General features: G+C 37.1%; 1 protein-coding gene across 6 annotated transcripts; it reads right to left on the reverse strand.

Annotated features, from left to right (window-relative positions):
• Window positions 1-10,189: 10,189 nt before the first annotated feature.
• On the reverse strand, window positions 10,190-220,253 carry Marf1 (meiosis regulator and mRNA stability factor 1-like protein). 6 transcript variants are annotated; one of them, XM_081732005.1, is made up of 28 exons: window positions 220,019-220,250; window positions 205,423-205,582; window positions 195,598-195,681; window positions 184,844-185,154; window positions 183,630-183,773; window positions 180,694-180,854; window positions 174,111-174,234; window positions 170,828-170,994; window positions 103,548-103,628; window positions 101,774-101,889; window positions 94,726-95,172; window positions 90,310-90,644; window positions 84,154-84,333; window positions 82,049-82,224; window positions 75,950-76,172; window positions 70,695-70,873; window positions 66,470-66,642; window positions 57,831-58,045; window positions 54,820-55,143; window positions 47,473-47,628; window positions 41,793-42,023; window positions 38,570-38,773; window positions 36,546-36,813; window positions 33,053-33,199; window positions 26,367-26,503; window positions 22,878-23,048; window positions 16,872-17,283; window positions 10,190-11,552 (listed from the first exon to the last, which is right to left on the reverse strand). In XM_081732005.1, the coding sequence occupies exons 2-28, from the start codon at window positions 205,457-205,459 to the stop codon at window positions 11,503-11,505; spliced, it is 5,253 nt and encodes a 1,750-aa protein (XP_081588131.1). In that variant the 5' UTR covers window positions 205,460-205,582; window positions 220,019-220,250; the 3' UTR covers window positions 10,190-11,502. The 6 variants fall into 6 exon arrangements, with proteins under 6 accessions (XP_081588131.1, XP_081588132.1, XP_081588136.1 ...); XM_081732006.1 differs by lacking the exon at window positions 220,019-220,250 and adding an exon at window positions 213,286-213,433; XM_081732010.1 differs by lacking the exon at window positions 47,473-47,628 and having other exon boundaries at window positions 220,019-220,253.
• Between the last annotated feature and the right edge of the window lie 18,048 nt (window positions 220,254-238,301).

Genomic DNA, 238,301 nt, shown 5'->3' on the forward strand with positions numbered 1-238,301 from the left:
ACAGGTTCCAACTCAAAATTTTTAAATGGGATTAAGTAACACATCGTTTGAAAGCTGTTGTAAAATGAAAGAAAATGGACCGTCTTGATTCTCTACGACAACCCTGTGCAAAATAGCGGTGGGTCAAAATGTAAATAAAAAGTTAATTGAAAAATCCATGGTCACCCGTATAAATAGGAAACAGTGAGACAAATGTGATGTGCTACTTAATCCCTCTTGCCATTTGAAAATTTTGAGTTGGACCCCGTCTGGGACCCTGGGGCAAAGTTTCTTACTCCAAAAAGTGTCCTTGAAAATGATGGAATATGTGTTTGCCGAGTTTTCCATTTACCCAACTGTTTCCGAACAAATGATTCGATTCAAACTATTCTACCTGGTAATTTTTTGTAGCTTTTACATTACAAGGTATGTTGTAACTCACGATATCCCGCCCGGTGGGACGTATAACTTTGGGATTCTTCTAGCATAACATATCAAATGCAATAGTAAGACTATCCATGGCTTTGGATTATTTTAACAGAACAATGACTTAAATAAATAATTTAAAATAAAGTGTGTTTTAAGCTTTGGTCAGTGTTTCTTTTGTTTAAAAAAAAAAATCAAATGCAAACACAATGTCTCGTTCGGATCTCAGCGGAGCAATTTCGTGACCCTCCCTTATGAGCAGATACTAGCAGTTCCCAATGCACGATGCCGCGAGCAGTCCACCAAACACACAGGAAGACTTCTGGTGCAGTGATGGTTTCGGCTGTTTTGGAATCGGTTCATGGGATGCTAACCAATAACTGTGCCGTGGATATTCGTACAGGACCCACTTCTCATCACATGTCAACACCCTTCTGGCTCCTTCCTCAGACGAGACGGCAAAGAAACACAGGTGTTTGCTCGCGTTGCCTTCTGGCCCGGAGTGAAATTATGTGAGATCCATCGACCCAACTTCTAGTGCTTCCCAAATTGATGGAGGTGCTACCGAATGGTTTCTCAACTTATGCTGAATTGTAGTCCCAGTTCCTCATATGTCTGGCTACTGTTCGCCTCAATTGCTACCTGAAGATCTTCATTTTGTACATGTGTTGGTCTTCCGGCACGTGGTGCGTCTTCGAGTGTTTCGTCACCGTCCTTAAACTTGTTAAACCACCGCTGCATTGTCCCCGTAGTCACGACACCCTCACCAAAGACCTGGCATATCTTCCGACCCGCTGCAGCTGCGTTTGACCCTTTGACGTAGTCTCTAACGAGGAAGGTCCATAAACCGTGAGAGTTGAATTTTGATGAAAATTAGTGACAAGACTCAGTTCGAGATGATAAGTAACGTAGTAATAGTCACTCGATGCGCAAATGCTTCGTTGAGCTGCTACACCGACGCCATCTTGAATTCCAATAGGCAATGTCCAAGAATACCCTTTTGGCATAAAAATGAAAAAGTTTTTGGTAAATCTGACTTCAACATTGTAAACGGGATAGGGCATCTATATGTGGGATTACTTCCAGTGCATGATCGCCATCTTGAAAGGCGCCACATTGAATCCCGGTCAAATATGATAAATGGCAAGGGGGTCATGTGGGGTATCAAATAGCACTGGAATTTACTGAATTCATTTCCGTAACCAATGTTTACATATCTGTTTTCAGTTCAGAGTTACGAGCTCTCTTACCCACATGAACATATAAACACTGTGCAAGTTAAATTTGTGTTATGGAACACGGTCATGCGAGCAGTTGCAGGGTTTTAACTAATGCCTGCAGGGTAGTAGTCACTTGATCTACAATAGCCACTATATCAATAAGATCTTGAGCCTAGTGAGAGAAATCATTAATTAAATTGAAATGCCTCTAGTGAAAAATGGAATAGCAGCACTGTAACAAATTATAAGCACTTATATGTTGTAATATAAGTTAGGTGCAACGGCACATGTGATTTTACAAGGATATGTGTTGAAGTTATTAGAAATTAATATATAAATTATCAGAAAAATAATATAAACTGGTGCACATAAGCAGATATTAACCTACTGACCTTTTGCTCTTCAGTTGTGATGATGGAGATCCATAACGAAGTGATTAGCACACAGCATCATGGAGCAGTACAAACACTTAACAAATGCACTTTCGTCACAATCTTCATAACCACAGACCCTATTTTCTACTTGCAACATAGTCTCCAGAGCATTTGTAAATGAACCAACTATTGCTCTGGTGACGTACCCACATTTTTGCCATGCATATGCAAGCATGTCCTTTAGGACTGGCGCACAAAATTGATGATACACAACAGAATGCATTTTCATTATGAAAATTCTGTCATATAACTTGTTCGGTGTACCAGAAACAATGAATTTATGTCGAAAATAATCCTCAAGTCTCCGAATTACCAGTTTATATTGCCGAAAAAAGTATACATCAAGACGCTGAATAAATTTGGTGGTCTTTTGGGTATAACTTCAGCACGAATGTTTTTCTCATGTAACAATTCTCGCACGTCTTCACTCGTCTGTCCACTCCGCGAGTCAAGCAACAGCAGGGAATCCTCTTTCACATCAGGAATAAACACGTCTTTTAGCCACCGTTTGACGTGTTCGCGAGTGAGTTTGCCTGATTTGCTCGCATCAATAACAATGTTGAAAGGTGTCTGTCTATCTAATTGTTGTTTCACTTTGGGTCCGAACACGCCTTTAGGCTCCTGGAAACATATATATATATATATATATATATATATATATATATATATATATATATATATATATATGTGTGTGTGTGTGTGTGTGTGTGTGTGTGTGTGCCTAGCCGTACTGGGGAAATGTGAATTTGGATGGTATATGCGTGGGACACTGAGGCCAAAGACTGAACGACTGCTGTGGTATGTTTCTCACCTATTTCTGACAGAGTTCTACCAGAGGTCATTTCGTACTCGAACCTAGACTGATCAGTATTAAAGATGCATTCACTGTTGTACGGTTTCTCATGTATTATTTTATTAATTTTAATCACAAAAGTTTGGGCATTATCAAGTAATTCACCTTCGTTTTCAACATCTTTCTTCGTTACAAATTGAGTGATCCTTCGTGAGCGAATCCTGTGCTCTTTTTTTAAATTTGTTAACGAAACCACGAGAAGCACGGAATGGATAGTTCAATTTCCTCGCTGTCAGCAACATCCACGCTTTTAAATGATAATCATGTACCGTAAGTCCTTTAGTGCGATAAATGTTGAATGTTTTTAGTACTTCGTATTTTAGTAGTGACACGACATGAGAGCGAGGAGGTTTGTTACGGAATTTCAAAGCCTTATACACAAACGCCGTATTGCATTTGAATTTCTTCGCTGCAGCTGCAACTGTGTTACGCTTCCCATTCTTTTTTAACAATGCAACATGCTCCTGAATTTGTTCGTATTTTTTAACGATAGCTTCGTTTACACGTACAGATTTTGTCCGGCTTGGAGATGACATCTCATACTCGCTCGTAGAAGGCTCACTTTCACTAATTGATGGACTAGTTATCTGTTCCAAATCCATTTCGTTTGTCGAATCTTCACGCTCACTCTCTGTGTCAGTGTCTACATCTAATGCGTCACTCACTGTTAGAGAAATGTTACCATCATATTTGCTTGTTATCATTGCAAGCAATGTACCTGCAAATGTCTTTATCTTCTACCCCATTCTCACTCACGACACTATACTTTTCCACCACTGCTTGATTTAAAATGTTGACTACGTTTATTGGATTAATTGTTCGCATTTTATGCACGGAACGAATGTTTCACTGGTCCAACAAATACGTTCGTACCGGACGTCACACGCCTGCCCGCACCAAAATTGCTGCACTACTACCGTTTGTTATTCGGAGACAGACACCATACACCGCACTGCACACCCATGTTGCAATTATTGCCTGTAGGAAAACTCTCTAAATTCTGCGTGCTATGTCTTAATACCCTAAACAATAGTCTAAAGTCAAGAGAACTAATAAGTCCACTTTATTCGTTTTTAATAGTACGGAGTACAATATTGGGGAAATTCAGCACATTCCCATAGAGTATTTCAAACACAAAAAAGAGCCATATATATCACTGTGAGTGTTAAAGCACATGAATAAACAAATCCCAAAATGAATTTCTTGAGTTGTCAAGTACGTGATTTAAATAATAAATAAATTCTCGAAACACCTGCTACAATTAGTTATTTATCACAGTTTTGATATGAAAACTAGTCTTGCCCTTATTATAAGCTAGTGTTTTATCGTTAAAGGTGGAAAGATGCATGTATTTAATTATTTAATATTGAAGGAAAAAGCAAGAAGAGGATCTTTTTATGGGTTGCAACTTGATATTGAATCTTGTAATAATCTTTATAGCCACTCTTCTTAGCAGGTGTGTATGCATTATCTTATCACTAATAGCAGAACAGCCAACAGACACAAGAAAAAGTGAATTCTAAGTTTTCAGGTGTATATTCTAAGAATACTGTGAACTGAATTTAAAACCCCTTCATTGTTCAATGCGTCAGCGATAAATCGATTTTATTTAGACAAACTGACAATAAATTCATTAAAGAATTTTAACTTCGTAATATGCACGGTAAATTATAGGTTGTCAAATATGAGTATTGGAAAGGAACGCAATATTCTGCAACAATGAGGGAATTTGCGTAAGGTTTCAAAATTGGAGAAGGAAACACAATATAATGGACCATGTAAAAAAGCCTAAAATAGAATTTTGGTTTGATTCAGTTTAACGTCCCACACTTATGCCCGCGACGCTAAGGGAGACCTGGACCTACTGATTATAGTGGATTTTCTAATATATATATATATATATATATATATATATATATATATATATATATATATATATATATATATATATATATATATATATATCTGAACAATCCCTTTGGTATTCTCTGCTCTTCAGCACTATTAAACAAGTGTTTCATCGACCACCAGTCTATTCCATCACACTTTGAAATAGGTATAATTTATTACAGTGCTGCTATTCCATTTTTCACTACAGGCATTTCAATTTAATTAATGATTTCTCTCACTAGGCTCAAGATCTTATTGGTATAGTGGCCCTTGTGGATCAAATGACTACTACTGCATTAGTTAAAATCCTGCATTTACTCGCACGACCATGTTTCATAACACAAATCTAACTCGAGCAGTTTTTATATGTTCCTGTAGGTGAGAGAGCTCCTAACTCTGAACTGAAAACAGATATGTAAACATTGGTTACGGAAATGGATTCAGGAGTAAATTCCAGTGCTATTTGATACCCCACATGACCCCCTTGCCATTTATCATATTTGACCGGGATTCAATATGGCGCCTTTCAAGATGGCGATCATGCACTGGAAGTAATCCCACATATAGATGCCCTATCCCGGTTTACAATGTTGAAGTCAGATCTACCTAAAACGTTTTCATGCCAAAAGGGTATTCTTGAACATTGCCTATTGGAATTCAAGATGGCGTCGGTGTAGCAGCTCAACGAAGCATTTGCGCATCGAGTGACTATTACTACGTTACTTATCATCTCGAACTGAGTCTTGTCACTAATTTTCATCAAAATTCAACTCTCACGGTTTATGGACCTTCCTCGTAAGTTCATCGATGATTCATTGTTAGCGACGGGGAAGGCGCTGAACACCATTTGCTGCGTGTGATTCGCTAACATGAGCCACCTCGTGCCACAATACTGTCAAAATGTTTGTTTTGTTAGTAAAACGTTTCCCACATAACGGCTGTTTCACTTTGGGGATATGAGAATAATCACAAGGACTGAAATCGGACGAATATGGCGGGTGTGGAAGCACTTTCCATCACCACTCTGTAAAAGACATCTAACACTATTGTGGGAGCTGTCGCGTTATCCTGTAAGATATTCTTGTTCAAAAGTTCTGTCCGTTTAGTGCGTACTCCACGGCTCAACTGTGATAGAAAAACTATATGTAATACTGGATTTTCAGTGTTCCTCTCACACATTGGATGGCACATGAACACCGACAGTCATATGTCAGAATGACTGGGCCTTTGTTGGTGGAGGATTTTGACGAATCTTGGATTTTCGTATTGATCGACATGAAACCATTCACTGAACTGTGGCTTTAGTTCTGTTCATATGCAAGGCATGTTCTATTCACGCCAATGATGCGATTCAACATGGTATTCCCTTCTTCCTGCAATCTCTCCAGACTGATGTGACATGTTTAATAGCAAGTCCATTTCTGTACTTCACTTGATGTGGCATCCACTTTGCACAAACTTTCCGCATGTTCAGGTCCTTTCGTAGAATATGGTGTACTGTCTTTTCCGGAATTCCTGTTTGCTCTTGTAACTTCGCAAGCGTCCAATGCCTATCATTGCATAAGCACTGTTCCACCACCATTACACGCACGTCCCTGTCCGGAGACATGACATCCATTACGTAGCAGATCGGAAGTCGACAATGGCCCGTTTGAAGGCTTCTTTCCACTTTCCCACTGTTCGTTGTAGGACATGGATCTAACATCTAGTGCTTTCCGTAGCACTGTTTAGCATTCCTCCCATCAGACACGTAGCCAGGATTTTGTGATGGGGGGGGGGGGTCCGTGAAAAAAATACTGTAGTTATCACACCAGGGGTTTGATCATTCTAAACTATTTTGCTGGCAACATACATGCGCTCGTTTAGCCAGGATTTCGTAATGGGGGGGGGGGGGGCGTGACATGAAATACTGTGGTTACACACCAGGGGATCGATCAATCTAAACTATTTTACTGGTAACATACCCATATTGGTTTGATAGGACAATAAAGTGAAGATATGTTAGTAAATATTTTAATATAAAAAACTGTGAAAAAAGTATTGAGTAAAAGAATATATATAAAAAAAAAACTATTGAAAAAGATGTAATCTTCCGAAGTCATTCGAACTCGGTTCTTCTTGTCTTCTTTTCCTTATCTTCGTTTAATACCGTAAAGGATAGCAATGAGATTCTTTTCGGCAGTAAGGACATCCTATAAAATTGATTAGTGTTGCCGTGAAATTCAAAATGGCTCATATTATTGGTGATATTGGGCATATCTTAAGTTCTGTCTGAGAGTCTATCTGATCGTCATTTGTAGTCCATAGCATTAGCATGGAGAAAGATGGAATTCGGAATGCTTCGTTAATAATATCCATTTTCAACTTGACTTCGCTCCCTGCACACGAAACTTCTCACAAGAAAGAGTAGGGTTAACCAAACGCTTGCTGTAGCTTTATAGTTTTGACGCTGATTCATCTTTTTCTCGCTTCTTTTTGTTTCATCCTTCCTTAATATTTTTTTTGATTTCTTGACTCGAGAGGGGGGGGGGGGTGTTCCGGACCCACCCCTTGGCTACGTGCCTGCTCCCATGCATTTTCACATACGAACGTTCTTCACCTTTTCGTGACGTACATTCTTAACCATTGTTGCTCACTAATTGGACTTCGGAGCGTACTCAGATCCGCATCTCTGCTCACATATATATCCATCATCTGGAGGTACCATTCGGTAATGCATGCCATATACTTTCTCAAGTCTATCGTTGATTTTTTGTATCCCCCCCCCCCTCCCTTTACTCACGAGCAGAAAAATGTTATTATTTACTCCTCATACATCGGGTTGCCCAATAAGTAGTGTCGTAGTTTTGCACCGTGAGGAAAAGAATAATAACTTACCTGGAATATTAATATTAGTCAGGGAAATAGTTTCTATTGGACTCCTCAACACACTGCCACCGCTCTACATCTTTAGTTATCAGTTGTTCCCCCACTGAAAGAAGTCGCCCGTTTTGGAGGCAAAGAACTTATAGTTGCAAACTAAGGACGCTACAATATCATAAACATTGAAAAAAAGCACCAAATTTTGAAGGTTTGTACAACAGTAATTATGCAAGTCACACGAACAAGCTAACGTACATCCAAAGTGGACTTACTGTCGAACATTACGGTCATTATATGACGTATTTCGAACACGTAGAAACTAAGTCACAAGGAATTGAATATTTGACTTTTTTTCAAAGGGCTTTATTTCGAAAAAAAAAAAAGTTTCGATATCCAATTACGTACATGGTTTTCAATAGACAAAGACCATAGTGTCGTTTACAGCAATTTGATCTCAAATCATTCTTCAGATATGAAAAAAAGGGTTAAATTTGGTATTTTGCTGAAAATGGCGTCACTGGAAACTTCTTAAAACACTTTTTGATTTACTTTGCTACTACAACATTTCAATACTGTTTGGTGGGTGTAATTACAACAAGTTCTCGGAATTACGTACTTTTATGCAGTGTTGCAATGCTGTTCAATGGAAGTGAATAACCGGCTAAGTTGACTTTTTCTGGAAATTGAGATTTTACAGATATAAGCTTCTTTTGGCGAGTTCTACATTGTGTAGAAGCAGCTAAGGAGAATTCATAAAATTGAGAAAGTTACAGCATTTTTGCATAACCAGTTATGTCAAAATTAACCAGATAACTGCTGTAAAATTTACCTTTAAACTGCTCTCCTGTAAAATTTATTATTTCCGACTTAGCCGGTTATTCACTGGAACCAACCAATTGCGAAATTAACTTTTTTTGAGCTCTCCCACCAGAATCATGTGCTGCAAAGGCACGCGCGCTAGTAAATAAGTTAATGCTTCATTTTGAGGAACGTAAGAATATTTAGAATATGGCGGTATTTGTTTCAAGTGTATTTTTTTTTTTTTTTGTATATATATTATCAAAGTAAGTAGATTCCTTAACAGTCTTCACCTCATCCCCTGAAGAAGATTAAAGAATATGAAATTGGGATTATTTCGAAGAATTCAAAGATTAGAATACAACAGGTAAGTAAAAAGCTTTATTTATTTATTTTACTTAATGCCTACTCTTCGCATGAGATTTCAAAACACATTTATGTTTCATGAAATTCGATGAAAGCGTAAATTCACCAAATATTCTTAGATCAATTTGAATCCAAAGTCATTGATTCGACAGCCTCAAAGAAAATTTATGTCATATTTAATTGTATTTTTTTTTTAATTTTTATGAAATTTATAGTGGAGAATTATATATATATATATATATATATATATATATATATATATATATATATATATATATATATAACGAAAGTTTCAATTTAGGGTGAATTATCTCCTTATTTCGGACAAATTTGGACATCCAGCAATGAGAATGATTAGGAAATCTCAAAGTAAGTTTATGTCAAGTTTCATTAATTTTAAGTGACATTTGTATTTATATTTCATGTACACGTGGCCTACAGGGTGTTTCAAAATGAATATCGGGTTTTAAGGGCTTTGTAATATTTATTACATTTAATGTACAATTATAATAATACATAAAATGAAAGAGCAACTTACACAGTTTTTGCTACAAGTGTTCAATGTGAGCACCTTCGTCACACGGCACACATCTAATCGATAGGCGAGAAAAGCCCATAAACTTTCTGCCGGAATATAGCACAACACACATTCAATTTAGAGGTGTCTCGTTGCAACTGTAGCATCTCTCGTGGGGATTTGCTGACCCCGAGATGCGAACATTGTAAGTAAGTGTTTACATCTTCACTTGGATGAAATGTCGATTCATCATTGAAGACGACACTATCCAGAAAAATCGTCATACAGCATTTCATTTACAAAGTAGGCACGTAAACCATAATCTGTAGGCTTTAGAGCTTGTAGCAACCGCAAATAATACGGACGTAGTTGTAAGCGACTCCTCAAATTTCTCCACACTAACGTTTGTACTGTAACTACAGATTCAGTCTTTGCAAAATATAAAACAAGATGCTCACCACTCACCATCTTTGGTACTAGATCTTTCCAATGGCAGACAGAGGAAACAATACATGCGCATAAGTGCGTACAGAACTGTTTGGGTTGCTCTTTAATTTGATGTATTATTTATAATTGTACGTTCATTGTAATATATACTACAAAGCTTTAAAACTCCTATATTTATTTTGAAACACCCTGTATTACTGCAGACTGTGTGCAGACTTCATGTATTATTCAATGGTCCCAGAATAGAAAATCAGATTATGTGGCTTAGCGCTTAAAGTGTTAAAAATCGCACACATTTTATGAAGACTAGCGCGGGACAAATAGATGTATTTTCAAATAGTGGGAAACTCTTATATACTAAAAAAGTTAAAAAGTATTAAAAATAAAACACACACAATGCATGCATGACATTTATTGTTCCAAAATAAGATTTGTTTTTTCTCTTAAATAATTATGTTAAGAAACAACGTGGACATTTGTATTTCTTGATTATTTTTTTCTCTTTCTTTCTCATTTAAATTATAAGTGTGTGAAGCACTCACAGCTCTGCCATAAATCATTAGACAAAAATGTTCCTTACAGGAATGAAAATGCATCACAAATATTATTTCTATTTACATTTCCAATAAATTAAGCGAGGCGGTAATCTTTTTTGAAATCTTGGGCCAATGATTTTTTCTCTTTATCAAAAAAAGAACAAAAATCTGTCTTAACAGGAACAGTACTTAAAGAGGATAGCAATAATAATAGTAGTAAATTCTAATGTAAAAAAAAAAAAAAATCATTCGAAAAAATTGTCTCATCACAAGGGAGCGTCTGATACACCTCCGTATGTACCAGAAGCCGTAGACGACTATCGCTCTATAGCCGCTAATAAGAACCCCGGGCTCCTTTCACACGCGCACTCAAAAACGGAAGTACTATTGCAGGCACACAACATCCTTTCACTCTCCACAAACAAATGCTCACCAGCAAAAAAATATTACTCTTAATACAAGTTATATCACATGTCATTATCAATTCCTCTCCTTCAAGTTTTATATTAAATATAATATTATTATCACATATTCCATCTGCTTTCCAGTACCCCAGTAAACATGTGGCAGCCAAAATAAATCAATCATTCTTAAATATATATATGAATATATTTGCTTACTAAAGACAGATTCTTCTAAATATTTAAAATAACAGGCATCCACACGAAAGAATTACACAAGCGCGCACACAATCATTCTACAAACACACACACACATACTAGCACTCAGACAAGCTCTATCTTAATGACAGGGCGAAAAAAAATATATATAATAATACTGGTTACACCAAAAAACACATAACAGACTAAAAAATATTTTCTTTGTGTGTGGCCAGAGAAACAGTTCAGTCTATTTTCCTTACTTGGGTCTCTGACCAAGTACCTAGAATATTTGCCCAAGATAATCATAATAATACTAATTATAATAATAAAAACATTTGTTTGCTTTTTTTTGTGACGCATTTGGACAAAATTAATCTTTTTTTAAACAAGATGCTACCAGAGAGAACATAAAGATACACATTTTTGTTTGCTTAATACAATATACAGTTCATACCCAAAACAATGTGTTTACCATAACCATAAATAATCAAAATTCCAAAATTTCATTTGTCTAAACATGCAATTCAATATTCGACTCTAAAAATGTTTTCCAACACTGGATTCTTCTGTCTTTATGGCAGCTGTATTGGGTTATTGAACTGCGCAGCAAGTCGTCTCTTTCCTAAAGAAAAGATATAAACATATTCAGTCTACCTTCAATGAAACGCTTAACATAAGTTCCGCTAAATTTACATAATGGAATATGTACCAGGTTATCACAAAAATAAGTATCGCTGTTCAAAGAACTCTGGAGACGTAATAGTAGGAGTATATTTGGAAACATGCAGAAGCGATTGGCGTAGAAAATAAAATTAGTTCCAATTTTTGCCACCAGAGGTAATTGTGGCGCTGTACAATAAGTAAGTGCAGCGTGGGAGAAAAACGACACTAGTGATGCTACATGATAAGAAAGGCTGCAATTGTCTCTCCTGTAGGTCTCGTAGCATTGATTACCAATGCTTTTAATAGTCCCTGCTCAGTGGCGGATTTACGTGGGGGGAAGGGTAGGTTGAGCTGAAGCATCCCTTTAAAATTTTTGGATATCTTACGAAAACAAAGTTAAATTTTAGTCTTTCCTGTCTCTTAAACTGCAAGCTTTCTCCAAAATTTCAGGAAAAGATTAGTATCAAATCTCGTCACCAGAAGCTGTTGTTTCTCTGTTCAGTGTTAAGTACGGTAAGTGTGTTATGGACGATAAATGATATTGATATTCAGTGAAATAAAGACATAATTATGCCCGGTGTGAAGCGTGGCATTGATTTGTACTCCTATTTAGGATGGCTAACAAGACAGTGCAAGGGAAAATAATTCAATGTGGCAACGCCTCCGCATTCAACGATTGAAAAAAATTCGGCCGCAGCAACTTGCCTCTCCTCTTTCGAGGGAGGTAAGGGAAAACACACATCGACAGAAGCGCCATCTTCTTCTTCTACTACTACTACTACTAATAATAATAATGACAGACTCACCTATTTTACTCTCATTGAATAGTGGAAGAGATGCTGCATCCGATATGCAACAAATCCACTTATTTTAATCGTATTAAAAACACAACCAAATATTATATCTTTAACTGGTTCATATTAGCTTTGCTATCTTAAATAACTTGAAATATAATTCACTGAACAAAGCAAAGTTTGCTTTAAAAAAAAATATATATATAAGGAATGTTTCGACAACTAATTAAACATACTGGCTTCATCAGACATTGTAACGAACAAAGAGGGAGTTGCGTATAAATATAAAAGGATCCTAGAAACTAGTTTTGAACGCTGATTAGCTGGTCAGAACCGACTCAGCCACTCATAATAGAAATTGACAAATGTGAAACTAAACACCATAAATCCCTTTTCCCTCCCTGGTCCGCAGGGTTGGCAAAAACCATGGTTTTTATTGAAAAAACCAAAAAACCCGTTTTTTTTTTGTTTAAACCAGGTTTTTTGGTTTATATAATTTGCTCTATGCATTTCTATCACATATGGGCAGAAATAAGTTTGTTTTGCCTTGGCGTTATTATGTAAAAACCGAGTTATGTTGGAAGGGGCCATATAACCTTAAAGCGGAATCCAAACCGCTTCTCGCCTTACATCCGAGATAAATTGTCGTCTATTTGAACTCGAAACCGGGACTAATTGGCCACAAATGCGATACGTCTGCCTACTCACGAAGGACTGATGATAAAAATACGTTGTACTGATCTTTACATACTTGTTAATATAAATGTCAAAAGTCATTTCAGAAGGACACGAAGATAAACAGTTGCACAATTGTAACCATTATAAAGAATTACATATGGACAATTTCAAAATACTGTAATAGTCAAATTGAAGCCATTATAAAGAATTATATATGGACAATTTCAAAATACTGTAATAGTCCAAGTTCGTTCACAACGATCTTTATTAGTATAAGATAAAGAACTACAACGACGTAATTTGCATGTCAGTAAGAAAAGTGAATAATGATACGAATTATTTGAGTCCACTTTGGCTCTGACCCATTTATACATAAATACTACCAAAGATACTTCTGATTTCAATAAATGCCTCTCGTGGGGTTTGTATGACTCCCCCTCCCCCCACCAAAAAAGTACAGTATTTCGATGTATTTTATGAATAGTCAACATTATTAAAACTAAACAATATTTAGAATTTTTCTTTGATTGCAATTGCATAACAATAAGAACTATAAAAAAATCACAGAAGAAACATTCATAAATTTATATTTTAAAAAACAGAAACTGCTATAATAGTATAATCTCTTTGAGTAATAAATGAGGAATTAGGTCTGAATATAATACGAATACTATGCGGGAGTGAAATGTGATTTTTTTTTAACAGCTGGTTTAAAACATGGTCCGGCAGAAATTAATTAAGGACTAATTTCTAGGATCCTTTAAGCCAATATGTTCAGTGTCTGATGAAGCCAATATGTTCAGTGTCTGATGAAGCCAATATGTTCAGTGTCCGATGAAGCCAATATGTTCAGTGTCCGATGAAGCCAATATGTTCAGTGTCTGATGAAGTAAATATGTCCAGTTGACGAAACTGTTACACATTTCTTATTTTTTAAATAAACGTTTTGTTCAGTGATTTATATTTCTAGTTTAAGTTATTAAATCTTGTTAATGTAACAAATAAGAAAGGCAAGCGGCAGATTAATGGATTTTAGTTACTTGATATAAAATGAGAAAGTGAAAAAAAAGTATTGAACACTAATGGAATTAATAGTAAGAGAAATGAGACACTCTAAATAGTAAAGGCAAACTCAACAAAATATTTCTTTACCAATTGGTTATTACTGTTGCTGCAACTTCTATTATTAAAATTAATATTATTATACTTTGGATAAACAATAATAAAATATGAATCCGGAACGCTTCATATAAGAATATGCTACGTCTTTGTTATATTTTGCTCCAATATGGTTTTGTAACCGGACTACTCATATCAAAACGTACATATTCATGAGTTGAATACTTTTCAGTAATTTGCTTGGAACCTGATTTCATGGAGCTCTTAATTGGTTCCAAAATGTGATTATTTTCTTTAATTTTAACACAAAGTTCTAAAATCTAAGCTGGAAGACATCAAACAAAACATGAAATGAGAGAAAAAGTTCTTTTTTTTTTTCTAAAAATTCCTTTGATGTAAGTTGTCCTCCTATTATCTCCCCAATCTTCCCTCTCCTTCGCTCATACAATCAGAGATTGAGAGTACTGACAGAATACGGTGTTAGCATTAATATTGTCATTAAGTTCACAAAAAGTCAGACTGGTACAACCAAGTTCAATTCGAGTCCTTCATGCTGGGAGTTTACTCGTAAAACAAAAGTATACTCTCAGTTTTGCATAGTCAAAAGCAGAAATGTAAAAATAAAATGTATTTTTTTGTACCATTAACACCTAAATTTCCTAACTTTTCCAGGTACCTGATAACGCTTTTTTCTTTATATATATATATATATATATATATATAAAAATTGAAGGCTAAGGCTACCATATGTTCATATTAAAGTGTTCTGTGTATACCTTAGCAATTTTCAGAAGCAGATAGGACTGCTGATTTGACTAAGTGCTGAAGCTAGCCGTTACAAGAAAAACAAAAATGAAAAACAGCAACTTAAAAAATCTAGAGAAGAGGCCTGCTAGAAAATGCAAGCAGTGAGGCTTATAAAGCGTCATAGCAAAATGTAACTACACAATGCATCACAAGTAACAATATTTAGACTTCTATATAAATTATTTTACATAAATTAGCGACATTAGTTAGTTCGGAAATGACATTTGAGGTGTTCAAATAGTAATAGCAAACTACTCTGGCAGCCAGTTCTGGTGTCTACATATATATATATATATATATATATATACACCTTATGGAAGCGGTTCCTCTTTCCCTTAAAAAAAAAATAGTTTCAGAATAAATGCAGGATTGTTTAGACCATTCAGAATGCATTTTCAAAGAACAATTCCTTGTTGAATTCGCGCTTATTTCCCAGAACGCTTTATATAAACTCCCTCCTTCGTTAGTGGCGTTTTCGTAACAATCAGTATTACTACTCCACAATAGAATTACGCTTTTCAACATTCAAAATTGTAAACTTCTATTTAGTATACATAATATATACATGAAGAGCAAATTAAATAAAAAAGACGAATAATTGTGTGACTCGGTAGTGATACAATTGAATATACATGTATTACATGGCTCTTTGATTCAAAGACATAGTGTTAGATTCTAACTCTTACCGATATATATGAGGTGTATTTAGGTTATAGTACCTCCATTCCCCCCCACCCCTCAGGACTGGAAACAGATGGAAACACGCTGTTTTAAAATACACGAGCACTCGTGAATGCATGACAGAGAATGGCAACACCGTACGGCACACACAACTCTAGCGGCAGCGGTGAAAGTTATGACTGGTTTTGACTCTTACGATACTCGTAAAATCGAGACGTTTTCATTACAAGAACAGCATGTAATCATTCGTTTTCTCCATTTGCGTGGTATAACACCGTCTGAAATTCATCGCCAGTTGAGTGACACATGTGATCATGGTGTCATGGATGCGTCGAATGTGCGTTCGTGGGTGTGACAGTTCAAAGAAAGCAGAGCGTAATGCGACAACAAACCAAAACAATCTCGGCCTCGCACAAACCAGTCTGACGACATGATCGAATGAGTGGTGAAAGTTGTTTGTGAGAATCGCCGAATAAGTGTGGAACATATCGCCTCCAAAATTGGCATTTCCGTGGGATCTGTGCACACAATCCTGCACAAAGACCTGAAAATGCGGAAAGTGTCCTTCAAGGGGGGTGCCAGGAATGCTGACGGACGACCACAAGACTGCACGCGTGGAATGTTGTCGCATGATGATGGCATGAATGGAGACTTTCTTTTCATCGATTATGACACTGGATGAGACATGGTTTTCAATCCAGAAACGAACATTCCCTGGCCATGCTGCTATTGCTTTAGCGATTTTCCAGTGGTCAAAACAGATTCCTAAAGAAGCGTTTGCTGCCGCCATGAAATCATGGCTCGACGTTGTGAAAAATATGTACGGCAGCAGGAAAATTAAGTCGAGAAGTGACAAGTTTAATAGTTTTCGTGTGATTAGTCAGTGAGAAAAATTAGGATATGATATACCTTGAATGCACCTCGTAGTATTCATTTCCTACCTAAAAATTGATAATGGACACTGTTCATTTTATCTTTGGAGTTCGTATAATTTAAATACAAATAAAATCTGACACAAGGGAACATATACTTCTGCTGCTTTTATTCCCGGCGGCGAAAGTAAAATAATAATAATCAAACAGATCAAATTATATATACAAATTTAAGTTTCATGCATTTCATTACAAACTTCGTAATACTGCTAATAATATAAAATGTTATCAATAAGGAATGTGTACGAGTGAACCTGCAACACTTACGTTTGTTTCTACTGGGAGTACTATGGCAGCTTCCAAATTCTTGACTGGTACTGGAGTCCAAACTTCCCGCTGTCGATCCACTATCCTCACCCGCAACGTTGGCCGAGTCTGTTCTTGGCTTCGAGATGGGCGTTCCTAGCACAAGTTGTGGTAACGGCAGTTCGCTAGGATCCGGTGGAACTACTAACGGTACAGGTCCTGCTCCGCAGGGATCAGTGAACGCCCTGGAGTCGCTGGGCTGTAAGCGATCGTAGCTTGTACTCTGCTGTTGAGAATCACTGAAGCTGGAAGAGAAGAGGCCAGCGGAAGAATCCACGACGCTCGATGAAGTGGAAGGGACAGATATTACATGTGGCGGAGATATTAAACCAGGTTGCGATGACAATTGTGGCCACACACCAATAGGTGGAACCTATTCAACATAAGAAAAAATATTCACATTAATTCAGTGGACCATGAAATCTTCACTATACATATACATAGGGTGGCCCAAAAGTAGGTATACAGTCATAGAACTGTCACAACTTGTTTGTATTTTTTATCTTTTTTTCTTTTTAGATATCGTGATTCTTTGAATGATAACTGGTAACTTCAATGAAGAGCAAAGAAAGTGAATTATTAAAACCTACTGGAAAAGTGAAATGTTGAGCATGTTCGTACATTATGGGAAAACGAATTTAACACTCCTGCACCAACACGTTTAGTGGTTAATGCACCAAAATTTGGACGTCCTAAGACTGCAATGACAGAGGATAATGAAATGAGAGTTGCACTGACATTTGTCAACAGCAAAAAAACAGCAGCGAGTGTCCCTGGAGCTTTTCATATCACGAACGTCGTTAGAAGTTTGTATTGTAACTTGTAACATGTGTGGTGCAGCCTTCTAGGTAGGTTTAAAGAATGTTGCAATGTTGGAGAACATTTCAAATACTTGCGCGACTGAAAACTGATTAAAATTAAGAACACTGTATACCTACTTTTAAACCACCTTTTATAAAAGTGAAAAGATGTGAGTTGCCACATGCTTATATATAAGTAAATATGAAATCAAACTATCCAAGTTAGCAAATGTCTAATATACACACAAAAAACATAACATGCACAACACTACGCGTATACAATCAACTGTGACATGAGGCTGACATGGCCAGAAGAAACAAACAGTTGTTGTCGTCAGCGCCCTCCGTCGTTAGCATCAGCGTAGTGGACGAAACAAGGCTACCAACCGAAGCGCCGCGAGCTACTAGCGACGGTTTGGCGATCACTGTTATAGCCTAAAGCGCCCGAACTCCCACTTTGGCGCCTTACTACTCGGGCTCTGCCCTCCTTGATATGAACATTTCTATATCGTTGATCTTCTGAAGGAAAATAATAAAATTTGATGTTGAACGTTCTTCAGCTCTGCAATTCAATACTAAAACAGCGCATTAAAGCACTAAAATAACATGTTTATCAATGTGAATGTATTTGATTCATCCTCATACAAATACAGGGTATTCATAAAGGAATGATGGTGCATTGTAAGGGAATAAAAATGTCTCATTACTACTTTACATGTGGGCAACTAATCTGTACTGTTAGGAAAAGCAGCTATCCCAAATCGACAGACGTTATTTCATTCCCTACATGCTCATGATTCCCAGTAGGGGTACTTCCTTCAGATATACACACAAATGGTCGTTCGCACCTACTGAACAGCATGTTCCGCCTCAAATAGCCTCAGTGCTGAAAAGACCCATCAATCAACCAACATTGAGTTCATCAAAGGTGGACTGCATACATTCAGAGAGTAATCGAATTCCTGTACGACTTAACAAAACAAATTTGGCGTTATGTTCTGCAAGTCTACGTGCTGAGAGGTTGGTTGGTAACAGTGGAAGTAAAACAATCTTGTAACTTACAAGTAGAGTGTTACGTGTATACCACGTAAAGTAGTTTGGTTTGTATGAAGTGATTTTTCTCAATATTCAAATCGGAAGTGGTAGTAGATTAGCTCCATTTTCCAGGCATTTTTCATAGCGTGGTGTAAGTTTATGTATTTCTGCATCATAGAATGTTGCCGCCTGTGTTGTTAACCATGTAGTAACATGTTCTTTTAACTCTTCACCGTTGTTGAAGCGCTTACCACCACGAAAAGGCTTCAGATGCAGAAAGAGATCAAGTCTCTTAGAGCGAGGTTGGGACTGAACGGAGGATGAAAAAAAAAACGACCCCAGCCAAAGCTTTCAAGGTGTTGTTAGGTCACATTCGCAGTGTGTGATTAGGCGTTGTCGTGAATGAAACCACACCTTTTGAGAGTACTCCTCTGTGCTTGTTCTATATTGTACGGTGCAGTTTCTTAAGGGTCTCGCAATAAACATCTTTATTGATTATTGCACCTTGTGGTAAAAATTCAATTAGTAAAATGCCTTGTCTGTCCTAAAAGACTGTGCACATGACTTTTCGGAGTATCAAGAATTACTTTGGTTTAACCTTTGTTGGGGACGAAATGTGATTGCAGATTCGTTTCAGGGGTGTCATAAGCAACCCAAGTTTCATCCCGCGTGACTATCTGAGATAAAAAGTTCTCGCCATTATCATGATAACGTGTCAGGAAATCAAATGCGCTGCCCATCCGTTGTTTTTTGTGCTCTTCAGTAAGAAGTTTAGGCACTCAACGTGCGCAAAGTTTACAAAAACCCAGTTTTTCAGTAATAATCTCGTAAAGTACTCTTCGTGAAATTTGTGGACATTCAAGACTAAGGGTATTAATCGTAAACCTACGGTCGTTCTTAATCCTGTCTTCGACTGCACTCACTAGTTCATTATAAACCACAGATGGACATCCACATCGTTCTTTGTCATGCACTTGTTCACGGCTTTCCTTAAATTGTTGGACCTATCTTCTCACCATTGAATCACTCATTGCATTTTCTCTGTAAACTTCGCTGATTTGTCGATGAATGTTACTTGGTTTAACGTTATTCGCATTCAAAAAACGAATCACAGATCTAATTTCACAAGCGGCGGAATTTTTATCAACGCTGCCATTATAAACAATCACTACGAACGACACACAAAATAGAGCGATCTCAAAATGACGTCATTTCGTTCTGTTTGGATCAAAGTAACTCGCGCGCATCAGAGGAACTGCGATCGTAGCGCTGTCGCGAAGGAAAATCGAAACGGAACTTATTTTACGAACTTCCTATCGCGTGTATATTAGGGTGGGACGAATTTCAACTTTTCTCGGAAATCGGTTCGGCGAAGCGGTTCAAGGATGTCTTTTAGTGGGCAAAGTGTGCCAGATTTTTTTTTTTTTCAGAATTTTTAGTCAACGCCTTCATGTGCCGCTTCGAGGTTTTATGGAAAAGGTATGTAACCCGCAGTACACGCATGTTTCACGTTTTTGGCTGTGTAAAACGCATATATTCTCGTTTTTTAGATTCAGCCTTAGGGGCAGCTTAAACTATACCTAATTCACCTTCCCAAAGCTCACTTAGTTTTTCGCAGTGCAGTTCTTCGCTTAAATTGGTCAAATTTCAACGCTTAAGGCAAGAAGGTTGCGTATTTTTTATTTCTATGTACAAAAAAATGATTTATTTATTTTTGTTTAGGCTAAGAGTAGAGTACATTTACTCATTTATTTATCTTTTCCTCTAATGCAATTCATTATCAACATTCTCGATCATTTATTCTTTGTCCAAAATACCCAGAACTCACCACGAGGAGGTGACTGCACTTCGAGTTTCACCCACTTTTAGTTCCGCCCTCCCGCCTTGTCTAATTTTTTGCCATGGCCTTACTTGTTTGCGTCCTCACTTATTTGCTTTAATTTTCTAGATGGCATAGTATTATTTCCATCCGAATGTTGACATCCCCTTGCTAGAAATCAAAGGATTAGCGTATGAATATGTTGCGACTTGCCGGCCCACACACGGATTGAGAAGATTATGTCACCAAACGCACCATTCGCTCTACTGCTTGGGTATGGCACGGTAACTAGTTATTTCTTCTCCGAGCATTGCAGCTGACTAAATATTTTCTTCAATCTCGTCGTCGGAGAGCATCTCGGTGAGCGGAGGTTCTGCTGGGACAACGTCATCCACTCCACCATATCGTAGTAACCGTCCGCATCAAACTTTATTTTTAAGAACTGCGAATTATTGGGAAATACAGAGAATACTATCTATTTAGGTTCCGTGGGTAGAAATTGGGCTAGCTGTCCCAAATTCCATAAATGCCGCGGTCCTTCACAGCATGGTATTTTACCAAGGGCGCTTCCTCGCACTTGTCGAGCTTTCTTTGGATGGATCCCGAAAGTGTTTTAGGACCTGATGCTTCCCCGTCGAGATGTCTTATGAAGTAACGAAGCGGTAGTTCATTTCCGTGAAGAAGGCAAACGGTAAATTGAAGTTCTCGATTTAGTTTTTTTTTTCAAACAATGTAGAGCCCCTTTAAATCTTCCCGTGTTGATTGGTGTACCGTCATAGCCAGCTACCACCACCGTTGACAGGTCAGTTCCGTTTTCATCCAGAAATTGATACACAGACGCGGCGATGTCCTTTCCACTAACAGATTTCAGCATGACGTTGCCCAAACATATTGAACCTGGTTCTTCCATTATTGTTAACTTTTCTTTATCGATCTGCTGTCGATACCAATGTTTTCGTTTTCTCGCTTGCGTTAGGTCTGGTCTTTTCTTCCATCGAAGAAGACTCTTCTAACAGATTTTCCGGCTATGTCGTTACTTTCTTGAACAACTGCGCTGAATTTACTCTTTTCCCTCTCAATCTTATTTTTATCAATAACAAGGTTTGTGCGCTCCGTTTAAATGTCTCCTGCATCATGAATTACTGCATTAGCGATTAGTAAAACTGCCCGGAGATGAAATAACTGCGTTTCCATGCCATACCCAAGCAGTAGAGCGAATGGTGCGTTTGGTGACGCAAGCTTCTCAATCCATGTGCGGGCCGCCAAGTCCCAACGGATTCATACGCTGTGCCTTGATTTCTAGCAAGGAAATGCCAACACTCGGATTAAGAAAAAGACAATGCCATCTAGAAAAGTAAAGCAAGTAAGTGAGGAAGCAAACAAATAAGGCCATGGCAGAAAATTAGACAAGGCGGGAGGGCGGAACTAAAAGTGGGTAGAACTCGAAGTGCAGTCACCTCATTGTGATGAGTTCTGGGTTATTTTGGACAAAGAATAAATGATCGAGAATGTTGATAATGAATTGCATTACAGCAAAAGATAAATAAATAAGTAAATAGATAAATACATAAGTAAATAAACTCTACTCTTAGCCTAAACAAAAAATAAATAAATCTTTTGTACATAGAAATAAAAAAACGCAACCTTCTTGCCTTAAGCGTTGAAATTTGACCAATTTAAGCGAAGAACTGCACTGCGAAAAACTATGAGCTTTGGGAAGGTGAATTAGGTATAGTTTAAGCTGCCCCTAAGGCTGAATCTTTTTTTTTTTTTTTTTTTAAGCATTTTATACAGCCAAAAACGTGAAACATTGTACAGTGTACTGCGGGTTACATAACCTTTCCATAAAACCTCGACGCGGCACATGAAGGCGTTGACTAAAAATTCTAAAAAAAAATCTGGCACACTTTGTCCACTAAAAGACACCCTTTAACCGCTTCGCCGAACCGATTTTCGAAAAACGCTGAAATTCGTCCCACCCTAGTATATTATATATATATATATATATATATATATATATATATATATATATATATATCCTACATATTTTATATTTTTTAAGAATCTCGTACTTGATTATTTGTTGAAAAAAAAATAAAAAGTATATTTGATATACCTGTGTAATCAAGTACTAAAGCTAGTTATCATTATGGAATTAAATAGACCATTTTTAAGTTGATTGTAATTAAGCGTGCGAATTAATTCAAAGTTTAATACAAACCAAAAACTTTTCCCAATTAAAAATAAAATAAGCATTAAATAAATATTTCAGCAAATAAGCTTATTTCAACAAGAAAGAAAGAAAGTACCTACCATAAAGCCAGCTAACGAGGGCGCTTGGTAAAACGATGGATAAACCATAGAGGATGGTGCCTGAGGAATATTACTATCCCACATCTTCCCCCAGATTAATGGATGGTTTGAAAAAGGCGGCATTCCTCCAGAAGGAAATGAATGTGACGGAACACTATTATTTGAGCATACCTGAGGGAAGCAAACATAATGCTGGGTGACAGCTCATGTACATTTCATAACTACAGAAAAGCAGCACAAAAATAAAATATCATGGCGCAGGGCAAAATATAATAAAGGATCGAAAGCAAGGAATTAATAAAGCAACATGCTAACAACTTTTATTTAATTGTTTGTATTGTCTTTTCGAAGGAAAACTATTTGGTAGTCCGTAATTTAATAAGCATTTTAAATTGGATTAAGAACAACAGACTTACAAAAAAACTCGTGCTTTATTACACCCCACACCGTTTCAATGAATACTTTATTTTTCCTTAATTGCTAAAAATTGGTTACTAAACACTTCTCACATTTTATATTTTTATCTTAGTCATGATTTCAGTTGTAGATTAAGGATAATCTCTAAACATATGGATACTCTCGATAAGTTTTTATTTTTTTTTTCTTTCTTTTTAAATAAATTCTTCAGCCTGCGGCAAACACGTACTTATTACTGTAATACAGTAACCACATCATCCCCACTCCATACCGACCCACACATACATGATTGAACTTTTCAAATTCCCCAAACATCATTGAATGAAATTAAATTGCAACTTGTCTATGGTATCACATTCAACCATGTCTATCCTAATACATTGAGAATGCAACATAAAATATAAATTCTCGTACTATTAGTATTATTTTCTTTGAAATTCCGCTTGGTTGAGAAAGGCCATAGGAAGGAGGAGGAAGAATGATATGTGTAATACTTTGGGAAAAATTAACATTATGGGCAATAGTGATAGCATTGCATTTCACCAATTATTTCGCGAGGTGCATACAAAAGCTAATTTCTAATAAAATTGAGAGCTTAAAGTACTAGCGAAAACAAAGTACTACTATTTCAGTTTGAAATATTTAAAGAAGCGCTACTCCTTTTCTGTCTATTTCAATTCGATTCAAATTTTTAAGAAAGAAAAAAATGCTTTGACCACTCGAATTTGCATTTTGTGTAAGCACCAATGTCCTTTTTCTAATGCCTCTTGTTTGTCTAACTGAAAAAACAGCACACAAAATATTACAATTTTTAGCTCTAACTTATGAGACATTGTCTGTAGCTTGAACCAACCAATATGGCGGGAGTGGGCGTGGCAAAGCTATGACGTATGTCCATGATTTTCCTGTATGCGCATATATTTTATATTATACCACCCTTGTTGCATTGTAATTAACAAAATCAAGTAATCCAAAACTAAACAGAGAACTGAAAATCGAGGTAAAATATGACTTATTATTATTAGATAATTGCAATGCAATAGAAGCCAAGTAGAGCTGGAATTCCTAAGTGGCATTAGGTTGAAATATTTTTTAAAAAAAAGTCTTGGAAAACTAATCATTAATAGCAGGTTAATAGGTCAGCTATGCTTCTCACAGTTTCTGATCAAAGTACCACCTCAACAGAGGAACTCGGCTGAGCTCAACCCTGGGAAGACAGCACCTCAGACTCGGCCTTTTATGGTCATCACGCCTTTCAACCTGATGCTACCACGCAAAAAATTGAAACTGCTACGCAATGACAATAAATAGGGAAAGTATACTGCAATGAGAACAGTATACATGGTGAGGCAAAAGTCTGGATACACCCCTATAAAAGTCGAAGGTGTGAGGAATCATAATGTCGTTTGGTATGGGGTGTCTATAGGTGGGGCCGCAACTTATAGGAGCTATGGCGACAGCGGCGAGTATATTGAAATCCGCCATCTTGGATTTGGGTTACGTTTTTTTAAACGGGAAGGGGATCATGTCGCATATCATTTTACACTGCCTTTTTCTGAGGAATACACCTGTGCAATCCGTTTTGCGATATTTTTATGTGCAGGAGTTATGACCTGTTAAAGTTTAAAATTGCAAGGAAGTGATTAATTTTCTTTATCGTTGCAGGTGATACACAACGGCACTTATACAGGAGAAACGCATTGAAATTGTGGTTATGAGTGGTGGACAAAGTACCAGAGTGATTGCTACCGACTTCAATGCCGGCATCCTGAGAGAAATGACATTTCACATATGACAGTTTCCAAGTTATTGGACAAATTTAATGATGGTTTGCTGTGGGATTTGGGACACAAGAATCGTGGGTCTGGTGTTTAATGATGGAATCTTGAATGGGGAGGAGTATCTTAACATGCTCCGTGATTATGTGTTTCCAACGTTATTTAATCCACAGGGTGATTTCCCAACTTTCTTACAACAGGACGGTGCATCTCCCCACTTATGCTACTGAGGTCAGACAGTTTCTGGATGAATAGTTTCCAGGTTACTGGATAGGTAGAAGGGGTCCTATGGGATGGCTACCACAGTCCCCTGATCTCACACCTCTTGACTTTTATCTGTGAGATCATTTGAAATCAATTTTGTATGAGGTAAAAATCAACAATGTAGCCCATCTCTGCAGGCGTATTGAGGTGTGTGCCTATGCTGACGCACAGACCCTGCGACGTGTGCAGCAGGACTGGCAAAAGACTCCAATTGTGTATCCACCGCAACGGAGGTCATATCGAGTAGATGCTGTAATGCCGACTCTAACAAGTGTCCCAAACTTTAACAGGTCATAACTCCTACACAAATAAAGATATCGCAAAACGAACTGCACAGGTGTATTCCTCAGAAAAACGCAGTGTAAAATGATATAAGACACTTACCATTTGAAAAATGTAACCCAAATCCAAGATTGTGGATTTCAAGATACTCGCCGCTGTTGCTACAGCTCCTATAAATTGCGGCCCTACCTATGACACCCGATACCAAACGACATTATGATTCCTCTCGCCGTTCAACTTTTATAGGGGTGTATCCCGACTTTTGTCTCAACCCTGTACTTCGGCATCGATATACATAATAATCTATATCTAAATAGGCTAGATTTAGTTATTCTTTCTTTCTCCACAGATTCGTCCGTAAAAAGTCTATCTACAAATCCATTACTGAAACGGAAACAGTTTTATGAGGTTCTCACGTTGATTTCCGCTGAAAATTCAAGTATTATTCGTTTTTGGTAGTCAAAGTAAATAAATGTCGTGTAGGTCTTTAATCACGGCAAGATTACTCTTATCGCATTCTTAGACAGTCGGAAACTTCATGCAATGAGCAATACTAAGTATATAAAAACTACAGAGGTTAGATATTAAACCGTATAATTATACTGGCAGGGATTCGAACCACAAATCTCGTATTGTACTATAAGGTACTAGAAATTTAAAGATACTTTTAAAAAATGATTTTACATTACAAAACCTCTTTAAAAAATAAAAACAAAAATTAAAGCCACAACGAACGAGAATGACTTACCAACGGCGGTGAATCTGCATGAGGAGGTCCAAGAGTTCCATTGGAACAAGATTTAGGAGATCCCATTATTAAGGTTTTAAGGAATGCTTCGGCCGAATTTGTAATATGATCCCATTGCTGGTCCTGATCACTTTCCACTGAAGTAAACAAATGAATACATAAATAAAAATAATTCGAATTTTAAAAGTTCACATACAAATTTTATAAAGTCTAACTTTTTTCTCACAATAGTAATATTGTTGATATCTTAATTCCCTCTGGCGGATGTTTCTATTTTGACAAACCCTGGATAGTAAGCATTGACGATGAGTATTTATTCTTTTCTAATACAGTGATGACTGAAAATCTATACAAAAAAATGAAACGAAATGAAGTCTTTCAGTTTTACATCCCACGGTTGTGCCGTGTAGGTTAAAGGAGACTGTAATGATGAGAAATAAATGAAATGGGGGATGAAGAAAGTGGGAGAAAACGGGAGAACCCCGAGAAAACCCACGAACTTGGATCGAACCGGGTACCCCATGCACCAGAGGTGAACGCTCTACCACTGAAAATCCATTCAAGTTGTTTCCTAAATAAACGTTAAATTTCAGAAAAATAACTCGTGATAGAGTGAAACAACGAAAGTTTTAGCAATGATGTTCCAGAAAATTCTTCGTATACTGCACTGCAATCGAATGGTCTCTAAATAAAGTGACGTTTTTGCCTGCAATTCTGCGTATTGCGCAGCCTCCTCACAAGTTACAGTGTCATATACTTTATTATTACTTATTTAAACCTACAATAAGAACAAAAGTATGTACTTAATAAATGTACTTGCACTCAGAAACGTAACTACAAACTTTTCTTGTTAAGGTAAAATCATATTAATGTAACGTAACCACCTCTGCCCTTTCGAATTCCAATGTCGTACTATTGTATATTTAAATTTATGAATATACATTACTTTTTTTTTTTTTTTTTTTTTTTTAATCTGCACGCGCCATGTCATAATGGCCCCATAAAATAAATTCAGAAAATTTCTCCAATGGATCCTGATCTACTACCAAGACAATTCAACGAAAATTGATATTACCAGCATTTCTCAGTTGAATATAATATCCTCTCATTTTGGCCTACACAAAGTGACCACACGTTTCAAACTTCAATTTTACACACCGTGTACTCTCGATCTGAGCGAACGTGTCTCGTCCATCTTAAGCCTCTTGATATTATGAATATGATACAGTGTCGGTATGATGACACTTACTGCCAAGTTTCGCATTCTAATTATTTTAATTTACCAGTTTGTGTATATCTCTGTATACCAGAGATTCCTTAAAATTATATTTCCAAGAACTGTATATTTTCTAAGAACTGTAACCACCGTTTACACTCATATGTACACCAGGCAAAATTTCGCTTATATAGGTTCTTATAAAAAAATCTCGTTCAGAACATTTTTAATTCACGCTTCATAATACTCAAATACATAAAAAAGATTTGTATCAATGGTGAAGTGAAACCAAACAGTTCTTTTTCGTAACATCAAAATAGTTAAGTAGTTCTCCACATCAGAGAGAGGTTCAAATGTAAATTCTTTCGGTCAATCGACACACTGAGGCTGTGGTCGAAGTTTCTGCCTTATACGTTGTAGAACATCGTGATTGACTGATGCAACGGCTTCTGTGGTTAGTATTCCTAGATCATACATGACAGGTGGTATGGGTGACAGACTGTATTTAACACGCCCACAGAGAGGGAGAGATAGATGGATGGAGATAAAGAAAGCGAGAGCGAGAGAGAGAGAGAAAGAGAGAGAGAGAGACAGACTCTGGGGTGTAGAACCCACTTGAGCTTGTTTCTGAATTCTTTGTAAAAATGGAGTTTCATCTGTTAGAAGAAACCTGGGATGTTCTATTCCACCTGCGGAAAAAGATAGTCTATAACATATCCAGGTACGAAATCTCTATTACTATTTTCTTATGAAAAAGGGCCCATCATTTTCTCATGGGCCATAGGATAGAGTAGAACAGGTTCAGCTTCAAAGAGCCACACATATACTACTCGCAAACATGTGAACCTTCCGTCCCCCTACAGATGACATACGCTGAAGCTGAGCTCTGACCTTTAATGTGTCAAGAGGAAGTGGGAAGTTCTTCCTAACGCAAAAGCCTATTGACATTTTCATTTCGTTCTAAAATTAGCTCCATCAGAGTTCTGTCACCAGAAGTGGTGTTTCTGACCTGCCCTTAGGAAAGGGGAATGGAAATATTTTAACTAGAGTTTAAAGAAAACATACGTTGCCTGTTCCAACATTATGTTTGTTCACTCTATCGAAAGACAGAAGGTAGTTTAATCAGAAAACATTAGTGAGTCCATAAAACCACCAATTTTCATTAGGACTTGCATACTCGCGCAGAAAGGAAGTAGTTTATTTTGTGAATCAGTTTCAGGACCCCGCAATTGCAATGTTAAAAATACACTCGTACATCTGTTTTGTACAGAATGTCCCACAAAATCGACGTAACATGTCCAATTCTTCGGTGGTTCCGATAATGGATTTTTGTGAGTTTCGTGTGAAAGATGTGCGGACACGCTCCACCATTTCAACGCTTAAGGGTGGACGATCGGGTGATTTTTAGATGCAATTTTATTTTATTTTATTTTTTAAATTGGTCTACTACTACTACTAACAAAATGTGTGTCCGCTAGATCTTCAAACTTTCTTCCGAAAGTGCGTTGCATACAAGTGTAGACCAGTTGCCGTGAAAATCAAGGACATAAAAGTATCTATTCTATCAGGCTTTGTTTCATATTGTTAAATTAAATACAACACCACCCTGAGCAAGGTTATATGATAGAAATATATAAACACACAAACACATAACAGTTTCAACACACTAGCCGTGTCTTCATCAGACATCCATAACTAACTAACTAACTCTATGGCCTATGGAACCCGGAGGTTCAGTGCCGCGTTCACAAAAGCTCTCCACTGACTTCTATCCTTAGCTAATTGCATCCAGTTTCTACTTTGTATTCCTATCTCTGCGAGATCCATCTTAATATTATCCTCCCATCTGCGCCTAGGTCTTCCTAATGGTCGTTTTCCTATGGGTCTACCAGTCAAGACTTTGAAAGCGTTTCTACTTTCTTCCATTCTAGCTACATGACCTGCCCACCTAAGCCTCCTAGACTTGACGACCCTAACAATGTTGGGTAAACCGTATAAACTATGTAGTTCCTCGTTATGAAGCTTCCGCCATTCCCCATTCTCGTTCCTCTTGGATCCGAATATTCTTCTCAGGATCCTGTTCTCAAATACTTTCAGTCTATGTTCTTCCCTCAGAGTAAGCGACCATGTTTCGCAACCATACAGAACAACAGGCATGATTATCGTTTTATATATTTTAAGCTTCAAATTCCTCGACAGAATTCGCGACGACAAGAGATTTTGAACCGAGTAGTAACACGAATTCCCTGCTTTTAGTCGACATTTAATTTCTTCGTGAATATGATTTTCGTCTGTTAATATTGATCCTAAATATTTGAAAGTATCCACTTTATCAAAAGCATTATTTAATATTTTAACGCCTCCACAATTTGCCGTATTACGGTCCCGACGAAGTTCCATGTATTTAGTTTTCTCTGCATTTACTTCTAAACCCATGTTCCTGCAAGCGTTTAATAAGATCTCAGCATTTATTTCTACTGTTCTCCTATCCTCCCCTATTAAATTTACGTCATCAGCATATGCCATAACCTGGTGAATGCCGTTCAACTCTAGGCCCTGGTTGCTATCTTTGATTTTCCTTATGGCGTATTCCAGCACAAAGTTAAATAATAATGGCGACAACGCATCTCCTTGTTTCAGGCCATTTTCGACGTGGAAGCTCGTGGACAAAAATTTTCCTACCCGGACTTTACTTTGGGATTCACTTAAACATATCTTAATTAATCTAATTAGCTTTCTCGGTATTCCAAGTTCTGTAAGAACGTTGTATAATGTTTCTCTCCTAACCGAGTCGTAAGCCTTTCTAAAATCAATAAATAGTTGATGTACCGGGGTATTGTATTCCCACTTCTTTTCGAGTATTTGGCGAATGGTAAATATTTGGTCGATAGTTGATCGATTTCGTCTAAATCCGCACTGATAATCTCCAATAATTTCATCTGCGTATAGGGTCAATCTTGCTAACAGAATATTTGAAAGGATTTTATAGGATGTTGACAGAAGAGAAATGCCTCGATAATTATTACAGTCAGTTTTGTCGCCTTTCTTGTGAATTGGAACAATGATTGACTCTTTCCACTCTTGTGGCAATTCTTCCTTGTTCCAGATAAGGAGAATGAGTTTGTGTATCTTGTTCCACAATTTTTCGCCTCCAGCTAAAATTAACTCAGCCGGAATTTCATCTACACCCGGAGATTTGTGTTTCTTTAATTTCTTTATAGCGGCTTCCACTTCTATTCGATTGGGTTCTGGAATATACGGTTCTGCGGTGTGTATCTCCTTTTCTCCACGCACATTAGTTTTTGGCTGCGTGTTCAGCAAATCGTCAAAGAAATCTTTCCATCTATTTAAGATGCTATCCGTATCAGTGAGAACTGTTCCGTCAGATTTCTTTAATATATAAGCACGAGGTTGATAGCCTTTCTTAAATTCGCTGATCCCCTTATACATGTCCCGAATATTTTTATTTTTACTATTATCTTCAAGTTCCTTAATTTTAGCTTTCAAAAAATCCCGTTTCTTTGTTCTAAAAGTTTTGGAAGTTTCCCGCCTGATATCTGCGAAATTTTGTGTAGTTATTTCATTCGGATTTTGTAGCCACCGTAATTTTGCCTGTTTTCTCTTCTCTGCTAGTTTAATGCATTCTTGGTCGAACCATGGTTTGTTCCTACGTATTTCCGCGTGTCCCAATTTTTCTATTGCTGAACTTTTAATGCTATCTCTAATTTCAATCCAAGTATCCTCAACACTAGTGCACTCCGAGTCTTCTAAGACCGAGAATCTATTCGAAACTTCAATCTGGTATTCCTCTCTTACCTGGCTCTCTTCTAATTTCTTTAAATTAAATCTCTCCGTTTTCGGACATTGAATATTACCTTTATTCAACGATAATCTCTCCCGTATTATCGCTACTACCAGGTAGTGATCAGTGTCACAATCAGCCCCTCTAAACGACCGGATGTCAATTATGCTAGATTGTCTTCTTCTATCTACTAAAACGTGATCAATTTGATTATGTGTTTTTCCGTCTGGTGATGTCCAAGTGTATTTATGAACGTCGCGATGTGGGAATTTTGTACTCTTCACGATTAGGTTTTTGGATGTTGCAAAGTTCACGAGTCTAACACCGTTGTCATTACTTTCCTTATGCAAACTTTCGTTCCCTATAAAATATCCTCTCGTCCTACCTTCGCGTTGAAATCCCCTAATAGAATCTTCATATGGTATTGCGGGAGTTGGTCAAATATCCGTTCCACTTCTTCGTAAAAACTATCTTTTATATCGTCACCCTTATCTTCAGTTGGAGCATGTACATTTAAAACAATAATATCACACCACCGTCCCTTAAGAGTAATAAAAGAAAGTCTGTCAGTAACAAATTCAACCCGTTTAATTGCTGGTAATATTCGTTTGTGAACGAAAAACCCTGTTCCTAACTGGTGATTTTTATTTCCTTCCCCGTAAAAGAACGTAAAATTTCCGGAATTTGCAGATCCATTTCCATCCCACCTAACTTCCTGAACTCCTACTACGTCCATCCTGTATTTCTCTAACTCACTCGTTACGGATTTTAACGCGCCTGCCCTATAAAGACTCCTAATATTCCATGTTCCAAATCTCATGTCCATTTTCTTTTGCTGATGTCGTGCCAAGTTATCAGTCCTTGTCCGAGGCTTTTGTGAATGTTTCTGAACAAGTACCTTTTTTTACAGGATGAGGGTATTAGCCTTACCCAAACCCCCAAGCTGGAGGACCACTCCTAGTCGTCTGTCCGCGACTGCTTATTCAGTATATTCGCAGCTAACCTCTATATCTAGAGGCCTTCTCCTCGATCCGCAACCTGAGGACGCGCCATGCCGTGGTGACAGGAACCCACGTTATCATCAGACATCCATTCCTTCTGGAAGTGGAGAGGAGTAGTGGAAGTCTGATGAAGACACATCTAGTGTGTTGAAACTGTTACATGATTGTGTTTTTTGTATATTTTTTATCACATAGACTTGCTTAGTGTATGTTGTGTTTAGTTTGACAAAAAAATCTCCTATCATCATTAGTAGACATTTTCTCCCATATTGCCCCCAACAACGAAGGATATGTACGTGGCAGTTCTACTAGCCACTGAAAACATTTTGAGTTTCTCTTTCACTAATATCACTTTTGAGTTGAGCTGATTTTGAATTTAACGCCCCTTTCTGCAGAGAGGCTACACGAGACGGGACTTACTGATTAACGTGCAATCCGAACCACATGAGCTCCCACCGGGAATCGAACACAGATCTCCCACGCTAAAGGCGCGTACGCTAAAAGTTTGCCACGAAGGAGCTCAATATCACTTTCGTGTGCGAGTGTCATTAAATGTGAGTTTTGATAGTTTCTGATCGGGAGGTTCAGCTGAAACATCCTCGTATCTATCCCACCTAAATTAATAGAACTAGAATACGCATGTGATACTGACTATTGCTTTAGTTACCTGTTCTATTTCTTATGTCGTTTTCCATACTTTCTGAATGCCTTGATATATCTCCATTAGAATCATGCTCCCGTTGCTCATGTACAGTATTGTCTTTCTTCATTCGAAGTCCCGTGTTCGCTGGCCTCACAGACGATGGAATATACGCTAGAACAAAGAAATGAACATGAAGGCAAATGTTTCAAACATGTGAGACTATCAATGCAGCAAAGTAAATAATCACTAGGAAGCGCTTAGGACACGGAGGAAAGAAAGAAATGAAGTTATTAAGAAATAAAGAAGAAAGAAAACTTTTCTATTAACCTAAGACTAATCACTACTTTTTCCAGACAGTTCTTAATGCGAGGAGTGATCAGAAAATAAGGTTACAAAGCCTGCAATGAAACGTGTATATACGTATTATTTCATACAACAATACAGCCAACAGATAGTACATACATTAGGTTATTTTTCGACATAGTGTCCATATCTGTTAAGGCACTAGTTGCATCGTGGGATGAGTTTCCTTCCGGAAAAATTGTGCCCTTGCGTGTTCAGCCACGTTGTCACGAAGTGTTTCACCTCCACATCTGAAGCGAAGCGACGTCCTCCTAGGTTCTCCTTCAACTACGGGAACAGGTGCAAGTCACTTGGAGCGAGGTCCGGGCTGTAGGGAGGGTGGTCGATGACGTCCTAGCGTAATTGTTTCAACAGCGTGGTGACATTTTCTCTATTAGCCATCAACTTTCGACACCATTCTGCGACATGCTGACGAGACATTCAGCCGCGGTTACATGTTTCGCCTACAGAAATCGAATAACTGAAAGACTTCTTTGAGAGACCAGGTTTCCAAACGAATCGCCATTAGTGTTTACCTACAACTAGCGCCATAGGTGGCGAGTGGCTGAAACTGCACAGTTGCCAACTCCATGTATTAAAATTACCGCACACTCCTTATTCCCCTATAACAGACGAAACTATAGAAATATCGACCTTGTAACCTTACTTTCTGATATTCCCTCGTAAGAACAATATTAGCATACTTAAAATAAAATAATATATACACGAAAGATACCTAACATCTGGAACTTCCAAGTGACTGATTGTAAATTATCAGAGTGTGATTTCTCTGCTAGTGGTTTTAATCTTCACAATCATACATTATGAAGTAATACAATTATGCACAACTTCTCCAAAATAAAAATATGGTTATTATCTTAATGCACCTGTAATTTATTTTACGCACTTAATTTTTAATACCCAAAATTTTACACAAGCATAATATATATATATATATATATATATATATATATATATATATATATATATATATATATATATATATATATATACACCCTCCATTCCAAAAGAAACCGAACTTTTGAAAACAAATAGTACCACTAGTGCCATCTGTTGTAATATTTTACCGGTAGATGGCGTAGTCCCTCATTGACAACTGGTATAAATGTCATGACATTTGGATGCACGGCAACAAAGTTATTGCGTTTCAACTGTCAGTGTGTTGTGTACATCGGTCGGAAAATGAGTTTCAAACAACGAGCTGCAATTGAGTTTTGTGTTAAACTGGGTAAAACTTTTAGTGAAACGCACCAAATGCTACAAAATGCATATGGTGATGAGTGTCTATCCCGTACGCAAGTTTACGAGTGGTTCAGGCGATTCAAATCGGGTAGAGAGACGCTGGATGATGACGAAAGATCAGGCCGTCCCAGAACCGGATTATCGGAAGGAAACATCGAAAAAGTGCGTGAATTCATCAAACATAACAAAAAATCGTCGGTGAAAGTTATTGAAATGGAATTAGGCATTCCTCAAACAACCGCATACCGCATTTTGACCGAAGTTTTGGGCCTTAAGAAGGTTAATTCGCGGTTTGTACCACACAAACTCACCGAAGACCAAAAAGTTGATCGAATTGCGCATTGCAAAGACATCGTTAAAAGTGCTCGGCAGGATCGAAACTTCTTGAAATCGATTGTAACTGGTGACGAGACGTGGTGTTTTGAATATGAGCCCGAAACAAAGCGGCAAAGTGCTGAATGGAGAGTGCCGGATGAAGGAACACCCCAAAAAAAGTCGCTTGGTGAAGTCAAAAGTTAAGGTGATGCTGATTTGTTTTTACGATTCAAAAGGAATTATCCACAAAGAATTTGTTCAGCCCGGCCAGACAGTCACTGGAGAGTTTTACTTGGGCGTCATGAAGCGTTTGCTGGCAAGAATTCGTCGTATTCGGCCCGAATATCGCGAAATCGGCAGTTGGACTCTTTTGGACGATAATGCACCATCACATCGTTCGCGACCTGTAACTGAATTTTTGGTCAAAAATCACATTATTCGGTTGCATCATCCGCCCTATTCACCAGATCTCGCTCCGTGCGATTTCTATCTGTTCCCGAAACTGCATTTGGCGATGAAAGGAAAGTGGCACGCATCGATTGATGCCATTGAGAAGGCGACGACCGCCGTCCTAAAGACCATTCCAATAAAGGACATGGAGAAGTCGTTTGACAACTTGTTGTAGCGTGCAAATATGTGTATCGATGCAGAAGGGGAATACGTTGATTAATAAAAATGATTTGTTCCAAAATGTACATTGCTTTTTTGTTTTTTTTAAACGTTCGGTTTCTTTTGGAATGGAGGGTGTATATATCTTGTTGTTGGTGTATATGGGTTAAGAAACGCTAGTTCAACACCACAGAAACAAAAATCCAGCAATTGCTATGTTGTGCTTAAAAAACCTTTTCGTCAAGTGATTTGCTTCGTAATCAATATATTTCGAGTTTGAATCCGATGGTCATCTTAACATTTTTCCAAGTATTTTCCCAGTTCAAGCACAAAATGAATGAAATGTGCTTTTGAACTTTTGAGTACAAGCCTATTCGACTTCATTTCTCCACTATTGTTTATTGTTAATAGTTACAAATCTGCAAAGTAAATTTACATTGTAGTCAGCAGGACAACTACTCCAATCACACATCCCGGTTGCCTACCACTTGGTTCAAGGAGCATTCCACTGACTTTTTCCTGCTGAAATGATCACGAAGATGTCCAAACAAATCCCATTGAAGACCACTGGGAGTCTGGAAAAGGGTGTATAAGTACATAATTCCCAATCGGCGTCCTTACCTAATTTATGGGAAATTCTAGCAGGCCATATTTCCAGACTACTTCCGCTGACATGTTAAATCCATGCTTCGTCGTGGGCCAGTCGTTATGAGGCTCAAAGGAGTAGCAACTCGTTACTACTAGTGTTTCCTTAATTCAGTAACACTTCAGTGCATGATTTGAAATAATAATGTACATTATATTGACGTACATATTGAAGTGTTGCTTGACTTATTATATATATTCAATTTATTTGGCTGTTGTTTGTAATATTTTCGATAAACCCTCAGCCTGTGCTCACCAATGTGAATTACCGCTTAGCTTTTGCATCCACACTCTACAATATGTGAAACTCAATATATTTCCACCAATCAAAAAAACACCTTACCTTTCGCTTCTTGGTTTAGAAGCACCACTTTCTTTTGGGTTCTACCGCGTACAAGAGCTACTTCTGGAATGGCTTGAAGAAGTGCTCCTAAAGTTGGGAATCCACACTGCGCTGGTCGGCATGGCATTCCATATTTTGAAAAGTAGGCAGAATCAAAAGAAGTCAAAGGGATCCTACCATTGTACTCCAGAAGAAGGTGAAATGCATTTCTAGCGAACAGCTGGAGTGGAGTTAGATGTAATACTGACTCTCCTTGCTCTTCTGATATCTGAAAGTAGCAAATATAGCTTTAGATATGAGTGTTTGAGATTTTTCTTTGTAAGGAAGCAAAAACTGTGGAATGAGAATATGGGAGTATTCCGAGAAAACCCTCGGACACGATGTTGTCTACCACAAATTTACGTGGCCGCGGACGAACCAAGGACCCCATACACCAGAGATAAGCGCTCTATCACGGAACCGTCGTGTCCCCTCCAAAATAAAGTTATACATAAGGACAAAGTAATAAGATTTTTACAAACTAAAGGGATTTTAAATTGTTTCTGAAAGTATTTGACATGTAAATGTAAATGAATATTAATTAATATACAGTATTTACATTGTAATATTGTTATCAAATACTATCTTCAACAGAGTGGATTTTCAATATCTATGATCAACATTAACAGACGAAATAATGTCCATGAAGAAATTAAAGGTCGATTGAAAGCAGGGAATTAGTGTCATTATTCAATTCAAACTCTTTTGTCTTCGCGAATTCTCTCAGAGAATTTGAAGTTTAAAATGTATGAAACAATGATTATGCCTGTTGTGCTGTATGGTTGCAAAACATGCTCACTTGTTTTGTGGGAAAAACGCAGACTAAAAGTAAATTCCCGAGGCGAATATTCGGACCAAAGAGGGACAGGAATGCAGAACGGTAGAATCACCATAACGAGTAACTGCATAATTTACACCGTTTACCTAACATTATTAGGGTTATTAAGTTCAGGTGCAAAGTCATGTAGCAGAAGAGACGAAAGTAGAAAGTGTCTATTTTTTTTTAAATGGTGTAATTCTCTTGATGACTAATTGATTTGTCTGCCTTTGGAAGAAATTACGGATTTAAACTCGTAACTTAAAAAAAAAACATAAATATTACTACTACTGCTAATAATAATTAAAGTACATTTATCAACCTTAAAACAGTAGAAAAGTCTATCAATTTTGTAACGTATTTTAGGAAACCAAATTCATCACCGTTGGAGAAGTGGGAATTTCATTTAATTTTCCTCTCAGAAGAATTTCGCACGAAGGCAGGAATCTCCTACCTTTATGCCTTCAGTTCAGTAGCGAACAGAAGTCATTGATCAAGATGTCAGCGTACATCGAAACAGTTTGACAGAACTTTTTAATTCTTAGGGTACAGGATAAAAATTTTTCGTTCATTGTGTATTATGTATTCTATAGCAACTGTCAGAAATTATTGGTGATATCAAGTTTACGTTTCCACGAAGAATTTTCGATTCAACTCTAAAAGCATTAATCAAGACAATGGAAAAGTGATAGATTTTCCTCACCGTAAATGTTTCTACATATTTTCTTCCACTGTTAGTATTTTTTTTTTCTTTTCTCCAAAAGAAACAGCAATAAACTTGAAAACATCTATTTACTGACTGAACTTACTAACAGGGAATATTGGGGAACATTTACACTACCTTCATTTCTATTTATCTAACACCCTTATCTCCTTTTAATTAAATACTTTTTTCTGTCTTTTATTGGTTTTACAACTAAAACGAAAAGTTGGAAGTATGAATGTATACATTTACGTCTAAGGGGAACTAACAAATTTTGAAAGCTAGTATTGATTTATTTGCTTAACGTTCAATCATTGGGATGGATTTATTCGCTTAGTGTGCGGGATTTCAGACTTTAAACTCTGAAAATGATTATCTAATTATCGGAAACATTCTGGGTTTTCAAAATTTGCGTCAGCCTATCAAATTGCAGCGACACAAATTATCGTAGGATAATGTTCTTACCTGTACGATATCTGCGAGATCTTTACGGATGATATCCATATTGCACTGGCAGTTATATCGTTGCTCAAATAACTGAAGGAATTCCTCGACCGCCATTTTCCCATCAGGTTCCTCCATCAATAAACTACGAACTTTAAGACTTAATTCACGAACAAATCCTCTATCAACTATTGAAACTATTGGTCCACTTGGTGTTGGAGTTAGCTGCAAGTAACACATTTCATTAAATAAGACAAAATGAATTGATTGGAGTTATTAATCTATCACTAACATGTTCAAACACCAAAAACACATGAGCTTTTCGCATCATCGTTTGGGTCTTAGTAGGTTAGTGATTCTATTCAATTTGTAAATATATACCCTTTGAGTTTCATTTCTAATGAGCTTATGTTCTAAAGTAATGCATTAATGGAAAATGGGGCAAGCCCTGAACATACCTACAATATAGTTTGAAAGATATTCAGTGTCGGTGTATTAACAAAATGAATGTTTACTATCAATAATGTCTACTTCTAATATCTATTGAGGTTTGGGCAAATGTGTGTGGTGGATATAGGGTTTGTTATTGAAGAAGTCGACTCTGCAAGCTTTATCTGTAAGAAGTGATAAACACAATCACTTGTATTTTTGTATTTCAAAATCAAAATCTTTACTCTTCAGCAGTGGCGTATATTGGTTTGATTGCTTGGGTACCTTTATAATCCTGTACATTATTATTATTATTATTATTATTATTATTATTATTATTATTATTATTATTATTATCTTTTTTTGCAAGTTTTAATTACACTGTTTCGATTTATCTCATTGGTGTTCTATAATTTTGGTTATGTTTTACTTAATATGTAATATTATTCTACTTTTGTATGTTTTTTTCTTTCTTTAATACTATTGTATGAATGATTGTTTTATTATTTATGTACTATTCTTGATAATTGTAAATGGATTATTAGTCTGTAAATTCCTGATACTAATATTATATATATATATATAAAATTATTCGACTTTAGTTTCCACGTTATTATACAGTCTTCCAAATTAACAGAAAACCTTGCAGCATCCTTTCCTTTTATCAAGTAGATAAACATGATTTGCTCATTTGAAATACTTATTTTATCTTATAAGTTATTATGGTAAAAGAATCTTGCATTTCTACCTTCATGTGGTGCGTGAAGTGTCCCTACATTTTGCTTTGGATAGCTGGTAGCTACTTATCAGAGTAAATGGAAGATGTGCAAGTAATAAAGAACGCTGAAATAGGTGATTAACCAATGAAGGACCCTCAGTTTGTAAGAGCCTTCGCAACCTAACGCAAATAAGCAACAGGTAATTATAACAGCTATGTCCACTATCGCCAAACTCTGTAAAACAAAATCTGATTTGCGTCGACGCAAACCGCTACGGAAAAGGCTCACGACGGCCGAGACACTTCCCAGCAGCACCCAAAATGCACTGTCATTGCTCTATAAATTTCCTTTACCCTTCGCACACGCCAAAGAAACCGATTACTCTATAGGCAACTGGTGCTACCTGGCAGCCCGTTCATAAGTTGCGGCTGGAGGTGGAGCGAAGGAGAATGCGCTGATAACTACACGATTCTTGCTAAAGTACGTAACTAGAGAAGGTAGGTGTCTGCTGCGTTGCCAAATCGAAAATCTCTTAAGAAGCGAGACAGACTGCGAGCAAAGAAACTAGTGTGGATGTTTCTAAATACATAAAGTTCTCAGAAACTTTATCATTGAAAAAAGAAACTAAAATTATCAATACAAATTAATTTTATTATTTTGTAATATTCTAGGGCTTCCGCCGATAGGCCCGGTAGCCCACAAAATAAGCTATTGCTCTTCAGTACCTTTAACTAAAATGATGAATATGTATAAACTGTCTTGAACTGGAAGCTTTTACTGCCTGCAATGCTATTTCTGACGCGCATCTGAATGAACGACTATGCACTGCGAACACACACACATATATATATTGAACATTACCAACACATGTTATTTTCCAAGCAGGTTGGGTATTTATGTTTTCATCAGTATATAGCGTTTCTTGACTACGCCATGTATAGTGTCCAGATTCTCCTGTGTTTTTTTTTTTACTTTTTTTTTTTTTTTTTTTTTAATACGGATGCACGTGGTAGGCATTTTAAAACTAGAACAAATAATAATAATAATATATTTCACGTGGTTGTTATGTCCAAACTAGTATTTAACGTTCTACTTTGTGCTTAGCTGTTGAAACATTTCGCACGATAAACTTGCTGACAGCGTATCACGCATCTGGCGTCAGCCAGCTCACATTTTCTCTAAGTTGATTATTATTATTATTATTATTATTATTATTATTATTATTATTATTATTATTATTAAACTCGTTCGTCGTGTCTTTCACCTTCGTGACTTTTAAGCTATAATTCACTGCACATAAATAAGACAATACAATCAGTTGCATATTGTGTGTAACGAAGTGAAGAAGTACACAACGATTATAGTGCAGTTTCGAAGCTGAAAGTCGTGGAATGAGAGGAACACAATGGCAATGAGAGAATATGGTAAAAGCTTCCAACTTAGAGAACTGTATAACTTATGTTATCTTCACACGTGCAAAACTTTTATTACGAATTTGGAATGAACGATGCGAACGTCACAGAAACGACATTATTACAATAGGAAAACTAATGAGTTTGTTCGTCTTTCTAATATGCAAACCTCAAAACATTTAAGTTATGAATTGCATAATCATCTAGGCGCAAATATTTAGATATTCTTATTACATGATAAAAAAAAATAAATAAATAAAATAAATAAATAAAATAAAATCCGTAGCCTGTTAGTCACGTTAATTTCAAATAGTATACAGTCAGGCTAATAGCTGTCGTTGGTTGCGTTGCTTCCTACCTGAAGCCAAGAGATGTCGCTAGCGTGCGGATACTTCGCAGAACCGAAGGCTTCGGGGCACCTGGTTATTACAATTTCGTGACTATTCCTTAGTTGTGTTCTTCGTTTGTACTAGCTACAAACTAATAATTTTAAAATACAAGCTGAATTATTACAGTATTTTTGAGTTTCCGAAAACTACTTTTCGGAGAAAATTTGATGCACAAAATCGTAATGGATGAAAGTTGCTATATTTTTTTTGAATTCGAAAATTTAATAATATTAAATTAGATAATGTCTAATCCAAGAAATAATTAAGTACTAAGAATTAAACAAAAATTAGTTACCCTGACTGCATGTGGAATCTTGGACAGCAGTTCTTCCAACGTATCACATTCATAAGCATCTGGTTTGAGAGCATAGCCATGTTGATGAAGGAAGGCATTGGCCAGTGCTCCCACAGAAAGCGAATGCCGTCGAGAGGACTGGATCAAATACACCACTTGATCGGCTAACACACGCAGTCTCTCCTTTAGAGTTAACGTTACTTTCCTCTCGCCTTCCCCATCATCTTCCACCTAAGGAAACAAAATACAAACACATGTTACACCCCTGAACAAAGTTACTTATCAACAGAATTTCAATATTTTAACAACTTTGATTTGGAGAGGGATGAAATCTTCAGTTTAGAGTGCAGCAAGTCGCAAACTACAAAGACTAAGAAATCATTGATCGAATGATTACATGAAAGAAAATTGGAATATTCCGAGAAACTCTCATACTGTGTTTACTTTTTACATCTAACTTGTGTTGAATTTATGCGGAACTTTCCGGCGTTACTGCAAGGGGTCATTGGCCAGTCAGATTGCTTTTTAGTTGGGCGATATGTTGTCGGCAATTTAGCTTCCATCACCATTTCTCTTTCTTTCAAGATCAGAATTTCCTCTTCATTTAACTAGCATTTCAATGGTCTCACAATACCAACTAACACAAAATTCTGTATCTTTACTGGAATCGGGATCAGGAACCCGAGTGCTATTTGCTACAGTAATACGAAAGAGCAGACCAATGCACAGACCTGTTGAAAGTGAACAGACACACCTCTCTTCCAACTTCTTCATGTATCTGTTTGTAGAATGTACTTCTGAGTCCTCAAAGGAATGAATCTATGCATTTTGTTTGATACAATCCTACCTAGGAATACATTATTATACGCTTTCGAAAGAAAAGTGGACATCTATTCCTAGCATGATTGCGTGTGTAAACTTATACTCTTGTTTTCCAACATGCAATCATAAAAGTGTCACTCAACTCTTTTTCTAGGCCCTAGGTATGATCTCAGGGTGTTGGATGGTATGGTGCCCGTGGCTTTTCTCGGAGTTCTCCCATTTTCTCTCATAACGTTCTCCAATTCTTTCAATCATTCACTGTCATTACTCATCTGTTTCCTTCAGTCTAAAAGGCATACTGTGGACCATGTTAAATTAAATGCAGAATTTCACATACGATATTTTAATGTTTTGGCTTGAAACACAAATTTTAGATTCACATTTATTTAGTATAATTCCTCTTATGGTGTTAGCATGGCCAAGTTTTCTGAATATTATTATGCCTTTGATAACCTTCAAGAATAACTTAATTGAATTCCACTACAGAACACTGAATTGACTTTACAAAGAAAAGTAAGAAGCAAAGCCACTAGAAATTCGGTTAATATAACCATGATTTTATTCATTCTTTTGAAGTCACCCACTTCCAGAAGGCTATATTCACGCAACCGTGCGTAATGAACTTGAATACTTTACCTTGTTTTAAAAAATGTGTCTTTTTATTTTTTTTAACAGCAGCAATGTATTCATATACAGAAGTTAATGCGTAATTACACTCTGATTATTCTGTACAATGATTAAGTGTAATTTCATACTTTATACAGACACAAAATACAGTAAAACATAAGAACATGAAAAAGTGCATGAGTTAGTCCTAACAAAGAATCTACTGGATAGTTATGAATTCTCGCCCAATGACTCTACAACTTTAAACCTAACTAGTCTTCTGAAATCAACGAGCACTTAAAGAATAAATATATGTTACAGGACAGTGAATCTACATGATTCGACCATTCTACAGGGTGTGCGTAAAATCTCCATTCAAATTCAAAATTATTGTAATTTACAAAACTACTCATATTTAAATGAAACGCCTACAGATCGAAAGAGTGAGCAAGTATCAGCTGCTTGGTGGGAAATGTCACTAATGTGCAAAAGCGACGCACAATAACATTTCTCGCAAACCATCAGTTAACTAAACCGACTCCAGTCAGTAGTTATTTCTATGACGGTAGACATCCTAGGTAACGTATGGGAGAGGTTCGACTACTAACTTGAAGTGTGATGTGCCAGGACACATTGAATATTTCACTGAAAAGTTCTCACCTCACCAAGATTTCTGTTCAAACCAAAAACTACACAGACACTACTTACATTCAACAACTCACTCATCGTCTTTTTTCTTTCAAAGTGTACTTACTGATTATGTACTCTACAGCTTCGGTCAGTAAATTTGATTGAAAACGATGTAGCTTCAATTATTAATTGATAGAGCGCCCACTTCTGACGCGTGGGATCCCTCGTCTGATCCCAGCTTCCGCTAAATTGGCTTTGTGATGGAAAAACATAGTATGTGTGGATTTTTCGGGGTTCTTCCATTTTCTCCCACCATTATCATTCATTTCATCATCACAAGCTCCTTTAGCCTCTATGCTTAATTATGAGACGTTAAACTCAATATTTTGTATTATACAAGGTGTTAATGAACTATACTGACAAACAAAGAAGTGATTCCTCACATTACAACAAGAGAAAAACTTCATATAGACCTGTGGGGAAAAATGCATAGTTTCAGAGTTAGACCTGTCCAAAATCGCCGCAAAGCCAAATTTCAACACACGCTATTTACAATTCAAAACCCAGTGGACCGGCGGTTCATATCAGCGTAAAGGAAGTCATGCATACGCAATCCAAAAATGCATGCGCAACCAAAAAAAAGGTAAGCTTTGACAACAATGGGTACGGAATGCTTCAGCGGGACGTCGGAAGTATTAGTGACTGCCATCTCACGGTTACTTGTATTCGGAATAACACGTGCTGAGAGTATTTCGTCACGGTATGTGTCACGTATAAGCGTGAAACAAAATATCACAGCACTCATTATTCTGAACACGAGAAACCGTGCAGCTGGTAGTTCCTTACAATTCCGACTTCCCGCCGAAATATTGTGTATCTCTTGTTGTCAATGCTTGGCTTTTGCGTACTTTGGATCCACTTTGAAATTAAGAGCATGGCTGGGGATTATACCCTGTAGAGGATCCCTTACATATCCAATGATGCATATTGATGAAATATGCATTATGACTTAATTTATGCTGATATGAATCACCAGTCGAATCGAAATAGTGCGTGTTGAAATTTAGCTTCTCGACGATTTTGGACAGTCCTAGCTCTGAAACTCAAGGGCGCTGATTTGTCTGTAAATTTGGGGGAACCCATTCAGATGCAGAAGGTATATATATATATATATATATATATATATATATATATGAGGATTTTAAGACAAATTGCATTTAAATTATGCCAAATATTGTATATTCATAAATACAATAGGGGAGCCCACATGAACTTTGGGGGGACCCGGGCCCCCCAGGATCGGCGCCCTTGCTGAAACTATGCACTTTTCCCCACAGGTCCATACGAGCTTTTATTTTGATGATGTACGGAGTCACCTCTTCCGGCTTGTCGGCATAGTTCATTAACACCCTATTTTATATTATATATATATATATATATCGGGTGTTCTAAAAATGTCGCCCACGGACCACAGAGCACTATTCTACAGGCCAAAATAAAGCGAAATTATTATATGATCGTATGACCTCCGGAACCCCCTCCAGTCGTTATGGGGGAACCAAATTTCACAATATGGCATGTCGCAGATTAACTTGGAACTATAAGCATTACTCTAGGAATACATCAGTTAAATCGATTTCTACACTAATAAGTGATGCTAGTATCAATCTATATTGACTTTAGCTGGCATCTGGAAAGAATCGATGCAACTATTTGATAGATTGGTAGATCTACTCTATATTTTATCTGCGACGCTGCCACATAGTGCAATTGTTATCTCGAGGCGAGAACCCGAAAGATGTACAAATATTATATATATATATATATATATATATATATATATATATATATATATATATATATAGCTTTATTACGACTTGCAGAATAGTGGTCTATGGTCCGTGTGAGCCATTTTTAGGATATCCGATATAATAATCATGGATGGTGCATGAACTTAAAAATCCTTTCGAACTGCAGTCGTTTCATTCAGCTACGAACTTCGAAAGGGATGAAAACTTTCGACACACCCTGTATAGCAGGGATGCAAATAAGCAAGAAAATTTTACTAGCCCAAGAAAAATGCTACTAGCCGACATCCCACAATAGAAATCATTTACTTACCACAATAGTGATATTAAATACTCGCCCACGCCGGTGAATCACTCGCCCGCCTGAGTGGGCGGGTGATTATTTGCATCCCTGTTGTATAGTAATATACGTACAATGAAGCTATAACAGTTAATAGGATTAAAAGCTACGATCTACATAATTACATAATCCAAACGGCATACGAAGATATACTAGTTTAAAAAAAAAAAAAAAAATCTAAAATTTATAAAATGTGGTTAACACAAACATAGTTTAGTATACTGAACAAGAAATCAATCAATTCAATTATATTTTATACAAAATACTTACACTAAAGCAATATATACAGGAATACTGATTTGCATGCATTTCTACACTGCCTTATCATTCAATGTTCAACTCAAGATTAACAGCAAATAAAAAGTACGAGCAAGTTGTTTCCTTGAGGCGTAAAACAGAGGATTTTAGCACCGAGGTTATGCAAAGCGTCAATCTGCAGTTTAATATGGTATCTAAACTGTATAAGGCTCCCATCAAGAACCTAACCCAGGTCTCTTACATCAAATGAAATATTCTCTAACTATTTTTTGATTTCCATTTTCCGCTTCTAATAAGATATTTGTTTACTAGATTATGTGTTTTGTAACCATTACCTAGATGATACGGTAGAGTGCAATCGAGAAGTCTTTGTTTCCTTACGCTCAGTCCGCAAATAGCTTCCCCAATTACCTTACGATGGTGGTCAATATCAAAATTCAGTATCCGCTTTGAGAACGAACCCGGCACCACACATACTGGCCGTCATTAAAAAGGATCTTAAATACGTGGTACAATCATGTTAAAATAATACGAACCTCTACCCGAAATGTGTAGTATGCCTTAATTTTGCTCAGCAATTTCCAGTTACTGGCACAGATATTTTAACTTACAAAACTAAATCGAAATGCTAACACGCTCAGAAGTTTTAACAACCATTTTACTTACCCGAAATGCTGAGATTTAAAAATATCTTCTCGTTTCTAGTTTTCGGTTCTTACCTGGAGCCTTGTTTACAGAGAATAAAAATAAGAAATAAAGTAATAAAAACAACAAAGTAATAAAACGGACGGCGTCTTTAGGATAAAGCAGTGTGAAAAACCAGTCGATATCTACCGGTCACACGATGTCTCTATCCTCACGAACAAGGCCCCAGGAGAAAGCTGAAAACTAGGAGGTGTAAAATGCTTTCAGGTACCTGAATTTCAAGTAAGTAAAATAAACCGATATGCCATTCATATGGAAAGTTTTAATACTAACCGAAAACCAATAAACAAACAAGTAAAGACAGATTTCTAAGTGACTAAAATCGGCGCGACCTACACCAAGAATAATTTCTTCACAACGATGCATGCAAAATTATAAGTCAGTTACAAAATTCTACTGCTAAAATAAAAATAAATAAACCAAAATTACTACTGGCAAAATAAAAATAAATAAATAAATAAACAAAACTGAGGTCGTTACTACACAGTAGCTACTTTGTCCTACCATGTACCTTTGCAATGTCAGGAATTGCTTCGAATAATTCAATAAGCTTGGTAAAACCATAGTCTGCAACTCGGCACTGATGCCCGAAATGATGATGGTACGCTGGGATGAATTTGTTAAACAACATACTGCATTGGGGAGCATGGCGCAATAATTCAATTACCTGAAAAAATGGGCCATTCTAAAATAATTCAATTCTATTTTGATCCCAATTGTAATTCCTTATAGCAGTTACTACATTTACAATATGTTAGATATTTTCCTATTAACCTCTAAACAATAAATACCAAGTATCGGATAGTGACTGGACACATTTTATTTTATTTATAAGAACGTGGGATCTCGCCCATCTATAAATATATTTAAAATGTAGAACTTCCTTGGGAGTCAATTTTAGAATTCTTTCCTACGTCTTGATTTTTAAATATCGCAATCAATGCAAATATAAACATTATTAAAAAATAAATAAATAAATAAATAAATCAGTGGAAGCCAAATCTTCATAGCAGAAGAGTGAATCCAAGTAGTTATTTAGATTCCATATTACCGATATTCATTTTGCGCAATCTTTTATTTTTTAGTTCACTGATTTATAGTGTTCTTAATTTTCTGTTTTCTTTGAAATGAATTGGAATGTTAATAGCCTGATTTTTCTAATTTTCGTTTCAAATCTATTTAAATGTCCCTTACTTGCTGAAAATTAAAATTTATTACATAATTTCAATCTATTCTAATACGCAAAAGAACGTCTGAGTAACAGGGAAAGAAAGTGAGTGAGTGAATATGTGTGTGTGTGTGTGTGAGAGAGAGAGAGAGTGAGTGAGAGAGAGAGTGTGAGAAAGTGAGTGAAAGAAAGACAAAGAATGCAAGTGTGTGAGAGACTGCATGAATGAGAGATAGAGTGAGTGAGAGGGAAAAAGTGAGAGAGAGAGAGAGAGAGAGAGAGAGAGAGAGAGAGAGAGAGTGTGAGTGAGTGAGTGAGTGAGTGAGTGAGTGAGTGAGTGAGTGAGTGAGTGAGTGAGTGAGTGAGTGAGTGAGTGAGTGAGTGAGTGAGTGAGTGAGTGAGTGAGTGAGTGAGTGAGTGAGTGAGTGAGTGAGTGAGTGAGTGAGTGAGTGAGTGAGTGAGTGAGTGAGTGAGTGAGTGAGTGAGTGAGTGAGTGAGTGAGTGAGTGAGTGAGTGAGTGAGTGAGTGAGTGAGTGAGTGAGTGAGTGAGTGAGTGAGTGAGTGAGTGAGTGAGTGAGTGAGTGAGTGAGTGAGTGAGTGAGTGAGTGAGTGAGTGAGTGAGTGAGTGAGTGAGTGAGTGAGTGAGTGAGTGAGTGAGTGAGTGAGTGAGTGAGTGAGTGAGTGAGTGAGTGAGTGAGTGAGTGAGTGAGTGAGTGAGTGAGTGAGTGAGTGAGTGAGTGAGTGAGTGAGTGAGTGAGTGAGTGAGTGAGTGAGTGAGTGAGTGAGTGAGTGAGTGAGTGAGTGAGTGAGTGAGTGAGTGAGTGAGTGAGTGAGTGAGTGAGTGAGTGAGTGAGTGAGTGAGTGAGTGAGTGAGTGAGTGAGTGAGTGAGTGAGTGAGTGAGTGAGTGAGTGAGTGAGTGAGTGAGTGAGTGAGTGAGTGAGTGAGTGAGTGAGTGAGTGAGTGAGTGAGTGAGTGAGTGAGTGAGTGAGTGAGTGTGTGTGTGTGTGTGTGTGTGTGTGTGTGTGTGTGTGTGTGTGTGTGTGTGTGTGTGTGTGTGAGAGAGAGAGAGAGAGAGAGAGGAGAGAGAGAGAGAGGAGAGAGAGAGAAAAAAAATGAGTGTAAGAAAGTGAGTTAGTGAGAGTGAGTGTAAGAAAGTGAGTTAGAGAGAGTGAAAAAGTGAGTGAAAGAAAGTGACACACACACCAAATTTTTAACAGACATTTCTTTACTAAATCTAATCGCGTACGAAGCAATTTTCTCGATTTTTGACTCAAGAGAAAGTGGTGGGGGAGATGTCACACGTTTTGAAGGTTCAAAATAAAGTATTGAGTATCTTGGAAGACCCTGAAGTTAAACAACCGAAACTACTGTACTGTTTTATAGGAAGCATACTTTTTAGTTCGTGTGAAGAACTAGCACTTCTGCTAATACTGAATAATTAAATTGAAGCAATATTAAATTTTATGCAATGAAAATTAATTTTGAGAAAGCAAAGGGCATTTAACTAACTAAAAAATCAGTGAAATCAAAACATTAAAATTCATTTCAAAGGAAACAGAAAACTAACCTCTATAAATCAAAGAAACTAAAAAAATAAAGATTGGTGTAGGTACTCGACACCGTTAAGCAGCAGGTTCCATCTCATATAGCCTCGACACTAAAGCGACGTTAACTCAAATTAATTAATTAAATCAATTTAAAATGCAGACATTTCAGCAAGGTTTTATTTGTATGAAGTTTAACATCCAAACTCCGAGGCTATACGAGACATGTGATCTACAGTTTAACATGGAATGTGGTATCTGAACTTCATGAGCTACAACGAGAATCTAATATTAGTTTCCCCAACACCATTTTAAGTGTTAGGGACTGAAAGAAGCTCGTGTTTTCCACGAGAGAGGAAACTCCGAAACGCTATCCAACGGACGACCTCTAACATCTCGAAGTGTGAAAAGAGTGCCACTGAAAGAAATTCCCAAATCTTAACGTGATCCAACACGTCCAAATTACCTGTATTATTCTTTGTAGGATTTTGGAACATTACTGTTGCAGCAATTGCTTCTAGCAGATAGGATTTACTGAGTGTCATTAAGTGAACAGTATGTCAAGAAGTGAAAGGGAAAAAAAGGATACTGTGCAGCACCTGATTACATTAAGGTTAGTTTAAAGGGACAAGTTTCACCGCTAGATGTCACTACAGTCTTCATATCTCTCTCGTGTATTTTTTTACCTTTCACGAAAATTCACGATTTCACTTAAATTTCAACCTAGAGACTTCACATTTTTTAGAGAAGGAACTTCATAATCTATCCAAGAGAACAATCCGTGCCGATTTTTTATTTAGCATTTTCTTTATTGTTGAAATGGCTTGAATGTTGAAATGGATATCCAAACCTTTAACAATGTAACCGTTTCAACAATGAAGAAAATTCTAAATAAAAAATCGGCACGGATTGTTCCCTTGCATAGATTATGAAGTTCCTTCTCTGAAATTTTGAAGTCTCTAGGTTGAAATTTGTAAGAGAAATTGTAAATTTTCGTGAAAGGTAAAAAATACATGTAAGAGATACGATGACTGTAGTGACATCTAGCGGCAATACTTGTCCCTTTACACCAACCTTAAAGGAATCCCACTTTAACCTATATAATATCATCAATAAATAAAACTTTAGTTATACCAATAAATAAAACAATATTTTAAGGCAAAGAATACTAATAACCTTTACATGATAATAGCTTTCATAGTATTGAGGTTACCCTGGGGGGTTCCCAGTACTTTTTTTTCTTTTGTTTGTTTTAAAACGTGAACATGATGCAGTCGTTACACTGCTGAGCACTACAACGGTATGCTATTCACCTTCACTCTTGAGCTACGATGGCTTGGTCTTGCACAACTGTCAATACAAACACTTTTTACAACAATTTCCTGGGCGCTTCACTTCCAGATTTTACATCACTGGACCTAATTTCCACGTGATTACTTCTTATAAGGATTAAATAAAGATAACTATGTAACCTTTTGAAAAATGCTGCAAAACTCGACAAGTCAAAGCGTTCATAGCGAGATAATGGGAACCTCAGCTGTACTGCATGCGTTATGTAGGAATGACAAATCAAGCATGTTTACTTTGAGTCGGGGGCTCTGTTATTCAAACCTAGAGCACTGAATTGGTCGGATGGATTAGAGTTTCTCTGAGACGTGTAGTTACAGTTTAAAATGAAATTCGAACTGATATAATGTGTTCACATTTTCCAAGGCTTTCCCCACTGGCAATCTAATCTAGCACGCCGTCCACTGCTGCGATTTCTAGTACCTTAAATATGTATTTCACTAATTTCCAATAAATGTGTTTGTTCTTGATATTTGAGTTTAAAACGTTAGGATTAGGAATTAGATTTCTTAGCTTTCGGCGTCTATGGCCATGTTAGCCCATCACGTATGAGGGATGATGTCCGTCGGCGATCACACTGTCCGGGGAATTAGGGAGGAAGAAGCGCCCTGGAACCACTGTGTTAGTCTATGGTCACCAATTTTTTAGCCTGACATACTCTGACGACATCGGTGAAATAAACAAATGCATTGAGAGAACTGTACGTGGTCAGATTGGCGCCGACATGGTCTGGCGACTACGGCCGACTTCTACCGACCACCGATAGGAAACAAATTATTTTGTTTTTGTAGTCAGACTATGCCAGACTAGCGGGTGCGGATGGTTTACAACTCACCGCAAGTAAAGAGACTCCCATTTACATGTTACAGCAAGCCGTTCTTCTGCTGATATACATTTTCGAAAATTACTTTGCTTCTCTATGCGTCCTCGGATCTTATGTAAGATGTGCTAAAAATGTATCCTGTTCCATTCTGAAGTGCTGAAAAAACTTCTGTGGCTGCTCCACCAACTTTGGAAATAGCGTGTGAAACTCGCCACATTTCTCTCTTTCTTGAAAAATAGTATTTGAATATTCGTTCCTATCTTCCTCTAAAAGTAATATTTTTAACACAGGATTTTCTAATAGCCGCAATTCCTCGTCCATACTGTATCCCACAAGACAGACTGACGACGAATCGGTTGCAGTGACCAAGCAGTCGGCAGACGCGGTCGGCTGTAATCGCCAGAATGAAAAATCGAATGCACTGTGACCGTAGGCTTAGGTATCATTCCGGCACTTGCCTGATATGAATGAGGGAAAACTTTATTCAGGATGATTGACCTGAAAAGGCATTTGCATTTTTCGACGGAATGTCAATGGGAATAGAACCCGGGACTGCTTGCACCAAAGACTAGAGCGTTAGTGACTGCGCTATGCGAGGCCACTTGAGTTTAAAATTTATCATTATCACAAAACATTCTACATGTTGTTGCAATTTTCACTATATTATAGGAAATAACTTCAAAACTACTCTTACCGATTTTTTTCCAACCAAAGATATATAAACAAAATAATGTTACATAATGAAAATTTGAATATTACAACGATGAGTTCTTTTAACATTCAAAATTTGACCCATCCTAACTATGACAATTTTTCTTATTTATTGAATAACTTCCTCAGACATTACGGAACTCGTTCTGTGAAGTTTGTGTCAACAGGTTCCACTACGTCGTCTTTATGTTTACCACTCTAAGAAAATTTACTTTCTGGGTGCTCCTCGTATGTGAATATTAGAGAACAAGCATACTACATCAATACTGATTACAAAACTTCTCCAATGCAAGCTACAAGGTTGCTTAGTAGTTAAAATTATAAGCCTCTAGGATAATTCGAAAAACGAATACCCAGTAAACACGATATTTTTGTACACTATAAAATTTCGTAAACACGTTATTTTTGTACATTATAAAATTTTAAGTCCCTATGATTAACTGTTTAAGAAAAAAATACGTCACAGCTTGCCAACATGCACTTTTACCTGGGGCAATCGTAGCTCTTTTGGTATCATTCGAACATTTTTACTGAATAGTTGCTACACAGCATATTCAAAATTGTAACTACAGAGCATATTCAAAATTGTAACTGGTAACTTAAACTGGATTTCTTATTGTCATTTGGCCAAATTTACCGTATTTGCATCTATAAGAAACTCACCCCCATTGTGGAAAGAATGTTTTCACTGCATATTGAAGAATTTTTTGCAAAATTATCACTATTTTTTAAATACAGTCAGCGACAAAAGTTATTTCTGTTCGGTAGAATTTATTTTGGGAATAACGGTGGTATGGCTGGTATTTTGCAATTAACGATGCTGATAACGTACCGTCATTACATTTCTTTTTAATTAACTGAAACTTTTACTCAAATTGTCCTTCCATTCTGAAGTTTTTACGAAACTGATTTCATCAAACGAAAAGAACTTTTGCCGCTGACTGTACAAAGTGATATTTTAGCAAGAAACATATGTAGAATTGCACACGCATCTGGGAATATCTATACTGCATGTGCGTCGAGAGAAAAGAATACATACTATGAGACGGTAAATGAAGCGATTGTATTCCAGCCGCGTACATAAAATGAGTCTCTTAAAATGTACGCAATTGGAATACATACACTTGTTGCACACCATAAGGAAACAAAGAAGACATCGAGCAACAAAGAGTCGGGAAAATAATATCTTAAAATTGAAATAACCAAAATCTCTGTATCGGCGTATCAGACGCATTCCATTCTTGGATTACCCCCCCCCCCCAAAAAAAAAAAAGCATCTTATATCCCAGCAAATATAGTGCTTACTCTCTTATTTACATATTGCACCTCCACAATAAGACTGTCGTAACTCAATAGGTTTTAAACTGTTACCAATTTTTAATGTGTAATAATTGCAATTTGTATTAAAAAAAAAAAAAATCCTTCACAATAATTAAGGGTCTTCACTACAGCGAAATTAAACTTCCGCTAATTTTAGAGTTTTCCTGTAATATCTTCAAAACAAATAAAAATATTCGAAAAGCAGAAACGTAGTGAACTAGACAATACGATTTTGCACGTGATACCGTTATCACAACTCATCTATCTGCTTTCGATTTGGAACTGAAGATAGATTTAGCATTTTTTGCGGGTTCTATAAATAGCGGCATGCCAAAAGCAGATAGGTGAATTGTATCACATGCAAAATCATATTGTCTACTTCACTACGTTTCTGCTTTTCGAATATTTTTATTTGTTTTGAAGATATTACAGAAAAAGTCTAAAATTAGCGGTAGTTTAATTTCGCTGTAGTGAAGACCCTTAATACTATACATATTGAAATAACGTAACAATTCCCAAAAACAGGAAAATTAATAAAGTTTCTTAGATACAACGATTTTTTAGAGGGAGAGGGGGGATTACATATAAAATTGACAGTTTAGTGAGTACGGCAGTCTAATTCCGGGGGAGCGAAAATATAAATTTGAGAGAGTAACAGAAGAGTAAATGCTATGATTATCGCTTATGCTTCCACGACAATTACGTAAAGAGATTTCGCGATCAAAGGGGCAAGGATATGGAAAAAACAACGGAATCTGTGTAAAGTGAACACTTGCTCAAAGTCGAATGTTATCCAATTCAGAGTATACTTTGGTTCCATTATCTTCAGCTTTTAGCAAATTTTGGTGTACTTAAATTTTACAGGAAAAACTGTGTTACCTTAAATGTCATAGCAGAATATCAATCCATTTAATACAGCTTATAAAAACTAGATATCAACTTACTTCAATCGAAAACTGTCTAGTCTTCTCGATTTCTTCGGAAGTTTGCTCTCTCTTGGGAATGGAAATGATTGTATCTTCACCAACCTGTGACACAACCACTGTGTTCTCGGACACTTCACTTAAGATGTCATTAAACTCACACACACCGTAGTCTGTAATTTTGAACGGCCGATTCATCACTTTCTGATAGACTGATGAGAACTCCGACAGAGACACTTGTTTGCTGGCCTGCGATTTCAACACTCGGAGAAGATCGGATGTGAAACGTCTTACTTGGGCTTTGTGGGACAAAGTAACTGTTCGTTTGTTACCTTCACCCATAACCTGAAAACGAAGAAACAACACAATAGGAAGTACGACATGAGAAGAACTTACTAGTTTCCAAGTCTTCTACATATACACATTTTAAAATTGTATTTTAACGTCATCGGCGCTAACCGATCTATTAATTATACCTTTTTATATAGGTATATACGGTAATGGACACTGAAACTGAAACACGTGCGGACATAGCATAGGATGTTCGCGGGGTGCACCAGAGCCATCTGGTAGTTTATATCGTACTGTTGGGCAATAAGTCATATGTGCGGGTCCTTGGTAGTCACTCCAGTAGACGAGGTTCGTCATTAAATGACAAATCATGTGTAAAGCGGTATAGTGAGGAAGATGTTTGACTTCAAAAGAGGGCAGATCGTATGAGTGTGTCTAGCAGGTGCATCTGTCTCCAAAACTGCAATACGAATTACAGTATCCAGAGTGATGTGTGCATAAGGACACGAAGGGCAAACAACATCCGCAAGGAGCAACTGCAGTAGAAAACGGAAAACCGGTGTATCGGCAATCACCGCAGAAGTGAATACACACCTCACTGAACCTGTCTGCACGAAAATAGTCCATTGATATCTCCATATAGCCAACATTCATGGCAAAGTTGCGATACCGAAGCCTTTCATCAGTAGCACAAACGCCCAAAATGGGTACAGTGGTACCAGAAACATAAAATCTGGACGTTGGATGACCTAAAAGTGTCATATTCTCGGATGAGTCCAGCTACACTGTTTTCCAAACGGAGTATTCGTCTAAAGAAACCCCTCTGCTGCACCCAACCTAGACTGTTTGGTGCCCACAGTCAAACATGAATGCGGATCCGTCATGGTTTGGGGTGGAATATCGTGTTAAAATTTGCTCTCCTTACTGTTCTAGAAGGTCGTGTCACTGCTAAGGTCTACCTAGGTATAAGATCATTCTGGAGGTCCATTTACACCTATGGTTCGAACAGTCTTCCCGGACGGTGGTCAAGTGCTCCAGCATGATAACTGCCCCATTCACATGCTAAACTTGTCACAGAGTGGTTCGATGATCATGACAGTGAGGCTGAATATCTGCCATGGTCCGCTCAATAACCGGATGTCAACATTATTGACCCTAGAAGAGGTGGACTGAGGAAACGTTTCCCTCCAGCACGTACATGTGCTGACTGTCACTGCGCTTCAAGAGGAATGGTTGACAATCCCTCTGCAAACGGTGCAGGATCTTTAGCAATCCTTCCGTAGTAGTGTTGCTGCTGTACTGGACTAAAAAGGTGCTCCAACACTTTATTAAATACAAATTATGGCTTTCTACTAGAAGTTTCAGTTTCAATGTCCACTACTTATATACAGGGTTTTCATAAAGTCTGGACGGATTTAATTTGCTTATAATTTTCTTTAAAATGCTCATAATGAAATCAAATAAAGTGCAAACGATAGCGGAAGGATTAAATTTTTAGTTGGCAACACTGTTAAATAAGCGGCAATTCTGAACACGTTGAGAGAGGGAGAGGGAGGGCAAGGGTCAGTTTCTTACCAAATTCCATCCATTGTTGTTTCAATGTTGACTGTTAAAAGTAAGTTGTAAGCTGTATTAGTGTGTGTGTCTTTTAAAGAAATAAATGAAAAACTCCTCTGAGAAGACTATTTCTGAGAAGGCTGGCATTTCGGATCAAACATGGCGGAACGCTGTGAGTGGATTCCAGCGCCGCCTACGCGAATATGTGGACGTAAATGGCGCCCAGTTGGAGGTGTGGCGGTGAATGAACTGAGCTGATGCAGATTACAGGTAAAAATTTAATCCTTCCGCTACCGTTTGCACTTTATTTGATTTCAATATGAGCATTTTTATGTAAATTATAAGCGAATTAAATCCGTCCATACTTTATGAAAACCCTGTATATCGAGAGAGAGAGAGAGAGAGAGATTACCAAAATAGTGAAAATCTCAGACTACAATAATACACTAAGTACTACCGCTATAACGTTTCATCAAATAGAGAGAGGATGAAGTAGGGAGAAAGAATATATAAAAGTGTGAAACATGTACAGATAGGATTCATCCTAGAATACAAGATCACGTGATATGGTTACCAGTTTGAAATTAGATTGAGGTTAGGGGAGAAAAACGAAACTAATGGGACAGATGAGGTCGATAAGAGTGCAGGACAGTTGTGGAATAAGAAATTAATTCTCCCTCCTATTGATTTCTGCTATTGTATTTGGACAACCCTGCGAACAAATCGAGGTTGGCCTTTTTTGATATAAATATTTGTTAACTCCACTTACATGTTAATAAATACGGAAATTAGAATCATGCGTTAGTCAAGCCCTTTTTAATAGAACGCTAAAAACGACCCTGCATAAGGCCCTAAGCCTTTAAAAGATAAAGCGAGTGAATTACAGCTCAATTGTGTCGCGAAACTGAAAATTACCATACTAATCGCACCCGGCTAATAGGTTTATTTTTTTCCTTCTTCACAAAAGCACTTTCACTCGACGTTGTTCTATGTTCAATATAACAACAGATTTGTATGCTGTGCAGATCTTTAACTGTATAACTTGTATATGTAAACAATTAATGTTTGATAGTCCTACTGTTAGTTCTAGCTATTGCTTTTTTATATTTTTTTCTGCCTCTCATTTGAAATTAAAAGAATACTAAAAATAATATAGTCTTAAAAAAAAAAAAAAAAAGACTTACCTGTACAACATGCGACAAAGCTTCAAACAGTTCGATGAGTTTCGTAAAACCATAATCGGCTACGCGACACTGTCTCCCGAAATGGTGGTGATATGCAGGAATAAAACGATTAAAAAGTATTTGGCAGTGTGGTGCAGTCTTTAATAAATCCACCAATTCTCTGCTGAAAAGGGTTAACTGGCCAGCTAGAGGTGGACTTACGCACTTTATCTGATCTGAAAATAAAACAAATATATGTAAGTTTTTTTCTAATTAATTTCAGAAAACTATTGGATATTGTATCAAGTGTTTATGTAGAGAATCTATTCCTACATCTCAACAAGAGCTACCCCAAAATTAAAATGCATGGTATTGTACAGTTGGCTTCAAGAAATGAAATGAAATCTTTGATTTTTACGTCCCACGAGTGTGCCGGTTAGGCTAAAGGAGATTGTGAGTATGAGAAGTGAATGAAATTGTGGAATTAAGAAAGTGGGAGGAAACAGGAGAACTCCGAGAAAACCGACACACACGGCGTTTGTCCACTACAAAGTCCACTTGGCACGAGCTAGGATCGAACCCATGACCCCATGCACCAGAGGTGAACGCTCTACCACTGAGCCCCCGCGGCCCAATTGGCTTCAAGAGTTGAGGACACATTCACTTGATATGTTTGCGCGGACAATGAGAATATAGAATATGACGGAATTGCCTAATAATCCTCAAATGACGAAAAGTTCATTACCACAAATCACCAGCATATTTTCAGCTTTTAAGCTACGGACATTGTGGGACATTACTTAAGAAGCCTCATTGGAGAAAATAATTAATACTTTAACCAATTAAGTAAACAAGCAAAATATTTGTATGTAAAAGAAATGTACTAGCAAATTTTCATATAGCGGGAAAAAATTGTCCTCCATTCATTATAAATACAATCTTGATCATAAAAACACATTGTAATTACTCCTCGTAACAGGTTTGTAAGTTCAAGCCCGAAATTTGGATACCAATAACTCGGGAACTAAAGGTCTCTACTTTGACCAAATTTGTAAGTTAGTAAGACCTTAACAAGCTTAATACTGCTGAAATATGAGATTAATTCTTGTTCTAGGTTCTAATTTAGAGGTGTATTCTGAGGGGTACAATAATAAAATCTCATAAATCAATCTTAAGAGTTTTAAATAGAGCTGAATTTTGAATGTGAATTGAAGTGTCTGTTAATGAATTGTCTTTCTGCACTGGAAAAAGTCTACCACAAACAGATTTCTCTGACATACCTGGTAGATCCTGATGATGATTAATATTCCAATTAAGTGCTTTTGATTATTGTTCAGCTCTAACCCTGATATAGTCTTGATGGTGGTGAATTATTGCCTCGGAAACGAAGTACTGATGACTAGTAGTCCTTTACTAATCATAAAAGCGATTATGCCGAACACCTTCTGTTTCGGCGGTGTTAAACTCGAAACGAATACTGTTAAATCGAAGGCAGATAAATGAAGACTATTATGAAAATTTTTAGGGAAAATGCAATGTTTTGTACATGGAACTGCCTGTAAAAGCCTGTCAGGTTTTGACAGGTATACAGGCGCCTGTTTCGGCGAAAATACATGTAAAGAAAATATTACAGACACACTGTCTTCAGATGATATGCATGTGGAAAAAGTATTAAACTTCTGTTGGAAATTTTGCATGGAAACGCGTTTTGGACGCGTTGTACAGAGCCTGTACATTAAAATGAGAACATGCAATGTACACGTAGTCACTAACATGCAAGTAAATGGAAGGAATATATGCATGTAAAGTACATTGAATAGATTGTTGATATTAATTCGCAATACAGTAAGAATGAAAAGTACAAGGAAGGTGCATGTTTATCAACGTGTAATATACATGTGACATTCGCATTACATGTAAATATCATGTATTAGCGTATAGCATGGAAAACGCATGATGTAGAGTATGTTATTTTACATTTATCATTTTTGTGTACATGCGAAGTGTGTAACTCCCCTACGTGCAGTGTACAGGCAATGTACAGGTGAACGGGAACATGCAGTGATCATGATTGCCAATGAATGAATTAAACAGATACGTGTGGTCAACAAGGTGGATTGGAGCTAAACATTCACGTTATAAGCATAGGAAACATGCAATAGTCAGGCACAAGTCTCCAATTCGACATTCACTATGCAAGGTCCTGACACCTGTATAATACATGGGATTACAACTGAATACATTGCCTGTATTATCTTCGAGTACATGCGAAGTGTGAACCCACCTATATGCAATGCACAGGCAATATGCAGGTAAACGGAAATTGCAATGATCATTATTGCCAATAAATGGATTAAACAGATACGTGTAGTGAGTAAATAGCTTAAACAGATAAATGCGATGGACAAGGTTGATCAGAGTAAAACATTCACGTTACAGGGGTAGGGAACATGCAATATCCAAACATCAAGTCTCCACTTTGACATGCATATATGCAAGGTGCTGACATATATACAGAGGCGTGCGCAGACTCTTGGATTAGATGGATCAAATAGTAGTATTATTCCTTAAAGTATCCAGCCTACATTCTAGCAATCCACCTGTAACATACATTTCCCACATATGTCACAGGTGGAAGTAATTCACCTGTAACACGCAGGTCTCATGTATATTACATGTACATGTGATCAACGTTTAACATGCATGTGATCTACACAATACATACAAAATTCATGAACAGGCAAACTGCATGTTACATGTGGCTTCCATGTACATGTTACCTACATGTCTCTTCTGCCGTATACATACATGGAACGTACATGTCTTATGCGTATCCAACATCTGTGACATGCAAATTTTATGTACACTTAATACGATGTACTTTACTGTATATTTCGCTCGCACGCCCACTAATTCGCTAACACCTGTATTTGACATGTATTTAAAATGTCAATTACATTTTTATCATATGAAAAGCAGCTGTCATCAGATCCTCATGAGGTAACGTATATGTCAACTACATGGAATATGCCGGTTACGTACATGTCTTTCCACTCTCTACATGTTGTTTACACGCATTTTTCATGTTGCAAGATTGCAACTCTATCAACATGAAAACTACCTGTTTCCGTGAACATGCAATGATCTTGAAACAAATCGATACCTGTCTCATGCGTTTAAAAGTATTCCATTTTCAGGCGCATGTACAGGTGCCTGTAAACCACCTGCATTTTCTGTCTGGGAAACTAAAAAGAGAATTAGATTTGATTCGAAATAAAATCTAAGGTTGGTACTACCACAATATGCGTGTGAAATACTGTGGAGTGTAGGTATATGGTTCTTGAGTTACTGGCTACCAAACAAAGTTTGACCAATTCTAAAACCTAACGGCATATAAATCGAGCATCAAAGATCTGCACTACATCATAATATTTCGTGTGTAGTAAGCTCGAAGTTCTACCACCACGCCAAATTTGTCAAAACCAAATGAGTTCCATCAATCGCTTTTAGCAAAATTTGTTATTTCACTGAGTTTAAACAAACTTCAATAGCAAATAACTCAGAAACTTAACATCTGTAAGCCACAATATTTCATACTACGATCAAATGTGTACAAAGCTCGTCAAACTTTTACAACAATACAAAATTTGGTCGAGATCGGATGGATTTAATCGATCGTGATTTATTGAAATTTCATCATTTCACTAATTCGAAACCCAAATTTGCTGGTCAATAACTTGAGAACGAACGGTCTGTATACCATAATGTCATGAACGTACTACGCTACACGAGTTGTTCTACCATACCAAAATTCGTCAAGACCGGATTAGCATCGTCGATAGCATACCACATATAATGACGTTTCAATAAGTCGAACTTCAAATTTGATGGTTAATGAATTCTGCAACCAAAGGCCTGCATTTCAAAATACTTCATGTGTACTAAGTTCATGAAATTCTATCATCATTCCAATTTCGATCACAATCGGATGAGTTCCATCGATGGTGAGTTCTACTTATGCAGGTATGGGTAGAGCTAAATTATACACGGGAACGTTTATAAAGATCTTATTATAAATGGTGTAATACAACATCACTCTACTATCGATAGTTTACTAATAATGGGTAAAGAGATCCAAAGGCCCAAGTAGTCTAGAAAAGGTTTTCCACAAAGCTCAGAGCAAGCTAGGTGGAGTAGATTTGAGATCCCCAATGCTCATCGCAATCAGAGGGGGGTTTGAAAGTCACAACGCTCCACGCAAGCTGGGTGGCTGAGATTAGGAGTCTCACAGAGTTCCGAGCAAACTAAGTGGAAGGAAAGGAAGTCTAGAGCTCCGAGCAAGCTAAAGGCTTTGGGTTAGGTAGCTCCTAAAGCTCCAATCAAGATAAAAGAGTGAAGGAGGCTTGCCAAAAACTGACAGCTGTTGCTTTCGATTTCCTGGTTTTACAGCTGGTCTAGTGTGGCGGTGGTCTTCCTTAGGTGTCGCTGGTGTCCGTCATCTACTACTGTAGTAATTCTTAGTAGGACGCACATGATTAATGTTTATAAATATCAGCACGTGTTGGTTTTAGTAAACAGAGCCATGTGCGGGACATTACTATATATATTGTCCTTCTGATACTAATTTACTTTAGAAAAATTCAAATGAAGGACGAAAAGAGAGAACACTGTCTCTTGCATGGTGGTCAAGATTTACTATTTTCCTACTGCATATTTCTCAAACTACCACTGCTTACTTCTTCATGTACACCCCCAATTACTACTTTCTGAACTGGATTTTTTCTTCTTATGTTCGGTAAAAAGAAGTAACATTTAAGGTCAGAAGTTGTTCACTAGATAGTATGAAAAAGAAATGAAGTCTCTCAGCTTACCGTCACACGATTATGCCTTTAAGGCTAAGGGAAACGGATGATTAAGGGAAGTGAATGATGTAAGAATTAGTGGAATGAAATGTGGGAGGAAACGGGAGTATCTCGAGAAAATCCACGGACACGATGTTATTCACCACAAATTTACTTGGCCGGGAGTAAACCAGGGACCTACGCACCAGATATAAGCGCTCTACCACTGAGCCACTGTACCCCCCCCCCCCTTCTAGACAGTATGACTTTCTTACTTTTATAAGGAATTGGAAAACTGAACTTCTATCATTCTTCTTAAAGTTTTACTTAAATAATGAAGATTGAAGTTCTGTGTACAGTTTCCCCAATTCCTCAGAAAAGTAAAAGAAGTCATTATCTACTAACTTTCGACCTTAAGTGTTAAAGTTATTCTTTTTACCGAACGCATGAAGAAAGAAATTACGGAGTAATTCGGAGAACTGTATGAATAAGCAAACGGTAGGATTTGCAAAATGTATACAGTGAAACCTTCCTTAACGGTCACCTCTATAATACGGACAGATTCTTTTGTCTCGGCAAAAATATATGTTCTCTTACGGAACAAAACCCTCCCTTTTACGGACACTCTCAGATACGGATGCAACCTCTTCATAACGGACAGGAATTATTCTCGGTTCTGCGATATATGACAGCAGACAGGAAAGTCTTTTCCCCACAAGTGTATCTATCATCAAACAGAACAACTTCAAGCTGAACTTGAAATGCTTCTTTTTTCTGCCCGCAATAAACTGCTTTCTGGTGGAAATCCTAGAAAATCTTCAATACGCACTAACACTCATGCAGGGTTAGGCGTATGATCAAGAATTCTATGCGGATCTTCCCTTCCCTAACAAATTTAGTGCTTTTTCCTCTGGGCCTTGCATCTTTCCCGACAATTTCAAAGATAACAAAAGAAACATTGTTTATTTTGCAATTACATTTTTCAACGAGCAGTTTTCTCTCTTACTTTTTTGGAAAAGCAAAATTTTTCTTTTGTACAAATTGGTGTGTTAAACAATTGAACAATTAAAAAAAATTGCCATTAATCGCGGTGAAACAGAAGTTCCCCAATTGATCCAACAGTTGCAAGCAAATTTCGAACAGAAACTAGTGTCCGTAGGATGTACACGGCAGACAACTACTGCAGACTTTTTCCCAAGAAATTTGGTGAGTTTCTTCTCCACATTTTCAGTAATTAATAATAATATTGCATACTTTTTAAAGTTATTTTTTACTTTTAGTATAGGCGGTATGTGAATTAATGGATTTTTTTACAAGGTGATGACATGTCTTTAAGAAAATTACCATACACGCATTATCATTTGCAGTATACGAACATATTAACACATTCCCCAACAATAATATTATATAGCAGAAATGAATTTCTCCTTCATCCGTCCCAGTAATTCAAATACGTACTAAATAGAGTATTTTCATATTGAATTTTACATATTTACGCTCATACATAATGTATTTACTGTATGTTACTGCATAAATTACCGTTGAGAAAAATTACATTTTTGTAACCTCTCTGTAACGGACAAAAATTCCCGTCCCATTGGTGTCCGTTATTCAGAGGTTTCACTGTAGTACAAAAGTATCAACTCCTTGGCGTACCTCACATATAACAATACTCGCTCTTTTATCTAAATTAGTGGCGTCAACATACAGACATTTGCTATTTATGGAAGTTTATGTATACAGATCAAACAAATATAAAAAAAATAATGGTTTATTCAAAATGGGAACACAGGTAAAAACGTTATTAATTAAGCTGACCTTGATACGAATAAGACTAAGTAGAACTGCCTTTGCGCCCAAGAATTACTAATGGCCTACATGAAATACAAAAGAAACATGGCATCAAGAACTTTAACCCTCCCCTCTTTTAAAAAAGCATCAACAACTTTAACCCTACCCTCCCTAAAAAACACTGATGTAGCAGGAGTTTTAGTGTCCCTTGCATTTATCTTGACTTATATTGGCACTGGCATTTAAGTAAATAAATAAATAAACGACATCTCTTATTTCTGTGAAGATATCACCTTATTATTCGCCTGTAAATCCTTCTCAGTCACTAGACACTTAGTTTTATATCATGAATTCTAAACCACGAGCTCAAAGACATACGCACTAATTAATTACTCAGTTTGTTTGAAGTCCTAGAACTTCAACTCAGACCGATCTAATTACTTGAACCCTTTGTACACATATAACTGAATAACAACTGAGTTTCGCTCATTCAGATACTACACAATACACTGTGTTTTGTTCGGAGTTTGTAACAAGAATCAGAAAATTCGTAACGTACAAAACAGTGACAGTGGGTATTAATAACTTCATGAATAAAGATATTTGATTGTATCCGTGGAGAATAGTTACTCTAGAACTTCACTTACTAACACTGAAATTTGCATTAAAACACACCGAAGTTCACCACTGAGCAATTAGTCATTAGTGGTAGCTGAGTACTAACACCTAGAAAAGATTTATCAAATGGCAGGGATCCATCACGTCCGAGCTTGAAAAACCATCTTAATTCACATCCCAAATAACACATTACTTACGGAACTGATTTCAAACTCGCTCGGGACAATTTTGCAGATTTTTAATGGAAACCTACACTACATAGGCCATTAACCAACTTACATATTATATATATATATATATATATATATATATATATATATATATATATATATATATATATATATATATATATATATATAAACACTTCATCAGGGTCGAAACGAATTGGAATCAAGATTAGATAATATCGGAAAATTTACCATACTTCCGCTAACAATAAATAAAAAAAAATAAAAATAAAAAAAAATTCCAACTAAGTATTAATGATGATACTTAAACGTTTAATTATTATACGTATTCTTATTAATTAAAGATTATCACATAATAAATGTAGTTACTTTATTAAGAAAATGGTAGTCAGTGGTAAATTTCTCAGCTTTAGTGCGAGAAGCTCCCGGTTCGATCTCAGGGCGAGTGAGCTCGTGGTAAGCACGGGATCAATCATTTCTAAACGGCCGTATGACTTCGCGGTATACACTTCTGCTCAGAATAGGCACCTAAAGAATAAATAAGAGTGAAGGAAGAGGGTGAAGGCGTTGTTAGACTTGAGAATTTAGTGTTCGAATAGTTAACGATCCCACACAGGCGTGCACCCAGAAATTTTGCTGGGGGTCCAAGCTTTCAGGGGGGGGGGGAAGAAGATCCAATACTATAAGCCACTACGTCTATGTAGTATTGAACAGGTATTATTCTGCACCTGTAAAAGCAGTAAGTAATTGTAAAATACTTCCACCTATGTATTCAGATTAAAAAAAAAATGATAGAAATATATTGTTTTTATGACAGAAAGAGTACAGATGAAGTACAAAATGAAATTCTCATGCTACATCAATCATTTCCCTCTTAAACAAGTATAGTTTTATTGAGAAGTGTACAAATGTATGCTGAGTTAGGAAATTTTATTGGAGGGGTGGACTCTGTGGACCCCCGTGGGTATGCCTCTGATCTCATGGGTCATCTACTTGCAAAACCATCGATTCTGTCGTTGAATCTCTTCTGCATCCACAACGACTGCTCCGTTTACTATTTGATTTACTAAGAATGGGAACAACAGATAATAATATAGAGCATCGATTTCGAAATAACTGCACAAGATCACGAATTATTCTATTATTTCGCAATAGATTTAGAGGGGAAAACTAGTAAATAGCAACCCTGATAAGATAAAGTTGTAATTGTTAGGTAACTAACCTTCACTTTGTGCATCCTCGTTTTCTTTTTTGAGATGCCACCGTAGATGTTTCACACCACTATTTCCCTGAGTTATCTCAACCCCAGGAACACAAGTCAGCAAGTGCTCAAGAGGTACACCTTCGTCGTCCACTTCTAAGTTTTGGAACTCCGCTTTGTAACATTCAGGTAAACTAAAAATATAGAATGAACGAAAGATAAATTACAAATAGCGATCAATGAAAAAATCAAATATATATTTATTAAAAGAAAGTATATCTAACAACTATTTAGGACAATTTTAGTCATGACTTCAAAATTTTTTTTGAATCCACGACAATTTCTGGTTTTAGAATTAGTTTCGATAAGTCCTATACTCTATTAATAGTAAACGTTGGCACGGAATTATTATATAACACCCACTTGCCAATTCCATGTAAGTTATCTTCTTGCAACCGGACAAACACCAGTTCCGTATTTGGTACGTATTGCGTATACATAAAATATATAATGAAACCATAATTAAATACTGAAAAAGACAAATTATAAAATGTTTCATCAGATAGGGAAAAGAACACGTAGGAAGTAAAAAAAGGTAGTAGTTATGAAGTGTGCGCATGCTTATAGTCTATTTCTTTAGTATTGCGTGATAATGTTCTATTTTTTAGGTACGTAATTTCTGCATCCTACCTTTGGGATTCTGTTCTAATTAGCAAATGCAAAGTACACAAATAGCCCAATGGTCTCCCACTATTATCTCACAATCTCAACTACCTTGTCTTACCGTAAATACTGTCCCAACTTTTGAGGGTGGCTGCATTTCACCCATACAAGCAAATGACGTCCAGAGCGGTATCGCGAAGCGTGAATTATTGGATGAGCTGAAATGTAAAGGTGTCAGTTGTAAATGTTCAAGACGGAATAGGGCGAGTATGAAAATCGTGTAGCCGTAACAGCGTTGTACAAGGTAGGTAGTAAATCACCAGAGGAGATTTTCAAAACCCTCCAGAAGCTGCAAATTAGTAAAAAATCAGTTTACCGCACTATCCTGCGTTTTGCTGAGACCGGAACCGTGAAGGACCACACATGCCAAGGAAGCCCATGCATAATACGAACATCGGAATTTATAAAAGCAGTGGTGGTGCGTGTCTGGCGAAATTCTGTTAGGAAACAGTCAGTTATGGCGCGTGAGACAAAGTAAATGTGTAAATGTCTCGCACGTTAAGCAATGATCTGAGACTCCACGTTTACAAATAACGCAAAGGACATCTGACAAATGAGCTGAAGCGCCAGAGGCTTCTAAAAGCAAAGCGCTTACTTAAGCGTTACGCAGCAAATGGGTACCGTCGAATTCTTTTCACTGATGGGAAGATTTTCAGTGTTCAGAAAATTTTCAATGCCCAAAATGACGGGATATATGCCACATCCTCTAGAGAAGCTGGTGAAAAGGGTCCAAAAAATCCAGAGGGGTCAGTACCGTTTCAGCCATGGTGTGAGTTGTGAGGGCACAATTGAGCTCCATTTCTGTGAAAAGGGGGAGGGGGGGGGGTCACAAAACGTCAGTCAAAGTGTACTAGGAGACAGTGCTTGAGAGATTTGTCAAGAATATCACCAACACCTGCTTCCATAGACAGAATTGGAGCTTTCAACAACACTCAGCCCCAGCACACAAGGCACGGACAAACCAGCAGTGGCTGGAGGTAAATGTTCCGGACTTCATTTCCACTTCAGATTGGCCTTCTGCAAATCCGGACTTAAACTCTTTGAACAACAAATTGTGGTCTAAGCTTCAGGAGATGGCTTGCAAGATTACACATCCCAATATTATAAGTTTAAAGCTGTCTCTTCGGAAGGATTTTCCAGTTGATGTAATGCAATTGATGAGTGGCCACATAGACTTAAGGGCTGTGTGCATGCTAAGAGTGTCCCCCCCCCCTGTGTTTTTAGTTCATAATACATCCATGTAACTCATGTTATTAGAATATTAAAACATCTCTAACAATCTTGTGTCAATGTGCTTAAAACTCTGGGACAGTATTTACGGTAAGATTAGGTAGTTTCTCCATATTTTTTTCCCTTCTTTAGAACTGCGTTCAGTAATCAAACAGAACTATAATCCGGATATTTCTGTGTCAACAATTACTTCAGATCTCGTGTAGTTGTGAACCGAAAGAAGGTGACTAAAGCATTGATCAATGAAGAAAAGAATGAGCAAATTAACTCCAGCATATCGCAAACCTCGTCTCCATCATGTGACATGTCATTTCGCGTTTTGACGAAGAGTTTCCAGCACTGCTCTACACAGGTAAGTTCGTTGCTTTAATTTTTTCCTAATGTTCATATTCTTCTTTCTCCTGTCCTCGGTAACTCAGATTCCAGGGGGAAATCGAAAGCTTGGAAGTTCAAATAGTATTCTGACATTGTACAAACATGTAAGTAGGATTATAAATAGAATTCCTGAGCGCGTCATCAGAATGCCTTAACCATTTTACTTAATATTTCGTTATATATATATATATATATATATATATATATATATATATATATAAATTATGCATTTAAAAAACTGCCTCAAGGAACACACTTCCAGGATATTATACACGAAGACTAATAACACGAAAACACAATATATATTTTTCCACTCATCACACGCTAAAAATATTAATAAATCCTCAATAAATCTAAAAGACCCATCCATACAGCTAGAGTTTATCTATCTCATCTATGCCCTCGGAAAGTATGCGAACTATACTTCGGCCCCACCCCGCCCCACCCTCAGACGGAGGAAATTCTCCCTTTGCTTAGGGAAAAGAAGTGAATGACTTCTGCTGTGTTGCCAATTTGCAATTCAATCGTTTGGTCTTGACGAGTGAAGTTCGTAGGCTACTTAGAATGGCTAACAAGATAGAGGACAGCGAAGTCCGTGAAATAATTCATTTTGGCAACGCTTCCGCATCTAACAATTGAAAGATCTCGGCCGCAACAACTTCTCCCTCCTCTTTTGAGGGAGGCACGGGAAAGCACACATCGACTACAGCGCCAGAAGGGGCACAGATCAAATAGAAAGGCTCTACTCTAGTTCACGAAACAAAGTTTTTAGGCACTATAATAGATGAGCACTTCAGATGAAACAGTTATATTGAAGCAACTATACATAAACTGAACTCGAGGCTATATGCTCTAGGAATGCTAAAAGACACTAACTTTAAAAGGCTGCATACAAATCTACTTTGGGTTCATACATTTTGTCATAAAATATGGCATTTTATTTTGCGGAACGCAGCTGAAAGTAAATCCATATTAATTAATCGAAAACAGGTCACCCGTACCATTGCAAACTTACATTACACAACAAGCTGCAAATCGTACTTTAAAAAGTTAATGATATTAACAGTGCCATCTATTTACATACATGAAGCATCAGTTTTCAGTCTAACGCAAAATGAAGATGAGGAAAAATCGTCATTGTAAAACTAGAGATCGGGAAGTCTTACTTTATTAGATTATCACTAGTGTAACAGGACCCCAGACACATGGCAAATAAAATATTCAATTTTTTGTCCAATTATATAAAAAAAAATCAAATAAATTTAAACAAAATTTAAAAATAATTTAATTGAGAAAGAATTTTAAATAATTGAGAAAGAATTTTATAGTGCACGGCTCCTACTCACCTGGGGAAATCTTTTTCCCCTAGCTTCTTCCTGACCTTTGACAGGGAATTCCCTGACTTTCATGACAGGTGTCAGACGACGTTGACATATAAATAATGGTGAATATTTATAAATGAGAACATTTGTTCAATCGAGACAAATAGTAATCAATTGCTCATACGTACATCTACTTACCTTGCATACAAATCTGAGCGTCCCATACTGTAATCAATAATATCTATTCAAAGGAGAGAACAGTATTTCTTTGCATTCTTTGCAAGTGTCATTAATCTGATTTAATGTGTGCAAGATCTGAAGTAAGTCAGAAAATATATTTTATAAAATTTCCCTGTCTTGCACTATTTTCCCCGAGTTTTCCCTGACCAGTAGGAACCCTGTAGTGTAAAAGAATACCTAGAGATATCTATGTAACAATGTAAAGTATTTTGTCTATATCTGCAATCACTTCTGTAAAAATCATGTGAACTAAACTTACCAATGGTCAGATGGAGTAAATAATGAAATGAAATTAGGTTAGTAACAATACATTCATTAATTTCAAATAATCTTTAATAATATTTACAATTCCTTACCTTGGTAAAGGTACATTTCCATGATGGGTATGTAATAAAGTATGAATGCGTAAGGAGAAAAGTTTTAAGCCAATATTAACATTTGGAAGTGCTGCTACTTCTTGTTCGGCCCAGCCTTTCTCTGGTTGCTGAATCTTCGAATGCATTGTGCAGTACGGAAACTCAACTGAATCTTCATCCTAGATGCAGAATGAAACAACACCATGAAACAGAATACATGCCAACAAACAGAAAGATTGCTCAAATTACCATCAATCAACCGCATTAAGGGAATATAATTTGCACCTCTATGCTAAAAACAAACAAACAAACAAAAATTACAGTTGGTGTAGTCTTCCATCTTCCTCTATTGGTAATTTAGAACGACTTGTCACCTTTTAAAGTTCTAATTAACTATAGTTTGCGTTTTACTAAACGTGTTTACATCACTATGTTTTGACTAATTGGAGATCGAACAAGAGACTTCGGTTTGCTGTGTTAACCGCTACGCTATGTTGTCCAATTTCATATACAATCGTCACTAAAGTATGTACAGGGTGTGATAAAAAAAATACGGCGAATGTAGTTGCACAGTGCCATCTACCGATGTTGTATCCATTTCAACTAGTAAGCCCAGTAGCCTAAACCTTTGTAACAGTCAGTGCTGAGTTTGAACAAGTTGTGACATGTTAGTTGGCTTCCAGAGGCAGAAGAGTGAGGACATGTCAAGAGTGTCTGTCATGCGGCGCCAACATTTAAGTGTTGTTCTAAGCTGGAAAAAAAAAAGTGCCAAAGAAGCTCAACAAACTGTCAAAAATCAGTGTATAGTGATGAAACAGTGGCACTGAAGACTGTTTATAAGTGATATATGCAATTCAAAAGCCGCAAGGAGTCAGTTGAAAACGAGTATAAAGATCGAGACGTTCTTCGACGTCAAAAACAGATTAAAATATGCAAAAAGTGGCACAAATGATTTGTTCAAACAAGCGAATGACTATAGAATCCGTTTTCATCCCCGAGTTTTTTGGCCGAAAAAATATTCCTGTCTGTCCACATTCGCTGTACTCTCCAGATATAGCACCATGCAACTTCTGGCTCTTCCCAAAAATTAAAACCGTGCTTAAAGGAAAACAAGCTGACACCATTCCTGACATTGAGTGTCACGACAGAGCAGCTGAACGCCCTTCCAAAGGAAGGCTTCCAGAAATGCTTCCAGTCATGGATCCAACGTTGGGATAAGTGCATTGCTAGCCAAGGACAGTATTTTGAAGGAGATTAAATCAAAATTCCATGTAAAACTTATTATTTTGTTTCTAATAAAAGTATTCATCATATTTTTTGATCACCCCTCGTAAATGTGAAGCGGCAAAAAGACACTTTGATCGGGTGAAAATTTTGCTCATGAATTAGACATCTCTGATCTGACAAAAGAATTTGCAAAGCAAAAAAGGGAAAGAAACACTTTTGATTTTGTATATAATTTGTCGATTAAAAAAATAAAAGGAAAAATAAAAACCTGAAAATAAAGGGCTTATAAGCGGTTTCACAAAATTTTATAATTATGTAAAATTTTAACATACTATATAGATATATTTATTTAAAATCCTTCTGGTAATAGTGGTTGATACATTACTGTTTATTTACACTAACACATACCACTGGAAAAAAGTCCGAATTTTACATGAGTATATTTTTAATGAACAAGACACTGTCCAGTTTACTTTTAAAAGACATACCACAGCGATATAAAAAGAAAAACTGTCAATACCGTCTCAATGATAATTCTCGGTTTATGGCCGTTTCTGCGCGTACGCATAAGTTATAGATGTTCATGCATGGGGAATATTCGATGGGTGAGGGGGCGCCGCTAGGGATTTTGCCTACGGGCGCCAAAGACTATTGTTACGCCAATGGTTCCACGGTTATGCTGGTTAGGTTAAAGGAGATGAGAAATGAATGAAAGGGAATGAAGAGTGGGAGGAAACGCGAGAACCCGAGAAAACTCATGTGTATGGTGATTGTCCACCACAAAGCTCAATTCGCGCAACCTGGGCTCGAACCGAGATCCCCATTCACCAGAGGTGAACGCTCTACCACTGAGCCACCGAGGCCCATATTCGAATAATAGAAGAAATGTTATTCGAACAACGAACAGAAGAAAAAAATGTTCCGATAATCTTAACACCCTAGTTTGTATACCAGAGTGTCTACTAAAATTCCAAATTGAAATTTCGTGACTTTTTGTGACCTTTTCTTTACCAAAACATAACATTTCGTAACATTCTTCAGAGCGAATTTGGGTGTGAATTAGGCCAAATTTTCATGCATGCGTTAGAAGCGTGCTTTGCTTGCGATTTGGTAGCGCAGGGCTCATAGTGGTCTGGTCTCTTGTAAACAGTTGAAAAGTGACCAAAAGCATATGAAAAAGTGACCAAAAGCACACAAAAAAGTGACCAAAATCTCATCATATCCCTTTTTTCCTTTGTCAATTTCTCCATCACCTCTCTCTTTGTTGTTTTGTTTCATCTTTTCTTAGGTTTTCTAAATATGCTTTGTAGTTATGGTGAGCAGACTTAGCAGATGTAAGAAGCTTCTGAGTAAGTGGAAATAGTTCTGGACTATTACCGAATTTCTTCATCCCAGACATTATACGTATTTAACTTAGCATTGAGATTTCTCAAAGCCATGAAATACTCAAATTCTTCATCTACTCTTAAGAAGAACATACAAGAAGCATAGCACAAGACGAACATGATGAATTACACAAACAGAAACACACACACACAACGTTGAGCGGAGCGTTAACTATTACGAGAAAACTAAAAGACTATTATGATAGAAGAAAGAATAGACACAGAAGGGTTTTCAACCCCACCTTGAGAGCTTAAGCATCCACCAACCATCCACTATGCTTTAGAAAGAATAAAAACTGAAGTGAGAATAAAGCTGACTGTTTCACATGTAGCAGCGCTTCAGAAGAGTAACGAGTAACAAGATTCTGCCTTTTTCCATTTATTTTTGTAGTATTTTTCTTAGAAAACTGCCAATGCAAAACATAAATCGCACGAAAGAGTCACTTTACCTCCCAAAAAAGTAACTTTTAGTGACCAACTTGAAAAAAAGTAACTTTTAGTTAAAAAAAAAAAAAAGTAACTTGCTATGAGCCCTGGTAGCGTCTAAAGCCGACCACAGACATTTTTCGTAGTGTATTTTGACATTTTATAGGACTTTTTTTTTTCTTTCAGTTTGCACTTATGTTTGTAGATAAGAAAAAATCGTGACCCAAAAGCTAAATTTCTTGACTTTCATGACCGTTTTCTGATTTCGTGACTCTTTCATGACTTTCGTGACCGATAGACACCCTGTATAAGTTTGTGAAAGAAAGATTAATAAAATACAGAAAACCGATTAAAAAGAATTAGAGGATGTAAAATTAAATATTCAAACTCTTCATTATCAATCGGAAACTCCAGCCACAATATGTGATGAAAACCGCGGAACGATTTAGCCGTTACATACTATGTCACCCTTTTCCTCGTTACACGGCACCCAAAAATACACAGCAGCAAAACTGATACACTACCCTGCCTAAGTACCCAAGAACTGTCTTCACAAATTAGGTAAGATATCAGGAAATCATCTTAGCAATGAATTAATGGCATTACCACTCACAATGGCAGCAAGGAGTTGGACATGGGCATGAAACTAACAATCTGCATTCACTATCTCGTGAGACACCCCTTCTCAATTAATAAACACAAAAGACCAAAACGTAACGTAACATACACTTCCAATTATAATTATACATGAACTTTTTATTTTAATTATCAAAGAATCCTATTTTTATATACCAATAAATTGCAAATAAAAGAGTAATACCATGCTTTCCCATCCAAAATCTAGTGCATTTTCATAATCCAAGGAAAGAGTATGATTTGAAATATTGTAACAACAGTTTTTTAATATGTTTTTCGATTTCAAAGTTCGTGTCATTTTGTCATTTTTAGAATTTGATAGCTCTCTGCATTATAATGCAAACCACGCTAAGGTCAACCTTATCAATGAACTCAGAAGATAACTCATTTTTGATCTTTTGTATTTTCTGAAGTTTATGCTAAATATGCTAAAAAGTCAAATTTTCGGTAACATCATCAGCATTGTCATGATACTATGTTTTTGAGGGCAGACAATGCATGGAAATATTTACAAATGAAATACATTGGAGAACTGTTTAGCAAAACGTGTTTACTCACTAGTATAAACAATTTTAGTTTTTCTAGTTGATGGATCATCATAATCAATTTTGGCCAGAATGTAGCGGGCCAGAAATTAGATTCGATTTCGTTCATGCAGGTGATCCATTTACTGGAAGTTGTAGAAATCAACCATTTCCAATTTTAATTGTAAACACTATAGAACAAAAAGGTACTAGATAGCGAAAAGCTGTTTCCTCCTATCGATTAAGCGTCTCAAGAATATACCTAATCCTTAACCCTTTACTAAAACCGGAAGTGATAAAAAATTCACTGCAACTTCCGGTTTCAAACTATAAGAGATAGTGAAAAATGGTTTTTAGGAATCGATTTAACGCTCTACGAATATCTTCTCTCAACCATCTACACCAGAAGTGGCAAAATCAAGCATTTGCGATTTTAACATTGATCGGTATCGTGTAAAAATGGTAACAGATAGTGTGAAGCAGTTTTGTACAATCCCAAGGATATATTCTATCTCAAATCTAATCTATCTACTGAAACCGGAAGTGGTAGAAATCTACTACCTCTTCTGGTTTCAATGTTAATTGAGAAACTATCATGTCTCACAAACCAAATTCCTCCACGTGGTGTACACGTGACACTGCTACTTCTTTGTTTTGTATTTAAATATTCCCATACATCCTACGTGTCCTTCGAAACTTTTTCTTATCTATCTTGACAATGCTAACGCTGACAGCTACCAGAAATTCGACGTTTTAACATTTTTGCTTAATTACAGAAAGTACAGAACAATAAGGGAACACTTTCTGAGTTTATTAACTTCATTGCAGTTTAATTTTTACATTCTGCTGAAGTTTGTCAACTTTGCCTGGACGCGGAAACAATACTGAATCCAAGAGCATACCACTGGGAATAAGGAGAGGAATGTGTGTGTTTGGCTTCCATTTCTACATGTTATTTGCCATGTATTTGTTCGTACAGCTAATACCTAACAACAAATACTACAGAGTTCAACACGCAAAACTTAATAAGAAGCGTATACCTTTTGAATATACTTACTTCAATGGTGGTTGTACTTGCTGGCGATGGCGTTCCTCTGTAATCCGGGTTTAATCGTACCATTCTCCCTGTTGCCTCATCTCCAATTAGAATAACATCACGCATTTTGTACAACTCAGACACACTCACTGAGATCAGGTACCGACTTTCAAACAGCTCACGAAATTTGAACAATGGCAACTGGCGGCCCGGTACTTCGGATAACAACGCTACGATTTGAGACCTAGAGTAAGACAAAATTTTTAGTTTTAACAGTTTTACTTGCTTATAAAAGTTTCGAATTAAAAAAAAAAAAAAAAAAAAAAAAAAAAAAAAATAAAATAAAATAAAATAAAATAAAAATAAATGAACTCCACATTCAATTAGTCAAAATTCGTTGAATTTATGTTAAATATGAGAAAATGTTTTATAGTGTTTTGTGTAAAGAAGAAATTAAAGAAACGTGCTCACATGTCTATTTATAAAAGTTCTTGCCCATAGATTAAATTAAACAAAGATGAATCTTCTTGGGTCAACTGGCATTTTTTTCAAGCCTGTATTAAAGGTTTGTCACTATATCTGATGTTCAAGAGAGCGGAGTAGCCATCTTTCTAACTCGACTGTAGAATACGGTGCATCGAATTTCCACTTTTTTTTGAAATCAGCTTACCCTTAGTGATATTTTTTTGCAAAATCGCCTCCATATAACGTGTAAAAAATTGCAAGTCGATTGGTCAATATCTTTAGGTGCCACCAACGGCCAAAAGTTTTGAAATTTTGTTAAAAAATAAATGTTATTTTAAAAAATGTAAAATATCTAGTTTTATGAAATATGGTTATCCTATGTGGTTTTGTTTCTGTAAAAGGTCAATATTTTACGTGAAAAAAATTTCAGCTTGGTGAGTCAAGTCATTCAGGTGCCAACTGTGGCTTAAAATATGGACAAATGTGTCCCTACTTTTTCATTTTTGTAAAATTAAGTAGCATTGTTTGTGATTCATCCGGATCGTTAATTAGATAAGAAAGATTTTGTTTTACATCTGCAGCTATTTGCTTATTTCCAAACGTTAATGATGGAAATGACCCAGAACTCACCATGAGGAGGTGGCTGTAGTTCGAGTTCCGCCCACCCGTATATACTAATGTTGCATATGGTAGTGCAAGTCATATTGTTACTCTTTTACCTCAAACTGTTTCTCTTCTCTTTTTTGTATTACATTCTGGTATGTTTTTTCTTGATTGTAGTGTTGATAGGACAAATCTATGTCGTGCTTCTTGCCCACATACCGTTGATGCCGCTTCTGTCCCCAACTTCACCATTCTTTCTACCGCGCGAGTGTGACAGGGTAAGGATGTAATATATTCATTAGTCATTGGAGCCGTCTTTACATTTTCTCTTAGCTTCTGCAGGCTCAAGTGTTTTGTCAGTGGTGGCTCTGTCAGCGTCATGTTGACCAATTAATCATATCAACATAGTTTGTCGCTTCTAAGTTGATTTCAGGGATGACGAATTCTCGTACCGGTACGCGACCACCAGATTGGGTCGTTTGTCTTGCTTTTAGGACTCGCCTCCAGCCGAGCTCTCGTACGTTAGCATCTTGGTCAGTCAACATTGATAGAAGTAGGTTTTCAGGATGACCGTACCACGCATTTCTACGGACACTGGATCAATTATTTTCCTGTATTTCGCTTCCATGTGGCGAGAAGTCGTGATGAGTTGCCACAAATGACGAGCTTCTTCTGCACATGATGTATTACGGATCACAGCACACCAGAGTGGCGCGTAGACCATCATGATGTACTGGACGATGGTTTTAAGTTCATTCGTGGGTTCTTTTGTTCCTACGCACAAACGTAAGACTCTATTTGCTGTAATTACCCATCTGGCTTGATGGATTTTACCAGGCTTCATGTGAGCTAACTCAATGGGCCATTCTCCTGAAGAAACCGCTTGGCAGATATTCAGCACATATTTTTGATCCGTGTTTAATGAATCCTCAGTGAAGTTGAGATCCCAGTCTACTGGAACGGGCTGAAAAATCTGGAGTGACAACTCTTCGCAGATTGGAAGTGCTGATCCTATTGGTCCTTTAAATGTATTTGGTAAAGTAGACTTGCCGTCTATAAATTCAATCAAATGTCGAAATGGGAGCTCATTCGTGTGTATGATGATTAATTGGTGATATGATTAATTGGTCAACATAACGCTGACAGAGCCACCACTGACAAAACACTTGAGCCTGCAGAAGCTAAGAGAAAATGTAAAGACGGCTCCAATGGCTAATGAATATATTACATCCTTACCCTGTCACACTCGCGCGGTAGAAAGAATGGTGAAGTTGGGGACAAGCGGCATCAACGGTATGTGGGCAAGAAGCACGACATAGATTTGTCCTATCAACATTACAATCAAGAAAAAACATACCAGAATGTAATACAAAAAAGAAAAGAAAAACAGTTTGAGGTAAAAGAGTAACAATATGACTTGCACTACCATATGCAACATTAGTATATACGGGTGGGCGGAACTCGAACTACAGCCACCTCCTCATGGTGAGTTCTGGGTCATTTCCATCATTAACGTTTGGAAATAAGCAAATAGCTGCAGATGTAAAACAAAATCTTTCTTATCTAATTAACGATCCGGATGAATCACAAACAACGCTACTTAATTTTACAAAAATGAAAAAGTAGGGACACATTTGTCCATATTTTAAGCCACAGTTGGCACCTGAATGACTTGACCCATCAAACTGAAATTTTTTTTTTCACGTAAAATATTGACCTTTTACAGAAACAAAACCACATAGGATAACCATATTTCATAAAACTAGATATTTTACATTTTTTAAAATAACATTTATTTTTTAACAAAATTTCAAAACTTTTGGCCGTTGGTGGCACCTAAAGATATTGACCAATCGACTTGCAATTTTTTACACGTTATATGGAGGCCATTTCGCAAAAAAATATCACTAAGGGTAAGCTGATTTCAAAAAAAGTGGAAATTCGATGCACCCTACTGTACAATCATATAAAAATACTACTTACCAATAAATTTTAAAAATATATTTCTTAAAGGTGTATCTTATTTTTACTTCTAGATTTTTTGTACAAGCCTACTTTTCAATTTCTGAATTATTTTTCAAATAGAAAATACTCAATCCACTACTATCTACGCTCAAATCTGAGATCCTAATAATAGTTGTTTCAATGTATGGTTAGACAAAATGTCAATCTACAGAAATTTCTCCAAATGGATAATTTCACACTTATATTTTGTTCGTATATTTTCTTCTGCGATATTTCAAGGCCGACTCCATAATAAAGCGATACTGGTTCCTTTATTTATATACTCCTCTCTTCTTACAGCATCATGATCATACGTATTGTGCCAATATTGGCAAGTCACTTGCCGCAACTGAGAAGCTTCCATTCTCCACGGTCTTCCCCTAACCTCTTCACCTTCACCTACGATTTTACTGCTTTTATACCGGCCATCAATTGTAGCTTCCCGTCTCCACCTTCTCTTTTTGCTGTCACTATATCCTTTAGAACGTCCCTCATGATACAGTTCCTTTTTGGCCAATGTCCCACCCAGTTTCTCCTCCTCTTCCCAATATCATCTAAAACTGTTTTTTTTTTTCTACCCATCATTTCTAACATCCTCATTCGTTTTTCGCTCGACCTAACTAATTCTCTCCATTCTTCTCCACACCCACATTTCAACAGCTTCCAGTCGTTTTTCATCATTTTTGCGTAATGTCCATGTTACATGTAATGTTCTTCTTACAATATTAATCCTTAGAATTGCCATACCCTTGTAAATTTTAAAATAGGTAGAATTGAGAGTATGATTCGAATATACAACAGACTGTAAAATGTTATCTCGGTCTATAGGTTATTCGCAATTCTACCTCCAAGGAAACAGATTCAAATGTGACACGAAATTGTGGACGAGTTTATGCGCAATCGAAGTGTTTTTGTGAACAATGAATTCAGTTAGAGAGAAAAACCCTCAATCTGAATCGTTCGGGAGATATAGAGGGGCAAGGGGAAAGCTGGTGATCTGATATTTTGTGGATTTTCGGCTATGTTGCGAGTGAATATATTTGGAAATTGCATTTAAATGTTAAGAAAGATGCACCACAGCGAAAAAAAAAAAAAAAAAGTGGTATTGAATGTTCAGAGGTGATGCAGCTTTTGAGAGGGGCCGTAAAAAGAAGGGACTATGAGAAACAACAAACGCCATTGACACGAAGAACAAAATTGTATGGCATTACTTGCTAATATACGATGCCTTTTTGTTTCGTTTGTAGTTTGTAGAAAATAAGAAAAGCCACGAACAGAGGAACAGAGACGTTATTATGAACGAAAATACAAGGTGCAAAAGCGCTATAGAAAAACAAATCAAATAATATGAAACAAACACACACTGTTACAAACGTAAGTACGACAGTGTGTACTTGTATGACATATATTACGCAAAGAATCAATAAATAAAAACAGTATCTTCCACCTAAAAAACTACAACCTGTACGCCTGATACTCTGTATACCACAAAGTTGTTGCATGTAAACAACAAGGAGGTCACAAGTAAAGTAGTTCCTCATACTGTTATAAATATTTGAAGAGTTTGGACAGCAACCATTTTTTACATTTTTCATCCTATTTGACCTGATGATGCTTTAATTCGATTCAACGTACCAAGAAACTTGAACATAGACACCTTACACGCCTATTTCAGGCAACAATGGAACTCCGTTATTTTCGCCTTCCCCCTCCAAAACATTCTTCCCCTAGAATTTTTATGGACTTCCCCTAGAGTTTTGTAACCCTCATATCTAAGGTGACGTATTTCTCAAGTTTCCTAGGTGAAGTAATTCTTCATTTTTAAATGTGTCTTTTAGTTGTATTATCGCTACATATTGAAAAATTCGCAAAGTATCGGAGCACCAGCCTTCCCCTTATTTCTCTATATCTCCGGAACAGTTAAGATCGAGGGTTTTTGTCTAATAGGTTTAATTGAATACAAAAACACTTTGTTTGCGCATAAACTCGTCCACAATTTCGTGTCACACTTGAATCGGTTTCCTCGTTAGTTTCATTTCAAATCCACAAAAGGACAGCCATTTTAGAAATGAAATGAAATCTTTAAGTTTTACGTCCCACGGTTATGCCGGTTAGGCTAAAGGAGACGGTGATGATGAGTAATGAATGAAATGGTGGAATGAAGAAAGTGGGAGGAAACGGGAGAACCCCGAGAAAACCCACGCACACGGTGTTTGTCCACCACAAAGTTCACTTGGCGGGGGCTGGGATCGAACCCGGGACCCCAAGCACCAGAGGTGAACGCTCTACCACTGAGCCACCGCGGCCCCAGCCATTTTAGAGATTAACGGTGTGCAAAAGAAGACAAGACAGCAATTTTAGGGATTAACGGTGTGTAAAAGGAGACAGGATAGCAATTTTATAGATTAACGGTGTGTAAAAGGAGACAGAACAGCAATTTTAGGAATTAACGGTGTGTAAAAAAAGAGACAGGATAGGAATTTTAGGAATTACCGGTGTGTAAAAGAGAAAAATATATAAATAAAAAAAACAATTTTAACTGAGGATGGAAATGCAAGTCGACCTTAATACATCGCACAGAAAAATATAAATTTCTGGAAATTTAAGAACAAAAGAAGCTTCAAATTATTTATTACGTATTCTTTATGGTCATTATTGAACTATCGAAATGTACTTTAGAGAAAGCAAAAACACTGTCACTACGCCCTACACACACTATACCACCACCACTTAATTTTTCATGTATGCTCCTGATAAGCTGGAACATTAGTAAGTTTTCTTTCTTAACCCGTTAACGCCCAATGTCATCTGCAGGTGACACTACTTTAAAGGCATCTTCTTCCTTGTACTATACGTCGACTTCGAAACTATTTTGTGTGGTGATGCAACATACATAGGTATGTAGCTGGTGCTACTGTGGTTCACTAGAACCCTCTGATGGACAATTAGTGAACAAGAAGGCGCCTTTAAAGTAGTGTCCCCTGTGGGGACGCTGGGCGTTGACGGGTTAAGTAGAAGACAGTAAATAACTACATAATTTATATTTACCTGAGAAGAGCTGGATTCGGTCCAGGAGTATGTGAATACGAAATTAAAATCCTTTTAAAGCCTATCTTCTTCCTATGAAGCTGTGAAACGGCGTATTGAGCATCTTGAAGCGACGGAACTTTCACTGAAGCTGCAAGATTTCCATCCGCTTGAATAAAAACCGATACATGCAAAACCTATTGGGAAAAAAGTTATTAAAAAAAAACTGTTATTACCCTAGCTTCTTTATTTCAATATTACTTCTAATCTAATCTTTATATAAAAATAAACTTTATAGAAAACATATAATTTTCCTATTTTATCGTATATTCAACACTACTCTTATTTTGGTGAAACTGCCTTATTAGGACAATTTTCTGGGCACTGAAATAATTTTTACTCAACGAAGTGCTTTTCTCAATTTTCTTTAATAGACAATAGTGCATTGTGCTCACTTTATCTCTAAGACCGTGAGAATGTGCGATTTCAGTTGATCTCATGTCTTTTCTGTTGCGGCCAGGTGCTTGAACAGTATTAACCAATAGCAACGGGCTTGCAGATAATGCGTAAGTAAAAAAATGTTGCAAGTGAGGCTTTAGAGAGTAAGCTTTTTAAAGAAAAGTGCTGGGTTCGAGACTGAATGCAACGTCATGGGAGGTGCTAACCAACCTCTAAAGTAATTATGCAGTTCCTCGACGAAGAACAACATGCTTCAGCCTAGCTAGTAATTATGTTTGAATAGTGTCGTAAAGTACATTTCATATAAGCGACACTATTTTCAATGTTCAATCATGTATGTATGTGTAGTCAATAATACAGTTTTATATTAAATAATTTATGTTAGTTGATTTTTGATTTGAGGTAATTTAGCCTGAGTTGATTTTTGTGCACAATCTTCCCATGTAACTACGCATGTATGCGAAATTCCAAACACGCCTTAAGGGGTATGTTTAACATTGAATATCTCTAGAATGCATTCTTATAAGCATAATAAGTGCCTTACGTCGAAAATTTCACTTTATTCTTCATATCCACATTTTTCGACAGCGTCCAAACACGGAAGAAACTCTGTCAATTGTTCAACTACTATAAATAAAGCTTAAATTTATCTGCTACAACTATATATATATATATATATATATATATATATATAGATAGATAGATATAGATATATAATAAAAATATATAAAAAACTAATTAACTCTATGGCCTATGGAACCCGGAGGTTCAATGCCGCGTTCACAAAAGCTCTCCACTGACTTCTATCCTTAGATAACTGCATCCAGTTTCTACTTTGTATTCCAATCTCTGCGAGATCCATCTTAATATTGTCCTCCCATCTGCGCCTAGGTCTTCCTAATGGTCGTTTTTTGATGGGTCTTCCAGTCAGTACTTTGAAAGCGTTTCTACTTTCTTCCATTCTAGCTACATGACCTGCCCACCTAGAAGATTCTAACAATGTTGGGTAAACCGTCTAAATTATGTAGTTCCTCGTTATGAAGTTTCCGCCATTCCCCATTCCCGTTCCTCTTGGGTCCGCTTCTCAGGATCTTGTTCTCAAATACTTTCAGTCTATGTTCTTCCCTCAGAGTAAGCAACCATGTTTCGCAACCATACAGAACAACAGGCATGATTATACTACAACTACTATAAACAAAGCTTAAATTTATCTGCTATCAATAGAATTTATATTTTCTATCCGTTTGCTCAACACACTAAATTCTTTTTATTTCCAAATAACATCTATGTAAACATACAAAATTTTAGATTAATTACAATTATTTATTATCTTTTGCATATTCTTGTAGAAAAACATTACTATTTGTTTAATAGATATGTCGAAAAGTTCTAAATTATACAGTAACAGCCGCTACTGAATAATGTGAAACTACCTCACGGATGTTTTGTGTATTTAAATATATCTTATCTCTTCTTTGTAACTGGGAATAAGTAATACGTTAAAAGAATAAAAAATCAAGGCGTAAAAGTACCATTCATCAGAATTTACAGTGTTAAAATGCATTCTTGTCTATGTTTATATATTATCTGTATTTAAAATCTTTCTTGTGTAGAGTATCTTATACGAAAGTAACAACAAAGAGAAAATAAATATTCACTGCACTTACCATAACATGTTCGCTGAACACTGAAAGGAGAATTCTTTTGATGTCTTTAACATCAATATTTTGATCGAGGTTTGTGACCTGAAGCTCCACTGGGTTAGGCGGTGCAGTGGGATATGGAAACTGACACAATCCCGATTTCCCATGCATTGGCTGAGAACTTGGAATGACACGGAAGTGACTCTGCAAATAAACGATTTTCACATATTTATTTTTTAATAAACTAAAACAGAAAGGGCAATTAAATATTCATGTACCTTCTACTTACTAATGTAACGGTAACCAAGAAAGTTCTGTCGCTTTTGTGGAGGTCTATTTTTAATTGGCCCTCACACCGTGAGTTGAATGCGAATGCAGATACGGCGAAGGTTAGTTGTTGGTGTGTGTGTGTATATATACAACATAATACCTGGTTGTGGCAGTTCAGTTACACCATGAACTTGCGTAAGGACAGAGTGAACACGGGACCTCCACAGAACGTCATAAGGGCGTGTATGCTGTACGAGTTCAAATAGGGGTCAAACGCCGCTGCAGAGGGGCGGAAGATATGCCAAGTTTTTAAAGGGGGTCGTGACTACGCGGACAGTGCAGCGGTGGTTTAACAAGTTTAAACACGGTGACGAAACTCGAAGATGCAACACGTGCCAAAAGATCAACACATGTACAAAATAAACATCTTCAGGCAGCAATTGAGGCGAACATGGCCAGGCATATAAGGAACTTCGACTACAATTGAGTGTGAGTGGAGAAACCATTCGGCAGCACCTCCATCATCTTGGGAAACACTGAAAGTTGGGTCGATGGGTCCCACATGATTTGACTCCGGGCCAGAAGGCAACGCGAGCAAACACCTGTGTTTCTTTGCTGTCTCATCTGAGGAAGGACCCATTTCTGGACGGGATGTTGAAATGTGATGAGAAGTGGGTTTTGTACGAAGCTCCACGGCGCCATCATTATTGATTAGCATCAATGAACCGGTTCCAAAACAGCCTAAACCAGCATTGCACCAGAAGCAGGCCCTCCTGTATGTTTCGTGGACTGCTCGCGGCATCGTGCATCCGGAACTGTTACCAGCTGGTCAGAGCATCAATGCAACTGTATACTGTCAGCAATTAAGTCGTGTTCAAGAACTCAAAACTCTGGAGCCAGCACTTTTAAATCGCAATTACAGGACAACGCCACGTGGCTAGGATGACTCGGGACACCATTCTACGCCTTGGATGGGAAATACTATTGCATGCGCCATACTCCCCGGTCATTGCACCGTCCGATTATCACCTGTTGCATTCCTTTGAAAATCACCTTACAGGACGCCAGTTCAAATCCCTAGTAGAGGTACAAAATGCACTTGATAAAATTTTCGCTTCACGGTCCACCAAATTCTACCGCGATGGAATCCATGGCCTTCCAGAACGTTGGCAGAAGGTCGTCAATGCTCATGGGGACTATTTTTGAAGTGACATATCGATGTTAGAAGGTGGTGGGTGAAAAAGCGACAGAACTTTCTTGGTTACCTTTATATTATAGGTTTTCCTTATATCTTAAAAATTTTGGCTGTCAAAATAACATTTCTATTGAAAGATGTGTTATTAAACTTAAGTCTTTTCTTTCCATTTATTGTATGCTTTCGCTCGTAGAGGTAAGTATACGAACATGACTTTCACAAAAGGATAAATGAATCGGAATCAAGACTTTCTGGTTAATAGTAACAGTAAGAAATGAACTTTTTACCTTGATTACTATTATTATTATTATTATTATTATTATTATTATTGTGTGCGTGTGTCCTCTACTTCCCTCAGACTAAAATGTCTTGTGATGATCCCGATTACGAGACTATAACGCATCAGAAATGGGAAATTTGATGAAGGTCATTTTGAAAGTAAAGGTAAGAAAAGTGAAAATAAAAGTGGTTTAGTCTTTAATACATATCTCAAAATAGATGTACATCTGTTGAAGCACAATTACAGGAAAGGAGGAACATATTTAAAACACAAGATTAACCATCTCGAGCTCTCGTACGTCCATGCAAGGAATAACTCAAGGAACCAATACAATTATACAAGTTACAGGAACAATCTGTGATTGCACTTACGTGTACTTGTAAGCGATATGGTGACTACACTGAAAATCTACAATGAACACATTTATATCAAAATTTATTTCCTTAATTTAAGATTGTGCAACAATGTTTCCCCTCCAAGCTTCACATAGGATTCACTACCTGTAAAATTATATCTTGAACTGTACAAAATTCTATGTCGGTTCTTCTACTTCTTCATTATGTTCTAATTATACACACTGAAATCTGAACTCCCTGGTGATACTAGCCATGGAGAACTATCGTCGGCCAGATTATGAATGTTCAGTTGAGTGATCCCGTGGCTAGCGCATCAGCGTTTAACTTCATTATTTTTAGATTTCCACTAGACCGGAGTTCGTCACTTCTTAATTTAAGTAGCTCTTCTGTTACTTTCTCTGATTATTTACGATTACTGCCCCTTGCTACCAAAATTATAAGAATATATAACACTGAAATTATAGTAGAATGAAGGGCCACGATGGCTCAGTGGTAGAGCGTTCACCTCTGGTGCATTGGGTCCCTGGTTTGACCTCAGCTCGCGCCAAATCAACTTTGTGGTGGACAAACACCGTGTAGGTAGGTTTTCTCGGGGTTCTCCCGTTTCCCCCGCACTTTTTTCATTCCACTATTTAATTCATTTTTCATCTTCACCGTCTCCTTTAGCCTAGCCGGTATAACCGTGGGACGAAAGATTTCATTTCATTTCATTTTTATAGGAGAATGAAGGTCAGAAATAAATAAGCAGTCATCAATGTGTTCAGTCACACATTACCCAACTGAATGCCCACCATTTCACTGCCAACAACACCACAGTTGCTGTTAAAATCATCATTTGCATCACAATATATCTTCTCTGTCTCTCTCTCTCTTTACCGCAAGCTTATCAAGTATGTTTAATAAGATTCTTATTCAAACTGATCTACAATAACTTGGAGGAGAACTGACCCATATGGGATTAGCGTTTACCAACCTGAGAGTCATAGTAGGCGCTAAAGGAGACAATCAAGTTTAGTTCAGTCGTATTCTAACATACATATGATCAAAATAAAGATATATAATAAAAATAGTTGTGAGCAAGACTATACCGGAAATATAACGGACTCTAATGCATTTACGTACTTATTTTGAATCAGAATTGTCTTCTAAATTTCGATAATATTTAGTTTCGAAAGCTAAGAGTCTTTCTTTAATATTTTCAGTCTACTTTTCTTCACAACTATCACGTGTGCACCTTTATTTTGATTTTCTCACACTCATACTGGGATTTCTTTGTTTCCGACGTACATATTATATACACACACTGGGGTTTAACATATATTCATAGCAATTTTTACGTTAAAAGAAATCATATCTAAGGACAATGTGCATAATTTCTTTCAGGCCTCTTGGATAGAGGTTATGTAGAATCAGGTGATATAAGTTTTGTAATACTGATCTTACTTTCTCTTCTCTCTACAGCGCCAACATGGAAGGTGAAGTTGATAAAAACCGAGCATTTTAACACGTGTCGTTGATGCTTGCTTTCTTCAAAAGAAAATGAATGAAATGAAATCTAAGTCCTACGTCCCACGGTTATGCAGGCTAGGCTAAAGGAGACAGTCATGATGAGCAATTAAGGAAATGGTGGAATGAAGAAAGCGGCAGGAAATGGGAGAACCTTAGAAAACCCACGCAACACGATGTCTGTCCATCACAAAGTTCATTTGGCGCGGGCTGGGATTGAACCAGGAAACTCGCGCACCAGAGGAGAACGCTCTGCCACCGTGGCCCCTGCTTTCTTCAAAAGACCAGTGATTATGTGTCGGAAAAATAGTCTATCTTATTGTTGAATACGATTATGTATGGTAAGCAGATATGCATAAACAATAACAAGTTGCAGAACTTCCTTGTGGCTACTGTATATGGTTAGCGTATGTGCTTTTGGTGTGGTAGACCCGGATTCGATTTGCGGTGGAAGCTAATGTGGTTCGGATCCCACGTTAAGCTCCACGATTCCGTCTCATACAACCTCGGTGCTGAAGGGACGCTAAACTCCAAATTAACCAACCAATATTATGTTGCATCGTTTTCTGTACACTAAGTATGTAGCATTCAGTTTTTACAATTTCCACATTGTACGCAAATATCAAACCTCACACGTCCACTTTCTAAGTTTTCACATTACTTTAGAGAATTCCCGTTTAAACTCTCCTCATCGAAGCCCGGTTTGGGTACAAAATCTCGGGGGACGAAACTGGCCTAGGACAAAACCTTGAGAAACGCAACCTTGCTATACCGATCACTTCAGTATAGAAGGTTCAAAAGATCACTTTACATACATATACATGAAAAACAGCATACACATTTAAATTTCCATTGAGGCAGATTTTTTGTCTCAGCAAAAAATATACGTATTATTACGGGACAAATCCCTTTATTTCACAGACACACTTAGATATTGACATAGACAGTCTCCTTTTCTTCTCAACATTTTAGAAACATCTTCATGAGACAGGAACTATTCTCAATTTAAACATATGTAGCACAGAAACACCTTCTGCAATTTGAAAATATTTGAACACAGTTCAGGACACAAATTCATTTCAAACGGTTCAGTTATTTTCCCGTGGCAGAGAGCGAGAGAGACTTTCTTTTCCCCTTAAAAGCAAAATTTTCGAAAACGCTGGGCTACGTGTTCGCATATGAATTTACATTCAGTTTTATCTTCCTACTCTAAAAGGCTCGGATACTAGAATTTCTTTTTTTTTTCTTTTTTCTTTTTCTTTCTTTTCTTTTTCTTTTTGCATAATTTTGAACCTCTGCTAGAATACGCAGTTTTAGCCCACTGAAGACACTATTGTCTCTCTGTAAGAAGAGAAAACGAAGAAAACATAAAAATAGGCGGTTCCGAAATTACCCCTTAGTTACTCTGTATGTAAGTTTGCAAGAAGATGAGAAAAAGTTCTTCGATTATTTTCGCATGTCAGTCCGGTCGTTTGATGAATTAATTGGAAAAATTGCGAATCTCACGATTTTTGTACTCTACGCAAGCGGGATCCCATAAACATTGTCTTAATTCAACTTCTGTATTAAGTCTTTCTGGATCAATCTCCATTTTGGTTTTGCTACTATGCACCTTGCTCTTTACATTTGAAAGGGAAGTGGCTGCTCCGCGCGCGGAGTTCCGCTTGACTATGTAAGCACCCATTTGCTCAATGGCCCTATCTGCCTCGCGGAGGATGGAGCGCGGATAGGGCCACGCGGAGGCCTCCGCGTGACTATGTATGCACCCATAAGAAACAATAGAACAATCTTGCCACGCGGGACTTCGCGTGACTGTGTAACGGACCTTAAAGCATGCAAATAATTTTCGAGCCGGTTGCAAAGCTACTGCTCGCGTAAAATGTTATGAAGGGGTAAATCCCAGATTTTACTTAGTTATCGGGTAACTACAACTAGAGCACAATTCGTATCAAATTTCGGAAATGACAATACACAATCACATGACACCACACTTGATTAATCTCTGTGGTTTACTCGCAACCTCTCCGGAAAGAGTATATCTTATCTATCCACTATTCGGGGTTTATTCGCAAGCTTACCATAATTATTCCAAATACTCAATCATAAATCCAACTAATTTTTAAGGTACAACTCGAACCTCAAAATTGACATCCTTGATTGTCTTCCACAAAATATGCATCAACTTCTGACTACAGAGTTGTGCCTAATTCCCTAACTATTTCTATAGAACTGCTACATTAATTCTTATTCCAGCATCTCTTGAGATTTTTCTATTGACATTCTGGAAGTTTGTGGCTTTCGCATCATTCACACTTACCCTGAAGGCACGAAGAAAATATTATTGTGTATATGCTTTTAATTACAAAAATTTACGGAAAAATCGCTATGAATTTTCGTTACCATCCAATACACTAACATATGAATATACACAAAATACCAGCACCTTAGATGAAAGACCAATGTGGAACACTTCTGCAAAATTAATGTATTACAGCAACAAAGAGTTTTCAACTTATACTGCCCGTACGAAACTATGGAAAATACAATACAATGATGGAGCTTCGTTGGCCTACCTCATCCTCTGAAATTTGCGTTGAGGTATGTGGGTGCCTTTGCTCTTGATGCGGATACCTATTCCAGCCGTACTTCCCTTGACCTCCTCTCCCTCTGTTGACAGGAGGAGATGGCGTTCGGCACCTTCTCACTGATGCTCCTTTATTCCATTGCATTGGTTCCCTCGGCATGTCTTTAGTGGGTGTGGCTCCCGCTAATGGAGAAGGGGTTCTGTGCCGTTTCAACATGGATTCTGAGTAAGGAGCTAAACAATTTGTGCTGCCTTTTGTACTATCTGTATACGTTGAAAATAAAGAATTGAACTCACAATGCAACCCTTCTTCCGTCCGGGAACCTACAAAAAGATAATACATTCCAGTTAAAGACTTGTTTTGTAACTTTTCCTTTCATATTATACTTCTAAAGTACTTATTATGAAAAATACTACTAATGCACTCTATATCTTATAACTACAGACCCAACTAAACGGAACGGTAATTCAATTGTTAGATCTTAACACGTAATACGGAAAATGAAGTATTATTTGTTATTAGTTACGTCAGGAATAATATAAAAATAATTATCTTCTTAAATAAGGAAAATAAACAGTCGTAGCAAAGCAATATATTCAACTCAGTATTCACAGCATATTTTCACGCTTTTCAATTGAAAATAAACTTTTTTAAGTACTTAGAAAATTCAATAATCTACACAACTCAGTATTTTTAAGAGATTCTATTTTGATTGGTTGACTGGAGTTAAAGTCCCTCTTTAACATCACGGGTATAGGAGACAAGATCTTATGTTTATAAAGTAGAATCCGAACCATTACTTAACTTCGCATCCGAGGGAAGTACTCCCTACCGGGAATAGAATCCAGGACTACAAAATGGTCAATTGGCTAAGAACAAGCTAGAAATTAGTTATTGTACGTTACCAAGATATGGCATCACAATTAACTTACATAGAATACTAATTAATAACTAAGAGACTCTTGAAAACACTGATAATTTTAAATGCAGCATTTTGCAGGCATTACATAGTTATAAAACTTTTATTTTTTACCTTCTTTTTAAAATTTCAATGCCATCTGTTGGCGAACGGTGGAACTAAGTTTAATCAAGTTATGAACGCGTGTGGTCATTGCGTTGTGCCACTCTGCTTCTAATATATCGGGAGGTTTCTGCACCGAGTGTCTGTCACATCTTTGTATCTCATTGACTCCGTAGTTGGTCTCACAAGGCTTGGTGGACGCCGAAGATTGAAATGCTCCGGTAAGGAATCGAACACGGGACCATTTGGACACGAGTCCAATGCTCTAATCTACGGAAATCTCTTTTTTAATATTTCTTCTTAAAATATGTGTAAACTGTGAAATTCAGCGACGAGTTTTAATTACTATGGAGAGTAATCTGAGGGCACTAAGGAGAGAACTAAAGTGGTATTACTAAGTTCCCTGACACTTTCCTTGTCCAAATTATGGTTCTTTCGGCATTGTTAGAAATTAGTACCTAGAAATCTTACATTTTTACTACTAAACTGTGTTATACGTTTTGACCATTCTTTCCACTCCAAATAACACAAAGTTGAACTTTCCCATGGTTACTTCAAGAACTATGCATAACACAATGCTTTCTGCATGGAAAGCTGTTATATCTTTACGTACACCTACAAAGAATTGTGTGTGTTTATAAGCTGGCTAGCGCCAACAAAGTTCATTCTCTAAACTTGTTTACGTTAATTCTCTTTCAAGTTTAGAAGTTTTTACTAAGTCTGATAGAAGATCTAAATTCTGAGGATGCTCAATGAATAAAATACGTAAGAATAAATTCAAACATGTAAAAACCGCAAGTTGTTCCTTCCAGAAGACTAATTAGACTTTGAAATACTGCAGACTCTTCTCACAGAATATAGAAGTAAACATTAAAAATATATTTAAAAGCTTTTTACTAATTGCACTCATTAACTTCTTATTCTTTCAGTACCTCCATATATCACTCTCACCCACTTTTGCATACTATTATTATTTCTATTTTTATAATAATAATAATAATAATAGTAATATGCAACACACCCCTTACTATGGGCACTACACTATTTATTATTTATAAGCAGGCCTTGGATTTGTATAACCTAAAAATTTTGAAAATATGCATGCATTTACGACCTTAAAAAAAATGGCACAGTACGACCTAAAATATAACATACGAAACAAAGGCTTCTTTGTGGTTGCAGGAGTGGGGGATATACCCCCTCGAATTTATATAAATCAATAGTAAAATAGTAATGAACAACTTAAAACTCTTATATTGGAGAGTCATCTTCTCCCCTTCCTCTTCCAAGGAAATGTTGAAAAGACGCTAGCGGTAAAAGGCACGTAATTTCACACTACCAGACCACTTGACTTTGAGCAGTGATGCCAGGTCTGTAATAAAAATCCCTTCACGCTAACCAAATATTCTCATGCTCGAAAAATATCCGTACACTTAGTGTAAAAGAAAAAAAAATCTTTCGCTGAACATTGCATGTACAAAGAGGAAGAATATCAAGGTCTCACGGACTTTCTATTCATACTGACGCTGCAGATAATAATAATGAGGGTGCTCTGCACCTAAGATTTTACTTGAACAGTTGAAACAAACTAGTATTCAATTATGGACAATAGTCTAATCTTGCATCACGAATGTTTGCACCTCATTCAAGACAGTTTCAACGCACTTTGACACTTCTCTTAATTACACTGAAACGTTGCTGAAATGAAGTTACATATTGATTTCTTTTCTCCCTGTGGAACTCTTCTGACAGAAAAATGGATTATCTTACTTCCTGAAACTTAACAAAATTTAATTTTTGGAACACGTGTGTAGCACAGCTTATAAGAATTATTACCAACTTTTAAATCTTTAGTCTGGCTTACTAAAAATAATACAAAATTTACCATTTTTCTTTAGCTTGTTTATTCATAAATGAAGGGAGATTTAATGAAATGCAACTTACCACAATTATAGATAATGTTATTCTACAACAGCAAATATAAACCTGTATAAATGTTGCCAGAATAAAATTTCCCCCAAAATCTAAGTTAAAGCAGCGGCTAGAGGAACGAACTCAACTGTATTTGATTACATATCATGTTGCCTTGGTATCCTGTGAACTACTTTTTAAATACCTTTATTATTTAATTTTAATAACTGTATAAAACTATTTTGTTTATTACAAACTAAATACAATTATTATTTAAAAAGTAGTTAACAGGATTCCAAGACATGATATGTAATCAAATGCAGTTGAGTCCGTTCCTCTAGTTGCTGTCTGAACTTAGATTTTTTGGGAAATGTTATTGTAGCAACACTGTAATTTCTATGGATAGTAATACCGAAAATTCTTCATGTTCATATTTTCTGTTGTAGAATAACATTATCTATGATTGTGGTAAGTTGCATTTCATTATCTCCTTTCATTTATGAATAAACAAGCAAAAGAAAAATGGCAAATTTTGTATTATTTTTAGTACCGCAGGCTCTTAATTCTTTCCATGAGTAAAAACGGAATCACAGGAGGGGGGGAAAAAACTGAACATACTGTATGTGTCCAGCTTAGTAACTTTTAAAAGTTATCGATGAAAGTGTCAGAGAATTGAAACAGTTTGAGTAAAACATAAAATATTACTGACACAAGAACAAACTATTCATAAGCTTGAACTTGGTTAAAGCAACTAATTCCTCACGTAAGAGAATTGATTTTGTATCATGCTTCGTATGACATTTACAAATAATTCAAATTCATACATAGTAAAGAAAAAAAGAGTAATAAAGGCTTGGTCAAGTGGTTAAATATTTGATCATCCCCAATCTTTAGGACCTGATACTGATATTGCACATCTCAATTAAAACAAACTATTCTTTTAGGTGTACTTATAGCCAAGTTCAACTGTATTTATGTATTCTGTAGCATCTATCAGCAATTATTATATTCAATTACTCGATTTTACATTTAAGACTAAACACATTAAACTAATACATATTACACTCTCTGAAAGAAGGGGAAAAAATAATAATTTCCTTAGATAAAATGCAGTACTTGCAGTTACGTTGAAAGAACGAAGAAGTTTTTTTCTCCCAATAATTTCAACGACATTACACGAACATTAAATTCAAGACTCAGACAAAAGAGGGAATGCGTAGTGCCATTGGCATTATTGGAGTTTCTACTTTTTCTTGCACGGAATAAATACTTTACTTCCGGCTGCATATTCTTACTAAGTCACTGTCCCGTTAAACAAAAACTCATTTCATGAACTATTTTCTCCAAGCTTCTAAGAATGAAGTTTTAGGACTTTCCAGAGCCTTGAAAACTGAAATATTTTCGTAGCTTTCCAGGATTCTATGAACCTTGTATATTTTTAACTGAAAATTACAGAGAAAATATGGACTTACCCCTGTGAGATCCACGTATCCTACGATGACCTTCAGGAGTTTTCTCGTGACAATAAGCGCTTCCATTTCTTTCGTATCTCCCAAAGTCACTTTCTGAATTCCCTCTATAACCCGATATCACTTTCGCATTCTCACTACCCCAATGCCAGCTGGGGCGCCACAAATACTGACCCGCACTTTGTTTATCCCCAGTTCCGTTCCTCTGTCCAGCAGAAGGCACATTTTCCTTGCCCGATGCATAATCTTTTATCGATCTATGTTGAGCACTTTGTCCTACGAAAGGAGGGTTAGGGAATTCCACTTCGGATTTTTCATGCATTTTCCAGCCGTTTTGCATGTTTCCTCTTATTGTGCTAAAGGACTGGCTCTCAGATACACTTTGGTGAGGAGCTCCTTGTTTACTACTAGAACTTTCAGAATCTTTTCTAAAGTTTAGTACTCGCTTCGCTGTAAAAGAAAAAATGCATTTAGCTACACATACAACAGAAAATAAACATACAAATGCATATGGTTATAGAGTTCTAAACTGATTCAAGCAAAGAAGTTTAGGGGATAGTTATGGAACGAAATACCTTATGTAGACCACGAAGCTTAGATATCTTATACTGCTCATCAAGCTGTCCCAATGAACCTAATGTTCAAACTCTTTCCTTCTGTTTTCTAGGTCTATTGTGGGTTAACGAAAGCCGGTGCCTGAATGATAGGATATCATATATATTATATATTACATATATATTTATTGCAAAATCGTAATAAAACATTATATATATATATATATATATATATATATATATATATATATATATATATATATATAAAATGTTTTATTACGATTTTGACTCTACACACTGGCTATCTAAATGTTGAAATATAGTGAGGGTATGTTACCTAAAAGATTGCATTTCTATTTACATAATGACTGAAAACCATTAGAGAGCTCTCTGTAGTTACGGGGAAGGGACATGGAAAAACTATCCCCTTGTGTTGTATTATAGAGAATTATACACCAAAATCCTCAGAAATCGAATTTTTATAACTCCCGGACTCCCCCCCCCCCACTCGACTCAGGAATATTCCAAACCCCCGGTAGATCCGTCACCACAGCAGACAACCCCTAAGTCCGCCAATGCTCAAAACACGGCATTTATATGCACTAAGGGCAAGAAGACATACACATACCTAAAAAAGAAACAATTCAAAATGGCACATCAAAATATAAATAGATGAACTTCTTTGAAGACACCTCATCTCGAAAAATAAAAGTTAGGAAAAGGATACTATTATGAAATTTTTTATGGAAACATGCAATGTTCTGTACATGAAAATGCCTGTAAAAGCCTGTCAGATTTTGATAGGCATTATACCGGCGCCTTTTTCGACGAAAACACATGTAAAGAAAATATTACAGGCACATTGTCTTCAGATGATATACATGTCGAAAAGGTATTAAACTTCTGTTGGAAATTTTGCATGGAAACACGCGTTGTACAGAGCCTGTACATTAAAATGACAACAAGCAATGTACACTTAGTCACTCACATGCAAGCAAATGGAGGGAATATATGCATGTAAAGTACCTTGAATGTATTGTTGATAACATTCGCAATACAGTAAGAATCAAAAGTACAAGGAAGGTGCATGTTTATCAACATGTAATATACATGTGTGACTTCGCATTACATGTAAATACCATGTATTAGCGTATTGCATGGAAAACGCATGATGTAGAATATGTTATTTTACATTTATAATTTTCGTGTACATGCGAAGTGTGTAACTCCCGTACGTGCAGTGTACAGGCAGGTGAACGGGAACATGCAATGATCATGATTGCGAATGAACAGATACGTGTGGTGAACAAGGTGGATTGGAGCTAAACATTCACGTTATAGGCATAGGAGATATGCAATATTCAGGCACAAGTCTCCAATTCGACATTCGCTATGCAAAGTCCTGACATATGTATAATACATGGGATTACAACTGAATACATTGCCTGTATTATCTCCGTGTACATGCGAAGTGTGAACCCACCTATATGCAATGCACAGGCAATATGCAGGTAAACGGAAAATGCAATGCTCATGATTGCCAATAAATAGGTTAAACAGGTGCATGCAATGAACAAGGTTGCTTGGAGTGAATCATTAACGTTACAGGTGTAGGAAACATGTAATATTCAGGCACCAAGTCTCCAGTTTGTCATGCACATATGCAAGGTCTGATACATGTATAGTATTTAATGCGATGTACTTTACATGTATATTCCGCTCACATGCCCACTAATTCACTAATACCTGTATTTCACATGTATTTAACATGTAGATTATATTTTTATCAAATGAAAAGCAGCTGTCGTCATATCCTCATGAGGTAACGCATATGTCAACTACATGGAATATGCCTGTTACGTACATGTCTTTCCACTCTCTACATGTCGTTTACTCTGAATTTTTCACGTTGCAAGGTTGCAACCCTATCAACATGAAAACTACCTGTTTCCGTGAAATGAACATGCAATGATCGTGAAATAAATTCGATACCTGTCTCATGCGTTTAAAAGTGTTTCATTTTCAGGCGCATGTACAGGCGCCTGTAAAAACATGCCTGTTTATGCCTGTTTCACAGGCGCTTGTAAACCACCTGCATTTTGTCTGGGTAACAAAAATGTCGCTGTTGTCAACTTGGAAATTATCTCTACTTAAGAAATAAAGATATTTAGCATCTACTCTCCAGTGACAGTACGTCTTGATCACTAAAAAACTAGAGGCGGTATGAGATACCACCGCTATCGCTTCACTTCGACCACTATATAATATGAAGTAATTGGCGAGGAAGAAGGTTGCTCACCAATCACTGCAGTATTTTTTCATACTGTTTCAATAGAACCAAGGTTACTGACCGCGCTGTTGCCGGTAGTTGAATGCACTGGCGGATCCACGGAGGGGGCGGAGGGGGCGACCGCCCCCCCCAAAGGTCTTTCTTTTTTTATATATCGAACATTTATCATTGGCAAATATAAATATTGCCTTTTCACGACCGATCCAATTTGTGTAACAAGCCTAGGAGAGTCTAATCAAAATGTGTGGTATTAATAATACTTAATACAGACATATTTTAATGATGAATACTTTTGTCCCTAATTCCTTAGGCAGACACCATAAGCCCCAAAAGAGCAAATATATGATTCATTCGTTGGACGAACAGCTGTAGGAAGGAGAGTAAGACGGCTCACTCTTTGAGTTAAAGACGTATATTTTAAAACTGTGTCCTAGGAAAAAGATATGAAAATGAAATTCTGGTCCCGAAACTTCAATTACCTTTACCTGAATAAAGATAAATGTAGGAAAAGAGCTGGGGTGGTTCACTAAAATGCCTTACGAGGTGTTTGAATTTTGTGACAGAGTTTTAGCTCAATTCAATTCTATATTAAAGATACAGAAGGAAGAATGCTAAATATTGAACCATAGTAACACGTATGAGCTTTTGCTATAATGGGCGAGCCCGTATTCCAAGCACATTGGGGGTCTGGAGGCGAAGCCTCACCCTAGGCGAAGGCTAGTATAATATAATTTTATTATTGTTATAGGAATAACTATAATTATACTATGTTTCTAAAAGCTACATTTAACAAATTACTTAATAGAGCCAATTTCTAACCTCCTGTTCTTAGTCTGATCTATTGCTTTTTTCTTTACATACTCAATTATACCACTGAAGAAGCGGTGAACTTGGACAAAATACCCTATACGGTGCTCATGGTCCCCGGTTCGATTCCCGGTTGGAGTACATTTGAACAAAAAAGTGGTTCGGATTCTACTATAATCAGTAAGTGAACGTCTCTCTTAGCCGCCATGTTGTTACCGCTCAAGCAACAAACCAAAATACCCTTTGCATACACTTTTGTAACAGTGTCCTATATTTGTCTTCTCGCTCTCTTCTGTTCAAGTGAAAAATTCCTGAACGTACCAGCAATTGAATTCTTGATACATTCGTCTTTAAATACGTCAATTGAATACAGTTGAAAGTTTTTTTTCTTGAGAAATGAACAATTCTATGGATACATAACACCAAGGTTTATCAGTAACTTCCAACATCTCGTGAATCCTGGATTCTATATCGATCATAGAAAAGTTTCCTCACCTTTGATATATCAGAAGATTTTGATACGATTTATGGAGCCGCAATCCGAACACACATTTAAGAAAAGCTCAACAATGTTGAAAAATTGAAGTCGTGGTGAAATATTGAGTTTCACAAATCGAAACGCATCGAAAATCCAACAACATTTTGTCCATCAGGAAATGTTCTTCGCATAACGCTATAGTTCAAAGATAATGTCCCTTTCAGAGAGGACAATGAAAAAATATAATGGATAGGAGTCGACGATCGGAACATACACTTGTATTCAATTGGATAGTGAAATCGATAGATTTAGGTCAAGCTTCAAGTTTTCCTGCGATCACTTTAGTGCAACAAAGGAAAGCTATATTTATCTACACAGAGAAGAAATGGGAGGGGCTTAATGGCAGATAACAGATGACAAGATAACTTTTAACCGTGTGACCCTACTCTGTTACATTGACAGCGATTTTTTTTTCCGTCACTGTAATTTTAACATATTTCAAATTCAACCCGTTATATATTAATTTACGGTGATTCTGTTAGTTTGTGTGTTTGTGTTGAAGATGAGTAAGAAACTGAAGAAGGTGACACTATTGTCATTTTGGTGAAGCAAGCGAGACTGGAAGAGGCAGTATAAACATATGAAAATCCCGTAATGAGAAATTCATGTAATTCGGGAAGCACATGAAAACAGGTGTATGTGTGGCTTTAAATTATTTCGAAATACATGCTTTGTTTATCATACTTTCGCTAAAATCATGGACTCGAATCAAATCGAAAGAAGTAAGCGCTTTACAGGCTTATACCACAACTCACCATGACACCCCTCCCAATATCAATATCAACAAAATATGAAGAAAACTTGTTCCTTTTAGCACCGATGCTATATGAAACGTTCATCTCCAGTTTTAGGTGGAATCCAAATCACTATAATGCGCCCAGAGAACAAACGATATTGCCACTAGTAGAAAGTGCCTACTCTTGAATAAATTCCTAATTACTATTTTCATACTAATTTGAGGACCCTGAATTCAATTGAACTATTTTAACGCATATCCGTTCATGGAGTCACGAGAATAGAGTATGCATATCCAACCATTGATGTCATTTTTCTCGTCGCTTCCTACACCAATGTGTTGAAACATCCTTCCATTGGTCTCAGTGTCCTCAAGTTAGTCTAAAAAAAACAATTCGAAACGTATTCAACCATCGAACTTTTACCATTGCATAAATGGAAGTTCAAAAATTCCACTTGTGAGGTTATTTGGCTAGTGACCCCATGAACGGATTTGTTTAAAAATAGATCCATTGGATTTAGCGATTTAAAAAATAATAAAAAATTTTTCCAAGCGAGGGCACTTTTTACCAGTGCTACTGGCGTTAGTCCTTTCAAGGCTGTAACACCAGGACCTCATGAATGAAGAAAACGTAGTAAGTTATACATGTCTTATATCTCGTGGTAGGCACGTACGTTGGACTATTTCGGGAGGGAGTCCAAATTTAAAATGAGAATAAATTATATTCAAATTTGTAAAATCACCACCAAAATTACACGAAATTTACAGAAAAATCGAGATTTCGTGGAAGGGATCCGGACTCCCTGGATCCATCCCCTGCGTACGTCCCTGCCTTGTGATGTGATACTTCAACATCTCCCCCCCCCCTCTCTCTGTGTCATTTTTGTAAAGGAATATTTACGAAGTGCAAGAAAGAGTTTTAGATGGATCTTTAAGTAAACTGAGAAGAAGAATATAAAGAGTAATCTTTTGCAAGCAAATTATGAAAGTAATTACTTAATTGGTACAGCGCAAGGGAGAATGCACTTGCGTTCTTTTGTTACTGCGGCAATAAATCTACGGGTTCATCAAGCCGTAAGAAAGAACATACTTTCATTTTTTAAAAACAAACACAAATTCGGGTCCCAAAATGGAATCTGGGAATCAGGTTTACACCCCACTCCAACCCCGGATTGGTATGAGTTCCATACTTGCTAACTAAAATTTTAGTCACCTTGAAGTTGCGTTCATCTTCCAGGAAGCGAACCGCCCCCTCCAAACGATCCTTCTGGATCCGCTAGTGGTTGAATGTTCTGTCAAATATTCCAAATAAAGACTCAAGGATTTTTTTTTTGAAGGAAAAAAAAAAGAAATTGTCTCTGCTGCTTTTTTCGCCTGGTAAATTTTGGGTTTTTAAAATATTTTAATTTTAGTGGAGAGATAACATTAAGTTTCACCTTTGTTTTCCTCATTAGAACTCAGAAAAAAACAATTATTGTTTTCTGAAGAAAAAAAATATTAAAGAATCAAAGAAAATCAGGCATTCAATAAGAAAAAGCGCGTGCGTTTACTACTTCCAACGACTTATTTGTAGAACTATTAGATTTACGTTCAATAATACAAATGTTTTAGTTATATATATATATATATATAAAAAAAAAAGGTGATAGCAGTAGCAGTTCTGTAATCAGTTCCAATTCTGCTCAACATGTTTACAGCAAAGTTCCCATTAAAGATCACGTGTTACAACAACTCAAAGCTTTCTATGAAAAACACTTCTGACCCGTTGTGGATAGTATATTTAACTTCCTCAATGCTCTCTCAATCTATTTTTGTGGACTTCATTCAAATGTCTCACGAACTGTAGCATATGAAATTTCTTTAGTTTAGTTGGCAACTGAAATGCAAATATAGCAAGCTCCTGCTGTTAATAATTTCGGAGTTATTGGTGAATGAAATCCATCAGACACATTTACAACACGCTTTATTATACCGCTGCGGCTAATATCAAAGAAGTTACAAATATTAGCATTTATAAACGCAAAATTTAATCCGTCGTACTGTAAAATGTGAAAATAACAGCTTTCATGCTTTGATGCTCGAGCAAAATTCAACAAATATAGAACTTTAAGAAGTATAATACGCACCTGTTTGTGATCGAATGGGAGATCCGTCTTTCCTTTCTTGGACAGCTACTCTAGCCGGGTAGCTTACTGATATTTTGTTACCAAATACATCCTCACCGTCCATTCGTTTCTGAGCTCTTAAAATAAATAAATAAATAAACATTTATATTATAAAGTTACACAGTACATTTTGTGAATAAGCTTAGAACACTGTTAATATTTATCGAACATATTTTTAGCGACTATTTATTCTACTATTCTTGTTATGTATCTCAAATACTTACAAGCATCACTACGTAATACATCTATTGTTAAATTAATACGCAGTTGTGTCTACAAAACTAGCAAGTATCTATACGCACATGTTTACGCACACTTATTTCTTTAAAGGATTTTTCTAAAAAAAAAAAAAAAAGTATTGGTAAGTTCCAGATATTCTCTCTGACTTACAAAAATAATTTTTCTTCAAGAAAGAAAATATGTACCTAATAGGCTTAATTCATCTAGAAAATATTACAAGGTAAAAAGCATAAACTCTATGAAGCAATTGGACAAGCTATGTTAGTAATAATGCATAGCTCAATAAGCTGTGAAATACTATCACGGTTTTCAGAATACTCCCACGACTAAGTAGAACAGTTTTAGCTGGAATTTTCAAACCAACATGAACTTCACGAACTTCTGAAGTGGGAATCGAACAACTACTCACGTTTATATCCGAGGTAAACCACCTTCTATGCCACCCTAAATCGGAATTCAATCCCAGAACTACGCCCACTGAAGTAAAACCTAATGAAAAAGCAATCTTCAGAAAGATATTCTCGATTATGAAGCTGAAAATACCTGATTTTCTACCACGACTATCTTTACCTCAAATATAGCCCTAAAATGTTTTAATCGATATAACCTGAATATCAAGGTTATAGAAATAATCCAAAGTAAACAGGAAGCAAATTTAAAACGCGAAAAAACGAAAATTTAAGGATTAGCCACAGTAATTTGGCTCGTAATCGAAGAACAATTTTCAGATAATTGTAATTTTGAATACCTCCAGTTGGAATTATACCAAAAATGGCAGCATCGATTTACTTTCCACTTACACTGAATACACAAAAGTGTTCAAATGAAGAATGAAGGCGAACACACCTCAACCCAACTATTTTGCTTACTCAGAAACTACTGATTGTATTCCCTGAATGTAAAATTTACATTGAAGACTATGCAACAACTATCTAAACGTTTATTATTTTTTTAAAAGTACCCTATATTTCTGCAAGTTCAGCAACTGAGTCTTTTTATATCACTTTATTGCCAACTGGGACACGGTTTGTCAATAATTACGAAAAGTTGTTCCAAAGAGATCGTTTTCCAAGAAGCAAACATTTCTACAACTATTCCAGTGACAGTCTACGGTGTCAATATATAAAGTTTAGAACGACAAAGGACAAATATGACGAAATTTGAACAAAATTCCTACCTGCAAATTTTGTTTGCAAAATAAAAACAGCTATATTTTGAATTCATTTTCTGTAGCATAAGAATTCTGAGGAGAATTTAGTAAACACCAAAGCGATTGATTTGACATTATATTTTAACGGCAGCGATACTTACTCCAATTTTACATATCTAGCAGCTAATACATTTACTGAAAAGCAACACTACGAGTCACGACACGTGACAAAATTTAAGCTGAGTTACAGATACTTCATTAATGAGCTAAGTACGTAATCAAAAGTTTTACTATTACATTCTACTAGAAACCTTAGTAGTTAAAGTAACATATAACCTAACATACCGGGATGAGTCGCTCGTTTTGTTTTCAGTTTGATCCAATTGGGTTTCTGATTTGATTTCGTCTTCTGTTCCTGATTTATCCCTATTTAAATGTACAGGGATTTTAAATGAAAAACAAGAAACCTTTTTTTAGTTGGATTTTCAAATAACAATATAACCTACACAAATATCTACACAACATCTTACATTTGATATACTAATTATAAGCGCGCAATGATTATAAATTCTACAAACTGAGTACTTGGCATTTTCAGCCTCTTTGGTAGTAGCTTTTCTATTATGGCTGTTGCCTTCTTTTCAGAAAAGTGGAAAGAAGCGATCCTGACCATTTTTAGGTCTAATTCCGTTATTTATCTAAAGACTGGAAAGAAACTTCACTCAAAAAAAGATCAATACTATGCTTCGGCGACAATTACGAGGGGGGAATGCTACCACTATGTCAATACAAGTTTAATTTACTACTACAACAGATATACAAAGTTTAAGCTACGTTATTTTTTTAAAAGACAAAATCGAAAGACTTCCGTAGTATAATAAATTACTTAATTATATACATTTTGGCAAATCTAAGTAATTAACCTATACTACATAAATCCTTGAAATGAAATTAAGTTTTAGGTCCCACGATTATGCCTGTTAGACGGTGATGAGAAATGAATGAAGTGCTGGAATGAAGAAAGTGGGAGGAAACGAGAGAACACCGAGAAAACCCACGCCCATACATTGTGTTTGTCCATCAGAAAGTTCACTTAGCGCGAGCTCGGATTGAACCAAGTACTCCATGCACCAAAAGGTGAACGCTCTATCACTGAGCCACTACGGTCCATTATATTACATAAGTCGTAAAATGCATGAGAATTACCGCTTACTCACTGACATCCAATTACTATTGTGTAATTTTGAATTTCTCGATAGATATACATAATTATGAAATGCTAAAACAAATTTGCATATACCAAGTGGAGAAAAAACTGTCATGATCAAAATGTAAAATACAGTAAAAGAGCAAAAATAACTAAAAATCCAACAAACATCGATCAAACAATATCTCTTTTGAAAATTCCAAATTGCCTAATGTGTGAAAAATCAGTTCTGGAGACTCCCTAGCTTCAAAACTAATGAATAGAACCCACTCAAGCGATTTAATAAATTATATAAGATCTTCTAGTAGAAGTTGTAAATAAATATGAACGTTCGCGAACCGTTCCATACTACACAACGTATTTTTAAGGAGTTGAGTAAATACTAAAAAGTCTTTCATCTCCGGCCTTACCGTTGAAAATGCGTTGCATAGGCAGTGGTATTATTTTAATTTTTAAACAACCATATACATACATACATACACACACACACACACACACATATATATATATATATCAAAATAAGAGAAAAAGTTCATATGGACTTGTGCGGAAAAGTACATAGTTGCAGAGCTGTCCAAAATCGAAAAAAAGCCAAATTTCAAGAGGCCCTATTTAGAATTCGAGCGACTGTGGATGGCGGTCCGTATCAGCGTAAAGGAAGTCACGCATACGCAATCCAAATATGTATATTTCATTAATGTTCAATTGGTATACAGAGTATTCCCTGTTGGGTGAAATTCCCAGACATGCCATCAACGGAATTTTGAGATATGTTCTGACTTTATGATTGGTCCAAAGTAGGCAAATGATAAGCCTTGATAGCAGTGAACTCGGAATCATTTGATGCAATGCCGGAAGTGTTAAGGATCGTCAGCAGCACGGTCTCTCGTACTCGGAAAAACGCATGGTGCGATGTTTTCTTTCACGTTTATAAGGAAGAAAATGTGAAATATACCGTGAAGAAATATATCGCATCACACGTTATTCCCATCTCTCTCTCTCTCACACACACACACACACAAAATGGAGCTGCCGGTTCCTAACACTTCCGACTTCCCTCCGTAGCATTGGATGTCCGTTGTTGTCAAGGCTTACCTCCTGCCTACTTTGGTCCCTACTTGAAATCAGAGTATATCTGAAAATTCTATTGAAAACAAATCTGAGAATTACACCCTGTAGGGAATACCCTGTGCACTTATTGAAAATTGACGAAATATGCACTTTTGGATTGTGTATGCGTGGCTTTCTTTACGCTGATAAGGATCACCATCCACAGTTTCTGGATTTCGAAATAGGGTCTGTTCAAATTTAGCTTTTTCGCGATTTTGGAGAGCCCTAGCTCTGAAACTATGCACTTTTCGCTATAGGTCCATATGAACTTTTTCTCTTATTTTGATGTGAGGTATTACCTCTTAACGTTTGTCGGTATAGTTCATTAACACCCTGTATATCTAAACAAGCCACTTGGCGTAGCGACCCATTTGTGAGCCTAAGCCTGCTCCAGCGCCATTCGCTGCTGACCGGCTGAACTACATGGAGCCTAGGGCGAGCAAGTCCCTAACAGACACATCAGGAACTTTCTAGATCTAGTGACCGTTTTCACGTGACTCGCTAGTTTGCCTCACGACGCTGGGTGGACGCCGAAAATTGGGGACTCGAACCCGGGACCACGCAGATAAGATGGCCAAGCATACTGTTTCTTCTTTTTCCTATTATCTTCATGATCTGTCATCCTTCATTAGCTTCCTTTAGTACGTCTTCATTTCTTTTCCTTTTGGTCCATGATATGAGCAGCATTCTGCGCCACCACCACATTTCAAATGCTTCCAGCTTGGATATTTCAGCTTTTCTCAATGTCCACGTCTCTGATCCGTACAGCGCCACGCTCCATACCAGTGTCTTCATAAATCGTTTACGAACGTCCAGCGACACATTTCTAGATGTTAGTAGTCTTCTTTTTCCTATTGAATGCTTGTTTAGCCTGTGCTATTCTGGAACTTACGTCTTTTTCACTTCTTCCGTCCGAGAATATTAGACTTCCTAAATAGGAAAACGTCTTAACGTCTTCGATTTTCTCTCCATCTAGCCACACGTTTTCCTCTTCCTGTCCTGCTCTTCTGCACTTTATCATTTTTTTTTTCTAATTTGTCTTCATTTTGCATGTTTTTTCTTTGCAGTTGGTTCAAGTTTGAAAGTGCTTCCTGCAAGTCCTTTTCGTTCTCCGCTATCAATGCTATGTCATCAGAAAACCTTATTATGCTGAAAACCTGAACATTCACTTTTACGCCTTTCTCGTTTTTAATCAAAGAATTCTTTCATAGCCTCTTCTATATAGACGTTGAACAGGAGATGTGAAAGTCCACATCAATGCCTCACTCCTTTACTTATTCTTGCTTCCTTCCGATCTCTTCCTATAACAGCTATCTGGTTCCTATAAAGTTTGTGTATTATTCTTCTGTCTCTGTAATCCACTTTCAGATTCTTCAACGCTCTGAACATGATATTCTAATTTATGTTGTCAAATGCTTTCTCTGTATCTACAAATGCTATTACAATTGGTGTTTATTTTGATGTGCTATTCCATGATCAACCGTAGACTCAGTATTGCTTCCCTTGTTCCACTTTTCCTCCTGAATCCAAACTGGTTCTCCGATAGCCATTCTTCGATTTTCCGTTCTATTCGTTGTGCAATAATTTTGCACAGTATTTTTGATGCATGGGAAAGCAAACTTAACGTTCTGTGTCCTTTCGCCTCTTCGGGAACTTTTTCTCAAAGTTTCCTGGTATTTTCCCCGAGATGTACATTTATTAATAAGATTAAATAGTTGCTTCTTTGTTGCTATTCCAAGATTCTTAATCACTTCCGTTGGTATTTGATCTATCCCTGGAGATTTACCATGTTGCATTTTTTCTAAAGTATTGTCACAGCTAATATATGGAAATACGATGCTTATCTACATATGGCAAAACATCCTAGAATTCACGACGACGTCAATCCGCCTTTCCCAGTTACTCTTTCTCAGGTTATTTTATTTATATACTAAAATAGGATTATTTTAACTAGCAGTACAACAACAGTGAGGTTTAGTACTGGTGCTGGGAAGTATCTATACTTAGTTTTAAAGTTTCTCAAATTCCAGCCGCCAGGGTTTCAAAATTAAAGTTTCCAGTGCTAGAGAAACAATACGAATATTTGGACTTAACGAGAGTTCAATACATCTAATATGTTTGAAGACATAAAGAAACTTCCTAAGTCCGGTTTAAACTTCTGTAACTTCAATAATCGAATACTGAGTAGCCTGAATAAATAGTCATACAATCAGTTTTTATAATTAGTCATATTCACTCTTCCAGATCTTCATTTCCTAACGAACAATAGATCGGCCCCAAAATTTTGACTGGGATAATTAAAATATTACTGATCCAAAATTATGGAAGAAAAGTAAAAGAGAGTGGTAAAGAAATTACACTGTAAACTGTTATCTCCAGCTCAATATGATAAAATTCATCGATGAGATGAATAAGTAGTAGTATGGATCATATAGTTTTCGAATGCGACTTGACAAGAACACTTAGAAATAATATAGTAAGCATATCATACAATATCCAAGTTCACGGTTCCTTCTGGAACAAAAAATTATTGGATCTAATTTTGTATTTACACAACCCAATATTTATTTATTAAAAGCAAAAAACAATATCTTAACAGATATTACATCTAAACAAATCAACAAAGAATAATTCAACAATTCTCAGTGGGAAAAGAAAAAATCTAAAATAATAAAAGAAAATAATCTAAAATTACAAAATCCCAACCGAAGAAGGGGGATAAGTGCAAATGACGCTTCGGGCAGGGGTCTGAGCCGAGATAAAAGCACTTCCTTCTTACCGAAGAAACGAACCATAATAATATTACAATTTACTGTTTAATCCCAAATACATGTCACATATAAAGAAGTGATTTTACTTAACGATAAAGTTGAAGTGTTCAGAATAGCTGGCGTACTTCTTGTTAAATCATAACTGGCTGCCAAACTCATTTTTAACTAGTACCACAAGGACAAAAACTACTTAAATTCGCAGCTACCATTATAATAGATGAAGATACACTGTAAAACCATGAAATGGCAAAAGCTTTGAAAAGCTTAAAAGTTATAAAGCGTATCAAGATGTGTGGTCCATCCCGTATATAAAATACTACAGTATTTTATTTTGATTTGACGTAAAACGCCATGTTTCAAGCCTACATTAATCGACCGGGGGAGGGTACGATGCCTTAGTGGTAGAGCGCTTACCTCTGATGCGTAAAGTCCCCGATTCGATCCCCACCCAAGTAAGTTTGTGGTGGACAACATCGTGTCTATGGGTTTTCTCGCGGGTTCTCACATTTCCTCCCACTTCCTCATTCCACCAATGCTTTCATCATGATTCACATACTTTAATCATCGACTCAGCCTAAACCAAACCACTTGCCATATCGGTCCGATTTCTGGGCCTGAGCCGCTCCACGCCATCTGTTAGCGACTGGTGGAAGTACATCCTCGTAGCGACAAACGCGCTGTCATATCTTTTATTCACCCAGTGGCTGTCACGTCTTTTATTCATGTGACTTCCTAGTTTCTCTCAGACGCTGGGTGGACGCCGAAAATTGGGGAATCGAACACCGGGACCACGCGGACATGAATCCAACGCTCTAACCACTTGACTATAGTGCCCCCGTCTCCCTTAGCCTAAAAGAGCATAGTCGTGGGACGTTCGATTGAAAACTTAATCGTCTAGAAGATGATCCGCCCCCTCCGAACAACTCTTTTAAATCCGCTAGTGGATGTAATTATCCAATGACAGACGGCATGTAGAACATGCCATTGAGCTATAAGCATAAATAAACTCAAGGCACTAAGTTTCGGTCATCTGTATTTAAAAATTGGAGAAATTAAATGAAATTTCTATAGGGTGTCTACTAAAATTCCAAAATGAAATTTTCTTTACCAAACCATAACATTTCGTAACATTCAAAAACTAATTACAGTATCTATATTCTTCAGCATTTTATCTTCTCTCTACTTTCAAAGGCTGTTCCTCGGGGTGATAAAAGATTGGTACCTTTTCACAGTTGAATAAAATGGTTAGATGCGTGAGTGGTTTCGCCGATGCGATGCGATCTGCCGGGAAGCCACTACTCAATGATGCCGGTTGAAGGATAGTCTCAAGAGCGAACTTGAATGTGAATTAAGCCAAATTTTCATGCATGCGGGAGAAGCGTGCTTCGCTTGCGATTTGGTAGCGTCTAAAACCGACAATAGACATTTTTAGCCGTGAATTTTGGCGTTTTATACAATAAAGTTTTCCAGTCAGTACTTATATTCGTACAGATAAGAAAAATCGTGACCCTAAAGCTAAATTTCTTGACTTTCATGACCGTTTTCCGATTTCGTGACTTTTTCATGACTTTCGTGACCGACAGACAACCTGTTCTAGTCTTACGTTCAATTTTTATGCACTTCATGAGTAAGCTAAAGATGGGGGATTCGTGAAAGCGACTATGGAAGAATTGGTGGAACGGTAATGTGGGAGAGAACAGGATAACCCGTAGAAAACCCACGGATACGATGACAATCCATTTGGTTTGAGATCGAAACAAAGACCCATCGAGAGTACTCTACCACTGAATCACCAGAAATTGGAGTTCGTTTCCGTTAATTGGAGATAATCACCTCCCAGTTCAGTGTATTATAGGTGCGAAAGGGAGAAAGAGAGAAAATATCGGGAATTATACTTTCATGTTTATATTTTCGCAGATTTCTCTTATACTGATTATAAATAAAATTTTCACAATGTCAATACATAACACAGTGTACATAGAGAAAATTATCCTTGAAAGCCCTATTTTTTTTTTTTTTATAAGACCATTACACAGAGGTTATCCAGTCTTCATTTGGCCAATTTAGACTTACCTAAAAATTTAGAAGAATCCATGGCGCCAGGTCCGTAAGTGCTCGATGTGTTTCCCTTGGTTCCTAACAATAGCCCGATAGCTTAATTTCCACTGTAATAGGCTTCTCTGAAGAACTGGGAGGGGAATCTTGTCCCATTCCCTTTGCACAGCTTTCCAAAGTCCTTCCACAGTTGTCACACGCAATTTTCCCAAAGCCCGCTTCAGCAATCCAAATCGATAATAGTACATAGGTCTTGCATCTGGAGATTTAACAGGTACCTCATTGAAAGGTATCACCTGTATACCACTTGCCTCCTCCATCTCCCTGTAGAATGCGAGGGACGATCGTGAGGTATGTGATGAGGCCTTGTCCATGTGAATGCGCACCAGATTGGCGTCATTTCCATACATTGTTGGAATCTCATGCTCGTAGATCGGCCGCATGATCTGCTCCTGAAAATACTGTGAATTTTCGCCACCCTACGAATCTTCAGTTTACCTCGGTAACAGTAGCCAGTAACGACCATGAACCCTTTTGGGAAGGATTCTTTAAACACGGACCCACGTTCTGAAGTTTTTGGCGCCTTTCTTTTGGTACATGATGGCTCTCGGTTTGCCGCAGTCGGAAAGGTAAATCTATGCTTCATCGAGCGTTACGACGTACACTCATGTCCAAAATGATTGTCGCATATCTATAACTGTCTTCTTGTAAGAATATAATTTGATTATGATTTTGTAGGGTACTTTTAATATTGATAGTGTGTGTGTAATCGGGAAATGTATATTTATGGTAAATTTCATAGGAAAATTAGAATGAGTAAAACAAAATGTTGCTAAATGGTCAAGAAAGTTTTATTTTCGTTTTATTGTTCTTATTTACTGCTGTTTTCACATGGAATTTGCCACATATATGTCTTTGCCGATTATACATATATCATACTAACATTATAAGAAATACCGGGCAAATTCATTATCAAATTGTATTCCTACAACATATTTATAGACATGCGACAATAATTTTGGACATGAGTGTACATCCACCTTTGTTTTGCTAGATGCCGTTCGTATAACTTCCGGGCGTTCCACTTTCGTTTCTTTTGGTGGGCATCCGTGAGAAGATGGCCGCGAGCTTTCAAGACTTTTTCCAACTTGGGTTGATGGGATAGTTGATGGGTAACGTCCGGCTCACAGTCCCCAAAGACACGTCAAGACTATTATCCATACACCTTTGTGTTGGCGGGTTTTCTTGTATTGCCACTTTGCGAAGTTTCCTCTGCATGGTGGAGGTGGCCTTGGTGCATTCCCGCTTCCTAGACAACTTCGTTGGTGATCCAAATGGTGGAGCTTCGTTGCCCTTGTACTTTTTAATGATTTTTTTTTATTCCACTTAAACTGATGTTGCAACCATTCTTCTTGCACTGTTTTCTAATGACAAACACTAAAGTAGGCGTCATAAAGAACCGCAGCATACATAGCCTTCACAAAACCGGCTTAGTTTGGGCGGCATTTTGGTCACAGAGTGGAAACCCACACACTTGGAAACAAATTTAACACAAACACAACAGTGGTCCTGTTTTGTGCGTTATTGTCGTCCGCGCGGAAAAACAACTCCGTTCCCAGGAAGTCACTGCACAACACTGCAAGACGCCACGAGCCAGGTAGGTTGAGTCCATTCTGCCCGGGAGGGGGGAGGAACGAAATCGGCCAAACGTAGGTTGAACAACCTCTATGATTGTGAATGATAGGTACTAAGAAAAAGCCAATATTGCAATCTGTTTAATGTCCTGACTAGTGTTGTAAAATTTCCGGAAATTTTGAATCTGTTGGTAAAAGAGTTGTTTTCATGTTTCTGTCCAGAAAAATTAAAAAAAAAAAAAGATCTTCGTATTAGATTACTTTTACTAGTAAGAGAACTTTTTTATTTCGAACGCGTGAAAAATTTAAGTGGAGAAATTTCAATATTCCGAATATTTTTTTAAAGCAGTGCGTCAAGAACTCTGGCGGGCTGGATATTACACGTTCAAATGCAACTAGCACATTTGGGCCAAACCAGGGGTGTAGCCATCAAGATTATCTAGGAGGGGCTTGTGGTTTTTGAGAGGGCCAGTTACAACGTACAAAAAAAAAAAAAAAAGTAATTTTGGAGCCTGAAAATTTTAGTTTCCGTCTAGAAACCAAAACACTATTTTTTAAAAGCTTTTTCTCCATAAATATTATGTACAGGTAGTTCTTATTATGCTTAACCAAGGACTACTACCTCGGACCAAACGTTATACCTTTGTGCATAACTATTTCAATTTAAGCCCTTGTACACAACCTATCTACATAAGAATGATTTTCTTTAAAATTTCACTTTATTTTCTTAAGATTTCTTGACAAAAATATTTGTTATTCATGACTGAAAACGCCATAATTATTTTATTAACAGCTATATCTCACTCCCTGTTTTACACGAAGTAGCAAAGAATCACTAATCAATCGATTGTAGCAGATAAGGTAGCAAGCTATGCATTTGGTCATTCCTTACACGGAAGAGAGATCATACTATTTTTCGATCGATAAATAATGTATCGTAAATTATTAATTATATGTAAACTTTGTTATTTTTAAATGACTGAAGCGAGGTAATTTTACAATGGTGTCTTAAAAGTTGGTCATTTGGGGAGCCTGGCTCCGATGGGGACCCCGTGGCACACCCCTGGCCCAAACACCATTCTCCGATTTTCATAATTCACCCCTCCGCTATCCTCCCAAGAATTTAACCAGGACCACTAGCGATCTGGTGTTTCACAATATTTATTTGCATCTAGTCCGTTTTTCTGGATGAAAATTACTTATTTGGCTTGTAATGTTCCATTTCAGATCTGGTGTACATTTGAGACGTGGACACGCTTAAAAGTAATCCAAACAATGAGTTTTACATTCCACATTTATGTCCTTTAGGCTAAGAAGAATGATGAATGAATGAATCGCTAGATGTAAATGGGCCTTTGTGTTGCATAGTACCTCCAGTATTTTCACGTTCAAAAACGTGATTTTTTTTTCTCATTTACGAGGAAATTCATTGTCATTACTTTAGCAAATGTTTAAGAATTCCTAGGTATACGTTCACTTTAAAAGAACTTTACACTTTTGAGTGTAAATACTACGTCCGGAAATATGGCATAAACTAGAATAAATAAAAAAACAAATCAACCTATTCTGGGTTGCCACTAAAAAGCTCAAGTGATGCTATCTATCTAGCAAAAGTAAGTTAGGGCAGAAGCGCTGCAGGGGGCCCGAACGGTAGCAAGGTTGTGCGTTGTTAGGGAGAAGGCGCATCGGTGATGGTGGGTATGCCCGTAAACGAAGTTGTCGCCAAAAACACTGGGTTTATCTCTTCTAATTTTGTACCAATATACTAAATAAAATAACACGTTCTCTATGGACAAATTTATGTCCTAAAAAATAAAAAAAAGTATCTTTCAAAGCCAAGTTTTGCCAATGACATTTCACACTTTTTCAATGCCACTTGCCACACTTTCTACTTAACAATCGGTTTATAAAATATAATTTTTCAACACAAGTTGTTATAAAATTCAAAAAATGTCACACCGTCATGTGCAACTAACATCTTTCAACGCTGGGAATTAATTTCCTTATTAATTCATAATGTCTAACGTCAGCATGCCACCACTTAAAATAATACGAACAAACACAGCTTATCACATTTGAAAGTACATTATACTTTTGTTAGCATGAATTTCTAGAAAAATAACCAATTCACCATTTCTATCCTGTAAATTTTACGTATTTTTTCACACTTCATGACCTGCTCTCCCTCTCCGGCACTTAGCCTGAAAATGTGGGAGAAACCCACGGACACGATATTATTCACTACGAACTCGAGTAGCCGGAATCGAACCAGAACTCCTTGCACATGAACAACCGTGCCCCCTACTGATTTCTAGTTATAGTCCGCGTCACCCGAATTGGCGTGTGGTATCAGCTAATAAGCTTGCAGTGCGTTGTTACTAAACCTTCAGGGAACTGTCCACAAATACGAAAAAAATCAATTACGAATGATTAGATTTTTCCTGAAGGTTTAGAAATTGCGCACTGAGAGCTTATTGGCTGATGGCACACGCCAATTCGGGTGACTCGGGCTATACATTTTTAGCAAAACCATATGGCACAAGATCTAATGTTTAAAAGTGGGATGATGTAGTGTTTGATGCTCTCCCACCGCGAATTGAATCCTGAATCTTGTGCATACGCGATACCTACTAGACGAGCGAGGAAGGTCATTTTTAATTGTTTCATTTTTATTACACACGGATACGTAAAGACTAAGCTGAGACACAAAACTAGATAACTCTGAAAAACAATGAAAAGGAATGTTAACTTACAGGATATTGTAAACTATAGCCTACTATCCAGCGGTTTGTTTAAACGCTATGACCCCAAAAGTTTGAAAACAAATTATCCACTATATACGCTGGAACTGCTTGCATTCTGCTATTAACGAATTTTTTTTCTACTCAATAAGATATGGTGAAAGATAATAGGCAGTAAGGTAAAATCTACTTGCTGAATTTTTAATCTTTTAACTCGTATATTTGGGTATTCTTTTTTACTACCGGTATACTTCTCAACTTCGAGGGGGGGAAAACGCTACGAATTGTCATATTTGTTTTGTTAAACGCAATGCTGGGTTTTATTCACAATGAACCTTGACACAAATATCCTGTGAACACAATTCGATCATTAAAATACACAAATATACACGTAACGGGGTTGTATGATACACAAGCCAAATAAACATACGTCATTTAAAACATTAATACGCCAATAAACTGTCATGAGAAAATCATGGAAAAAATACTGTATCCATTTTACCGTACTTTTATATCGACTCATACTACCTTATATTTTATGGAGTAACAAAAACTAACAAATAATAATCGAGGTTACACGCTTCAACTTACTGTTCAAATTTTAAATGAACAGAAAACATGTTATGAATTACGCAGATAATTCACTAAATTAAGAAACATATCATAAGATAAGACACAACACTGGTTACGACATGACTAGCTGCAGGCACACTAAAGTCCTTCCTTCCTTTCCAGCAAAGATGTGAATCAGCTGATCAACACCACCACTCAACGCTCTATTGGCTATCTTGTTTACTCCATTATGATGGCGTAAGTTTTGCACTGAAACACCGCAATGATGTCACAGAATTTGTCCATTATCATATAGAAGGGTCAGTTTAACATGAATCATTAGGATTAAGAAACAACATTTAGATTAGCGATAAATCACTCGAGTGTAAACGCAACAACGAGTGTTGAATGTACAAACATTGAGAACAATTCTTCAAATACGGTAATGTAACCTTTAAAACTTTTTTATTATAGTTGGCAAACATTATGAAATAAGAATCCCTTAATTATCAAATAGATAAATAGTTAGCGCTTTCGGCTGGTCTACTGGTCAGCATGTGCGTCTTTAGTGGACATGGTTCTAGGTTCGATTTTCATTGGGAAAACGTTAAAAAAAAATGAACGTATTGCGGTGGTGCATGAAATCCACCTTATACTTTACGTCCACATTTCATATAACCGCTCAAGGGCGCCAATTTCTCTGTAAATTTGGGGGGAGCCCATTCAGATGCAGAAGGTATATATATATATATATATATATATATATATATATATATATATATATATATATATATATATATATATATATATATATGACGATTTTAAGAGAAATTGCATTCAAATTATGCCAAATATTGTATTTTCATAAATACAATACGACGACCCACATGAGCTTTGGGGGCCTGACCCCCCCCCCCCAGGATCGGGGCCCTTGGCCTCGCTGCTCAAAAGGGAGACTAAATTTCAACAGACAATTGGTTAATGAAATGAAATAAAATATTTCACTTTAATGTCCCATTTTTATGCCCTCCAGGCTATGGGAGGCGGATAATTAAGGCAAGTAAATGATGATGCAAGAACCGATGGAATAAGAATGAAGGAGAAAACGGGAATATCTCGCGAAAACCTAGACACGATGTTGTCCAAAACGGGAATATCCCGAGAAAACCTACAGACCCGATGTTGTCCAAAACGGGAATATCCCGAGAAAAACCTAGACACGATGTTGTCCAAAACGGGAATATCCCGAGAAAACCTAGACACGATGTTGTCCAAAACGGGAATATCTCGCGAAAACCTAGACACGATGTTGTCCAAAACGGGAATATCCCGAGAAAACCTACAGACCCGATGTTGTCCACCACAAACTTACTCTGTGTTTTTTTTTTTTTTTCGCAACAGATAGCTACAACAATTATCTCGATTGAGTTCGTTAATGGAGTCACAATTAAAAGTATTAATGTGTAACGCTGACTTCAACTTCCGTCCATTAGTCCATAGATAACTCAAGAATGAAAGTGAGTTTTTGAATTCTTTTTGTTAGCAATTATTTCAGCCAAGTTCCTTAATGAAGTAAATCCGTTAACGTATCTACGGGTTTAACAGTGATTTAACGGTGGCTATCCATTTCCCATTTTCTACTATTGAAAGATGTACGAGGACAGATCAGAAAGTAAGGTTACAAAGCCTGCAGTGGCACGTGATACAGTATATTATTTCATACAACCAATACAGCCAACAGACAGTACATACATAAGGTTATTTTTCGACATAGTCTCCATATCAGTTGAGGCACTTGTCGCATCGTGGGATGAGTTTGAAGATTCTCTTCTGGTAAAATTCCTGTCCTTGCGTGTTCAGCCACGTTGTCACGAATTGTTTCACCTCCTCGTCTGAAGCAAAGCGACGAAGTCCGAGGCGCTCCTTCAAGTGCGGGACAAGGAGAAAGTCGCTTGGAGCGAGGTCCGGGTTGTACGGAGGGTAATCGATTTCCCAGTGAAACTGCTTCAACAGCGTGGTAGTCCTCTGGGCTGTATGTGGACGTTTTCTGTACCGGCCACAAATTTTCGACATGCTGAGGAGATATTACAGTCTCCCGTCAACCTCTACCATTTGCCTGTGCATTTCAGCCGCGGTTACATTTTTGCCCACAGAAATCGAAAAAACAGAGCGGACTTCTTCGCGAGATCAGTTTTCCAGACGAGTCGCCATTTGTGTTTACATACAACTAGCGCCGTAGGTGGTGCATGGCTGAAACTCTGCACAGTTGCCAACTCCATGTATTAAAATTATCGCACAATCTCATTCCTATAACAGACGAAAGTCCAAAAAATATAATCCTGGTAACCTTGGTTTCTGATTCCCCTCCTATAACTGTAAAATGCTAGAAGTTACACATCGCATCGTTAGGCCCTCCGAACACAGGTGACAAAATAAGTGTGCAACTATTTCGTCTCTGTCTCATACAGTCTGCAACTTCACAGAGACAAAACAGTTTCGTCGCCCTACCCTGGCATTTGACATCATGATTTGGCGGGATATTGAACACAGTACGATGGACTTCAAACAATGTGCTATTGCTTGTATGTTAATGCTAAGTTTAAGAAAGAAACAAAAAATAAGATTGCTTAAGGGAAGCTTTTACACGGTATACAGTGAATAACGAAAAACATGCATTTCAGACTAACTATACCACCTCAAGAAATGGTAAAAGTGACATTAAGGTAGACATGCATTATCTGTATATGTTAGATTAATTTACCTGTAAAAAATCGGTAATCAGATCACCTGAATGATATTTAATCGGTCTTTCGCCCTTGTGCGAGCTGCAGTTTATTTCTACGCATTTCGAGATGTTACGGAACTGTTTCGTCTCCTAGCTCTCACCTAGCTGTCTTCCCTATTGCAGTTTGCGTGCTCCCATATGACTCAACTCATTAACCGAGGTGACAAAAGAGTTCCACGACAGAAAGTTTTTAGTGTGCGCTAGTGATCAGCAAATGCAAGACCAAGACCCGGGTGATCTTGGTCTTGCGCACCCAGTCTTGGTCTTGGATTTGGTCTTGCTTGCAAGACCTTGCAAGCAAGGACGCCCATCAGGAAGCGCGGTAGGGCGCTCGGCCCCCCTAAGAGGAAATCGTACTTCGGAATATAGAAAGCCCAATAGAATTTTCACATTAGCAAAATTTGAAACTATATTTGAAACCTCGCTTATATTCCCCCTCCCGTAAACCACAACATGGGCGCCCTTGCTTGCAAGTCTTGCTTTTAAGAAATCTTATCCCTTTCATAGGTAAAATTTACTCTGGATATAAGGGATAATGAATTTTACAATGCGCCAATAGTACCGGAAATACAATGTATGTTTCTAAATGTGATATAGTTTATCTTCGTGTAAGTATGATGATAGTGTACAACATAAGCGATGGCCTTAATTTTTTTTTCCAATAGGTGCCCATGCTTCACTACTTATGATAAATCACAGCGTTTCGTAATCTTTTTATATGCATTTTTTAATAGATCTAACACTCCATTGGTTCTCAAACTGGGGTGGCTACCTCTGAGACGCATGAACGAAAATCAGATAATTGAAAACCATGAATTGCAAAATTATTTTTACACTCTAAAGGCATCAGTTTTTTTTTCAAACACGGTTAGCTAATCCTTGTATTAAAAAAACGTACAATTAAATATTGAGGTTTTATTTTACTAATTCCAAATTTCGCAGATATCAGGCGAGAAACTTCCAAAACTTTTAGAACAAAGAAACGGGATTTTTTAAAAGCTAAAATTAAGGAACTTGAAGATAATAGTAAAAATAAAAACATTCGGGACATGTATAAGGGGATCAGCGAATTTAAGAAAGGCTATCAACCTCGTGCTTATATATTAAAGAAATCTGACGGAACAGTTCTCACTGATACGGATAGCCTCTTAAATAGATTGAAAGATTTCTTTGACGATTTGCTGAACACGCAGCCAAAAACTAATGTGCGTGGAGAAAAGGAGATACACACCGCAGAACCGTATATTCCAGAACCCAATCGAATAGAAGTGGAAGCCGCTATAAAGAAATTAAAGAAACACAAATCTTCGGGTGTAGATGAAATTCCGGCTGAGTTAATTTTAGCTGGAGGCGAAAAATTGTGGAACAAGATATACAAACTCATTCTCCTTATCTGGAACAAGGAAGAATTGCCACAAGAGTGGAAAGAGTCAATCATTGTTCCAATTCACAAGAAAGGCGACAAAACTGACTGTAATAATTATCGAGGCATTTCTCTTCTGTCAACATCCTATAAAATCCTTTCAAATATTCTGTTAGCAAGATTGACCCCATACGCAGATGAAATTATTGGAGATTATCAGTGCGGATTTACACGAAATCGATCAACTATTGACCAAATATTTACCATTCGCCAAATACTCGAAAAGAAGTGGGAATACAATACCCTGGTACATCAACTATGTATTGATTTTAGAAAGGCTTACGACTCGGTTAGGAGAGAAACATTATACAACGTTCTTACAGAACTTGGAATACCGAGAAAGCTAATTAGATTAATTAAGATATGTTTAAGTGAATCCCAAAGTAAAGTCCGGGTAGGAAAATTGTTGTCCACGAGCTTCCACGTCGAAAATGGCCTGAAACAAGGAGATGCGTTGTCGCCATTATTATTTAACTTTGTGCTGGAATACGCCATAAGGAACCAGGGCCTAGAGTTGAACGGCATTCACCAGGTTATGGCATATGCTGATGATGTAAATTTAATAGGGGATGATAGGAGAACAGTAGAAATAAATGCAGAGATCTTATTAAACGCTTGCAGGGACATGGGTTTAGAAGTAAATGCAGAGAAAACTAAATACATGGAAGTGCGTCGGGACCGTAATACGGCAAATTGTGGAGGCGTTAAAATATTAAATAATGCTTTTGATAAAGTGGATACTTTCAAATATTTAGGATCAATATTAATAGACGAAAATCATATTGACGAAGAAATTAAATGTCGACTAAAAGCAGGGAATTCGGGTTACTACTCGGTTCAAAATCTCTTGTCGTCGCGAATTCTGTCGAGGAATTTGAAGCTTAAAATATATAAAACGATAATCATGCCTGTTGTTCTGTATGGTTGCGAAACATGGTCGCTTACTCTGAGGGAAGAACATAGACTGAAAGTGTTTGAGAACAGGATCCTGAGAAGAATATTCGGACCCAAGAGGAACGAGAATGGGGAATGGCGGAAGCTTCATAACGAGGAACTACATAGTTTATACGGTTTACCCAACATTGTTAGGGTCGTCAAGTCTAGGAGGCTTAGGTGGGCAGGTCATGTAGCTAGAATGGAAGAAAGTAGAAACGCTTTCAAAGTCTTGACTGGTAGACCTATAGGAAAACGACTATTAGGAAGACCTAGGCGCAGATGGGAGGATAATATTAAGATGGATCTCGCAGAGATAGGAATACAAAGTAGAAACTGGATGCAATTAGCTAAGGATAGAAGTCAGTGGAGAGCTTTTGTGAACGCGGCACTGAACTCCGGGTTCCATAGGCCATAGAGTTAGTTAGTTAGTTAGTTTAATTCCAATATGTACTTTATGGATCAGAAACATGGGCAAAACCGATGAAAAAAAAATTGAAGGCTTTCGAAACGTGGGTATGGAGAAAAAAGAAGAAGAATTAGATGATTGAAGGGAAAACGAATGAGAAGGTGTTAGAAATAATAGCAGTAGGGGAGAAATGAAGAATTTTAGATGTAATTGAGAGGAACTGATTGGAACATTGTCTGAGGAGGAACTGTGTTATGAGGGACGTGCTAGAGGGTATGGAAAAGAGAGAGCAGGGGGGGGGGTGAAGGAGACTGTAGTTTAAGGAAAGTATTGAAACAGAAAATTGGTACGTCAAGATGAAGAGACTAGCTGTAGACCGTCGTACATCGAAGCTTCTCAGTTGCAGCAAATGACCTGCCAATAATGGCAGAATAGCTACGATAATATATTTGCCAAAAAAAGAGGAAGAAAAAAATAATAATTATTACAATCAAATTTCTTAATATTTTAGAATAACTTGAGTGAAAACTGAAAACGACTCAACTGACTATGTCTTTTGTGTACATTCAATTTATATAAATACCTTTGACCAGTGGCGTATTTAGGGTCTATCGGACTCAAGCTCCCCAAAATAAACTTGTTATATGATCAATTTCATTAAAAATTGTGGGCACTTAAAAGGAAAATTATAGTGCTTATTCACGTATTGTGCATAGCCCCCCGAAACAACATCCTAAATATGCCACTGCTTTTGACCTATATTAGAAATACAAAATAATGGCATCAAACTCTTAAGTTTTTGAAATAACTGTACAAAATCACTCTCACTTGTAAATATGTATTATTTATTGCATAATGTTATATCGCTCAATCCTCGATGTGCCGTATACCTAAGGAGGCTAAAAATTATATTGCTAACATTGATTCAACGAATAAACATCTGCCTATGCAGTGGTGCTCCCCCCCATATCCATGACGCACCCCTCTTAATTGTCTATTCGTAGGTGTTCTTCCATGAATTTTTTTTCGATTAAATTTTACACCCCCTCAAACACATTTATATAGATTTTTAACCCCCTCCCAAATATTTCAGTGACGCAGTTTGCGTCATAGCCCCCCTTTGTGGGCACCCCTGGCCTATGAAATCAAACTTGCGGTTACATGCACTAAGTTTTTTCAACATTCTGAAAATGTTATTTCGATATTAATTCTATGAGTACATATTAAAAAATTCCAACGGATGCTTTAGCCTCGGAGCCAAGGCCATGCCCATGTAGTCGGCACCTACAGTGTGGTGTACGAAATTACCAGTGTTCAATACTACATTTCTCTTTAGTTTTGGAAGAACACCACTAATATGTTTGGAAATAAAATGAAATATCTAGTCCCAGGATTATACACCGACGCTAAGGGAGACGGTGATGATAAGAAATGAATGAAGAAAGTGGGAGGAAACGGGAAAACCACGAGAATTAAAATCCAAGATGTTAATTAAAAAAAAAAATCAATGTACTTGTTTCAAAGCTAAAGAGGAGGAGGTATGTCTGTTCAGTACTGAATGAAAATCTCTTTCAATTTCACATTCAGTTCCTTACTGGACTTCAGTGGCGTTTCACCAGCAGACTGCCTGAAGCAAAGCAGCTGAAGGGTGGAAAACTAATCCTTCTTTTGCTATATTTATCCCAGGACAAGCCGAAGAACTTTATTAGCTCGAAGGTCAAAGGTTTAAATTTACTTCTAGATAACACACACCTGTAGAATAGTGTGTGATTTCCCGATTAGCAATCCTCATTGTTTAAAAACACAGAAATGCATCGTAATACAGCACCAATGCAGTGCAGTGCCGTAGAAAATCAGCGCCCGGGGTGAGTATACGAGGGCGCTCCCGTATATATTAATATCAGTGAGGTCGACAGACAAGCCGCGAAATGCCACCATAGTTGGCGCAAAACGTAGGAAAATTTTCAAAAATAAACCCTGCATTTCCTTCATTTTGAGCACTTTTTATTACTTTTTTACAACATAATGTGCAATAAATCCCAGACCTCCATACGGCAAATTATTGTCAGTAAATGTCTCTACTGTAGTAGAAGTGATTAAATGATGGCATCAAAATCTTCCTCAAGAATAGCAATGGGGTAAGTTTCCCCCTCCCCAGTGATTTGGGTGTAAATAGACGGGTGAGGCGTTTTTAGCAAATGTCTAGGAACGCAAAAAGTATAAATCTGATCCTAGTCAAATTAAATATTAGATTGAAGAATACTGCTGCTGATCTAAAATATTCCAAGTAATTTTTCTTCTCTTTTCTTTTTTCCTCCCAAATTTTGCACCCCTTTACTTCGGGGCCGTAGCCCCGCTCGCCCTCCTCTCACGGCACGGCGCTTCACCAATGACATTTTTTGTGTGCAAAAAGCTTTGATTACAATGACAGCTGTGTGGCTTGAAATAACCACAGAAAACGCGAACAACCGATTCAGAAAACGACATACTGTAGCTATATGCTACAGGCGCAGATCGACTCACATGGATTGCATAAACTACTGGGAACACATTCACTCCAACAGTGTTTTTACTGAAGCCAAGACATTCAAGTGAAAGATGTAATGACTTTTCCCCCTTTTCACATTCTATAAAAAAATCAAGTAGTACCGGTACTTGTGCAAGACTCTTGGTCTTGGCCTTGCATCGGGGTTTCTGGTCTTGGTCTTGCATGCAAGACTCTTGCACAAACTGCAAGACCAAGATCCTCGCGCTCATCACTAGTGTGCATAGGGTCTTAGATGGCAGCAAACACTATCCAGTTGTTGACATTTACCGGACGAAATTAAAACTTCGTGTGATCCTCTTTACTGTCTTTAGAAGAGTTTATTAGTTCTATTAGTGCCATTCTCGCCATTTCCGTTAATCTAGTGGCTCGCCCATGCGCCTTTGATACACAGAGTCTTGGTGAGAGGGCCTTGAAAAGTTTGAATGCATTACGGTGGCTTGAATTCCATCTTCAACTGAAGGTCCACGTCTTATATATAGCCTCGGTGCTGAAAGGGGCGCTAAACTCCAATTCAACCAAGTCTTAGTACCGTTATTGATTACAGTGACGATTTCACAGGGTGACTCGAGGAAATTTCCCCGCAGGTCATTTCTCCGATCGTGCTCAACCTGGGGTTACGAGTATTTTCTTAATACTATTTTTAACCCCTTTTGTTCAATGCCTCCCTCCCCGGAAGAAATCTGGAATCATTGCAAAATCATCTGCACGAAAGTAGAATTTTTAAAACGTGAAAATCCCGAGAAAACGCACGAACATGGTGTTTGTCCAGTATAAACCCATTTGGTGCAAGCTGTGATTGAACCAAAGGTCTCACACAATAGAGATGAGAACTTGATGAGAGAGCTAACGCGGCTACCACAAACTCTTTCAAAATAATCAGTTTTTTATTAATCATACTTACGAATCATTCATTTCGACTTATCCAATAGTGTATTTTTATTTGACCCCCCCCAAAAAAAAAAAATATTACCGAGTTTTGATTGGTTGATTAACTTTAACGTTCTTTTTCAACATGAAGGCTACTCCAGGGCCGTACTGGTAAGGCGAGAAACCGGGAAATTTCCCGGTGGGCCCTGGACGGTGAATTTTTTTAGTGGGCCTTCCGCCTCGTATCGTAAGTAGCGGTATATGTACAAAGAGGCACAAGTCACGCACTCCTCTCATATGGTTGTAACGGAACGGAGGACGATAACACGTCGAATACCGGCTATACAGCCAGCTAATCCCAGAGTAACGTTGCCAGCCCATGATGTTACGAAAACAGCCATTCACATTTTTTTATAATTCAACCCTTGAAAGATTCCTCACTTCCCACTCTGCTTTATAATTTTGCCAATATTGAAGTATTCAGCTGAATTGAAATCTCAAATAATGCCATAACTTGAAATTAAATAATAATTTAATTTTAAAGCAGGGGTGTTTTCCGTGTAGAAAATATACAGGGCCGCATTAAGACCATTAGGGGCCCTGGAGCGAGAAAATACAATGGGGCCCTATCAAAAACTTTTATGAAGGGCCCTCTCTCACCATGTTCAAAAGGGTTCATGTATTATATATAAGTGGCTCGTGTCATGTTTTTTAAACTATTATGGTGAAAATGTTTTAGTAATATTAACAATTTTTGGGGCCTCTTGGTCACGGACTCCTTGAGCAAATAATAATAATAATAATAATAATAATAATAATAATAATAATAATAATAATAATAATAATAATAATAATAATAATAATAATAATATAAAAATTAAAACTCAATAGTCGAGTCAAAATACGGTTTGACCTGGGCAAAATTGCAACCTTTAGTTTTACACCTGTATTTTGTTTAGGTACCCCACCTGATGAAAATATCCAAAATCCGACAAAATCGGACCACGGGAACACCTCCAAAAACGGGTTTCAAAATGGCGGACCATGATTTTTCGAAAAAATCGTAGACCTTTACGTTGGCGGCTCTAGTTGTCCTCTTAATTGACACAGAGACATGAATGATACCTCATTGAAACGCTCATAGACAACAAATTCCAACGAAGTGACTTTTGTACCCATCATGCCCAACCCCTAGAAAAAGAAGAAGAAGAAAGTTGATTTTTTTGTTGTTTTCTCTTCTAAATTGATATTTCTTGGACCCTTGCAACACTGTACGTCCTCATACGCCTCCAGAAAAATTCCCACGCGTAGACCAGATATTGGTAATAATAACATTAAAAAATGAAGGACATAGGTTCAACAGTAAGGGAGATAAAAATTCGGAACCGCGGCCAAGGAGGGTCACTCTGTATATTTTTTACAGTGGTCTAACTTATGTTTCTTAGATCTAGCATCCTCCCTAATTGCCACAGGGACATGAAGCATACCGCATTGGAAAGCTTACAGAACCCCCTTTCCAACGACGTATCGTTTGTGCCCCCTGTGCCCAACCTGTAGAAAAAGAAGAAGAAGAAACCTTGAAAAAATTGGGAAAATCTACATTTTTACCTTTCTTGGGCTCTGGCAACCCTGATAATCGTTGTACGCTTGAAAAAATTTGTTTCTTTCTTTAAATCAAAGGTCGCTTTAAGTTCTATACAGAAAACAAAAATATTCTTAAGCAAAAGAATGGGAATAACGAAAGACTTTGGGAGGAAAATTACACATCTACATCGTCATTGCCTAAGCTAACACTGTCCTCACCATATTCATTTAAACAGTTAAAACATTCAGTTTCTTGGCACACACCACAAGAAATAGCAAATAGACGGTCATACCATAATACAGTGTACAAGACAATTCGTTTTATAGGAACATAACACCTATATATAAAGCAAAAATATTCGAAAGCAAAAGAATGGGAAGACGAAAGACTTTTGGAGGCTAATTACACATCTACATCGCCATCGCCTACGCTAACACTGTCCTCACTATATTCATTGAAACAGTTAAAACATTCAGTTTCTTGGCAGACACCACAAGCAATAGCACATGGAAGGCCATGCTTTCTGCAAGTACAATGCGTTGTTGCACACCCGGTAACACAGTTGCAATGAACAATGGTGAGCAAATTCGCTGGAGCTCGTGGTAGATCACATAAGATCGGGTGGAGCTCACCATTTCTTTCTTGCCAGCCCCATTCTGTAGCGTTTGCAGGTTTCGACTTCCACACCTGGACCTGGTGGTAGGTACGAGGAGAGTGGAATTTGGTGGAAGACGCAGTTGGTGGCAGTCTTTCTGGAGCTACGAAACATTTGGCTGTTGTGACTTTTGCACTGAACATGCGATGTCTAAGACGAGTGAGGTCGATGTGATCATCACCCCCAAACAATAGAACCATTGCTTTATGCCCGGCTTCGATTATTGCGCTTGCTGGCTGGCCAGGAAAACAAAATACAGAAGCTATTTCTCGAAGTCTAGAGTCTTTCTGCATTTTTATAAATGGCTTCTGCTTTCCAAGCCCATACACTCGTGATGTGCTGTCGCAACCAGTAAAGGCATGCAAAAAGAGGAGATGTTCACACAAGCTGGGACTGAGACTTTCACGAATTAGGTGTATGTCATAATCGGGCTTAACGTTTTTTCTTGTATTTATGTCACTGCAGTAGACGAGGCGGAATGGAGTCGGTTGTGAGTAATATAGGAGTAAAAGTAGTACGTCTGTGTCTTCTCCAATTACAAAAGTGTGATAGGTTTTGGAAGCTGTGGCTGCTGTTGTGGCTATCAGAACATCAGCACCTCCGTCAGCGTGAAGCACTGTGCAACCTACTTTCTCTAGGTGGACTGTTATGAGGTCGATCATTTGCTCCTTATTACTTTTGTTGAACAAGAAGCTGTCCTTTTTGCCCACGAATTCCATCGATGGCATAAAATGCACTGTTGGACCAGCACAGGATCCAGCTCGACGGCGGTGTGTGACATCTTTCGTTGATGGTGATCCATACCCATCACACACGATGGTTGATGTGCCATATTTACGAACTATATACTCAGCAAATGATGCAGCGATATTGCCGTACGAACTGCCTTTACACCATTGTAGTCTATGTAACAAAGATCCTCCGTCTAAGACATACAGAATATTGTCTGGCTCCGTTTCCTCAAACTGTGCGGTCTGCTGCTTGCTGAACTCTAGTATCACATGGGCCAGTGGGGCTTTGTCTGCCTTACGCATCATGCTGGGTGACTCAAATAAAGCTGGTGGGTAGGCACATAATTCATGAGCTAAGGTCTCCTCTAAAGATGTGCTGCCTGCATTAGCGACAACTAACAGTCTTTGAAACAAAAGATTCGAATCGACGGAGATATCGTTGCTGATTTTAACACTACTCGCGGATGCTAGAGTTTTGACTTTATCTGCACGTTTCCACTTCACAGTGAACAGGTCTTTGCCAGATAGTTTCTTCGCAAGCTCTTCTCCAACTGAAAATGAATTATGGACGTTGACCGAGGAATCCGCTGTGATGCCAGTGGCAATGTTTCTCAATGATTTGTCTCCGTCAAATGGTGAGATGGGCTGCAGTCGTGCAAGAATGCGACGTGTGTCACTGTTATCACGTGACATTCTTGACGTTTCGGCTTCTTTATGTTGTTCGCTAGTGACATATGCTGTGTGAGTAAGAGTTTGCATCGCCAGATTATATTCGGAGCATGCTGGCATTGAGAGAACTCACAAAGATCGTTGCATCTCCGACATTCCACTCCCATGGGTTAGACCTCCAGTGGATTTTAGCGATCTCATCAGAACCTGCTCTATGACTAGATCAAAAGACAACCCAGCCCAATAACGGTTGCTTCTTCTAATAACTCCAAACCCATTTTGAAAGCTTTCGTGAGCTGTTGGATTAACCGATGGCAGCGTTAACATTGTTTGCAGGTACAAGCATGTCGACTTCAAATAATTGAAGTGTCCTGCTGCAGCGAATATGGGGATGCACTCTGCTATAGCGTCAAGGTGATCCTCCCAGCTTCCTGTTCGGTCTGCTGCCACAAGTTTCCTTGCTGTAGTCAACATGCGCTGGCATGCAAGCCACAACTGACTTGTTTTTGATGCGTTAATAAGTTCTGACTTTCGTTCTTCTATTTTTTTCTGGGCTTCTTGAAGAAGAGGTGAAGAACTAGCTCGTTACATTAATCTCACCCGACATCAGACTCTGGTAGAGAGAGTAAGCATCGTTGATAGTTCTGTGTATTCCGTTATTGGTCTCCAGAAAAACATTCTCCACAAGCAATGCACTTAATGCGAGGTCAACCATCATGTGCGCACGGAAGGCTCTTGCTACGGACTTGCCACTTAACATATGTACAACCTAATTTTCTCCGTAAACCTCATGCAAGATTTCACGTAAGCCTGAACCATCCATCAGGGAACCGATTGCTCCTAGAAGGTTTATCAGAGTATGAAATGAGCCCAACAGGAGAACCGTGTCCTTAATACTGGTGTTATGTGCTCTGTCATGCAGGATACGTGAAGCTTTCCAAAACAGTGGTTGGTCTAACAAGGAACCCTAGGTATCTATCAGAGCCCGATTTTCATGAAACTTTGTATATAGACAGAGTACCTCGGGAAATTCGCACAGCCAAAATTGTAGCTGCAGAGTCCAAGACATTAGGACACTAGAGCCCGAGAAAGATCAAAAGTGGAACGTCAGTACATTAAGGACATGGTGAGAAAATGCACGTTTTTCTTTAAAACTAATCATTGTAGCGACATGAAACGAGCATACATGGATGCGAGATGGTCAATATGATCTGTTAAAAGTTATAAAAAGAATATCCGCCATCTTGAAAGAGACCATGTTGAAACTGGTGCGATTGGTGTAAATGAGAAGAGGGTCATCCGATGCATTAATTTGAAAGTAAATAGCCACAAAAACCTGTTGGTGAAGTCTGTTGTGGTATTACATTATTCCTGTGCTTCTGGTAGAGTGGTTTAGGTACAAGATAAGCAAAGTGTATCTCATGACACTCGAACAGATGGAGGATATGGAGCGCTATAGGTGGACCGATATGACGTTCTGAATTCTGTTCGAATTAAGTCAAGTATAATAAAAATTACAAGTTAATGTCAACCATGACATTATTATCAAGATTGAACCCGTCATATCACCACATCCACACCAATTACATGGTGACTGTGACACAAATGATGTAGTGCTAAAATTATATTTCGCTCGGTTTTCCAGTTCCACTGATCCCACTCATAGCGCTCCATAATCTGCATCTGCTTGAGTGTCATAAGATATACTTTGCTCATCTTGTAATTAAAGCGCAGGAATAATGTAATACCACAACAGACTTCACCAACAGACCAGAAGCACAGGAATAATGTAATCCAACAACAGACTTCACCAACAGGTTTTTGTGGCTATTTACGTTAAAATTAATGCATCGGATGACCCTCTTCTCATTTACACCAATCACACCAGTTTCAACATGGCCTCTTTCAAGATGGCGGATATTCTTTTTATAACTTTTAACAGATCATATCAACCATCTCGTATCCATGTATGCTCATTTCGTGTCGCTACAATGATTAGTTTTAAAGAAAAAAGTGCATTTTCTCACCGTGTCCTTAATGTACTGACGTTCACTTTTGATCTTTCTCGGGCTCTAGTGTCCTAACGTCTTGGACTCTGCAGCTACAATTTTGGCAGTACGAGTTTACCGAGGTACTCTCTATATATACAAAGTTTCGTGAAAATCGACCTCTGATAGATACCTAGGGTTCCTTGTAAGGTTATGATTGGTGTGACTTTATATTTTCTCGCAAGATTATTCAGGTACACTAAAGTGGAATAGATGCATGACATATCAGATGGAGGGAGGTCAATAATCGGTAAGCAGAGAACAGTGGATTTCCCTGAATGATGAAGAGATGGATCTGCGTGAATGGCTTGCATCATTCCTGACCAGTTTGGAGTGCGTGACGGAAAGTGCCAGGAAAGTTTCCACAAAATGTCCAGGGAGCTTTCGTTCGGTGATGGTGCTGTTACCAGTTCACAGTTGACCTTTTCAAGAATAGCCCTGACTTCAGTGTATGCATGAATGGGAACACTAGCAAGGGACTTCACATCAGCATCAGAGACAGGCTTCCGAAGAATGGTTAGACCTTTGAAACAAAACACAGCACAGAAGTGTGAAAACAATTCAAGAACTATGAAAATTGAAACATGTTTACGAGTTATTATTGAATCGCCTTTGCTAACGTAGTGAAACAACATTGCGGAACACTTAAAGGAAATGTAACATCCATCTTGGCTTATTAAACTACATAGTTACTATGGTTTATTCTTTATGATTTTAAGTACGCTATCCAGTACTGATTTGTAGAAAAGCTTAAAGAACCCCCTTTCCAACGACGTATCGTATGTGCCCCTTGTGCACAACGATTTTTAAGGTTGCCAGAGCCCAAGAAAGGTAAAAGTGTAGATTTTCCCAATTTTTTCAAGGTTTCTTCTTCTTCTTTTTCTACAGGTTGGGCACAGGGGGCACAAACGATACGTCGTTGGAAAGGGGGTTCTGTAAGCGTTCCAATGCGGTATGCTCCATGTCTGTGACAATTAGGGAGGATGCTAGATCTAAGAAACATAAGTTAGACCACTGTAAAAAATATACAGAGTGACCCTTCTTGGTCCGCGGTTCCGAATTTTTATCTCCCTTACTGTTGAACCTACGTCCTTCATTTTTTAATGTTATTGTTACCAATATCTGGTCTACGCGTGGGAATTTTTCTGAAGGCGGACGAGGACGTACACAATTTACAAGAGAAAACAACAAAAAAATCAACTTTCTTCTTCTTCTTTTTCTAGGGGTTGGGCATGATGGGTACAAAAGTCACTTCGTTGGAATTTGTTGTCTATGAGCGTTTCAATGAGGTATCATTCATGTCTCTGTGTCAATTAAGAGGACAACTAGAGCCGCCAACGTAAAGGTCTACGATTTTTTCGAAAAACCATGGTCCGCCATTTTGAAACCCGTTTTTGGAGGTGTTCCCGTGGTCCGATTTTGTCGGATTTTGGATATTTTCATCAGGTGGGGTACCTAAACAAAATACAGGTGTAAAACTAAAGGTTGCAATTTTGCCCAGGTTGAGGGTAAAATTGCTCTAGATTTCCTGGACTACAAGAGGAAAATATTCTTATCTTTAGAGGAAAATCACAGGAGCAATCACCATGTTGCAGGTAAGTAGCTTTATAAATGATGTATTTTAAAACGCATGCTAAGGGCATCTTAGAGGGTCTTGTGCAGATGCAAATTTAAGTCAACTTTTCTTTCCGTTCAGCCAAAAATGCTTAAAGGAAATAAATAAAATTCATTTATTCATACCTTACTTTAAAATGATCTACCTACGTGTGAATTTTCCTAAGGACTGTGTAGTTCAGTGTGAAATAAGTCCTTTGTCGATCCATGGTCTTGGCTTGTGCGAAATAAGTACAATGTTGTATACATTTGCTTTTAGTTTTGTGTATTGCTATTATCAGAATTTTGTGGTTCCTATTTTATACCTGTGTTAAACAGGCCTCTCCTACGTGTAACAGGACGATTCTAAGATCATGAGTTAAAACACTGCTTTTTCCGCAACTTGTGGGAAAGACATTGAATCACTTCTGGACAGTGAGTACACAAATGCTAAAAACGTTAATATTATACAAACAGTAGTTGCAGTAGTCAAATGTATTGGGAAGCAGGGTCTGCCCTACAGGGAACAGAGTGAAAGCATACTTACATTTAATGATACATCTATATATCATGGAGATTTCTTGGAGATCATTCGGCTGCACAGTCAATTTGACTGTCATTGGAAGAATACCTAAACAAATTAATTCAGCTAAGTGAAAAGCGAATGAAAAATAAATAAATAAATAAATAATGTGTGCAGAGGGTAATCCACTTTCAAGAGGCCGAGTCGGTGTAATTACACAGTTGTCTGCCAGTACAGTAAACAAAGTTATTGAAGGAATCTTGGACATAATAAGAAGACAGATTGTTGATGAGCTTCGTATGCAGAAGTTTTCTGTGCAAGTGGATAGCACACAAGATGTCAGCACTTGTGAACAAGTTAGTGTTGTTTTGCGTTATATCAAAGATAAAACAGTAAGAGAGAAACTGCTGACGTTTTGCACCATCATTGTACTGCACTCGTGCACGATTAGAAAAACTGCTGCTCAGTATTTTTACAAAGTATGGTGTTAACTTCAACTTCAACAATGGAGAACTGTTTAATTGTGCAGCAAATATTAGTGGAGAATACAGAATACTTTGGAAGCACAACGATAATTTGGTGTATGTCAGGTGTTATGTCCATATTCTAAACCTTTGTGTGACTGGTACTTCCAGCAAAACACTACAGGTAAAGAAGTTGTTTGAATTCCACACAACGGATGTCGGAAAGGAATTGGATTTGTATACAAGGCTGTCGGATTCGTATACAAGGATGCATGTGTGCAAAGGAGCCTTGAAACTGGATAGCAAATGTTCAGGAAAGTTACGCCTGCAGAAAATTCTGAAGTTGCAACGAAGTGAGTATTTGGCAGCTATGGTGACCCATCATACGAATGCTTCCTTGCTCTTCTCAGGGCGCTTTGCATTCTGCAAAATTCATCCAAGTCAGATTCCAAAACCACGTCCTCAGCAAGTATCTCTTAACAGTATGGCGCGAGTCTGAATGTATTTTGACGGGGCGTTTAATGCTAAAGGTTTATTCAGTCTCCGCTGAAGCATCTAGTTATCTTCAGACCTGTGGCCTGGATTACCTAACAGCATGGCCCATGGTTAAGAACGCTAGTAAAGAATTGCAGAACTTATCTTTCCAAGACATTCTTCAGGAAACATCTGTGTTCCTTGAAGAGATAAATACTTATATTGACAATATCTGGGAAGAAAGTGAGACACTGAGTGATGTGAGGGTAACACGCAATTTCCAAGAGAAGAGGGTAACACGCAAGAAGCGAATGCCTGTAGAAAAACAGCAAGATGAAGGCCCATACAATCCAGAAGTTGAATATCGTGTAGACGTATTTCGAGGTGTTATTGGCCAGATCATCCAAAGCATAATCAATAGGTTTGAGGAAAATGAAGCTCTAATTTGTGATCTAATTGAACAGATCCTATAAGATTTCGTGAAATTGTGAGTGATAGAATACAAGATGGAGCACTTCATAATATGGCAATGTTAGTAGGAATTGAGGAAGGAATTGAAGTCATTTGCTGCCAACTTCAGATCTCAGCGAAGAATTTCAAATGAATTGGTTAGCTGATTATAAAGTCCATCAGATGTGTACCTCAGAAGAAATGGAGTCAAGTGAAGATAAAGATATCAGCATCTCTTAAAGTGATGTCAATTATTCCGAGCATTGTTCCAGTACTGTGAATTATTTCAGAAGTGTTCCGTAAGTAATGGGTGCTGTGCTGTTATCATATTTTGTTTAATTATAGTCTTCATTGCTCTGCTTATACAAATCTTTTACTGTTTATGAACACCTGTTAATAAGCATCTTGTGAACGCTCTTTCAGTAGCTTAAGTTCATTACAACAAGATTCAGGTCCTCAATGGGGCTAGAGGCCATGGCACTTATGTCTATTGAAATTGACCCCTTGATCGTGTTAATCCCAATAATGTAATTTCTTATCTCGCAAGTACTGAGAATGTATACAAAAGACTTTTGTTTCTGATAATGATGATCTTCCGGCGAACATTATACATCAAGTTTTTATATTTAATTACAATGATATTATAAATGGACATAGTGTACAAGAATCATAGAATTATACAAAACCACGAATGAATTTTATACCTACTATTTGTTCCTCACATGTGATTCTCTCCCCAAGCCAAAAGATTGTGGATTTCTACCTACACGGCTCAAATAGTGTTATTAGGAAAACATGAAAACACAAGCCGCAGAGTCGTTTTGACATAAGACTAGCGTCATACTAAAGGCTTGACTACTGCAGCAAACATATGTTAGCAGGACTCTTTAATATGGCACTAATCACACTTCAGAACGTCTCTGCATAAGGCCCAAGAGAACTATATATTAATATTATTAATGAGACTAGATATGTATTCGATGACGTATATTGCACTGAGATTTGCACAATTTTACCGTGCTTTACTATGGTAACATTAAGACTTTTGACAGTGATAAAAATGATTTAACTAATGTTAAGTAATATTTAATGTATTTCATCAATGATATTAAATGAATGTATGATATAAGTCAATTATCAGTATAGTACACTGAAAAAAAGTGGCTATCATCATAAATGTGTACAAACAGCTGTTGCAAAGTAAATTAAACAGAAATAAACATATTAAGAAACTGAAAAATATACTTTTTAATGTTACTGATGATATAAAATTTTATTTTTGGGTGATGACTTATTTTAATAATTTGATACTCCGTACACAGCTGTTTAATGTCCCTTTTGCAAGGTTTGTGTTTACAGCAGTTCCACCTCGCTTACGTGAAAGTTGTGTGAAACGCAGGGATATCGTCTGCAAGAATTCATACTAGATGCATATTTTCAGGTTGTGTGCTTCTGGGGATGTTAGAACAACATCAGAATATCATTCCAGGGTGTCTACTCAAATTCCAAAATGAAATTTCGTGACTTTTTGGTGACCTTTTCTTTACCAAACAATAACATTTCCTAACATTCTCAAGAGCAAATTTGGGTGCAAATAAGGCTGAATTTCACATGCATGTGATAGACAATTGCTTTACTTACGATTTAGAATCGTCTAAAGCCAACCATAGACATTTTTGGTGCTGAATTTTCACGTTTTATAGAACAAAATTTTCCAATCTGTGCTTATATTTGCACAGATAAAAAAATTCGTGACCCAAAAGTTAAATTTCTTGACTTTCACAACCGTTTTCTGATTTCGTGACTTTTTCATGACTTTCGTGATCGATAGACACCCTGCATTCGTTCTATCATCTTTAGATCAGAAGAATATCATTCGTTCTATCATCTTTACAAAGGTAGGAATCTATTGTTAATAGAGGACAATGGAGAAGTGTTGCATTTGCAAATTATAAATTACTTCTGATGCTTCATATAGATGCTTTGTGTTTGTATATGCATCAGGGGCGCCTCTGAGGGTTTCATGGCACAAGTACGCCACTGTTATTTTAGACGGAGATCTGAAGTAATGAAGCTTGTGCAGATGATTGTACAATTGCAAGAGAAGAATGGGGGGTTGAGCATAACCTCAGATCACTCAGTTTCATGGAAGAAATTACTGCCTAAAAAAAGTTTTAAATCTGCATTTTAAGACTTTTCAGCATACTTGATCCGATTGACACTCCCGGACTCCTTTTATTGTAGGGGAGGGGGCAGTACGTACATATGAGTGGGCCCCCTAGAAAGTACCTTCCCGGAGGGCCCCTGGGTTGCTGTACGGCCCTGGGCTACTCGTTAGCAGCAAGGCTCTATAGGGCGAGACCTACAATTGAAGGCTGAATATGAATGACTGTACTATATTTGTTCTCCCAACGAGAATCGAACCCAAGACCTCGTACATCAAAGGCATACGCTCTAGCCATTAAACTAGAGAATAGGGTTATAGCAGGATCTGAATCATTACTTGGGATTGTATATTAGCCAAATACACCTACCGGAGATCAAACCTGGGGTTACGTGCACAGAAAGCAAAATCATTAACATTTTGCACAAAGGGGAACTTATTAGAAGCAACACTTAAAGACTCCGAATGAGCGATTGTCTCCTTATATGGATACATAAAACACTTCGATACAGCTAATATTCGGGTATCAAAAAAGCATTGAGCCTTTAGAGATCAAAATTACAGTACATTTATTTTAATACAAAGTAGCATTACGAAACCACACATGAATACATACAGGGCCGGATTTAGGGGGTGCACCGGAGCAGTGCACCCTCCCCCCCCCCCCCCGTTCTGAATATACACTATCTAAAGTGAGAAAATGGCAGTGAAAATAGCAATACTTTCCTAAAATTTCATGTCATGTTTCCGTTTCGGGCTTAAAAGAAAGCGGAGTTTTGCTAAACACAATAATTTAAGCCAATTCCTCATACACATCACAGATGCATAAAGGTATTTAAAAAATTTAAATTTGATTCAAATGTACTGATAGTTATTGGTGTACCCCCCTTAGAAAATCCTGGATCCGGCCCTGAATACATATGCACCATTTTGTTCGATGAGCTACGCCATTTTCCTGGCAACACCACAAACTCTTCGCTCTATAACCTCTGGGATTTCTGGTATATGTGGTTTTTATAGGCCTCTTCTGAAACTTAACACCATTCAGGGACTTCTAAAAAAACCGAACTAATGACAGTCTGAAACGCAAAGTCTGGACTATACGCCGGATGCATTAAAACCTTTCAGCCAAGTTATCTCCATTTTTGAAGGGTCGTTAAAAAAAAAAAAAAAAAAGACATAACGAATAGTATAATCTTGGCTTGAGATTTTCTTTCGCACTGTTCTCGATTCCTTTTCAGGTGATTTTGTTCTTTTCATACATAAATAAGTCATTAATATCTGTAAAATATTGTACAAGAAATTTCTCATGAAAACATCCACAAGAGGCAGCTTATTCTGAGGGGTGAATTTCTGAAAATGTCTTACATATTTGTTTAAATTTCATATATAACTCAACCTGTAATATCTTCAGTATGACAAAATTTATTTAAGAAACGAGAGAGAAAGCTCAGTGCTATGGCCTGTACCTTCTGTTCTTCCTTTCTCACATACACAAAGACTTATGTGTGAAACTTTTTCCTTCTCTCCCATTATGACACAAGCAATAATGACAACTCTTCTTTTCTTTCAGTGTTCCATTCACTTATGAAAGCTCGCTGACTGGAAAAGTTTTGGGACGCCTCCTTGAAGACTGTACACCACAAATATGGTCCTTATTTGAGACAGGCCAATGGAGATAAAGCTTTACGTTTATTTGACTTCGGCACGTATATGACGTGCTGTATCCAGAACTACACTCCAGTCGCCTTTAGCTTCCAGCTACACATTTTTAACAGGCTGCGAGAACCCTTAAGCTTCACTGGAACGAGGGTAGAAAGATTAATCCTGATCCCGTTAGTAGGGGTACACCCATGCAGGGGGTCCACCGGGTTCGGATCTCCCCCCTCCGCAAACTTCGTAACTCGACTAACAATGATATTTGTTTAACAGAGAAATGATTGATGCGGCCTAAAGATTTGGTTTTACACCTAATCTGTACTCCTTTTTTTTCCCCTTATAAATGTAATTTAGTTGCCTTTTTTTTCTGAGAATATAGGTGGCAATAATTAACAATTACTTATCATCTTTTAGGGTGCAGAATAACACAAATACTACATAGACGTAGTGTCTTGTAGTATTAGACCCCTCAAAAAAATATATATATTTTGGACCCCTCCCAACAAAAATTTCTGAGTGCGCGCCAGCCCGTCAGGAATTCAATTTGAACCGTCTGATTGGTAGGGAATGCAGCTCTATAGACTGTTTCACCATGGTTTTTGAGTGGAAACACGAGAGGACTTTATACATCATTTACGAACAACACTTTATATAATGCAATACACAAACGCACCTTCCTGTTAAAGAGAATGTCAATATTTCGCAGATCTTACTTAAGCCCTTTTCTCTGCCTCTCTCATATTCAATCTATAAAAGTAACCAAAAAAGTTCTATCGCTTTTTGTGGAGGTATGTGTTCCATTCCCCTCACACCGTGAATTGAATGTGAATAGTGATAAGGCGAAGGTCAGTTGTTGGTGTGGGAATATCCAACATTACCTGGTTGTGGCAGTTCAGTTACACCGTAAACTTGCGTAAGGACAGAGTGAACATGGGACCTCCACAAAGCGTCATAAGGGCATGTATCGTTTACAAGTTCAAACTGGAGTCAAACGCCGCTGCAGCGGGGAGGAAGATATACCAAGCCTTCGGTGAAGGTATCGTGACTACGCGGACAGTGTAGCGGTGGTTTAACAAGCTTAAGGGCGGTGAAGAAACACTCGAAGACGCACCACGTGCCGGAAGACCAACACACGTACAAAATGAAGATCTTCAGGCAGCGATTGAGGCGAACAGTGACCAGACATGTGAGGAACTGAGACTACAATTCAGTGTGAGTGGAGAAACCATGCGGAAGCACCTCCATCAACTTGGGAAGAACTACAAGTTGGATCCCACATGATTTGACTCCGGGCCAGAAGGCAATGCGAGCAGACACCTGTGTTTCTTTGCCGTCTCGTCTGAGGATGGAGCCATTTGTGGACACGGTATTGACATGTGATGAGAAGGGAGTCCTGTACGGAGCTCCACAGCGCCGTCGTCATTGGTTAGCACCCCATGAACTAGTACCAAAATAGCCGAAACCAGAACTTCACCAGAATGTCTTCCTGTGTGTTTCGTGGACTGCTTGCGGCATCCTGCCTCGGAAACTGCTACCAGCTGATATGAGCATCAATGCAACTATATACTGTCAGCAGTTGAGTCGTGTTCAAGAAAAACTCAACACTCTGGAGCCAGCACTTCTGAATTGCAGAGAGGTCCTTCTGTTACAGGACAACGCTGAGCCCCAGCTGGCTAGGATGACCCGGGACACCATTCTACGCCTTGAATGGCTAACACTACTGCATTCGCCATACTCCCCGAACATTGCACCGTCCGATTATCACCTGTTCCATTCCTTGGACAATCACCTTAGAGCTCGCCATTTCAAATCCCTAGTAGAGGTGCAAAATGCACTTGATAGCTTCTTCGCTTCGCGGCTCACCAAGTTCTACAATGATGGAATCCATGGCCATCCAGAATATTGGCAAAAAGTCGTCGAAACGGATGGGGACTATTTTGATCTTTTAGATACGTTCGAAGGTACTGGATGAAAATGAGACAGAACTTTCTTGGTTACCTTTATATGCTAATGAACGACAAAAATTATTTTCTAAAGCAACAGGTTACTTATTTATCAAGTGCTAGTAACTGTAAAATTTCTCTCTTTCCTCCCACTTTTTCAGAATATTTACTGGTATATGATATCCGTATCCTATGTATAAAAGCCCCCTTTTACAAATTGAAATGAAATATTTGTTTTAACGTTCCACGATTATCCCTCTTAGGTTGAGAGAGACGGATGATTTAGGTAAGTGAATAATGGTGGTAGAATTGGTGGAATGAGAATGTGGAAGGCCCTAAAGCAAAACGATTTTCAACTTTCTGCGATGGCTTACGAAAAACTCAAAGAACTTTCTTGCGAGCATTTTAGTAATATCGTGTAATAAAATTATAAGCTGATTTTTTTTTCAAGCGCGTGAAAGTAAGAAAGCTTTACTTTTCTGGTCTTTCTTTTACTCATATGGTTTTAATTTACGGAGAAATATATATGGGACGCTTATAGGGCTAAATAATAACTGAATAAGTAACCAATCAAGAAATTCTCATAAATTTACTCAAAGTATTAACTCTTTTAAGTACGGTGGTACTTACATTATACCATCTTTTACATAACGTTTGAGAAACTCCGTACCGCAAAGAGTTAAGAGGATTAAAAAAAAATCTTAGAACATGACAATGAATCAATTAATCATCACTCTATCCTTATAACTTTCGATGTCACATCTTTAGACCTTGTCTCCAGAAACAGGTTTGAAATGGTTTTAATATTGACTACCAGATTCCTGTTTCCATTGTAACTAGCAGAAGGTCCATTTACATGAATGCAAGCCAACATATCAGTTGTGCCAATCTCTTCAAATACATTGTAGCCATTTTCTAAGTATCACAATCACGTTATAACCATAACGGCATTGCTACCAAGCAATGCGAAATGGCTCAACGAATATTCCCCCACCGAATAGTTGTCTGCTTGTCTCAATTTGGCTGCATGCACTGTAACACTGTAGAATCAAGTTTGTTGGTAGAATGTGAGTATCAAACGCTGAATTGTTCTGAATCGTGTTTTATTCACAGATCTTCCTGCAGCCGTAATTTTTATTTAGAGTGGGTAATCTTTCTGAAGCAGTAATTTTCATCTAGAGGTTAGCTAATCTTTCTGCAGCCCGCATTTTCTTTCTGCGACAGTGTCGCATTGTCTCCTGTTGTTTTGTTTGAGGGTGGGAGAAAACGAGAAAACCCACGGGCATGATATCCAACATATACCACATTATGTGCCGGGGCGCGCACAGAAATTTTTGTTCGAAGAGGTCTACTAATACAATACACTACGTTGATATACGGCCTTAAGCAAAGTCGTTCTGACGCATGATTAGAGCTATTAGAGCTATACTAAAGAGTTCGACTAACATATGTTTCCTGTAGTTAGGCTTTTAGTATGACGCTAACCATATGTCAAAACGACTCTGCATAAGGCCCACTGTATCTAACCGGTGTTATTTTACAGCTAATATATATATATATATATATATATATATATATATATATATATATATATATATATATATATATATATATATATATATATATATATATATATATATATATATATATATATATATATTTATTTTAAGTATTATCACCTCTATTCTCAAGAAAATATGATAAAATCTAGACAGTCGTATTCAGAATCGTTGTAACTCTGACTAGCGCCATACTAAAGAGTTCGACTAACAGATGCTTCATGCAGAAGTCAGATTCTTAGTAAAACGCTAATCACACGAGAAAATGAGTCTGAATAGGGCCCAGACTGTCTTTATCAAAAAAAAAAAAAAAAAAAAAAGTACAGATAATAAGGTCAAATCTTTAGTTTACACCAATCATTTCTCTACTAAATAAATATAGTGTTATTAAGAAAGTGAACAAATGAATATAGAGTTAGGTCGCCTTATGCAGAGTCGTTTTGACATATGATTAGCATCATATTAAAAGTCTAACTACTGAAAATGTTAATCAAACTCGTTAGTATGACACTAATCATGCGGCATTACGACTCTGCATAAGGCCGACGAAGTTTAAAGCGGGGGTCATTGCGTGGATATGCCCCTGGTCAGTGCTGTAGTCCTAAAATTTTCAGAGGGTATACGCTGTTTTGTGATCATGTATGATTGTCATAAAAAGAGACAGATAATTTTTTTTTTTTAAGAACGATGTAAAACGCACATATTAATTCAATTAAAATACAAAGGATACATTACTGTTTTATAGTCTTAAAGCATTTAATGCTATTTTCTTGATAACACTTCTTACAAATCACCACTTCTCAAGACTCCCATCAACCATTCACAGCACCATTCCATCCATTTCTGCTGGGTGGGAGTAAACTTCACTCCTCCGTCCCATGGCTCCGGGTCCGTGCATCCACAAATCCATTTATCATAAACAGGCCATAGCAAGGTTGGCATAAAAAAAAAAAAAAATAAAAATAATAAAAAAAAAAAAAAAAAAGCAGTCCACATCCGAGGTTATCTTTCTACTGAGCTCGATGGTAGGTTTTAAATGCCGGATGATCGGCCCGGCACAACCCCCAACCTGGAGGCTGCCTGCAGTTCCGAAGAAATTGGGCGATGGAGGCGCCATATTGGAGACATGATCCAATTAAATAAATATAAACGAAACAAAAGTAGAAAGCAAGGGCGCCGATTTCTCTGTAAATTTGGGGGCCCCATTCAGATGCAGAGGGCATATATATGAGGATTATAAGACAAATTGCATTCAAATTATGTCAAATATTGTATATTCATAAATACAATGCGGGGCCCTGCATGAGCTTTGGGAGGCGGGCCCCCCCAGGATCGTCGCCCTTGGTAGAAAGTACAATACGCTTTGAAGCAAAAGGTGCACTCTAATGACTAAGATTAAGCAGACAGTATACGGCGTGTACCACCGTGTACCCTCGACTACAGCCCTGCCCCTGGTCCTATGTCAAGTGGTTCAAAAGGAACATGAACTAATAATAAAACTCTTTTACAAAAGTTTTTCTCTTTCCCATTATTATTTTTTTATATAATTTGTATTTTTTATCCTCAGGGTTCAAAGATACTTTGAACCTTAATTCAGAGATTTTAATGGAATGATTTTAGTGCTTGAAGTTGCAAGTAGATTTACAACGGTTTTAGAGTTTTGATAATGAATATGTTAGTAGAGTTAGTTTTCTGTAGATGATTCCATAATTTTATTTAATTTTCTTTCTATTTTGGTTATATTGGCGTTTGTTCCAATCATCTTAATTACATTTTATTCAAAATTTACTTTTGGGAAAAATTTTAAATCTACTTCAATTTGCTCGACTTAAGTATTGCATGGATGCTCATCTTTCTGTTCATACATTTTATCAACACATACTATTTTATAAGTTAATTAGGCTTTCGCCAAAATTACGTTTTTTTGAAAACTGAGTGGATCGCAGAGCCTCATTGCGTCAACACAACGCAGAATTTCCTTTTTGATTTGGGATAATCGATATCACATACTGACTTTTTGATAAGACATCATGACGATTTTTTTTTTTTTTTTTTTTTTCGTTTTGCGATCCTATTGTGTGTTATTACTGAAATAGCCTTTCGCGACTGGTAGCTTCGTGACTTTCTTCACAGTCTCAACACTAAAAATGCTAACATACCGTATATTTTGCATTGCAATGTGATCAACATATTTGCGATACGGAATAAAGCTTTCAGTTCAGAACTCCTTTATGAATGAATATTCTCCAACACTCCTTAATTATATTAAGAAGTATAAAATGGAGCATAGAAAAATCCAATACTTTAAGGAATATGATTTTATTGAACTATTTTTTGTGTTTGATAAGAAATACAATAGTATTTGTGAGCAAAGTTTTGAATCAACTAGAATACCATTGTCGACTGAGTCATTAACATTTTAACAACAGAAAAAAAAAAACAGTGTAAAAGTCGACCAGGGCTTATACAGGGTGTCATGTGAGGAAGCAGCAATACTTTGGGGAGCGATAGTATGAGTGATTCTAAACTGAAGAAGTTCGTATGAACATGAACCCGATTGATTTTGGACGACAACCAACATATGAAACAAAAATGCCACCACCAATGCATTTCATGTTCTGAAAGTATCAGATGAAAGTCAACACCTCTGAATATTCCACGTACCCGTGTGTGGCGGACACTGCGTACAAATAATTTGTATCCATTTCACAAAGAACGCTGGACACATAAATCCTACTGATTACGCTTCCCGTCTTCAGTTTTGTCATTGGTTGCCCACAGTGCAGTACAAGTGTCATATATTTCATTCACTGAGGAGTCGACCGTCAATCGTATTGGTATAAATAATATCCGTTACACACACACACTTCGGCACGAGGAAACTAACGCAACCCTTGTCACAGGGTAGTAAGACAAATTTTCCATAAATGTATGGTATGCCATACTTGGCTCCGTTATCCCTTATCAACACATAGATGCACAGTGGTTCCTTCATCTGCTACAAAATGATTTGACAGACGTTAGACAATGTTCCTCTGCTTATAAGGGGGAACTTCATCTTGCATGATGACGGAGCAGCGGCTCATGATAGTTGGTTATCTCTGAACATCTGAATGCTATCTAATCGAAGGATTGGTCGTGGTTGTCTGGTTACTTGGCACTTCGTTCTCCTGAACTACCCTTCTTTGCTCTCTGTTTATAGAGGTGGATGAAACATAGTTAACCGGGAAAACGTGCATACAAAGGATGAAATGGTAGTCTGCATTATGAGTGATGCTGAGTTAATCCGCGATCATCGGGAACTTCGAAAAGCGACACAAGATGATCTCCGACGTGTTCAAAAGTGCATTGGTGTTGGCTGCGGCATTTTTAAGAATCTGCTGACCTGTGTGTGACCATTTCACCCCCTTACAATCGTTCATGCTGGTACCAGCACATTTATCGTTCAAAATTGGACCCATGTTCAGATTAACTTTTTTTTTTTTTTTTTTTTTTTTGCTTAGACCACCCATACTACAATTTCCCAGCGTATTGCTAATTCCCCCCGCGACACTCTGAATATTATCGATTCCTGTTTCGAATCATCCTCCTTAATGCAAAGCAAGAACCCTAACCCATACACCGATGCTCGCTCAGTGACTAAAAATAAAATCGATGGGCACTCAAAAGAAAATTTTTTTAAAAAATGAATTAAATGCACAGATTGGCACCCGACGATTTTATTTTTAGTCACATATAACTATGATTTTTTTTTAAATAAAATTTTAGTGCACTTCTGAATAAAACTCTTCCTTATTAACATTTCTTTATCCATCATTTTGTTAATCATTTGAACAACAATTAATGCATCGTATAATCAACGTATAAGACATCTCAACTCAGGGTGTCCACAAAAATTCCAAAATGAAATTTCGTGACTTTTTCGTGACCTTTGCTTTACCCAATCATAAAATTCCCTAACATTTTCAAGAGCGAATTTGGGTCCGAAGTAGGCCGAATTTTCATCCATGCGATAGAAACGTACTTTGCTTGCGATTTGGTAGCGTCTAAAGCCGACCCTAAACATTTTTGGTGATGAATTTTGACGTTTTATAGAACAAAATTTTCCAATTTGTACTTATATTTGCACAGTTAAAAAAAAAAAAAAAAAAAAAAAAATTGTGACCCAAAAGCTAAATTTTGTGACTTTTTCGTGACTTTCATGACCGTTTTCTGATTTCGTGACTTTTTCTGACATTCGTGACCGATAGACTCCCTGCAACGGATTACTCCGTGTCAGAAAGAGAATTGAAGATACGGTATTGGTGTGATAACAGTAGACAAATTCACACAAAACCGACTACGCAAGTGTATTACCATTTATTCCTGCCTCAGACAGTTTGCATAGAGATCTCTATACCTGCTTGCACAATGAACTGGACGACATTATACACGAGATATTTCCAGCAGGATAAAACAACATGCCATATTTTCCTTGCTAGTATAACTGAAAGTAAATAGTTTGTCGATAACAGAAATCACTTCGAAAAAAACTTCTTTGGTTTTTCCCTGTCGCAAGGGTTGATATAGCTTGACTGTTTCTTGTGTGTCTGAAAGATTACATTTACTAGAAACCAGGATTCAGAGTCGCACTGAAATCAATCACCACGCAAATTCCGGCAATTTTTGAAAAGAAGTTGACCAGAGCCTTTCCAAATAGTCATAATGTCATTTTCAATCAGAGGCGTCATTTAGGGGAAAGGAGGCGGCAATTGCCCCCCCCCAAGAGTTTTAGGAACACATATACTTCAATCAATTGTATACTAATATACTAGTACAAAACATGAAAGTCTTATGTCGGTGGTGCTCTTGCCCTCCCCCCCAAAGCGAAGTCTAAAAAAACGCCCGTGTTTTCAATTTACGTTATGCTGTCTCATCTCTCATACATTATAAGTCCAGTTCAAATTTCGCCCCGGTAGCTATATTACTATTGAGATTAAGAAAAAATGTCGGATCGAGCAACAAGTGGGACTCTGTACATACTTTGACAAAGTGGGACGGTCCAATGGTCAACAGGAATAGAAGGTAGTAAATTCACGATCAAACTGACTTAATTCTTAGTGTGTCCAATGCCCTTTATTATTTACAGAATAATCACAACATATGGTTAAGGTTCGACAAGTGAGGTCAAATTAACAGGCTTAACTGCAATTATATTTTTACCCCAAAAAAATTTTAGTAGCTTCTCCAATACAGTAGACTGTATTAAATTTCTTTTTGCTGTGTTTAATCGAAGAGTTGCTCTACTTTCTTCAACAACAGTTCTACATTCAAGAAAGTCCAAGATGCCATACAACGCTGAAGTATCTTCTTTGTCCTTAACTCATCTTTGGTCGCGTGGTTCCTCCAGGCTTTCAAAACACTCCTCCTCTGATACTTTAAGCTCTTTGCTTTTTTTTTTTCTTTCTTTTGTCTCGGAGAAAAAGGTGGGAGTCCGACGATACAAAATCTGATGAATAAAGCGGATGTGACAGCACATCTTACTCAAAGTTATTAATCTTGGTCTTTGCGCCTGTGTGATGAAAAGTGTGTTTCTTCTTTGAGAAACATGTTCCGTTTCATCCGCTATCTTTATCTTGTAATTGATCCAAAAGCTTTGCACAGTATTCATGTCATGGTCTCACCAGGTAGATGACAATCAATCAGAAGGACACCTTTTAAATTTAATTAAATAATAGTAATAATAAACACTAAACCCTTTACTTTTCTTGCAGATTTCGCACACAGAGCCTTCTTTGGAGGTGTGAAAAAATGAAATTAAATCTTTAAGGTCCTAAGATTATGCCCATTAGGCTAAGGAGAGCGATGATTAAGACAAGTGAATGATAATGAAAAAACTGGTGGAATGAGAATATGGGAGGATCTGGGAGTACCCTAGAAAACACACGGATACATTGTTGTTCACCGAACTTACTTGATCGGGGATCGAACCAGTGAGACCACGTACCAGAGGTAAGCGCTCCGTCACTGAACTCCCTCTTTGGATATGGAGAGCCAGAATGTTTCTATTTTGACAGTGCTGTTTAATTTCTGAAGTGTTTTAGTGTACCCACATTTCATCGGTGGGTATTAATCGACACACAAAATCAGTAGGACTTTTCTTAAAATGGGTTAATTTGTCCTTGGAGATTTGGGTTCGGACTATTTTTGGACAAGTATCAACAGCAGACACACTCATCTTCCAGATCCTTTCTTCATGTAGGGTAACTATCCCAATAATTGACAGTATAAGAACAGTGTTTGACAAATTGCAAGTTTCTTCACCCTTTAAATGAGCCTGGCTTACTGATCTCTCGTAGAGGTACGAAGGCATCCTTCCTTCATCTATATAGACCATCATAAAAATAATAGACTAATAATTATTATTTTTTACAATATGTATACGAAAAGTTGATCATTGTACCAGTAATTGACACCAAGATTTGTGAGATTCACCAGTAATTGACACCTTATGACCCAGTAATTGACATCTCCTAATATCTTATTCTAATGAACCATATAATTTTCTACCAACTTATAAAGCTGATTTATAAGTTTCCACCTGGATAAACATGTTTATTTCTTTCGCTAATATAGCTATTATAGTACTATTTTGCACTGTCCATCGATTTTCTGTTTTCTTTGGAGAACTACTACTTAGAGGCAAATATATTAACAGTAGTGTGGGATTAACAACACTGCAAAGGAAGAAAAGGTGGCAGCATTTGCTTGTACCTAGTCCCGCAGTCTTGTTGCGTCGGAAAAAAGACGACAGTGTCAATTACTGGTACACTGTCAATTATTGGGACAGTTACCCTACATTTATGCGGTAAAAATAAGTACTTGTTCACTAGCACCTGAAACGTCTTGAGCTTCTTCAGTACCACTCGCCTGATTATGAAGTACATATCGCTTGTGAGCGCCGTGTGAACTTTGTGGTGGACAAACACCGTGCTCGTGGGTTTCCTCGGGGTTCTCCCGTTTCCTCCCACTTTCTTCATTTCACCATTTCACTCATCTCTCATCATCACCGTCTCCTTTAGCCTAACTGGCATAATCGTGGGACGTAAAACTTAAAGATTTCATTTCATCGCTTGTGAGAAGTCAAATATTGTCTGGAATACAGTATTTAGACCGTTTAACTGATTTTCATAAATATATTCTACCACTGGCAGTCATTTGCTAGAAGTTCAGAAGTCTTCATTCATTGTAGACCTTAACCAATTTCTTCGTTCACATGAAATATCCTATTTAAAAGCATCCATTAATTGCAATACTGTAACATTCCCATGAGCAATTGATTGCTTAATGTATCAGCCCACAACAGCCCCGCAACATAAATTCAGTTTGCTATAGGGCCAAAAGTGGAATGCATGTTCATGGTACCTCGAAAACCATCGTATAATTATTTTTCGAGCTCAATGCTTAAAGTTTAACGTTCCTTTTCAGGAATGATGCTACGTGAGTTGTACAGGTGCATTCCATACCAGAGAGAGAGAGAGAGAGAGAGAGGCAGAGAGAGAGAGAGAGAGGCAGAAATAGAGAGAGAGAGAGAGGCAGAGAGAGAGAGAGAGAGGCAGAGAGAGAGAGAGAGGCAGAGAGAGAGAGAGAGAGAGAGGCAGAGAGAGAGAGAGAGAGAGAGAGAGGCAGAGAGAGAGAGAGAGGCAGAGAGAGAGAGAGAGGGGCAGAGAGGCAAACCATGTACAAATCAATTATAACTCCTATGCTTATTATCGCACACTAAAACGCAGAATTTGGTTTAGTTGAAGCAAACAGTTATGGATGGGGCTCATAGACGCAGAAATTTATATGAGAAATCCGAATCCTTGAGCTCCCACTGGGAATTAAGCCCGGGCCTCCCGCACAGAAGACAAAAATGTTCATCATTTAACTACAAGCGAGATCTTTGAATGTAAGTTAGACAGCTTTGGTCACGAAAGGGTTAAGATTAGAATGTGCCTGTAAAAATAAGGGACGGAATTGAAAAGAGAGTTCTGAACAGAAAATGAAATCTTTGAGTTTTACGTCCCACGGTTATGCCGGTTAGGCTAAAGGAGACGGTGAAGATGAGTAATGAATGAAATGGTGGAATGAAGAAAGTGGGAGGAAACGGGAGAACCCCGAGAAAACCCACGCACACGGTGTTTGTCCACCACAAAGTTCGCTTGGCGGGGGCGGGGATCGAACCCGGGACCCCAAGCACCAGAGGTGAACGCTCTACCACTGAGCCACCGCGGCCCCAGTTCTGAACAGATTCTTAATATATGTTGTAAACAATAATTTTATGGTAGCTGTCTCATAGATGGCTGTGGATAATTGAATATTGCCAAACGTTATCATTGTAATAGATCTAAAAACGGAAATTATAATTCATGTTTCTAAGTCGACATTTAACCCAATCTTTTTTGAGACGGAGCGTTAAACTTTTAAAGGAATACGATTTTTTAAAACCTAAAGTTGTATTGCCACTTTGCATGTTCAATGTGCTCTGACTAAATAGACGTCTCAATTTTAAGGGTTCTTTTCCCGTAATTAAATTGGCTCTTACTATGACTTCTATCATACATCTCAGAACAATTCCTTCTCAAATAATGTCCTCGAGATTTTTCTTTTCTTTATTTAGTTTTCCGTTGCACCTGTTGTGGTAATATCCTCTACTGTAGGCACGTCAATATCCCCAACTCAGTATTCCAAATGGGCCAAATAGTCAGTAGTGCATAGCTGTGCGGATCACAAGAAAAAAGACCCATTTTTATGCTTTATGATGATTTAAAATTTGAGTAAATAACCTACATGAACTCTTACTTAATACAGGTTCTTTTAAATAATAATAATAATAATAATAATAATAATAATAATAATAATAATAATAATAAACTTCAGGAAGTAAATGGAAACTTATGATTTTCCTGCATCCAATTTTCGGATACCTGGAGACATATTGCTCCCACTAGTGGATTTTAGGACAAAGGTCAGAGAAATGTCTGTTAGATCAGAATCTTGCTGGGAATTTCTTAATGTCAATTACTGAGAAAAGTTATTCATGCTGATACGTATTACTGAAACGGTGAAGTTAAAATATATATATATATATATATATATATATATATATATATATATATATATATATATATATATATATATATATATTCAAGTTGACAAGTACGGACATTGGACTTTAGATTATTTCCGGTAGAAGTCAGTGCAGCTAGTAGTGTGACAACGAACGTTGTACTGTGCTGCCATCTATCAGAAATGTTATGAGTTATAACTACCGATTACTCGTCATATTGCAGTTTCGGTAAGCCATCCGTCAACATCTCTAAATTTTTACTGTTAATTTGTTCGCAGTGGTTTCAATATTATGTGATTTAAATGAAAACTTTAACAAAGTGTAATGCAAGGGTTTGTATGATTGTGAGAAGATATGGAGAATAAGGACAAACCGTATGTAGAAATTATGGGCCTTATGCAGAGTCGTTCTGACTCGTGATTAGAGCCATACTAAAGAGTTTGATTAACATTTGTTTCCTGTAGTAGTCAGGCCTTTAGTATGACGCTAATCACACTTCAAAACGACTCTGCATAAGGCGGTATAGATTTAAGTATTAGCAATATATTTTATATTTTTGTTTGTAGTTGATTTAATTCTTTATATTTGATTTCAGTTGCTTTCGGCATAACGTAACTTTTCGTGTCCTTATTGCCCATATTTTCCATGTGCCCTTTCGAAGGGATTAAATTTGTATTTACGACAAACCTCTTCGAAATTCGTAACCTTTGATTGGTCAAATTTAAACATAATTATCCACTATTGCGAAGTCAAAACGGGAATTGTACAACAGTAAGGATTTTCACTACATAACCTTTCGGTTGTTGAGTCTAATGTTAAATATATGTAGTTGTTGCATTTTCTTAATTTGTTATAATAAATTGTTATCCAATCGAAAGGTAACTTTTCATCCATTTCCTTGTTCGTGCAATACTAAATAAATTGTTATCCAATCGAAAGGTAACTTTTCATCCACTTCCTTGTTCGTGTAATACTAAATAAATCGTTATCCAATCGAAAGGTAACTTTTCATCCACTTCCTTGTTCGTGCAATACTAAATAAATTGTTATCCAATCGAAAGGTAACTTTTCATCCATTTCCTATCCGCACATATGAGAGACCGCCACAATTACCAAATATGGAAATCACGTAAGATACAAATCGAGGAAACAGACCTCCACAAACCCACATCACTGAATTTCTATTGATTCCATCTATAACTAGGGTGGTACTTTCTCAATGTCGTACAGCGGGCCAGAAACCCCGGAACTCCAAAAATGAAAGTTCATGGAAGGGCCTATCTCCTAACGCATATGATCCAGGAAGATCCCAATCGTATACAGCTATCAGCGTTATTGACACATGTTCACTTTTTTGGTCAGGAGTGAAAGCCAAAACGAAACTTCGTAAACGTTCTGTATTCACATATTTTCTATGTTAGAAAAGGTTAAGTTTGCAATTTTTTTTACGGGTATTAGCGTCATATCCATAAGCGGGTAACTAGTTTATTCCTTCTGTTATATTATAATTCAATGATAGATATCTAGTTATGACGTTATATGTAATTTCTTAATTCTATGGATGCTTATATAGAATCACGAAGAAAAACACATTTTTATGGTTTCGTAGGTTTTTAATACGGGAAAAGCGCACACAAGATTATTATTATTATTATTAGTGCTAATGTGGTACTTGAATTATCTATATTTGAGAGACAGTGAACCAATTTTGCCCGTTTAGATTGTAAGTGTAAATTTACTGTGGATAGTGTGTGAAATTTCCTAACCAAAATTCACCATATTAATAGCAGGTTTGTTCTCTTTTCAAAGAAATGCCACGTAAAAAGAACTAGAAGAAAGCTAACTGAGTTTCTGAAAAATACAAAAGGGAACAGAGAAGCCAAGAAACAGCAGCTCTTGAGCTTTGTGGAAGATTAAATGTTAGGTGGAGAGATGCTGACCAAAAACAGTAGTCGCCTTTTGTTATCAGATATTCCAGAAGCTCGACAAATACAATGGAGAGTACGGTAAAGAAGAGGAAATGTATGCGAACTGGCTGAGTACTGATATTAGAGTGATAGTGAACCACAGCAATCGACCTCGGCGAAAGTCGGACTCCCAAGGGCAAACGTAGCACAAAGCAATGAAACATCAAAGAGCAGAAAGACAGGCAATTCACTCAGTTGAGAGTGGAATCACTGTTGCTTACGCAGCCGCGATGAAACAGAGAGCAAAAAGAACTTGGTAAGTCAAAAGTACTCCAAGAAATCGAGGCAAGTCCAACTAGAGCGAACAAGATTAGGAAGTCTTGGACACAATCCGAAAGATACATTGCAATGTCGTACGATTCAGATAAGGCTCTGGCATTGAAGATATGGCGTTTCAAGTTCAACACAGCCTCTATTTGACGATGATAGGCGGCAAAGTCTGCAACGGTATCACGCATACAGAGGCTACACAAATCTGTTATGTATGCGGCACAAAACCTAAAGATATGAAGAGTTACAAGAGGACCTCCATGAGCAAACCTGAAAATCCTGAGTTCTTCAGATTTCGTCTTTCTAAGCGTATGTATTTATTAGGTTCCTGGAGTGACTGCTTCATGTATCCTGCAGACTAGACATAAAGAAACGGCAAGTTCGGAAAGAAAATCAGTCAGCCGTGAAGAAAAGGAAGGAAGACATCCGGAAAAAAAATTGAAAGCCGAGTTAGGTCTCATTCTTGATAGTCAAGGTCGGGCGGTAGCGGAACATCAAATGAAGGGAACACAGCTAGAAGGTTTTTGTTTTTTTGCTTTTCCAGAATGCGGAAACGGTAGCCACGATAACGGGCCTCCACACGAAATTCATCGAGAAGTGCTCTGTGTTGTTACAGGCGTTATCCTCAAGGCTGGACATCGACGCACACAGATTTGAAGAGTGGGAAAATGATGTCCAGGAAATTATACGTGGTTATATATGCTGGAATCAGTTCAGAAGATTCTTGCTCATAGCCAGTCTGTCATCACCCATGGTTTGCTTCCGATAGAAGAAATGTCCGAAGAGGCCAAGGAAGCTAGAAATAAGCATATTAAGCAGTACCGAGAATATCACTCACGGAAGTGCTCCAGAGAGAAGACAATGGAAGATGTTATGTTCCGTCTGTTCGTGACATCTGATCCCCTTATTTCGACCTTCCGCCAGCCCATGTCTCAACAAAACAGAAGAAAGCACTATGTCGTCGGGAAGTTCTTTCCCTCCTGAAGCCACCCATACATGCAACAAGTATTGAGTCTGAATAACTTGCCATGTAAGTACCTATGTAACTGTTTTTCCACTTTCCTTTTCATCCAACCTTGAGGGTAATACACCGTGATGAGTAATGTGAGTTCTATAATATGAAATGAGAATGTAAAACAGGGAGCACGGGAAATCAGACAACACGTTTTAAAAAGAATTAATATGGGAAACAGGTGAAGAACCCGAAACATAATTTAAGAAGACAATTAGCACAGAAAAGGCAAAGGTTCTTATGCAGAGTCGTTTTGACATTTGATTAGGGTCATATTAAAGGCCTGATTACTGCAGGAAACATATGTTAGTCAAACTCTTTAGTGTGACAATCACGAGTCAGAAAGACTCTGCATAAGCCTAAAAAACCTGTTTTATGACACTGGTCGTATAAAAAGTTGCTGCAATAGTTTATGATCTTTCGAGACATAATAGTGTATGGCAAATTCACTTGTTGTTGGTTCCATATCCAATAGTTCTGTAATATCTAAACCCATATTACACGTATCTAAATATTTTTGCAATTTGTGTCCGCCATATTGTAACCGCCATTTTGAATTTTCCCCTTTTGGTATCAAATTCGTACTGAACGACCTTCTATACCTATGTATAATAAAACTCATAAAAATTAAAACACGACTTCCTTTTTTGGGCAGGTTTTCGGGGTTCCTGACTCACTGTGCGTCAGTACATTTTTGTAAATATATATTTTTCTTGTTTTCTCGAGTGAATCAGAAAAAAAAAAAAGAGTCAAGGCTCGCATAAGCCCCGTGATGGTAATAAAAGTCCGTTTGACGTGCCTGCTCTAGCATCCCCCATACACCCATACTACTTCGAAGATGCGTAATATTTTAAATGTGAGATACTCGTAAGTTTTCTCCACGCTTTACTGCTCCATGTGAGATATTCGGTAGTTCTGTATAGAGACTACAAGAAATAAGGAATGAGGCAACGCACATAATTAACTCAGAGAATTTATTCTTAGTTAGAGCATAAATAAGAAAATTATTCAGTAAATTATATACCGTAGTACCATTATAAAGGTGAGCGTTTATAGAAGTAAATTAACGCATGTTTAAATATTAAAACTTAACCTTGTCAACGTCGTAATATTAAGCGGAAGTGAGGGAAGAGCGGGAAATACAATCATTTAGTATATTTGAACAGTAATGGTGATGTTACTAAAGTCAGTATTGGCTGACATCAGGAAATTAGAGTTAAAAATCAACATTTGGTGTCTGAGACAATACTGCTGAAGATGACACACGAACCTGTCGAAAACGCTCTGGATAATAACAATTACGATGTATTAAATGATGTTTTAATTCAGTAACCACTGCAGGCACCGAAACATTGGGTGCAGACTTGAACACGCGAACTACCGTTGCAATGTCCGTCTCATGTCATGCGAGACGGTGCTCCAAATCTGTTGTGTCCCAATGGTCAGATCCAGAGTCAATGGAAATTGTACGAGTAATGATAGCTCGTTCTCCAACCAAAAGTGGATTGGCCAATGAAGAACGCCGAAACAAAGATTAGCCAATTAAAGTGTCCGAAACAATTCCCAGATATGCCCAAAATAGATGCTGTCATTACTCACGTAACTTCCATTTACTCTGGTCAGATCGGTAAAAGTAGCTTGTATTTCCAAATGAGCTCGGAATGAGCGTCTTGTAATATTCTAATATGTGTTCCATGAGAGAATAACAAACAGATCCTAAGTTAACATGTATACATCTCGAAGAATACACGGAGCGTCAGCTGTGTATGAATACGAGCGTTCTCTATTGAAACAGTCCTCTCTCTCCTATTCATAAATGGCAACACAATGGATTAGATCACTAGTCTGATGTAAATGTTCACTGTCGCGTTGTTCAGGAAAACAAAAGGAGGGAGAGTCCTGCTATCATACGAAATAACTTAAACACAGCCCACCCCTGGGTCGGGACTGATATGTTTATGATTAAGCTCGCCAGCAGGCGTTCACCAGTCTTCTAGTTTATGTATATGGTCTTTTAACCCATATTAATGGAATTATATTGTCAATGTTCTTTAAGCAACTGAGATCTCTCTTGAAGCAGTATTAAAATTTTCTACGTAAAGTTGGAAGAACATTAGCTTCGAAAGAGGGCATGTGACTAAGATTAAAAAAAAAAAAAAAAGAAAGAAAGAAAAAGAAAAAAAAGAAAAAATTCCTGGTATACGCTTTCATCCGAGATTATTGGTCGGATTACTTCACTTATTTTCCTTGAAACAAATTGCATGTCATATACAAGCTCTTGAAAGGTTCTATACTAGACACAATTTTCTTTCGTCTACCTTTGTGTTCTTTCGAGATGCCTAGTTTTTAAAACATTTCGACCCATCATCTATGTCGATATCTCTGTTTTGTGCTATTCTTTATGGATGCTTCTCACTATGTTAAATGTGGTTGCATATCGATCTTATTCCTATATTGATTTCATTCCTAAAACCTCTCAGTTTCTCTAAATCACCAATGACCCTCTTTCCTTTGTTGCCCCTTTTTGACCAACTTCTTGAAGCTTTAAGGCCAAAGTAACAATATCTCTAGTTAGAGATTGACGAGTATTTCCTATTACACCTATTGGTCAACGTCTACCTTCTGCGGCCCTTGGCAATGGAACTGTGAATAAATCCCTTTCTTCGCCAACCGAGGGGTTCGTAACCCTAGGTCCAATGTATATTGTTTTAATCAAGATACTATATGGTTTTCATTCGTTTTGGATCATGATAGCAATTAACGCCATTTCTTTTAATCGTCGTAAATGTAGCTATACTGTTTCTTGCACAGATGCGAGTAGTTCACGCAATTTGCTGTATGCCTATTAAGGTTCAAAGAGTTATATTGAACGTCCCTAGTACATTACAAACTTATTCAGGAGTATTTTGATATTCAGATATTCAATAACTCGTATTTTTGTTTACAACTCATACTATATCACACTTCGCTTCTAAAAAGAACACAGTTTGAAATCTTACATCTGCTAATTGCATGCAATAGCCTTACATAAAATCACCCTAAATAGTTTTCCACGTCAAGACCGAGTCAAATGATTTTCTAGCACCCTAAATATTGGATTCGCATCAATTCATACAAAGGTGAGGCTAAGTATTCAGCCCATCAACTTGTCCTACGAAACAATTTTTTCCACATCCATTTCTAAGTAAGTTTTGACAAAACATAGAAAAACCTTAATCTCTTTCTTTCGCTCGGAAATGGGCCATATTCCTAGTTAACTAAATGCAAGCAGCTCTCTTTTTCAAATTCAAGGCTTATATGGTGCAAAAGTACAAAAGTACAGAATGAACATACAAGGTCTGTCCTGAAAGTAACGTCAGTGAATTTATTGTGACGCGACTGTACGGTCGGAGCGCAGTCTAACCGGTTGAAACTGGTAGTGGGGAACCCAGCTAAGCAGCGCTCCGTCGCTCAGTGTGCTCCGAGCATCTGGAGAGTGAGGACGGGCCTGTCCGTGAGAGTTGTTTTTTGATCTTATGCAAGTGAAAATGCTGCTCTCGTTAGAACAAAGATTTGCGATCACGTTTTGCGTGAAACTTGGCAAGACCGCTACGGAAACTGTTACTATGATCAAGTGTGCTTATAAAGAACATGCTCTGTCAGATAGGCAAGTGTTTCAGTGGCACAAGGCCTTTTTGGAAGGCCGGGAAGAGGTCGACGACGATGACCGCGCCGGACGCCCATCCACGACCACCACTGCTGACAATGTGACGCGAGTGAGGGAACTGTTGAACTCAGAACAATGATTAAGTGTTCGTTTAATGGCCGACATGTTAAGCATTACGAAAACTCAAGTTCATGAAATCGTTACAAACCATATCAGCATGCGGAAGGTGTGCGCAAAATGATTCCAAAAGTGTTCACTGACAACCAAAAGTCACTTCGCGTTGGTTCGTGTCAAGCAAACCTCGACGTGTGCAAACATGATCGAAAATTTTTGGACAACGTCATTACAGATGACGAGACTTGGGTATCTGAATATGACCTGGAGATCAAAAGGCAATCATCGGAGTGGCATACGCCCTCGTCTCCTCGCGCGAAGAAATCCAGGATGAGCAAATCAAAGATCAAGATCATGCTCATCGTGTTTCTTGACATCCACGGACTGGTTCATCACGAGTCTGTAGAACATGGAACCACTGTGAACTAAAAATTTTATGTGGAAGTCCTCAAAAGGCGGAAACGCAGGGTTCAACGCGTTCAGCCGGACATCGCAGACAACTGGAAGTTGCACCACGATAACGCGCCGGCCCACAGTGCCTTCATCGCCACCGATTACCTGGTTAAAGCAGAGGTGCCAACGATACCCTAGCCCCCGTACTGCCCGGACTTGGCTCCCTCCGACTTTTTTCTGTTTCCACGCCTCAAAACACCCCTGAAAGGCAAGCATTTTGAGACAGTGGACGGGATCAAAACAACTTGCACCACAGCATTAAAGGATATTCCGGAGGAGGACTACCGCAACGCATTCGAGAGATGGAAGTCCCGCTGGAGCCGATGTATAGACACAAAAGGAGACTATTTTGAAGATTTTTAAACACTTGTAACGATAAATTCAATGATTTTTAATATACTTACTGATATTACTTTTATGACAGACGTTATATGTGTATATAGAGACGAGCCTGGGCTACGTGTCGATCTCGTCTCGATTTGAAAAAGCACATTTCGGTCTCGAATTAGAGACGAGACCGAGATAATATCGAAACTAGTCGGAACCATCCCTACTCATGAGAATGGACATGTGTCATACATATGGCTCACAAGTATATACGGGATTATGTGAAATCCGAAATATAGTTATGAAAGCATAAGAATGTTTTAAACTCCAATGCGCACTTTTCACTGTCATTGTTTGGATTTCCAGATGGTATTTGCAAAAAATCGCAACGTACCCTACAGGAGCCATTTCAAGCGAGATTTTACAGATGTAAAGTGTACTCGATGTGAGCTTTTTAACGATATATAACACATACCAATCCCCACGTATCTCTTCGGGGGCGGGGGAATGAGTTGGTAGTAAAATAATTATTGTCTATATTTGCAGTTTGTTCGTATCATAAAACTTTCACGTGCGCTACAAAACCTGTCCTGCATCCCGTGCCTCAATGTTGGCATGATTGCATAGCAAAACACGCTATCTGTTTATTGTAAAACATCACCTGGCCCTACTTATGTACTATAGGTATTTTTCTACTGCATGTGTAAGAATCACATATGTCCGTTCTGTACGTATTTTTTGCACTTCTCGTCCACCACACTAGATCCGTCATATTGCATTTTGCACTTTTAACATTGAATTTGTACTCAGCGATCACGAATGCCTCTACCTACCCGTTTTCGGTTTCATAGCAGTGTTTTGCATTTTGTCCGCTATCTTGGATCCACCATTTTGAATGTTACACTTTTGGTATCCGATTCATACAAAGCGACGTCGAATATCTCTATATACCTAATTTCAGATCCATAGTTTTTTTTTTTTTTTTTTTTTTTTTTTTTTTTTTTTTTTTTGTAATTTGTGTCCGAGATGTTGGATCCGCCATCTTGATTTATAAACATTTGATGTCAGATTCGTATTTAGCTACCTTTTAAACCTATATATACCACGTCTCAAAACACAAAATAGGTCCCTCTTTCGTCCACGTTTTCTGGTGTTTCGGAGCGTGCCTTGTTCTGATCTTCAAATGGTCGCCACGACCCCTAGTTCCCATTCAGGTGAGATATTTCACATGTAAGGTGTACTCAGTGTGACCTTTCCAACGATATATAACATATGCAGATCCCCGCGTACCACTTCATGTACCGTAAGCTGGGGTTATTTGGAAAACTGATTTTTTTTTTTTTTTTGTGTGTGTGTGTGTGTTATATGGAATAATAATGAGAAAACTATGACAGATACGTCGTTTTCTTCCAAACCTATGAAAAGTAGGCACCTAAAAGAAACAATGTGGATGGTCATAAGTGCTGTGTCTTATTTATAGACTGGTCTAAAAATTATCACAACAATTGATACTTTTTTTTTTAATTTTCTGTAAATCGTCCATGTGTTTCTGTACCCAATGAAAAGTGATTTTTACCTGGTTGTGTAAAATATTATTGCTTTCAGAAATTTCCTAATGAGACGAATTCGTTTTATATTTCCACTTCCTTTCTGGGACAATGTGGCCATTATTTTTTATTTTATTTTTTTTATTTCCTTCCGTTTTTCTACTGAAAATGACGATACTGATCAGGGGATAGACAACGACGACATTATTGAAGTTTTGCCTGAACCTATCTACAACCGCAGAGAACAAGTTGTTTTTCTGTATGACTCCGCAGCAAAGAATTTCAATATGTGAATTTTTGTCCTTATCGTACTGTGTTAGATTATTATCATAACAGTATCATATGATGTTTTTGCAAAGTGTTAACGTAAATGTACACTTGTAAAAATTTTACCTGGTAATTTTGTAAACCAATGTAGGGCAATTACTGATCTGATACCTGTAGGGCATCTTTTAGTGTCTTAAAGAAGTCTCAAGAGCTTATACGTTTATTGACACTTGCCAAAATTTTCCTTACATTGTTTATAAAAGCATATTGCAAAAACAATTTTTTTATTAGTTCTGTAGGCCTTCAGGAAGATAAGCTTACAACTGTAGTTAGTTTAGATTGGTTCAACAATTTATTGTGTTTAACTAAAAGGTTGTGCACAAAAAAGTCTCTTTTTTTTATTATTTAAAACAGCCTAGGAACACATTACTATGAACGAAACATAGGCATGTTGCATATCAATCTTCTCAGGAAAGTATGATCTTGCAAGTGGTTCTTTCCAAATAGCCCCATCTTTTACACAGCTCTTACTACTATGGGAAGATATATATATATATATATATATATATATATATATATATATATAGTCCAAGTAGCCCCAACTGACAAGGGAGGGTCACGAACTGGCTCCGCCGAGATCCGAATGAGGCCATTGTGTTTGCATTTGATATGTTATAACTAGACGAATCCCAAAGTTAGACGTGTTACTTACTGGACAGGATATCGTTAGTTAGAACATATTTTGTAATATAAAAGCTATTAGCTGGCAGAATAGTCTGAACCGGGTCTTTTGTTCGGAAACGTTTGGGTAGATGGAAATTCGACGAACACGTATCCCACCATTTTCAGGGGCACACTTTTTGGGATAAAAGAAGTTTGTCCTAGGGTCCCCTGCAGGATCCCAGACGGGGTCCAACTCAAAAGTTTTAAATGGCAAGAGGGTTAAAGTTACACATCATTTGAAAGCTATTGCGAAATGAAAGAAGATGGAGCAAGTCTCGACTCTCTACGACAACACTATGCAAAATGGCGGCGGGTCAAAATGTAAACAAAAATTTAATTGAAAAGTCCATGGTCAACCCTATAAATGGGAAATGATTACACAAATATGAAAACAGGAAATCACGTGTGGTATCATTTTCAAAGTACAACGACTTAAAGTAAACAATTCTTGTCCCAAGGTCCCCGCAGGGTCTCACGTGGGGTCCAACTCAAAGTTTTCAAAGAGCGAGGAGTGTTAAGTAGCACATCATTTGAAAGCTGTTGTTAAATGAAAGAAGATGGAACAAGTCTCGCCTTTCTACGATAATCCTGTGCAAAACGACAGAGGGTCAAAATGTAAGCACAAACTTAATTGAAAAGTCCATGGCCACCTTGAATGGGCGCTTAGAAACCTATGTCGAAAGAATAGGCATTCTAAATTGCTGAAGCTAGGAAAACCAAATTTGGCATGAATGTTGATCAGTAAGAGTAGCTGACGAAAAGATATGAAATGTTCAAAAACGCGACATCTTGGTGAGTTCAAAACGCCGCACTATGTTTCACATGCATGTCCAGTTCAAACCACTGGAGTTGAGAAGCGAAATGTGGTAATTACGTTTATTGTAGATATCTACAAAAAGTCTGTAATCCAATATTGCTGCCACCGTGAAAAATGACTTTGTATATAAATGCTGACAATTATGTTGCATCTGACAATCACAGCTGACAATTATGTTGCATCTTCATTCATTCGACCCGTTGAAAGAGAGATCTACGACTGACCTAACCGACGTACATTAGTTGTCACCAAGCAGCAGACGATTGGAAGCATCGTAGAACGGAGACTACTATTGTTTTATTATTATTATTATTATTATTATTATTATTATTATTATTATTATTATTTAACATTTCGTTTATTCCTTATTTCTTTGTTATTCTCACTTTCATTTTCGGGGGGCGCGGTGGCTCAGTGGTAGAGCGTTCACCTCTGGTGCTTGGGGTCCCGGGTTCGATCCCAGCCCCCGCCAAGTGAACTTTGTGGTGGACAAACACCGTGCTCGTGGGTTTTCTCGGGGTTCTCCCGTTTCCTCCCACTTTCTTCATTCCACCATTTCACTCATCTCTCATCATCACCGTCTCCTTTAGCCTAACCGGCATAACCGTGGGACGTAAAACTTAAAGATTTCATTTTCATTTCACTTTCATTTTCTATCCTGTTTGTTTCATACATAAATTAGTCCGTCATGGTGACTTATATTCTTTCATTTCACAACAGCTTTCAAATGATATGCTACTTAACGCCCTTTGCTATTTGAAACTTGAGTTGGTTGCCACCTGGGACAAGACGTTTTTACTTTAAATCGTTGTACTTTGAAAATAATGCCACATGTAATTTCCTGTTTTCACATTTGTCTCATCATTTCCGATTTATAGGGGGTGGCCATGACTTTTCAATTAAGTTTTTGTTTACATTTTGATCCGCCGCCATTTTGCATGGGGTTGTTGTAGAGAGTCGAGACTTGCTCTATCTTTTTACATTTCGCAATAGCTTTCAAATGATGTGCTACTTAACCCTCCTTGCCATTTAAAACTTTTGAATTGGCCCCCGTCTGGGATCCTGCAGGGGACCCCAGGACAAACTTCTTTTACCCCAAAAAGTGTGCCCCTGAAAATGGTGGGATACGTGTTCGTCGAATTTTCAATCTATCCAACCGTTTCCGAACAAATGACCCGATTCAAACTATTCTACCAGCTAAAAGCTTTTACATTACAAAATATGTTCTAACTAACGATATCCCGCTCAGTGGCACGTGTAACTTTGGGATTCGTCTAGTTATAACATATTAAATGCAAATACAATGGTCTCGTTCGGATCTCAGCGGAGCCAGTGCGTGACCTCTTGTGAGTAAAATTTTGTTATGACTGCAGGAAAAGGTAACAAGGAATAAGCTCTAGAAACATCACAAGAAGAAGAAAAATAACTGCAATAAATTACAAGGGGTAGTATGGAAAAAGAAAAAAAAAAACCTTTCCAAGTAACACCGGTTTACGGTACTTCCCTAGTTAGCTATCACGGTTACGGATGATTAATAAAAGCAAATGATTATGGAAGATTTGATAGAATGAGAATGCAGAACGAATTGGGAGAAACCCGACACAAAGTTGTACACCAGAAAGTCACATGGTTTGAGATCGAACCAGGGACTTTCGCACCATAGGTGAGCGCTCTAGCACGGAGCCTCGTGCCCCCAGCACAGAATTAATGAGTTAGCTTTCCCAACACTTTGCTGGCTCTAAAAATTAACAAGTCAGCCAACGTTTTTAATATTAGTGTAAGTACATAACACATACTATATCTACTTTTCTTCCACTACCACCTAGAAAAGTGTCCATCGAAAATTTACCATTGACATTTACTTATTATGCCTACAAATTATAAACAGTTCGTTAATAAGCTAAATTTGGTAATTAACTACAATACATTTGGTCTAATCTGTTACAGCTTCCGCTATCAGTAACAGTTGAAAATCAGATGAGAGATATCTCATACTGCCTACATATGCATGGCAGAGAAAAACTGTCTAATTTTAAAACCATTTTTAACTGCATAAGAGAAACAATGACTGGGTGCGTTTCAATTACTTTCCGTAAAGCAACGTGGCAAGAGAAACAGTCTCCTGACACTTGCTGTACGCCTAGTTGGCTGAAACAGAACAACAAACAAATATTCTTGTTCATGTGTTTGTTGTAACTGTAACGAATTAGACCAGATGCATTACAAATACAAAAATAATATATTCTTCCCAATAAATTACAAAAATTTCTATTTACGAGACGACGACTATTAAAAAAAGTCAATGAAACACTGAACAAGCTCTGACTTGAATCGTTTCAAAAGGGATTTTGTGTTGTTAGGGTAGAATATATTCAATAAGACTTTCCCATTTATGGACGACATATTCATTATAGTTAGAAAAATGAAAATGAAGTGAGTGAAATCTTTTGAGTTTTACGTCCCATGGTATGTCATGTACGCTAAAGGAGTCGGATGATTATATGGAATAACTAGTGGACTGAGAATGTGGGAGGTAACGGGAAAATCCCAAGAAAACGCAAGGTCACGAAGTTGTCCACCACAAACTCAAATGCCCTGATAACGCACCAGAGACTCCTCTCGCCCCAGTGGTGAGCAAAATCCCACTAAGCCACCGTGAGACTATTAACAGTACGGATGAGAATTCTGATAAAATATTATTTCAATCTTTTATCCAGATCGAAAGGAAATCAAGAACTCTAACGATGACACACTTACATCTGACACACGTTTCTCTTCTAGAAGATAACTTCAAATAAAAAGTGTACCGGTTGGGCAATATTGTGGTAGATCACGGCACCACTGTACTGCTGTAATAATGCTCGACTGTTCAATGTCCTTGAGATGTGACAAAAGAAGTACAGGAAATCAAATAAAGATGTTCTGATAATCAAAAGCTAGTCTTTATTCTACGAACGCTGAAGTCAAAATAAGGCACAGATGCCCACCCATTCCCCATCCTCCCCATCGCGTCCCAATTTGTATCTTTTATCAAGAGGTTACGTAAGTCGAAAAATGAAATGGCCTTCATTGGCTTAAGGCTTTCAGTTTAACGTCCCACGTTTATGTCCTTTACGCTAAGAGAGAGGAATGATTAAGGTAAGTGAATGACGATGCAAGAATCGATGGAATGATAATCTGGGAGGAAATAGGCATACCCCGAAGAAAGCCACGGACACGATGCTGTTCAGCACAAACTTACCTGGGCAGGGATCGAACCAGGAACCCCACGCACCAGAAGTAAGCACTCTACCACTGAGCCACCGTGCTCTCTATGTAAGTCGATGTACCGAGGAAAAACTCTTTAAGTATTTAACAAAAAAAAATGTATTTTTGCAAGTATGGCTACACAAGTATCAGCCAGTATTCAAGTTGTGTAATTGTGTGACATTGGAATAATGAATTGTACGCTAACAAATGAACTATGTATGTGTTTCTTTTAGAGGTAGCACGGTGGCTCAGTGCTAGAGTGCTCACATGTGAGTCTGTGGTAGTCATCGTCTCCGTGGTTTTCATATGGGTCCACCAGTTTCCTCCCCCATTCTCATTTCACCATTTTTTTCATAACCATTCAGTCTCATTAATCATGTCTCTTTTAGCTTAAAGAGCATATACATGGGACTTTAAATTAGCATTATTATTAACGGGTCTGGAAAACGAGTAACTATTATATGGAAATATTTGAAGCAGTTGCTTAGAATGTCTTCTGAAATTCTGGTGTCGAATCAACAAACAATTCGCAAGTTAAATAAATGGTCAGAGAAGACGAGTAGTGTTCATGATTTGTCAAGAAACTTAACGCTTCCCATAATCATTTACGAAGAAAAATGTGATCATAACCTAAAGGATAGTAAACATTAGCTCGATCTTACGAAGATCCTTAACTAAAAGCACTTGGAATCACGGGAATCTCCCGTCAATGCTGCATCACTAATTTTCTTTTATTTTCGGTAACCTAACTTACGGAAAAAATGTGGCTGAAAAGATGAACACGTGTTTGAAAGGACACTATTTCAATTTCTATCAGCAAGTAAACTTTTCTTTCAGTTTAATGTTCCACGTATATGCCCTTTAGGCTAAGGGAGACTATGATTAAGGCAAGTGTATGATGATGGAAAAATTGGTAGAATGAGAAAGTGGGAGGAAACGGGAGTATCCCGAGAAAACCCACAGACACGATGCTGTCAACCACAAACTTACTTGACCGGCGATCGAGCCAGGGACCTCATGTATCAGAGGTAAGCGCTCTACAATTGAGACATCGTGCTCCCGTCAATAAGTCAACGATGCAGTGAACAACAGCAACCGTAAAGGTTCTTCTAACTTAATACTGAACCACTAGTAAACCTTAACGATTAAGAGGCACACATTATGTAAGAAATTGGAAAGAATAACCAGATTCTTCCTTCACAATATCCTTTACAGATGAAAACTTAATGAAAATTCGTAAGAATGAAAATTGTGAAACTAAATCAGGACTCGAGCAGCTGTTGTTTAGGGAGGAGTCTGGGCAGCGTAATGGTGCACGGTAATGGTTAGAGCACGTATACAATAACCCGAAGATTCGGGTTCGCTTCCCGGTTAAGTTCCGCACTTTTACTATCTTCATTTTTTTTAACTCATCTCATCCAGTGGTGAATGCACAAGGGCGGTGTATTCTGACAAGATATTAAAGAGCACAGCTATGCACTAGAGTTTGTTTCCACTTGTATGGCCGTATGCTTATCCACATGTTTCAACTAAGTTTAATGTTTCTATGTTTTAACTAAAGTTATGTCTTAGCAGCAATGTACTACGTCGGTTACTGCAAGGTGAAACTAAGGAATTTTATCAAAGAAGTCAGTATCCGCTAAACATTCCTTGATTGTTAAGTTAGACTTGACTACACTAAATTATAATAATTATTCAAATAAGTAAATCAGAAGCCAAATTTGTACTTTCAAAAATGAAGTAAGACCCTATTCTGAAGATACTTTATCTAATCCCACATACTTTACACCAAGACGTACTCCTCCTTCCCTTAACACACACATATACACAAATTAGACAGAGCAATTTATATTACAATTAAAGAGACTTAACCCCTGAAGTGTGGAATTTTTGAGGACAAATCGGTTTTAAAAGTTTTTTTTTTTTTTTTTGGGTAAATTGTCTTTTTCAAATTTCTTTCAAAATGAAAAAAAAAAAATTTTGTTATATATACACGGTATAACTTAATAATTAAAGTAACGAATGTTGGGAGGTAATTCCTGGCATCGGTATTTAAAAAAAAGTGCTATAAACACACAGCATAAGGGGAAGTTTTGCTTATCGTGGTGTCAGTAATCACCTCCCGATGTTTGTTACGTTAAGTTACACCCTATATATACCATGTATCCATTACAACCTACGCTACTGCTGCCACGTTCCTTTGGACAATTGTGAAGAAAAGATATCTGAAAGCATATTTACGACATACAGTAGACATAACTTCAAAAAGTATATATATACGCCAGCCGCACTACAACTTTACATTGCTGGGCGTATATATATCTACGCTATCCACATTTAAAGGATTAAAATGCCTTTAATCTTGTTTAACTTCCATTTTCTACTATGTTAGGAAAGGGGGTAGGATGATATTTACCAGCCCTTTAGACATAACCTTGGTTTTACAAAATATTCAAAGAAATATCAACCATGTTCCCAATACAGTGCTATCGTGAAGATCTTGTCTTAATAATATACACACACTGTACGATTAATTTTTCCTTAGACAACACGTAACAAATATTGTCTCTACTTTATATATACACATATACGTATATCTCCACGATCACAGAACGAGAACCAGTTCTTAGTACAGTAACAAATATTCCATCATGGATACAAAGCGTGTATTTGGTGAAAGCGAACAATGCATCATAAACTAAGATAATGTTTTTCAACTTAGAATTGCGTGAAATATTTCCTTCATGCAACACTAATTATGGCAAGCATAAGAATTTACTGGAATCACTTAACAGCATAAACGTTTTTAACGTAATGAAATGTAACTGCAATAATATGATGTAATAATACAGAAAGATTTCGACGATGCATTGAAAAGATTTGCATCCTCATTTACTTCCCGGAAGGTTAGTCCAGCTAGTTGAGTTACTACTGATATCAGGGATGGATTAGATATCCATCTGCAGGCCCGGGGTAGAAAAAATATGTGGCCCCTGCTGATTTCGCCTAATACATTTCTGTGAAAGTACCAAGATGTTACAAAAGAGGATCCGCCCTTACAGCAAAATCCTGAAGCCATACGTTAGTTTCGCCACCTCTACTCTGCCCACTCCACCCAATAAGATCGCAATGTTTTGAGCCAACAATCATGGTGGAAATGAAAGTAGCCAATCAGACGATGGCGAAAACGAGAGTAGCCAATCAGAGGTGCAGATGCTCGGTTGTTTTTTGGCTTCATTGATTTAATAGGAAGATGATACATATGGGCAGATCCTCCATTTTATAACACTCTTGGAAAGTACAGTAGGAACCTTAAGGGACTTTTTTAAGGCTAAGGCCCGTCTTTCAGAATCGGTATCTGAAAATTAAAACCGGCACGCGTTATCATCATTGCCTTTTATTTCTTTAATTTATTTTGTTTTGCATTTTGGAATAGGTGAAAGGGGATTTGGATGAAGGCAGAGAAAGGAAACCACAAACAAGAAACAAAAAGAAAAAAAAACGAAACAAAACAAAACAAAGAATGAACAAAGAATATTTTTGGTATGGTATATTTTATCTTATGATGATGATTGTATCTTGAATGATTTTTCTTAGACAGCTAGCTGAGCTTTTGATCAGAATGGAGGCCCGGGGCTACAGCCCCCCTAAGCCCCTCCCTTAATCCGGCCTTGACTGATATGGTCATCTTTTTTTAATACTTTATCGTGGCTTATCTTTGTTCGTACCTTCAGGTAATTAAAAAGCACTTCAAGAATATAAAAATACTAGTTACAGTGGGGTAAGCTAAACAAAATGAAACCAACATGGGGCATTGATTTCTCCTAATATTTTGTATCTTGAAAAACAGTGAGCTTAAATAAAATATCTTCGTTCTACTGTTTTTCACAGACAAGAAATCACAATTAATCAATACATTTGTGCTTATCATCAAGACATTTATTTATTTACTTCTTGAAAGAGACTAAAATACATTAAGGAAATGAAATTTTTGAGTTTTACGTCCCACGGTTATGCCGGTTAGGCTAAAAGAGATGGTGATGATGAGTAATGAATGAAATGGTGGAATGAAGGAAGTGGGAGGAAACGGGAGAACCCCCAGAAAACCCACGCACACGGTGTTTGTCCACCACAAATTTCACTTGGCGGGGGCTGGGATCGAACCCGGGACTCCAAGCGCCAGAGGTGAACGCTCTACCACTGAGCCACCGCGGCTTCTAAAATACATTAAGGAGTACGACAGGAACACAAAATAATGAAACTTTACTAAGCTAGTCTAGTATGTTACGGATGCCGTCTTCAAAGAAACCTCTTTCCATTTTTAAGGCATTAGTAAAAAGATATCGAATTATTTTTTTATCTTTGTGTTTTTCAAAACCCTTTTTGACTTCGTCTTGATAACGAACGCGGTTAAGTGCTTGAAACTATGTTGACTGACTCATTTGTTGTCTTTGGAAATCAATAACGGGAACAACTATCTCTTTCTTAAACTATAATTGACTTCCCTATGCAGGGCCGGCTCTACCATATGTACAACACGTGCATTTGCACAGGGCAGCACGTTTCGAGGGGCGGAAAAATTTGTCATAATCATATTATTGAAAACAAATTTTTCTTGCTGCAAACAGACTTCATGATAATGATAGTTAAATTTACTAAGCTGACCTTCTATTTAAATACTACCGTACATTCATAAATCATGTTTAGGTCGTATTAGTTTAAGTTATAACAGTTTTGATATTATACTAATTTTGCATTTATCACAAACAAGTTCCTTATCACTGAAGACGGAAAAAAGTTTTTCTTAAAAAAATTTTAACAGATGTAGAAGGAAAATCAAAAAATAAAGATAAAAGAGCTAGTTGTACTGGAATTGCAAACTGATATATTGAGATTGAAGCTCGATACTGAATTCTATAAAAAGGACCATTTCTCCAAAGCAGGCGTGCTTGCTTTATCTTTCATTAACATGATAGATTATTATTTAAAGAAAAAACAGACACAACGAGATTATATTTGTAGTGATTAGGCCTTTCTGAGTGCGAGTGCTCTTTCCCTCCCCTTCGTTGTTCATGATGAAGTAGCATATTTAAAATCGCGACTTTTAAGGTTTGTTCTTTCTGAAGAAAGGGGGGCCGGCAAATGATACCATTGCACGGGGTTGCAAATTGCCCAGGGCCGGCCCTGTTCCTATGCTTAAGTCTATATGAAAACTCAACATCATTTGCGATGATTACATTGAAGTTTACACACTGTAAAAACAGAAATATTTGTTTTAATGCAATGTTAAACGAAGATCAATGACAAATGCAAGTGGGTAATGATGGAAGAATTAGTGAAGAGCAGAAATTAGGAGGGAAGGAGAGAACCTGGAGAAGACCCAGATATAATATTTTCCATCTCGAGCTCATAAAGCCTGCGATTACAGGTGCAGCCTTTACACATCTGCGAGTGATTGTACACGAATGAACAGACAACGGAAGTATAAAACATAGCGTATCTATTTTCATTTATTTATGATTCTGATTATGCTGATTTTTCACATTAGTACACAAATGTGAACTGCTAAGGTTTTACTATGGATTTTATTAAGTGATCTGCTTAAAGATTGGTTTGACTAATTTATTAAAATATATATTATTTATACAACTCGCACTTGAAATAAGTAAACAAAAACACGGAGTAAGTATCTAGTTATAATTCTAGAAGTATAATGGATAAACGAATTAATAACATTCACGACGAAATGTACGTATTTTGCGCCGTCTGCACGGAGTAGGAGACTAGTTTTCGATACCTGGGTAATATTATTTGTAATGATATGAAATGTGAACGTAAAATAAAGACAAGGATAGGAATGCGAAAAAAGCCTTTACAAGAAAGAAAATACTATTCTGTGGGGCCTTGAATAAAGAACTGTTAAAAATGACTCATAAAATGCTTCGTGTGGAGTGTTGCACTGTATGGGGCGGAAACATGGACATTACGCAAATATGATGGAAAACGAATGGAAGCTTTCGAAATGTGGGTGTGAAGAAGAATGGAGAATTAGCTGGATCGGGCGGAAAACGAATGAGAGGGTATTAGAAATGGTGGGAGGAAAATAACAATTAAGATATTATTAAGAAGAGGAAGAGAAACTGGTTGGGACATTGGCTAAGACGGAACTGTAGCATGAGGGATGTGCTAGATGGTATGGTGCAGGAAAGAGAGGGAGGGGGCGGAGGAGTCTACAATTAATGGACGATATCGAAACAGAAAGCTCGTACGTAAAGACTAAGAGGTTAGCGGAAGATCGTGGAGTATGGAAGGTTCTCAGTTGCACCAAGTGACCTGCCAATAATGGCAGAATACCTATGATAATAATAACACGGAATTCAGCATGTAATAATCAAAATTGTTGTATAGATAAATAAAACCAGCTAAATTATAACTAACCGATGGAATATTTGTTAGCAAATCACAATACAAGTTTCTATCTACAATAAACGAAACATTTAAACACTTGACACTTTCTACGAACAAACTACACTTCTAGTTTCAAAAACCTAATCTACAGGAAGTGTATAGCAAAGCATTTTATACTTTACCTGATCGCCGCTTCCATGCTCGTAAACTTGATTGATGCTGAGGTACCACTGATGAAAGTTACTTTACCACCACAGTTGTCTGACAGTTGTTTCAAACGATTTTTAATGCGATTTTGATCCAAATCTTCAGGTAAATTAGTTGCTTGAACTTCAACTTGCCAATTTGCCTGCAGCACAAAGAACATGAAAATTCGTGATTCATATATATATGGAAAATGAAACCGTGGTATCTGTACAGTTTTCAAGCAAAGTGAAAGGAAATTCAAATATACAAATCTACAAACAACAGGGCACATATGAAACAGTAACAAGTACCTAAGTAACTACTAATAGAGAATACAGTAACTACTAATATCCACTCAATTTCGTCGCAACAATCATACAGAAGTGTGTATTCAATTACCTCCTTTTACTCTTTTCCTGACTTCGAAGGGAAAGAAAATGTAAGGAAGGATTATTAAAGAGAAATTCTTTTTCCAACGAGGTAACCCTAAACAACATTATAGAGGCCCGTGCGCTTACCGAAACGTACGGAAACAAATAATAGTGAAACGGGAAAGTCAATACGCCAGGCATTTGATAGGGATATAGTATATGAACAGGCAGTACAGGAGAGATTTAACATTTACGAACCATGATGGATTTCTCCAAGACACACCTCCTATGGGCTCTTCCTAGACCATCTATTACAAGACAATCAAGACGACTGTCGGGGACAGATAATGAACAGAAATAGAAGGGACTGGGAAAGTATTTAAATTCAAAGCAGAAGCCATTCTCCAACACTTCTGCCAGAAAAAGGGCTAGCACTCTTTCTGCCATTTCGATTACTACACCTGCTCTCCCTTCCCAAAACATATTGTATTTTAATAGAACTACCCTTTTCTGTACATATAATAATAATAATAATAATAATAATAATAATAATAATAATAATAATAATAATAATAATAATAATAATAATAATAATAATAATATAAAATAAAAATCTAAATAAAGTTAAAAATTCTCTGTCCCTTTCTCTTGTAAAAACAATTTAGTTCTATCTTTTTTTTTTCTGAAAATATATGTGAAAGTATTTTATGTGAGACCTTCGACTACCAAATCCCATGTAATGCAGACGACGACAAACAATCCTTTACGAAATCAACTGCCTACAGTCAACTGTCAGACTGGCTGTGATTTCATAGTGTCAATAGTGACTGTCAACATGATAGATTCACCGGTTTACCCTAATGTCATTAATGCAATTCTGATGAGCAGTCCTTAGCTTGAGAAAACCACAACTTTGCGAAACCTCTGACATTGCATGGCTCATCTTTCTGGCACTGACTATTATACCCTGTTCAAAGAGACAAAATCTCAATGTATAAGCATGCTCATTGACCAACTACACTGCACTCATTAGTTCCTCTGTGTGTTTCATAGTAGCACCTTCAGATCAATCTTGAAAGCAATGGGTTATGAGAAAGTTCACTGCTATTATCACAACTTTTAGCTATTCAATATACTTGGATCATTCCCTCATCTCATCTGCACTTTTAAGAATTCTGCACAAATCAAAGAAAAATAAAACTTTCTTTGTGTGACTTTCTAATGATAGCACAATACTAGGTTGAATTTGACAAAAATGCTTCTCTTACCTAGAAGTATGACTTCAACTGGCTTATAACGCCACGGCTCAGACAATAAATTGTGAAATAATGAAGAACAGCTCAAAAACTGTGACCTAACTTAGTATTACTTTATTATTACTAGAAAATAACGCACAGAATTTAAAATAATGTTGATTTTTGCAATATTTTACAAAACGTGAATATATGACATAAACTATTAAATACGTATTAACTAACTAACTAACTCTATGGCCTATGGAACCCGGAGGTTCAATGCCGCGTTCACAAAAGCTCTCCACTGACTTCTATCCTTAGCTAACTGCATCCAGTTTCTACTTTGTATTCCAATCTCTGCGAGATCCATCTTAATATTGTCCTCTCATCTGCGCCTAGGTCTTCCTAATGGTCGTTTTCCGATTGGTCTTCCTGTCAAAGACTTTGAAAGTGTTTCTACTTTCTTCCATTCTAGCTACATGACCCGCCCATCTAAGCCTCCTAGACTTCACGACCCTAACAATGTTGGGTAAACCATATAAATTACGTATTAAATACGTATAGCATACCTAAATTACCAACACATACATCTGTTTCGTCGTTCCTCTACTTGCTGAAAATTGATTGCATGCGTTTTCCAGGAATAAACAATTAATAAAATCAAGTAATATCTAGTAATAGTAATTACGTAATAGTATAAAATTAAGTAATGGTAATTATGTATTTACTATTACATAGTATAACATAAATAATGCAATGAACATAATATTCTAAGCAAAGCATCTGTGTGACTTCCTGAGGAATAAAATTTGTGTAGCTACGGGTACTTGTTACTTGCTTACATTAGTGTAATTCTAAAGCACATAGTAACGTAGACATGGAATACTTTAAATCAGCAGCTCGTGAATTGTTAAAAACGACGAATTTTAACCATGGGTTATTTAATAGATTAGGCAATATTAAGTTCGAGGCGCATCCAGAAAGTAACTTTCCCAAAGGCCTTCAACAGAAACAAAACACAATGAAATGGAAACATTTATTGTGCCAGATACTGGACGTTTTCAGCTATTTTTCAATATATTCACCACCGGAATTCAGACATTTGTCATACCGTGGGACCAATTTATCTATACCTGTGTCATAGAACTCGACCGTCTGAGATTGGAACCATTGTTTGACAACCTCCTCTGTGACAATGGAGAGCAATAAGGAGCGGGAAATCTGCGGGAACTGGCCGTTGAGTTCCGTTATTGTGAAGCGACGATTCTGCATGATGCGTTCCCGAACAAGGTCCACAAAGTCGTCTGCGATGACACTTGGCCTCCCACCGCGCTCCTCATCATGCACATCTTGGCATCGTGCTGCAAATTGTCTACACCAGCAACCCACCATCTGTTTACTCATAACGTTAGGCTCATAGACCTGACACAGCTGACGATAGATTTCAATCAGCACTATGCCCTGTACATTAAAAACTTCATCACTGCTCGCACTTCACAGTGGCGGGAACTGGAATAGGAACATCCATCTTCAACCATTGCCACGAAGCTATTGAAAGGACTAGGGAAGTTCTGCTGGCGCATGCGCCTCTGGATGCGCCTCATAGGTAGATACAATATCCGAAAAAAGAAAGAAAGAAAAATAAACTTTTCTACCATTGTAATGTAGCATACCTTGCTCACTCCTCTGGGTGGAAGTTGCTCTACTAAGGAGGTGAAATTGTGATGTTCATTTGCACACAAGATGAGAGCTTCTGACGTATTGTTTTTATGTAGAAGAATAACGTGTATTTTTTTCCTATAGGTAAAAGAATTGTGTTAGTAAATAAATATCAAAAATTGTTACATATTTTAATCATGCATTACTTTTCAACCAATTTATGGCGGATTGCTCACGATCTATAAAAACAATTTCAAACAATATCAAAATCCAAGCTACCATCTCGGATAGTGCACTATTTAGTGACCATAAGAACGAACTATCGCTCTGTATCAATTTCAACTGTAGCAAGCTAGAGTGAAGTGTAGTCACATCGATTTTATTCCTCATTTTTGCACTGTGACATTGTTAACTCGGTATATGAAACGCTTTAGGGAACTTTCCTAATTTCCTTTGTACTACCTTTGAAAATGTGATTATCTCATTAGCCGCGACTCCTTGCTATCACTTAAATACACACATGCCTCACTTACTACACTGACGTGCCACTGAATTATGGTGTAGTAAAGAGTTGCTACTCATTTGGTCTTGATAAGCACACAAAGAGAGAGAATCAAGTCTACGGAAGTGGTCTGGAGGTAGCCTGACAAATGTTTTCCAGAATTTCTTACATATCAGTTAAGGATGCCAGTGGTGGAACATGTGCTTGCACACTTTTCTGCAGAGAATCCTATAGAGATTCAATGGTACTTAAGTTCGGGTTTCTAGATGGTCATTTCAGCAGGGAAAGGTAAGTGAAATGCTACCCGAACCAAGTGGTACCCAACTGGAATCGGTGAAAGGAGCAGTTGGTCTGCCGGTACATTCCATTTCCATGTGGATGGGAAAAAAGTATGAGATGTAAGTGATCGCCCAGCAGTTCTATATTCTGAGATTGCGTGATACATGCAATAATGATCCCAAACACTGTCAAAGTATAACGCTCCAGGCCATCTCGGAGCCGCTATAAGCTTGTACAGTTTGTAGCAAAAAACCTGCTATGGCGACGCTGTGACATTCGAAACCTGTTTTCATAGATAGCGAACAACCCTCCGGAGATCACAAATATGATTTTTAGAATATAACATTTTACTGAAAGCGCTTTATTTACCCACAATAGACACAATTTCCGAAATAATCCTGGTATATAAAAGGTGTCACACCACTGGCGTGGCGGAAAATGACAGTTACAATTCCCACAGAGAATGTGAAAATACCTATTGGTTACAACCGTGAGTGAGTTTACGCTCTTGATAACAACAATGGCATGCCGGGACAACAACAATTTAAAATTATTATTCTTTCGCAGCTTTTGCGAAATCACCATAATTAATTCAGTTTTATTTTCCGTACTTTTCTTCAGGACAACGCACTATTGAAGAAACCTAATTGAATTTTAAGAGGCTTCATAAATTGTTAAAAAACCTTTTATTAATACAAGATGTCTGATAGGTTTAACTTAGTGGCTGAAGAAATGAATCTTTAATTCAATTTCTCACGGTTACATGCTGTATGTTAACGAGACGATAAAAGTGAATAGTTATGGATCAACTGAATCTTATCGCAAAAGGAAAACAGACGTATCCCGAGAAGCCTATGTACACTCATGTCCAAAATGACTGTCGCATATCTATAACTGTCTTCTTGTCAGAATATAATTTGATAATGATTTGCAGGATACTTTTAATACTGATACTATGTGTATAATCGGTAAATGTATATTTGTGGTAAATTTCATAGGAAAAGAATTATAAATACGAAAATTAAAATAAGTAAAACAAAAATGTTCTAAATGGACAAGAAAGTTTTATTTTCGTTTTTTTGTTCTTATTTATTGCTCTTTTGACAAGAAATTTGCCACATACATGTCTTTGCCGATTATACACATACTAACATTATAAGAATTACTGGGCAAATTCGCTATCAAATTATATTCCTACAACAACATATTTATAGACATGCGACAATAATTTTGGACATGAGTGTACATAGTACTTGTCTTACGAGGTTCAATCATGTTTCATAGATGCGGAGTTACAATCCCGACATGAGAACACTAATACAATGCTCTGAAGCTGAGTTGTTCCTCAGATATGCAAACAGCACAATCTGATGAACTACATTCATAAAATAGACAAAATATTGCAAAAAAATTTATACGAAAAAAAAAGTGCCACCATAAATCAAGCATTTGGATGGTTTAGGGATGGAATAAATTGCGCAGTAGTTAGCTAAAGAACCAAGTTCGATTCTCGTTCCAGTCGTACCTGTAGAGGATATGGTGTAAGAAAAGAAATTAGTTTATTCCTACGTTTTTCATATAATATTCCTCTTCAACTCCTTTCGTTTTCCTCGACAAAAGATACTCTCATGAATATTACCAAATCGTATCTCCCACGTTTAATTCTAGTTTCTGAATAATCCTTACATTTTCAAGCTTTCGGTACTCTTCTTTGGCCTTAGTAATTTAAGTCAAAACATGAGTAAAATCAATGCAAATATTTACAAGACTTATCAGAAATGGACTCATGGGGAAGATCAACGCAGAAATACCGTTCTAAGGTAGTCGTTCGTCAAGGCATAATGACTCACGGTAGAACAGTGATCATTCCGTATACTTTATTTTTTTTTTTTTTAAATGAAATATTCAAGTATTACGTCCCACGGTTATGCCGGCTAGGCTAAAGGGGACGGTGATGATGAGGAATGAATGAAAATGGTGAAATAGAGGAAATGGGAGATCTCCGGGAAAACCCACCGAGGACACCCTGGTATTTGTCCACCACGAATGATCACTTGGCGCGAGCTGGGATAGAACCAAGGACCTCATGCTCCAGGGGTGAACGTTCTACCACTGAACCACCGCGGCCCTACTTAATTTTGCTAGTGAAGATTACTAACTCTCTCTTTTTTTTTTTTTTTTTTTCAATTTTGCCAACGATCAACGTATAATTTGAGCACTGTCTTACATTTGTCATTTAACTAAGATTTGCCTATGATGAATCTTCGTTGTGTTAAAATAAAAAATAAAGTCTTTGTGTTCCGAATGAAATTCCTGAATCTACAACATTGGGTCATGTTTCTTTTAAATGCTCTGAAAGATCTGAAACTGAGTATTCCGCCACGAACTTGTGGTTTCACTTCTCTTACTGAAGTTTGGCAATGTGATATTTTAACCGTTGAAAAAAAATTACAAGTCAACTTGCTACGCTGTATGCAGGATAACACTGTCCTGAAACGGTAAGTCTCAACGGATAGAGATACTCGGTTTCTAGATTACGAAAGCCCATAAATGAATCTTACGAACCTTATATATTCATTCCCTTATCCGTTTTTTCTTTTTTAATTAATTCATTTATTTACTATTTTCTCTCTGTACAAATCTCTCGACATGACGATCTACTTATTTGCTATTTTGCTTCAAAACAGAGCTACGTTCTCAAGCCATTTCCTAAACAACTCCGAAATGAGTCTAAATAAACATCTCTTCCATTTAGTTTATGTGATCGTAAAGGACTCAATGAAATATGGAGTATCAAAACCCAATAGTTCCTCAACATATTCTTAATATTATCGGCCTCTAGTATTTTAATAGGAGTTTCAATAAAAGCAATGAAGTTTCCTATTGAAGATGCTATAGGGCTGTTTGGGATTTGGACAGTACTTACATTACGTACGAACATATTAGCATCCCTTACGTTTTATATACTAAAGAAAGAAGAAAACAACCGATTTTTTTTTACCCATCAAATCCTCTGTAGGTACGGATTCAATGACATACAAATAGTGAAAAAGTGGGTGACTGGACCGGGATTCGAATCCGGGATCTTCGGCATGCCCTGCCGATGCAATGACTGGGTAGCGTAGTGGGATCTTCGGCATATCCTGCCGATGCAATGACTGGGTAGCGTAGTGGGGTCTTCAGCATGCCCTGCCGATGCAATGACTGGGTAGCGTAGTGGGATTTTCGGCATGCCCTGCCGATGCAATGACTGGGTAGCGTAGTAGGATCTTCGGCATACCCTGCCGACGCAATGACTGGGTAGCGTAGTGGGATTTTCGGCATGCCCTGCCGATGCAATGACTGGGTAGCGTAGTGAGATTTTCGGCATGCCCTGCCGATGCAATGACTGGGTAGCGTAGTGGGATCTTCGGCATACCCTGCCGATGCAATGACTGGGTAGCGTAGTGGGGTCTTCGGCATGCCCTGCCGATGCAATGACTGGGTAGCGTAGTGGGATCTTCGGCATACCCTGCCGATGCAATGACTGGGTAGAGTAGTGGGATTTTCGGCATGCCCTGCCGATGCAATAACTGGGTAGCGTAGTGGGATTTTCGGCATACCCTGCCGATGCAATTACTGGGTAGCGTAGTGGGATTTTCGGCATGCCCTGCCGATGCAATGACTGGGTAGCGTAGTGGGATCTTCAGCATGCCCTGCCGATGCAATGACTGGGTAGCGTAGTGGGATCTTCGGCATGCCCTGCCGATGCAATGACTGGGTAGCGTAGTGGGATCTTCGGCATGCCCTGCCGATGCAATGACTGGGTAGCGTAGTGGTTAACGTATCAGCAGGGTATGTCGAAGATCCTGGGTTCAAGCCCCGATCGTCATCCACTTTCTCATTCTTTCTATATCATCCCTTACACTTCGTTTACCAATTTCTGATACCATGTACTGTTGTAATGACCTGTGTGCTCTGGAGCAGGTGGATGCGGAATTTGCATGCTGCAGGAGTATCAGTGATTGCAGATGGAAAGCGAAAGAAGAGTTAAGAGTTTCGCCAAAATGGAAGGTTGGAGAGTGATTGCATTTAAGATTGTAAATGTTTAAAAGAATCGAAACTAACCGAATGGTGGAAAGCGTCTGTTATGTTCGTGATGGGTATCGCAAGTCAAACTAATATCAAATATACAGGGTCCGGCAGAAACTGATACTTTACATTCAAATTGTGATCAGACTGATTATAATTTCACATATGACCTTTTATTTTCCAATTGAACTATAACTCAAAAAATTTTGCTTACAACAATTAATTATGGAACATACTACACTTCCCTTTTTGAAAATTACATGTTCACATTTCTTTCAGATGATTCCCAATTTCTGAGAGCCGTATCTATGGTGACGTAATTGAAAGCTTGTTTTTATTATTATTGTTATTATTTATTTATCTTTTCAAGATCAATTCTGCAGACGTGACTGCTGACGTTGATCATGACATTGTAGCCAGATCAAATCAATCCACGTGCCATGAAGTGTTCAGCAGAACATCAAGCATTCATCATGGACACGTTAAAAAAAAAGTCAGTGATTGCGACTCAGCGTACGTTTCGCCAGTAATTCAACAAAATTACAGTGTTCCAAGCAGCAATATCATACTATTATGGGATACGAACTTTTTTTTTGTGGGGGGGGAGGGGACTTACGCCGTGAAGACGAGACTTTCAGAAAAACGGCGTACTGTTCGGACTCCAGAGAATACTGAAGGAATCATCTGAAAAATGTGATTTTCAAACAGTAAGGGCAGTATGTTTAATAACTAATTTTTGTAAGCAAAACGCTTTGAGTTAAGAGTTTAATTGAGAAATAACAGATCATATTGAAAATAAACAGTCTAGCAACAATTTCTATTCCAAGATAGTCAGGTTTCTCTGTCGGATTCTGTATACGACAAAATTTACATACGAGTTTTGAGGTGAGGTGAGGTGATTTTAGTTTAGCGTCCCGTTCAGCAGCGAGGCTATATGAGACGTGGACCTACTGATTAACGTGGAATCCGAACCACATGAGCTCCCGCCGGGAACATACGAGTTTTGAGTTTTTGGCATTTCTTCGGTAGAGGTGAACGCTTTTTCAGGGAACTGAGCATGTGGAAGGTAGATCGTCTTCGGCAATGGGTTTTAGGGCACGTAAGGAAAGCATTTTCAGTTTCAGCTGAGGCTGTTAAGTATGGGTAATTAATTTATGTAGATAATGTTGGGATTTACAGTGTTGGGTATTTGTATTTGATTAGACTTTTTACATCACTAAATTGTTCGCTGATAAGGTTGTAAGAGTATCTCCGATTGGGGTGCACTGTCAAGAATACTGAGGTAATGTGAATACTGATGAATACTGATGTGAATGTAAGTATTGCACACCGTTGACAGGTTCAATGTGTACGTTAGTTTCAAGTAAAACGAAGGTGCGTACAGCGTACAGCATATATATATATATATATATATATATATATATATATATATATATATATATATATATATATATATATATGGGGGGGCGAACTCAGGCTTGTTTCCCAAAAATACCTATGAGACGGGACCTACTGATTAACGTGGAATCCAAACCACATGAACTCCCGCAGGGAATCGAACCCGGTCTTCAACGCCAAAGAATACGTAACTTCTCTTGAGTTCGCCATTACTACTCGGAACACCTCATATTTTCACTTGTTTCTAGTATTATATGGATTTTCAATATCGACGCTATATGAAAAGTGGATCTACAGTCTACAGTGCAAATATGTAAAATGTATTTAAAATTAAAGAGGAATCTAACCGATGTCGCAAGTCACAGAGATCTGCAGCAAAATTAATATCACCAGATATAAGAATAATTGCAGCTGGGCTACCGTGAATATCAGCAAACCTCCGTATGGACTGACGAAGCTTCTCATCTGCTGCATTTTTACATGTTGATGCAACATGTATCAGGTTCACCTGCAATGATATTTCACAAAAGAATGATGTTAGCATAAATAATCGCATACAATAACTCTTTGTGGTAATTTCTCATTAATGAGGTTTTAGTTGAGTACTTTATCACTAAAACAACCAACTGAAAATACAACTACGATGAGCTAAACCGTGCAGGATATACATGTTCAACTGGGTGACATATAATCCGCGTTTTTTTTTTTTTTTTAAGCCTAAAAGAGAGGATGATGAAAACAAGTGAATGAGGATGGAAAAATTGCTAGAATGAGAAATTGCGAGGAAACGGGAGTACCCCGAGAAAATCCACGAACACCACAAACTTACTTGGCCGGCGATCGAATCAAGGACCACACGTACCAGAGGAAAACACTCTACCACTGAGCGACCGTGCCCCCTGATTGCGCTCCGACACTAACGGAGACAATGATAAGGTGCAACGAAGAAAGTGAAAGAACCCCGAGAAAACCCACGCACGCAGTGTATGTTATCTTTAAAGCATCTGTGCACCTATTTCCAGCGTCATTATTTCTGGCTACGTAAATAAGATTTCGCTGCCTCTTAATGTGAGCAGCACCCCAACTTCCTGAAGACACTATTTTAATTGCCACCCAAAAATTTCCGCCTCCACTGGAAATCCATCCATGACCACCCGTGATAATACTCCGCCACACCGGAATACGCTTTTGATATTTCTTAAAATCTGAATGAATGCTTAGTTCTAACTTTTCCATATAACACACTAGACGGCGTGAGAAGTACGTAGAAGCATACAGAAATCAGAAGCATACAGATCTCACAATGTAAAAGAAATGAAAGAAAGGAAAAAGAATGTCCAACAGCATGTTAATCGAATTCGTATTATTCAACATCAACATTTAAGTTTCATTATACTATTCTTGTTCTTTATAATATTATTAATAAAATTTATTTTTCAATAATCACAGCTATCAAATATAATATATGCCACACTATGGCTTCGGTAAACTAGACTTTTTCCAAAAACCACGAAAATGACGTGCAAATATTTAAAAAAAAAAAAACATTAGGTTATGGCAACCAGAAGTACTACAGATACCTAACAATTAAATTTATCAATATTTTATTTTGTAACACATTTCCCTTATATTCATCAAATTATATTACTTAACGTCTTTCCTCATATTATAAACAATAATTACAAATATCATCTTCCATATACACAGTCGAGTCAACTGTACTAAATTAACTTACTTACTTGACAACATAAGTAATAATACAAATTATTAACGAAGTTCTTCTTCTTACTGATTGGAATTGTGGCGTCAACCATCCAATCGTTCAATGTCAATCCCATCAACATTGTTTGCTGTTGGCTGACTGGGATTTTAAAGATTGTATGAGACGGAACATATTGTTTAAAACAGAACCCGAGCTAAGGATTAGAAACTAAGGTTACACGGCCGATATTTATGGAGTTTCGTCTGTTATAGAGGAATCAGGAGTGTGTGGTAATTTTAATACATGGAGTTGGCAACTGTGCAGTTTCAGCCACCCGCCACCTGCGGCGCTAGCTGTATGTAAACACAAATGGCGACTCGTTTGGAAAACTGGTCCCGCGAAGAAGTCCGCTCAGTTATTCGATTTCTGTGGGCGAAACATGTAACCGAGGCTGAAATTCACCGGCAGCTGGTAGAGGTTTACGGAGAAACTGTAACGTCTCGTCAGCGTGTCGCACAATGGTGTCGAAAGTTTGCGGCTGAATAGAGAAAACGTCACCGACGAGAAACGCAGGTGGCCGACCCAGCACAGCATCAACAGATTTGAACACAGCTCGCGTGGAGGAGCTGATTGAGTACAACAAGAGGATCACGTTACGCCATCTGATGGCAGAATTCGGAATGTCGTTCGGAAACACCGAGGAGGCAGTCGCTTCGCTTCAGACGAGGAGGTGAAACACTTGGTGACAAACTGCATGAAGATGCAAGGACAGGATATTTATCAGGAGGGAATCTTCACACTCATCCCACGATACAAGTGCCTCAATCCATATGGAGACTGTGTCGAAAAATACCTAATGTATGTACTATCTGCTGGCTGTATTGGTTGTATGAAATAATATATACACGTGTCACTGCAGGCTTTGTAACCTTACTTTCCGACCACCTCTCATATTATTAGGTTTTGTATCCGAGCAAATATTCCGATGGGAGTCAAACCCGGGACCACCCACGTCAGCCGTTCACCCACAAATGGGCACCTATTGTTGTTATGCATAGACTAACAAAAAGTAAGAAACAACAGTGGAGAAACGTAGTAAGGATATTTAACAAGGTGTCTACCAAAATTCCACAATGAAATTTCGTGACTTTTTCGTGACCTTTTCTTTACCAAATCATAAAATTTCCTAACATTTTGAAGAGCGAATTTGGCTGCGAATTAGGCCGAATTTTCATCCATGAGATACAAACATGCTTTGCTTGCAATTTGGTAGCGTCTAAAGCCGACCATAGACATTTTTGGTGGTGAATTTTGATGTTTTATATAACTTTTTTTTTTAATCTGTACTTACATTTGCACAGTTAAAAAAAAAAATTGTTACCCAAAAGCTAAATTTCGTGACTTTTTCGTGACTTTCATGACCGTTTTCTGATTTCGTGACTTTTTCGTGACTTTTTCGTGACCGATAGACACCCTGTTTAACGACCGAAATTATCGCATTTCACTCTGAAGAAGATTTAATATGAAACTTTTAAGATAATTAATTATTAAGAGTGACTCTATTTCTGTTCTACAACTTACCTGAGCATCGTTAAGCTCCTGAATAATTTGACTATTTTCTTTTTTAACATCACAAACAACAACAAATTCTGCTTCCGTGTAGCCATTGAAAAACAGATCTCGAATCATCTGAGCAACTGTTGTCGCTGAGCGACCTTTAGGGACCTACAACATACACAAATTAAACGCATCTGAAACTACCAAATACATTACTCCAGTTAATATTCTGATGAATATAAATTGTTAGTGTTTTCAATCGAACGTAAAAAGTAACTTAACAATACCGATATCTTTCTTATTCGCCTATTTCTTGAATAACCAGTAAAAAATAAAAACGTTACCGCGACGATAGCAAAACAAATTATTGTAAATTTCTTGCTAAACGACTTTTTTTTTTTTTTTTTTAAACTCAACTATAATCTCCATGCTTTCAAATATTAATTTCCAGGATACAACAACAACTTTTTACAAACAGCATGTTGACATTGTAACTCAACTCAAAAAGACCTTACAGCTTCAGGACAAAAGGAAAAATAAATAATTTTAAAAAGTAAATAAATAATACACGAACAATATAGAGGTATTTTTACTTTAAAATCTGATTATGCGTACAAACATCTCCTAAAACCATATAAACTTGCAGTCTAACATTCAGACCCACGAGAAAAGGGAAGGGGAATGACGGAAAACTAATTAAGGAACTTCATAATTTATAGAGTTATCTAACATTATTAGTGTCATTAAGTCTAGGAGGCTCAGGTAGGCAGGTCAAGTAGCCAGAATGGAAGAAAGTAGGAACGTTTTCCAAAATTTTAACTAAAAAATCTAATCAGAAAAAGACAATTAGAAAGACTTAGGTGCAAATGGGACGACAATACTAAGATGGATGTTGCAGAAATAGGGATACAAAGTAAAAATTGGATTCAGCTGGCTACAGACAGGAATCGATGGAGCTGTTGTGAATGCGGCACTGAAGCTTCGGGTTTCATAGATCATAAAGGTAGTCAGTTTTAGTTGTGCAGTTTAATGTGTCGCGTTCAAGTATAGTAAGTAGTGGAAAATTGAGATAAGATTCTATTTCATTTTGATTATTAATTTTTCCTGCGGTGAACTCAATAATATTAATGTCTGGAACTTTGAAAGTGCTAGGAATCTTACAATCAACATACAAATCTTTTGTTTCCTATTACAATACAAGAATTTACAAATAACATCTATTAGTTAAAACAACTTACCTGACAATTTTCAATGTCCCAAAACACTCCAACAGGAGGAAGCAATGGGGGTACCGCTCGTAAGGGAACGGGACTTCCATCGCTTTGATATCCGCGGAAATTGCCAGCAGTGGTGTGCTGCCGGGCTGAAGAACATTGGGCCTCCCCTGCATCAGAGAGAGCGTCGGAGTTTTCAGAGCCGGAAATATAAGGGGAAGCAGACTGTGACCTGCGACGTGCGTCTATGGGGACTGGAAGATTTTCCCGGGGTTTTAAAAAACAAGGATCTTCACTCCCACTACAGATGAGGGGGTCTCCTCGCTTTCTTCGTTCTGCAAAGAAAAGCAACGCATTACATATTGAGAAAATACTATATAATTATAGTACGTCAGCAGTTCTCAGCATTAACCAGCAACCAGCTTTGTAATGACAATCGAATAATTTTATCACCACGCACACGCACGGCACACTTTGCTGACGAAACATTAACCTCAAACTACCAATGTTAAAACTCCTCAGCTGTCTGCGTATTATCATCTTGTCTGTGACGTAAGAGATTAATGCTTAGCCCGGGTGTATTGCCGCCCGTGAACCCCACAGATGTTTAACATGACATAACTTTTATATGAATGAGATTATCATAGTCTTCTCTCTTAATTTCTGTCCAGGTATACTGAATGGACCAAATAAAAAATATTGTTCGTTGCTGTATTGCTGATCTGTAAGGGCAAAGGTTTTCCGCACTAAGAATTTGATATTTTCGCGTTTTGTTTTTCGTATCTCACGTTTTGTTTTTCATATCTCGCGTTTTGTAGCATTTTTAAAGTTGTTCCTTTTATTCATAGATCATTAATTACAGAAATAAACCATTAATTACCTAAAAACAAAAGACACTGGATATTTCACTTGACATTATAAATTTCACTTATAGAAAATTATATATATACTTTTTTTTAAACAAAACTGGCGAAAATCAGTAACTAAACTTAGGCCTACTATGATTAGATTTTTTTTCTGTTTTCTGAAAACATATAAGCACAAGTTACATTTAAGTATTAAACATAAGCATGTTACTGTATCCACATTTTCCTCCTTCATTGTTGTACGTTTATCATTTATTACCATTGCATGCCATTCGCTAGCTAATTAAAACCGGCTCCTCCCCATACAGCTGCGATGGTGATAGCTAACGCGCAACGTGTTCTTCATAGCCGTATTCGAATCACCCAAAATGCACCGTTCATGCCACGTTCCACCGTTCCGTCAACGAACGTATTTTTAAAATCTCGCGTTATTTCGCGTACTGTTAGAAACTTCGCGTAAAACTGCCAATTTCGCGTTTTATCGTGCAACGGAAACCAATGAAAATACACATAGAATATTATAAAACGTCAAGAAATTGAAAATTATTTAATTCTGACGGATTTCGTTTTATCGCGCATTGCGAAAAACTCATGCCTCTACTGATCTGTAGATACAATTATTGTTTTTCCTTAATATTAACGTAGATATTTTTCCAAATTAATTGCTCAGCAAATTAAGTACTTTGCACAACAGTCAAAAATAGCAGAATCGACACTATTAAGTGTATCCTGGTAACTACACCATTATAGACAGAATATGAGCATATAACAGTAAAGTAAAAGCTGGCCCTATAAACAGTTATTTTATCACATATTCTATCTTATACATATTGTTACTTTTTTTAAATATGAAAATGTTATAAATTGTGTGGAACAGAAAAAAAAAAGTAACTAAAGGTACGTCTCTCAGAAAGACCTACGATTACACAAATTAAGTGGGATCTCAAACGCACCCGGCAGTATCATCTGTGTTATATTTTCCAACGTAGTACACAAGGATTAGGACAGGCAGACTTATTCACTCGTGTATTTTGAGGTCTCACAGAAAGTATCAAATCAGAGATTGCAATCTGCAACTGGTTCACAAGTCATAGCATTCATCTCGTGTTAAGAAGTTACCGTCTTACTTCAGTTTATGGGTGATATACTTGGATTAACTTCGACCTCCCATGATGCCCTACAGAACAACTAAGAGGGATGATATATACAAGCGAATAACGATGAAAGATTTCGTAAGTTTAAAAGGAAGCGCGAAGAACCCAGCAAAAATATACGGATACAACGCTGTTAATCACAATCTCATATGTCCTGGAATGAAACGAATGACTTTGTGTAACAGGTACTCAGCTACTGTGTTCCTTTCTGAAGGGAGGCTAGGTATATAAAATTTAGGCAATGAAAATATCATCTGGTTTACTTCTCAACACTAAAAGGGGAAATTTTCGTGTAAAAGTTAAGTGTAAATCCAACGAAATTTACAGAGACCTATGCGTAGGTTACTGTAAAAACTAAATAGTTTAAATAATGCACTGGCGTGAAACGAAATACAAAACTCATTTGTTTGATGTTTTAAAGGTCATTGTCAGTACCAAAACATGGTTCTAAGATATATCATGAAGACTATACAACATTCCCACGGAATACCAAAACCTGTCTTTCCACACAGCAGGATTACTGCAAGGCTTATTCCATTGCTGAGAAAAAACATCCCAACAGAAGTTCAGTCTAATGATATACTTTTACCACGATATGATGCCGTGTCTTTCTTGTCTTACTCATGTTAACTTAAATTTTATCAATATTTCACAAGTTACAATTATGTATACTTTAACATCAGAATATAACTATGCCATTAAAAATAAATAAATATATTGTTACAATAGAATACCGCATTTCGATATATCGACGATAACACTTTTCTAGCAGAACGTTATCTTTGAAGTAACGCTTTCGTCTATTAATAGTTAAACTGTAACAATTGCTAACATTGCCCATCGGTGCAACTATATTATTGCAATTACAATACATATTTATGTATACGAATTTCCACATATTTTGTTCTCAATTTTTCGCCATTTCCCTTTGTAACACTAATTCTTGCAACTATCTAACGAAGGTTTTCTTCTTTTCGTGGAAATTCCAATCTATCCAATTCCCCCTTTCAGTAACAAAGTGGCTGAAGAAAGTCAGGTAGCCGCTGTCTATCACATCCTTTTTATTATTCCTAGGCGTTAGAAACCATACCTGAAGGCTTATGGTTGTATCTTACTCCACAGACAAGAATATATACAGACAAGCATCTCTTCGCATGGGATATAGAAATCTGTTTTTCTGCACAGCTAAAAACAAATCAACATTGGATTTCATCGCACAGGGTTGGTGCTGCCTGATTCCGTTAGACTCGACTCGTACCCTCTCAGTCGCCATTAGGTTGAGTTTGCAGGACTCGAATATATTTCAAAAGTTATGATAAAAATTATTTCTCATATATTAATGAGACGAGGAAATAAACAAATTTAAACTTATTTTTACACACCTGATCCTCTGTAGGTGCGAATTCAATAACACAATGAATGAATGCTGGACCGGGACTCGAACCCAGGATCTCTGGCATACCGTGCCGATGCGTAAACCATTACGTTACCTAGTCCGTTTCCCAGACCAGCCACACACACACTCGTGAAGTCGGTGACCTCTACTCAGACCACACGGCATGTATTACAGCCTAACCGCTGTGCTTGGAGAATCCAAATGGTCACTTTGAACATTCATGATGTGTCCGACGAACTACGTTTGACTCGCTACACGTTGATATCTACCGCTTCGAACTTACTGTTCCCACTCTTTCAGCCCTCGTTAACTTTGCCAATATACTCCATATGCTATATGTTCATAAGACCTTCTTTTGCTTATCTCGGTGTCAGGAATCACCTCCCGACCTTTCTTACATTACGTCACACCCTGTAGGGAACTGATTACAAGTGTTTTCGGCTTTCTTACCCAACAATGTACACATACCCCGTGTCATTTTTCCGTGCCCTTACGTTCCGTTCGAACAGCCTATGGCCCCGTCTTCCGATACACCAGGTGTAAGTAGAGGTTGAGAAAAGTACACATGCACTCCTGTCTGCGACTTACTTACGTATACTACAAAAATTAACAATAACAAATCTCATTCTGACCGTTTAATCTGGTGCAAAACCAACAAAAAATATATATTACTAATTAAAGCAGAACACTAGGAAAGAACTAAATTTTTCCTTGTGACATGGTTTTAGTAACTCTTCTCGAGCCAACAGTCAGGTGAAGGTATTGACATCATTACAAACCGTGAAGATGAATGCAATGTCTGCATTTGAAACGTCAGATCTCAATATCTTCACCTGGCTGATATCCCGAGAATATTTACTAAAAACTATATATATATATGCCCACATATCTCCAGTCTCTAAATCACAAACCCTGAAGATGAATACAATGTCTGCATTTGAAACGTCAGATCTCAATATCTTCACCTGGCTGATATCCCGAGAATATTTACTAAAAACTATATATATATGTCCACATATCTCCGGTCTCTAAATCACAATCCCTGAAGATGAATGCAATGTCTGCATTTGAAACGTCAGATCTCAATATCTTCACCTGGCTGATATCGCGAGAATATTTACTAAAAACTATATATATATATGCCCACATATTTTCGGTCTCTAAATCACAATCCCTGAAGAAGAATGCAATGTCTGCATTTGAAACGTCAGATGTCAATATCTTCATCTGGCTGATATCCCGAGAATATTTACTAAAAACTATATATATATGCCCACATATCTCCGGTCTCTTAATCACAATCCCTGAAGATGAATGCAATGTCTGCATTTGAAACGTCAGATGTCAATATCTTCACCTGGCTGATATCCCGAGAATATTTACTAAAAACTATATATATATGTCCACATATCTCCGGTCTCTAAATCACAATCCCTGAAGATGAATGCAATGTCTGCATTTGAAACGTCAGATCTCAATATCTTCACCTGGCTGATATCGCGAGAATATTTACTAAAAACTATATATATATATGCCCACATATTTTCGGTCTCTAAATCACAATCCCTGAAGAAGAATGCAATGTCTGCATTTGAAACGTCAGATGTCAATATCTTCATCTGGCTGATATCCCGAGAATATTTACTAAAAACTATATATATATGCCCACATATCTCCGGTCTCTTAATCACAATCCCTGAAGATGAATGCAATGTCTGCATTTGAAACGTCAGATGTCAATATCTTCACCTGGCTGATATCCCGAGAATATTTACTAAAAACTATATATATATATGCCCACATATTTTCGGTCTCTAAATCACAATCCCTGAAGAAGAATGCAATGTCTGCATTTGAAACGTCAGATCTCAATATCTTCATCTGGCTGATATCCCGAGAATATTTACTAGAAACTATATATATATGCCGACATATCTCCGGTCTCTTAATCACAAACCCTGAAGATGAATACAATGTCTGCATTTGAAACGTCAGATCTCAATATCTTCACCTGGCTGATATCCCGAGAATATTTACTAAAAACTATATATATATGTCCACATATCTCCGGTCTCTAAATCACAATCCCTGAAGATGAATGCAATGTCTGCATTTGAAACGTCAGATCTCAATATCTTCACCTGGCTGATATCGCGAGAATATTTACTAAAAACTATATATATATATGCCCACATATTTTCGGTCTCTAAATCACAATCCCTGAAGAAGAATGCAATGTCTGCATTTGAAACGTCAGATGTCAATATCTTCATCTGGCTGATATCCCGAGAATATTTACTAAAAACTATATATATATGCCCACATATCTCCGGTCTCTTAATCACAATCCCTGAAGATGAATGCAATGTCTGCATTTGAAACGTCAGATGTCAATATCTTCACCTGGCTGATATCCCGAGAATATTTACTAAAAACTATATATATATATGCCCACATATTTTCGGTCTCTAAATCACAATCCCTGAAGAAGAATGCAATGTCTGCATTTGAAACGTCAGATGTCAATATCTTAATCTGGCTGATATCCCGAGAACATTTACTAAAAACTATATATATATATGCCCACATATCTCCGGTCTCTAAATCACAATCCCTGAAGATGAATGCAATGTCTGCATTTGAAACGTCAGATGTCAATATCTTCACCTGGCTGATATCCCGAGAATATTTACTAGAAGCTATATATATATATGCCCACATATCTCCTGTCTCTTAATTACAATCCTTGAAGATGAATGCAATGTCTGCATTTGAAACGTCAGATCTCAATATCTTCACCTGGCTGATATCCCGAGAATATTAACTAAAAACTATATATGTATATATATATATATATGCCCACTTATCTCCGGTCTCTAAATCACAATCCCTGAAGATGAATGCAATGTCTGCATTTGAAACGTCAGATCTCAATATCTTCACCTGGCTGATATCGCGAGAATATTTACTAAAAACTATATATATATGCCCACATATTTTCGGTCTCTAAATCACAATCCCTGAAGAAGAATGCAATGTCTGCATTTGAAACGTCAGATGTCAATATCTTCATCTGGCTGATATTCCGAGAATATTTACTAAAAACTATATATATATGCCCACATATCTCCGGTCTCTTAATCACAATCCCTGAAGATGAATGCAATGTCTGCATTTGAAACGTCAGATGTCAATATCTTCACCTGGCTGATATCCCGAGAATATTTACTAAAAACTATATATATATATGCCCACATATTTTCGGTCTCTAAATCACAATCCCTGAAGAAGAATGCAATGTCTGCATTTGAAACGTCAGATGTCAATATCTTAATCTGGCTGATATCCCGAGAACATTTACTAAAAACTATATATATATATGCCCACATATCTCCGGTCTCTAAATCACAATCCCTGAAGATGAATGCAATGTCTGCATTTGAAACGTCAGATGTCAATATCTTAATCTGGCTGATATCCCGAGAATATTTACTAAAAACTATATATATATGCCCACATATCTCCGGTCTCTTAATCACAATCCCTGAAGATGAATGCAATGTCTGCATTTGAAACGTCAGATGTCAATATCTTCACCTGGCTGATATCCCGAGAATATTTACTAAAAACTATATATATATATGCCCGCATATCTCCGGTCTGTCTCTAAATCACAATCCCTGAAGATGAATGCAATGTCTGCATTTGAAACGTCAGATGTCAATATCTTCATCTGGCTGATATCCCGAGAATATTTACTAAAAACTATATATATATATATATATATGCCCACATATCTCCGGTCTCTAAATCACAATCCCTGAAGATGAATGCAATGTCTGCATTTGAAACGTCAGATCTCAATATCTTCACCTGGCTGATATCCCGAGAATATTAACTAAAAACTTTATATATATATATATATATATATATATATATATATATATATATATATATATATATATATATATATATATATATGCCCACATATCTCCGGTCTCTAAATCACAATCCCAGACGATGAATGCAATGTCTGCATTTGAAACGTCAGATCTCAATATCCTCACCTGGCTGATATCCCGAGAATATTTACTAAAAACTATATATGTATATATATATATATATATGCCCACATATCTCCGGTCTCTAAATCACAATCCCTGAAGATGAATGCAATGTCTGCATTCGAAACGTCAGATGTCAATATCTTCACCTGGCTGATATCCCGAGAATATTTACTAGAAGCTATATATATATGCCCACATATCTCCTGTCTCTTAATTACAATCCTTGAAGATGAATGCAATGTCTGCATTCGAAACGTCAGATGTCAATATCTTCACCTGGCTGATATCCCGAGAATATTAACTAAAAACTATATATGTATATATATATATATATGCCCACATATCTCCGGTCTCTAAATCACAATCCCTGAAGATGAATGCAATGTCTGCATTCGAAACGTCAGATGTCAATATCTTCACCTGGCTGATATCCCGAGGATATTTACTAAAAACTATATATATATATGCCCACATATCCCCGGTCTCTAAATCACAATCCCTGAAGATGAATGCAATGTCTGCATTTGAAACGTCAGATGTCAATATCTTCACCTGGCTGATATCGCGAGAATATTTACTAGAAACTATATATATATATATGCCCACATATCTCCGGTCTCTAAATCACAATCCCTGAAGATGAATACAATGTCTGCATTTGAAACGTCAGATGTCAATATCTTCACCTGGCTGATATCGCGAGAATATTTACTAGAAACATATACCCACATATCTCCTGTCTCTTAATTACAATCCTTGAAGATGAATGCAATGTCTGCATTTGAAACGTCAGATGTCAATATCTTCACCTGGCTGATAACCCGAGAGTACTTACTAAAAGCTATATATATATGCCCACATATCTCCTGTCTCTTAATTACAATCCTTGAAGATGAATGCAATGTCTGCATTCGAAACGTCAGATGTCAATATCTTCACCTGGCTGATATCCCGAGAATATTTACTAGAAACTATATATATATGCCCACATATCTCCGGTCTCTCAATCACAATCCCTGAAGATGAATGCAATGTCTGCATTTGAAACGTCAAATGTCAATATCTTCACCTGGCGGATATCCCGAGAATATTTACTAGAAACTATATATATATATGCCCACATATCTCCGGTCTCTTAATCTTAATTCTTCTTCTACAGTTTCAACTAAGTCTTCTGCAGTTTCAATATCTATTCATTTTGAACAGACATTACAAAATAAACAACGATAACCACGTTCCAAAACAATCCATGAAATAATTCTTCAATTATTTAACGATAAAATCTAATAAGGTGAACAATTTGCCCTTGTTCGTCAACCGTACTTGTCTAAAGATAAATCTACTGTAATTCCAGTTAGACAACTTTGCACTGAATGTTGCTGATATGAGTGAAGTACATAGAGAAAGATTTCACAAGGAGATGGAGATTATCAAACGGCGTTACCAAGGTAACAAGAATGTGAACATGTTAGGTGACTACTGTAGGTCAATTAAGAGGAGGAAAGCGAGAAAATTTAATATGGAAATCAACCATACTATCTTTCAGAAACAAAAAAGGCTCGTTTATAAAATTACTTAATAACGTACTGTAATAGGATGTATAATAATAATTAACAATTAAAATTATGTCCATTAAAGCACCCAAATGGTGACAGCATTTTAAAACTACGCTGTAACGAATAAAATCAATTACGATTACGTATTGTGGTTTGATTAAGGCTGAAGCACAGTTATATCTTCTGTTGATGTATATTATTTTATTTTGATTACCGGTAATGTGGAAGCAAGTAAAAATAACACAAGTTAAGAAGTATTTTTCAAGAGATTTGTTACGGAAGTTGTATCGGTCTGAAGTTAAGTACGAAAAATTTCCAAATAAGCGGGACCAACTAACAATTTTAATATTAGACTAAAAAGAAAAATTAAATTACAATTTAATGATTTATAATGGAGTGAAGTGTTTTCTTTAAAGTTGGAGCTCAAATACAGATCTAGTCAACAAGTTAGCAAAAAAAAAAAATAATAATAATAATAATAATAATAATAATAATAATAATAAAATTAAATAAATAATAATGCAGACAAGAATATTTTTTAAAAGATTTGGTATGACATTTGTATCGGTCTTCAAGTCAACTAAGGTGAATATGTCAAGTTGGTTACACACTAGATTTCAACTAACAGGCATCTACCTAGAATATGAATTCGAAAATATTAAAACGGAGTAAAATAGAGTGATAAATGTTGGAAAAATGTACATCATGTCTTAAATAATACCAATATTTATTAACACTGTGATGGTTTGCTAAACGTGTTTGAAAACAGCAGAAAAGGGATTTTTATACTGGCGAGTCAAGAAACGTTTGTCTCTACTATCAAGAAAACTGAACAAAATATGTAGTTCTACAATGAGTGCAATTTTTTAAAATACACATTAAGAAGACGAAAATGGATCACTGAAACATACCGTCGATTTGTGCTTTCCTGAGTATAACTTTTAATGTGTAATTATCATTTCTGAAATATTTATACCACCACACTTTACTAACATAACGCCATTCATACGCGTACGCGTACGGTGTTGCATATTTTCAGATGTAGCAGCGTCTATCTCTGCTTTCAATAATCATTTCGGATATTATGTTATTTTCGAAGTAACATTTCAACTTATGCATTCTTTGCAGTGAAAGAAATTTTCCACCATTTTCAAACGTACTAATGTGTAAACTTCGAACGAAAACAGATATACGAGGGGGAGTCCGAAAATGTTTCCCCAGGCGACGGTTGACAGAGGTGAGGATGCAAGACTAAAACTAGCATGTGACATTACGATCAGACGTACCTTTTATTTTTTCACGTAAGTACCACGTACATTGAGACATTTGTCCTACCGGTCTATAAGCTTCAAAAACACTTCCAGGAGAAATTCAGGGCTCTGCATACGAGAGAAGCGTCGAACAGCTTCTGTGATTTCAGCATTGCTTCCAAAGCGCCTGCCGCCGAGAGTATTCTTTAAAGGCAGAAACAGAATAAAGTCACTGGGTGCGAGATCAGGACAGTACGGCGGATGGACAAGGCGCTCTCACCCAAGAGTTGCAATATAAAGGGGAAACTTATTTTCGGACTCCCCCTCTTAGCAATTATGATGATAACCACCTACCATTTTTCAAAACCCAAACATGAAATTAACACTATGCAGACCCGTGCAACAGTTTTTCATGTCATACACTGTACCACATGCAGATTTGGATGGATATTGATACATGCGTAAAAAAAGAAAGGCCATTTTCTTTACCTTTAAGTGGGGTCAGCCCTGTTCTTTGTGCTGTCATCTGTATATCCAACGTAAGTCTCTGTAGGTAGACATCTATGTTTTGTACTGTAATTATTATTTTAACGTATTTTTAATCTAATGATTAAAATCAATATATATTTTAAAGTTTAACATTTTTTTAAAGCATACATCAGAACATGCACATGTGTATATAAGAACAAAACAATCTATCAAGCACTGAAGAAATATTATTTTGACTACAAAACATATAAACAGCTATTTCATTTACTTGCAAAATCTAATTCCTGAAAATACTAAGTTTTCGACTTTCCCCTGAAGCCTTATTCAAAAGAGATAAAAACAGGAGAAAACGTAATTAAAACATCAAGGAAATAAATAGAAACGGACTCACCGAGAATAGAGCCGTGCGAGAAACATCCAGTCAATACTCCGCTCACACGTCAAATTTTCTCCACAGTTACTGATTCAGCAGCGTATAGTGATCTTTATTATGAACTAATTTTGAGGATATTCTTTTTATTTTATGCACTTAAAGAAATGCATTTCGTTTCATTTCTGAATTTTCTTTCTTTTTACATTAAAATGTACTTTTTGTTCACGATTGAGCCTCACCTGTGAGAACTATTCTGATAACGTGTTCTGACATACATACCTTTTTTATACGTCATAATACACTCTGTTAGGGATGTGTGATTGATGCACTATCGTTGGAGGACCACTGTTAATTTATAAACAGAACTGTATTTCCTACGATACTAGAGTTGAATAATGATCGCATTCGCATTTAATAGTAATTTAATTTATTGCATATATAATACGTTGAGTAACACATATAAATCAATTTACGAAATATATGAATATTAATTGTAGAATAATATAGTTCACTAAATGTAGCCTATAACTTGAATCTATTGTTTCACTTGCTCGTTTGTTTGTATCTTTGCTTATAATTGAAACACGAAATGAATGTATCTAATACCCACACAAGGTATTCGAACTCTCACTATTTAATGTTGTCTAAACATGCACCTTGATCGCACTTGTTAAACAGTTGTTGTATTGCAATGTGCATAATGCTAAATTTGATTATGTCAATATTGAAATGTTAATTTTACACACTACACATAGCCACCCGCGCACTGTACATCTTTGCTCACCTCTGTTCCTCGCGAGGAGCCCTCTTCCTTCGGCGAGGACACACTCCCCCTTCTCCCCTTCCTAACGGTTGTCTTTGGGGGTGAAATTTGGAAACTACTACTGTTTACAAAAAGAATATTCCAATGCCATCTTTGAGCAAAGAGAACACACTATTTTGGAAGGGAAATAAGAAAATACGAACACGCCCCAGCCAATGAAAGTATATGTACAGACGAAATGAATAAAATTTCGTATGTTATGAGGGGTTTGAGGGGTGTACTTCATTTTAGACCTGAGTTCTAGGCACATGGGCGGGGCTTCGTCAGGGAAGCGGATCAAAAGTGAGATAATTCTGAAAGATGTCGGAGTAACGACTGGACCTGCGTGTGATAATCGTTCAATTTTCTGTTAGTTAATATTTTGTCATTCATTTCTTTAATCTTTCTGTAAGTATGTAAATGCTAAGAATATGAATAATACAAGTATAGTAAGTTAAACGATGTGTGTATTTAATTCAGGATTATTCCTCTGTGCTTGTTATATGCATAGTTCGTCGTAGTATGTTTTATCTATAATTGCTTAATTCATAACTTTTACCATAGTGGTTTATTGTGGTTGTTTGTGATGAGGTTGAAGCAAAACTTCGCTTTGTTTGAATCGCATCACAATTTGGAGGAAAACAACATTTGTGTACAGATAAGCTTTGTATGCATTCAGGTTGACGTTAGCGTAGCTGTCAATGCAGGGGTTCTGAACGTATTCCAAGTTCAATTCCCGATCTTGGTTATTGCCTTGGTTTCTTTTCTAATCTGCACTAATCACTACAAGCATACTGCTCTACCATGGTGCGTAACCGGCAAATATCGACAGGATGTTTTTCGCACTACTCTATCCCGATTGAGTCCGCTTCGTTTTTATTTCCTTCACTGTTTAATTATTTTTTCTCCTATTTTTATCCTCCATAAATAAGGCTCCAGGAAAGAGCTGAAAGCTTGGAAGTGCAAAACATTTTCTGGAATTGAATTTTAAATAAGTGAAATGGTTGTTAAAATTCGTGAGCGTGTTAGCATATTGTCTAACGTCAGCGGCTAACTTAAAGCAAAGAAAGACAAAAACTAACATACGCAAGTAGGTACTAGTTACACGCACACACCTTTCATTTTTTTTTTTTTTAAATAAAGAATAACGGAAATAACAGACACTTAAATATAACACAATGCAAAGTAACGTACATGAGAGATTGACTGACAATTACAAAGCTGTATGTACATTCACAGTATTCTGAAAGTACAAGTTTCGAGGCTGTTGATGCGTCCTAGCAAAACGAACTCACGTGACTGTTAACATCACTCACTATAGCAGCATATAATTAACTAACAAAGAAAAAAATGTTCCACCCCTCCATTCAATCTTTTATAGACCATATTTGATTATAGCAACATTGATTGCTGTGACACTTCGTCTATTGCTTTGAATATTCTGTGGGACCAACTAATTCCACATGTGTCAAGTGATTTTATACCATGCTTACTACGGCATTCACAAATGCATTAATTTGTACATATTGTCATTGCCATGAGTGAATCGTTATGGCATTTCGTAGCGAATTGCACGCCTCCTCAGCCACTAGCGAATGGAGAAAATGAAATGAAGTCTTTGTTTTACGTCCCACGATTACGCTGGCTGGACTAAAGGAGACGGTGATGAGAAATGAAGGAAAATGTGGAATGAAGAAAGTGGGAGGAAATGGAAGAACCCCAAGAAACCCTCGCATACGGTGTTTGTTCACCACAAAGTTCACTTGGCGCGAGCTGGGATCGAAGCAAGGGCTCCATGCACCAGAGGTGAACGTTCTATCACTGAACCACCGCGGCCCCTAGCGAATGGAGAATTAGTACACGCCTGCATGGGGGGTACAAGCCTGTCGAACCGCATTCCTTCTGCACTGTCATTCTTAAATTTCAAAAGATATCTCTGGTACCACACTGGTTGTTCATGGAAGTTCAACTGTCCGTCCATCCATACCTTGCTCATAATCCATAAGGAGCTAACCAAATGTTTGCTATCTTACACGGTGCAGTTATTGTTCTCTACCTATACCTTGATTAGAAAACTGGCCCCAGCGACAACATGGTTATCAAAAGCTTTAAGGACTGTAAAGAAAGTTAGATTGAATTGGGAATAGAAAGTGAAAGGAAGCAAGCTGATTATGCTGCGAATTTTGTTTAAAGAATTCTACAATACAATAATATGAAAACAAAATGCAGAAAAACAAAGCAATTTCTGTAACAGAGATTTGATTCAGTGGTCAAATACCCAATCCATTCCCACTCTTCGATGCCTGGTTCTGATATTCGCATCTCGGTTACAATGACACTATATTTTAAGTCCTTTTGATGTAATTATAGATAAGCTAAACTGTATCACGAACTTTTTTTTTTCTTTCTTCAAAGGTGAGCTAAGAATGCGGATCAAACACAAACGATACTCTTGAAGTAGGAGTGGACTTTTTAAAATGAAATTTGTAGTTTAACGTCCTACACTATCAGTGTCTATATATTAAAATGCTAGGTTTATACGTTTGTGGTCAAGAAAAGTTTAAATGTCTGTGGACGTTTATATGTTTGTTTGTGTTCAATTCTTTTCACAATGATATCTCGGAAACCACAAGCTCCAGAAAGATGCCATTTCACTGATCGATTGCAAATTTTGTGTACATTATTCACTTCTAATTGAATATTTTTTTCTTAAAATGGCCGTTATTTCCTTATTAATTTTTAGGGGTATGCTGGAAGTATTGAAATTTTATAAAGTATAGTATCATATCCTACGAGGTATACATTCCAACACCACACATTTGTATACGGGCTTAGCATATCTTTCCGGCGTTTGTTTCATGGCCAAATGATAATGAAAAACGAGGGATAATCATTTTTCCAGTCTAAGACGAATCTTTTGTTTGGAGTATTTTGCCCAAGGAACACCATATATCACTGACACTATAATTAATTGTGTGTAACGTATTTGCTTATTACATATTGTATGCAAAAAGAAAATCTTGCAAACAATTCAAGATATTGAAAAAATAATCGAAAAACTCTCCCCTTTATGGTACCCCTTGCAGATTTTTATCAAGTGGTCCTTCACTTGTGTCTGTAAAGAGACATGTACATACGGTGTATGTCGTGAGGAATGACAAGGAGATTTATGCTCATATATGAATCATGCTGGTTCAGCTAGTTTTTTTCTAAAAGTTTCACTAGATCAGAAGGAGACGCAGTATGGAGAAAAAATAAACGTAAGAGCATAAAAGTAGCTGTGAAGCTTGAAGCGTGAGCCATGTTGGAATAAAGTCACGTAATAGTGTTGTTAGGTTAAAACATGGATAAGACTTTAGTAGAGAAAGATAAAATTCATGGGACGGATAGGTCGACAAGTCCATAGGAAAATAATTGTAAACAAGAATTTTAGGAATGATCCAAAAAGTGCATCAAAAGATTGCGATCTTGGTCAAGAATTAGTTTTTTGATCAGGGGCCACAAAAGTTTGGAACGGCTCCTAATTCGAGTTTTCATTTTTACGGAATACGCACATCATACTGAGTTGATTGATAGTTTGGATTTGGCTACACTATATGTAGTTCTCCACATATAAGGCGTACAAGAAAATGTTTGATTCAATGAAATATATTGAATTTTTTGGATCAAGGGCCACAAAATTTTTAAACGGCCTCTAAATCAAGTTTTCGTATTTTTACGGAATAAGCACATCATACTGAGTAAATTGTTACGTTGATTTGGCTACACTATATGTAGTTCTCGAGACATAAGGACTAGATGAACATTTTTGCCTGAAATATATTGGATCTTTTGATCCAAAAATGAAAATTGGTTTCCGATTCCTTAGTTCCAACCATATCTGTATAAATAAAAATGAAAGTAACTATGTTTGTGACTTAATAACTCTTGAACTAGCCGACCGATCTTGATCAAATTTTCAACATAGATGAGGTTCGGCCTGGGATGAGTTTTATCATTTTACTCTGACAGTGCAACTTAGGAGAGACGGAAGGATATATATATATATATATATATATATATATATATATAAATGATCGAAAATGACCTATATTAGAGTCGAATCCATAGTTTTCGGGGTCGCTGAGATGAACAGTGACACTTCCGCGGCCGTTTAAATCCAAATTCAGCCTCGCAACTTGCGGGAGGGTATATATATATATATATATATATATATATATGTATATAATCAATATCAGATAGCGCTTCAGTAATGACTGATTAACAAAACATATTACTAATTTTTCTTATTTTAATCCAGCGAAGCGGGCAATTGACGCTAGCTATGTATAAACGTATAAGGCGGAAGTACAAAATACGCACTCGTCACCTAATTACAATCCAAATTACATTTTTTCTTGCATATACAGTTAGTCTGACCACAGATGAAGGTATTACTAATGTTTCTAGAGGGTGTCTACTGAAATTCCAAAATGAAATTTCCTGACTTTTCTCGTGTCGACTTTTTCGTGACCTTTTCTTTGCCAATCCATAAAATTGCCTAACATTCTCAAGAGCGAATTTGGGTATGAATTGGGCCGAATTTTCATACATGCGATAGAAGCGTGCTTTGCTTGCGATTTGGTAGTGTCTAAAGCCGACTACAGACATCTTTGGTGGTGAATTTTGACGTTTTATAGAACAAAATTTTCCAGTCTGTACTTTTATTTGTACAAATAAAAGATTCGTGACCCAAAAGCTAAATTTGCGACTTTTTCTTGACTTTCTTGACCGTCTTCTGATTTCGTGACTTTTTTTGCGACTTTCGTGACCGATACACACCCTGTTCTACAATAATCTGCAGTTGTGGACGTGTTGAGTTACAATTACTTCGTCTGACCGAGCTTAAAAGCCGTATATTATAAAAGTTACAATAAAATATTGCAGTACGTAGAATATAATTACTGATATTACTTCTAATTCAGTAGGCAGTTAAATCAAGAATAATTTCAGCTGTTGGTTCTGCATTCTTCTTCCGATAGCATGGGTTAAGCAAAACGGATACTATTCTTCTACAAAGCAAACTTAAGCTAAGTTTTCCTTGACTTCTTGCAACTTAACTCCACATTGTTATGCACTAAATTATTTGGATATTCTTAAAAATGTGGGAAAAGAAAGGCAAGTTGTGATCACGATAGTAATAAGAAAAAGAGACAAGAATTTTTAATTCAAGGAGAGATACAAAAATTAATTAAAAAAAAAAAAACTTCCCAACTGCCTCATGATGCTGGGCGGAGCTGAATGGCAGAACGCGAAATTTATATGCTCTTGCCGAGAATTATAACCACGACTACGCCCTCCTTTCGACAATAGAGAACTGACAGAATTTGACATAAATTGGACATAGTTCTCATATAGTATTTCAGTTAACCTTCTTATAAGAATTTTTTCCTTTTCTTTCTCCAGATACATTATTTTTGATTAACTTTTGAAATTACATGATTCTTTGCTATTTTGTCACTTTGCAAGATTTTTTTTTTTTAAATGGAGTTTTTCTTTTTATTAGAAGACTCTTGTCTTACCAGGGATGCTTCCAAAGTTGAACCTTGAATCTGAGGACAACCTACATATTTCCTGAAAGGGTTTGTCGAGCAAGTTCCAAAACAGGTTTCAAATCCTTGCCAGGATGAGGCGCATTCTTATATGGAGGGTTCATATATGTCCAACGTCCAGTAACTACTGGAGTTACGTGGCCCTCACATCTTAAAAACAAAGGCCAAGTCCTGATGAGGGGACCAAACGAGTGGACCGAGAGCTACCAAAATTTGGGCACAGGTACCTTGGTCCACGTCCCAGATCAAGACGAAGCGTTATTTTTTTTTCAAATTTCGATCTAGGGGGGCCTCAAGGGGGGGCGTTTACCAGAACCGGCCTGGGGACTAGACAAGTTTACTGAGAGTTACCAAATTTTGGTCACAGATACCTGGTCCAGGCCCCAGATTAAGGTGAAGCGTTTTTGTCAAAATTCGAACCAGGGGGGTCTCAGCGGGCGTTGACCGGGACATGTAAAAGTAGTAGAAAATGATTGATATTAGTGTCGAATTCATAGTTTTCGCGGTCGCTGAGATCAATGGTGAAACTCTGATCGCATTAACTTCCAAATTCACCCCATTCGGCTGCGGGCCGGGGGTCACCGGGGTGGAGTGGGGGTATACCGAGACATGTAAAAGTAATCCAAAGTGACCGATATTAGTGTCAAATCCATAGTTTTCGCAGTCGCTGAGATCAATGGTGACATTTCCATTAGCGATGACTTGCAAATTCAGCTATCATTGCATGCGGGCCGGGGTTAAGCGGGGGGAGGGAGATAACGAGACATGTAAAAATAGCCCAAAATGACCGATATTAGTGTCAAATCCATAAAATCCATAGTTTTCGCGGTTGCTGAAATGAATGATGATACTCCCACGACGTTGACTTCCAATACAGCCCCATGCGAAGGATGGGTATATTCAGCTAGTATATAATAAATGTATGGATCTGACAACGTATATAGGTGAAATCGAGGAAAATATAGAAACTAAAATACCAGAATGTGTCACATCTAGCCATAACAATGCGTCACATTAGTTGTGAAACCAAATGATTTCCTGTTGGCTATATGTTGTGGCTATGATTTTATGATTTTCTCAACTTTATAAGTCCACTAATATAGGATATTTATAATGAAATAATCAATTTCTGATCTTATTACCTTGTTATAGAACATAATTTGTAGTGCATATTATAGCATTTGATATATACAACATACAGGTGAAGCTGTTGTATATATTTATATCCCAGAAGGGGCGGGATCACTTCCGGGCAAGGAATTGAAACCTGTTTTTGGAACTTACTCGACAAACCCTTTCAGGAAATATATACTGTGAAGTATCTGTGTAATCAGAGTGACATGATTATGAGATAACTGTGCAAACTTTTAAATTACTCGCCAAATTCATTTATTTATTAAATTGGGACTATGTTTTATAGAATCAGGAACTCTCTTTAAAATTCATCGAAAGAAAACTTTTATCAAGATTGTACATTTTCAGACACCCGTTGTAATCACATATTTGTTAATAAACTCGACTAGTTTCCTCATTGCCTTTCCGCATACCATCAAGCATAGCCTGATACTTCCCGATTTATTGAACTCCAAAGTCATCATTCTTCAGCCACACAAAACCATGGGGGACACAACAACAGGAGATATTCGCCACGAAGTAGAGGAAGGTGCAGGATCATCGGAGGTAAGCAGATCCCACCATTGGAGGACAACCAGCTCCATGTCCCGAGGATACCATTCTGCCGGTTCATCGCCGCAGACACTTTTGAGTTTGTCAGTTGAGACTAGCGGAATGAAGGTGTAAGAGGACATCCTAAAGACGCATTATTGCAGAGACATATCATAGAGAGAGTTCGACGCCCCTAGCAGTCCAACAGGATTGAGTTCCAGTTGCTGGCTGATACCAGAACATCCAGGTTCCTCCAGGGCAAACCCTTCATCGTTCCAGATGACCAGGATGACGCCAGCCTCGTTGGAATTATCAGGCTAGTGCTCTTCCTTTATTTCTTAACTATATCCTTTCTCTCTCCTACCTATTTCCCACAACTAGTCATTCTTCAAGATTAGAAACATTAGAATTTTATTTAAATTCAACCACATTTTTACAGTTAAGTACCGTGTTGTGCATCAGTTTCATCCCCATTTGGTTGCATTCATTTAATAAGTATTCTGAGCTACAACTGATAGCACAGCACCGGCACAATACGATGTCCTCAGATTCAAGGTTCAACCGCGAAAGCCTTCCTGGTTAGATATATGTTCTCAGTTCGTGTACAGGGTGTCTACTAAAATTCCAAAATGAAATTTCGTGACTTCTTCGTGACCCTTTCTTTACCAAATCACACAATTTCCTAACATTCTCAAGAGTAAATTTGGGTGCAAATTAGACTGAATTTTTATCCATGCTATAGAAACGTACTTTGCTGGCGATTTGATAGCGTCTAAAGCCGACCATAGACATTTTTGGTGGTGAATTTTGACCTTTTATAAAACAAAATTTTCCAATCTGTACTTACATTTGTACAGCTTAAAAAAATCGTGACCCAAAAGCGAAATTTCGTGACTTTTTCGTCACTTTCGTCACCGTTTTCTGATTTCGTGACTTTCGTGACCGATAGACACCCTGGTGTACATACAGCTACCAGTAGTCATACGCATACAGAGACGGTCCATAGCAGAACTAACTAAATAACTTGTACAAAAATAAACAAGTAGTAACTAGTACCTTCTTGTACGGTGGTGTGTATACATAAACAGCAACGAATTTTGCAAATAAATTGAAAAAAAAATCTATCACTAGCACTATTTACTTACAAATATATTAATAGGTACTGTTATTCTTCTTGAGTTTCGTGTTTGGATAAGTTAAGAGTGAAAAATTCAGACAATTTAAGTAATTAACACTAGCGTCTTAATAGATAAGTGCAAACTAATATACAACTAGCAAACAGATAATCATTAAAATTAGTGTACTATCATTTTTGTAGACTAATACAGCAATTGTGTAAACACCACGGAAAAAAAAAAGATAAACCTTCGAAAATAAATAAATAAATATTGTACCTCTAGGTCTTTTGGTCTTTGTTTTCTGTGAAGCCATCTGATAATCCAATGAAAGCTGCTACAAGCTGACATCTATCTTTTGTACTCAATTTATAATTTCTAACCAATTGATTTGGTTCACACACTGTCATGATTAACACAACTTATCCTCTAATAAAATCTGAAAAAACAAAGAAAGGAAAAAATGTAGTAGTTTTATAAATTATTACTTTTTTCTCAAACAACTTTTGGATACATAACGACACAACTTACCAAATATATCGACGAACATTCATTTTTGAAAACAACAAGAAGAAAGTAAGCTGATATTCTTATACGCATGAATAAATATATGTAAGCTATTACCATATTTATTGAACGTGTAATACTGTAAAATTCTAACAGGAATTTCACAATGCAAACAACTACAAGGTGTCATCAAAATATACGGTAAGTAACTTCATTATAAACCAAGTAAGAAGCTTACATGGAATTTCATTTAATCTCCTTCAAAGTACTGTCCTTGCCAAGCAATGCACTTATCCCAACGTTGAATCCATGACTTGAAGGCTTCTTTTGAAAGGACGTTCAGTCACTCTATCGTGGCCCTCTCAATGTGAGGAATAGTGTCAAAACGTTTTCCTATAAGCATGGTTTTAATTTTTGAGAAGAGCCAAAAGTCGCATGGTGCTATGTCCGAAGAGTACGATGGATGTGGATAGACACGAACTTTTTCTTTCGGCCAAAAACTTGCAGATTAAAAGCGAGGTGTGAGAAACGATTTTTGTACTCACTCTTCTCATCTGCAAAATATCGATTAAAATGCTTTGCACGGACCCGTACGAGATGCTAAGCTCTTCGGTAAGTTATTCGCCTTTTTAAACGAACAATTGTTGCCACTTTTCTCATGTTTTGTTCTGTTTTTGAGGTTAATGGACATCCCGAACGTTGCTCGTCTTCTACTGACTCATTTCCGCTTTTAAATCGCTCTAACACTTGTAAACAGTATTCAGAGGTACAGTACTATCGCCATACACCAATTTCAACATTTTACGAGTTTAGTTTCTTCGGTATTTGTTTAGCAACCTGAAACAGAACTTAATGTTCATGCATTGTTCGAAATCCATGATGCGCGACAGATATGGTAAGCACAACCTCATTCTAGCAGCTCTGGACGCTGACTGACTAGTCAGAACATGTTCCAACTTGGCGTTGCCTGTCTCAACGGATCAGGCTGTCGGACAAATTACATCAAATGGTTGTAACGCCAGCAGTTGCTGCTAAAAACAAAATTCATTCACTTTATTTTTTGATCACACCTTGCATTGCTTCAGTTCGTACTATTGTGTAAATTTATCTCTTGGCTCATTCCACAAAACACAAAAGCAGATGCGAATAGAACCGCCTGCTATTTGACTTACTTCCGATCATTTACCAAAAATTAAAAAAAAAAATGAAATCTTTGAGTTTTACGTCCCACGTTTATGCCGATTAGGCTAAAGGAGACGGTGATGATGAGTAATGAATGAAATGGTGGAATGAAGAAAGTGGGAGAACCCCGAGAAAATCCACGCACACGGTGTTCGTCCACCACAAAGTTCACTTGGCGGGGGCTGGGATCGAACCCGGGACCCATAGCATCAGAGGTGAACGCTCTATCACTGAGCCACCACGGCCCCTACCAAAAATAAAGTACACTAAATACATACTTTACATTATGTAATTTTACTAGTAATCGTATTTAATTGAACTCATCGTATTCATATTGATGAAAATAAAACCTGTTATTGGAATAATAAAACGATTTACCTGATGAAGCGTTGTATTAATTGAAATCCAGTACAATACTTCGTTTCCTTTTTATTCAAAAGGTAACAAACTGGCAAATTTTCTAGACACCTAGTTGAAACTAAGCATTCCAGGACAGCAAACATTTAGGAAAGACTTATTTACGAAACCTATCTCATTTAGATTAAGGATCCACAATTAAACTTAGACAAAGGAAACATCAATAAGTAATAAGATCATGTCACTCACAGTAAAAATATCAAAATTCATAATGCTCATCTACATATAATCGGCGACCTAAATTTCAGAAGGAATTTATTTATTTATTCTTCTACTATTCTAGTTCTACATGTGACAGCATTGAAAATTTACAATTACAAATGTCTGCCTACTATGGATGACTTCAATTGTTCCGTTCTTTCAAATATTCTGATATACAGGGTTTGTCGCGTAAGTATCGGGATTTATTTTGTCTGGCCAATGGGGAGAGGTGGACAGCGGTCCCGATGGATGGCAGGAAATTTAGCCGAAGCGACAAGAATCGTGCCATTTGCCTCCGAGCCGTTGGTGTGTGTGTAAATCTCGCACGAAGTGAAAGGTGTTTAGTGCTACCGTCGAAAATCAAAATGCAGTAAACCATCGAGCAGCGTTATCCCTCAAATTTTGCGTTAAATTGAACAAATCCGTTACAGAGACTTTCAACATGACAAACACCTCTGTTCAACAAAAATAGGACCGCATAAACAAATCGAGAGTAAAATTGATGCTGATTGTCATCTTTGACGCGAAAAGTGTGGTCCACAAGGAGTTTATGTCTGCAGGACAAACAATGAACGGTAAAATTTAAGAAAGAAGTGTCGCAACGTTTGTAGAGTAAGGTCCGCTGCACTCGAAGGAAAGTTACTGATACCTGGATGCTCTATCACGACAATGTGGCCAGTCACACGTAGTTAATTGTGAGGGAGGTACTGATCAAAAACAACATCGTAACGCTGTCTCAACCAGCCTAAAGTACAAATATGACTCTCGCCGACTTCTTTTTGTTCCCTTGCATTAAAAAAAAAATAAATATATAAATAAAAAAAAGTCTGCAAGTATATCGCTGCGGGATAATTGATGTGATTCAAGCGGCTTCAACAATTTCTTGTTATGATTTCTGTCCTTACTTACGAGGGACATGCCGAAAGTTTTAAGCAGCGCAATAATCTATTTGTTTATTACATTCGACACTCTGACATTTTGTGACTTTCAGCCATCAATGGCAACAATGAGTCTGTGATAGCATGGTCAGAGATAAGAGAGATTAGGAAGCCCGCGTGACCCATTGTCTAATTAGCCATGAAGCTGTCAAGACGTGACTTTCGCGCTATGATTTTCTACGATTACAAGAAGGGCTTAACCAAGGAGCAGTACCTTGCAACTTTGGTGAATACTTTTGGGGAATCTGCTCCTTCGCGAGCCAGTGTTGGAAATTGGTTTCGGGAATTTAAAAGGGGACGTACGTTACTTTAAGATGAACCTCGCTAAACACTGCAGTGACTCCCGAAAACATCGAAGCTGCGAGGCAAATGGTGAACAGGGTGTCTACTAAGTTCCAAAATCAAATTTCGTGACTTTTTCGTGACCTTTTCTTTATCACACCATAAAATTTCTTAATATTCTCAATAGCAAATTTGGGTGCGAATTAGGCCGAATTTCCATGCATGAGAGAGAAGCATGTTTTGCTTGCGATTGGTAGCGTCTAAAGCTGACCTAGACATTTTTGCTGGTGAATTTTGAAGTTTTGTAGATCAAAATTTTCCAATCTGTACTTATATTTGTACAGATAAAAAAAAAATGCCCAAAAGCTAACTTTCGTGACTTTTTCTTGACTTTCATGACCGTTTTCTAAATTTCGTGACCAATAGACACCCTGGTGAAAGATGATCCCCATGTATCTTTCCTGGAGATCGAAGCGACTCTCAACATTGGGTCAACAGCAGAGCAGACTATTATGAATGAACACTTGGGTTTCAGGAAAAGGTGTTCTCGTTGGGTACCCCCATTTACTCACGGAAAGGGAAAAAGAGGGTAGGGTGGAATGGTGTGAATTTATGTTGAATAAATTCAACCAAGCGACAAGTAGTTATGTTTACAACATCGTCACGGGTGACGAAACGTGGATTTATCATTAGGATCCGCTTACCAAGCAGCAATCGCAAGTGTGGTGCTTCGAGAATGAAGATCCCCAACCGAAGTGAAGAGACCTCGGAGTGTTGGAGAGAAAATGGTTGCTTTTTTTTTCATGCTGCGACGGAAGGGACATGTTTCATGAAGGAAGGGACATGCCGTGACTGTTGTACTTGATAATCGGCGTACGGTGAATGCTTGTGGTACTCAACAGTTTTTCTTCCCACTGTGTTCAAAAAATGGAAGGCCAACATCCAAGACCAAAACTCGGCCATCTTCTGTTGCATCATGACAATGCAAGTGCCCACAGTGATGCAAGAACTGTAGACTTTTTAAACCAAGAAGGAGTCACAGTATTAACGCATCCACCCTATTCGCCGGACTTGGCCTTGTGCGATTTTTTTGTGTTTCCCAAAGTGAAGGAACACTTGCGTGGACGTCGCTTTTCATCGGACGATTATGCGATTCGTGCTTATTTGAAGTCTGTGGACAATGTAGACGAAAGTATGTGGAATGAACAAGGTTTCTAAGTAGTTTGAAAGAATGCAAAAGTGTATTCGTGTCCGTGGAGAGTACTTTGAAAAACTGTAAATGTTTTGTTCCAGTTCGATGCTTCTTGTGGTCAGAGCTAAAAACTTTCGGCATGACCCTCATACTACTACTAACCAGGGTGGAAAAAATCATGATTTTTTTAAAAAAAAAATCATTTTTGTTGATTCTTTTATTTAAATCGATATTTTTTATTTAAATCAAATCTTTCTCCTCGTATAATACAAGTCGCGAACTGAAGAAAAAGCATTAGGAATTAGTGTTAAATGTTAATTACGCCATTTAAGTGAAAGTATTGGGTTTTAATTTTGAATTAATTCCCAATCGTTAACCTATTTCAATCCCAAACAAAGTTTCTTAACAATTAAGGAAAAAACGTACAGCAACGTTTATCAACATGACACTTTTCTATACACGAAAGTTACTGATATTTGGCAGGGGCATAAAAAAAAAAAAAAAAAAAAAAAGGAACTAGCTAGCGACACGAAATACATATTAAGTACATAAATTTCCCTTAAATTTAACTAACTCTATGGCCTATGGAACCCGGAGGTTCAATGCCGCGTTCACGAAAACTCTCCACTGACTTCTATCCTTAACCAACTGGATCCAGTTTCTACTTTGTATTCTTATTTCTGCGAGATCCATCTTAATATTGTCCTCCTATCTGTGTCTAGATCTTCCTAATGGTCTTTTTCCGATTGGATTTCCAGTTAAAACTTTGAAAGCGTTCCTACTTTCTTCCATTCTGGCTACATGGCCTGCTCATCTGAGTCTCCTAGACTTGATGACCCTAACAATGTTTGGTAAACCGAGTTCTTCGTTATGAAGTTTCAGCCATTCCCCATTCTCGTTCCTCTTTGGTTCGAATATTCGTCTCAGGATCCTGTTCTCAAATACTTTCAGTCTACACTCTTCCCTCATAGTAAGCGACCATGTTTTGCAACCATACAGAACAACAAGCATGATTATCGTTTTATATATATTTTAAGCTTCAAATTCCTCGATAGAATTCGCGACGCGAGATTTTGAACTGAATAACACGAATTCCCTGCTTTTAGTCGACATTTAATTTCTTCGTAAATATCGTTTTCGTCTATTAATACTGATCCTAAATATTTGAAAGATCCACTTTATCAAAAGTATTATTCGAAATTTTAACGCATCCAAAATTTGCCGTATTACGATCGCGAGGAACTTCTATGTATTTAGTACGTAAATTTCCCCTAAAGTTTTAAAACTTTTTTTTTTTTTTGGAGAGGGGATCGGGCCCCTCTAAATACGCCCCTATTATCTGGAAACAAACAAATAGACGTGGACACAAAAGAATTTTTGTCTTAAATGTCCATGGTGATTTCCCCGCTGGAATAGTTAACGATTTAAAAATTCTATGTTACGAGGAGAAGAAACCAGGATTTCTCCGTTATCCGTTCAAAACGGGACTTTTCCTAATCATAATCTGCATGACACTTGTTTTCATACTGTGCTGCACATACATTTGAGTCTCATTGTATTATGATTGCTGTCTTCCATAATCGAAAGAACGGAACAGAAACGGGATTTTACTAATTTTCACTTTAAATTAATTTATTTCGGAATTTGTTTTAAATCAACAATTTTTATTTTTAAAAAAAATCAAGTGATTTAAATCTGGATTAAAATCGTGATTTAAATCTTGATTAAAATCGTGATTTAAATCAATCCACCCTGCTACTAACTACTTACTTCAATCTTCAGTCTCTATTTATTGGAGAAACCCTGTACTATTATTCTTTTCCTTTATCAAATGTGGTTCAACGTTCAAATTGCAATCTTTTTTGTTTTGTTTTTCTGCAAATAGAGACGAGCCAGCAGGACGTAAAATAAAAGCAGTAAAGATGTCATCATCACCATCATCATAAGTATTCTGCCTGTATTGGCAGATCACTTGCCACAACTGAGAAGCTTCTATGTTCCACGGTCTTCCGCTAACCTCTTCGTTTTCACGTACGATTTTTCTGTTTTGATATAGTCCATTAATTGTAGTCTCCTTTGCCCCCTCCCTCTCTTTCCTGCCATCATACCCTGTAACACTCACGATACAGTTCCTTCTGTCCCAACCAGTTTCTCTTCCTCTTCTTAATAATGGCTAAAGTTGTTCTTTTCTCCCCCATCATTTCTAAGACCCTTTCATTCGTTTTCCGCTCGATCTAGCTAATTCTTTCCATTCTTCTCCACATCCACATTTCGAAAGCTTCCAGTCGTTTTTCGTCATTTTTGCGTAATGTCAATGTTTCTAACCCATACAATAAAATACTCCACACGAAGCACTTTACGAGTGTTTTTCTCTACTCTTTATTCAAGGTCTCACAAAATAGTATTTTCTTCCTAATAAAGGCTTCTATTGCAATTCCTATATTTGTTTCTATTTCACCTTCACACTTCATATCATTACTAATAATACTACCGAGGTATCGAAAACTAGTCATCTTTTCTTTTTTCTCCTCTCCTATATCTGACACCGATCGCTTCGTTCCTATCACCATGGCTTTTGTCTTTCAAACATTTATTTTTGTACATTCTATTTCAATGACGTATATCATAGATTCAAGATGTAATTCTAGTAAATATACCTACCTGAAAATGTTTCCAGTAAAGTAAAAATAAAATAAAATATTTCAGTGGATTACAATGATACAACGCTTCAACACATACATTATTTTATTATTCTAATATAGGTGTGATTATAATGAGATCCTGTTATGTTGCAATTTCAGCTAATGATTTCTGCCACTTGCACTGCAGCCTTCTCAAGAGCATCTAATAAAGGTATGTTTTTTAAAAAAAGTACTACAATAGTCTGATATATAAAATTGAATATTCCTATCTGTTGTAACCAAACCTCTTAATAAAATTAGTTGGGCGTATTCATTTTTATACATATGTCAAATTATTGCAGTACATAAAATTTCTTGACCCATAGTTATCAAGACCGAAATTATAAGCTGGAATTGCAACGCTGAACACAATGCTAGTTTAATAATACATTGCTTTACATAATACATGAGACACATTTTTAATACTGAGACTAGGTATCACTTCAAGTATACCCTATTTTAATTCCAGTTTCAATTTTCGGTAACTGAAGCTCTCACGTTCATACGAATTTATGAGAGAATGGATTTGCAAACCTCAGATAAGGATAGCAACTCCCGATACTGAAAATTAGGAAAGAATTAAAATGTAAGGTCACTTGAAGAAGTAAATGTTCCACAATGAAATCATAAGATATTCTTACATAACTTTTTCTTGACTTGGATACATATTATTGAATCTTTCATTTGCACTCCATGATTTGATGATTAGATATATTATGAAGACAGGTCAAAAAGTTCTTACCCTCGCCACGATGTAGATGTCCTAGCTTCTGTAAGTATACGTAACTGTAGATATCACGTAAACAATAATCTTAACATATGTCATTGAAGTTCTTGTTGAACTGTAGTTAGAGACACGGCAATAGGAGATGCATCATGTTGGACACAACTTAGTGTCATGTTCCGACTATCTTCAACGGAAATCTAAACGAACTTCCATGAAGATATATCAGCTGAATACGGTGAGGAAGATCCATGATACTGTCAAACAATGGAAAAGAAAATTGAAATGAAATTGTAAAGGAAAATCCAAAAGAAGAACGCCCATCCATAACCACAGAACGAAGCATAATACCAGAAAAGGAGCAGTAAGTACTTGAAGACAGACGCGTGATAGTTAATTTCTTTAGCTACGAAATAAACTTAGGAAGGGTCAACGTACAGAGTCAAAAGTTCTTTCCGTCTGATGAAATTAGTTTCGTAAATCACTTCGGAATAGAAGGACAGCAAGCAGCAACCGCCCCTGGGCTTTAACCTTCTTTGCTACTCGCTGGCCTCCTTTTTCACAGGCTTCTACATTAACCAGTAGGTCAGTAGAGCGATACCTACAAGCGTATCTAAAAAAGCAGTCGTGTTTCAAGGCATTATACAATGTGCATGAAAGAAACAGTAACACTACGTTCATTGTCATTATATAGCGACACACGCATATTTTACCTGTGCAAAAATGAGAAGTAAAAACAGAAAGTATTCCAGAGGATAACAGCTTTCAAGACATCAGTTATTTCTGTAAGGAAACATGTTAGAAATCCACATTTAGGTTAGTGTAAAGAGACAAGTTTTGCCGATATATGTCGCTACAGTCTTCGTATCTCTCCCATGTATTTTTTTTTTTTTTTTTTTTTTTTTTAACCTTTCACGAAAATTTACAATTTCTCTTACAAAATTTCAACCTAGAGACTTCAAATTTTTAGAGAAGGAACTTCATAACATATTAAAGGGAATAATCCGTGCCGATGTTTTATTTAGAATTTTCTTCACTGTTGAAACAGTTCCATTGTTAAAGTTTTGGGTATCCATTTCAACAATCAAGCCATTTCAACAGTGAGGAAAAATTTAAATAAAAAATCGGCACGGATTGTTCAATTTAATAGGTTATGAAATTCCTTCTCTAAAAATTTGAAGTCTCTAGGTTGAAATTTGTAAAAGAAATTGTAAATTTTTGTGAAAGATAAAAAATACGTGGGAGAGATACGAAGACTATGCCATCTATCGACGAAACTTGTCCCTTTAAACCAACCTTAAGTGATTATACATGCTGGAATCCGCATTCTTTACTTTGCAAGTATCGATAGGAAAAATGCAACGTCGGTAGCAGAACTTTTCAAAGGTGCAGACAATGGATTTGGGAGTCAATATTTAGAAAACTTCGGGTAAAATACAATAAACCATAAAGGAAAGGAACCTAATTACATAACCACCGAAAGGCCAAATAACAACGCGAACGTTAATGTGCAAATAACATCAATAAATATGTCACAATAATTCAATTACAAGTCAGGATAACAAGCACGAAGTATACACGATGATCGAGTGATTCTATTAAAAAGTGATACGAATGTAGTAGTTTGTAGTGTGGAAAACACAAAATGAATCATAAAAAGTGAAAAAAATTAACAAAAGAAAATCGCATTCGTAAAAAGTAATTACAAGAAGGAAGTTATACGCAACCACAACGTAGGTTCCCATTTCTGTAATGATTCGTATAATAGCATGGGCCGTCATTTGTATAAACTTTAACCTATACAAGGAACTGCGCCAGTCACTGTGCGGTGTTTCTCGGCCTCTACACTTGCCTGTGGGTTACAAAACGAATTCTCTTGCGCAAGTATATTTAGCAGGAGTGAATAATACACATTGCAATAATCATTTTAGGATAAAGTCCATTACGCTCCACCACTTACTTATATCATGGTGAACGTAATCTAATTTAAGCTATTATATTATGCTGAATATAATCTAAACTGCTTCAAATTACCCTAACATAACCTATATCTACCTAACATGTGTTTTATAAGCTAGCGACGGTTAATGGAAATAATACCATCATTTTCATAACATGTATTGTCTTTCAATGCTTGCACCCATATATTGAAATTACGCATGCACTTACTCGGCAGGCACTAACACAATATGGAATCAGAATGCATTTTAAGACGCTTTTCATCAATAAACATGAGTTTTAAATGTCATTATCTGGTAGCAACCAGACTCATACTCTGCACGTTTTAAAAGTAGGACCAGTGCAGATTTACAATATACCGTCATGAAATAGTAAATTTATGGTTAAAATGAGTGGATATAGATGAAAGAGGATTAGTATACTAATTTTCACCGGTGGAGCATATCTGAAACATGTAGGAAACCGTTTTTTTTTTTTTTTTTTAATAGTCAAACCATTACAATTAAAATGAGAGAGTAGGCAAGATTTTACTTTGGTCATTTCCTTCATTTTATTCGAGTCAGTGATTTGGATCTTTTGATTCCCGTTTCGAGAACGTATCAGTTCTTCTACGTTCGTTACTGGTATCGAGTCACATGGTGACTTACTGTTGCTTTTCTGTTTGAGTGCGGCAGTGTGGATATGCCTTGACGTCATGCTGTCATATGTTCTTTTTCATGTAGCCTTGCATATCATTTGACCATGTGCGATGCTTCGTTATTGGAGGTGCATTTCGCGCTAAGCTGTTTTCCTGGCGGCACATGTCTACAGTTGATGGATGGATGTTCCTTTATATCGGTTATCAATAATAGTATGTATCCAAGAAGTTAACACTCTTTTTCAATTGTTATTCGTACTTAGTGGTCCGTGGAGACATTTAACTGTGAATCACTCCTCCAATTTCGTCAACCCTATTAGTGGAGAATACACACAAATATTGATAATGTTTGGTGCCATTCGAAAAGGAGTGTAAGCTGTGCACATGGTTAAGAAAGACTGGTGATGCAGTTTGGCTATTATTTATGGCAGCGTTTCCCAACCTTTTTCAACTTGCGGCACACTACGGGTGTTACTTGGATTCTCGCGGCACACTTATAGATATTATTACTTGTAAATATAAAACTGGTATTTTTTCTGTGATTATTGGTCTCCTACTCACAGAGAAGAAAGCTCGATCATTGTTTTTTTTTCCCCGTGGTAAATCATTATGCTTATTTTTCATTCTAATTTAAAAATAGAAAACAATTGCAATGAAATATTAGACTCAAGTTTTTAAAAATACGCTTTCTTTTTAAAAACTGTATCCAACCTTTTACTAAGAAGGAAGATCACTAAATAACGAACGAACAAACAAATCTCATTTACTTTTAAAACACAAATGTAGGTACTTTGTCGAAAGGATTGAATGATATTTTAAATTTTTAAGTTAGGAAATAGTCTGCAACAATAAAGAAGCAATAATGGTCATAACAATGATAACCATTTTTTTTCAACATTAGAAATGTACAGAACAGTAACGCGGTATGAAACTTAAAATTGTAGATTCACAGTAGAGTTTCATAGTAATGTGAAATACAAATATACATTTTTCCCTACCTTTTGCAATTTGATTGCTATAAAATTAATAATTGTTTCGATTCCTCGCGGCACACCAGCGGCCCATTCACGGCACACCGGTTGGGAAACGCTGATTTATGGAGTAGGAACTTTTGTTCTAGCTATAATATTGGGGAGAAATATTTATTAATGAATCAAACTGCCGAACTATATTCAGAAGTAGCTCAAGTGGTAGAGCGTTGGCTTTGCATTCGGGAGGTCGTGGGTTCGATTCCCGCTGCCGACCATCCTGACTGGGGTTTTCCTCAGTCCTTCCAGGCAAATGCTGGGATGGTACCTACTAAACAGGCCCTGGCCGATACCTTCCCAAATCCTTTCCATTGTTGTTGTTGTTATATATCCAGTGTAAAATGGCCTCTGAGCTGTATCTGGTGATCGTTAAATAAATAAATAAAGTTTCAGGCATTTATACCGGTATTTTATTATTATTATTCTAAGATACACAGTTGGTTCTGATCGGGGGCCCGAGGGCTAGTTCCCTTTGAAGTTTATAATTTTATAAGATGTTCGTATTAGTTTTCGTATTTTTTAAATTTTAATTGTTGTTCTGGGGAATTAAGAGTTTGCCCCCCTGATGTATATAATCTAATATGTGATTCAGTTTTCATTTATTCTGTTTTGGTCTACTTTGGAGAATATCGTGCTCGTGGGTTTTCTCGGGGCACGTCAGTTTCCCCCCACATTTTGATTTCGGCAATTCTTCCATCATCATTTACTTGCTTTATTCATAGTCTCCCTTAGGCTAAAGATTATAAACGTGGGTCGTTAAACTCAAAAGATTTCTACTTTAGCTTTCAGGTTTCTTATTTATTGTGTGTCCTTTATAGGAGACGAGAAATATGGCGGTTCTTGCTGGTTTTTGTTTTTTTATTTTTCTTGTTTTATACATTGCATATTTTAAGATTTGATAAATTCATAATCATGTTACGACACATGTTAGTACCGTTTAACATAATTGTAGAAACATTAGTTTAAATCACCATGATTTCTATACTATTCGATTAGTGAGGAACTGGTTCCTAGTGATATTTAGTGAACTGTTCAGAAGAACCAGTTCCCTACGAATCGATTCATTGAATGAAGTGACCAAAACAAAAAGTTGGCTAACAAGTGCATTTGAAAGACAACTCTCTAACATTTTTTTAAAAGAATTTTTACCGTCGGAGTGTTTCTACACAATGTAAGGAACGTGTATTTAATATTTAGAAGTTATTTTTGTGTTCTAACCTATACAAGCGCCATGCCTTATTCGATATAGTTTTTTTTTTTTTTTCAATGTCATTGTCTCTGCCCACACCATCCGTCACTAAAACGCCTGCTCCTTATCAACGCATCCCCGCGCACGTCCTTGCTGTGCTCCTGCCCCGACTCGGATAGATAGCATTAGTGTTACATAATGGTCACTAGCAAAGACTGGTTAATGTTTTTGCACATTAGTTTTTATGGCATTTATGGCGTACCTATATCCTTAACAGGTCACATCAGTTTCTACGCCCATTATCACTCTTTCCGCAATTTATTGGGCAAGATCCACGGAAATAAGGGCGCAGAATGTCTTAGGAAATCTCTTATATCACAAAAAAGTAAAACATCTTTGAAAATTTGACGGTGTATTGTACATGTGTGCGGCAGTTTTCATGGAAAAGACATCGCCGGACCAATTTTAGGAAATTTACCGAGCGAACTCTGGAATTCATTTTGGTTTGTCAGGAAGAGTAAGTGAAAGTCCAGTGAGGAGAAAAGCCGATGTTACGAGGATGGTAGTTGTTGCTCGTTGATTTTGATGTAATCAGCACTGTATGTGGAGGTGGAGGGGACTACTTGGCGGAGAGATGCATATGTTATGATTTACTTGCAGAAAAGGCAGTGTGGAAATGGAAGTGTATAACCTAATTTAACCCATCTTGGTGCTTGTTTAATTTTGGCGAACCACATTTTGGAAGATTTACAGTGAATACTGGTAATACAAGTATTTATAAGGAACAAATTTCTGGAGGCGACAGAATTAAACACAGAGTAATACAGATGTATTTTAATTTTACAAATGTTTAATTTCTAGTGTAAAAGCATTAGAAGTGCTTTACTATGAATAAAATAAGTGAGTGCTTATGAAAGATGATCCTTTTAGATTTTATTTTTCACCAGCGCTCTATCTCTGCATAATGTACAGAAGCTGCATTTTATGTTTAGAAGTGGGGCGGTACTAGTATGAAACCATCACAACCGTTATTCAAACTTGTATCTTGGCCAAAAACAATTAGTTTTTACTACTCTCGCTAATGCGTGTACCCACCATCGCTGACGCGCCTGTCCCCTTGGGATGCACCTTTACGCTATCGCGCGAGCTCGCCAGCTTAAGTCTGCCCTGACTGTTATATAGCGTTCGTGATGATAGCCAACTAGCACAAGTTTGTTTTTTGCACTAGTTTTTATGCCATGCATTCGGAAGTCGTATTTATAAGCAAATCGTTAAAGAATTGTAATTTTTCAATAATTACTTCTGGTAGTCCCCTTGAATTTTATCTATTTGAAGTGATATTTTCACGTCGTTTACTGTAAGCTCTTTGGGGACAATAAAGAAATTAGAGAAAGAATTAATTTTTTAACAATTATTTCGAATGGTGCGCCAAAAGTAAACCTGCATGCCTAATTCTGTACTTTTTTTAAAAAATTTTTACCTAGTAACTTCTAACTCATCCTAACGATCTAAAATAGCCTAACTTAGTATATTTTGGTACTTTTTCCGATTTTCGTTTGGTCTTGCGATAATGTGCAACAGAAATGTTGAAAAGACCGTATATTTACACTCTTTAAATGTTAACAGCCCTATTATTATTTTTCAGTTAAAGAAATTGTTAACTATTTACTTAACGCATGAGACAGCAAATATCGAGTATTTGGTTTAATAGTACAATTTTTGTATTCATGCAAACTTAATAGCTGTACTGCACTACGTTATCGAAAAATGTAATTGAACATACGGAAAAATACATTTATAATCTTCTTTCGAATTTGAATATAATGGCAACAAGTAATTTGATCTTACGTTTACATAGCCTAGCAAGCACGCGAGGTTTAAAAACAAAAGCACAAAACCCATATTAATTACACCTAGACCAAAAAATAATAATCAAACCTTTAAATTTACACTCATAACTTCCTTATAAATATATTCCATTCTTGCGATTTCATCTTCCTAAAATACAGGACTTTTCTTTACACTTTGGGAAACATCAATGTTTATCTGTTCTGCTGTTTGCTTCACGAATCACGATCGTACTTTGTTCTCTTTCATTTGAAATCGATAAGCAACGGTTAAGTTATTAGTTGCAAAATTGTACAATGAAATGTGCCAAGTTTGACTAGAGTACAAAGTTGTAATTCTGAACGTACAGTCTCTGAATCAAAGAAAAGTATAAAATGAAATCATAATAAGTTTATTGACAAAATATTTGATATTGTAACACTTCGAAAAACAAGACATGTGGATTTCGGGGCCTCATTCCGTAGTAGTTAGCGCAACGCAACACAACTTTCGTTGTATATCGACGACAGTCGGCATGTCAGCTACGGCATTATTTAAGTTGTGTTGCAATTGAAAACGCTTGCGAAGATTATTAAATTATGAGAACCTACTCTTCTTATTAACAAAAATAAAAAAAAAAAAAGTATTTTGAAATATTGGCTTCGTACGAGTTTGAATTTATTTTTAAACGTCAAAATATTTCTATTATTTATTGAACTCAATTTATCTTCGACAAGATAACTATATGAAGTTCAGGACAATAGCTATGGGATAGGCATGGGCCTTAGCTCTTCTGAAACTTACAGTCATTTGTTAGTATGTAGGAATGTTTGACAGTAAACTGAAGTCAATCGCTCCCCCCACCAAAAAAAAATATCTTCTATCTTAATGTTCTAGGGCCTAATATAGGCATGAATTCATAGATATAAAGGGTGTAATTAAGGAGAGAATTTATGCAATGGGCGCAAATAAATACTCCAGGCTTAAGCCCCCCCGAAATCTTACTATAGTAAAGTATATGAAATATCTTGCAGAATTTTCACATTTTCAGGCAAAGCCGCCCTGAAACAAAATCGTAAATACGCCACTGTACAGGGGTGATGTCATCAATCGTACCCGGGCTCTAAGGTCCCAGAAATAGGAACCTGAAGGTTTGGGCAGAGGTCCCTTCTATCCCCTTACAGAGTTGTTAGACGCGGATGGTGGCGTTCGGAAGGTCCGTTTACCCTGAGCACAGCAGTGATGTCAGAAATCGGGTCCTGATCCAAATCAACAGAAATGGAGTACTGAAATTTTGGACTAGGATTTCTTCCTTTCGTCTATTAAACATGGCGTTGGAAACTTGGTGGCGTTGGAAAACGCCGTGTCCCATTTGCATATCGGTGATGTTAGAAGTGGGACCCAAGGCCCCAGAAATGGTGTCCTGAAGGTTTGGGCTCATGTCCCTTTTATTCCTCTTTTAAACATAGAGTTCTTGGTGTGACGTTGGAAATACCCGAGTCATCTGAATACAGCGGTAATGAGTGGATTCGGGCCCTGGCCTTAAAGCCCTAAGGAAAGGTTTCCATTTTTTTTTTTTTGGCACGGATACCTTCTATTTGGTTATTAAAAATGGATTTGTTGGACGCATGTGATGGCGTTGAAAACGTGATGGCCGGGCCCGCTGAGCACAATGATGACGACAGAAATCGGGCTCTGGCCTCGAAGCGCAAAAATGGGATCCCGGAGATTTGAGCTCGTGTTCCTTCTATTCTTCTTTTAAACATTTAGTTATTGGACGCGTCGGGTAGCACTAGAAATGTCAAGGTCCCCTGTGCGCAGGGGTGATGGCAGAAATCGGGTCCTGGCATAGAAGCTCCAGAAATAAAGTCCCGAAGTTTTGGGTTCGAGTCCATTCAATTTACCTATTAAACATGGAGTTGTTGGACGAGGGTGGTGGCGATGGAACTGCCTAGGTCCACTAAGCACAGCAATAATGTCAGAAATCAGGCCCTAACCTCGAAGCACTAGAAATGGGTCCTAAAGTTCTAGGTTTTTGTTCCTTCTATTCCCCTTGTAAGCATAGATTTCTTGGACGAATGGGTGGCGTTGGAAATATTCGAGTCATCTGAATACAGCGATAATGTGTGGATTCGCGACCTGGTCCGAAGCCTCAGAAATAGGTTCCGAAGTTTTGACCTCGCATCCCTTCTATTCCTCTTTAAACATAAAGATGTTGGACGCTGATGGTGGCATGGGAAATGCCAGGATGCCTTGAGCACAGCAGTGATATCAGAAACCTGGTCCTGTCCTTGAAGCCGCAGAAATGGGGTTCCGAATTGTTTGGCACGGGTTCTTTTATTCACCTTTTACGAGTAAAAACGAAGTTGTTGAGCGCGGATAGTTGTGTTGGAAAGGTCTGGGACCAAGGTCCAAGAAATAGGGTCTCGAAGTTTTGAGCTGGGATCCCTCTTACTCGCCTATTAAACATGGAGTTGTTTAAGGCGGGTCGTGATGTTGAAGAGGTCCGGGTCCTGGAGCAGAACACTGATATCAGTAATAGGGGTTTCGAAAATTTGGGCTCGCTGCAATACACCAAACATCAATTGTGGACAAACCAATTTGAAGTAGCGAAGGTAGTTGTGTAGTGTCGAAATGGGCAAGTGATCAACCAGCCACGGCAGCACTTGCTAAATCAGAGATCAATTCTAAGGTATTACTTGTGCTCCTAATCAATCTTGTTACTTCGCAACAAGTTCAAACGCCCCAGCCGATCCAATGTCTATAATTTAGCAGAAAGGTCTTGGACTTTCTTTGCTCTGTTCACTGCAGTAGCATCATCAGTTACCTAGTTTGACTAATGACGAGGTACTATGCTGAGTGATCATGAAGACAAAACAATTAATGGCTTAGATTGATGTCCTCAAAGGAAACAAATTAATCAATGCGGCCAAACGCCACATCCATATAATGGTTACATGGACATGTCCAATATTGATATCATGGCACAGATACCAAAATGTAGTCATAATGTTGCTACAGCATCTCGCAATTCTTGCGCCACTGTCACAATTACACCAAATACTCGACCACTTTATCAATTGCAGACAGTAGTGTCCAAATGGAACAGCAGGAAAACCCTTCTTGTTTGTTTTGGCCAGAGCATCGCGATTGCATGATTCTCTTTACCAGAATAGCGTTCGTTTGATCGATTTCGATGCCAAGGACGCAGTAATTGATATTCGGGTGGTCCGTGTACTTTTGCAAATACATGGAGGCATTGCGGTCCTTATTATCATCAAAATCAGCATTGATTACAGTCTCGAGGTATGAGATCGCATTGTCCAATTGACAGAAGGCACATTTAATGAGACAGAGGTCGTCTTTAGTGAGACTTTGAAGGTTGTGGCGGTATAAGCACTAGAAATAATGTGTAACCAAGTGTATTCATTCGTGTTAGATTTAATAGTGTCAAGATCTCAGAAAAGAACTTGTTCATCTTCTCGTTTTCATGCAATCCAGTAGGCATTTTGTCATAACTAAATTGTCCCTGCTCGCATTGTTCGTCGGACTAAACTTATTGAGCAGTGCACAGGCAATTTCATGTGGCTGATAGTAATGTATCACCAATACGAGACGAGACGGGACGTCTTCTGAAATGTCTCTTCTCGTCTCGTGTCTCGAAAATGCGAACCACTAGCGAGAAAGGCCAAGATTGAAGCTGCCAGCGGTCATACAGATTGCAAAAGGAAAATCCCCTTTGTGAGAAAACATGTTGAAAAGCCATCATAGAAAAGTGTCCTCTGTCTATTGAATGAAACAATCGTGATACATGAGCTTCCAGGAATATCATCCTTAATCTCTTGTCACAAATTTCCCTTGCTGTAAACTCAGGAATTCTCTTTTTTTAATTTCTGGTTGGAATGATGACAAACAAAACAAAGACAGGGAAGATTTTTTCAAGGTCAAGAAACCGAACTACCGCCTCCAGCCATTCAATTTGAAAACTGGGTAAGGTCTATACTCATCTCAGGCTGTAGTTCAAAGTTCTGGCTGAGGTGGCGGGTGACGGTATTCTTTTTGCTAAATGAACCGAAAACGGCAATTGGAGTACGTCATCTTGCAACTAAAATTTTGTCTTCTCTCTCTCGCTCTCTCACACACATATATAAAAACACACTTTTACCATTTTACCAATCGCTCGCTTACAGCAGTCATGTTGTAAAATTCACCTCTTCGTTTAGAAGGCGGGCGAAGGACAAAGAAAGCAAAGATATTGTCGACAAACCCTTCAAATTGTTTGCTTTCAGCAAATATATGATAATAACAATAACACTGGAGGTGAAGAGGTTTTACAGGGGGACCTTCGTTTTGTTACGCGTAAATGTTTGATCTGACCAGAGTGCGAAATTGACCTCTGCTTCCATGTTGAGAGGAGGGGAATACTTCCCTTTCCTAATGAATAATATTAATTAGGACCTGCATTATCTTCAGAAATGGTTTCTTACAGGCGCATAAAATTTCTCGAACTTGATAAGTTTAAAGAATATTTGGTATAATATTCATGGAACTCCGTTGAAAGCAGAAAATATCATGAGAATGATCAAAATTCAAACATTGAAGAACATAAGTAACAGAAAAGAAATAGGATACCCAAACCATATTTTTAACCATGCTATAAAATGTATATCCTATATTTTTACTAATTCCTTACTCCCATAAAAGTAACCTGGGGAAGACATTCTCTCCAAATTTTTCAGACTGAAATCCTTTTATCCCGTACGATTTCGCCCTCTGACACAATATGAAAAAACAAATGTTGTTAAAATCCATACACATGACCCTTCCGGAACTCAACCCGGGGCCATCAAGCCGATGGTCTATCGCCGCAGACCGCTCGGCTTGGTATGAAGATGTACGTTGTATGATTACGTATAGATAACGACAATATGAGAAACTTAAATTCAAAATGGCTACCCAAAAATCAATTTTTTTAGACCACTAGCTAATCTGGGTGTACTGTCATGAGTTTGTTACACAAACGGGGCAACCACCATATAGGGGCACACACCCCGCGGGTATGGGAACAGATTTGTAACATGGAGGTGAAAACTGGACCCAAGCATTCTTTCCTCCGATGTGTCGTTCAGCTCCCATTACTATGGCATTTTAAGTAAAGCTTACCGCGCAGTAACGTATAAAATTTCAATCAAATACTTTCCATTACTCAATAAAATTATTGGGTTCCAAGCTTTTTTTAAAAAAAAAAATAAATTGCAACAAATCTAAACATGCTAAAATGGAAAGTAGTTTTAGGATTGGGTAAAAACTGTGAAACCTAAAGGCTGGAATATATGAAATGAAAGTGTACACACACATCTATATATATACCGACACTATAAAGCAAGTGGGCTGATAGTATACGGTAGTGTCGGGGATGGTTACACTTTTACATCGAACTTTGCTTGTCGTGTAAACATTATTTGACATTAGTGTCTTCATCTTCGACGTACCTATGAGCAATTTACTGTATATTCGAGTATTGATACTGGTGAAAGAAATTTCAATGTTTCAGAATGTAAAAAAAAAAAAAAAAAACCAGGGTCGAGAAGCCTCAGGCAACTAAGAGCAGAAATATATTATCTTGTAAACTATTTGTCCTTGCATTGTGAGCTTATTTGCATTTATTTTTTAAGACCTTTAGGCAACTTTGGCCCACTCCGAATAGGTGATGATGGGAAAATTAGTGGAATGAAGAAAGTGGTAGTATACTATTCAACTTCGAGAAAACACACACACTCGATGTTTGTCCACCACAAAGTTCATATGGCACTACCCGAGATCGAACAGACTACCACACACACCAGAGGTGAATGCTTCACCGTGGAGCTACCGTGACATTTCTTGTCTTGTGTGTTCTGGGTAATAACTTAGTTGTATCTTAATTAGCATGGTGCAGTCTGCTACATTTTACTTTCGTTTCCATTGTATGCTGCTATATTTTTTACGAGACAGGAGCCGCGGTGGCTCAGTGGTAGAGCGTTCACCTCTGGTGTATGAGGTTCCGGGCTTAAAACCCTGCTCCCGCTAAGTAAACTTTGTGGTGGACAAACACCTTGTGTGTGGGTTTTCTCGGGGTTCTCCCGCATCCTCCCACTTTCTTCATTCCACCATTTCATTCATTTCTCATCTTCACCGTCTCCTTTAGTCTAACCGGCTTAATCGTGGGACGTAAAACTGAAAAGTGTCATTTAATTTTTTTACGAGACAAGACGAGACAGAGACAAACGAGACGAGACGGGACAAAACCTCTCGAGACGAGACGAGCACATTTTTTCGAGACGAGACAGCCTGAAGTCTCGTCTCGTCTCGTCTCGTGGCAACACTATCCACATCTAACACTGTTCCTCTACTGTAGGAGGATTTTAATTGAATTTTCACCATGCTCTTTGTAAAATCTACGGCAGAAATACACTAAATTAAGACCATCCCTCCACACAAGAAAGTGTGGCCATCAGCCCACAATGCAGGGGTGTATACCTACTTTGGGCCACCCTGTACATTTTTCACACCTACTACATTACATCGGTTCTTACTCGTAACTTTTCTTCACATGTCTCTCCCAATCTTTTTATCACGTAACATGTTGTCCTGTAGCTTAGAGACTAATAGCCAATAGAATGGAGTGAAGATTATGTGATTTGAATCACACGTTAAGCTGTAGACTCACGCCACTCTTGGGAAATAATAGAATTGACTCTTTGTAATGAATGACTTCTTCTGAAGTCGCGAAAAAATAATTTGAAGGCTTGAGTTCAGTTTCTGGTGGTTGTACATTCACGTTTAATATTGTTTCGTCGCGGTGATGAAAAGGTGTTTCAAAGCACAGGATTGAAGTGTGTAATCTGAAGCCAGTGTGTGAGTTTAAAGCGTGTTATTGCGATATAAAATTAGTTTGAAAAGGAATGCAAGGCTGCAAGGTGATAGGTTTGTTAGTATCTATCGGTTATCGTAGAACAACGTATGGCCGTCAGGTTGGCCATAACGACTCATTTATTGGACAAAGTGTATATTTTCGTCGATTTTAAATCATCATGCAAAATTAATATTTTATTCAAGTGAAAGAAAAAGTTATTTTCTTGCTTTGCTCTGAACTCTTTATAACAGTTGAGAAACTACTTTTCTTCTTTTGCACGCAGCTGTGCTTCAGACAGGTTGGATCAGCCAATAATAGAAAGAAACCACTCTTAAAGTGAATGTTTATTCTCATTAGCAGAATGCTTCAAAACGGTAAACATTTTTCTTTTCTTGAGTGAAGCTACCAACTCATGCTTTTGGTTACTAAAATTATTTTGTATAAACTTTTCGTATAAATAATTATCAACGCTTAGAAACCTTTTTAAATACGAAATTGTTACATTGACAGACCAGGTACAAAGGTCTACTAGTGACTCTTTATTATCTCAACTACGGTGCGAACTATGTTTGTAGCCTGTGTGAATTGCAGACGGAATCGACAATCTTCACAATTACCAATCAGTATTCTTTTCTATTAAACTTGTTTTACATTGGACTAACATCGGATATATCCATTAGTTATAAACTGAATTTCTAATGTTGGTCTTCAACACTTGGGTCCACCTTCAACACGAATTCATATTCCCACAATACTAAAAGACGTGTTGCCAGGACTACTTAATATATCACAACTATATTTGCATTGATTATGAATATAAATTTTGTGAATTTTCCATAGCAAACCCTAAAAGACACTGCCAACCAGACATTATGTCGGGATCTTCCCGGACGTAGGCAAAGGCAAGGGGTTTGGGCTTGGTTTCCACAAAGGAAAGCATATGAATGCTTCCTTCGAACAGACTTACTTGTATCAAAGTTCACCTCTGGCCTCGGTTATGTGTTAAACAAATTTGTGGGACGACAGCCTCTGCAGATAACAAAGAATAAGTGAGCAAAATGCATTATTTATAATTGTTTTTTCAAAATATGTTGCTCTTGAAGACAAAGACTTCGCCGGAAATTAGTATTTTATCCACGACCTCAAACTAACGACTCCTATTCACAAATAAAAGCCAAACCTCGAAGTGAACAGTGTTTTAGTTCGTGTGATAAGAAAAATAATCATAAGTTCTATATTCTCAGTTTATTTATTTGCCATACGTAAACTGTATATTATTTTGTTTGTCATATTAAGTGTCTCATATTTCAGAAGTGTGTGCATAGTGTTGTTCGTTTAAACATTCGTGCTTTATCAAATGAGAATTTGTGTGTTCTCATCAGTGTCCTTTATTTCATTATATATATATTCAATAAATAGGAATTCGTTTAAGGTATTTTTTCTTTTTATTTATGTGTATGCGAATACTTATGGAATCAACAGCTTAACAGTCTTATTATGCATACATATACGCAAAGGTAAATACCTTGATTTTCGAACCACTGAGGCTATCCATGTCTTATCACTTATTTTATACTTTTCTGATTTTGCACTTGAACAGGACGTGAACTCTGAACCAGGTTGTTATCAACTGTTTCTTTAGGGAGTATTCCAGGAGCCAGTACCCAAAGGAGATCGTAGGTAGCAAATGGTTTCTCAAAAAAATATTTACACTTAATTTTTAACAATTAAAAAACTAAAAGTTTTATTAATGAATTCTTAAGCGACAAATTTAAAACCGTTTATCGTATTTTATTGCCAAATCGGGAAGAATTAAAACCAGTGCTTCTATCATCGATAAAATAGTGGGTACTAGAAAGAAAGGTCGCAGCAAGGAGCATCTCGTCCAGTTGAAAGATTATGCTCCTCCTTTAATAGGTGGATACCAACATCATCGATAAATAAGAAAAGAAGAATTGATCCTGATGAAGATTTTTAACGTTACTCTTCCTAGTAATAGTTCCATGAAATATTTTCTAGCAAGTACCTTGACTTCATACATTACAAAATTCCAACGTCCTATAGAATTTTGTCACAAATGGGATATCCTATTAGTGGAAATTCATCATCCATATCCTATGTTGAATATCAACAGTGAAAATAACAAAATACATTAAGCCAGCAGGAATAGGGAGCCATGGAACCTGTGATGATTCACATACATTATTACAACGATTCAAATGAGCGCATTAATGCAATTAATTCACATACTGAAAAGAACAAACCTACACATTTCTTATGATTCAGCAAACAATGTGTGTTTCATAAAGCATCCCTGTAATCAAATCAACATGTCTGTGAAGTTCTTACCAAATGTTACTAATGCTGGGACTTGAATCGAAAATTGACTTTAGGGATATGCAAGAAGGGAAATATACACCAGATGTACGTCTCGGTTTATCACCACAAATGTATGTATAATGTGACATTGTTGAATTTGTTGTCCTTGGAGACACAATGCTTCCATTGCTACGTATTTTCAACATTAATCTGGTGAATCATACATTTGGAAATCTTACTGTTCAAATATTTAATCCTGAGTATTATGTCCCAGTTGAAAATATGCATATTGAACAAATAAAAACCAGTATAGGGAACAGCACAGGTCATAGTATACCATTCACATGTAGAATAGTGTGCATTAAACTTAACTTCCCTCGCCATCGTCACGACTAATAATTGTTTAGAATACTATCAAAAGCATACACTGTCTGAAATGGGACATGTCTACGTAGGAAGTCTATATCCAACAATACATGGGATTGGTTGTTTTTTTCGTGGATTGTATAGTTCATCGTTACCATTGAAGAAACACGGTGCTTAGAACAGTAAGTAAATAATTATTAAAGTCTACTAATATGTATCATTAATGATGTGTTGTCAAACGAACGGTTTGATAAATCATTTCATCAAAGTAAGCAAAAAGCAAAAGCAAATTTGCAAGGAAACCCAAAAGTAAATTGAAAACTATGTTAGGAAGGAGCTATCGTAAGAGGAAGCGTGACCATGGTTCTAATTTTGAGTTTAAGCTTCCAACGATCAATATTAATTCCAATTCTGTGAAGAAATGTAAATTAACACATAAAAAAGAGGCCATTATTATCATCATCTCCAATTTTAATCAAGAAGAAATAATGGCCTTCCTACATCATCAGTCTTCTGAATACTTTTAAATTGAATTAAACATTTTCTCAACTTCACCAATACAAACAAATTTAGTGGACAATCGTATCGTTGATTACAAACCAATTAGTTGAATAACTGACAATTCACCAATTAAATTTATAGTGAGTGAAAGCAAATGATGACTATATTGATTTTACCACATAGATTACTCTACATTCAAGCATAAATTGTGACATCAGATGGTTCTTTATTCACCGCAACAGATAAACTGTAAATGCTTTTCTAAATGCTATTTTTAGCTCGAGAAAGCCCAAGGGGTGCCTCGGAGGCACTTGGCCCACTTTTAATGCCATTATTCTTAATAGATATTTCCAGTTCCAGTTCCAGTTACCTTTCTTACGGGAGATTTATATAAAGGAAGGCCCGGCCTTAGAGCCCTGTGGACTGTTTCACTAATTTTGTTTTGAATGAAAATGTTTAAAATAAGATTATGTATTAAGATGGCTCGTGCCAAAATGGCCGAATTAGCCTGTTTTAATTATAATTGTTTTTCACACTGTTAATGTAATAAGGAAGGATAAGCAGCGCATGAATATATTGAAATTGAATCACAGTATATTAAAATTGTAACAAATAACAAAATTGTCAAAAATATTGAAATGTAAATAGTAAAACTTGAATAAAAACTGAGAGCAAAGAACCCTAATACTTAGTGTTTACAGCACCATCTCTTATCCAATATCACACCTTAGAAACTTTTACTATAAAACCCGGAAACAAATCAACACCCCTACAAGGATAAAGAAAATGATCCACAGGTCTACATATGGATTTGGAAAGATTTTTTAGCCTTCAGGTGATATGAATTGACACCATTCATAGGTAATTATATTAACTAAACTTTTAATTTCAGGTTCGAGTTGCTAACAATAACGCCATCTTTCGATATCAAGCATCAACTACTCGTACGAATTTAAGGTTTAAAAACAACAAGAACTTCCGATCGCATGCATCAACTATGAAAATTATTGGTATTTATAAACAAAGCTCTTTGTACATACTATTTTGTATATCACTAAAATTATTTTGTACATTACGTTGCTTGCAAAGTAAATCCTTGTGAACAATAGGAACTTCCGATTATATACATAAACTATGAAGATTATAAACATTTATATACAAGATATTTTGTGAACACTATGTATCACTAAATTCTTTTGTAAATTATATATATTTTTGAAATATCAATCCTTGTGTTCCATTTCTTTAAACATGTTGTCCTGAACTATTACACAGAACATTTTAGTTTTAAAATTTTTGTCGAAAAGAAATGGTTTAGTTTCATTTTTTTGTCAATAAATTTTGTTTTAAAATAATTTAGATAAAAATAGTGAAAATAAATTTCAGTTCGAAGTTTTTCTACAGAAAACAATTTGAAAATTTTTCGCAACTCATTTATTTAAAGTTTTTTTTACAAGAAATTTAGTTTTAAAATATAATACAAGAGAAAATTTTTGAAAACTTTCAGACAAAAAATACACAAATTATTTTGTGTGAAAATTTTACACATTTTTCTGTTTGATGAATTTTTAGTACAAAAGAATTTAGTTCGACAAAATTTTGTTTTCTATGACAGAAGAACTAATATAAAAAATTAGAACTATTTACAGAAAATGAAGCTTAATCAAAAAATATTTACATTAAATAAAATTTTCGTTTGAAACCTTTTGCATAAAAATGTTGTTTGAAAAATTTTACATAATATAATATTTACGTGAAGGAAATCATTAACATTTACACAAAACAAATTTAGATTGAAAACCTTGTTTGCTGGAAAATGACAAATCTAACAACGGCGTCGTTTTGGAAAACGTATCGGCTTGGAACACTGTCAATGAAGTATTTATTCAACTTAACTAAGCCCTTACTCGCCCATGAGGTTAATTTAGTGGAAATGTGCAAAGACAAACTGGGAAAATTGATAGAATTTCTACGGGATAAACTAGTTTTATCTGAAGTTGCTGTTCTATTCCCAGCATTTGCTCTAATCTCCCTGCTTATTGAAATAAGACTGACGATAAGAAACGAAAAATCAAGAGGAAAGGATGTAAGATATAGAAAAGCGTAAAAGGGCAGAAGAAGAGTTCAGGAGTTGGAAGGAAGTGGTGAACAGAGTGACTTTTTTTTCTGATTTGCTGAAATTAAAAGTGCATTCCAAGATGGCAAATAAACATAAATGGTCAATTTTCTTAAGTGACAATTACTGTTTAGTCTACAGGAATGGGATATACATAATGCACCTAAGGTTATCCAGGATATACAGGAATGGGATATAAGTAATGCACCTTAGGTTATCACTAGTGTAAAAATTATCTGTAGCGATGAGCGAAAGAGTCTTGATCTTGCAGTTTTTGCAAGGGTCTTGCATGCAGGACCAAGACCAAAATCAGGAATCCCGATGCAACACCGAGACCTATACCATACCTGCAAAACCAAGACTCCTGCACAAGTACGAGTACTAATTGAATTCTTTTATATATGTAAAAAGGGAGAAAATCATTAATCTTTCACTTGCATTTCTTAGCTCCAGTAAAAATGCCGCTTGAGTGACTGTCTTCCCAGTAGTTAACGCAATCCGTCTGAGTCGATCTGTCAGTGTAAGATATTGCTACAGTATGTCCTTTTCTGAATCGATTGTTCGCGTTTTCTGTAGTTATTACTAGTTTTCAAGCAACACATGTGTCATTCTAATCAAAGCTTGTTGAATACAAAGAAATGTGTTATTTGGTGCTGTATTACGACGCATTCCTGCGTTTTTAAACAATGAGGATTACTTATTTGAAAATCAGACACTATTCTACAAGTGTATGTTATCTGGAGTAAACTTAAACCTTTGACCTTCGAGCTGGTAAAGTTTGTCGGCTCGTTCTGGGATAAATATAGGAAAAGAGGAATTTGTTTCTCACCCTTTAGTTGCTTTGCGTCAGACTCAGCTGACGAAACGCAACAAACGTCCAGTAAGAAGAAATTTGCAAAACAAAGAAAAACGCAAGTGGCGAGCGCAAAGAGTGAATTTCATGCGTACTTCAAAGTTGTTGTGGGAAGTGGGGAGCATCCCTATGGCTTATGCAAACTATGCAAAAAATCGAAGAATAAAATGGCAATAAAAATGAAAAACAGGAACACTTCAGGACTGAAAAAACATCTTTTATCAGTGTATAAGAACGAAGCGCAGGAACTATTTTCATTAAAACAGCAGAAAACTCAAAATATTGCAGAATTGTTTAAACTTGGTTTGCTTATAGTTAATATTATTTTATTTGTCTCTCTTTTTTGTCCAGGGGCCGCGGTGGCTCAGTGGTAGAGCGTTCACCTCTGGTGCTAGGGGTCTCGGGTTCAAACCCTGCTCCCGCCAAGTGAACTTTGTGGTGGACAAACACCGTGTGCGTGGGTTTTCTCGGGGTTCTCCCGTTTCCTCCCACTTTCTTCATTCCACCATTTCATTCATTACTCATTATCACCGTCTCTTTTAGTCTAACCGGCATAACCATGGGACGTAAAACTCAAAATTTCATTTCATTTCATTTTCTCTTTTTTGTCCAATATTACTAACTATATCATCATCATCACAGCTATTCTGTTATTATTGGCAGATCACTTGCTGCAACTGAGAGCTTCAATGTACGGTGGTCCTCAGTTAGTCTCTTCGTCATGACGTAGCAATTTTCTGTTTTAATATCTTCCTTCAACTACAGTCTCCTTCGCCTCTCCCTCTCTTTCCTTCCACCATACCCTCTAGCCCGTCCCTCATAATACAGTTCCTTCTCAGCCAATGTCGTAACTAGTTCTTCTTTCTCCTCTTAATTAATCTAAAATTATTCTTTTCTCTCCTACTGTTACTATTTCTAACACCTTCTCGTTCGGTTTCTGTTCAACCCAGCCAATTTTTTTTCTTTTTCTCCATGCCCACATTTCGAGAACCTCCAATATTTTCATCGCTTGTGCGTAATATCCATGTTTCTGCCCCATAGAGTACATATTGGAATCAGTAAAACAAAATCTCAATATTTAATTGAAATTTTGTTCAATACAAAGATTACCTAACCGTGATTGAAAAAAAAAAAAACAAATCTCACGCAATTTTTACAATAGAGTGTAAAAATAGTTTTGCAATTCATGGTATTTCAGTAATCTGAGCCGTCTTGATTTTCTTTCATGCGTCTTATGGGTAGGCTACACAGTCTAGGAACACTGAAGTATTAGATCTCTTAAAAATACAAAAAGATTACGAAATGTTGTGATTTATCTTGTAAGTAGTGAAGCGTGGGTGTCCATTGAAAAAAATAAATGTCATCGCCTATGCTGTACACTACCATCATACTCACACGAAGGCAAACTATGTTACATTTAGAAACATACATTGTATTTCCGTTACTATTTGCACATTGTAGAATTTATTACCGCTTATATCCAGAGTAAAATTTTCTTATGAAAAGCATAAGATTTCTTAAAAGCAAGACTTGCAAGACTCTTGCAAGCAAGACCAAGACTGGGTGTGCAAGACCAAGACCAAGGATTCCAGTGTAAGACCAAGACCAAAACTGGGTGTGCAAGACCAAGGCCAAGACCAAGACCAGCCGGTCTATTTTTGTCAAATTCTCTGACAAAATGAAATTAGTTAATAGCTGGTTTAGAGTTTTGTGATAACTTTTGTAAGTCAGATGAATAAAGCTATTATAATAGTGAGTCAAATTGATTCATTTTTAAAAGAACTGAAAACAGACTTAGAAAATATATATGACGATATCTCTGAAAGAATTTTGAAAAAAGTTATCTTTATCAAAAACCAGTCTTGTTTGATATTTTAAAAGAAACCTAGATATAATATTTCTACTATTTTGAACCCATTTTTGATTTATATAACTTCTTTAAAAAGTTATAATGCAATTAGGCTCACGCTTTCTCACTCTAGACTCCTCCAAAAACTTTCTGCAGATTTTTATGGGTCACCTAAAACTGATACTGAGAACATAAATTTTATAAAACATGTAACCAGAGATTTGTGTTCTTTAGAAAGAGTTGTAAACTTAGAGGTTGACGAAATTCATGTAAAACAAGCTACAGATTAATAAAACGGTTATGTTTTTGGGACAGAGACAAAGAAAATACAGAGAAAATATTGAAATATTGAAAACTTGTAGCTTTTCTCGTAAGTTCCGCTTTTGGTAATCTTAAAGAAGTTGTGAAGCTTATTCCTGCAAAGCAGGTAAAAGGTACCGAGTTAGCAGAATATGTAAAATCTGTAACATACCACGGCGCTGCAATCGGACCAGAAATGCTGGTGAAAATTCCACGAAATAAAGAAAGTTCTATCGATAAGAAACGTCATAGGATATGCCATCACATGGGAAAGTTATAGCATTTGCTACTTTACATTATAGGATATTGATGATACGATTTTTGATGCGAGAAATGCTACGATAAATGTTTCCGTCTAAAACTAGCCTTAATAATGTGAGAGAATTGTTTAATGAGATACAAATAGTCGATAAAATCTGCTCCTCAATTCAATTTCAACAATTTGTATCTGAACTCGCAGCAAAGGCAAACAGTTTCTCTACATGTAAACTTTTTATGAAAACAGAGTAGCTGCTTTGAAAAAGCATGGTTTTAATGGAAATGCTATGCCATGCCAATAATAGTATGTTTGCTGACATTATTTTAACTTAGTGGAGTATCATTAATATTAAAGATAAATTCACTCACATCGTTAAGCGCAATCTACTCAAATAATATTTGATTTTGTTAATAATATACGTTTAATCTTTCTAAACGCTTTTTAGCATGGCTAGAAAATTTTAAAGAAGTGAAGTTAGAAAATCCTTAGGACGGATTTCTGATTCAATAAACTTACTCTGTTTCAGACAATACATGTTTTAAGGACTGTTTTAACAACTCAATACGTTTTAACTGGTAAATTTCAAAGATACTTTAGGGTCTATGTTTAGCCAGTATAGACAACTGACAGTTGGAAACTACAATACTTCAGTAACACAAGTTCTTGAAGCAGAAAACAAGATAAGAGTCAGATGTATTCTCGGCCTTTACTCTGCAAGATATGATGATATTACATTTTCTAAAAATATCCTTGAAGGCCTAAGCGAAAACACAACCAGAAATGCAAATGCAAAACTTATGTGATATCAACAAGACAATTGCTTAGAAAACCTTAAATTTGATGATTCCGGATTTATTATGTGTAGTTACCTAAGTTTTAAGTTGAATTCAAGGCTAAATCCCAGGGATTGTTCAACTTTACTATTTAATCCAACACAACCAAATGACTACTACTTCCAATAATTAAACAGGGGAAGGCTCTTCACACCCTCTATCTTTGCAATTGATATATGAAAGCATGCTATTGGCATAATTCAGCTAATGCTGCAGCCTAATTAAGAGTTTATTTTTAGAGAGCACGTGTCAAAAATATGTTTTAGAACAATTCTTAGAAGGTATAACTTACAACGTAGAAATTAGTGACTTTTTACAACAAAAAAGGCTTTGTGGCAGGAAAAACTTGACGATCCTAAAATAAAAGTTACTCATATTGTGTTTTATTTCGACATTTGAAAATAAATTACGTTACAAGTGAAAATAAATTATCGTCTTATTACAGAAGTCAAAAAGTTAGTTAAAAACACTAGGCGCATGTGACAAATATAAGTCGAAAGAGCCGTCTCTTTCCTGGGAAGACTGGCTTTACCATTCGAACAGCATGGCCGTGTAAGCTGCCAGCTGTGATAGAAGTGGCTTGTTGCTTTCCTTGGCGTTGACACTTAAAGCATCCATAGCTTTACTTCAAAATATGATGTACTTTGGAGCAGTATTTGGCACAGGCTCGTATTTAAGGTTTCTGTCATTATAAATTCGGCGCCCTATATATATATATATATATATATATATATATATATATATATATATATATATATATCAAATATTCGGCGCAATATTCCATCAGATATTGTATCTAATATATCAGCAAAGTGGAATCTGAATGTGTACGACACCAAATTGTATGCAACTTTTGGGTTGGTTACAACATTTGATACAACTGTTCTAAAATAAAACAAAGTCTATTTCTGTCCAACATTGCATCAAAGAAAACAAACGAAAATTACTGTGCAGTGGCGCTAATTGTGGACACAAGGACGTAATTGAAATGCTGATCAATGTCTATAAGCAGCATTCTATTTTGTATAACTGTAAACTTAAAAAATATTACATTAAATACAATCACAAAGAAACCTCAGTAAAACTTGTGGCTGAAGTTAGGCTGGCAAGTTGGTGAGCGTTCACATTTCACATACACGGTTCACATTTTTAATTGGTCGTTTATTTTCAGATTTACTATTTAAACTGCTTACTTTTAAATAACTGTATCACGCGAGTACTGCGTTGCACTACGTAAACCAACAAATGTAACAATTGAAGGAAAAATGTAAACAAATGAGCAACAAAATTAAGTTGTGTACTTTATCATTTATAGTGCGTGTAAAAGTTTTAGCCACCTCATTTGACCAAATGACTATGAAAGATACGTTTGATACAACATTTGATCGAAAACTATAAACTTGTAAATTCAGCTTAAGGGTCCCGATTTGTAATGGTTTGCGTCAATACAAAGCAAAATCTCCATTTTATTTTCCATAATGCTGCTTGTAGACGATCCAAGAAAGCTTGAATAAGACTCTTGTTCAAGACAATTCAAGACTATTTGAATGAAAAGACGTCAGCCCTGACGTCATTTTTCTCTGGAATTCAATAGTTTCATTCAGGAAATTTCATTCAAGAAATTTCGGTTTTAGGAAAATAATAGATATAGCACTTATAATTGACTTTTACATTTTTTGTGTTGTGCTACGCTGCGTAATTGTTCCGAAGGCTGACACAGAATAAGGCCCTAACTCCAGAACTCTTACGTGTTTAGAATGAGAATAGACCTGGCTACAAAATATATTGTTTTGCAAAAGTAAATCATTAAATACATTATATTATGGAATTATATGACTTCGTGCTACTTGCATTAGGAGATATCTTTCGTAACCCACAGGGAGGAGAATGATCTTCTGTATCAGATTGCGAAGGCATACGAATAGCTTATATGATTTTGGATGCCGAAGGCGCAAGAATAGAATCTTTTTTAAGTATTTGAGTCTTATACGAGTTTATATTAGATGTTGCTAATATACAGTGCATATAGTGCTTCTCTTAGGAAGGCTTATATAACATTATATTGTTATTCCTATCTTATTTACTATAGTTAGACTCATTTAT

The sequence above is a fragment of the Thermobia domestica genome, chromosome 11, assembly GCF_964235325.1.
Source record: "Thermobia domestica chromosome 11, izTheDome1.hap1.1, whole genome shotgun sequence".
Classification (NCBI taxonomy): domain Eukaryota; kingdom Metazoa; phylum Arthropoda; class Insecta; order Zygentoma; family Lepismatidae; genus Thermobia; species Thermobia domestica.

Bases quoted from the DNA above. Each gene is read 5' to 3' on its own strand.
- Marf1 (XM_081732005.1), bottom strand. From the start codon at position 205,459: ATGGCTTCACAGAAAACAAAGACCAAAAGACCTAGAG. The intron at 38,774-41,792 runs GTAACTAATTTT...TGTTACTTGCAG, and splicing joins AGATTCCACATGCAGTCAGG to CTAACTCCAACACCAAGTGG. The intron at 26,504-33,052 runs GTAACTAAAGCA...TGTTTACTTCAG, and splicing joins CGACATAAGAAATAGAACAG to TGGAAAGTGATCAGGACCAG.